Genomic DNA, 262,699 nt, shown 5'->3' with positions numbered 1-262,699 from the left:
CCAGAGGCATGCAGGGAGGACTGTGTGGAATTTGGAAGACAGGGCGGGAGCACTTACAGGTGGGAGAGGGAGGTAGGAAGTTAGTCCTTTCGATGGTAACTGAGAGATGCAAGTGGAGGAACTGCAGTATGTTGACACTGCTTTTTCTGTTTACTGGACTCTGGTCTTGATCTCACAGTGGTTATCTCAGGCTGGGCCAGGTGGGCCACAGCTCTGCAGGCAATACATCTTGAGGAACCACCCCAGACAGCTCTCGCCCCTTCTTTCACTCTCCTCCCAAATCAGCAGAAGAGAAGAAAGATTTCTCTTTCCTGCTCTGCACAGCCCTTCATGTTTTAGATCTGTGTTAGCTTTTCATTCAATAAAGTTTTCTTGTTGGTCAGTTGCTCAGTCATGTCTGACTCTTGGCGACCCCGTGGACTGCAGCGCACCAGGCTTCCCTGCCCTTCACCATCTCCTGGAGCTTGCTCAGATTCACGTCCATTGAGTCAGTGATGCCATGCAACCATCTCATCCCCTGCCACCCCCTTCTCCTCCTGCCTTCAGTCTTTCCTAGTTTTCTTGAGCCCCCACATACCCCAGCTGTGGAAGGCCCTTTCCTTTCTCATGCTTTTCATCAGCAGAATGCTGCCTCTGATGCACTTCCCTTGGTCCTCAAAGTGGGCAGCTCTAACTTTATTTCCCTGCCCAGGCTTCTTTCTGTTTATATTGGAAACAGCCTCGGCCTTGCCCAGGGGGCCACCCACCCGACTCCACCCTACCCCACCCTACCCCACCCTACCCCACCCCGTCTGTGTGGATCCAGCTGGCTGATCTCCATGCCGCGGCTGAGAGCCGAGCACACAGCCTGGCCAACAAGTGCCTTCCGCCTCCTCTAACCTCACCCCACCAGATTCACTGTCCACACAGCAACTGGAGGGATTTTCTTAAAACATAAGCCAGATTATATAATTCCTCTGCTTAAAATCCTTCAAAGAGTCTCCTATAAAGCCCAAAGCCCCTTAGAGGGGCCCCACAAGGCTTTGCCAACTCAGTTTCAGCCTGAACATCATTTACTCTGAATACCCCTCATGACCATGCTCTGGGGATTTTTGTCTATTTCCATAGCATTTATCACATTTCGTCAGCTTACTCTCTCTCCCTCACCCCTATTGGAAGTGAGGGAAAGCAGAGATAGTCTATCACATTCACTCTGTTCCCCTGGCACCTGGCACATGGTAGGTGTTCAATCAGTCTTGGAAGAGGGCTCTTGACAATGACCTGATCTGCGGAAGAGCCAAGCAGACAGACATGCAGGGCTACTTCAGTGGTCCAGGGCAGGGAGGCAGATGGTCTGCACTCAGGGGGTCTGGGGACAACAGACACAAATGGACAGAGGGAGGGTGTGTTTTAGGGGCAGAGATAACAGAATATGTTGATAGATTGGGAAAAGGAAAGGAAGGAATCAAGAATGACTCCTAAGTTTCCAATTGGAACAGTTGTGTTGATGCTGGTGCTGGTAAATGAGGGCTGAGAGGGCAAGTTTTAACAGGGAGCCTACGCTTTTTGTTTGAGATGTATACATTATGAGCTATCTGTGACACATTCAAGAGGAGGTATGGCCCAGGCAGATGGATGTATGAATCCAGCCAGAGCTGGGGGAACAGTCTAGATTTGAAATATAAACAAAAGGTGCTTAAAGTCATGAGATTGTACAGGCTCAGCTGGAGAGAAAGAGGGAGAGCTCAGTACCACACTTGAGGATCCCCAAGATCTGAGAGCAGGTGGAGGAGCAGCAGCCGGTGGGGAAGCAGGCTGGTGTGGTGTCCTGAGCTGAGCAGAGCTTCTCAAGGAGAGACGTGAACTGCCACGATGCTGCTAGGAGGTTCTGATGGTGAGAACAGGGAAGGGCCAGTAGATTAGCAATGGGGGTGGGGGGGCTACGGAACTTGGGGGAACAGTTTCTATGGAATGGTGGACACAGAAGTCTGATGAAAGTGTCCTGGAAAGTGACCGGGGAAGAGAAGATGAAACTGTGCGGCCAATCTTTCTGCAAGTTTGGATGTAAAGGTGGGGAGAGAAATGGAGTGGCTGGGAGCATACGGTGTCTGAACTGGTGACTGAACTGGTGACTGTGGGATGGACTGATTTGTTTTAATCATAGGAGAGGTCGGCATTTGAGAGTTTTTTTGTGACCCAGGGCTGGTCTGTGCATCGCCAGATGTTAACGTCCTTGGGTCCTCCTGGTACAGCCCAGTAGAGCCCCTCAAGATGACAACAAAAACCACACCCTTTCATCTCCAAAAGCCCCCTCGAGTGTGATTGTGACACCAAAACACAGCCAGGAGCCAGTGCCGCAGCACAGAGGTAGGCAAATTGGATCTATGAAGGGCCAGATAGTAGAATTTTTCAGCATTACAGGCCATCAGGTCTCTGTCACAACTTTTAAACTTGGCTGTTTCAGCGCAGGAGCAGCCACTGATGTACCTGAACAGACAGGTCTGGCTATGCCAATAAAACTTTATTTACAAACGCAGTTAGCAGACCAAGCTTGGCTCTTGAGCTGGGATTTGTGGATCCCTGCCCTGGCATGGTTGCATGCTGGTGGGGACAAGTTAAAAAAGAAGGCATTTGTGATGCTGAGGAAAGAAAAAGCCAAATAAGTCTCCTGAAAAAGCTGGAGGGGATCTATAACCCAAAAGGTGTGGTGGGCCTGGTGGGGAGAGCTTTTGCTGCTGTGGGTCAGTTGCAGGAAGGTGGAAGGTATGATGGTGGCATTGTGAGGTCTGCCCCCAGAGACATCTGTTACTCTGTGAAGTGAGCTGAGGTCACCAGCTGAGAGTGTGGGAGATGTCAGGGCTTTGAGGAAAGAGACTCAGGAAAACTGTGTTTATGGGATGGAGACAGGGAACCTTCTAGAGAACCACGGTGGTGTAGCAGGGAGGGACCCCCTGACTGCTTGGATCATAAACTGAACGGAAAGTGAGCTCAGTGAGCTGGGCAGGGGGACTGCTCAGCTGCTCAGGGATGGGTCTGCAGAAGCCACAGTGTTGGGCTCATCAGGATGAGGGTTTTGCCAGGCAAGCAAGCTGGAGAAGAGGGGGGTGTTTATAAGGGAGTGAATGAAGGGCCCTGAAATCTAAGCTGGGGAAGGAGGGAGGGGCAATTGGGAGGGTGAGAGTGAGAACAGACAGAGGTTCTTGGGTGCGTAAGCTGGTGGGACTGGAGGTGTTGTCCGGGAGCTGGGCATTTGGACTTGAGGGATCAATGGAGGTGCAGTTTCTGAAATCAGAGTCCAGGGCTGCAGTGGGGTAGGTGGCTGAGGTGGAAGGATAGGAAGGTCACCGGAGTTGGAGGGGGTGAGGCTGCAGAGCCTGGGGTCTGGAAGAGTCACCCACTCCCATGAGCATCAGAGTCCCTTGAAGTGACCTCAGTCATTGGGAATTAGGGGGTGTCCGGGGACTGGCGAAGGCAACCCTGAGGCAGGAGAGGCTGACGGTCAGATGGCAGAGTCTCCATGGAGGAGGAGGAGTCAGGAGTGTACGAATCTACCCCCGGGCTCCTGGGCACCACCAGCGTGCGGTGGAAACGTCTTCCACCTGAGGCGCCTAGAGGGTGCTGCGTGCCGGCAGGCAGGAGGGAAGGGACGGCTCAGAGCAGCTGCCAGCCAGCTGGGCGCAGAGGCAGGCTGGCGGACCTCAGAGAGAACAGGAGATTGGGGGGGCCATGGTGAGTGGGTGAGTTTACGTGTGTGCCTGTGTGAGTGAGTGATCGTGGGTGGTAAGTATGCATATGAATGTGTCAAGGGTGGATGGTGTCGTGTATTAGTGTGCGTGTGAGGACGGATGCTTGTGTGAGCGTCAGCGGGTGAATGTGTGTGAATGAATGTTCATGGATGAGTGTGTATATGTGAGCATGGGTGTGTGTTTGTGTGGGGATAGGGGTGTGGAGTCTGAATGAGTGTGAAAGTGAACACGTGTGGGTGTGAGAGGGTGAGTGTGGATGTATCCAGTGTGAGTGGGGGGTGTAGCGAAAGTGTGTGTGTGAGAATGTTTGTGGGTGGTGAGTGTGGGGTGAAGGTGCGTGTATGGGAATGCCTGTGAGTGTGGACGTGTGTAGGTGTGTGTGAGTAAACGGGAGAGAGGGTTGGTTTGTTTACTGTCGGGGGGGTGGGGAGGAGGGAGGGTGGTGGGAGGGAGAAGAGGGCAGATGGACAGGGTCGGGTCAGCTGAGGGGCCGAGCAGGGCAGGACGGGGCTGGGGGAAGGTCTGGGAGATGACTGAAGCATGGGGGTCCTCCTGAGGGTCTGGGGCGGAGGGGATGTCTCTCCCTGCTCAGCTCCTACGACCCTAAGTGAGTGGTGGTTTCTACGGCAACTGCTCCTCGGGCTCCCATGCCCTGTAGTCGAATTGTCAAAATTGCTACTGTATGTCTTTATCATCAAGTCTAAGTATTTCACTTGATTCCATTGAATGGATGATTTATTCATCATTCCCTGTAAATGAGCATTTTGATTTTGTGCAAATTTTTCAGTTATTAACAGCACTGTCGTGTAGGTCCTTGAAGCTTTTCGCTCATCTCACAACTGCTTCCACAGGATAAATTCCTTGAAGAGGAATTACTCGGTCAAAAAATATGCAAAGATCTAAGTCATTGGATCGGTGCTGCCAAAATGCTTTCTGAAAAGACTGAAACAGTTTACAACTTCCACAGCACTATAGGAATAACCATTTCCTTGTAACCTCACTAACACTAACTTATTTATTTTTCGTCTTTGATCAATTAGATATTTAAATATATGGCATTTCACTACTGTTGCAATATGCTGTTATTTCCTTATTGGCAAGCATATACATTTTATTATTTGAGTATGGGCTATAGGATTGGGGGCAGGAGGAGAAGAGGACGACAGAGGGTGACGTGGTTGGATGGCGTCACTGACTCAATGGACATAGGTTTGGGTAGACTCCGGGAGTTGATGATGGACAGAGAGGCCTAGCATGCTGCAATTCATGGGGTCACAAAGAGTCGGACATGACTGAGCGACTGAACTGAACTGATGTTATCGTGAATTGCTTTTCCTTAAACTTTGGGGATTTTTTTGGCAAAGTGTTATTGGTTAGGTAAGAATGCTGGTAAAAGCAACAGTCCTTTGCTGGTTGTATATGTTGAAAATGCTTCTCATTGATGATTTGACTTTGAATTAAAAAACTTTTTGACAGTTTTTAATAAAAGAAAAAAAATCTAATTGATGTAGTCAAAGCTATCAATCTTTTCCTTTATGTTTTTTGCCTTTGGTGTGAAGCTTTAGCTTTCCAACTCAAAAATTGTGTCAATATCACCTACATTATCTTCTAGAACATTTATACTGCTTTAACATTTACATAATTGAGTCATCTAGAATTTATTTTGCTTTAACTCTTGAAGTACAAATCTGACTTTGCCTTTCTGCTCTTTCTTTCTCTGTTTTTGGATGCACTGGGTCTTAGTTGTGGCTCACGGGTTCTCGTGGGTGGCGCGCCGGTTCTCAAGGTGCGGCACGTGGGCTCTGTAGCTGTCACGCACAGGTTTTGCTTCCTCATGGCATGTGGGAAATCTTAGTTCCCTGACCAGGGATTGAAGCTGTGTCCCCTGCATTGGAAGGCAGATTCTTAACCACTGGACCACCAGGGAAATCCGTAGCTTTACCCTTCAAAGTGATTTTTCACATTTCCCCCCACCCCCCATTCTTCTTTGCTACCTTTAATCGCTTGTCCAATAACCATTTACTGAGCAACTACTATACGCCATCCTCATTCTTGCCTATGCACAGTAGTTGTCTTGGAAACTTCATTTATTGATTTTGCTTTACCTAAATGTCTTCTTTAAAGACTCTCCCTCCAAATTCAGTCACATTCATACTGAATACCTGGGGTTAGTGGAAGCAATTTTCAGAGAAATAGTAGCTGAAATTTTACAGGCATTATGAATGACCTCAAGCCAAAGTTTCAAGAAATGCCAAGAACCTCCAAGCAAAACAAATACAAATACAAACTCACCTAAGCAAGTCACAGAGAAATGACTGAAAATCAAAGAGGGACTCTTATAAGTAACGAGAGGGAAGAAAGATATGTTCATTTCAAAGGAATATTCAGTTAACAGCTAACTTCTCAAGAGTCAAGATAGAAATAGAAGACAATGAAATGTCTTAAGGGAGGCAAAATGTTTTTAAAAACCTGCAACTTGGGATTTGACATGCTGTGGATATTGCCTTCCAAAAGGAAGACAAAAATTTGGAGAGGAGACTAAATTACTATCACCAGTAGACCCCCAGTAAAGGATTCCCCCCCTCCTTTTTTTGACCATGCTTTGCAGCATGCGGGATCTTAGTTCCCTGATCAAGGATTGAACCCATGCCTCCTGCAGTGGAAACACAAAGTTTTAACCACTGGGCAGCCAGGCAAGTCTCCCCACCTCAAGTGAAGGAATTATTAAAGGAATTTCTTCAGGCAGAAAGAAAATAAGTTCGGATAGAAGTATCAGAGGAAGAAAAAAACACATGGAAAAGGTAATTATAGGCTTTATGTAAATAAAGATTGATTATGTAAAACAAGAATAACGTTTCATGGAATTTTTAATATATGTAGAGTTAAGATATATCTGACAACAATAGCACACAAAGTATGACAGAAAATGCAGTTACAAAACTCCAAAGTCTTTGCATTGTCCAAGATGGCAAAAACACTAATTAACATTAGACTTGATTAAGTATGGTACATATTGCAATCATTGTGATAATCACCAAAAACATAGTAATAAAATATGTAACTAAGAGATTATCAGACACACAATGGAATAATAAAAAGTGTTTAATTCAGGGGACTTCCCTGGTGATCCAGTGCTTAAGATTATGCTCTTCCAATGCAGGGGGTACAGGTTCTATCCTTGGTCGGTGAACTGAGATCCAACGTGCTACACACTGCATCAACCCCCCTCCCCCAAAATATTTAATTCAAAAGAAAATTATTATGCCCTCCAAAAATAATATATTGAGTCTAACTCTCAGTGCCTCAGAATTTGACTTTGTTTGAAAATAGTCTTTGCTGATGTAATTAGTAGGTAAGACAGACTGGAGTAGAATGGGCCCTCAATCCAATAAGACTGGTGTCTTTATAAGAAGATGACCATGTAGCAAACCAGTCAATCCTAAAGGAAATCAACCCTTAAAATTCATTGGAAGGACTGCTATTGAAGCTGAAGCTCCAGTGTTTTGGCCACCTGATGCAAAGAACCAAGAAATTAGAAAAGATCCTGATGCTGGGAATGATTGAAAGCAAAAGGGGAAGGGAGCAGCAGAGGTGAGATGCTTAGATAGCATCACCAGTTCAATGGACAAGAATTTGAGCAAACTCCAGGAGATAGTGAAGGACAGAGAAGCCGGGCGTGCTGCAGTCCATGGGGTCACAAAGAGTCAGACACAACTTAGCGGCTGCACAACAACAGCAATGTAAAGACACAGAGACCCAGAAAGACACCAGATAAGTACGAAGGCGGATTGGAAAGACATTTACAAGTCAAGGAGGGCCAAGGCTTGCTGGCCATTACCGGAAGCTGGGAGAGAGGCATGGGAAAAGGGGGGCATCCTTTAGCACCTCCCACAGGAAACAATGCTGCTGATGACCCCTTGCTTTTTCAGAAGGCTTCCTGAACTCTGAGAGGATAGATTTCTGTTGTTTTAAACCATTCAGTCTGTGGCACTTAGTCATGGCAGCCCTAGAAAACTGGTACAAAGGCAAAAACAAACAAAAAGAAGAAACATAAAATAGATAGAAGAAATGAAAACCACATACTAATGTGGTAGACATAAACTCAAAATGTATAATTACTTTAATAAAAATAGATCAAGTATTACAATCAATACAAAGAATATCAGATAGGAAAAAAAAATTTTTTTAAACAATTTAAATGTAAGGCTAAGATGAGACTTCCTGGGCAGTCCAGTGTTTAAGACTTCACCTTCCAATGCAGGGGGTGCAGATTTGATCCCTGGATGAGGAACCAAGATCCTATGTACTTCGCAGCCAAAAAATCAAAATGTAAAAAAAAAGAGAAGCAATGCCAGAAGAAATTCAGTAAAGACTTTAAAATGGTCCACATCAAAAAAAAAAAAAAAAAAACTAAAAATAAATGTAAGGTTAAGAAATGTAGAAAATAAAAATATGGAAAGAGAAGCATCATGCAAACAAGAGTCAAAAGTGTAGATGTACTAATATCTCCCAAAAGTAGACTTTAAAACAAACATTACTAGAGAGAGAGTGATTTCATAATGATTAAAGGTTTAGTCTATAAGGAAGCTGTAATAGTTCCAGGTCTTCGTGTTGTTAATGACATGACCCCATGATACATAAGGTAAAAGTTGTCAGAACTGAAAGAAATGTCAAATCCAGGGACACAGGAAGGAGGAGGGACGGCCAGGGCACTGGACCTGCCCGATGGCCAGCAGATGGCGAAGCTGCAGGTGAACAGGACGACCCTAGGGTTTGACGCTCTCCACGAAGTTTCAGAGAAGGGGTGGGATGGAAGTTTGGTCAAGGAAGCTGCTGCCAAGGACGTAGGAGAGCAAAGGGGCGGGGGGGTGGGGGTGGCTGAACACCTAGACCTCAAATGAGTCGGGTGTTTTGCCAGGAAGTAGAGGGTCTGGAAGAAGTTCGAGGAATCAAGGAAGACATCCACTCCATTGACATCCACTCCGGGATTCATCCATTTCACAAAACCAAACCACTCCCACTGGACTTCCCTGTTGGTCCAGTGGTTAAGACGCTGCCTGTCAGTGCAGGGGACAGGTCTTCAACCCCTGGTCCAGGAAGATTCCCCCTGCCACGGAGCAGCGAAGCCTGAAACTACTGAGCTCACGTGCTTAGAACCCAAGCTCCACAATAAGAGAAGCCACCACAGTGAGCAGCTTGAGCACTATAACGAGAGTGTGGCCCCCGCACGCTGCAACTAGAGAAAGCCCGCGCTTAGCAGCAAACACCAGTGCAGCCAAAAATGAATTAAAAAAAAACAAACCACTCCCATCTGAGAGACCTCAGGGAAGAGGCCTCCTTGGGGGAAGGGGCTGGGAGGCTGGAAGGATGAAAAGCATGTAGAATTGCCAGGGGTGTGGGGCCTGCAGCCACATCTTTGCTATGTCAGCTGAGCAGGGCACACAGAGGAAGGGCCTGGAACTGGAGGGCCAGGCAAGGAAGCAAACGTTACCGGGATGAGCACGCGATGGCAGAAGGCATCAGGGCAGCAGCATTAAAAAGAAACAGGTGAAAGCACACCGTGGACTGAGGCCAAACAGTACTACGGAGGGAGGGGCGCTTGAGTCCAGGAGACAGATGCACCTTTCCGGGCCAGGTGCTGACAGATCCAAGACTCTAGCCCCAGAGTCCTTTCCACCTGTTCCTGTATGACCAGCCATTGTGGGGGTGGGGGCGGATACCCCGCCTCCACATCCTCACCCCCAGCTTTAATAAGGGCCCTTCTGAGGGTGATCCTGAAACCTTTTCTCACCCGGGCCACTCTCTGAGTTCTGGACCCTGCAGACACCATCTCCTGGCCAGCTGCTCCAGTCCACGCTCAGGAACTGCACTCTGACCCTGGATGGTCCAGCACCCTCCCCATCCATCAATCAAACAGCAACGCCCTGGGTCTCATGTCCTGTTCTAGCCAGTTGTGAAGTCCTGGATCATGGGAATCACGTTGGATGCTTTCTCTTTCACCCTTGAGAATTGGACTATTTCCTGCCAAATCAATAAACAAGGATGTCAGAGTCATCAGCGATTCCAGTCCTCCAGGGCACTCAGGAAGGAGAAGAAGCCCTGTGATCAGTAGCCATCAGGCTGCAGCCACTCCCTACAGGGAGTCCGGAGGAACTCAGGATGCCGAAAACACAGGATACTGGCCCCAGAGAGCTGAAATACATATGAAAGGAATGATTTCAAAGAGCCCAGACTCTTGTATCTTCCCATACACAGAAAAGCGCTAAATTCCTTAACTTGGGATATCTGGTTTTCTTTAATTAACAAATAATCTGACGTTCAGACTACCTGCCCTTCTTTGCAAAGCTCCTATGTAACCTGACTCCTTCCCCCACCTTCTCGGAACAGTTCCTCAGGGGTCGCTTGAGAGATGTCTCCGGGCTCCCAGTCCTAAAAATTCCCACTGGATAAAACAACTCTCAACTTTCAGGTTTTTCAAGTCGACACCCTCCACACCCATATCCAATCCATCAACCAAGCGGGGTTGACCTCACTTCCTAAGGACACTGGCAGGGTGTCTTGTCTAGTCCTCCCCCAGAGCATCCCAGCTCACTTGGCCATCATCCCCCCTCGGGAGGGCTGCAACAGCCCCTCCGTCCCTCGCCTCCCTGCTTCCACCCCCTACAAGCCATCTTCATCAGAGGCTGGAGTCCTCCTGCCACTGAGATTCTGATCCTGTCATGCCACCCCAGAATCTTCCCGTGACAATGACAACAGTGACAGTATCCGCCAGCACTTGGGGCCCCCCACTGTTCCAGGCGTGTTCCCTGCACAGACTCTCTTGCCCCTCCCAGGAGCCCTACGAGGGCTGTGTGCTCATCCCAGTCATTCAAGGGAGGACACGGCGGCACAGAGAGCGTCAGCAACCTGCCAAACGTCACCCAGCTGGCAAAAGCAGGGAAAGGATTCAGACTCGGGCAACTTGGAGCCACAGCCCACACACCCTTAATCCTGACACCATCCTAATGTACCTAGCACCCAAGAGACCTGCTGGCTGGGTCTCAGAAAGCTCTGTGAGTTTCACCGCCCACCGCCTCAGCTCTTCTTCCGTGGGGGTGCCCCCTTCCAGCTGCCCGGCCTGGCTGGACTCCTCCAGCCCACAGGCTCCCCAGGCATCCCCAGCTCAGAGCCTTCACATGTGTTGTGTCTTCTGCCCAAATCTCCCCACTGATGCTCACTCCCCCTCCACCCCCTTCTCCCATTTAACTCCTAGTCAAGCCTCTCAATACTTTGGCCACCTGATGCAAAGAACCGACTCACTGGGAAAGACCCTGATGCTGGAAAAGATTTGAGGACAGGAGGAGAAGAGGACAACAGAGGATGAGATGGTTGGATGACATCACCAGTTCAATGGATGTGAGTTTGAGCAAGCTCTGGGAGATAGTGAAGGGCAGGGAAGCCTGGTGTGCTACAGTTCACAGGGTCACAGAGAGTCGGACACAAGTTAGTGACTGAACAACAAGCCTCTCATCCCAGAGAGGCCTTGGCTGACCCAGCCACAGGCCAGCGCCTCAGGCCCAGGCTCACACACCTGGAATTGTTCCTCCATGAAATTTTAATACAAGCTGTATTTCTGTGAAAGTGAAAGTGAAAGTCGCTCAGTCCTGTCCGACTCTTTGTGACCCCATGGACTATACAGTCCATGGAATTCTCCAGGCCAGAATACTGGAGTGGGTAGCCTTTCCCTTCTTCGGGGGATCTTCCCAACCCAGGGATCAAACCCAGGTCTCCTGCATTGCAGGCAGATTCTTTACCAGCTGAGCCACAAGGGAAGCCCAAACTGAGTTGGCCAAAAGTTGGTTCGATGTTTCCAATACCATTCCCTGCAAGACCCAGACGACCTCTTCGGCCAACTGAATGCATCCGCGTGGGTATGTAACTTCTGTTCTCCCAGATGCGCTGTAACTGTGGCCAAAGCAGCCACCGTGTCTTTGTTAGTCCTAGTGCGTCCCGGCGAGCGCTCAGTAGGCGCTCGGAAAGTGTCTGTGGTATGCAGGGAAGAATAAAGGGAAGGACGCGGGGCCGAGAGGGGCTGCCCGGCGGTCTCGCTTTTGCACACGGACCACTAGAGGACGCCGTTCCCCGAGAAACCGCCCAGCGGACCCCGGTCCCCGCGGCCCTGGACCTCGTCCTTTCGCGGGGAGAACGGTGGCCTCGCTCAGAAGCACTCAGGGCAGCTGGAAACTAAGACCCGGCTTGACGCCCTTCTCTGCCGCGTCCCCGCGGTGCGAGCAGCGGGCGTTCAGCCCCGGTGTCCCGATCTGTCGAGTGGAGTTGGAGAATCAGCCGCGCCTGCCCCGCGGAGCTGGCACTTCCCTCTCACAGACCTCGGGGTGATGGCAAAGTCCTCGCTGTCCTTGTGGAAACCAGCGCCTAAGAGCCTCAAGGGGGGGAGACAGATGTATTTGCCCCGAAACTTCTGTGAAAGGGGCCAGCCTGAAAAAAGACTCCTGAGTGGACAAGAAAAATAAATGTGTGCGCACTCAGTCGTGTCCAACTCTTTCTTCCCAGCCCCATGGACTGCAGCCCAGCAGGCTCCTCTGGGCAAGAAGTTTTCCAAGCAAGAATACTGGAGTGGGTAGCCGTTTCCTACTCCAAGGGGATCTTCCTGACCCAGTGATTGAATTCTCATCTCCAGCGACTCCTGAAGTGGCAGGCGGATTCTTTATCACTGCCCCACCTGGGGAACAATTCTGGTCCCTTCCTCTCATGTGTCATTCAGACTCGAAGATGTACCTATTGCCGTTCCCTGTACGTGATGGAAAAGGGAACAGGCGCAGCTGTCCCTGGTGAGGCATGCTGATCCCCTGCTCACCCCCTCCCTGCCAGCCGACCGCCCCTCCAGCCGGCCTCTTGTACATGAGCTCTTCTCAAAGTGTGGTCCCTGACCAGCAGCATGGCCCGGGCACATGTCAGAAATCCATGCCCTCCGACCACAGGCATACAGCACCCCCAGAACCATCCATCTTCCCAAACCGTCTTAGTGATATGCTCAGTGATTGCTAGTGAAAAATGGAGTATTTCCTGCCAAATCAGTAAACAAGGATGTCACAGTCATCAGCCCTCTAATGGGAGCTCCTGATCTTGCCTGGAAAATTCCACTGACAGAGGAATGGCAGGCTCCAGTCCATGGGGTCACAAAGACTGAGCACTTGCCTCAAAATGAGCTCCTGAGCCCTAAGGACACTCAGGAGGGAGTAGAATATCTGACAGCCATCAGGACTGCAAGCCACTCACTCCCCAAGGGCGCTCAGGACATGAACACAGGATACTGGCCCAGGGGAGCTGAGATGCATATGAAAAGAATCATTACTGTGAGCCCAGACTCTTGCATTTTCTCATACATGGAAAAGCTCTAAACTCCTTAACTTGGGATATCTGGTTTTAACAATAATCTTTTGATGTTCAGACTACCTGCCCTTTGTTGCAAAACTTCTATATAACCTGGCTCCTCCCCTTGCCTCCTCCAGAGCAGTTCTCTCAGGGTGACTTGAGATGCTGTCTCCGGGCAAGCCCTCAAAATTCACACTGGATAAAACATAACTCTCAACTTTTAGATTGTGAATATCTTTTAAGTCAACAAATAGTGATCATGTAGGTCTTCTGAGATACAGCATGATACCAAGTGAATTTTTATTTTTTGAGATAACATTGATTTATAACATTTGCCAACTAAAAAAGATGCATAACCTGAGAGTTGCAAGTTAAGTTTTATTTGGGGCAAAATGAGGACTGCAGCCCGGGAGGCAGCACCTCAGCTCTGAGAGACTGCTCCAAAGCGGCAGTGGGGGAAGGTCAATACATAAGGTTTTGGTGAAGGGGAAGCTCAATACCATGAAGCACTCATTTTACAAAAGGTTTTTTGTTAGGATCTGATGTCACTGTGAAGGGATTTAGTGCTTCTCTAGATATGAAGAGATGCAAGGATCAGTTCAGTTGCTCAGTCGTGTCCAACTCTTTGCGACCTCATGGACTGCAGCACACAAGGCCTCCCTGTCCATCACCAATTCCCAGAGTTTACTCAAACTCATGTCATTGAATGGGTGATGCCATCCAACCATCTCATCCTCTGTCATCCCCTTCTCCTCCTGCCCCCAATCCTTCCTAGCATTAGGGTCTTTTCCAGTGAGTCAACTCTTCACATGAGGTGGCCAAAGTATTGGAGTTTCAGCTTCAACATCAGTCCTTCCAATGAACACCCAGGACTGATCTCCTTTAGGATGGACTGGTTGGTTCTCCTTGCAGTCCAAGGGACTCTCAAGAGTCTTCTCCAACACCACAGTTCAAAAGCATCAATTCTTCGGAGCTCTGCTTTCTTTATAGTCTAACTCTCACATCCATACATGACTACTGAAAAAACCATAGCCTTGACGATACAGACCTTTGTAGGTAAAGTAATGTCTCTGCTTTTTAATATGCTATCTAGGTTGGTCATAACTTTCCTTCCAAGGAGTAAGCGTCTTTTTATTTCATGGCTGCAGTCACCATCTGCAGTGATTTTGGAGCCCAGAAAAATAAAGTCTGCCACTGTTTCCACTGTTTCTCTATTTGCCATGAAGTGATGGGACCGGATGCCATGATCTTTGGATGGAGATCATAAAATCTGTGCCTAAAAACATCCAACTATCTAAAGACCTGTCCCACCAGATTCCCTGGAGTAGAGGGCCTCACTCTGCCCTGAACTCCCTCAGGGTTTGTTGAAGGTCAACAGCTATACCTGCATGGGGTTCAATCTCCATAGAGGTAGATAACAGATACCTTTGTTGTTCAGTCGTTGGTGATGCTCTTGGTAAGTGCCAATTTGTAATTGACATGATTATATAAGGTTCACGTGTACAACATCCTATTTCAGCTTCTGTATACACTACAGCTTGCTGCTGCTACTGCTGCTAAGTTGCGTCAATCATGTCCGACTCTGTGTGACCCCACAGACGGCAGCCCACCAGCCTCCTCTGTCCCTGGGATTCTCCAGGCAAGAACACTGGACTGGGTTGCCATTTACACTTGTCACCCAAACCGTATTTTCCAGATTCACTCTTGCCCTTGGCCCCCGCCCCCTCCCCTCCGGTAAGTACTGCTCTGTTCTAAGTGTTCGTTTTTGTTTGGTTTCAGCTCAGTTCAGTCGCTCAGTCGTGTCCGACTCTTTGTGACTCCACGGACTGCAGCCCACCAGGCTTCCCTGTCCATCACCATCTCCCGGAGCTTGCTCAGACTCATGTCCATCGAGTCAGTGATGCCATCCAGCCATCTCATCCTCTGTCGTCCCCTTCTCCTCCTGCCTTCCACCTTTGCCAACTTCAGGGTCTTTTCAGATGAGTCAGTTCTTTGCATCAGGTGGCCAAAGTATTGGAGTTTCAGCTGCAGCATCAGTCCTTCCAATGAATAGTGATTTCCTTTAAGACTGATTTCCTTTAGGATGGACTGGTTTGGTCTCCTTGCCATCCAAGGGGCTCTTTGTTTGGCTTGGCTTGCTTATTTTGTTTCTTTTGATTTGTATTTGTGTTTGTGTTTCTCCATCTGACATATCACTTAGCGTAATACCCACAAGGTCCGTCCACATTACCCCAAATAGCCAGTATTTCCTCTCTTTATGACTAAATAATATGTTGTATACACACACACTTCTTGAACTATTCATCTATCAATGGGCATTTAGGTTATTTCCATATTGAGTTATTGGAAATAATGCTGCTGTGAACATGAGGATGCGTCTATCTCTTTGAAGTATTGTTTTCCTGTTCTTCAGATGGATACCCAGAAGTGGACTTGCTGGATCATATGGTAGTTTTATTTTTAGCTTTATGAGGAATCTCTACACTGTTTTCCATAGCGGCTGCACCAGTTTACATTCCCACCAACTTATAGGAGGGTTTCCTTTTCTTCACATTCTCTCCAGCACTTTCTATGTCTTGCCTTTTTGATGACAGCCATTCTAATAGTCATGAGGTGGTACTTCATTGTACTTTTTATTACCATTTCCCTACTAATTGGTAATGTTGAACATCTTTTCGTGTGCCTATTGACCCTCTGGATGTCTTTATCGGAAAAAATTTCTATTCAGATCCTCTGTCCGCTTTCCCAAATGAGATTTTTAAACTAGCCTAAAGAGTCCTGTATTAAGGTTAACCTCGAATGACCCACGATGACTTCCCTTTGTGCCATAGGGATAATATTCTTCCCTTGGCAGGGCAGCGTGGGTCCCCACACATTACTCTAAAAAGGGTTGACTGTGTGTGAAGCACCTAAGCTTGAAGAAAGAAGCAGCTATGCTGAAAAGTCTAGAAAAAAGACCCAGGAATAAATCCTCCATAAAATCAGTGATCAGGTGTCACTAAAGGTACACAGTAAGCCTAAAGTGCCCCTTTTAGGAATCTGGAGAATTTGTACTTTGAGTTGAAGGAATTATGGAGAAATGAGATGGCTTCACACACACACAAAAGGCCAAACCAGCAAAAATGCATGTTTTGAGGTCCCACCCGGAACCTCCCAACCAGAGGTTGGGGCTGGGCCTAGCAATCAGGGTCTGAATGCCCTCTGGGGATTCTGCAGCAAAGTCAAGTGTGAGAACTCCAGGCTGCAGCAGCCTGTCCTCAGGTGCGGAAAACAAACCTACTCGGAAGGGAGGGAAGGACCCTGAGGAAGGAAGCACAGAGGGGCAGCTTTGGGACCCCACAAGAGAGGAGCAGGAAGCCGAGGCGGCGCCTGGCTGACAGGAGCCCTGGGGGGGCAGGACCCAACAGTTGGAAAAACCCCCAGCAGGTCTTGCAGCTTCTGTGACAACTGGGTCCACTCTGACAGCCCTGGGGGCTGTGGAGGGCTGGGAAGGAGGTGCCTAGATGCCCCAGGGAAATCGCTAGCAATGACCGCCATGCTTCCCCCCTACATTCCCAGCTTGGGCCCAGGAAGCTGCCGTGGGAAGAGGCCCCTGGTCATTTCTCTGTCCTGTGGCATTGGGGAACTCTGGGGTGGAAGGTTTCAGACCCGCCAGACCTCTGCCCCTCATTGGTGCCACGATATGGTCCACACTCTATCCCCTCTTCCATCTGCGGATTCTTCCTGTACAACATGCAGTCGTGGTGAAAACATGAGTGTAGTTTCAGTGTACCGAGAGTGGCTCGGCACATTCAAAGCAGGAAAGCTGACTGGGGAGGTGGGGCAGCAGGAAGAAAGGGGTGTAGCATGTCATCCTCAGAGCATGGATTTTTGTCCCTCGGGTAAAGGGGAGCCATGAAAGGGATTAGCCCAGGAGACACACAATCAGATTTGCACTTTCCAATGTTGTGCTGGCAGAGGCTGAGATGGGGAGGAGGCTGCATCCACTGGGGCTCCTGGTACCAGTTCCAGACCAGACACCCAGGGTCCACATCCCTGCCTTGCCCACTCCCCACTGCTGCAGACTTACTTGACTTACCCTGCCAATGCTTTAGTTTCTTCATCTGTTAAATGAAAATAAGAGGATTATGAGAATTGAGTGAGAGATATAAAGCACAAGGCCAGAGTAAGCACTGAGCCCAGGGTAGCCATTACTCTTCATCAGTAAAAACAGTCATTATATGCAGAGTACATCATGTGAGATGCCGGGTTGGATGAAGCAAAAGCTGGAATCAAGATTGTTGGGAGAAATATCAACAACCTCAGATATGCAGATGATACCACTCTAATGGCAGAAAGTGAAGAAAAACTAAAGAACCTCTTGATGAAGGTGAAAGAGGAGAGTGAAAAAGCTGTTTAAAACTCAACATCCAAAAAACTAAGATCATGGCATCTGATACCATCACTTCATGGCAAATAGATGGGGGAAAAGTGGAAACAGTGATAGATTTTATTTTCTTGGGCTCCAAAATCACTGCAGCCACGAAATTAAAGACACTGGCTCCTTGGAAGAGAAACTATGACAAACTTAGACAGCATATTAAAAACCAGAGACATCACTTTACCAACAAAGGTCCATCTAGTCAAAGCTATGGTTTTTCCAGTAGTCATGTATGGACGTGAGAATTGGACCATAAAGAAGGCTCAGTGCTGGAAAATTTATGCTTTTAAATTGTGGTGCTAGAGAAGACTTTATTTTTTCGTTCAGAAAGGCCACTTTATTGATGGAGGTAAAACTGAAAGGTGTTCTCCACAGCCCTCCCTCACTTACATCAGTGGCTTCACTGGGCCCTTGGACTGCAAGATCAAACCAGTTAATCCTAAAGGAAATCAACCCTGAATATTCACTGGAAAGATTGATGCTGAAACTGAAGCTCAAATACTTTGGCCACCTGGTGCAAAGACCTTACTCACTGGAAAAGATCCTGATGCTGGGAAAAACTGAAGGTGGGAGGAGAAGGGGAAGACAGAGGATGGGATAGTTGTATGGCATCACCAACTCAATGGACATGAATTTGAGCAAACTCCGGGAGATGGTGAAGGACAGGAAGCCTGGCATGTTGCAGGTCATGGGGTTGCCATGAATCGAACATGACTTAGCATCTGAGCAACAACAAAAGAGTCGTAATCAATGAATGCAGTAGTTTGTGAAGACCAAAAGGGACGAGGTCACTGAAGGCCCCTTGTGAGGGCCTGAGGAGCAATGTGGCCGTGAAGACACAGTGTAACAGGACTCCTGGCCCTCCTTGGGTGCCAGGCCGGGAGCTGATGCCTAGATTGGACTCCCGCCCCTCTCCTCCCTGTGCCCTGACCTGATCCACCCACATGACCCAGCTTCCTGTTTGTGATGCCAAGGCTGGTGGGAGGAAATCAGTGCCCCCACCCTGGGGCTGGAGGGCAGGAATGTGGATGTGCTGACGTCAAAGCGTGTCCTAGTTCTAGGGAAGTCGGGATGGGAAGGGCTTCCTGCAGCTTCGCCTTTGATCCCATGGCTGCCCTGGAGATGTGAGCCAGCCCAGAGGGAGTCCAGCCACAGGAGCAGGTTTTTTTCTGCTGGACACCCCTATAGGCAAGTCAGGGTCCTTCCCCAACATGGCTGTGTGGCCCAAGGAGATCACCTCCCCCTTCCCAGGCTCAGCTTCCCTAGCTGTAAGGGTCTATAAGTGTCCATTCCAGAGCCTCCTTCACTCCTCGGACACATATTAGGGGACCCAGCCTGACCTGGAAGGACTGATGCTGAAGCTGAAGCTCCAGTACTTTGGCCACCTGATGGGAAGAACCAACCCATTGGAAAGGACCTTGATGCTGGGAAAGATTGAGGGCAGGAGAAGAAGGGGGAGACAGAGGATGAGATGGTTAGATGGCATCATGGACTCACTGGACATGAGTCTGAGCAAACTCCAGGAGATGGTGAAGGTCAGGGAAGCCTGGCATGTTGCAGTCCACGGGGTCACAAAGAGTTGGACATGACTTGGCGACTAAACAACAACAGCCTGACCTGGCTGATGACGGGGGGTAGGGAAGGAGGCCCTGAAGTCAGCAGACGGTAGCCCAAACCATTTCTGGAGGTGGCTGCAAGGAGTTTTCCCAGCATCAGGCCTGTGACTCGGGCTGAAGCCTGACCCAGGCACTTCCTGGCCCAGTGACTCAGTTTCCCCAGGTCTGCAGAGGCATTGTACACCTCTTCTCGGCCGTGCAGAGCCAGTGAGGCATGGCTGATATATGTCCATCTGTGGGGGTCCTTCATAATACCATCTATCAAGCAGAGTACACACCCTCAGAGATTTATGTGTTTTCTATCAATTCCAAATTTAGTCCTAAGAGATAGAGACTGGGATTGGTTCCATTTTACAGAAGGGTAAACTGAGGCTTCCCTGGTGGCTCAGTGGTAAAGAACCTGCCTGCCAACGCAAGAGCTGAGTTGTGCTTAGTCGCTCAGTCGTGTCCTACTCTTTACGACTCCATGGACTGTAGATGACTGGGCTCCTCTGTCCATGGGGATTCTCCAGACAACAATACTGGAGTGGGTTGCCATGCCTTCCTCCAGGGGATCTTCCCAAACCAGGGATCAAACCCAGGTCTCCAGCACTGTGGGAGACCATCTGAGCTATCAGGGGAGCCCAAGAATACTGGAGTGGGTAGCCTATCCCTTCTCCAGGGGAACTTCCCAAACTAGGAACTGAACTGGGGTCTCCTGCCTGCATTGCAGGAGATGTGGGTTCAATCCCAGGTCAGGAAGATCCCCTGGAGAAGGAAATGTCAACCCACTGCAGTATTCTTCCCCGGGAAATCCCATGGACAGAGGAGCCTGGTGGGCTACATACAGTCCACGGGGTTGCAAAGAGTCAGACATGACTTAGTAACTAAACAAAACAACAGGAAAGTGAGGCTCAGAGAGGTGAAGGAAGCTGCCCAAGCTCACAGAGTTAGAAGTGGCAGAGCCAGGAAAAGAGTACCGTGTGTCCCCGACATCAGCAGCCTGCCCCCTTGACCATGGCACAGCCATCATCTCAGAGCATGCTGGGCAATCTGCCCCACAGAGGGTCTCCCCATCACTCAGCCTGACCTGCAGGCCCCCATAATGGGAGGGGGTGGCCCAGACCATCCAAACCTGTGTGCAGGTCTGCCCACCCTTCTCCAGGGTGATCACCCGTGTCTCCCTGAGCAGCAGGCTCACCTCGCCCCACACCCCCTGGAGCACAGGGGCTCAGGCTCTCCACCCCCGTGTGGTGGGAGTGAGAGAGTGCATGCCCAGGAGCACCGGGAGGATGTCTGGGGACAGCATGGGTGTCCCAAGAGGGAGAAACCACAAGTGAACTTCCCTGGGAAGGGCACCAGGAGAGTTTCCAGAATCTTCCACCACCCTCCACTCTATTCTTCTGCCTTGCCTGCCCACCCTCCCATGGCCTCTCTGCCTTTCTCCAGGACACTGCTCAGCCCCACTCTAGGGCCAGAGAACCTGGGGGAGAACCCAGACTTGGCCGTCACTAGCTGACCATTTTTCCTGAAAGAGTCTCTTTCTTTCTCTGTATAAATACATCAACATAATACCAGACTCATTTCAAGATTGTTGGATATTAAGACATGATGTTTTGAAAGTACCTGGTACAATGTCTGACATAGAGTAGTCATTTGATAAAATCACAGCTGCTGATACTGCTCTTGGTATTTTTTCATTAAAAAGTCCAGACAACAGAAAGAGCTCACTGACTGTGAAGCCCTTTCCCCAGATGCCCAGTAGGTGGCGGCAGAGACTCCTTGTTAATTGAAATCCCCGGTAAGCGACAGCTCCCTGAGCGTCCAGGACTTAATCCCATCAGCAGTTGACTCCTGAGGACCCCAGCAAAGTGCCCAGGCCCAGGGGCAGTGGGAATAGAGGGGAAGGGCAGGGACTTCTGGCCAGGTCAGGAAGGAGAGTAGTGACCACTTCAAAAGAAAGCTTGGTTTCAATTCTGCACATATACCCAAAAGTGGGACGGTAGGATATATGGTAATTCTATTTTTAATTTCCTCTCTCTCTCTCTTTTTTTTTTTTTTGCCATGCCTGTGGCATCTGGTATCTTGGTTCCTGGACCAGAAATTGAACCCATGGCCCTTGCATCGGAAGCAAGGAGTCTGGACAGCCAGGCAAGTCCCTGTTTTTAATTTCTTGAGGCCCCTCCATACTGTTTTCAACAGTTCAGTTCAGTCGTGTCCGACTCTTTGCAACCCCATGGACTGCAGCATGCCAGGCCTCCCTGTCCATCACCAACTCCTGGAGTTTACTCAAACTCATGTCCATTGAGTTGGTGATGCCATCCAACCATCTCATCCTCTGTTGTCCCCTTCTCCTTCCGCCTCCAATCTTTCCCAGCATCAGGGTCTTTTCAAGTGAGTCAGCTCTTCACATCAGGTGGCCAAAGTATTGGAGTTTCAGCTTCAGTCCTCTCAATGAATATTTAGGACTGATTTCCTTTAGGATGGACTGGTTGGTTCTCTTTGCAGTCCAAGGGACTCTCAAGAGTCTTCTCCAACACCACAGTTCAAAAGCATCAATTTTTTGGCGCTCAGCTTTCTTTATAGTCCAACTCTCACATCCGTACATGACTACTGGAAAAATCATAACTTTGATCAGATGGACCTTTGTTGGCAGAGTAATGTCTCTGCTTTTCAATATGCTGTCTAGGTTGGTCATAGTTTTTCTTTCAAGGAGCAAGCGTCTTTTAATTTCATGGCTACAGTCACGATCTGCAGTGATTTTGGAGCCCCAAAAAATAAAGTTTGTCACTGTTTCCACTGTTTCCCCATCTATTTGCCATGAAGTGATGGGACCAGATGCCATGATCTTAGTTTTCCAAATGTTGAGTTTTAAGCCAACTTTTTCACTCTCCTCTTTCACTTTCATCAAGAAGCTCTTTAGTTCTTCACTTTCTGCCGTAAGGGTGGTGTCATCTGCATGTCTGAGGTTATTGATATTTCTCCTGGCAATCTTGATTCCAGCTTGTGCTTCATTCTCCAGTCCAGCATTTCTCAGTCCGGTTTTCAACAGTAGCTACACCGTTTTGCATTCCTGCAAACAATGCACCAGGGTTCCCATTTCTGCTCATTCTCACCAGCACGTATTTTCTTTTTTCATTTGTTTTGTTTTGTTAATAACAGCCATCCTGACAGGTGTGAGGTTTTGATGATTTAGTGATATTGAGCATCTTTTCATATACCAGTTGGCCATTTGTAAGTCTTCTTTGGAGAAATGTGCATTCAATTCCATAGCCCATTTTTAAAGTGGATTACTAGTTTGAGTTCTAGAAGTTTCCTATGTCTTTCCGATATATATCCTTTATCAGATAAATGGTTTGTAAATCTCTCCCATTCTGTAGGTTGCCTTCTCACTCAGTTCACTGTGTCTTTTGCTTTGCAGAAATGTTTAGTCTGATGATCACTGTAGCACTATTCACAGTAGCCAAGGTGTGGAAACAACCTAAATATCCATAGACAGAAGAATGGATAAAGAAAACATAGTACATACATACAATGAGGTATCACTCAGCCCTGGGAAAGAAGGAAATCTTTCCATTTGCAACAACATGGATGAACCTGGAGGACACTGTGCCAAGTGAAATAAGCCAACCACAGAAGGACAAATACTGCATGAGTCCACTTACGTGCGGTCCTTAGAGTAGTCAGATTCATAGAAACAGAGGGTAGAATGGGGGGTGCCAGGGCCCCAGGGCCGGGGCAAGAAGAGTTGCTAATCAAGATATTTATACCAAGTTTCAAGATGAGTTATGCAAGATGAGTGAGTTCTGGGGATCTTTGCACAGCCTGTGTGTGTAGCTGACACTACTTACTGCATTGTGCACTTCAAAATCTGTTAAGACAGTAGATCTCAAGTGTTTTTTATTTTCAAATTTTTTTCTGTATTGGAGTATAGTTGATTTACAACATTGTATTCTTTTCAGGTGTACAGAAAAATGAATTACTTATACACATATCTATTCTTTTTCAGACTCTTTTCCTATATTGTTGTTGTTCAGTTGTTCATTGATGTTTGACTCTTTGGGACCCCATGGACTGCAGCTCACCAGGCTTCCCTGCCCTTCACTATCTCCTGGAGCTTGCTCAAACTCATGTCCATTGAGTTGGTGATGCCATCCAACCATCTCATCCTCTGTTTCCCATCTAAGTTATTACAGATTATTGAATAGAGCTCCCTGTGCTGTTCAGTATGTCCTTGTTGATTATCTATTTTATGTATAGTTTGTATGTGTTAGTCCCATACTCCCAATTTATCCCCTTCCCCCTTCCCTTGCTAAATCTGTAAGTCTATGTCTGTTTTGTAAATAAGTTCATTAGTATCCTTTTTTAGATTCCACATATAAGTGGTATCATATGTTATTTGTCTTTCTTGGTCTGACTTAAGTGTCATCTTAAGTGTTCACACCACAAGAAAATACTTTAAAAAAAGAAAAACAAGGAAGAAAAGAAAGTTCAGGTAAAAACCATCACTGGAATCTGAAGGATGGTGAGGAGAAGCAGAGGAGGTTTGGGGCTCCCCAGCCCCGGCCCCTCCTCCACAAGCCTCCACTGCCCTCTCCTCCTCCCCTTCATCTCTTCTGTTCCTTCCTCCTTCCCGTCCTCTCTTCCTTCTCTCAACAAATACACACCATGTACCTACTACGTACTCTGTACTATGAGCTGAGAACCCAGCTGGGAGCAAGACCAAGCCTGTGCTTTCTGGAAACTCTGAAGGAGTCTTTGGGGCCTAGAAAAGAAAACAACAGTCTCAAAGGCCCTTGCTGAATCATCTAACTTCAGAGAAAACAAAACAGAATTTTAGGTCCCGCCCTGATGCTCCAGGCCGGTTGCATCTGAGACTTATCACCCCCTGTCCGAAAACCTTCCACCCCCTACACCTGCCCAGAAGACTTATCACCCCCTGTCCAGAAACCTTCCACAAACCCCCTATAAATATGGAGCCTCCCTGATCCCTCTCGGCGCTCAGCCTTGTCATTAGGCCGACTGTCATCCCTCCTTGCCTGAATAAAGGTAAACTACTTCCGTTGAGGTCGTCTTTCCTTTTCTGCCTCGGCCTGAACTATACCCTACAACCTCCAAACTAACAGTGAGACACAAAATAAACAGATAAACTGAAGAGACAAGAAGGACCCTTCCAGATCCTGGTAAGTATCAGGAAAAGAATAAAACTGAGTGATGGGAGTGCTCAAGCAGGGAGGTAAGGAGGGCGGTGGGCAGCTGGCGGGAGGGAAGGGTGAGCCCGACAGAGCAAACAGCTTGTGGGAAGGCTCTGAAGCACTCAAGTTCATCACATATTGGGGAAGAGGCAAGAGGTAACTGTGAGGTCAGCAACAGACAAGGGGCCCCAAATGCCAGGCTTGGCCAGACTTGCAAGAGGGTCTGCAAGGCTGCAGCAGCCACAACCGCCTCTAACACTGACTGAGGAGTCTCCAGGGGCCCCTTTACAGATGGGGAAACTGTAGGAGGAGCCACAGCCAAGGCAGGGTCTTCAGGGGTCCTGGAAACCTCAAGGGCCACTGGTGAGAAGGAAGAGAGAGAGGAGGGCAAATTTAACACGTATTTAGCACCTCTGGGTACCAGGCACCCTGCTGGGCTGTTTGATGTTGAGTCCATTGTCATCCTTACTACAGAGGACAGTACCATTGTGATTCCCATCCTAGAGATCGTGAAACTGAGCGTCCAAGAGGAGAGGTAATATACCCGAGGCGATGGTCAGGGAGTAGCAGACCCAAGACTTGAACCTAGGTCTTCCTCATTGAGGCAGGTGGTTTCCTGTGTCCCTGAAGTCTCAGAGCCACCTGGAGGGCCATCCTTCCTCAGACCCTACAGGTACCCTGCCTGCCGCTCCTCAAGAGCCTTTGATCCTGCCCATCAGCTTGTCCAGTCTGTATAACCACGAGGTCCCCTCTCTCCCCCGCTGCCAGGACTCCAACACATCCCTTCATCTCTTCCTGGATGGCTGGGCCCTGTTTCCTTCCTTCCTAATACTGTGACAGTCTAAAATGCTCTTGTTCACTTGTGTACGGTCATCTCCCTTGTCTGACTATACCCTAAACCCTGCAGACCTCTCCAGCCTCATTGTTCAACCCCCTAAACCCTGTGCTCTGGACTCCACCACCCTGACACACATATTTTCCTGAACAAATGCACTATGCATGAAAGCAGACATGAGTGCATCTCATTCATCCCTTCTTCCTCAAAGCTTACCATGCACCTGGCACAGAGAACAGGCTCCCTGAAGGTGGATGGATGGATGGATGGATGGATGGAGGCTGAATGGAGATGAACAAATGGGTGAATGGATGGATGGAGGTTGAATGAAGGTGGATAAATGGATGAATGGATGGATGGGTGGACAAATGGATGGATGGACAAATGGATGGATAGATGGATGAAAAACTATTTGAGCCTGCGTCGTACCCCTGACTCCCAGGAAGGAGGTTGGAGCATAGCTGGCAGCAGGGAGCCAAGTAGGCGGTCCTCCAGGTGGGACCATCTGGGCTCAGGAGCAGGTGTCAGTGCTGGGGGCAGGCCATCACCAGGTGCTGGCAACCTCTTGTGTGCACAGAGTAATGACGAGTGAACCCCAAGACGTGACCCGGAGCGCCTCCTGGAAAGGACAGGAGTGGGTGGACTACTGGAGCTTGCAGCAGTGAAGCACGTCAAGGCTTTGACTCAGTCAGGTGCTATGGGAGTTTGAAAATTGAGTACAAACACCCACCCCACGCACGGACACAGTCTTGTACAGGCACAAAGGACTCTCGCTTGTGGTGCCATGACTGAGCTTCACTGTGGTCCCTGAGAAGGAGAGATTCTTCCCATTACACAGACGAGGAAACTGAGGCTCCTGGAGGGGAAGTGACTTGTTCAAGACCGCCAGTCAGAGGATGGCAGAACTGGGTTAGGATGCCAAATGAAGGAAGTCTGGTCCTTGCTGAGAATGCACCTGGCATCTCTTTCCTGGGAGCCGGACACACAGGTAGCTCAGTTGTGGGGCCAGGCTTAAGAGCGTTCCCACATGCAGTCTCCAGATCTGCCCCCACAAGCTGGCCCAGCGCCCAGATAATCTCCCCAAATGCAGTGTGACCATGTCCTGCTAGTCTCTGAACTCCTTCAGCTCCCCAGTAGTACAGGATGAAACCCCAGCTCTGGACTTGACCTTCTAAGCTCCTTCGTTCGCTGACCCCGTAGACCCCTCCAGCTTCCTGCTTCAGCTTCCTGCACTCCGTTACCCTGAGTGCTTATATTTTTCTGAACAAACACACGGTGCGTGCCCTCAAAGGCTGAACACCTTTACACAGGCAAAGCTCCATCAGGGTCACCTGCCCTGTCTTCTTTACTCCAGTGGTTCCTACATGGTCTTTAAGGTGTAGCCCTGCCTTCAGCCACCATCTCTGACCTGCCCACCCACACCTAGGCTGGGTGAGGCAAGCCCCCTGCTCTCTGCTCCAATCACATGCTATGCTGAGCTCTACTGTCACTGCGATTATCATACAGCAGCAAGTAGCTGGTTACTAGTCTGCCTCTCCAACTGGACTCTGAATTCCAAGAGGATGGGCATCACGACTTACCTCTGGAGCGACGGCTCCAGCACCTCTGGCACAGCACCTAGCTGGAATGTTTATCATTTGCGGAAGGAGGGAGGGAAGGAGAGAGGAAGGAGCAAGGAAAGGTAGGAGGGAGGAGGAGAGAGATGGGAGGAGGGTAAGATGGAGACTGGGAAAGGAGGGCGAGGAAGGGTAAGAGGAAAAAGCATTAAGCATTCTTTCCTCTAAATTATTTTGTTGAAAATTTTGGGCAGCGAGGAAACCTGCAGGGAAGGGGCCACACCTCATACCACAGGGCTTTGATGATTTTTGCTAAATATGCAGACCATTGTTTTTAGCCTTAATCTTTGTTTTTAATTGGCTCACTGAACCAAACGAATCTTAAAAGGAAATGCTGCATCACTATCCTGAACGGAAGCTAGAATCACTTCCCATCAACAAAAAGTTTTCATAAAAATGAATAGAACTGGTGCTTACCATGTGCCAGGTGCTCTGCTAGGCACAGCACTAACACTGTGAACCCACGTTAACTCGTTCAGCCCCAGAGCAATCTTAGGATGAAGGACCATTATGTCTCAAGTATAGAGATGGGGAAACTGAGGCACACAACCCCACCCAATGTCACAGTTGGGAAGCAGCAAGGTTACCATTGGAAGCCAGGCAGCCTGGCTCTAAGAAACAAACAGATAAAACAACGTCTTGTCTTCTATCTAGACAGTATCGCCTTCTTCAGGTTCTGTGCCTGAAGGCTTTCTTTGTTACAGAGACCAGCAATAGCTAAAGAGGCTTTAAAGCCAAGTAGCACCAACCTGAAGCTTTCTGAAATAATCCACTGATGGAAGAGGAATCGGAAAAAGAACGGATTTCTTGTGGTGTGGTCTAATGTTATTTCGTGCCAAGTCTGGAAAATTGTCTCTGCTCGAGCAGGTCGGGTGCAGCCCTTACTTTGGGAACCTGGAGCAGAAGGAGCTCCCAGGAGCATCACCAGCACTTCCCTGGCATTTTTACCTCAGAAGACTGTCTGAAACTGTAAGAGGCAAAGCCAGAGAGGAAGCTGAAGAATGGGTGAAATTCTAAAATTAAACAAATAAAATCAAATTAATCTAACTGTACAGCAAACTGATCTATCATTGCGGTATCATGAGACCACAAAGAAGGGGAAAAAAACAAATCCAAGACACCTCTTAACACAGCCAAAACACTATGCTGCCCTTGAGCTAAAAGCAACAGAAGTGGAAAGAAAGACCGAGCTTTATACAATAGGTTGGCTGTGGCTCACCAGGTCTGAAACTGCATTGTGGTTACTGTAGCACTGAGCCAATGAGCAAATACATTGATGTTTTTGGAAGTCACGGTTTTCAGCTAGGGACATACAAAGATGGGAAGGAGAAAATTCCTGTGGTGTTGAACTGGAATTTGAGGGGAAAGTATGAGCTCATGCTATAAATGTTGTTATTGTTGTTCTGTCTCAGTCGTGTCCAGCTCTTTGCAACCCCATGCACTGCAGCACGCCAGGCTTCCCTGTCCTTAACTGTCTCCCAGACTTTACTCAAACTCATGTCCATCGAGTTGGTGATGTCATCCAACCATCTCATCCTCTGTCTCCCGCTTCTACTCCTGCCCTCAGTCTTTCCCAGCATCAGGGTCTTTTTCAATGAGTCGGCTCTTTGCATCAGGTGGCCAAAGCATTGGAGCTTCAGCTTCAGCACCAGTCTTTCCAATGAATATTCAGGGTTGATTTCCTTTAGAATTGACTGGGTTTGATCCCCTGTAAATGTATTTAAACACAAACGAATGTTGATTTCCAGCTCTGTCTGCTCAAAGGATCAGGATCAATGACACTCTAATAACAATGACTCCACCAGATCTTGGTTTTTAATATCATTCCCAATACAAGGAACCAGGGCCATCTGGGAAAATGGACAATCCCAAGTTTGGGAACAAGAAAAATACAAGATGAGCCTGGAAGAGCAGGTTTTGGCAGAAAATACGGAGGTGAACAAAGAATGATACATCAAAAGGACACAGGAGCCAGCTCCAGGAGATCACTGTTGCCAACTATGGAACAATTTAAGTGTTGACTTGGAGGGGACAGTCGAGCATTGAATAATGATGGCAATGGATTGTACCATGCTGAATAAAAAAAAGAACCCACAAACTCCCCATGATAAATATAAAATAAAGAAAAAAGAAAGGAAGGAAAGGGGAAAGGAAAGAGGAAGGAAGGAAATGGGGGCAGAGGGAGGGGGTTTGAGGGAAGCTCGTCCTTGGAGAAGAATGCCAACTAATGAATGAAGAGGAAATGATGGGTTTATAACATCATTTGACAAACATTTGTAGTAAAAAACTAATTCCTTTGTCATCAGTGGATGCTGGAGAGTCATCAGAGCAGAATCATCAAGGAATGACGGAATTAGAAAACCATTTGGATCCATAAATTGATTTAAGTAAGAGTCATCAGTGGGGGGAGGTTTTTTCGGGGTAGGCAGGGTATATACACGGTCTCAAAGCTCACCCTCCATGTTACTTGCTAATACTACAAGAGAAAAGTGGACCTTTGTTGCAGAGAAATCTGGCAGAGCCCAGCTTAGCCAAGAGCTCATTTGGGACCACTGGACCTCACGTACCTCCTGATGTGATGTGCGCAGGACTGGGCGGCGGTGCTGGGGAAGCCCTGCCAAGATGCGGGACTGGGTCTGATCCTGAGCAAACAAGTTGACAACCCACACCGAAGGACAAGGACGTTCTACACAACAATGGCCCTGGATTTTGCAGAAATGTCAAGGTCATGAAAGACATAGAGGATGGAGGGACTAAATGTTTCAGATTGAAGGAGAGAAAAGAGACAGGACAACTGAATACAGACCTCATCCTGGGCTGGACTGCAGATGGAAAAAAGAAATGCTATCAAGGGTATTTATTACTGGGACGATTGGCAACATCTGAATATAAACTGTATATAAGATAATCATGTGTATCAAATGAAAGTTGTGATTATACAAGGGGTAAGGAAGCATGTAGGGGCAAAACATGATGGCCACAACATACTTTGAAAGGGTTAAGCAAAAGAAGGAGGGGTAGGGGGAAGAAGGTATATAGATACATAGAGAGAGCAAAAGAGATGAAAGCACATGAATTGCTCAATTTAGAGCAGGATTTCTCAACCTTGTCCTTATTTTGTAGACGGGGATTCTCTCATCTTAACCATTTTTTTCAAGATATGTTTATTTTTGGCTGTGCTGGGTCTTGGTTGCTGTGCGCTGGCTTCTCACCGTGGTGGTTTCTCTCGTGGAGCGTGGGCTCTAGGGTATGCGGGCATCAGTAGCTGTGGCGTGTGGGTTCAGTGCTGTGGCATGTGGGATCATTGGCAGGTGGATACTTAACAGCCGGACCACCAGGGAAGCCCCTACCTTGTCCTTATCGACCTAATCAACCGGAAAATTCTTTCTTTTTTTTTAAAGAGTTGCACATAGCAATTACATCACTTGGTTGTAAGAGTTGGGCTGGACATTAGCGATGTAATCTCTAGATTGATTACAGGTCAACCACCAAAATGCCATGAGATTTAGTACTTTGTCCTAGAGGGACCCCCCTCAGTCTCTCTGGGGGGTGTGTGTGTGTGTATGAAACAGAAACATTTGCTCAGTTGTCTCTGACTCCTTGCGACCCCATGGACTGTAGCCTGCCAGGCTCCTCAGTCCATGGGATTTTCCAGGCAAGAATAGTGGAGTGGATGGCCACTCCCTTCTCCAAGGAATCTTCCAGACCCAGGGAACAAAACTGGGTCTCCCACATTGCATGCAGATTCTTTACCACGTGTATGGGCAGTAGGGAAGCTGACAACCATTTTACCCTCCATCACCTCACACAGTTAAAATTTTTTTTGCTTGTGATAAAAAACTTGTTGAGAGGGACAGTCATGACATACTACGTATGTAGTAGCATCCTAGCAGAGTTAAGGAGCATCCTTGGCATCTACCCAGTAGGTGCCAGTAACAACCAAAAATATCTCCAGACACTGCCTCTAGACCTGTCCCCTGAAAGGCAAAACCACCCCTGACTGAGAACCACTGCTCCAGGTGAAGGACCGAGAGGTGTTCATTGAGCCATTCTTACAAATTTGCGGATCTGAAAATTTCCCAAATAAAAATGTTTAAAGCAACAGACCATACATCAAAGTGTTGGCTGAAATAAAAATGAACAACGTGAGAGCTGTGAGTTCCAGTTTTATCTGGGGACCCACTGAGGACCATAGTCCAGGAGGCTGACTTTCAGATGGTTCTGAGGAACGGCTCCGAGGCAGGGAAGGCAGGGGCAGGTGAGCACGTGTGCGATTTTGGAGCAGGGGTACTGTAATCATGCAAATCTCTCAGCAGGGTTGCTGCTGGTCTCAAGGAATAGATAGCTCAGCTAATGATTTTAGTGCTTTCCTAAGTACGGAGAGATGCAAGAAATTGGGTTCATTGAACTTTCTCCTGAAAATATCTAACTATGTAAAGGCCTGTTCTGCCAGTTTCTCCAGAGCACAGAGTTCCTGATCTCTGCCCAGGACTCCTTTCAGGCTGTGGTGAAAGTGGAGAACAGCTAAATTCTTGTAGAGCCGGATACAACACTCTTTGGTAAAAGAAGGTGGCTACGGGGGCTGGGGGCAGTGTAGTGTGTGTGTGTGTGCTTCATCCCTTAGTTGTGTCTGACTCTTTGTGACCCATGGACTGTAGCCTGCCAGGCTCCTCTGTCCACGGGATTCTCTAGGCAAGAATACTGGAGTGGGTGGCCATTCCCTCCTCCAGGGGATCTTCTTGACCCAGCGATCGAACCCACATTTCTGTGTCTCTTGCATTGGCAGGCAGGTTCTTTACCAGGTGAGCCACGGGGGGTTGGGGGGAGTGGTGTAGAGGGAGGGGCGTTTATTCTCTGGCCAAGTTGTTAGAGGTCCCTGGTCCCTGTTGCCTGTGAGCCCCTTGGTGGCAGGTACCTTTTTCATCCTCATTGCCCCACAGAGGACCTAGCCACAGCGATTATGTGTCAACCTGGGCAAGTTCACAACACCATCTTCTGCTTTGGGAATCCACTGATTGGCCATCAGATGGGGCGTGCCTGCCTCCAGCTAACGAGGCCAGAGCTAAGAGCCAGCTGAGGTGAAGCAGAGCCTTGAAGCCCAGACCCGAAGCACAAAGGGGTGCTCACAGAGAAGCAGGAAGGTGTCTGAGCCAAGGCTGGGCAGGGACCAGCACGTGGCCTGGAGTTCCCAGCGGGCCCAGCGTGGAGTGTCGGGACTTTTGATGGAGCCAGGCGAGGAGGGATCTGGAGCAGGCAGCTGGGAAAGGAAGCTGATGCAGCCACTATATTGATCCGGGCCAGAAGAGCATGCCTGTGATGGGAGGACCTCGGGCCTCCAGCTGCAACCCCCTAAACATAGCAAGCTCCCTGGCTACAGCTCTTCACTCCTGCAGCCCCCATTGCCTCCTCAAACTGGACTAATGAGACATTCCGGAAGGAGAGGCTTGGACAAGAAAGAGGAGAAAGGGATGGTGGGGTGTGGGATCACAGCCGCTGTACAGAACTGGTATCTCATGTGGTCCGTGTCTGAGAACAGACAGCTGACTTGAATCCAGCCTTTCTGGACCATCTGTGGCAGTCCTGGAGCCCTGAAGATGGGGTTATCAAATTCTGAGGACTCTGACAGCCCTGCCTGAACCAGCTCTCAGCTCTCTCCCCTCCGCTCCCCCCTACTCTGCTCCCTCACATCACTGCAGCTACACTGGCCTCCTTGCTGCTCCTCAAACCAATTAAAAGAGTCCCTCAGCCCCAGGACCTTTGCACTTGCTGTTCTCTGTCTGGAATGTTTTACCTCATATCCTCTCAGTCTTCCTTCCTCACTTGATTCAGCTCCAATTGCACCCTCTGAGGGAGGCCCTTCCTGAACACCAACCCCAGTCCTAAACCATGATCAAAAGTGAAAGTGAATGTGTTAGTCACTCAGTTGTGTCCAACTCTTATGTGAGTCCATGGACTGTAGCCCGCCAGACTCCTCTGTCTATGGAATTCTACAGGCAAGAATACTGGAGTGGGCTGCCATTCCCTTCTCAAGGGGATTTTCCCCACCCAGGGATTGAACCCAGGTCTCCTGCATTGCATGCAGATTGTTTACCATCTGAGCCACCAGGGAAGCCCCTAAACTGTCTATCCTGACCTTATTTCCTTCATAGCAGGTATCGTTTCATTTCTGAAATGGTGCTTTTACTTGCTTGCTTGTTCACTGTCTCTCTTGCCAGACAGTAAACTTCGTGAAGGTGTGAACTTCATCCTGTTCACAGCTATACTCTCTCTAGAACAAGGCCTGGCACATAGTAAGTACTCAATAAATACTTGAAAGAATGAAATACTTTAATTCATCACCCTTCTGTTCTGTGTTAAGGTTGTTCCCACCTCCAAAAGGAAAAGTCCTGAATCCACTTCTCTTCCTTTCAAATCTTTACTTTACCAAACTCTTTTTTCTTATGCTAGAGTAGGAAAGATGATCTCAAAAAAAATTATTTTTGAAGAGCAAGGGAGATCATAGTAAGCCTGATATTGACTTCTCTTAGGGAAGTTTTGCTTTTTTTTTTTCTTGGCTACGATTCATGGTTTGTGAAATCTTAGTTCCCTGACCCTGGTGGCTCAGACTGTAAAGAATCTACCTACAATTTGGGAGACTCAGGTCCGATCCCTGGGTCGGGAAGACCCCCTGGAGGAGGAAATGGCAACCTACTCCAGTATTCTTGCCTGGAAAATCCCATGGACAGAGGAGCGTGGCAGGCCATAGTCCATGGGGTTGCATAGAGTCGGATGCCACTGAGCGACTTTCACTTTCACTTTTCCGTTCCCTGCTGTTGTTGTTCAGTCACCCAGTCATGTCCAGCTCTTTGCAGCCCCATGGACTGTAGCACGCCAGGCCTCCCTGTCCCTCACCATCTCCCGGAGTCTGCCCAATTTCATGCTCTTTGCATCCATGATGCCATCCAGCCATCTCATCCTCTTGACGCCCTCCTCTCGTTCTGCCCTCAATCTTTCCCAGCATCAGGGAATTTTCCAATGAGTCATCTGTTCGCATCAGATGACCAAAATACTGGAGCTTCAGCTTCAGCATCAGTTCTTCCAGTGAATGTTCAGGGTTGATCTCCCTGAAGATTGACTGGTTTGATCTCCTTGCCGTCCAAGGGACTTTCAGGAGTCTTCTCCAGCACCACAGTTTGAAGGCATCAACTCTTTGGCATTCTACCTTCTTTATGGTCCAGCTCTCACAACCGTATGTGACCACTGGGAAGACCACAACCTTGACAGTACAGACCTTTGTCAGCAGAGTAATGTCTCCTTTTCAACACACTGTCTAGGTTTGTCATCGCTTTCCTGCCAAGAAGCAATTGTTTTCTGATTTCATGACTGCAGTCACCATCCTCAGTGATTTTAGAGCTCAAGAAGAGGAAATCTGTCACTACTTCCACCTTTTCCTCTTCTATTTGCCATGGATTAATGGGGCCGGATGCCATGATCTGAGTTTTTCTAATACTTAGTCTTAAGCCAGCTCTTTAACTCTGCTCCTTTACCCTCATCAAGAGGCTCTTTAGTTCCTCTTCACTTTTTGCCATTAGAATGGTAGCATCCACATATCTGAGGTTGTTGATGTTCTCTCGCCTATGTTGATTCCAGCTGGTAACTCATCCAGCCCGACATTTCTCATGATGTGCTCAGCGTTTATGTTAAACAAACTAGGTGACAGCAGACAGCCCTGTTGGACTCCTTTCTTGATCTTGAACTGGTCAGTTGTTCCATACAGGGTTCTAACTCTTGCTTCTTGACCCACATACAGGTTTCTCAGCAGACAGGTAAGACGGTCTGGTGTTCTCATCTCTCTAAGAGCTTTCCACGGTTTGTCATGATCCACACAGTCAAAGACTTCAGCATAATCGATGATACAGAGATACATGTTTTTCTGAAATTCCCTTACCTTCTCAAACCCAGGTGCTCAGCAGTGAAAGCAGCAATTCCTAAGCACTGGAGCACCAGGGAATTCCCAGAATAGTTTTGCTCCTAAAGGTGGGTTCCCCAGACTTCCCTGGTGGCCCAGCAGTTAAGACTGTGATCCCAACTCAGGGTGCTCAGGTTTGCCCTCTGGTCAGGGAACTAGACTCCACTCGCCACAGCTAAAGATTCCATGTGCCTCAACAAACACCCGGCATAGCCAAATAAATAAATAAATTTTAAAGTAAAACAAATATTTTTTTTTAAAGTGGGCTTCCCAAATGCTGATTGTGACCAGCCCTGGAAAACCCAGCATCATGCTGAATAGCATGAGACTGGGAGCAGGCTCTGAGCCAGGCTCCCGCTGTTCCCTCTGCCAGCCACACTCTTCCCCTGACTGTTTGCATGAAGACCCCAGCTAAGCCTTCCAATATTGGCTCAAATGTCATCCTCTGTGAGAGGCCTTCCCCCAACCCTCCACGATGCAACCGTCTCTGCCACGGAAGGCATATTTGGTTCACAGAACTTCTCATGTTTGTAATGTTTGTCTGCTCCTTGGTGGGTTTCCTGCTTCCCACCTTGGACTGTCGGCCCCAGGAGGGCAGGGACCCCGCCCGTCCTGTGTCCCACTGCACAGCCAGCGCCCGGCTCGGTCCTGGCCCAGGTGGGCGCTCGCTGAGCATGTGCTGGAGGGGTAATGAAGAGACCCTCCCCGGAAGCCTCCAGCCTGCAGAGCCCACGTCAGTGCCCCTCACCGAGGATCCGCCTGAGCCCCTCTTACCCATCAGGGGGCCACACAGTCCAGCTGCCCCTTTCTTTCTCCCTACTGTCCCAGGAATTCTGCTGGGAAACTGCCAGAGATGGGCAACTCCCTTCCCCAACCCTGGGCACGACATGGGATGGGGGGTTCCTGGGGGGCCCTCCTGCTCACTAGATGGGCTCCTCTCAGCCATGGCAGGGCTGGAAGGGAAACTGTCGCTTTAGGACAGGTCCTCAGTCCCCTGCTGCTGCAACAAAGCTTCCAGTTCAAGGTCATACCCTTCCCTGCTAAGACCTCAAAAGGCACAGGCCCTGGTTCTCTGAGTCACCAACCCTTTTCCTCAATCCCCACCCCCACCCTCACACCCACGCAGAACCATCCTGAGGTCCCCACTGCCCTCAGAGTGAGCTCAGCCCCTTACCTGGCATTCCACGTGCTTCCTGGTCCTCCACCCCAGCCCTGCTCACCCGGCTGCTCAGCATCCCAGGGGACCGGCCCTTCCTCAGCCCCAGGAGTCTGCCTGAGCTGAGCCTCATCCAGGACATCCTCCTGGCAGGGGCAGAACCGGCCTTTCCCACCGCTGTGCTCCATACATCTCTGTACACCCCATCCCAATGGCAGTAACAAACCTGTGCTGAGCTTCCCAAGAGCTCTGCATGTCCTGAGTGCTTTGCACTAACTCATTTAATCCTCACAACATGCTCGCAGTAGGCACTAGTCCTCATTCATTCATTCGGTGAATTTGTTGTTCAGTCGCTCAGTCGCGTCCGACTCTTTGCGACCCCATGGACTGCACTACACCAGGCTTCCCTGTCCATCACCATCTCCCAGAGCTTGCTCAAACTCATGTCCATTGAGTTGGTGATACCATCCAACCATCTCCTCCTCTGTCGTCCCCTTCTCCTCCTGCCTCCAATCTTTCCCAGCATCAGGGTCTTTTCCAATGAGTCAGCTCTTCTCATCAGGTGAAATAGTTACGTATTTATTGTGGACCATGCTGTTCTAGGTGCTGGGGACACAGCAAAGAATAGACCTCACAAAATTCCCTGCCCTCTGAAGGTTACATCCTGGACAAATAAAATAAAATATAGAATTATGGGACCTCCCTGATGGTCCAGTGGCTAAAACTCCATGCTCCCAATGCAGGGGGCCCAGATTCAATCCTTGGTCAAGGAACTAGATCCCACATGCCAAGAGAGTTCACATGCTGCAATTAAAGATCCTGTGTGCCACAATGAGGATCAAAGGTCTCATGCTGCAACTAAGACTTGGTGCAGCCAAATAAATAAATATTTTTATATATAACATAATATACAATTGTATATATAATATATGATTAAATATATAAATATTTAATTAAATGCTGAAGGAGTACACAAGAACCCACTCCAGTATTCTTGCCTGGAGAATCCCCATGGACAGAGGAGCCCAGCAGGCTGCAGTCCATAGGGTCACACAGAGTCAGACACAGCTGAAGCGACTGAGCACACACACGCGTATATTAAAGTAAAATTCAGGATTGTTGAACAGTGATTAGCGCTACATGGGAAAATAAAGCAGGCAGGGGGAAAGAGAAGGCTTGGGTGGATGGGGGCTGTCGTTTAAATGTTGGAGTCAGATAAGATGACATTTAAGCAGAGACTGGAGCAAGGACAGAAAGCGAGGCAGGCTCGTGTCTGGGAAAGAACATTCTAGCTGGAGAGAACAGCTGGGGGAATGCATCGGGGCAGGTCTTCCCTTGGTATCAGCAGACTGAGCAAAGGGAGGGTGACAGGGGACAAGCCTTGGAGGTGAGGGGAGGCCATATGGCAGGGGCCTGTGGGCCACCCGAGGCCTTGAGTTTTGCCACTGACTGAGATGGGGAGGCACGCGAAGGGCACTAAAAATAAGCTGTCTGGAGCCTCTGTGGAAGCAGAAAGAGCAGGGGGTGACAGACAGTGTTGCCTCTGCGCAGAGTGGGGGTGGGGAGGAAGACGTAATTGGATTCCAAATAAATCTGAAGGAAGAGCCGCGGACTCCCCGATGGTCAGATGTGGGGATGAGGGGAAGAGAACAGTCAAGTCTGTCTCTGAAGTTTTAATCGGAGCCCCTGGAAGGATGGAAGCGCCAACTCCTTTAAAAATGAGGAAAGGAAGGTATAGTGAGGCAAGTAATCTTCCTGAGCTCCTGGCCTGGGCTGGAATTTGAATCCTGGGCTCTGGCTTTGGAGACTTTGTGCTCCCTAATCCTCTGTGGTGTTCAGCAAACGTTGAACTTTATGATGAAAGAGTTTTCGAAACAAAGAGATCAATAGTCAGTGCCTGGGTTGGAAATGTGATTACTTCTAGGACTGGCCCTGGAGACGGGAATGGCAACCCACTCCAGTATTCTTGCCTGGAGAATTCCTTGGGCAGAGGAGCCGATAGTGTATAGGGTTGTAAAGAGTCAGACACAACCGAGTGACTAACACTTTTTAGCATTGGAGCACCCAGTTTTGGACTTCCCAAATTGCTGAATTTCCCAGAAGGTTCATCACCCGGGCCTCGCTGCCCTTGTAGTTTCACTGGGATGGCACTGGCCGTGCCAGCCTGTGTGAGCCAGCCTGCTTCCTGCAGTGCCCTAGACACAGGGGCAGCAACTGGGGGTGCCGGGCACACAGGCAGTTTCCTCACCTCCATCCCACTCTGGGTGCCGTCACCGGAGACACCCCACCATGTCTTTGCAATATTTGGGTAACACGGGCTGGAAGGGCTCTCCCTCTTGTGGAGCCCAGGCCCAGGTGCGCTGGGGCGTGGGCCAGGGGTGGGACCTGGGGAATTCTGGGGCTCACCCCAGCAGAGAGCAGAGCTGCTCCTCCTGAGTGCTCACCAGGAGTCCAGCACCCCTTTATCTCAGCGCGTCCTCTCTCCACCCCGCAAAGAAGGACTGCCAATCCTGATTTGCAGATGGGGAAACTTGGGCTCAGTGAACCAAGGTAAAACAACCAAGAAATGGCAGAGCTAGTCTGAATCCCAAAGCCAGCGTTTTCTCCCAGTCACAGCCGTCTCACTGAGCCCAGCACGCGAGGCCCTGGGCAAGTGATTTCATCTCCCTGGCCTCAGTGTTCTGTAAAAATGGGAGAGGAACCATGCCTTCCTCACTGGTTGCCACGAAGCCAGAGTGACCGTGTGTGGGGAGCCAGGCATCTGCATTTACCAAGCCCCCTCAGGGATTCCGAGGCTCGCTCCTGTGTGGGCATTGCTGTTTCAGGGCATCAGCCTGTGTCACTTGTCAGCCCTAAATCCTTCCATGGCTCTCCGTTGTCTTCTGGGAAAGCCCAATGGCTTTGGAGTGATCTGAACTGGTAGGAGGCTGATTATAGATAGTCTTCGCTGTTTGCACTTCCTTTGCATAACCACACATTTTGGTGTAGAAACAGCAGTGTGTTTGTTTCCAGAAGACCCTTCCCACTGGATGTGTTGTGTAAATACCAGGTATATGTCCCTTTTTAAAGTATGGAAAGCTCGGATTTCTGAAACCTCTAACCCCAGCAATTTGGGATAAGGGATTGTGAACCCCTGATACCCTAAGGCTCTTGCTATTTTTTCGGGCACTAGACTGAACGCTCTGCCCGTATTTAGTCCTGACAGTAACCTAAGCAGCCACTTTATTATTATGCTCATTTGATAGAAGATGGCACTGAGGCTCCAAACTGGGTGGCAGCTGGCCAGGTTCACATGTGACAGCCAACCTCCGAATGCCAGACCACCACGCAGAGCCGCGCACTCAGCCCACGCATGCCATCGATCTCTTCTGCCCTCTGCCAGGTCGGCCAGCCCGGCTGGGGCAGGGCACACCGGATGGAGGCCTGAGTCACGGGCACTGCCCCTCCACAGCCTCTCATCTGGCCGGGGAAACAGGTCTGGCACCTCACATCGGTCAGGGCCACCAGGGAAGAGCTTCAAACACTGGTTAGAGCCCTGGAACCTCATCCAGAAGGCCATGGGGAGCCATGGAAAGATCTAGAGCTTGAGACTGACACAGTCAGGTCAATGCCCTGAAAGAGCGGTGCCCAAGCATGCATGGGCACCAGATGGCTTCCTAGACAACTGTGTCCCGCCCCTGAGTTCCTGATTCCCTGGGTCTGGGGTGGGGCCTGGGAATTTCATTTCCAACCAGTTCCCAGGTGCTGCTGGCGGTATGGGGATCTCATGCTGAGAGCTGCTGCTTTAGAACGGCACAGCAGCGTGGAGTGCCTGAGTATTTGCTGGAAGAAGGGCTGCCACGCCAGTCGCTTGATCCTCCCAGCTCACAGATGACGAAGCCCTGAGACTCAGTGGGCAGAGATGGCCTGCACAGTCCACACAGCCATTCCCTGCTGGGGCACAAACTCCATCCTGGGGGCTTAGGGCTTCCGAGTGACCTCCCCTACTCCTCAGCTCTGAGACGGGGCTCTTGGAGGGCAGGACAGTGTGCTCTGTCCTCCGTGAGCATCAGTCACCAAGTCCATGAGTCAAACCAACAGATGTGGGCGTTGCTGTGTCCCTGGGCTCCGGACCCTGTCACCCACTCCACCTGTGGACCCCCAGCTGCAATGAGTCTGCCCCAGCTCCTTGCCACGGCAGCAAGGCCGGAGCAGGTTCAACCAGGCTGGGTTGTAGCTGCTGCGGAGGGCATCTCCTGATGAGACCCCTTTCCCTGGAGAAACCCCTGACCCTGCCTTGAAGTCCCCAGATGGCTACTTCAAGAAAAGCCAGGCAGTTCCCTCATGTCCCTGTTCTCTGGCAGGTTCTTGCCGTCAGCACCTCTTGGAGGGGCTCCACCCTGCACCCTCAGGAAGGGACGCCACTGGGGCACTAGTGGCTGTCCTCTCTCAGCTTCCAACAAGGCTCACAGCCCCGGTCCCATTCCTGGCTGAGTGACCCTGAGCCCTATTTGCAGGCTGCCCACCTCAGAGGCCATAGGTGGGTGAGATGCCATATTATCAGGAAAACCACTGTTTCCTGAGTACTCTGCACCAGTCCTATCATCACGTATTGGGTAGGCACCCTCTCATCAGCAGGATGGATGATCTGCTGGTCTGCTTATCTCCCTAGACAAGCCTGGGGGCACCTCACCACCGCCTACCATGGCCATGCTCACACAGCCCTTATGTACCTTATTTTTTAGGAGAGAAAATGAAGCAAATAAGGCAGACGGTTAAGGGTTAAATAGGAATGGGGGTGCTTGACTGCAATATGATTTTCTGAACTTTGTCATATGCTTGAGATGTTTTCTGATCCAATCACACTAGCCTGGAAGGCAGGAGGAGGTCTGAGAAACTGGGTCAGGAGCTGGCCAGGCTCCTCATCATCCAGCTGTGATGGTGAAGACAGGAGGGAGTAACTCATTGAGAAATGCTGGGATGTTCTGGGTGTTTCTGAAACTCTGAAGTCCCCTCTCCCCTTGCCAACTTCTGGCAAGGGTGTGCACAGGGTGAGCCCCGCAAATAGCAGGGTGAACCAGGGTGCCCAAGGGGTCACCCATCAGCATTCCATTCTCAGACCCCAGAGCACATGGGGAATGCCAGGATTTGAAGCCTTTCCTGGAGCCCTCGTGGTTCCGGCTCTAGCCCAGTTCCACCCCTCCCCCCAACCTCCCATGGCCATGGAGTTAGCTTTTGGGCCCCCGGCCCACAGAGGCAGCAAGTCCCCAAGCCCTGGGCCTGGCGGAAAGCACCTCGGCTGTAGAAGTGGGCTGACTCCAGCTTGTTGTGCTGTTGCTAAGATCTGTGCTGATCAGTCTGGACCTTGTGGGGTTTTTTCCTCTGGTTTCATGTTCTGACGGGAACTGTGCAAATCTGGAGCGAGTTCATAGCCACCACAGCATTCCAGAGGGTGTGACGCTGCCCCGAGCTCCTCCTTGGCCCCAGACCCCGCGTCCACACCCTCCCCAGCTGCTGAGCAGAGGGACAGTCAGGAGAGCAGCTCAAACCAAGGCTGGAATATGATTTATACGATTCGACCCTCACTGTCCTTTCCAAATGCTAACTTGCATTCCAGTGAAAAGGAAAACATTTTAGGGTCAGTACTGAATTCTGCGTTTTGGTTCCCTTTTCGGGTATTTCAAACTCCATAAATTCTGCCCTAAAGTCTTCCCCCAGCCTCATATTCCACAGTGCCTTGCGAGCCAGACCTGCCATCCCCCAAATATCCTTGTACCTGGGGTTCACCTCTCCCCTCCTTCCTGTGTCCTCCCAGCTGGACGGGATCAGATCAGAGAAGCCCTCAATTCCTTCCTTCCTCTTGCCTGCCTGCATCCCTTCTCTCTGCCCTCTTTCCTTCAGGAAACATTCATGCTCTCCCAGGGCTTTATGTGTTGGAGAGACAGTTGTAAAATTGATTTATACATTTTATAAATAAAATCACCCTGTAATATAACTTCAGGTAGAGATGATGAGCACTTTGAAGAAAAATGCAAGCAGGAAAGAGGTGAAGAGGAGATTAGGGTGTACGTATGGGAGAGAGTTGGGGGTACTGAAGCTGGGGGTCGGGAGAGGCCCCAAGGAAGTGGTATTTGGGCGGAGACCTGGAGGGGAACATAGGAGACTGTGAAAAAGACACACCTCGGGGGAGGGAAGGACAGCACACAGGCTGCGAGGGAGACAGCGAGGAGGCTGTGTGGGTCAAGCGGTGAGGGACGCAGAGCAGAGGTGGAGAGCTGGGCCTTGGGGTGCGGGGGGTGGTGAGCTGCAGGAGGATCTGGGGTTTTCTTCCACATGCCGAGAAGCTCCTGGGAGCCGAATGCAGAGACGCAGCAGCATCGGGGCTGGGCTTTAAAAGGCTCTCTGGCTGCCCATGGGTCAAGGGTGGAAGCAGACGTCAGGCAGAAGGAGGCTCCTGCTGCATCCAGGCGGGAGACGGGTCAGGCCTGAGGGGCTAGAGCTGGTGGCCCTCGGGAGAGGTGGTTGGTTTTCTCAGGGGCAACACTGACCGTAACCGCCCTGACCAGGCAAGATAGCAGCCACTTGCATGAGCTATCTTAACAACAGGAGGTCTTGGTAAGGAACGCAGAACTAACAAGCTACCACCAACCGGAAGAAATCAGCAAAGGTCAGAAGGAGACACCAGTTCGTGTGTCCTACCAACCTCCCAGAGTCCATCCCGCTGGGATCCACCTTGGTTTAGTGATGCACATGCCACCAGGAAGGACCCCGAGTCAGAGTGATCAGCCAGAGACAACTCAGAAAATAAGCCCATCACTTAGAAGCCGAGACTGTGAGCCACTGGCAGAGCAGTCCTCCCGGGTCCTCTCACCCTTCTCCCCACCCAGAGGGGCCCCTTCCCAGCAAAGTCTCTTGCTTTGTCAGCACGTGTGTCTCCTCGGACAATACACGCTCTCAGGCCCTGGAAGGGGTCCTCTCTCCTGCAACAGTTTCAGAATACCTGCTAGAGGGACAGGGTATGAGAGAGGGGAGAGCAAGTCAAAAACAGCTCTGGGGCTGTGGGCAGAGCCACTTCTGGGGGGAGGGGAAGGGGATGGGAAAGATGCAAGCAGAGTATGTCTGTGGGGGCAAAATCAGGAGGTTAGTTTGGGTTCCAGACAGTGTGGAGCCTTGGGAGCCATGGAAACAATAAACAAACCTGCTCTGCGTTGGTTCTGAGGACAGCAGAGGAGCCACTGGTGGGTTTCGGGCAGAATTCCAGAACATTCCAGATGTTCTCTCCTCTGGGGAGCTTCCTGGTGCAGTGGCCTCTCTCTTGTTAAGTCACTTCACTTCAGAATCTTGACTCAGTTTCTCCAATATTTTGTTTCACTCTGAAAGCTTTTGCTGGAACTTCCCTGGTAGTCCAGTGGCTGAGACTCCACGGTCCCAATGCAGGGGGCCTGGGTTCCATCCCTGGTCAGGGAACTAGATCTCACATGCTGTAACTAAGAGTTCACATGGTGCAAATAAAACTCGGAGCAAATACATAAATAAATATTATAAAAACAAAGATAAAAGCTTTTACTATGTGTTAGGCACTGTGTTGACTCCAGTGCCGGGGCCGTTGCAGGAATTAGGAGGTGCAGACCGTTGACCACAGCACTGTTTCTTAGAGGAGGAAATAGACACAGAGAGGGTGGTCACTAGTCCAAGATCACACAGCTGGGATTCAGACTCAGGCAGCCTGGCTCCAGAGTCTGGGTGTGAAACCACTACCCTCCACTATCTACTCCTCTATCACCACTTCCCCACCCCGCTCCACCCCCCCCACCACCACCACACACACATGTCACTGTGCAGCTATGCACGTAGAGACCTCCAGGAGAACCTGAGTGGAGGATTATTCTCCAGTCCGGGTTTGTCTGCAGGCTCCTCTCTCTGTATTTAATTCACTAGATAAATATTTATATATGAAGGCCGAGGCTGGGGGTTGCTGAGAAGCAGAGACGTGGAGCCTGTATTTCCTGCCTGCACACGGATGGAGGGAGGGGGAGAGCGAGGTGGGGGCCCAGGCCAGGAAATTCACCCTGCGGAAGGCTCAGCGCCTGGAGAGAAGAGAGCCCAGACGTGGCCCCCGGTGGTCTGAGTTAGGGGCAGGGGAGCATAGGCGCTGACAGTGCCTGTTTCAGGGTCACCGCAACCCGTGTGACCTCAGACAGGTCACCCTACCTCTCCCAGCCTCAGTCTCAACCTTGCTGTAAAGGGGGCAGAGATACCCACCTCCTAGCACCATTACGAGGGTTCTATGAGACCGTCCACAGCCCCAAACCTCCAGTGGGTGTTCTTTTTCTTTTCCAGCTCTGTGAAAACTGGCTACTGACACTCGACAAAGAGAACCAGAACTTCCACTTCCCAGGCTGGCTTTAATATTCCATGGATGTCACGCACCGTTCTCTGAGAAGTTCCTTTCTCAGAGAGGCTGGGCAGCGGCAAAACGTTGGGTGGTGGCTCTTGGCTTTCCAGTGCCCCCTGCCCGACACGCGTCCCGCTGGGGCTGGTGCAGAGGACACAGCCACACGGATTCCCAGCTGTCTCTCGACACAGCAGATTCCAGGGCCTTATTTAGAACCGTCGCTGTTCAGGGCTGGGGAGAGCTGACACACTCCCCCCACCGCTTCCCCTCACCTCCACCCCCACCCCAGGGTGAACAAGGGCTTGGGCTCTGGAGCCAGGCTGACGCCCCAGCGGTGAGCACAGCCTCAGAACTTTAGTCCCAGGCCTTCCAGAAACCCTCACTGCCAATGTTGGCTGGTTATGCCTGGGGCACCTCAGTTTAGTAGCCAGGATATGGTGACCGGTGATCCAGAGAGGAAGAAAAGCAAGACCCTCTTTGGGAATGGAAGTGAAGATGCTTCATCCTCTGAGACATCTGCACCATCTACCAGTATCATTAAAATTAAATACCATGAGTCTTAATAAGAATATATGTAACGTTGTATATCGCCTAGAAGAAAGACTAGAAGGAAAGACAGTAGAGGGAGACAATTTCTGTCTTTGGATGGTGAGAGATTAGGAGCTATTCTTTTAATTAATTTTTATTAGAGTATAGTGGCTTTACAAATTTGTGTTAGTTTCTGCTATACAGCAAACTGAATCAGCTATACATATACAAGATCCGCTCCTTTTTGAGCTATTTTTATTTGTATTTATTTCTTCTATATTTTCTAAAATATTTCCATTGAAAATACATCATCATTAAAATCACAAGGAGAAAGGATCTTTTAAAAAAGATGAAACCCAAAGATACAGTAGAAAGCTATAAAATATATTTTGAGAGGAGATACAAAAATATAACATTTAAAGCAAAAATAATATAAATAATTACATGTAAGCCAGATGAGAACAGAATATATTTAAGATATGTGACTAAAATAATATATGATATATGTGGTAGCAATAATATATTCTAAATGAGAAAATTGTATGTGAGATAGAATAAAAATACTGTATCTCTGTGTGTCTCCCAGTACAGCACATACTCAGGGCTCCCTATGATTTACTTGTCTTTATCTCTTGCTGGACTATGAGGCATTCAAGACTCAAGGTAAAGTTTTACTTATCTTTGTGTCCCTCTGAGGGCTTGGTACATAATAGGTACTCAATAAATGCTCACAAATGAACAAATCAACATCTCCTTTAAAAAAAGATACACATGGAAACTCTAAGCGTACCAGAAACTGATGTAAGAATGTGTCTGACAAGTCAATAAAACATAGAAGGCTGTATGTTTCCAGACAGGATCCCCGAGGCAGCTCCAACGCCCACGTCCCCATCTGAGTCCCCTTATCCGCTGGGCTGCTTGTGGACCCTGTGTCTTGACCATCAGTCTTGCAGCTCCAGGTAGACAGGGACTGTCTTTGCACATCTCTGAAGCCAAGGCGCCCACACAGCTTAGGCTCCTCTCAGGAGTCCAGCAGAAACAGGTCAACAGCCAGAAAAAGGCAGCAGACAAGATGCTGTTGACTCTGTAAACGAGTTAAGGTAGGTCCTTGATTTCAGGCAAAAAGGTATAAGGGAACCAAGGATGGGTCCTTAAGGGTGGACCCAGCTCCCCCTCAAGATGGAGCTTTCTTCCCCACTGCTGCTTCTGCCCTGGGGACGAGAGGAACCCCAACCCAAGAACTCAGGGGAAGCATTGCTGGCTCAAAAAGGAAACATCAAACATGAGAGGGGCCGAGAAGTGTCCTGTTTGCCTTCCTGTGCCATGGTGCGGGTGACTTGTCTGCTTTCCCATCTCGACTGAGTCCCTCACACACAGGGTAAGGACTGCTCCAGCGTTGTCAAGAAACCTTCAACAATTGATTAAACTCAGATGACGCTGAATGAACTGCTCTGTGCCACTGCATTTACTGAAAGAACAAATGAGTGAATGAACAGACAGAGATCCATTTTTGCTGCATTTCCACCCCTGAGCCATTTCCCTGAGGCTATCAGAGTGAGAAAGTCTTTGAACATGCATTCGAAAGTGTTCACTAGCTTCTAGTATGTGCCTGGCACAGTTGTATCCTCCACACTCATGAAGGTCACTTGCTCTGTCACAGCTACAAGTGATATTTTAAATCCACTCTCCCTATACATATGCTGACTTGGGGGATATTTTTTCCTTTTAGAAGAAAATAGATTCCACTCCTAGATAGATACCCAAGGGAAATGAAAACATATGTCTACGTAAAACTTGTTGAATGTGCACAGCAGCATCATTCATTATTCTCCCCAAATGGAAACAATCCAGATGTCCATAAACCAAAGAGCGAATAAAGTAAATGTGGCTTATCTGTACCATGGAACATTATTTGGCCATAAAAAGCAATGAAGTACTAATACATCCTATAACATGGATGAACCTGGGAAACCTTATGCTACGTGAAAGAAGCCAGTTACAGAAGATCCCATATAATTCCATTTATATTAAGTGTAAAGAGAGATAAATCTATAGAAACAGAAGTAGAATCGTGGTTGCCTAGTGAAGCAGATTCGTGGTTGCCTAGCGCTGGCCATGAAAAAGGGGTTCTTTTTGGGAGTGATGAAAATGTTCTGAAAGAGATTGTGGTGATGCTGGAAAAATTCTGAATATACCCAAATCCACTGAATTGTATATTTCAAATGGGTGAATTGTACATGTGAATCATATTTCAATAAAACTGTTATAACAGCAAAAAAAGAAAGCAGAGAATTTCCTCTTTCAAGCAGGCAAAGTGTCATGGGGATGGATTTCACAGCCATGTGGTCTGCTTCGGTTTACGAGTGGAATTTTTCTTTTTCAACAGCTTTGAGTTCATTTTTCAAGGCGCCTTTTCTCAAGGTTTATGCTCAGAAGCTCTCCCCCTCCCACCACCACTCTGTCCCCAGGCCAAGCAACCCTGTCCGTGGCCCTTGACCTGGTCTGCTCCGCACCCCTCTCCAGCCTCGCCCCTCCCCGTGCCCACACTGCTCAGCTGCCACCAGCTCTCAAATGCCAGAGCTGCCACCTGGGGCCCTGACGACGCAGGGGCCCGCAGTGTTGTGAAGTGTTTGGAAGGGGAGTGAGTTTGGGGCCAGCGTTACCAGGCTCAGAGGGTGACTAATCCCATCTGTATTTTTGGTTTCGGCTGCCTGGACTGCTCATCTGGAGGACCTCAAACCTCTCAGCTGTTTCTGGAGAAGCTTGCCTCTGGATGAGGCAGCATAAGCTTAATTAAACCCATTCTCCAGCCCCCTCGGCTACCACCCACACATGTATGTACCCAACAACTATTTACTGAGCACCTACTATGTGCCAGACGCTAACCTGGGGACACATCAATGACAGGACAGAATTCTTGCTCTAATGGAACAACACAAAATGCAGTGTTTTTTTAAAAGAAAAGAAATCTAGATGGTGTTAGAAGTGCTGTTCAGATAAATGAGCCAGCATGAGGTGACTGTGGTACTTGGAAGTCACTACGTCTGGTTGTGGAGGGAGTGGTAGCAAGCAGCTTCTCTGGGGAGAAGAAGCATGAGAAAGAAGTGTGTGTATGTGAAGATCTAGAAAAAGACCGGTCTAAGCAGAGGAAAGCAGCCATGAAATTAAAAGCCATGACAGACCTAGACAGTGTATTTAAAAGCAGAGATCTCACTTTCTTTGATATCACTTTTATAACAAAGATCCACATAGTCAAAGCTATGGTTTTTCCAGTAGTCATGTACGGATGTGAGAGTTGGACCATAAAGAAGGCTGAGCACTGAAGAACTGATGCCTTCAAATTGTGGTGCTGGAGAAGATTCTTAAGAGTCCCTTGGATTGCTCGGAGATAAAACCAGTCAATCCTAAAGGAAATCAACCCAGAATATTCATTGGAAGGACTGATCCTGAAGCTCCAATACTTTGGCCACCTATTACAAAGAGTCAACTCATTGGAAAAGCCCTTGATGCTGGGCAAGACAGAGGGCAGCAGAGGATGAGATGGTTAGATAGTATCACCGACTCAGTGGACATGAATTTGAGCAAACTCCAGGAGAAAGTGAAGGACAGGGAGGCCTGCAGTCCATGGGGTTGCAAAGAGTTGGACACGACTGAGAGACTGAAAAACAACAGCAACAAGCAGAGGAAACAGCATGTGCAAAGGCCCTGAGGCAGTAATAGCAATGAGTCCACCATGATCACAGCTCTCAGCCAGTGAGGAAGGGGAGAAAATAGGTTGGTGCAGGCTGGATTATATAGTGACTTCTGCACCTTGGCGAAGAGTTTGTTGTCTTTAAACGCAACGGGAAGCCATTGGAGGGATTCACAAGAGAGAAACAGAATGTGTCTTACATTTTTCAAAGGCGGCTCTGGCTACAGAAGGGAGAAAAGGACCAGACGGGTGGTGGGTAAGGGGAAATCTGGGGGCAGGCTGGCGTCAGTCCCTCAGGGGTCAGGCCCCCTCTGCCCTCTACTTCTTGCACTGTCTCCAGGAGGCCACCAGGGCCCCATCCCCCTGTTATTCTAGTATCACTGCAGTAGTTTTTTTTCCTATACCTTTCCCATTTTTACTTGAAATTTTCCTTTAAATTAATTGTTATTTTTACTTAACTTGTTTTCTAAAAGGAAATTATATCACTGCCAAAAATCACGAGTTTAATGCATGACTTCCATTTTTCTTTCTAATACCCATTAACATAATTAACATAAATATACAGTCATTAAATGGTTTTAAATGAACAAGTGAATATAGTCTGAAGACTAAAGATGATCAGTGAAATTACAAGACTAATAGTTCATCAGAAACATATGAATTTGATACACTAGTTATTTCTTTTCTAATACACTCTAAAATAAATATTTGTTTCTTGAATTAAAAAGCTAATCCAAGTACTAGCTCAAATCATCTCATGCTGGTTTGAGAAACAGTGCTATGTAAGTTAGGACTGGAGACTCAAGCATTCAACAGGCCCTATCTATTCTACTTGTTGGCTGTGTGGCCTTGAGCTGGTTACTTAACCTCTCTGAGCCTCAATTTCCTCTTCAGTGAAGTTGGGATAATAAAAACCCAACCTCATGAGGTTGTTATGAGAACTACATATGTAAGAAGTACTTAGAATACTGTTTCACACAGTATAGGCTAAACAAACAGTATCTAGCTGAACCATCCCAAGGATGGTCAGAAGGAGTTTCCCAGCTGTCTGTATGCCCAGCCCAGCCAGTACCCAGACCAGCTGAGCCAGCCTATCCTTCTCTTGCCCCACCATGCCCCAATCCACACCTGAGGAGTTCCCAGGTTGATTGGCTGGGACTGACCCCAGGAAGGAAGGTCATGGTAAATGAAATGCATACTCATTGCAAAGGAATGGCTTAGTGACCTGTGTGCTCAGGGCTCAGCACACAGCCCTAACCAAGGGCCCCCCTGATGAACCTTACCACAACCCTTCCATTCCCTCAACAAGCAGATCAAGGGCCCAGAGTCGGGGAGGGCTTTGCCCCAGGTCATACAGTGAGAATCAGGAGTTAAAGCCAAGTCAGAGACTCCAGGGTCCCTTCTTTGCCCACTGCACAAACATGTGTATTTGTCTGTGGGTTTTAATCCCCTTCAAGGGCTCCCCATCTGCTCCCCACTTCCTCTGACACTCCCTGTACCCAAGAACTTGCAGTTCCTGACCGCCCTGCTTATCTCAAACCTGTGCCTTCTGCTGACTGTTCCCTCTGCTGAAATCCCCTTCCTCTACCCTTGATGCCTCCATCACCCCTTTCCCACCTGGCAAACTCCTACTCATACTTCAGGGCCCAGCCAACTGCCTCCTTCTCCTCCAAGGAAGCTTCCCTGATCCTCAGCCTAACAGAATCAGTCCAATCCTCCTCTTTCATCACGAGGTGCTCCTAAATCACAATGACTGAGAGCTCCTGGAAGGTAGAACACAGCCTCTCTCTCTCAACTTTGATGTCATTAGTACCTACCAATAACTAAATGCACACATGACAGAATTTATGAGTCAGCTGGCTTGCTATCCCATGTTCTTGAAGACAGCAATTGTGTTTGGTGATGTTGTTGAAAGTAGAGAGAGCATGGACATCCCAGAGGGCTGCCATGTGCAGTCTCACAGACTGTGCACTGCACAAGGCTGGGGATGTCAAGCAAACAGACAGTGATGTGAGTGATACCCTCCAAGGTGGGCAACATGCCAGCCTGACTCTTGGGGCATTCTGGAAACAGGGGCAGCCCATCAGATAGTGGAACAGAAAGGGCACAGGTTTTGGATTCAGACTCACTTGAGTTCAAATCCCAGTTTCGCCACTTATTCACTGTGTGCCCCTGGCAAATGACTCAACCTCTCTGAGTTTCTGCAGTGAAACAGAAATGCCCACTTCTCAGGACTGCCATTCCTTCCCTTCCTTGGACATCTGGAATTCTTGCCTTGCTCCTCAAACTTCCAGACTGTTTGCATGTCCAGGCCAAGTTCCTCCCAGACTGAATATAAAACCTTTTTGTTCCAGAAGTCTGGTCACTAGGACCAGTTTGATTCAAATTAATAAGGCCTTGTTCCTCTGGGAATTTCTCTCACAGATTCCCTTATATGTGTGCACCAAAGTTTCATGTATAGGGGCAAAGGCTGGAAATGAACTACATGCCCATCAGAAGAGATAGATTAGTGAGTTACATGCATCTATACCATGGGTACCACCTAGCCATAGCAAAGAGGCAGCTCTCTGCATACTAACAATATGCCATTTCTGTGATAAAGCAAGGGAGAAAGAAAGATATGGAACAGTATGTTTAATGACTCAGCTGGGGGTCAGGATCTGACACAGAACATGGAAAATGACATAAGGAAACATCCTCAGTTCACCCTAGGATTGTTCATCACTAGTACCACTCAGGATGCAGAGGAAAGAAGCTAATTCCTTACACACAATGATCCTGTGAGCCACTGAGGAAACCCCACTGAGAAAGGCCAACCAGATGGTCTCTGAGAGACTGATAATGCAATCCTGAAATGAGGAATTAGGAGACTACGGGTAGGTGTGTAAAGAAGTCACTTAGTACTAATCAGATTAGTGGATACTTATAATATTTTTCCCTGGACATGAACTTTTAAAATGAAAGCAAACCAAGAAAAAAAGCAAACCATTTCAAATAAGATTTTGAGGCTGATGTGTATGAATTAATAATAATAATAACGTTCTTCGACCTTGTGCAAGGCTCATAGTGACCCCATTTCCTCATCTTTAAAATGGAAGGACGATCGGGGGAAGAGACCGGATTGCTGTTCTCATGTCCCAGTGCCCACCACTGTGATCCAGGCCTGAGGGCCACTGCTGGATGTCAGCAGGGCTGTCGTCAGAGGTGTGGGATGTCACCATTGAGGGCCACCCCTAATTTGGGCACGAGTTCTAGGTCCTAGCAATTGGAGCTTGTTGCTTACACCAGTTCCCAGGGAGCAGGATCACAGTAGCCTCTGGCTCAAAGGATCTAATTTTAATCCCTGGGTTCTGGGCAGACAGAACAGAAAGGTCAGATCCTGGCTACCTCCAAGATGCATGCCCTTTAAAAAGATGACCCTGAGTGCAGAGGACAGGAGAGAGGAAATGATCTCTCCCTACTCCTTGCTCTCTCCCTCCTTCTGCAAACTCCAGTGAGGGCCTATCTGCCAGGGGTGCCCAGCAGGGAAGCAGTGACCCAGGGCAGTTCCCATTTCACCCTGAGTCAGGGGTCTCAAAGCTGCCTGATCTCAACGATCCCATCTGGGGTCATCAGTTCAAAACAGATCACTAGCCTCCAGTCAGGTGATCTATTAGGACTTCTTATTTCCCAAATGGCTTTCATCTGTTTGGGGTTTTTGGTTGTTTGTTTCATAATTTGTTCAGATCAGAATCCCAAATGATACGTGCATCTGGCTATTGGTTGCTATGGTTCCGAATTTCCTGTACTCTACTGATTTCTTCTCCATTTACTCCTACTTTCTTACTTTTTATTCCTCTCCCTCCCTCCAACTCTCTCCTTGCAATTTATCTACAGAAGAGACCACCTGGGTATCTATAGAGCTGCCCACATCTGAAGTTGGCTGACTGCATCTCCAAGGTGCCACTTAACATGTTCCTCTGTCCCCTGTAGTTCCTGTAAATTGTTCAGATCTAGGGGTTTGATCAAATTCAGGTTTGAGTTCAGGGCAAGACTTCGTCCTGGGTTCTGCGTGTTCTTGCATCAAGAGGTCACACTGTCTTCTTGTGCTGTGAGCAGCCGTAGCTGCCAATTCATCCGTTAAGGGTGACACAATGGTGAGTGTATAATTCGATCATTTTTGCTACATTTTAAAGCAGGCATAGCAAGTTTAAAGCTTAAAGCAAGTTTCTATTTCTCTAAACAGAAGGGTAGACTTACTCGTGATGCTTTCTCTTTCTTTAGCAGCTTAAATCCTTTTGGTACAATGAATGTGTGCTGGCAGGCACATCTCTCCGAACCTCTGATGTCCTCCCTGTAAAAAGGGGATGCCGGTCTACTCACAGACCTGTTCTGGTATGTGCGCTCACTTCTCTCGTTAAGGCTGTGGGCAGGCAGACTTTCTATGAACTGCAGAACCAGGCATGCAGCAGCGTTTTTCAGCCTCCTCCCACCCCTCACCCAGCCTCCATCCCAAACCCCACTGCTGGAAGATGGCAGAAGCCAGCAAGCCTTCCCTTGAAAGTGAAAATGTTAATCACTCAGTCCTGTCCGACTCTTTGCGATCTGATGGACTGTAGTGTCCTTGGAATTATCCAGGCAAGAATACTGAAGTGGGTTGCCATTTCCTTCTCCAGGGGATCTTCCCAACCCAGGGATTGAACCCAGGTCTCCCACATTGCAGGCAAATTCTTTACTGTCTGAGCCACCAGATAAGCCCATGTTCATGTGCAAGGCATTTGTGCACGGCCTTCCTTTAGCTATGCACAAACCCGGTTTGCGGTGGATGACCCTCTGCATGCCTGCTGTGGGAATTCCGTGAGATAATACAGCAGGGGCCTGACCTCCAGAGAAACCCAGTACGGGTCCCTGGTCTTTCTCCCAGCATTCCCTCTTCAGGATACACACAGGTACACACACAGCCCAGTGTACACACACAGCCCAGTGTGTGCACACACACACACTCCCAGCACTATCCCTCCGGGAGGCTCTATTGTTCAACCACTTCCCCAGCCCGGAGGGGGTGGCCTGCGGGGGCCCTTCCTGCCGGTTGCTGACTGCTGACGTGAGGCCTGCGGAAGGAACAGCGCGTCTCAGGCCCCTGCATTCCTTTGGTGCCCAGCCCGGCCGCACGCACGTCCGCACCTCCAGCGGCGTCCCAGAGCCGGTCCCAGCGCCCTGCGGCCGCGGTCCTTCTCCCCACCTGCCCCGGGAGGGGGCTTCTGGGGAGCCTGGGGGTCGGGGACCAGATGCCCGCGATCTTCCTGAAACTTCCCGCCCTCGTGGGGGTGGGCTCAGTCGCCCATTCAACAGCTGAGCAAAGTGGAGGCCAGAGGCAACTAGGATGCCCAGGGCAAAGGGGCAGAACCAGGGCTCATGGCTGGCGGCCGTTTTTTTTCTACTTACACCGCATGTTTTCCCCGCTTCACTGCCTGGAAGGGAGCAGGAGAGAGGACGGCCAGGCCGGAGGCTTTGGTACCCAGGTGCCCCACGGTGCAGCCAGCAAGGGGTGTCCATGGGACCACCGAGGCAGCGGATTTATGTGACCAGGTCTTGCCACCTCAAAAGGGACAAGCAGTGGGGAAAAGAGCCGTCACTTCCTGAGCACTGACTAAGGTCAGGCTTCCTGCAATGACATTCCTCGATCCTCATGACAACCTTACCAAATAGATACTATTTATCCCAAGTTGAGCGTTTGGCTGGGAAGTGACTGAACCTGGTTTTTCTTAAGTCCAAAGTCATCCTTTTTCCTGGCATAGCTGGGGGACTGTAGCCCCAGAACAGCAGAATTCAGATCCTGGCGCCATTAACTCACTGGCTGTTCTGCAGTGGGCAGGTTTGCTTCACCCCTCAGTGCCTCAGTTTCCTCGTGTAAGATGGTGGGCTCAGTCCCCCAGGTGTGTCCGGCTCTTTACCACCCTATGAAGTGTAGCCCTCCAGGCTCTTCTGTCCATGGGATTTTCCAGGCAAGAACACTGGAGTGGGGTGCCATTTCCTTCTCCATATAAAATGGAGACAACAGCAGTACCTACTGTGTAGGGTGATGGTGAACATTCTGGAAGATGAGGCAGGTGGTTCTTTCCTATTCTTATTGATTCATTTCTGGAGCTAAATGGGGCTGAAATGGAACTCAGGTGACTGACCGTCCCAGTTGCCAGAGCTAAAACCAGGATACCCTAGCCAAACCAGCAGGGATGGTCACCTGTCACGATGCTGGTGTTTTTAAAAGTCCATGCTGGTCTCCAAAAGGTAGGAGGACAGCCATTTCATGCTCTCAGCGCTGGTGAATTTCCCAGAAGCTCTCAGGCCTCAAGCCCTTTGTCCTGGTCTCCATCCTCTGCCCTTGCACAGCCAGAGGGAAACCAGACATTCTCAACATAAAAATTTTCCACATCCTTCAGGGCAATCTTCTGGTGCCAGAAATAGTCAGCAGGATTTGGGAATCAGCCCAGACCACTAAAAATAGCTCCCATGGCCCCCTGGAAGGCTTGCACCATCTTGGCCCCGGGTGGCCTGCCACCCCGCCAGCTGTCTGACCCAGCCAGCACCTTAAATGACCATGGCTCTGCTAGTCCTGCCGACCAAGGGCAGTGGACACAGGAAAGCCTGGCTGCGCCTCAGCTCCCTCAGGCCAGCTGTCAGCTCAGGACCACTCTGGCCTGCCACCCAGAGGTGATCCTTCGTCTATGCCAGGGCATGTCCTTCCCCTCCATCCAGACAAGACGGCACATTGCCCGAGTTCACACCTGGACACTCACACAAGGGCCTCCGTGGTGCTCACACAAGCAAGGACACAGCAAGGACACAGGCCTCCTCCCTGACTGCCTACCCCATGTGTAGTTCGGGACATGCAAAGCAGTGACACGCACGCACACACCAAGTATCTATTTTCTATTTTCTAGTCTCTATTTTCAAGTACTCAGTTGTCTCCAGCTTCTTAATTAAAGCAGTGTTTCCAAATCTTTAATACCTTTGCCTCGATTTCTCTGCAACCCCTACACCTTGCAAATGCTAAGAAGATATTCACTTTTTGCTATTGGTACCCAGGGTTAAAGAAAGAAAAGTAAATAAAAGGATGAATATGCATTTTCAAGCTATTCAATACCTATGATTCCCAAGATTTCCTGTCTGCCCCCTACTTCCCTCCCTTCACATCAGTGAAGTCCAAGAGAGGATGGCTGGGGGAACTTGTGGGGGCTCCAGGTCCCCACCAAGTCTCCCAGCCTGAGGCTCACAGTCCTGGTCTGAGGTGGGAGGTGGGCAGAAAGGCCCTCTGCCTGGAGAGGGGCCAGGCCTGGAGGCCGGTGCTCCTCGGGCATCGCCGCATGCTGGCGCAGACACACCGCCTGTGCTGTCTGTGTTGCTGTTGTTCAGTCACTGTGTCATGTCCGACTCTTTGTGACCTCATGGACTGCAGCACACCAGGCTTCCTTGTCCTTCGTTATCTCCCTGGTTTGCTCAAACTCGTGTCCATTGAGTCTGTGATACCCTCCGACCATCTCGTCCTCTGCCATCCCCTTCTCCTCCTGCCTTCAGTCTTTCCTGGCATCAGGGTCCTTCCCAGTGAGTCAGCTCTTCACATCAGATGGCCAAAGTATTGGAGTTTCAGCTTCAGCATCAGTCCTTCCAATGAATAGTCAGGATTCATTTCCTTTAGGATTGACTGATTTGATCTCCTTGCAGTCCAAGAGACTCTTAAGAGTCTTCTCCAGCACCACAGTTCAAAAGCATCAGTTCTTCAGCACTTAGCCTTCTTTACGGTCCAACTCTCACAGCCTTACATGACCACTGGAAAAGCCATGACTTTGACCAGACGGACCTTTGTCGGCAAAGTGATGTCTCAGTGCTCCCTGTTGCTTGTTGCTGTTCAGTTGCCCGGTCGTGTCTGACTCCTCACGGCCCCATGGACTGCAGCACACCAGGCCTCCACAGCACCTCAGCAGACCAGACTGAGTCCACAGAGACACAGAAAGAGTTGGGGTTTTATTCTGGGTGCCGTCTCTGCTGTTGCCCCAACCCCACCCTGGCCTGTCTGCCTTCTTTCTGGGAAGAAAGCAGAAGCAGAAGAAGGAATGTGTTCCGGAAGCAGCCCTCCATGGAGTGGAGGCCACATCCTTGTCCTGTGGAAAAGCAGAGGAAAGAGAGCTGCCTGCCTGGGTTTGACAAGCCCCAAGTGAATGCCGAGGAAGGAAGTTGAATTCCACTCAGGCCTCCCCACCCCATTCCTGCTCCGGCCTGGGCCAGGTCCTTGCCCCTCACTCCACCTCAGCTCCCACTGACAGGTGGTTTCAGAAACCTGTGGTCCTTCCCATTCATGCGTTCATTCACTTCCCCAAGTATTTCTTGAGCACCTACTATATTCCAGACCTGGTCTAGGGCTGGGAATACAACTGTGAAAGAGATTGATAAGGGCCCTGCCCAGCGAATGACGAGGGCTTACAGTGCAGACGGGGGAGCAAAAATGTACACTGTGACTCTAGACCAGAAGCTAGGCCTGGGCCTGCCTGGTGCATCTCGCTGTCTAATACGCGTTGGCAGAGTGGGAGCGGCCCTTGCCGGGAGTGGTCCGTAGTCAGGTAGCAAGGTGCAGGGGTGTGGAAGTGGAGGGAGGGGTCTCTGGAGTAAAGGTATTCAGGCAGGACCTCTCTGAGAAAAGGAGAAGCCAGCCTCACAAAGGAGAGTATGCGGTGGTGTGTGTGAATGTATGAGTGTGTGTGAATGCATGTGAGTGTGAGTATGTGTGTGAGAGCATATGTATCTGAGTGCGGCTATGTGTATGTGTTTGAGTATGTGTGGGTGTGTGACTGCAGGTGTGTGTGTGTGTGTGTGTGTGAGTGTGTGTTGGGTGTGGGGGTTCGAGTTCCAGGTAGAGGGAAGGGTACAAATGTTCTGCAGTGGGAAAACACAATCTGTTTATTGAAGTAAATGAAAGAAAATAGATATTCAGAAAGAAAATTGAGGTGGTGTGGGGAAGAGGTGCTGTGCCAGTAGCAGTATATATGGGGCACTTGTCATGTGCCAGACACCATGTTACATAGGAACTCGTTTAGTCCCACAACTTGAGGAAGTATTCCTATTATTAATCCATTATACAGATGAAGAAACTGAGGCACCAAAAAGTTAAATAACTTCCCCAAGATGACAGAATTTGAACTCTGGCTTCAGGGACCTCTCTTGTAACGGCTCTGCCAGGCACCAGGCTAATTGAGTCCACGGAAGCCAGGGAAAGAGCTGGGCTTTTATTCTAGGTATGATCGGAAGTCACTGCAAGGTTCTAAGCAGAAGTATGACTTCAGGCGTTAGTCAAAATTAGGTTCAGGTGCAAGAAAAGTCCAGTATAATAGTGGCTTCTACAGCAGGAACAGAGTTGAGTTTTCTCACATGCAAAAAACCCCACCGGATTCCAGAGGAAGAGAAGACAAGCTACATGCTGGGAGATAAAGGACTGTTACCCAAAATACACGTACAAAAATCTTAAAACTCGGCAGTAAGAAAACAACCTGATTTTTTCTTTTTCTTTTTTTTTTTCTGATCGTGCTGCCTGGCATGTGGGATCTTAGTTCCCTAACCAGGGTTAGAACCTGGGCCCCTTCTAGTGGAGCTGCAGAATCCTAACCACTGAAGCAGCAGGGAACTCCCACAACCTGATTTTTTTTTTAATGGGCAAAAGATATGAACAGACAGCTTACCAAAGAAGATATAAGTCTGGCAAATAAGCATATGCAAAGACACCCGACATATGTCACTAGGGAATCACGAGTTAAAACAAGATATCAAAATAAGATAGGAGGATATATTGTACAACACAGGGAATATAGTCAATATTTTTAAATATCCATAAATGGAGTATAACCTTTAAAAATTGTGATTCACTGTATTGTACACCTGTAACTTATGTAATACTGTACGTGAACCATACTTAATTAAAAACAAAAACAAAAATACTACTACACACCCATTAAAATGGCCAAAATCCAAAACACTAACAATACCAAATGCTGGCAAGGATGTGAAGCAACAGGAACTCTCATTCATTGCTGGTGGGACGGCAATGGGTGCAGCCACTTTGGAAGACAGTTTGTCAGTTTCTTACAAAACTAAACATGCTCTTACAACACAATCCAGCAGTCATTCTCCTTGTTACTTATCTGAAGAAGCTGAATGCTTATATCCATGAACCCCAGAGCAGCTTTATTCATAATTATTTATAATATTTATTTATGAATTATATCTGTAATTATGTATTCATAACTGCCAAAACTTGGAAGTAACCAAGATGTCCTTCAGTAGACGAAGGGATAAATAAATGGTCATACATCAGACAATGGAATATGATTCAGCCATTAAACCATGAAAAGACATGCAGAAAATTTAAATGTGTGTTAGTAAGTGAAAGAAGTCAGTTTGAAAGAGCTACATACTGTACAATCATAAATGACATTGTTGTTGTTATTGTTGTTCGGTCAATAAGTTGTGTCTGACTCTTTGAGACTCCATGGACTGTAACACACCAGGCTCCTCTGTTCTCCACTGTCTCCCGGTGCTGTGTGCTAAGTTGCTTCAGTCGTGTCTGACTCTTTGCAGCCCTATGGACCATAGCCTGCCAGGCTCCTCTGTTCAAGGGATTCTCCAGGCTAGAATACTGGAGTGGGTTGCCATTTTCTCCTCCAGAAAATCGTCCCAACCCAGGGATCAAACCCGTGTCTCTGATGTCTCCTGCACGGGCAGGTGGGTTCTTTACCACTAGCACCACACTATCTTCCGAAGTTTGCTCAAATTCATGTCCATTGAGTCGGCGATGCTATCTAAGCATCTCATCCTCTGCCATCCCCTTCTTTTGCCTTCATTCAGTCCATGGGAGTCTCCAGGCAAGAATACTGGAGTGGGTTTCCATTTTCTTCTTCAGTGGACCATGTTTCGTCAGAACCCTTCACTATGATCCGTCCGTCTTGGGTGGCCCTGCAGGGCATGGCTCATTGAGTTATGCAAGCCCCTTCACCACAGCAAGGTTGTAATCCATGAAGGGGGAGTGACATTCTGGAAGCCATTAAACCACAGAGACAGTAAAAGGATCGGTGGTTTCCAAGGGTTCCGGGTGGGGGAAGGACTGAATAGGTAGTGCACAGGATTTTTTTCTTTTGCTGTTGCATGTGGCATGAGGGGGTCTTAGTTCCCTGACCAGGGATCAAACTAGTGCCCCCTGCAGTGGAAGCATGGAGCCTTAACCACTGGACTGCCAGGGAAGTCCTGATCACAGGATTTTTAAGGGAGTGAAACTACTCTGTAAGATACTGTGATGATAGATACATGTCATTATATATTTATCCAAACCTGTAGAATGTACAAGGCCAAGAGTGATCCCTAATGTGAACTGTGGACATTGGGTAATGATGTACCATCATTGTAACAACCTCCTACTCAGCTGTATGTTGACAGGCAGGAAGGCTTGGGCCTGTATGCGGAAGAAGGTACATGGGAACTCTCTGTACTTCCCACTCAATCTTCTGTGAATTTAAAACTGCTCTAAAAAATAAAACCTACTAAAAAAAATTTTTAACTACTGATACAGACAACAAAATGGACTATGCTAAAAGAAAAAAAAAGCATGCTGATTGAAAAAATGCAGACACAACAGAAAGAACACTATGTGATTCCAGTTAGAGGAAACCCTAAGATTACAATTTTAATCTATGGTGACAAAAGATATAGCCTTAGATGGCTGGGGTAGGGATTGATTGGGCAGAGGCATGAGGGAATTTTTGATGATGGATATGCTCTAGATCTTGGATGTGTTACTGGGTATTCTGTATACACTTATTAAAATTCAAATATATATAAAATTATATAGATTTGCCAAAAATCATTACACCATAAGATTAAAATAGGTTTATGGAGGTAAAATTTATCTCAATGAAATTAGAAAAAAGGAAGGGAAAAAAAAAAATCCCACTAGAGCTAATGATTTTGCTCTGCTCAATGAGATTCTTTCTTACTTGCAAACTAACTAGTGAGTCAACCACAGTTTTACAGATGCTTACGGAAGACACAGGACTCCTGGGTCAGAGACAAGGGAGTTTATTTCTCACAGCACAGTGGGCAGCATGAGGTTCTTGTTTGCGTTGGGTCCTCTTGCCCCCCAAGTTCCATGGGACCAGTGCAGTAAGCCCAGATGGATGCTGTGTATCAGCGCTGAGACACACTGACTTTAGGAAAATCATTATCTTCTAAGAGGCTGCTAGCAAATCTAGCCAGCATGTGTTCTGGAGAATAACATCTCTATTAGCCTGTTTAAGAAACAAATCTGTGCTCTGTTCCAAAAGAAGACACTATCTTAGTTCCCTCAGGCTATTTGCCATTTAAAAATTCTCAAAAAGATGTGACTCTGTATAAAAGGTGTCACAGAAGGTATAAAAATGCCATGGAGAATGATCTCCTGACAGTCCTCAGGGGCCCAGACTCGTATGTTGCTGCTCTGCAAGATATTCATGCTCTGCATGAATCGTTCCCAGTATGCTTCATGGTTTTAACTGGCTGCCTCAGCTCCAGTCATCACATCAGTATTCCAGACAAGAAGAAGGAAAAGGGGAAGAAAAGCAGTCTTTAAGGACAATCATTAAGGATACTCTCTGGAAGTTGCACACACATTAGGCCTGACTTATTCAAACAGCCGCACCTGGCTACAGGAGAGACTGGCAAATGTAAGACGTATACCTGGCTAAAAATCTATTACTAAAGAAAAAAGGAAGAACAGATACTAGTGGCCATTAGCCATCTCTGCCCTCGTCAGTTTAATCATGGTCTGTGAATTTATTGAAAACTGAGGATACAAAGATACATCAACTCACTTTCCAGGAGCCCTGGGAGTGTGGGAAGCCTCGTCAGTACTTCCCACCTGCCCCAGTCTTACAGAGTGACGGCAGGCCCCAGAGTGAGGGCAGGACTCACCCTTGTCTTGCTTGGTGCAGTGGAAAGACCCTGACAAACTTGGGCCTTGGACCAGACACTGAATTCAGCCCAACTTGTGACTCTAGGCAAATCCTCTACTTTTTCAGGCCCCAGTTATTACCCCTTGTGACATGGCAGTAATCATAAACCCTGATGAAGAGGCTAGATGGGAGCACTAAATAAATCACATATGGAAAGCAACAGTCATAGGATGTGCTCAATAAATGAGAGTTCCCTTATCTTTCTTCTCTGACCCTGAGCTATCATGGCTATATTGGACACTAGCTCTGGCTAGAGATATCAGAGATAAAGTTGTCCCCAGGATGAGCAATGGCCTGAGTGGAACCCAGGTCTTGACTCTTCAAGGCTGCAGGGCCCTTCACATCAGAGAAGCAGCTTTTAGTACAATAACTGGGGTTGAATGCTGTATCCTGTCACATTCAAAGCCAATGTGAATGGGAACCCAAATGGCTGACTCTGGGCCATGGGGGCAAGGCAGTCATAATCATATTGTCTCATCTTCATGAAATACTGTACTCTCCGCAGTTTTTAGGTCCATGATGAAAAGAGCCTAAAGAATTCATTCAATGAGAATACGGAGAGGAAGCTGGGGCCGGGGCCCCAGCCAGTGCCTTTCAGTCTTTTTTTCTTGAGGGCCATGCCCTTGGCCTCACTCCGGGCCCCACAGTGCCCACAATTTGAGGCGCCCACTACGTGGGGCACAGGGCTCTGGTCCATTTTGTGTAAGAACAGGACAGGTGCGGGGACTCTCGTGACTGCTCCTGGGAATTCACTTCTAGAACAAGCGGTTTCGGCCTACGACAAGTCCGAGGGCCTTTCTTCCTTGTATAAAATCTATTAAACAACGATAAATTGGCTTCAGATCACTCCTTATACCCCTGAGGACAGGCATCCTTTCTGTGCCATGTCCCCAGACTTCTAGGGCTCAAGGGTCATCCCCTGCAGAAAGCCTTTTCTTCTTCTGCCCTCCACCCTCTCCTCCCCTCATCTCCCCACCTTCTTGTCCTTTCCACACCTCACCACCAGCTCCCAGACCATTACACTAAACTCCTGGGTCAGCCCATCAGTCTCTGCCACTTGCTGGGAGAACCCAAGGTCAGGGACCGTGTCCTCTCCATTCCTGCACGTCCAGTATCCAGTGGGGGGCCTGGCACCAGTCAGAACTCTAGCTTTTGTGCCTGGATTGTGGGCTAAGGCACCTATCTCAACCAGGACCATCTGCCTTAGACTCTCCAGTGTCACCACAATAAATACCAAACCCTATCTGACTGGCACTCAGGCTGGCAATATCCTAGAACGAGGTCCTTCAAGAGCCCCGATATTCCTTCATTTCCCCAACCACTCCTTTCCCCAACTATAAGCCCAGCCTTATGTTGGGACACAGAAATGAGAAAGGCACCATTCTGCCCTCAGTGGTTCCCAATCCGGTGAGAGAGTCAGAGGTCCTCTCCCCCACCTCCCCTCCTCCCCTCCGCTCACTGCCAGCCTCCCTGCCTTTCTTCCTTCCATATGTACTTATTGAGCAACAGACAGCCAAACAGACTGAGGCGTGCTGGAAAGGTGCTGTTGAGAGCTCTGTGGGAGAGAATCCCCAACAGTCACTTGAGACCTTGACAAGGGACATTTCCAGAAGATTCAGTATGGAGATCTAATCCTCTTATTAGATGAGAAGCTGTGAGTCATAAGCCCCAAGCAGTGCTACAGACTTCCCCATGAATCACCCACTGCCCCATCTCCGCATTAGAGGCACCCACCGCGGGGAATTCTCCTTTGGATGGGAGGGAGGAAATGTGGGGGAAATTGTGGGAGGGCGGGGCTCAGAATGGGGTCCCTGAGCAGCTCTCCCCACTGCTGTCCTGCCAGAGTCTCAGCCCTGATCTCGAGAACGAAGCCCCAGGGTGAGCCAGGACTCTCATGTTATTTCCTGATTACCAAGTACTTTTGTATGCTTTACTTCAGTTGCACACCACTGTTGTGTTACTGGAAATTCGCCAAGGGAAATTGCCTCATGTGGAAGGGAAAGAAGTCGGTTGAGCAGAAAAGAACCACTTCCCCCTAGCTTGAGCCCAAGACCCACCCAAAAAGGAGAGGAATTGTCTGGAGTCGTCCAAGTTCTCCCATTGATTCATCACATGTATTGATTGAGTGCCCACTACATGCCAGGCTCTGTTGTAAGGGCAGAAGACCCCACAGTGGACAAGACAGACAAGATCCTTGCCCTCAAGGCCTTCCATTCTAGCAGGGAGATAGACCATACACAAAGAAGTCAGTGTTAGGTGATAATAAGTGCTACATGGAGAAACAAAACGGAAAAATGTACATGGGGTGGCCGTGGGGCAGGGTGGTTGCTAGTTTAAATGGAGTGGAGGTCAGGAAATGACCCATTAAAGAGATGACTTTTGAACTAAGAGCTGAAGGAAATGAGGGAGCCAGCCTTGCAGGGATCTCAAGGGAGATCTGTTTGGTGGAAGGAAGAGATCAGGTCCCTGAAGCAAGAGTGAACTTTGTGTGTGCTGGGAAGATCAATGAGGCCACCTTGTCTTGGAGAGATAATTGAAAGCGAAGAGGAGTAGAAGATGTGGTCAGAGATGTACCAGCCAGACAAGTCACGTCAAGTCTTGTAGCCTTTGTAAAGACTTGGCCTTTTGTTATGAAGGAGATGGGTGCTGCGGAGGGGTTTTAAAAGTCTAACTCCTTTCCAGTCATGACAGACCACATCATTCAGAACCACGCTACTGCTGAGGACTAGAAAATTTGGATAAAATATTTTCAAGCATTTCAGATTGAAGACATTCAAGCACTAAAAGGGCAGTGAGGAACTGTGGGATCAAGAGGCAAACCCTGAGGGATGAGAATAGGACTTGGGTGCCTCTTTTCCCCAAATGGTTATCTGCCAATTCTGAAATGGAAGGCTGAAAGACTAACAACTTGAGCAGAGATTTTAAAAGACTCATGAGTATAATGGGACAAATATTAAAGTTGAGGGCATACCAGGAAGGAATCTGGTAGACTCCTAGGCTTTCTTGTATATTACCCCCCAAAATAATATGGACTCAGGGGGCTTGGAACTTCCCCAAACTTTTAGTTGAAACTACTAAGAAAGTGTTGCTCACTCAGTTGTGTCTGACTCTTTGCGACCCCATGGACTGTAGCCCACCAGGCTCCATGGTCCATGGAATTCTCCAGGCAAGAACATTGGAGTGGGTTGTCATGCCCTCCTCCAGGGGATCTTCCTGACCCAGGGATTGAACCTGGGTCTCCTGCATTGCAGGCAGTTTCTTTACCATTTGAGCCACCAGGGAAGCCCTGAAACTACTAAAGAATACACCTTTAGAAGAAGGCTGAAGAAGTCCTCACAGGGTCTAAAGCCCAGCTTCAGGTCTTCTCAAGCCATCTCTGCTCTCGTTGGGTTAAGGATTTCTCAGATTCCTAGACTTCCAAGCCACCTACAACAAAGTAAACCCTCTTGAAAAGAAAGTAACACTGCCTTAAATAATCTCTAAAATTTTTCATACACAGAGCCCGACAATCAAAAATAACCAGGCATACGAGGTAATAAAACACGATTTTACAAATACAAAAGAAACAATAGACAACACAAGAGAATCCATACAGTTATTAGTCAGTTCAGTTTAGTTCAGTCACTCAGTCGTGTCCAACTCTTTGCGACCCCATGAATCGCAGCACGCCAGGCCTCCCTGTCCATCACCAACTCCCGGAGTCTACCCAAACCCACGTCCATCGAGTCGGTGATGCCATCCAGCCATCTCATCCTCTGTCGTCCTCTTTTCCTCCTGCCCCCAATTCTACCCAGCATTAGGGTCTTTTCTAATGGCCAGCTCTTCGCATCAGGTGGCCAAAGTATTGGAGTTTCAGCTTCAACATCAGTCCTTCCAATGAACACCCAGGACTGATCTCCTTTAGGATGGACTGGTTGGATCTCCTTGCAGTCCAAGGGACTCTCAAGAGTCTTCTCCAACACCACAGTTCAAAAGCATCAATTCTTCGGCGCTCAGCTTTCTTCACCGTCCAACTCTCACATCCATACATGACCACTGGAAAAACCATAGCCTTGACTAGATGGACCTTTGCTGGCAAAGTAACGTCTCTGCTTTTAAATATGCTATCTAGATTGGTCATAACCTTCCTTCCAAGGAGTAAGTGTCTTTTAATTTCATGGCTGCAATCACCATCTGCAGTGATTTTGGAGCCCAAAAAAATAAAGTCTGACACTGTTTCCACTGCTTCCCCATCTGTTTTCCATGAAGTGACGGGACCAGATGCCATGATCTTAGTTTCCTGAACGCTGAGCTTTAAGCCAACTTTTTCACTCTCCTCTTTCACTTTCATCAAGAGGCTCTTTAGTTCTTCTTCACTTTCTGCCATAAGGGTGGTGTCCAGACATTAAAACAGCTATGGTTTACATGTGCCAGTATCAAAGTGGAGAATAACAGAATCGTCCAAGACTAATGAAAGACATCAAGCCACAGATTTGGAAAAAACTACAAATCATAAGCAAGGTAAATAGTAAGAAAACTACTGCGACATTGTAACAAAAACTGCTTGTAAACAGAGAGAGTTGCTGCTAAGTCGCTTCAGTCGTGTCCGACTCTGTGCGACCCCATAGGTGGCAGCCCACCAGGCTCCCTTGTCCCTGGGATTCTCCAGGCAAGAACACTGGAGTGGGTTGCCACTAAACAGAGAGAGAGAGAGAGAAATCCGAAGCAACCAGAGAAAAAAAGACCAGTTACCCTCAGAGGGACAACACTAAGTTAGTAAGCCAACTTCCCAAAAGACAACAAAATTCAGAAGATGATGGAATATGCCTTCAAAATGGTTAAAGAAATTAAGACTGAAATTAGAGCTCTTTGCCCTGTGAAAACATTTGTCAATAATGACAGTACATTTTTTAAAACGTGTAGGGAAGCAAAAACTGAGTTTGTCCTCGAAGACGTGTGCCTCGGGTGGCAGGCAGAGGAGCCGTGCAGGAGCGGGGAGGACAGCCGTGGGACTACAGCGGTAACGCGGGCAACCTCGAGGGCGCCTGGACATGAGAGCTGGTTTTGGAAGTGATGAGAAGTGGGTCTATTTTGAGAATTGTTTTGGTTTAAAAATGGACCTGTTTCTTAATTTGCTGATGAATCAAACACATGCTATGAGAAAATGAGAGGAGTCAAGGATGTCTCCAAAGTTTTTGACCTGAGCTAATGGAAGAATGAAGTTGCCAGTAACCAAGATGGGAAGAGCATGGATGGCACTGGTCTGGGGGTAAATCAAAGGTTTGTTTTTGGAATTGCCAAATTTGGAAGTCTCCTTGACAAAGAAGTATGCCGAGTAGGTTGTTGGATATACAAGTCTGCAGTTAGGGGAGAGGTCCAGGCTAAAGATTAAAATTTATTTCCTTTTAAAAATTTTTCCTGTATGATGATGGAGGTAGGGGTGGTAGTGTTGATAATAATTATGGTTAAAATGGTTAGCACTTATTGTTTATTGTGTGTTGAGTACTGTGAAAAATATTTTATATATGTTATTTCATTTAATATTAACAACTACCATGTAAAGCAAATACTTTCATGACTCCCTTTTTAGAGATATGAAAACTGAGACTTTGAGTAGAGAAGTAATCCAAGGTCATACAGCTATTAGTTGTTCAGGCATATGAAACAAAGTCTCAGAATTTGGGGGATATTATCAAATATCTACTGAGCACTTTCTAGCAGATGGTCACTCACTCCATTATTCAAAAGACATGTATAAGTACCTGCTGCTCCCTAACCCTTAGAGTAAGTCCTGGGGCCCAGACATGGGGCAAGACAGCTCACTTCTCTCCGTTTTCGTTCACCAGGACACTCTGGGGAAGGGTTGTTGCTGTTTAGTCACTAAGTCGTGTCCGATTCTTTACAACCCCATAGACTGTAGCCCTCCAGCCTCCTCTGTCCATGGGATTCTCCAGGCAAGAATACTGAAGTGGGCTACCATGTCCATGGGGAACGGTGCTGCTGGGCAAGTGACAGAATGGGTCCAGAATGGGAACTGGTTGTGTCACCCGAGGACAATGAGCCTTTCCTAAGCCTCTCTGATGAGCCCAGGTGTGACCACCTTTCATTTAATCCTTAAAAAGCCTTTGGAGGTCAGAGGTTATTGGCCCATATTACAGATGGGGAAACTGAGGCTTAAAGAGCTTGGTAACTTACCCACAGTAAGTAAGTCACAAAACTAACAAGTGGCAGAAGCAGGTCTTGAACTCAGGTCTAGATGACTCCAAGTCAAGTGCTTTATCTACCGTCCTCAAAAATCCCTCTCAAACCTCAGGTCTTTACTGCCCTCCTGGCTTGGAATCCTCTTCCCAGCTTACCTCTCAAATAGGTTGTATCACTCAGGTCCTAGGTTCACCAGTCACCCCATTAGAGGGGCCTCCCTGATCAGCAAAATCTAAAGGACCCCCTCTTAATATCTCACCTGCAGAGCCTTCATCCTTATCTCTTAATTATTTATACACCCCAGCACCACCATCGTTAGCCACCTGAGAGCGGGAACCTTATCTAGCACCCCGAAGCATCCCTGGGCCTGTAGAGAGTCAATAAATATTTGTTGAATGAATGAATAAAAAAAAATGAATGAACGAACAAAGGAACAAATGGACTACTGCTTAACCTAAAAAGCCACAGTCAAAAAGAAGGTGATTCTACCGTATTTCCCTTGGCAGTGCACATCCATTGTTTGGAAGATGAAGACACCTCCCGAGCCCATTAAGGGGAGCAGAGGCTTGGCTGGACCCCAGGCTCTTCTCCAGCAAGTTCACCCTGCAGAGCCCCAGGAAAGTCCCCAGAAGTGGGCAGCCCTCCCACCTGCTCCTCAGAAGGCAACCTGTGGAGAAAAACAGCCCCGGGTGACCTGGATCCACCCGGCGAGGTGTGGGAAACCTGAGCTGGGCTGGCGCTGGGCGGGGCCACCCCACACGGCCTCGGCTTTGTTTGCCTCTGTGTATGGCAACCAGAAACCACCGAGCCAGCAGTTCTCAGAGGCCACCTCCCGCACCCCCCGCCCTTCACTTTAATCTCCTAAACTGATTTGTCAGCAGCAGGAAGTGACATGACAGCTTTCCTCACAAAAGGGAAACTCCTCCGCGTTTCCATGGGGATGGAGGCTACTGTGTGATCACAGATTTATATAATCTTAAAGGTGTACACACCATGATGTCATCTGCCAGGAGCCGGGGGGGGCGGGGCGGGGGGGGGAGGCCGGAGGCTGCAAGTCTAAAGCAAATTAGCTGCGATTTGCAAAATTCCAAAGAAAGGAGAGGATGCGGTGGAAGCATCTGGGGTTGGCAGTCTCCTAATGGAATAATGGGTGCCTGGAAACCACAGGAAAGCATAAAGTATGCATTGATGCATATTCTACGTCCTAGAATTAGAGGGCTGGGAGGAAGCTTACCCATTAGATCCAGTGCAAACTGGTCATTTTCTGGGTGGGAAAACTGAGCCCCAAGAACCGCTAGTGGTCATCAGGAGAGGGGAAAGGAATCTGACGTTTTTCCAGGGCCCACAACCTGCCAGGCACTTCTACATTATAGAACCTATCTTCCCCTCCCAGGTGAAGTCCAATAGGTTTTATTATTTTCATTTTACAGATGAGGAAACTAAGGCCCAAAGGGATAAATGGTTTTTCCACCTCAATATCTCGGGGTAAAACCATGGTGACATCTGGTTGGCTACAAAGCTCACCTTTTCCTCACTCCCATGAGCTGTCTTTTGGACTGAACTGGGGCTTCCTTCCCTAGCCTTTTTACACACCCACGTTCCCATCTCTGCAAGACCGTTTACTTGCTATATGACCTTGAGCTACAATCAGAGGGCTGTCACTTCACCTCTCTGAGCCTCTGTTTCCGCCTCTGTAAAATGGATTTTGCTTTAAAGGTTAAATTTCATCCTATGGAAAGCAGTTAGTACAGTGGGTGGCACAGGGCACCAGTTCTAAAACTGACAGCTGTTATTACATTATCAGTATTAAATGATTGAGTTGTCCCTATGTCAATCTTCCAGCTGTGAAACATTTTAATAGCTTAAGCATCTTTCTTCTCATCTTAGGTAATTTTTATCTTGACTTCCCTAGTGGCTCAGACGGTAAAGCGTCTGCCTGCAATGTGGGAGACCCGGGTTCAATCCCTGGGTTGGGAAGATCTCCTGGAGAAGGAAATGGCAACACACTCCAGTATTCTTGCCTGGAAAATCCCATGGACAGAGGAGCCTGGCAGGCTACAGTCCATGGGGTCGCAAAGAGTCGGACATGAACTGAGCCACTTCACTTCATCCTTCCTAAGAAAAGCAGTCTCAGGCCCAAAGTGACATTTTCTGGAGGGCCTGGAGACCAGGAATTGAACACACAAGGAGGAGGGGTTACTATGCTGTTGTCCCGGCTGGAGGGAGGTTAAGTAGCTTGCACTGGGATAAGTGAGTGAATTGTTTTCACTGGCGGCTCCCTTAGGCAGCCACTGTATTTTTCCACTGTGTGGATCACACTGGAGATTAATTCTGGTTCAGCCGGTGCCTACCAAGCAGAAAGTGATGGCCCAAGCTCACAGCGTTGCCAGCCGTGGCATCTGCCATGGATTTGAAGACGCTGATATGTTTCCACAAAGGGAGATATTTGCAACAGTAAATTTCTAGGGTTTGATAAAAACAAAATAAAACAAAACAGAACTGGATACGGTTTGTTTTGAAAGGCGTGAACACACTTGTAATCGGAAGCCCAGCCGAGGAAATGAACTTGCCGGCCCAGGGTAAGTTCTCAGAACAGGGAACACAGGAATCTTTCAGACCCTGGGAGTCAAGTGGTACATGGTGAACCAGTGGGGAAAGGTCAAGGACACTGATTCTGCATCAAGGCCTTGAACAATGGGGCTGGACCAAGACCACTACTCTGGGCACCACTGGAAAACTAAAATAAGCTGTTTGCTTTTTGGCTTCCTACAGCACTTTGTCCAGAAACAAAGGAATGCAGAGGCTAAGAGGCCAGCAATCCAGAAGCTTCCCTGTTGTTTAATTCAACATTAAAGACTGGACTACGGGTTGGTAGTCAATTACACCTTCTCTGTTTCGGGCTGTTTGGCAAGACAGTGAAAATCCAGAATATTGCCTTAGAGCAAGCCAGATTTAATTGTCTATCTTCTTCAACAAAATTATGAAATCAGGGCAGCAAGTGACCTGAAGGAGGCAGCCACCAAAAATGCTCGGTACAGGTGTGGAGATGCCCAGGGAATGGGCTCCAAAACAGTAATGGTCAGGCTGGGGTGGGGGTTTCAGGTGACTTGTCTGCATTATATTGGCTTATTGTGCTTGGTATTCTTTTCACAATTAATAAAAGGTCTTTTCAAAAGAAAAAGAGCACATGAGAAGCAAGTGATAAAATAAAAAGGCCATAAAACTAGGAAACAAAACAGATATAGGGCCCAATTCCCCCACTTGTGTTACTTAGCTATACTGGGTCTCTATCATTTGCAGATCTTGCTGAGTTATTCTGGGGGTAAGCACAGCCCACCTTGCACATCATAGAAACACACTTGTGGCAAATGTACTGGGAAACTATCTTTATCTCTTTAGTAGAGATCAGAGGAGGGAGGGAGGCTTTTTAAGATTATCCTGGGGGAAGGTATTAAATGAAAAAAGCAACCAAGTAAATGGCCACTTATTCCTAACTTTGGCTCTGGGTACACTTGGGTACCCTGTGTGACAAGTTGGGAAAAACATAGGCAGACACTTGAATTTCAATACCAAGAGCTTAGTTCTAGTACTTTTTTAAAATAATTGATCACATTTGTCTACCACCCTGGCAACCCAGCCATCTTGTAAGACTGAGGGGCCACCAGGGAGTATGGGATCAGATGCCAAAACACATTCTGGAGGACCTTGTTTTCCCCTATTTCAGTGATGGGGAAGGAATCAGAGGGGCTGACCAAGAAATAAAGCATCGAGACTTCAATAGAAATGCCATAATTTATTCTGTTGTATAAAAAAGTTATCCTTACGTAACAAAATGTCTTCTTAGAAGAAGATATATATTATTTCAGGTCATAAATAATCAGCAAACATACAACTGTTGGCAACTTAAAAAACAAAACAAAACCAACACTGGTGCTTTCCATCAGTGCTGAAAACAAACCTGCTTAGGATATATTTACAGGATATTACAGTACTCAAACACAAAAATTGAGGTATTTGGTTCTTCTAGGAGTAGACACTGACATTTGTGAAGGTGGACCGCCTACACAAAAATAAATAAAACAAGGTATATTCTCATATGTATATGTGTTGTCGGGAATGGTAATACTGGTAGGTATGTCAAGCATGAAAAGTGTCTTCAGAAAACAGGGACAAGCAAAAAGAAATCGGCTCTCACACTTGACTCCTTTCTCTTCTGCCCCTTTCTGTCCGAGGGACTTGATGTACCCACTGTATGTTGGTCCCGAAATGTGCTGAGTTCAGCAAACATCTTGGCACGAAGTCATCATTACAACTGCCCAGGAACCCAGTGGAACTTGGGTGAAATTAAATAAATAAGGACCAGCCCTCACGAGCCCCCTTCCCTGGAGTTATTGCATTTCCACTTTCCAGAAGGAGCCTGGAATCCCGGTGGGTTGTGAAGATCACCTCCCATGGCTTTTCAGCAGCTGGGAGAGGTCGTGATGGGGCTCTGAAGGTAGCTCAATGCACTGTTGGTGGGGTGGACGGGAATGGAGACCGGGAAGTTGAAGACGGTGGTGGTGGAGGTGCCACAGTCAAGCACGGCCATGGCGGGGCTCCCCGCCTCTGCCGCGCAGTGCGGGGCCAGGACCTGAGACTCAAACTGCAGCAGCTGGCCCATGAAGCTGAAGTTGGGGGAGATGATGCTTCTCCTCTGCTTCACAAACTCAAAGGCCTCATCCAGCTTGACGCGGTTAGTCCTCATGAGGTAAGCGAGGCAGATGGTGGCCGATCGGGAAATGCCCGCCTGGCAGTGGACAAATACCCTTCCACCAGCATTCTTGATGGAGTCTGGAAAACAAAGGGCAGCTGGTTATTTGAGAGCCCAGGAGAATGACCCCAACCAACCCCAGGTGTCTAAGAAATGTCACATGTGTTCTGTCCAGGATGGTCGGTATCACCTCATGTCATCACAGACATACTGTTCATGAAGGCAATGTGGGCACAGTAGATTTAAACAGCCAGGGATTTAAACCCAGGCAGGGTATCACCACTAAGCAGATTGATATTGGACAGATCAATTGAATCTTCTGAGATTCAGTTTGCTAACTTATAAAGTGGGACATCAAACCTGTATTTTGCAGGGATGAAGCCCATGCCAGACTGATATTAATATCTAGAGGAAAGCTTAAAACTATGTTGCTCAAGTTCTTGCCATAGAGTTTAGTCTCAGTCACTAAAACAGAAGGAGTGTGGCAAAGTCCCAGGCATCTGTTCCATTTACCTATGAAGTCAATTGCCTCATTGAACCAGGAGCTGATGTCCGCCTTGTGGTTGTCCTCCACGGGGATGCTCTTGTACTGGTAGTGTCCCTCGAAATGGTTGGGACAGTTCGCAGAGACGTTGATCAAGGCAGTGATGCCCAAGGCATCCAGCATGTCTTTGCGGGAAGCATGATAGGCACTGCCCAGGTACAGAAAGGGCAGGATCTCCACTGGGCCACCCTGAAATCCAGAAACATCCAACACTTGTCGAGCTTTGGTTAACATCAATGGTGGTGCCCATATCCACAAAATCTCCCTGCTGGACAAGTTAGTTTCAATACTGGGTGAACCTCACAGCACTGTTGTTAAGAGTGTAAATAAATAGGGGACTAAACCCATTTGCCTAGGCAGGGCCAACAAGCTAATTTCTGTAGCGCCAACAATTAGAGGCTCGGCTCCATCATACCATTTAACCATGGGATAAATAAAATCTCCGTGTCCCCTGTTATAAATAAAGCTGCATGTCACTTTCTATATTTCACTAGCGCGGCTCTGCCACCTTTGCCAGCTGTTCCTTCTCCCCTCCGGCCCAGCCCCCTACTAACCTGATCGTAGAGTGGGGTGCTGCAGGAACTGCACCCTGATTCGGCGCTGTCAGGGACACTAGTACTCAGGGGAAGGCTGAGCCCCATGGGGGTCGACTGTTTGCTGCACAGCTCCGGGTAGGAAGCAGAGAAAGCTTCATATCCTCCTGGGAACACAAAGAGACACATTTTTTCCCATTAGTACCGCCGAGACAGGGTACCTTCATACAACTTCCCCATCCACCAGGGCTGGAAGTTTAGCCCGGAGAGGCCCAGGCGAGTCTTTGTTCCTAGAGCCAAACAAAGCCAACAAGTGCCCACAATGCGACTCAGGCGTCCAAGCGCTCCAGGTGGAGCAACTCTCCGGGAGCTGAGAACCAGGGGTCCCCAGACTAGGCGGCGGAGGGCGTGCGGCCCGCCCCTGAGCGTCCCCGAAGGCGTACCTTTGAGCAAAAAGATTTGCGCGCCGCGCGCCTCGCGGCAGAGCGCTCCGGCGGCCAGGGCCAGGGTGCCGTCGCGCTTGGCGCAGTCCAGCGCGGCGCTGCGCTCGTCTAGCAGCACCACGGCGTGGTAGGCGCCGGCCAGCAGGCGGCCGCGCAGCTCGGCGTTGGGCACGATGTGCTCCAGACCCATGGCGCCCTTGGCCCGCCGACGCACGATGGTGCTGAAGCGCACGTTGACCGAGCCGGCGATGTGGCCGGCGTTGAAAGCGAAGAAAGAGCGACAGTCCAACAGCAGGCACTGCGCCGCGCGCTCCCGCAGCAGCGTCCGGAGGCCTCCGGCGTCCAGGGAGACCACTTCCATGACCATGGCCGGCCCCAGCGCCCCCAGCGTGCAAGTCGTCCTGTGTTCTTTGTCCCGGGAAGCGAAGAGCAGGAAGACGGCTTTCGAGGAAAAGCCCGACCCCGGTTTTCTTTGCGCCAAACCCAAACTGCCTTTGGACCTAGCGAGGGGTCGTTGTGTGGGACTCTCGACCGCCTCGTTGCTCTCCCGACGGCCCTCGCACCCGCGCTTCACCCAGAGCCCCGAAGTCTTTCGCAGCGAGCCCTTCCCGGCGCAGAGCGTTTATATGCGGCTCCGCACAACCAGGCGGGGCGGGGCGGGGCGGGGCGGGGCGGGGCGGGGCGGGGCGGGGCGCGCGCGCGCGGGGAGGGGGGAGGGGATTGTTTGTTTGAATGACAGTCACGTGACTGATGTGGTGACGTCACCCGCCCTGCCCGGTTTGGCGCCGGAGCAGCCAAAGGCGAAGACGTCAGCGGCCTCCGAGTGGGGTCCGCTGGCAGAGCTCGGGTTCGGGCTCCGGCCCCCGCCCCCGCCCGGCCGTCCGGCCTGCGCCTGGCGCGTCCCTGGGGGCCTGGTCCGCGCCGCTCTCTGGGCCCAGCGGGGAGGGGAGAGGGTGGGCGCTCTGCCAGCCGAGGGCTGACTCCCGTGTGCCAGTGGCTGGGAGACCGGGCCGCGTGCCACCTGCCCCCGCCTCCCCTCCCTTCCTCCCTTGCACCGCGCTGCTTCCCGGCGCCCGCTCCTCCGCCGACCGGAGCGAAAAGCGGCTTCCTTTGTTACTGCGTACACATGGGCCCCTTTCTCTCATTTCCTCGTACCTGGCAGGCGAGGAAACACGAGTTCCCGAGAAGCGATTTATTATACTTGCCCAGGATCGCATTGCCTGGGGTGAAGGGACCGAGGGGAGACTGAAGTGAGGGTCGGAGAAAAATTGAGTTGGTCGGTCCAATAACCGGGGTAGGTTGGGGTGGGGGTGTTGAAGGAAATACATTCCTGTTCCCCAGGCTTTCCTGTTACTTTAAAATGTACATGTAACAAAATGCCGTCCAACCAAACCCCAAACAGGAAAATGTCTTTCCTAGTCATGTGGTCCTTACGTGGTTGTGAGCCTAGGAAGGCGGCTCAGGGGTCTGAAATGAGGGTGGGGGTCGCAGGGCGCGGTTGTGGATTGAGGGCGGTGGGCGTTGGGGGAGGCGACCCCCCAGTGCGGGTCGACAGCGCCCCCCAGGGGCCTCCGGGCACGTTTCTGGTCACGTTTGCTTAAGACTGAGCGGCTTCAGCTTTTTGTGGTGGTTTTTTCAGACTCTGCTACCTCAAGGACTGTAATGTAGCCCACCAGGCTCCTCTGTCCATGGGATTTCCCAGGCAAGAATACTGGAGTGGGTTACCATTCCCTTCTCCTGGGGATTTTCCTTCAGTCCCTAAATACGTATTGACTGAGCGCCTACTAAGTGCTGGGCTGGGAACTGCAACTGATAACAGGAGGCCGGTCCAGCCCCGGGGCCCTGGTTCTTGCCATTAACGTGAGCTGGTCTTGAAATACAATCCTACAGCGCTTTAGGAGGATTTACAGGACCTGGACAAAGGTGTGGGGAGACCCCATGCAGTCACCCTCATCCTGGGCCCTAGTGGAGCCCTCCGACCTCCCCACACCCGGCGGCACTGACTTGCCTGGTACACAAACATAAATATTGCGCCATCAGGCTGGGGTGCTGAGTCAGGAACATTCTGTGGTTACTTCCCCGCTCCTCTAGGAGAGCGGGGATTTCACCGCCACCCTGTGTCGCTGATCTGCTGATTGTATCAGCAGAGGCAACTTCTGCATTTGCCTCGCTTAGGTTCTGTGTTCTCACATGCTTAGACTTTCTGCCTAAATTCTAAAAAACTAAAAGGCTAAGTGCTTGTTTTAAAAGAGCATTTTCGGCCTTCAGGTGAACACTGGCTGAGGACAGCAAAGAGGTCCTTAGATAATGGCAACACCCGCCCTGTATCTTTAAAAAAAAAAAGGAAAGTATTTGTTTATACTACTTATTCAGCTGAGGAACTCAACATATTTTATGCATTGAATCATGAAATGTTACAGCTGCTGACTTTTCACAGCATACCAACTTGATCTGTCCCAAGTTTTGTGTGTGTGTGTGTTTTTACCAAGAGCAGTTTTTAATACCTACACATTTTCTAAAAAGCAAACTTTTTTGGTACAAATATTAGAGCGGTAAGTAGCAGTGTGGCCCTACAGTCAGGTGTCTGCTGGGCTCTGCAAGGCTTTCCTCTCTAGCCTGTCTAGGAAGAGCAGAGCTTGAACCCCATGCTGTCATTTTGCTCCTGGGTGAGCCTAGTTGAATCTCTTCCCCTAATGAGCCTCTAAACTGACATCTGAACAATTGTCTTACAACTGCCTACTTTGTGAATGATTTGAGGCCCAAGTTAGAGATGATAGGTACAAGGAACCCAGACCCTACCCATTCCTTCTTGTTATGATTCACTAGATCTTTTGGTTTTCCCCTTCCCAGAAGAGCACTTCTTATATAATCATGCCATTTTGTGTTTCAGCATTTGGCAACAGAGCCTGGGGAGAAGGTTACCACAGGATGCTGATAGGTGTGATTGGTACAGAGGTCCCTCATTGAGACCAATCAACACCCAATGGCTCAGGTTAGGGAGTCTGGTGGTAAAGATGTAGCCACCTAGGCCCTCAGTCCAGGATGTAGAGGTGCTACTTCTGGTTGGAGATGGAGCCAAAGAGAGGCCCAACATAATCTGCTCTGTGGTGACTGCAGAGGCAGAAGGGACTGGAATTGTGGTCCTGGTAGGCAGAGGAACATGAAAGAGCATCAAGGGATTTTGACTCAGGGGAGAGAATCTGGTCTTTCCCACCTGGGCTCTTCCTGATTTTAGATGTGCTCAGGAATAAACCTGAAGGCACCGTTAATGTGTGACTTAACGGTGAAAAGTGACTTTTCCTCTCGTGCCCTGACTCCCTCCTTCCTGTGATGGAAGTAAGGACATATACTCCTAGCGGCTGTGGGGAGACGCTCTGTAGCCAGGATTGATATTACCCTACAATCCCTGTCCAAATCCTGCCCTCAGAGTTGACTTTGGACCTGTTCTGGGGTCACTGGAGGAGAAAAAGTGGTGTTCCCACAGATGCTGGTCAGAAAGTAGCCCCAGCTCACTGTCTGCTCTGTGACATTGGCAGGCAGGTGGCTTAACGTTTCTGAGTCTCCGTTTCCCCATTTGTAAACTGGGAGCGCCACCCAGTCCAAGATGGCAGACTAATGTCTCAAAATAACCGTCTTCTAGCTCAGCTGGTTAAGAATCCGCCTGCAATGCAGGAGACCCCAGGTTGATTCCTGGGTTGGGAAGATCCCCTGGAGAAGGGATAGGCTACCCACTCCAGTATTTCTTGGGCTTCCCTAGTGGCTCAGACAGTAGAGAATTCACTTGCAAAGCAGAAGACATGGGTTCAATCCCTGGGCTGGGAAGATCCCCTGGAAGAGGGGATGGCAACCCACTTCAGTATTTTTGCCTGGAGAATCCCCATGGACAGAGGAGCCTGGTGGGCGGCAGTCCATGGGGTCACACAGAGTCAGCTGAGCAACTAAGCGCAGCAGGACCCAGCACAGGGGGTCAGGATGCCCGTTATTTTATAGGACAGAGCGGGGAGGAGTTGAGGAAGTAAAGACTATTATCCTGCAAACATCTCCTGGAATGGCCAACCTCTGAGAGGGAATGTGTTAATCTCTTCTAGGAGAGGGGCAGGGTTCCCCGAGGCAGGTCATTATATATATGATTATAATAACAAAAGCAATGAAAAACAAAGGTTAAAGTCAAAGAAACAGATCCATCACTGGAGTCAGAATTGGCTCTTAGGAGTACTATCCATTGAGGGCCTGGTGTGGGTCCCATCTGGAGGGGGTGCTCTCAAGAGAGGGTGCTGGCTCCCACCATTCATGTTCTCTTCTGGGATCCATAGCCCTTGTACAGTCTCCCTTGTGCTGTGTGGCAGGCAGCTCTTGCCTTTGCTTAGTACCCTTTGTAACTCCCTCTATCCCGGGAAATCCCACCACTGGGCCCCACCCCTTCATCTGGCCCTGCCCCCACTGCTGTCACTGAGTCTCGCCTTGCTTTCTAGGCAAACCCCTGGGTGTGTTTCTCATCCTTTCCCACCCCCACACCTTTGCTCACACTGCCCCCCTCCCCATGCCAGGATGCTCTCCTTAGGGCTCCAAATCCAAGAGTGCCATCCCCAAGAAGCCTTCTTTGGTTTCTCCAATTTCTGTCCTAGGGCTTCCCTCGTAGCTCAGTTGGTAAAGAATCTGCCTGCAATGCAGGAGACCGGACTTTGATTCCTGGGCCCTAAGTCAGGAAGATTTCCTGGAGATGGAAATGGCAACCCAATCCAGTTTTCTTGCCTGAGAATCCCATGAACAGAGGAGCCTGGCAGGCTACACAGTCCATGGGGTTGCAAGACATAGTGACTAAACCATCACCACCATCACTTCTGCCCTAGGTCCTGGAGGACTTTGTCCAGAACTTTCTAATTATGTAAACATCTCTTAGATCTTTATCTTACCCTGAGTTGCTTAAGGGCCGGAAAGTGTGTTCTTTTGATCTTTGATCTCCCCACTCTACTATCTAGTTACAGTGCCTGGCACATAGTAGGTCCACAATTTGTAGCATGGTAGAAGAATTTCCTATGAGGTGCTGTTGAAAAGATTAAGAAAGGGAAGAAATGGCCATTCATGAAGCCTCGCCCCGTGCCATCTGCGTTACAGATATCATCATCTCATGAAGCAGTCAATGATCCCATAAGGTGATTATTATCCTCATCTTACAGGCAAGGAAACAGCTCAGAGAGGAGAATGTGCCCAAGATGACACAGCTGGTAATCATCAGATGCAGATCTAAACCCTGGTCCTGTCTGATGGCGACATGGAGGGGGACCCAGGCATCCTGCAGTAGGAAACCCAGTCTGTAAGGCCTCCCAGCCTGTTGCAAATGCATCCCCCCAGCTCTGGCTGAAGCCTCTGACTCTCAGCTTGCCTGAAGCTCTGCTCACTGGGCAGAGTGGCCTCTGGCACCAGCCCTGGAGGGAGCCTAAGCCTCCTAGAACCCCGGACTCCAGCCCTGGTGTCCCTGTTGCCTCTCTAAAGTCGCTCAGTGTTTGGGATTTGGGGCAGCCACAGGCACAGCTGGTAGCGCAGATGGTTAAGAATCTACCTGCAATGCAGGAGACTGGAGTTTGATCCCTGGGCAGGGAAGATCCCCTGGAGAAGGGTATGAAGAAAGGAATACCCATTGCAGTATTATTGACTGGAGAATCCCCTGGATAGAGGAGCCTAGTGGGCTACAATCCATGGGGTCGCAAAGAGTCGGATACGACTGAACTCCTGAGCGCACACGTAGCCACAGACACTCAGCAGCCGGGCTGGCAAGGGGTGACTTCACCCTCCACACCCAGGCAGTTAGGACAGAACCAGCTTCTATTGCACAATCCTTAAAAACAGATCACTACGGTCAGGACCGGGAAGGCCCATAGTAGTGCATCATCTCAGTCAGCCCCCTCATTTGGGAGACAAGGACCCAGAGACATTAGGCAACCTATCCAAAGTCACACAGTGTCCAGAACATTCTAACTCTAGTCCACACTGTGTGAACTCTGTGTACAAAACCTTAAGTGTTTATCTCTGGAGGGTGGGGTTAGTTTCATTTTCTTCCTTATAACTCTGTATGATTTGAATTTTCTAACACAAATGTGGAACTTTTGTAATTGAGGGGAAAGCTAAAAGTATTAAAAAGCAACCATATCTAGGATAAGCCCTACTTACCATATTTCAGGTAACTTGCTGGAAGCAAGTTACAGGGTTCGACTGCCTTGGTTAGAATCCCAGCTTGACCACTTACCAAGTTGTCTTCAGACAAGTTACTTTACCTCTTTGAGACTCAGTTGCCTGATGTATAAAATGAAGACAATAATATCATCTATCTTGTAGGGCTGATGCAAAGATCATATGAAACAGGTCAGCAAACTACAGCCCATGAGCCAAATCTAGCCCACTCCCTTTTTGTATATTTCACAAGCTAAGAATGGTTTTTATATCTTAAATGGTTGGGAGGAAAATCAAAAGAAGAGGAATGTTTTTGTGACACGCGAAAGTTGTATGAAATTCGTATTTCATTGCCCACAAATAACGTTTTATTAAAATTCAGCTATACACATTGGTACTATCCTTTGTGGCTGCTTTCACGTTACAGTGGGAGGTGAGTAACTGTGACACTGTCTGGCTCACAAAGCCTAAAATATTTACTTCTGTCCCTTTACAGGAAAAGTTTGCCAACTCCTGATATGAGATCATGGATGAAAAGCACTTTAGAGCAATGCTTGGCACAGGATATTTAGTGAATTTTGTTATTATTAATATATGGATATCTATAAAATCTTCTTTCCCTAGGATGCGTTCTAAAGCAGCAATTGCTTTTACAATATATTTCATGGAGCCTAAAACACACTTTTCATATTTTCATGTTCCTCAAAGTGGAATATAGACTTACGGTCAGAGGCAAAGCATAGTTGATTGACGTCGTTAATAGCCAGCATTTCCCTCTTTTTAGTTTTTTCCTATTTATTCGGCTGCGCCTAGTCTTGCTGTGGCACTGGGATCTTCTTCAGAGAGCGGGCTTCTCTAGTTGCGGCACACGGACTTCTCCTTGGTCATGGCATGTGGACTGAGTAGTTGCAGTACATGGGCTTAGTTGCTCCTCAGCATATGGCATCTTAGTTCCCCCACCAGGGGTTGAACTCCTGCATTGGAAGGCGAATTCTTAACCACTGGAGCATCAGGGAAATCCCCAGCATTTCTCTTTCTTAATTGTGTATACATTAAAGAGGGGAGGGGGTCTCAGAATTGCTGACCTCTTAGTTCAGTAGAATACAGTGAAGTTAAAAGGTTTCAGATGGGTAGGAATTACAGCAATACAGTCATTTCATCAATAAACGTTCTGTCAGGGGGACAGATTTGTCAATTAGACAAGTGCAGCCCAGGTGCTAAGAGAATAGAAATCAGAAAGACCAGAAAAGGGGCCCTCCCCAAGCTAGGAGAGGAAAGTGAGGGAAATGCCCAGAGGAGAGGCTGTCTCCCTGGAAACAAAGACCGTTGCAGAATAGAAATGTCTGGATGAAATACTTCTGCGAGATGGGTCTCAGTGATGCACCACTCAGACCCTGAGAGGTGAGTCTCAGTTTTCTGCCGTACAGAATGGGGGCAGTAAGAATCCCAAGAGCCCAGCTCTCAGTTTTGATGTGGGACCAGATGAAGCCCCGCAGCCTGTGTGAACAGGCCCCATGGCCAACCATTTCTATTTCCACCGCTAGCTTGGGAGCAGGGACAAGATTTCTTGTCTTTCTGGGTCCCCAGCACACATGCCGATGAACCCAGGAGCCCAGGAGAGGGACCAGGAAGTAGCAGGGCTCTGTGACTCAGACGGGCCCAGCCCTGAACCGAGGGCGCGCCGCCTGCCAACACGGTCCCAAGCCCCGCCCCAGCCACCAGGGGAACTGACGCCACAGTGAGAGGTGAGAGATCTCTGTTGTTAATTTTTTTTAGAGTATGAATTGAGACATAATTTCCTTTTTATGATTAGAAAACATTAATTAGTGTTGAAGGGAGCAAATGAGGTCATAGTTTGTCTATTCCAAACTCTCCCCTGAAGGAAGGAGAAGGAAAAGTTACCAGTGGTGTGTTCAGAATCCTAGTTAAAGACTCAGAAATTGTGCCTACCAATTTTGCCTTCATGGCTAAGTTATTTGGGGGCAATTTTTACTAATAATTGCTAATCTCTACTGAGCACTTGGGCTTCCCTGGTGGCTCAGACGGTAAAGAATCCACCTACTACGTGGGAGACCTGGGTTTGATCCCTGGCTCAGGAAGATCCCCTGAAGAAGGGCATGGCAACCCACTCCAGTATTCTTGCCTGGAGAACTCCATGGATAGAGGAGCCTGGAGGGCTACGGTCCATGGAGTCGCAATGAATGGGACACAACTGAGCGACTAAGCCCTGAGCGCTTGCTATGAGCCTAGCCTTTTGCCAAGTGGTTTATATACATTTCTTCTTAGATAATGACACTAGCCTTGTGAGGCAGGTACCATTAACCACCCCCACAAGAAGAGGAGGGGGGTACTGAGGCTCAGAGGTTAACTAACTTGTCTGAAGGCACGCAGAGAGTAAGAGGCGCTGCTTAGGGCCTGGCACTCCCTCTTTCTAAGTCCTTTGTCCTTATCTCCCCATGGCACACAGTGGGTGTATCATGAGGGTAGAATGTTGTATCATTTCGCGGTCATTTCATGGGATGATGACTTTTAGGGGGCTGCTTCCAGATTCCTAAGGAAGGGGGAAAGGAAATAGACCTCAAACACCAGCTTTCTGCTTGGCCCTCCCTGACTCACTGAGCCACATTGCACAAATGATTCATTCACTGGCCTGGACCTCAATGGGTTTGGCCACCCATTGAGAGTGAAGTCACACCTCCAGCTTTCCAATGCTTTCATTGGTTCACTCACCCAACTTCGGGCAGGCAAGAAACAGGTCTGGCTGGCCTCACTTGGGGTCAGAAAAGCACACAAATGCTTCTTGATGCCTTGAAATCATGGCTGGCAACTCACTTCTAGCCTAAGAGATCCTCTGGGGGGCCTAAAGTCGATTACTAGGGCTGTTGAAACAAAGTACCACAAGCTGAGTAGCTTAAAACAACAGAAACTGATTGTCTAACAGTTCTGGAAGGCAGAAGTCCAAGACCAAGGTGTTAGCGAGGTTAGTTCCCTCTGAGAACTGTAAGGGAGCATCTGTCCCAGGCCTCTCTCTTAGCTTCTGGTGGCTGGCGGGCACTCTTGGATATATTCCTTGGCTTGTAGAGTCATCACTCCAATCTCTGCCTCCATCTTCATCAGTCATGCTGGATTAGGTTCCACCCTAATGATCTCATTTTAACTTGATTACCTTTGTGAAGGCCTTGTTTCCAAATAAGGTCACATTCTGAAGTGGGGGTTAGGACTTAAGCATATCTTTTGGGCAAAACATAATTCAACTCAAAACAGAGCCTCAACGATAGCTCCCCAAGAATAACATGTTCAGTATGGCCCAGGTAAATATTAATATATCCATTTAACATGATCTTCATGAAAATACTGAAGATGGGTTGGTTTTTTGTTTTTCCTGGAGTTGATACTGAAGTTGATATGAAATAATAATCAAGAATAGACAGAAAAACTTAAAAAGAAAAGCAGTGTGGGGGGGGATAAGTCCTACCGGATATTAAAACATATCATAAAGCCCCAGCAATTAAAATGGTGTAGTTAGGAACATGAATAGCCAGGCAGAGCAATGAAACAGAATAGGAAGTCCAGAAATGTGCCCAAGTACATATTGAAATTCGATGTATGATGAACATGGCATCTCAAATCATTGAGACATGATAGACTTTTAAATAAGTGATCTTGAGACAACTGGACAGCCATTTGGAAAAAAGATAAAAAGAGCCATATCTCACACCATACATTTGAATAAATATCCAGTGGACCAGAGATTCGGATTTTTTTAAGTGAACCCTTAAAACTTGTAGAAGAAAACATGAGGGAATACCTGTATAAGATAGGAGTGAGAAAAGCCTTTCAGTTTAGGACTCAAAGTCCGGAAACAATAAAAGAAAAACTTGGTAAATTCAACTACATAAAAATTAAAGCTAAATTTTAAAAAAGCTTTTTATGGAAAAAATAAAACTTCATAAGCAACATTAAAAAAAAAAAAAGACAAATGGTAGACAAAGGCTAATTTCACTGGTATTTAAGGAGTATTTAAAAACAGAGATTAAAAAAACACAAAAATATGATTTTATAATGGACAAAAACCACAAGGAGATAGTTACAGGAAAAGAGCTGCAAAAGGACCCAGAATGTGTAAGAAGATGCTTATTCATAATCACAATAAGAGACAAGAAAATTCTAACTATGCTGAGAGACTCTCATCCTTCAGGTTGGCAAAAATCCAAAAATTTGAAGGTACCCTCTGCTGAGAAGCGAAATTTGAATATGAATTAGGCGTTAGATGATATTGTAGAAATGTTCACTTTGGTGATTGCTTAGGAACATGTCTAGTTCTTAAAAGATGCATGCTGAAGTGTTTGGCAGTAAAAGGTTATGATGTTAGCAACTTGCTTGAAATGTTCAGAAGAAAATACACATACTAGTAAATGAATTAAATTGCACAACATGAACAATTGTTGAGTCTATGTAGGGTATAAGGGTGTCCGTGACTGATATTCTTCTTTCACCCTTTCTGTATGCCTGAAATTTTTCATAATAAAACGTGAATTCCAGTCACATGGCCTTGAGGTGAACTCAGTGAAGTGGAAGCTATCAGCGAAAGAAGCTAGCTCGGCTGAGACAGTAATAATTGATACTGTGGGCACTGGGCACTATTTCATCAGCCAACTCATTAATCTTTACTGTCCCCGTTCACAGACAAGGAAACTGAGGCATCAGCAATCTGCCAAATCCACAGAGACTTGAACTCTGGAAGCTCTGCTGACTGATTTTAATCTGAGCCAGTCCCTGAGAACTGCTAATAGGCTTTGAAAAAACAGCCTTAAATCCAAATGTTACTAAATTGGACTAAGTTCTTTACTCAAGTAAAAGGGTTCATTCAAAGGGTTAGCAGAGATCTTGCTGATGTATCTTAGAAATACTAGCCATTTATAAGGTCTACTGTTCTGTTCTCTAATTTAGACTCAATCATTTCAGACTCACTGAGGAGAGAAAAGAATTGTAATAAAGCAGTTGTGCATTCAGTTTAATGATTCATGTAGCAACCTGTCAATGCAAATTTAGGGTATTCTTTAAATCAAGGTATATTAATAAAAGATAACTTACAATTGAAGTGAAATTGAATCACTTTCAAAGTGCATTTAATGATGTAGAGTGCTTTCATTAATTAGCAAGTTTCATCATTTTAAGAAAACTAGAGCAACCCCACCCCAGCACCTGGGTTCGAATCCCAGCTCTGCCAGTAACCTCAGAGGATGATGCTGGGGCAAGTCACACACCCTCCCTTGACCCCAGCTTCCTCATCTCTAAAGTGGAGATGACTAGCACCCTCCTTTAAAGCTTTCCGGAGGGTTAAGTGATCCGGATATGCTGCCTGGAGGGATATGCGTGGTTTGAGACCCTCTCCGTCATGCTCCGGCGGAGCCACCCTGAGAAACTGCACCAATGGCTTGGTCCATGATGGCTCCACCTCCCACAAGGCTAACTCACTCTTTGTTGTGGAGTGTCCACTCTGTGCCAAGCTGTGCAGCACACTGGGGACAAGGAGATGAACGATACATAGTCTCAGCCTGGAGAGAGAAGAGCACGTAAATCATCTTGCCACTCAGATACACATGACAAGGGCAGAGGATGACACCCAGCACAGCTGTGGGACACCAGAGGGGAGCCTGGGGAATGGACAGTGCTTTTCAAAGGAGAGTGTCTTCTTGAGGTGCTCAACAGTGGGTATGTACTTAATGCCACTGACCTTTGCATTTAACCGATGGTTAAGATGATAACTTCTATGTTATGTGTATTTCACTAAAAAAGTATATATATTCTATATGAATATGTAATCCATATTTTAATGGTTAATATCTTCTTGGGGAGTCCCCAGCCCAGAGGAGGTGTTCTTACACTGGTTGTGCAGATGAAGAAATGGAGGCCCAGAGTAGGGGAGCACTCCCCCCCCCGCCCCCCACCCCCCCCCGGCCGCAGAATAAGGCAGCTTCCTCAGGTCTATCTGATGGAGATGGAAACCTACCCAAGGCTTGACTCTCTGGCCTCAAGTCCACTCTGCTGCAAAGACACAGAGCAGAATAGGATTGCTTGACGTCCAGCTGGGAGCTTTTTCCACCACAGCCCCCACCCACATATGCCTAGACTGGGCTCTGGGATCACCCCCACCTAACCCCTGTCCTAGTTCTGGGACAAGCGCCAGACAAGGGAGAGGGTGTAAAGAGATCCTGTACCTTAATCCCATGTAGAGAGGGAATGTGTTTTCCTGGTTGCCAGGGGCAGAGGATGGTCTCCAAAGGGTCAGTGGCTGAAGGAGTCACTGGGCTGCCATCTCTGTTCTCCCCATCTCCTGAGTGCCCGCATTTTCTGTTCCAGTGAAATCAAGCTTCAGGTAGATCCCTTGTCTAGGTGGGGCCTTGTCTGGGTGTGGCTGGGGTGTTCAGGCAGGCATGGATATATATGAACCTCCCTGGGTACCCCCACCCACTGCCTCCTGAATATCTTCAAGTCTGTGTAGAGACCCTTCCCCTCCCAGCCAAGAAGGGTGGGGCAGGGATCTGAGAGACCCAGAGGGCATGCTTTCTATGCCTTCCTTCATCCAGCAGTGGCTGAGTACCAACTCAGGCCCTTCTTCCAGGCACATTATTCCATTCTGGGAACTCTCAGGACCATCTTGAGAGGGGAGAGGGATAAAGTCTGAGATGGTCAGTGCTGTAGAGAAATATTGATACAAAAAGTAAGAAAAGGGTTAGAAGTAGGAGTGGGTTGGGGGAGGGGTTCAATTTAAGTAGGGTGTTCCAAGAAGGCCTTGGCAAGAAATTGACGTTTGAGTAAAGACCTAAGGGGGTGAGGGAGTGAGCCATGGAGCATCTAGGGGAAGAGCAATTCAGGCAGACACCCCAAACGGAAATGGGCCTCATAAGAACAAGAAACAGGCACGAGGCATCCAGACTGGAAAGGAAGAAGAACACTGGCTTCATTCTCAGACGACAGAATCCCATATGGAGAAAATCCTACGGAATTTGAAAGAAAATGTTGATACTATGAGAACTAGTAAACAAGTACGAGGTCACAAGATACAAGACCAATGTATAGAAGTCAGTTTTATTTCCACATAGCAAACAATGAGCAAGCCAAAAATGAAATTCAGAGTCTAATTCCAGGGAAATCCCTGGCACTTCAGTGGGTAGGACTCTGCACTTTCAGTGCAGGGGAACAGGTTTGATCCCTAGTCAAGGAGCTAGGATCCTGCTGGCTACGTGTAACACACCGCCCCCCCCCAAAATTCCTAATGGGATCAACTAGAATAAAATACTTTGGAATTAATTTAACGAAAGAAATACGAGACTTATACACTATCACAAAATTTCACTGAGGGAAATTAAACTGTAAGTAAATGGAGAGACATTCCATGTTCTTAGATTGGAAGATAATGTTGGTCTTCCAAGTTGATATATAGATTCAACATCGCTTGCTCAGTCACTTCAGTCGTGTTCGATCTTTGCGACCCTGTGGACTGCAGCCTGCAAGACTCCTCTGTCCATGGGATTCTCCAGGCAAGAATACTGGAGTGGGTTGCCGTTTCCTCCTCCAGGGGATCTTCCCCAGCCAGGGATTGAACCTGGGTCTCCTGCATTGCAGGCAGATTCTTTACTGCTGAGCCACTGGGGAAGCCCTTAGATTCAACATAATCACTATCAAAATTCCAGCAGGCATTTTTTTCCCAGAAATTTGCAAACTGATCCTAAAATGTATGTGGTAATGAAAAATACCTAGAATAGCCAAAACATTCCTGAAAAAGAAGAACAAATCTGTAGGATCTTCACTTCCTGATTTCAAGACTCACTATAAAGTTATTGTCAAGATATTGTGGTACTGGCATATGGGTCAATGGAACAGAATTGAGAGTTCAGAAATAAACCCTTACGTTTATGGTTGATTGATTTTTGACAATAATACCAAGGCAGTTCACTGGAGGAAAGGATAATCTGTTTAACAAATAGTGCTGGAACAATTGGTTATCTGTCCACTTGCAAAAGGAAGAATTTACCCTTACCTCACACCACATACAAAAATTAACTCAAAATGGATCATTAACTTACATGTAAGAAATAAAAATATACAACTTTAAAAAGAACACACAGGGGAAAAGTCTTATAAACTTTGTGTCAGGCAAAGCTTTCTTAGCTTGATTTATAAAATCAAAAAAATCAATAAGCTGAAATTCATCAAGGTTCAAAATTTTTGTGCTTAAGAGCCACCGTTAAGAAAATGAAAAGGTAAACAGTAGACTAGGACAAAATATTTGCAAAACCGAATCTCTTAGAGGACTTGTGATCTGGTATTTACAAAGAACTTCTGCAGCTCAACGATAAGACAAACAACCCAATCAAAAAATAAGCAAGCAATATGAACAGATATTTCTCCAAAGAAGATATACCAATAACTGATAAGCACTTGAACAGATGCTCATTAGTCATTAAGGAAGCACAAATGTCAAATGAGATCTATATCATACCCACTAGAATGACTGTGATCAAAGTGATATATAATAACAAATGTTAGCTAAGATGTAGAGAAACGGAACATTCATACCATGCAGGTAGGAACATAAAATGGGGCAACATCTTTGGAAAATAGTTTGATGGTTCCTCAGAAAAGGAAACATAAACCCACCATGTGACCCAGCAATTCCACTCCTAGGTCTCCACCTTAGAGAAACAAAAACATACGTCCACACAAAGAGGTGTGAGTCACTGTTCATAGAAGTGTTATTCATCATAGCCCCAAACTGGAAACAACCTAAATGTCCATCAACTGATTAATGAGCTGGCAAATGTGGCAAATTAATGAATAGGCAAAATGTGGTCAATCTATACACTAGAACTGTCCAGCAAGAAAAAGGAACAGACAAATGACAGATGCTGCCATATGGATAGACCTCAGAGATGTTATGATAAATGAACAAAGCCAGACATAAGGGACTAAATAGTGTATGATTCTGCTTTATATAAGATGTCCAGAAAAGGCAAATCGACAGAGACAGTGAGCAGATTAGAAGTTTTGTAGGGCTGGGTGGGAACAGGGACTACCTATAAATGGGCATGGAAAAGGCATCTGACTGGGGACTATGCAAATGTTCTAAAACTGATTTGTGGTGATGGTTGCGCCACTGGGTGAAACTACCCCCCAAAGCACTGAATTGTACACTTAAATATTATGATATTTAAAGTATACCTCAATAAAGCTGTTTTTTAAAAAGCCTCTGTTCAAGGTTCAGGTTGAGATTGACTTTACACCTGGCCAGGAGTCCTTCCTGGGTTGTGGGAGGCTGGGATAGCTATTACCCTGTAATCACAGCGTGCCATGGGTCACAGTTCCATAGCACAGCCCCAGCGGAGTGTGAGCACTGCTTTACACATCGGGCTCTCCACTTTGGTATAAGCTTCTTGAGAACAAATATCTAGTGTTTATTCTCAGAATCCTAGTAATCCTGGGGAGGGAGCTGAGGGAGAAGGAAGCAGAGTGGCCAGACCCTGCAGGGCTTCGCAGACAGGACCTTGGAGGCTGCCGGCAGAGCAGTGACCAGGAGGACATGTGTCAACAGGGTAATAAAAGGACTCACTTCACCTGGGAGCATGAGGATGACATGAGCTCCCAGTGCAAAGTCATCGCACAGTGACACAGAGTAAACACCAAACTCACCAGTTGGTGTCACGATCACCGTCTCACCCCTAATACCGCTGGCCCGGGGGAGATGAAGCACAGCTCATTGAGGTCACAGCTGTCTGTCTCGTGACCTGCAGGGAGCCAGGCTCAGCAAACGCCCATCCCTCAGGGGAAGCCCCGGGGCTGGCGGTCAGCTCCCGCAGGGCGCCGTGCCGTGCAGTGAAGACAGGCGGAGTACAGAGTGGCCGTGACCGTGCGACCCACCCCACCTCGGCTCCTCACCTGGAGATGGGCGAACAGCAGCAGCACCTCCTACAGGGGTCGCTGAGGGTAAGGCCAAGCCAGTGAGGCCGGAGTCCAGGGCCTGGAGTCAGCGTCTCGCAAACAGCACCACCTATTCCGAGGCCTTTATTTGGCAGATATTTACTGACACACCACAGACCATGCCAGCCGGGACACAGGGTGAATGAGACATACTTCCCCGGACCACATACACACACACACACAAATATATACAGACACACACAGAAGCACAAACACACGCACAGACACATGGACATACACACACGTACATGGAGACACACATACATAGAGACACAAATATACACAGATATATACACACAGATGCACACGTAAACACACACAGACCCAGATACATATACCATTCAGTTCAGTTCAGTCACTCTGTCATGTCTGACCCTTTGCAACCCCATGGACTGCAGCACACCAGCTTTCCCTGTCCATCACCAACTCCCAGAGCTTACTCAAACTCATGTCCATTGAGTCGATGATGCCATCCAACCATCTTATCCTCTGTCGTCCCCTTCTCCTCCTGCCTTCAATCTTTCCCAGCATCAGGGTCTTTTCAAATGAGTCAGTTCTTCGCATCAAGTGGCCAAAGTATTGGAGTTTCAGCTTCAGCATCAGTCCTTTCAATGAATATTCAGGACTGATTTCCTTTAGGAGGACTGGTTGGATCTCCTTGCAGTCCAAGGGACTCTCAAAAGTCTTCTCCAACAGTTCAAAGCATCAATTACTAACATATACCATTAGTAAGTTCCAATTGTCAAAGCATCAAATTCCAGAATGGGGGTAGTGTTTATAAAATTCCTTCTGTGGAAATGAATACAGTAGGTGACCCATGGGGCTTACTTGGTCAAGGATAAGTTGGGTGGCTCTTCACAGGACACACAGTCACTGGGTCCTTGCAGATGACATCTTCCAGTTCCTAACTGACAGGTTTCTTTGACAAAGAGGCAGGAGAACCTTCAACCCACCTGGTCCTAGTCCTGGCAAAGTAACCATCCCAAAGAGAAAGAGAGACTATGACACTGGGGATATTTCTCTGACTTTATTAAAAAAAAAAATTTTTTTTTTTCATTTTCCCAGACAGAACTCAGCACTGTCAGCTTTAAACAGCAGAGAATCCTAGAACTTCTCTGACAGTCCGGGTTAAGAATCCTCACTTCCAGTGCCGGGGACACAGGTTTGATCTCCAGTCAAGGAACTAAGATCCCATAAACTGACTGCTGCTGCTAAGTTGCTAAGTCTCTTCAGTCGTGTCCGACTCTGTGCGACCCCATAGGTGGCAGTCCACCAGGCTCCGCCATTCCTGGGATTCTCCAGGCAAGAACACTGGAGTGGGTTGCCATTTCCTTCTCCAATGCATGAAAGTGAAAAGTGAAAGTGAAGCCACTCAGCCATGTCCGACTCTTCGCGACCCCATGGACTGCAGCCCACCAGGCTCCTCCGTCCATAGGATTTTCCAGGCAAGAGTACTGGAGTGGGGTGCCATTGCCTTCTCCGCCCTGTAAATTAAGGAGACAAATATCTTTGTGAAGATTCATTGAGAGAACGTGTGCAAATCATGACTTCTTCTGTTTAATAAATCCGGGTTCGTTTCTCTTTTGCCCCTAAAATTCAATGTCACCATTGCCTTCTCCGATAAACTGACTGGCTTGGCCTTAAATAAATAAAATAAAATCAGAGAGTCCTGGTCACATTAGCTCCCACTCCATGTACTGCGAGGCAGGTTGGTTCCTGCTCCTGGGTGCTGGTGGGGAGCCCAGAGCAGGGTTCTCAGTCCTGGCCACACACTGGAGCCCCTGGGTTCAAAACCCTGGCACCTGGGTCCTATCCCAGCGCTTCTAATGTAACTCACTTAGAGTGGGGCCTCAGCGCTGAGACTTTCCGTATCTGCCCCAGGGCTCTAATGTCCGGCCAGGGCTGAAAACTACAGACCTAAAGGATTATCTTTAAGGTCCAGCATCTGTTGCTGAGTGAAAAAGCAGAGAGTAGTTTTGTCACACTGTATATTCATTCAATGTGATATATTCATTCAATATACTCAGTGTATATTCATTCAATGTGGAAGTCGTCTTCGACTCTCCAATTCCATGGACTGTAGCCAGCCAGGCTCTTCTGTCCATGGAATTCTCCAGGCAAGAATACTGGGGTGAGCGGCCATTCCATTCTGCAGGGGATCTTCCCAATCCAGAGATCGAACCCAGGTCTCCTGCACTGCAGGCAGATTCTCTACCATCTGAGCCACCAGGGAAGCCCCATATGTATATAGATTGTATGTAGATGTATATAGAGTGGCTTCCCTGCTTTTGTTTTTTCAAAGACAGTGTGTATGTGTGTGGGGTGGGGCATGGGTCGCTACAATCAATCACTCAGGACAGAGCTGGTGGGGCTCCAGCCAAACCCACACAACGTCCTTCTGGATGGGGAGGTGGGGCACTTTCGATTTTCAGAGTGTGTGCTTCTCAGGCAGTGGCATTTCTCACTCCAAGCACGTGTCGTTTTTAAAATTATTAATAAAGAGAAATAAAGCAGCCACGCCTTGAGCTTCTCTCACTTCCTTTTTTTACCTATTCAGGGGACAGGAAACACCCATAAATAGCCGGGGGCAAGGAAAGGTCAAGGTGAGGGTTGAGTCAGTGAGCCGAAGCCAGCAGGGGCCAAGCTGTCTGGCTCAGCCCTCCAAAATCCCTTCCAAAGTCCCCGGGTCCCTTCCAGGCCAGCAGGTTGGACCCTGCAAAGGGTCCGGGCTGCCCAGGAGCAGGGAGTTCCTGGAGCAGACCCTGAGAGCCAGGAAGGGGCCTGGCTTCTGAGCTCTCAAGCCAGCTGGCCCTCGGAGACCGGCCTTGGGGCTCCACTGGGTCACCATCCTGGGGCCAAGTCCTCCCTCTGACACAGTCACCTGGGCCTGCCTCTGGGCATTTCAGAGGAAACTCCAGACAGGGCTGCAGAGAGCCCACGAAGGGCCGCATTATCTACTGAGACCTCCACACAGCCCGGGGCTACACTGTTCTCTAAGGGCTCCAGCAGGAGCCCCCCAGCTGCTGCTGAGGGCGCTGAGGCCAGGCTCAGAGTACCTGGTGCTGGTCCTAAGCCACACAGGTCCCTCATTTCAGGACCCCACAGCACCTTGAGGCCCACAAAGCCAGGCTGAGGTCCATCCCCCACTCACACTGTCCCAGGAACTCTGCCTGGTGGTCTCTCCACTGCTAGACAGAGAGCAGGGGCCCTGGTAATGTGACCCCCCAGGAGACCTAGAGCACTGAGAAACCCCAGGCCCAGCCCTAGGAATGCCAGGGCCCCATCACCTGTTGCCCCGCCTACAAGAACAGGAAATGACGTCACCGAGTCACCTGCTCCAGGCCAGCTGCTTAGAGAAAGGAAAGCATCACCTGCCTTCCGGGTGACAGTGTTATTATTTTCCCCATTTACAGTCAAGAAAACTGGGGCTCAGAGTCATTTGGGCACATGACCTGTGCCCCCACAAACGGGGTAAAGCCATGTTGAACTCAAGACCACTATCCTGAAGGGCAGTCACTACAGTGCTCTCAGAGCACCTGGATGCAGCAGGGGCAGAGGGCTTCGTTCCAGCCCTGGCCACCTCTCCCCAGTCGTCAGCCTCAGGCATCCACCAGGAAGGCCAGGAGAAGGCGCTGCATGCGGGCGGATCGCAGCTGGCCTCAGCCTTGCAGACCATGTGTGTGTGGGCTGAGCCAGACTGGACCGGAGGAAGGGCCCCTGGAGAGCCAGCCTCCGGGCCAGGAGCCAGGCGGACCTCTGGCTCTCAGGCCAGGACAAGGGCGTCCCTTCCCGCCTCCCTCTCTCTTAGAAGTCCTCTCACTACTGTGCTTCCTGAAGTTTCTGCTGTAGTGCCAGCAACCTGCCTAAGCCCTCAACCCCCGGGCCTCCTTTCCAGAACCCAGAGGGGAAGGGTCACAAGAGGCTGGTGCCCTGGGTTCAGGGGAAGAGAACTCACATCCAGGACCCTCCAGGGGTCTGTCTCAGCATCACCTATTAGTGGGCGGCCTTACAGGCTTGGCCCCGCAGAGCCTTGGTTTCTTCAGCTGTTGGTGGAGTTGCCGGTGACAGCAGCTCTGCAGTGCGTGCAGGCAGACTGAACAAGGACAGGCTTTGACAGGGAACCGAGCACCTTCCTTGGGCCACTTACTGTCGTAACTGCTGGGTGTGGATGTGCATTACCTAATGAATTCTCCCCAACAGCCAGGTGGAGTAGAAATTAATATTTTCCCCATTTTATAGCCATGGCACAGAGACACACGGAGAGAAGGTAGGGGTCACAAGTAGAATAGTGCCATTGGTAGCAACATGGATGGACCTAGAGATTGTCATACTAAGTGAAGTCAGACAGAGAAAGACAAATATCATGATATCACTTACATGTGGAATCTAAAAACATGTCACAAACGAACTTGCAAAATAACAAGACTCACAGACTTTGAAAAGAAACATGTGGTTAAAAGGGAAAGGTTGTGGGGAGAGATAAATTAGGAGTTTGTGATTAACATATACACCCTACTGTATATAAGATAGATAACCAACGAGGACCTCCTATATAGCACAGGGAACTCTCCTCAATATTCTGTAATAATCTATGCAGGAAAGAACTTGGAAAAGAATAGATACATGTACATGTACAACTGAGTCACTTTGATGCACACCTGAAGCTAACACAACATTGTACATTGACTATACTCCAATATAAAATAAAAATTAAATTTAAAAAAATTTTTTAAAAGCTTTGTGATAGAGCTGGGAGGAGTTGAGCTGAGGGGACAGAGCTTTCACTTTGCCTCCAATGAGTAATCACACTACCTCACAGACTTCTCAGGGACTGTGATCCAGACAGGGACAGACCTGGCCCGTTCACTGTATGCCTATCTCAGCACCTAGTAGGGCACCTGTCACAGAGTAGGCACTCTGGATACAAGAAGGTTCTGGAAGGACAGTGCCGATGTTTGGAGAGCAAGTAACCGGGGCTGTGGAATGAAACATCTCCCATTTGCCAGCCCTGTCACTCCCCGCTCTGTGACTTCCCATACTGCCTCTACCCCTCAGAACCTCAGTCTCTTCATCGCAAAATGCAGTGATAATCACAGTAATACCGTGAAAGGGCCACTGTGAGGATTAGAGGCACATAGCAAGGTCCCTTTTATGAAGCTGAAGGGCTGCACATGAGTTGACTGTGAGATCACAGAGGTGAAAACTATGTGAAACTATGTGAAGGGTGACACAGGTGTGTGTCATGGCACATCTGGGCTGTGTGCAGGGCACAGGCTCCTGACCACATGGCCTAGGTTTCAACCCCCTCCACCATAGACTAGCAGGGGGCCCTTGAGCCAGTTTCTTCACCTCTCTGTGCCTCAGCTTGCTGGGGTAAGAGAGTACTCGTCCCACAGGAGATCCATGAGATGCATGCACTTGGCCCAGGGCCCAGCCAACAGTCAGCATCACCAAGTCATGGCCATCATTATTGCCTAGAGTAGCTGTCTCTGAGCCACACACTTGCGCATGCACCCGGCTCCTGGATTGCTTCCAGAAGCAGGGCTGTCACCTTCAGTCACGGGGACAGAACTTTCTGAAAAGGCATCAGCGTTTCCCTGTGCTACCGTTGATGCCCTCTGGTTCTTTCTGGATGACTCCAACCACCACAAAGCCCTCCATTCCTGCCCTGGGCCATGACACAGCAAATCCTAGGGAGAGACCAAGGCCCATGAGTGTCTTCACTTCAAATGGCCCCAGCCTACGGGGTGAAGTGGGGTCTTCCAAGAGCTCTGATTGGGGAAAGTGAGCTTGCGGTAACCTCAGGCTGGGTGTTTCTCCTGCATGGGCCTCTCAACCTCTGTGGTAAAATAAGAGATGATCTAAAATAAGATTGTAGTCTCCCTCAGGTGTTGCTTTGATGGCTAATATGCTACCACTAATACGTTATTTTTTGTCTTCTCTGTTAATAGCATCATCATCGCCACAATAGCTACCTCTGATTGAACAATCTGGCATATGCCAGAAACTAAACGCAGTGATGGAGATAACAGCAACTATCGGTTATTGAATGCTGACATCCACCAGCCATGACCAGTCTACTGATTTTCTCATTTAATCCTCACAGCAACCTGACCATCGCCACCAAAAGATGAGCAAGTAGGTTCCATGCAGTGAGATGGCCTCATTCATCTGGGATCTGAACCCAAGAGCCAGGCTCCTAATCAGTAGGTCATGCCCAAGTCCCTACAGCCCTAAGAGGTGAGAATTATTATCTGTTTCACTGATTAAAAAAAAAACCAAAAATCTGTGGCCCAGAAAGGGGAAGTGAGTCAGCCCATGTCACACTGTTTGAGATGATGGCCTCTGAGGTATTCTGCTTCTGTCTTCTTTTATCCTGATCGACTCAGCTGAGGCTTTAAAGAAACACACTTGGACTTTGTGACTCTCACTCCCAGCTCAGAATTCCTGTCTTGTTACTCTGGACCTGCAGCTAAGCTTCAGATAACCGAGGGCCCAGCCTTGGGCAAGAGGTCTGACCTCCAGATAAGCAGAGCCCTAGGGTGGAACAAAGACTGGAGTCACAGGAGAAGCTAACATCACATCCACTTCCTGGTTCCTCATTGAAATGGGGGGGGGGGGCAGGGAAGGGGAGGCATTTATTCCACCAGGGCACAGGCACCATGTTTCACATTCATTATCTTCTTTTTGGTCCATGGCAACTTTGTCAGCTCAATGTGACAATCTTCATTTCATGGGATACGGAGATCATGTGATTTATCTAAGCAGGGAACTAGTGACCAGGGTCCTCAGCAAATTGTGTCATCCAGGATACTTGAAAATTGCAGCAGATTGTAGAGGGTGGGTTGTTTTTCACTTTGAGAGAGAGAGTCTGGAGGTGGAGGGTGCAGGCCTGCCTCCAGCCAGGCAGAGAAAGAGGTTGTGAGGAAGGGCAAGGCTGCACCTACAAATGCTCCTTCCCCGAGACGTAATCCTTCTCAGTAGCTGCCCTGGAACCAACCGCAGCTTAGTTCCTCTTGTCTGTCCTCCCTTTTTATACTCACCTTATCCCCTCCAGAAGTCAAGAGAAGAGGAATTGGCTGTTTGATTTCTGAAGGCCCAGGCTAAGTGAAAATAGCCGCAGTCCTGAGGAGTGTGTGTGTGACTCATCCCCCAATCAGAGGACCAGGCTGACCAGAGCAGAGGGAACCTTGTTAGGACCTGGGCTTTTGTTCCCTTTGGGACCGGAATGAATCACAGATCCCACCAAGCCACACTGGCCAGTCCCAAACTTTCCCAGGTAGAATCGCAAATGAGTCCCAAGCATCACAAATGAGTCGGGGTGTGGGGGGGGCATCAAGTGCACAAAGGCAAAGGCTGTGCTCTTCCTTACTCTTCACCTTCAACCTGGCCTGTGAAAGAAGCCAGACAGGACTTGGTGCCCTTTGGGGGCAAAGTGGAAACCAGAATCAGAAAAGGAAGGTCGGCCACAAGGCCTCTATGGAGACCAGCCAGCAAGGTGGTGACCCCCTGCTCTGAGGTGGCTGTTTGGACACCACGCAAGTTGGCTCACTTGTTCACTGACTCGGGCGGGTCAGGAGCATTGATGCAGTGGCCAGCACCCTCTGGGCTTTCTGCAGACTTGCTCCCGCAGACCCTGCCGAACATGACGCCCCTGCGAGGATGCAGAAACCAAGGCACGGGCCAGGGTCGCCCAGCCAGGAATTGGTTCCAGAGCTGTCTGACTCTGGTGCCTTGCTTCTTTTGATCCTGTGTCTACAGAAACCCAGTCTCCATCAGTGGGCAAAGAATGCCCACTTTATAGGTCAGGCCAGTTGGGCCAGGAGAGTCTAGAAAGCCCGAGACTTTTCTCCACCCACAGCCTGGGTTATTTCGGAGGAGGAGCCTGCCCCAAAGAGCAACAAAACCCCAGACCTGTCCTCCGGGGCCTCAGCATTCCAGAGGCCAGATGTGCGGGCCAGGGCACGGCCCCACTCCAGGCTGCGCTCCGCTGGCTTGTGACTTGCGTTCCTCCACGCTCCCCTCCTCCCTTTCCTCAGCATGAAGGAGACTGCTGGCAGTGTCTCCTCAGCATCTGGCGGAACATTCTGGCCCAGTGCTGAGCGCCTCTCACTCCCCGGCCGTCCCCGGGGATGGCTGGTGACTCATGTTTCCAGGGACCAGATCTTTCCATGACCACCAGGGCTGGCCATATGGCGTTGCACTCAAGGACAGGAGCCATGACATCAGACCGGCCTGAGTTCAAATCCTCCTTCTGGTGCTGGTGTGTGATTTCAGGCAACTGACTTACCAACCTTCTGAGCTCGCTTCCCCATTTGTAAGTGGTGATCTCAGCAAATGACTCTAATATCTTTATTGAAAAAATCCTTTTGCTTGCAATTCTGAAAAATGAACCCTTCCCTTCTATCAGTTTTCTTTTTTATATACTTGCCATTCATAAGCCGAGGGAGAGGAAATTGGTATTTGGTTTCTTAAAATGGAACAGTAATATTTATCTACCATTTACTATGTGTGAGGTATCTATTATAAGGTGTTATCACCAACCCCATTTTATAGATGAGGCAACTAAGGCCCAGAGAGGTAAAGTAACTTGCTTAAGCTCATACAGCCAGTAAGTGGCAAAGTTGAGATTCACACCCAGGGTGTCAGGCTGCAGAGTCTTGGCTCTTAATCATTATGCTGAGAAAAATATAGAAGATGAAACACATAAAGCGAGTGGCATGGTGCTGGGCACATAGTGAATTCTGAATGCTTGCTGATAGTATTATTACCACTATTGTTTTTGCTTTGCCATCAACATGTCTGAGTCTCATTCTTTTCTTTTGGCCATGCCAGGTGGCATATGGGATCCTAGTTCCCTGACCAGGGGTGGAACCTGTGCCCCCTTTGTTGGAAGCACAGAGTTTTAACCATTGGACTTCCAGGGAAGTCCCTGAGTCTCATTCTTGACCCTGAAAAGAAGTGAGCGAGAGCTGCTTGCCCTTCCAGCCAAATCTCAGAGGCTCAAAGACAGTCATTGGCTCACCCACATGTGTGGTCCCTTAGCAGGCCAACGCAGCATTCGTGCCGCGTGGCCTCGAGCAACTGACTTCCTGTCTCTGGGCCTCAGTTTCCTTGTCTGTCAAGTGGAGATGCTCTGTTCTAACTTATCTTTGGGTTGGGAACAGGTGAGAAAGCCTGAGGTGTGCACTGCGTGCTCTGTTGAATATTGGCAGGCTGTCAGCAGACTCTCCAGCCCAGCAGCCTGGCACAAGAAGCCTGTGGTAACCACTGGGCTCCATTGCTTCCCAGAAAGAATGCTCCTGTCAAAAGACGAGGCTCACAGTTTGGTCCCCAAACCTCCAAACCAAATGACCAATGAAATGCTGGTAAAGAAGATCGACGTGAGTCCAAGCATCCCTGGGAGGTTACAGCTGAAAGACAAGATAATCAGCAAGAGATGAACAAAAGAAAGCAGAGCACAGTTTGAAGAAAAAAGCATTCAGTTGGATGGTAAGGAGAGCCTTGACTCTCTTTGCCTCCACGTGCTATCCTCAATAGCCTTTTTTTTTTTGGTTGCACCAGGTCTTGGTTGCTGGACACGGGATCTTTGATCTTCATTGCCTCATGTGGGATCTAGTTCCCTGACCAGGGATCAAGCCTGGACCCCCTGCATTGGGAGCATGGAGTCTTAGCCACGGGACCACCAGGGAAGTCCCATGGCTTTTATTTTTAATGTCCTTCATAGACCTTTCCACCTCATCCAGGTCTTCGTTATTGCTTCCTGGTCCAAAACCTGTCTTCATATTACTTGAAGCATGGGGCCAGTCTCCTCCAGGTCTCCACACTGCTGCTTGCATTCACTTCTTGGAGGCTGGTGTCTTGCTGAGATCTTTCCTGCCTGGTTCCTCTTTGACCAGACAGAGCCACTGCCCGTCTGCCCCTCTGTTCCCAAGGCCCCACCCTTGGCTGCTCTCAAGGCAGTAGGGAGTTTGCATCGCAGATGAGTGGAGGGGGAGTGGGCATCCAGAAGACCTCCACATGGTCAGTTGCTCACAGAGCCAACTTCAGCATTAGTCTATGAGTGAGCACAGGGTCTGGCTGAGAGTAGACATCCATTAAATATGGGTGGAGTGAGCTTAAATGGAACCCTTAGTCTGTTAAATGTTAGTTCAACCCAAAAAAGTGATGAGGAGGAGGTCTTGTCTGGTAGCATGGGTCCTGAGCTACAGAGAGAATTTTTTAAATTTCTGATTGAAAATTTTCAACTGGAAAATAAGTCCACTGGAATCTTCCAAGCCCATGCCTTTCTCTTACTTCCTTCAGTCAATATGTATTGATTGTTTTTGCTACCAGGCTCTTGATGTTGTAAGCATGCAAAGATTGTGTAAAGCTTGGAGAAGCTAACTCTATAGAAGGGACAGGAAGTCTCCTAGCAGTTGGTCAACATCTATGGAACATCAGCTATTTATTGCGTATAATGCAATAGGGAACAAGGGCTTCACAGAGCTTACTGTCCAGGGAGAGGGGAGATTGTAGTGACAGACATGCAGTAAGAGGCAGGCACCCACACACAAATAGTTACATTTCAAGACACTCCCTCTACAGTTGTGCTGGGCTTAGCATCTTGGCTTCTTTACTAATTTCATGTGACCTGGAGCAGGAGGCTTAGTAAGCTCCCTGAGGTTCAATTTCACTACATTTAGATGGAAATGATAATTACTTTCTTTCTAGAGTCATCATGAGAATGATAAGAAACAATTCAAATAGCTGGCATATCATTTTTATATTTAGGACAAGGATGATGACAATATAATAAATGCCAGATGAATGGTTCAGAAAGAGAGGCAGGGGAATGTCTCTTCCTGGAGAGGGATGGTATGGATGAAGAGGGTTTTCAGGAGAAGGGGGTGGTTGGTGCTGAGTCTTAAAGGAGGGGCTGGATTTCTATACAAGGAAGTGGCCAAGAATGAATCAGTTCAAAAGGAGAAAAATGAATGATTCAGAAGGTCATTAAAATAAAATAACTAAAGAATCTAAAGCAAATGACTGGGTTCCTTAAAAATAGGACACTGCATTGCCAAGTTAAGAGAGCGTTAGTCAGGCAGGGGAGGAGTTTACTGGGAAATTTCGCCCAGTTCAGTATTATTGAGAAGTTGCGGGCTCTTGGAGCCCTCAGTGAGTGTTGCACAATCTTGTGGGGTCAGGGGTACCCAAACTGTGGGCCAGAGACTGAGAGGGAAGTGTTTAGGACAGGACTGATGTTAGAAGAAAAAAAAGAAGCTACTTGTAAGGAGGAGCTGTCTCAACTCACAGACACTGAAAACAGACTTGTGGTTGCCAAGGGACTGCAAGGAGATCCAACCAGTCCATCCTAAAGGAGATCAGTCCTGGGTGTTCATTGGAAGGACTGATGCTGAAGCTGAAACTCCAATACTTTGGCCACCTGATGCGAAGAACTGACTCATTTGAAAAGACCCTGTTGCTGGGAAAGGTTGAAGGCAGGAGGAGAAGGGGACGACAGAGGATGAGATGGTTGGATGGCATCACTGACTCAATGGACATGAGTTTGAGTAAACTCCAGAAGTTGGTGATGGACAGGGAGGCCTGGTGTGCTGCAGTCCATGGGGTTGCAAAGAGTCAGACATGACGGAGCGACTGAACTGAACTGAACTGAACTGAAGGGTTAGGGGAGGCAGAGGGATGGACTGGGAGTTGGGGATTGGCAGATGTAAACTATCACACATAGAAAGGATGGACAACAAAGTCATACCGTATATCACAGAGAACTCTCATTAATGTCCTGGGATAAACCAGAATGGAAAAGAATATGAAAAAGAATGTATATGTGTGTATACCTGAGTGACTTTGCTGCAGCAGACATTAACACAACATTGTAAATCAACTGTACTTCAAGTTATTTTTTTATAAAGGAACTATCTCAAGGGAAAGCAGTTAAATGTATTGGAGGAGTCTGGGTGGGTCCACAGGCCAGCAAACATCTGTTCTGGGAAACTAAGGCAGGGACAATGCACACTCAGGGGCCTGGGTCTGGTCCACAGGACAGACGTATCCCATTCCTTCTCCCCCAGAGTCCTGCAGCCCATCCTCACTTTCCCCCACCCTCTCACACTTTAGGGCCACCAAACCTTCTCCATCCAGCTGGTGGAACTAGGCAGATGGGCTCAAATCCCAGCTCTGCCACTTGCTAGCTGTGTGATCTTAGGCAGATCACTTCACCTCTCTGTGCCCTCATTTTTTTGTCTATACAAAGGAGAGTGTAATACTCACTTCACTGGATTATAGTGGAGAGTTAATGAAACACATCCCTGGCACCTTTAGGTGCTCAGAAAATGTTAGTTCCAGCGCTTTCTCCCATTCTCTTCCTTCTTCTGACTTCCTCTTTCCCTGTCTATTCTGATGATTTCTCGCTGGAGGTAACCAAGCAGTCTACAGCAAAATAATTCAACACTTCCTATCTGGTACCCTGAAATAAGATCATTGTTTCATTTATGTCATTCAACTTACATTTATAAATACCTATCACGTAATAAGCATTGTGCTTGAAATAAAGACAAAGTGATGAGGGGCATAAAAAGGGTAGAGATGATGAGCCAAGGGATTGAAAAGGGAGGGACCAACGTTTCCAGTGCCACAGCTGGATGTGGAGGTGGACATGGAGGATAAGGAGGCGGAAGTGGCAGCCTGTGGCATTGGGGCAGCCACACCTCAGGTGGAGAGAGACATACACACACCCAAACAACCACTGTGAGGACCCATGGGAGGCTGTGATTTCATCGTCTCAGGCAAGCGAAGAAAGCTTCCCGCAGGAAGAGACAGAGAGTGCTGGGTGCTGCATAGTGAGCATTCACCAGGCAGATAAAACGAGGAGGCGCCTCTCAAACTAAGGAACAGCCTGTGCCGAGGCCCAGACGCATCAAAGGACAGAATGTTTGGAGAACAGTTGGGTGTCTCTTTAGAGGAAATGAAATAAAATCTTTTCATTTAGTGTAGGACCTGGCACAGAGTAAGTGCTCCATCAAAGTTGGCCATTAGTATTGACAGATGGTCCACGAACTTGACCTTCAGAGGTTAGCTTAGACTCCAACAGAGAGCACAATCGCCTTCCAAGGTGAAGGCAGGCTCAGGGTCAGAGGAGGGAGGGAAGTGAGCTTCTGAGAGGGGCCGTGGTGAGAGACATTTCCTGCTTCAGGGGGCCTGTGCTCATCCCTCCTCCCAGGGCTGCCTGTTCTGTTCCCTTCCCAAACAGAACCTCCACATCAGCCTGCTGACCAGGAAGGCAGACCACGCTGGGTCTCAGTCATCAGTTTGTCCTGATGAGCCAGGCCCTGGGGATTCCTCGGCCCCTGGGAGCCGTTAGAAAAGTGCCCTGCGAGTCATGCGCCCCGGGCAATCACTGCGTTGTCAGAGCTGCGCAGAGCAGCTGGGGAAATGGGCAGATTGCAGCACCGAGAGCGATGGGACCAAGCGCTGGGCCCCAGAGCCGGTCCTGTTGCCGGAAGACGGTTAGGTAATCCTCCTCTGACATCTGTGTACCGAGTGCCCACTGCGTGCAAGGTGCTGTTTCAGGCTCTGGGAACATTGCAGAGGCAGACACCATATCCCCGCTTCAGGGGGTTGCAGTTCTGGAGGAAAAATACACACTAACCATGCCCTCCCGTGTTTGTTGAGGGTTTAGTATTCATATATGCCAAGCCCAGTACCCCAAATCGCGCTGGCAGGATCTCATTTCATCTCTTTAATTGCTTCACGAGACAAATCTTGTCTCATGATTGTTATCCCATTTTATAGATGACATTCTCCCGCTTTAGAAACCCACCCGCAGGACTTCTCTGGCAGTCCAGTGGTTCAGACTCGGCTCTTCCGATGCAGGCGACACTGGCTTGATCTATGGTCAGGGAAAATAAGATCCCACTTGCCAGCTAGGGGTGGCCAATACTAATACTAATACTATTAATACTAATACTAAAACCTACCCACAGGGACCTTCTGCAGATCTGCCCATCATCGCCTTTCAAAAGAGGGTGAGCTAAGGTGAAGTGCAAACAATGACTCGGAGCCTTGCTCTCAGCTCAGTGACCTAACGGGATAGGAATGAGGGGTCTGGCATCTTCTGATAAGAGTCAGGCCCCACCTGCCCAGACCACTCTCCTGAACTCTCCTGAAGGGCTTTTGAATGCTTTTGGAGCCATGTAATAATGCCTTTTCCCAGCATTCCTTAATCATCATTACTCCATACTCAGGCATTTGATTGCTCATCTCTTTCTCAATTCTTTCATGAGTGGAGACTTTCTTTCGTGATTGGATCAGGGCTAGAGCAGCCTTTGACCCAATGGTGCCGGAGGTGAGTCCCCCCTGCCCACCCTCCCATCCCCTGTAACTGCCACTTCACTCTGCCTTTCACCCTCTCTCCTGGTACCCATGTGTGACCCCTTCTTTGTGCCAGGCACTTGGGTTGGGAGCCCCTAGGGAGGCAGAGGAAGAAGCAGGCCTCTGGGAGAAGGGTGACAGATAGGAGCCCGAGAGAGGGGAGCCCAGGGGTCATATCACCTGCCCAGGGGAGAAAAGAGCCCCTGCAGGAGTGAGCATTTACAGCTGTGCCTGGAGGCCAGTAGTAGTTATCCAGGGTAGGGTTCTCTGGGTAGAGATGCAGGACAGGACGTGACCTTTGGGGGGCTGCATGCTAACTAGGGTGCACCATGGCATCTGGAGGATAAGTCCAGGTAGCAAAGGGTCAGTGAAGACACGAGTGGTTGGAAGGCAAATTCATGAAGGGTCTTCAGAGTTGGGTTAAAGGAAGTGCTTCTCCATCTTCAACAAGCAAGGATGCAGCATACCCACAGAAATCAACTTCCATACTGGATTCAATTCAACCAATATTTAGTGAACATCTCTGATTAACCAGGCTTCCCAGGTGGTGCTAGTGGTAAAGAACCTGCCTGCCAATGCAGGTTAGATGTAAGAGATGTGGGTTCGATCCTGGGTCAGGAAGATCCCCATGGAGGAGGGTCACACAGAGTTAGACACAACTGCAACTTAGCTCGCACACACGCCATGACTGGCCTTGTTCTGGGAACGTGTATGTGCCAAGTGGGTTCAGTCATGTCTGCTACTTTGCGACCTGTGGACAGCAGCCCGCCAGGCTCTTCTGCCCATGGGACTCTCCAGGCAAGAATACTGGAGTGGGCTGCCATGCCCTCCTCCAGGGGATCTTCCCCACCCAGAGGGTGAACCTGCATCTCTTACATCTCCGGCATTGGGAGATAGGTTCTTGACCACAAACACCACCTGGGAATAATAGGGACTAAAAAGCAGCACGTAATAGTGATTAAAATAATAGAGATTAAAAATGCACTCATGGAGCTGGCATTCTAGTGGGAGGAAGAGGGAGAGACAGCCAGTAAACAAATAAGCAAAAGGCACGACATGTCAGCGGGGGGTGGAAATAAAGCAGGAGAGGAGAACGGAGGGTGCCTGGGGTAGAGAGTGAGGACTTCAGTGTGAACGTGACAGTGGGGCAGACAGCCCGGGAGGATGAAGGAGGAGCTGCTGATGTTGGGGGCGAGGTGTCCCAAGCTCGGTGAAGCACAAGTGCTCAGGCCAAGAGGTGGAGGCTGATCTGAAGAGCAGGAAACGGTCAGGGAAGCTGAGTGAGGCAGGAGGGAGGGAGAGAACGTGAAAGGGCCTTCACCTGTGAGCCCAGAGAGACGGGGGCGCTGGAAGGTTGGCTACTGTGAGAAGCCAACAAAGGCATCTGAGAAAACAGAATGGGTGAATGGCCCCGCCAGCAGCAGAGGCTGGTGGAAGACATGAGATCTCTTCCAGACAAGCTCTGGAAGACATGAGATCTCTCTAACCTTAGAGAATGTTGCGCCTAAAACTGACAGCCTTTGTGTAAAACGATCATGGGCTGGCATAGCTGTCCACGAGATGGTACTGAATTTTTAAAAAGTAGTTTGCGGCACAATATAATCCACTTTGTGCGGGAAAAGTGAGTAAATGATAAATAGATGATAAATTGACAGATAGAGATAAATACGATGAAAGGAGAGGAGGAAATGGCCAGAAAGAGGAAGGAAGGGAGGAAATTGCATAGACTTGTTGCCCAGTGGGAACCAATCCTGCAGCTGCCCTGCTCTTGAACTGGGATAGACTCAGCATTGTTTGACCATCTCCCTCCACAAACCCAGTCCTGAACTATTACCAAGGATGTGCATTTTGGTTTTTATTTTCTTTACTTTCTTTTTTTGGCCACACTGCACAGCATGTGGGATATTAGTTCCCTGGCCAGGGATTGAACCCACATCCCTTGTACTGGGAGTGCGGAGTCTTAGCCACTGGACCGCCAGGGAAGTCCCTGTTTTTGACTTTCTTTATCATGAAATATACGAATAAAGAGTATGCACCATCTGGTCCACTGTATTGCCAGAAATGGAAGTCTCAATAATAGATTTTACTACCGGTTTCCCATAGAGATAGAGAAGAGGTTACAGGGCGCAGGGCTTGTGGAGGCTTCTGGAAACTCCATGTAAGTATCCTGCTCCTTTCCCAAAGCCCCTCTCTCCACCTCACCCCCAACTTTCCACTCTTAGCCCTCTTCTCCAAGCACCTTAGCTTCCTTTCCCTTCTTCTTGCTCTTCCTGGCACTTCCTGCTTGGCAAGACCAAAGCTCAGAACCCTGAGCACTGGACAAACAGTGGGCTGATGGTCCAGCTAGGACACTGCCGCCCTTCGGTGTCCCAGGGTCCCGCTCGTACCCTCAAGAAACTGTTTAGAGTGTCACTCCTGGAGAGGCTTGGCTTGCCATTTTCCACTCTTTTGAACAATTAAGTTCTTTTCTGAAAATGAAAGTGTTAGTCACTCAGTCATGTCGACTCTTTGTGACCCCATGGGCTGTAGCCCGCCAGGCTCCTCTGTCCATGGGATTTCCCAGGGAAGAATACTGGAGCGGGTTGCCATTTCCTCCTCCAGGAGATCTTCCTGACTCAGGGATCGAACCCGGGTCTCCTGCTTTGCAGGCAAATTCTTCACTGTCTGAGCCACCAGGGAAGCCCTTCTCTACACTAATTTTATGCTTTAAAATATATAATTATACTGCCATCCAGGCCTGCCCTTATCATTACAGGGCTCAGATGGCAAAACCACCACAATATTGTAAAGTAATTAGCCTCCAATTAAAATTAAAAAAAAAAACAGAGAGAGCAGAAAGAGGCCTCTGACCATTGCTTGCCCCCTGCCCCTTCCCTTCCCATCCCAGATCCAGCCCCTGGGCAGCCATGGGAGGACAGCCTAGCTCACTTTTGCTCCCCTCACTGCCCACACTCGAAAGCAGATCCTTGGTCACTCCTCTGCACTAGGTCTACCCTTGTCAGGTAGGACCAGACACAGGCCTCTGCAGGCTCTGGAAGTGGACTTGGGAACGTTCAGGCTGGAATTGCACAGATCCGGCTGCCCAGACACGCAGGAAGTATTAATACTGCATCCATCCAATGGCAGGATTACGATCAACTTCCTCTAACATTCTTAGGTATTGTTGGAACCTTTACATCTAGCAGAACATGTATGATCTCTCTGTGGCCCCCAGATTACTCGGCCACATTTCGGGGAACCTATTTGACTATAGGATGGCACAGTGGAGGGCTGGGGCCCCAGGCAGATCTGTAGGGTATTCTGGGTTTTTTCACTTCCTTGCTGAGAGTCCTTGAGCAGTTTCTCTCAGCTGTCTGAGCTTCAGTTTCCTACTGTGTAAAAAGGTAATAGGGATAACCACTTTTCAGAGTCACTGAAAGGATTGAGTGGCCAGGCAAATGAGTGGCACATCTTAAAAATGTAACTATTTTTTAAATGCCAGTTGATGCCAGGAATATTTTGACGATCCTCCTAGGGTGGTTTCAGCAAGCTTATTTCCTGGTCATAATCACTTCCTCCATCACCCCCTACGTCATTCTCAGTCCTTACATCACTCGCTGTTCCCGCCCTGCCTCTCCCATGAGCCACATCACCCCTCCCTGCCCCAGGCTTAGCCAACTTCCCTCCCCCACCCCCCAACTCCAGGGCTCAGCCTGAGAAAAACAGTGCCAAGAGGGCACACTTTCTCTTTTTCTTCAGGCTGCTCTTTTGACCTTTTCCTTCTCCGTGACCCACTTCAGACCCTTTTACTCACTTCTGCAGAAACCCTGTGAGTGAGCAAAAATCAAGCGTGTTTCCCCTCCCAGATCTATTTGCAGGTTATACTGGATAAGCTGAGGCTTTGTCACTCACTCAGGGGGGAGAAAGCTGGCTGGGAGCCAGAGACTTGGGTTCAAATTTCTGTGTCTGTGCTGCCTAATTGTGGGGTCTCTGATGAGTTAGTCATTTTTACCTCTCTGAGCCTCAGCGCTCTCACGTATAAAATGGAAGAAGAATTCCTACCCAGCGGTTTTGTAGCACAGATCACTGACATGTGTCAGGTATGGAGAAATAGGAGTTTGGTCAGTGTTAGCAGTTAGGTGGAGGTCAGATCATGTAGGGCCTTGAAAAGTAACTAATGGACTTGGGCTTCATCCTGAGGGCACTGGGGGAGCGATGATGACTCTAAGCAAGTGGTGGTCCTGGTCGGTGCTGGATTTGTGGCGAGGGACGTCTTACTCAGGGTGACAAGACGGGGAGAGGCAAGAGGTAGGGGAGCAGCCGTGAGACCTGAACTCAGGCAGCGGCTAGAGAATGTGGAGGAGGAACAGATTCAAGACCTGGCTTGGAATTGGCATCGTCTTGGGAGGAGGTGTCCTCTTTCTCCACTCCTGTCAACTGGAGGGTCTGAGAGACCCCGTGCAGCACTGGTCACCTGAATTTAACCCTGGACAGGGGGACGGGAGGAGCAGGAGGAGGAAGAGGCTGAGAGGGACAAGGTGAAAGTCAGGGGACCCCTGACTTCTTTCTTTCCCAATTTTTCAAACACTGATTTTTAGCTAGAACAGTCAAAATCTGGCAAAAAATGAAGGAAAACAAATTTTTTATTGAGAAATAATCATATCTAATTTTCACTGAACTCTTACTGTATGCCAGGTTCCAAGATAGTCATTTTACTTCATACTCTCATTTGGTGGCTCAGATGGTAAAGCGTTTGCCTATAATGTAGGAGACCTGAGTTCAACCTGGGTCAGGAAGATCTCCTGGAGAAGGAAATGGCAACCCACTCCAGTATTCTTGCCTGGGAAATCCAATGGACAGAGGAGCCTGGCGAGCTGCAGTCCATGGGGTCGCAAAGAGTCAGACACAACTGAGCGACTTCTCATTCTTTCTTTCTTTCTCTCTCTCTCTCTTTCTCATTTAATCATCACAATTAGCCCATGGAGCAAGTATAATCCATGATCTCACTCTTAGAGATGAGGGACACAGGTACAGAGAGGTTCAGGACGTTGTCTAAGGTGAGAGAGGGAAGGACCGTGATTCAACGTCGTCAGACCCCAAACCCCCAAGTGCATAGAGGACAATGAAACATCTAATGAGACCAGAGCAAAAAGAAAAGCAGAAGTCTGGGATGTTCAGTAATAGTGGGGTAGTCACTCTTCCCTACAAATAGTCAGATACCCTTAGAAAAAATTGTGCAATATGATATAAGTGGGGAAACCACATTATATGCAGTGTGACTACAAGTACTTTTTAGAAGTCCATGAACACAAGATACTATTCACAAAGGCAATAAAAAATATAAGGTACCTAGGATAAGCTGTGAAAGCCTTTTAAAGAAAGTTATAAAATTTCATTAAATGACCTTAAAGAAAACCTAAGTGGAGACACATGCTATATTCATGGATAGGAAGGCAGTTTTCCTCAAAATGTCCTAACACTATTTCAGGTGAAAACCCAACTCAGTTTTTCGTATAACTTGGCATGTCGTATCTTCAGTATATACAGAAGAGCAAAGGGCCCAGAAAGGCTAAGACAATCCCAAACCAGATTTCTAGGCAGGGACTTAGCCTACCAGATATCAAATTAGTAAAGCAACCACAATTTCAACTGCGTGAAGTTGGTACAGGGATTGACAAATAGATTAATGGGACAGAATGAGGGGCCCCCAAAAAGGATCCACACATATTAGAAAGCCTGATTTATTTTATTTTATTATTACTTTTTAATTTTGTTTATTTATTTTTTAGAAAATTTGGATGGCAGATGCCCTGAAGGCCAGAGAGGAAGTAAACAGTGATTCCACAAATAAACTGGGGAATTCGGCTATCCAGAAGGGGAAAACAATACCCCTTAGCACATAAAAAAATCAATTCCAGGTGGGTCAAGGCCTTAAATGTGAAGGAAAAACCTTAAAATTCTTAAAAGAATTATTCAGCCATGAAAAATAAGTAAACCCTGCCATTTGTGACATGGATGAACTTTGAGGGCATTATGCTAAGGGAAATAAGTCAGACAGAGGAGGACAAATGCTGTGTGATATCATGTGTATGTGATATCTGTTGGCAGAGCTTGGGGGGGGTGGGGAAAATGGGGTGATGTTGGTCAGAGGATATGAACTTCCAGTTACAGATGAATAAATTCTGAGGATCTAATATACAACATGGTGACTATATTTACAATATTGTATTTTATCCTTGAAATGTGCTGAGAGTAGATCTTAAATATTCTCATCACACACACACACACAGATAGTAACTATGTGAGATGACGAATATGTTAACTAACCTTACTGTGGTGATCATTTCACAATATGTGATACATATAGTAAATCATCATGTTGTACACCTTAAACTTACACAATGTTATTTGTCAGTTATGTCTCAATATAGCTGGGGGAAAAGTCTTAGAAGAAAATATAGAATATCTTTATGATCTCAGGTACAGATTCTATCTTAAGCAAAAGACAGAAAGTACAATCATAAAGAAAAGGATTTGAAAAAAAAACATTTGGCTAAATTAAATAATTTCCTTTTCATCAGAAGACATCAAAAGAGATGAGATAACAAGCCAAAAATTTGGAAGAGACATTTGTAATGTATGCTCGATAAATGTTTAATATCCAGGATAGATAAAGTCTTCCAATTCATAAAACTAAGGCAAACAGTTTAATAGGAAAATGGACAAAAGAGTTAGATATTTTACATAAGAGGAAATAAATATGACCAAGAAACTCATGGCAAGATATTTAATGTTGTTATTACTCATGAAAATGCAAAATAAAACCACATTGAAATATCATTTCACACCCACCAAACTGACGAAAATGGTAAGTTTCACAATAGTGATGTGAAATGAGAACAATCATCTATTCTCTATGATGAATATATTGATTCTGCCACATTGGAAAATAATACACATACATATATCTTACTATCCAACAATTCAGTCATCAACTGTATAACTAGAAAAACTCGCACATGTGTACCAGGGTATATGTACTAGCATGGTCATGGCTGTTTTGTTTGTCAAAAATTCTGGAATCACTTTATATGCACATTAGAAAGGCTATTACTAAAAGAAGAAGAAGAAAGAAAGAAAGAACAAGTGTTGACAAGCATGTGGAGAAATTGAAATCCTTGTGAGCTGCTGGTAGGAATGTATAACGGTGCAGCCACTGTGGAAAACAGTATGGCATTTCCTCAAAAATGAAAAATAGAATTAACATACAATCCAGCAATTCCACATCTGGATATACACCCAAAAGAATCGAAAGCAGGGCCTCTAACAGATATTTGTACACCTGTGTTCATAAAAGCATTATTCACAGGATCCAAAGGTCAAAACAATCCAAGTGTCCATCAACAAATGAATGGATAAACAAAATGTGGTATATACACACAATGGAATATTATTCAGCCTTAAAAAGAAGGAAATTCCAACACATGCTACAGTATGAATGAATCTTTAGGAAATTATTCTAAGTGAAATAAGCCAGACACAAAAAGACAAAGACTTTATGATTCTACTTACATGAGACATTTAGAGCAGTCAAACCTAATAGAGAGGGAAAGTAAAATGGTGGCTGTCAAACGTTGTGGAGAGGAGAGAATGGAGAGTTACTGTTTAATGGTTACAGATTTCAGCTTGGGAAGATGAAAAAAGTGCTTCAGATGGATGGTAGTGATGGTTGCATAACCATGTGAATCACTTAATGCCATTGAACTATACACTTAAAAATGGTAAATTTTATGTTAATATATATTTTATCACAACAAACTGTATCTTTAATCATTCCATTGAATAAAATATTTTAAAGAAAAAAAAATCCTGGAAGCTATTCACATGTCCATCCGCAGGAGACTAGATAAATAAATTGGAGTGTGATATACATATACAATGTACCACTATGAAAGAATGGAAACGAATAATCTACACTGGCACACATCAGTGTGATGAATCTCGCAAAGATCATAAATTAAAGAAGCAAGTTGCAAAACAATACACTTCAATTATATCAAGGTAAAAAGCATGACATTGTCTATATACACAATACAAATACAGTAAAACTGTAAAGAAGAGCAAAGGAATGACACAAACTCCACAATGGTGTCTACCTCTGAGCAGGTTGGGAGAGAGGCACACGTGGGGGCTTGCTTCTAAGCCATTGGTGGAGTTCTGTGTCTTAAAATGGGTGATGGATACATAAGCATTCACTCTGTAATTCTTTAAATTATACATCTGCATTATATGTACTTTGGGTGTATCTATATCACATACATTTTAAAAATCTGACTGAACAACAGCAGCAAATTACATAGAAAGAAAGACTGAAAGGACTCCAAATGTGATGGTATCTCGGTAGTGGCACTCTTTTACTTTCTCTTGTTCTCTATTTTTAAAATATTCTGTCACCCTTTCATACTGAAAGGAGCACTAAACCATATTAAGGAAAAAAAAATGAAGAGAGCTTTTCCCTCAGATTTTTTCAGAGAAAAGGGAAATGAGAGATAATGGGTGAAAGCTCTGGGCTTTCCCTAATTTTAGTAGTAACAGATGCCTTTGGGATTTTGAGACAAAGAGATAATGAATTTTAATTGTTAACTTGAGGAGGGGAACAGCTCCTCCCAAAGTGAACGCCCGAGTCCCTCTTCTCAGGAAACCCCTGCCAGTTTCAAGAGTGGGCAGAGGGTTTTGATGCCCTTTTGAAACGAGGGACATCACTAAGGAGATGAAGCCACGGGGCTCAACCAGCCCTTGGTGGGATTGATTTCAGATCCCCTGAAATCAGGGTGTGCACCCCCTTTCAAGAGCCTTAAAGACCAGATGAAAGAGAAGAATAAGGTAACATCACAGAGTTAAGAGAAAGATTTGAGCTAGGAGATGGCTTCAGAAAATACGTTCCCACACAGTCACCACACAATTAGATAGTAGGATTGCATTTGTGTAAATTTATTTCAAGAGATCATGGGTTTCTCTTCCCAGCAGTATTATCTTGTGTATCTCCTCTCTCTCACATCAGTGAAATCTCAACACAAGTGAACAACTCAATTGTTCACTCTCTCGAGGCATTCGTGTACTCCACAAACACTGTTTGGGACCTGGAGATGCAGGTGAATGAGACAGTGACCCTCACTTCAAGGACCTAACCCCTGTTAATCAAAAAATTAATACTCAATCTAAGAAAGAAACTGAATATTTTATTGGAGCCAATTATAACCTGGGAGACAGTCTTTCAGAAAGCTCTAAGGACTGCTCTGCCCATTAGAGGTCAAAACATGGTAACATAAATTTTTGAAACAAAAGTTATATATCAACGACTCATTATCGACAGTTTACACAATCCAAATCTACGCATGCAAAGAGTAGTGCGTCATGGATCATCTTGGTCCCATGATGAGACTGAAAAGGACTGTTATCTCCAAAAAGGATGTCTAGTTAACACAGCTGCACAATACTTACTAACGGGGAGGGAAGGGGCCAAACAGGCAAGGAAAAATTTTATGTTTAAGTTTTTCTTACCTTGCCATAAAATATGAATTTTATGTCATCACCCTTAAGAAGAGGAAGGCCAATATAATGGCAATTAGAATAGGAGGGGAAATGCTTTGATAACAATAAGTACAAGACATTGAGGGCACAAAGGGGGAACATCTAACTTAGTCTATGGGCAAAAGGAAAGGCACCCACAAGGGGATGGTGCCTGCATCAAGGTGCAAAGGACGAGTTACAGCGAACCAGGCACAGAGGGGTTAAGATGGGGAGTTGGTCTGCTCCACACAGAGTGGGCTGCATGGGCAAGGGCAAGGAGGAGAGGAACAACTGGGCCTGAAGAGAGCCAGAGTAGCTTGTTTTTTCTGGAATGTGATATTGTGATTTATAACAAGAAATATATATTTGGTCTTTGTCCAGTTTCTGGTTCAGGGCTTCTAAAATCCTAGGAATTTCCTCAGTGATTAAAGTTTATTTTTTTTTAAATTAATTTTAATTAATTAAAAGAATTTTTTTAAAGACTTTGTTGAATTTGTTACAATACTGCTTCTGTTTTATGCTTTGGTTTTTTGGTTGTGAGGCAAGGAGAAGGCAATGGCAACCCACTCCAGTACTCTTGCCTGGAAAATCCCATGGACGGAGGAGGGCTGCAGTCCAAGGGGTTGCGAAGAGTTGGACACGACTGAGCGACTTCACTTTCACTTTTCATTTTCATGCATTGGAGAAGGAAACGGCAACCCACTCCAGTGTTCTTGCCTGGAGAATCTCTCGGACGGTGGAGCCTGGTGGACTGCCGTCTATGGGGTCGCACAGAGTTGGACACGACTGAAGTGACTTAGCAGCAGCAGCAGCAGCAGCGGCTCCTGATCTGGGATTGAACCTTGCATTGGAATGTGAAGTCTTAACCAGTGGACAGCCAGTGAAGTGAAAAGAAAGTGAAAGTGAAAATCGCTCAGTCATGTCCGACTCTTTGGGACCCCACGGACTATACAATGCATGGAATTCTCCAGGCCAGAATACTGGAGTGGGTAGCCTATCCCTTCTCCAGGGGATCTTCCCAATCTAGGAATCGAACCTGGGGCTTCTACATTGCAGGTGGATTCTTTACCAACTGAGCTATCAGGAAAGCTGGACAACCAGGGAAGCCCCTAAAGTTGCCTTTAGATATTCATAGCAAACTCCTTTCAACCACACCTGGGTTTATGTTAATGAGGTGACTTGGAAAGCCTCTAAGGATGAAAGCTGTTTGCCAGGGGAACCAACTCCATAACTGGAGGGGTGTAACTTAGCGGTCTCTCTGAACTCCAGGAAAGTGAGAGGGGCTGGAGATTGAGCTTAATTACCAATGGCCAATGATTTAATCCACAGTGCTTATGTAATGAAGCCTCCATAGGAACTCAAAAGGATGAGGTTCAGACAGTTTCCAGGTTGGTGAACATGTGGAGGTGCTGGCAGAGTGGTTCCTTGGAGAAGGCATGGGAGCCCCTTTCACATACCTCGTCCCAAGTACTCCATCTGACTTTCATCTGTATCCTTTATAATATCGTTTATAATAAACTGGTAAACTGAGAGCCACTGTAGCAAGTTAATTGAAACCAAAGAGGGGCTCATGGGAACCTCCCCTTGCCAGCCACTCAGAAGCACAGGCGACAACCTGGATGTGAGAATGGCAACAAAGGGGGGCAGTGGGCACTCAGCTTGTGGGATTTAATGCTATCTCCAGGTAGACAGTGTCAGAATGGAGTGAATTGCTTGGAGTTGTCAGAAAACACAGGCTGGATGGAGAACTGATGACAAGGCAGGGCCTGGCCACAGGGAGCTGGAGAAGTGAGGAGAAGCCCTCTATCTCAAAGATCTATTCTTGCCCAGTCAAGGGACTTAGACCCAGTCCTTTGCGAACTGGGGGACCATGTAGGTATTTTAACAGACAATGGAGGTAGTCGATTTGTCTCTTGCATTATGATTAATCTGCCATTACAATAGCCCATTTGATGATATCATAAAACAGGAAACTTAGGGCACAAACCACAAGCAGACTGGGTAAAGGGCAGGTACAATCCAAACTTAGACACATCTAACACATCTGAATCCTGTTCCCCTTCTCACCTGCTGGGGTGAGTCACCTGGCTCTCTGAGCCACTGCTTGCTCTGCTGGAGTGGGGCTGACGTGAAACACCACCCATGGAAGCCCTGAGCACAGATCTGTATCCGCCTGAAAAGAAACCTCCCAGATATATTATTAATCCAAAAGAGAAGTGGCAGAAGAATGTGTATGAGACAAATACAAGCCAAAATGCAGAGAAAAAAGTTAGCAAGATTCACATCAAATTGAAAATAGCGATTCCTTCTAGAGAGGTAGAAGAAAACCGAGACTGGAGTTAGAGATCAAAGGAAGATTTAGCCTTATCTGTAAAGTTTTCTTTTTTTTTTTTAACACAGAAAATGTATTCCTATACTACTTGTGTATTTAAAAATTAATTTTAAAATAACCTAACAAAAGTCCTTGAAGTGAGAAGATGTTTGGGCAGTGTTCCCTCCTGCTTGCTCTCACGGCAAGATCTGGGGCCTTTCCAGCCCCATTTCCCAATTCCAACCCTAGGTGAAGGCCAGAAGGCCTGTCATAGTCACTCAGCAAATATTTGTAGAAGACCTCTCTGACAAGGTACTGGGTCTCTTTCAAGTAGGTTAAAGGTCCCCCCTTGGTGAACCTGAGACCCCGCAGTCTCCCCTAGACATCACCTGAGGGACTCAATTCCATCCTCAATGCCCCCACCCTGCCCAGGACACTGCCCTCCCTCTGGCCTTCTGGTAGACCTTCGGCTCTTTTGGGAAGCTCTACTCTGCCTCCTCTCTCCTGGCCTCAGAGCTCCTGGCTGGCAAAGCAGAGAAATGCCAGCTTCCATTGCCTTCCCAAAGAAAGGCTGGGGTCACCCCTGGCTGCCAAGAGGCCCAGTCCAGTGAAGAAAACCTTCAGAAGTGGGTGCCTTTGCTGGGGGCTGGAAGGACAAGAGAGACTTCATTTTCTACTGTGAACCCCCTTTCTTGTTTGAATATCTTTTTAAATAGTCACTTTTTAAATTAAATTATCACTGTTTCTTTAAATAATTAATTTGTGAAAACAAAAACATCTCACAAAAGCTAATCCTATTTTGAAAGCACTGACAGAGGCCAGATTAGAGTCTTTGATCAATACAGACTTGAATGGAGTCAGGGCAGCAAAAGCAGTGGTCTTTTGATGACTCTAAGAGTGGGGTGACTCTTCTGGAGTGGAAGCTAGAGTTAATGTCTTCTTCATCCAAAATACCTAAACAGTGGGACTTCCCTGGTGATCCATTGATGAAGACTCCATGCTTCCAATGCAAGGGGTCTGGGTTAAATCCCTGGTTGGGGAACTAAGATCCCAGATACCATGGGGCCCAGCCAAAAAAAAAAAACCCCACTGACTAAGCTCAGTGAGGATTTCTTTCATTTATACTTATTTATTTTATTTTTTTAGGATTTCTTGAATTTAACTCACATAGGAAACCATGTCTCGGGTCTGCTAAAAACGTACTTGCTCTGGAAAGGAGGAGGAAAAATGAGAGGAGAGAACGAATTCACAGAGCAAGGAGAGGGCTTGGCTGTCCTTCAGATCTCTTCTCTTCACCAATACGGCCATGAGACCAGAGAGGGGGATAGGACTTGGGATCCAGCTAAAACCAGATCCAAGGCAGGGGATTTCACATATGACCACTGGATAAACACTCACCCCCTCAACTATCCTGTGAGGTGGGCATTCTCTCCATTTTGCAGAGCAGGAAACGGCGACTATGGTGGGAAATTAGACAGCCCCAAGGTGACTCAGACAGATATCAACTGAACTAGGCTTGGGATTCTGACCTCTGACTTCAAAGCTTTCCCTTCCACCCTTGACCTCACCTCTCATCATGCAGCTCTTGGGGTTCCAGTGAGCCCAGTTTTCATCAGATCTTTCTCCGTTTGCAGGCACCTTGGAATATATGAACCTTGCCAGAGGCACATTATTATTGGGCTTACCCATATTCACCACTATTTGGGGGGCTATCCACTTCTGTGTGGGGAGAATCTCTGTCCTGTGCACTAGCAAATCATCAGCTTGAGGGATGAGTGAACGACTTCTAATCCTGGAGACCCGCGGCTTACAGATGGGGAGGCTGAAGCTCAGAGAGCGGAAGGGACTTACTTTAGTTACACGGGGTTCGCACCCCAAACCTTCCGGGTTTTCCTTTTCTGTTTCCTCCTCAGACTCAAGTTTGGCTTCACACCCAGCCCACCACCAGCCCACCCTGAGGAAACACAGCTCCGCCCTCAGCCAGGAGAACAGACCCATCTGCCCCCGGGGCGTCCGTGCTGCCAACACCCAGTGATACCCACACACCACGACACGCTCATGCCCGGGCCACACAAAGGCCTCCCCAAGGTCCCCAGGTTCAGCCAAGGGGCAGGAACGGAGGGAGGAGCTGTGGGGGATGAAGCTGCCCGGAGACACCCGAGGTGCGGGCCCCCCCCAGCCCGAAGCCACACCACAGACTGCGGAGGAAGGGTCCAGGTGAACTCCAGGTCAGAAAGAGATGAGGAAGACGACCAGGTGATGCTGAGTCACCAAGCTAGTGGAGCTGACTGCTGCTGGCAGAAGGCAGCACTGTGTTGAGGGGGACCTCAGCCTGGTGAGCTTCTCAGGTCTTGAAAAGTATGGATGAAATGCCATACCAGAGGCAGCCAGATGTGCCCTGTCTAAAACTTGCAGATGGTTGATGGGGGGCGTGCTTGCTTTCTCCTTTGATTTTCACGAGAAGGGGTTTCCTCAATACTTGTGGGGTCCCCTCACCTACCATCTGGGGAGATGGGTGAATTCTGATTGGCAAGTTGTCACCTGGGGTCTGTGACTACGCTGTCCAGCTCTTTGGGAAGGAGGCTGCCCACAGGGAGCCACAGTCTGCTCTGCCTTATTCACCCCAGGGAGACCTGAACTTTTCCTGCCCTTCCTGTGCCTGCCTGGGTCTGTATGCCAAATTCAAAGATTCACCATTAGGAAGCCCCGATGCAGATAGTAGTCCCATTTGTTCCAAGCACAGCCAGAAAAGAGAGTACATATATTGGGCTCCCTCAAAGCCTCAAATCAAAATATTGTGAGGCAACCCCGCTTTATATACTTCAGGGCCCCTGACTGTCTGTAGAAGAAAGTTCACGCTTTGAACATATCACTCAAAGCCCTTCACAACCCAGCACCCACCTACTTACCTCTCCAAATCGATGTTACCTACAGCCACAGCCTTGCTGCCTGCTCTCCCACCGACACGCTTTTGTGTCCTTCCCCAAGGTGTATCCAGCCCCCAAGGTGGCCCCCATGATGACCCCCACCTCCTGGTATTCACACCCTTGTGAGATTCCCTCCCTTCGAGTGGAGGCTGGACTTATGAATAAAAGAAGGTGGAAATGACAGCACGCGCCTTGGAGAGACTTCATAGAAGGCTGACTCTCTCACCTGGCAGGGAGAAGCCATGTCATGACCAGTGTTAAGGACAGGTCCATGTGGGGAGGGCTAAACTCTCCTCCAAGAGCCCCGTGGTTGAGCCTGGATCCACCAGCTCCAGTCGTCTTGAGATTGCAGCCTTGGCCAACAGCTTGACTGCAGCTTCATCACCGATCCTGAGCCAGAACCACCTAGGTAGCTGCTCTTGGACTCCTGACCATCAGAAACTGCAAGGCAATAAATTGCTGTTTAAGTTTGGGATAATTTGTCACACAGCAATAGATAACTTAACGCATTCAACCTGCTTTTCTCCCTAAAATCTACTTATTCTTCAAGGTCTCAGCTCAGATTCTTCTTCTTCCTCGAAGCTTTTCCTAACTCCCTGTAGAAGATACCTGGTGATTTTTCCTCCAACATCCTCCCCTTCTTTGGCAATGCTGCCCTGACTTTCTTTCTTTCTTTCTTTCTTTTTCAAGGCCTTGCCATGGGATCTTACTTCCCCAACAAAGGATTAAATCTCAGCAGTGAAAGTACTGAGTCCTAACCATTGGGCCACCAGGGAATTCCCACCCCTGACTTCTCTTTAGGAAACCACACTTCTTCCATCTGAATCTGTGTGTGTTGAATAAGGCTGATTCCACCCCAGGCTCTAGGGTTGGCATTCAGCCTAGGCTTGGCCTATCCATTCTCCTGGAGCCCACTATTCTGACCTGCCACCCAAGCGAAACCCTGAGGGTCAGCCCAGGAGCCTTTGCCTGAGGCAGCAGGAAACAGCTTGCCTTCATCTGCTGGAGTTGCAGAGCTGGAAAAACAGCCTGGGGCTACAGGCAGGTGCTTTGCCAGCACAAAAGGAAAGCCTCTCTAGAGATGAAGTCAGAATTTATGGAACATCCCTGGTGGTCCAGTGGTTAAGACTCCGCACATCCACGGCAGATCCTACATGTACAGCAAAAAAATAAAATAAAAAGTAAAATTAAAAAAAGGTGAACATAGGGATGGGGAGAGAGATTCCTGATGCAATTATTGAAGTGCCTGAAACCAAATCTACCTCTGGACTTTTCTTTCTTCCTTCTTCTTTTTTTTTTTCCTCTTTGTTTCTCTCTCTCTCTCTGGCCCTAGGCAGGATATGTTGATTTGAGATGATCTCAGCCACCCGGTGCTGCCCCTAGCACAGCACTTACCACGAAACTGTACCTGCACAAGGAATTGGGGCCCCTGAGATCGATTCTTTGTTATAGCAGCACACTTCTGCTTACCTCCTCCCTGCTTCCTAAACACAGGGACGTGTCATATTTATTTCTACAACTAGAGGATCTGTCATAAAGAGGTGTCCACTGAATAACTTAACATGGATGAGTGAATGAATGACAGTCTTCTAGTTGGCCAGGAAACTTCACAGAGCAAGAAAGGAGAATTTGTTCAGAAGTCTGTTATGAGGCCCAAGTTACCCTCAACACACCTTCAAGTTGACAAAAGACTATTATTTCTTAATCTCTTCATCCAGGCCACAGTTGAACCAGCCACACCCCTAGAACACAAACCAGACTCCTATTACAGAAAAACAAATCTGACCTGGCCATTTCCCTGCCTCAAACTACTTTCCGTGATGTGTTTGGCAAGAGGGGGTGGAGACCAGTGAGCATTTGGAGCCAGGGAATTTTCTACATTATAGAATGTTCATGTGTTTATCAACTGATTCATTCAGCAAGCATTTAATTAGCACCAGCTATATGCCTGGCCCTGTACATGTTACTTCATCTTTACAGCAAGCTTTTAGGGCCATGTATTTGTTAACTGTTGCTACCTAACAAATTGCCCCAAACTTAGTTGCTTAGAAGAACACACTTGTCATTTTGTGGGATCCAGATGCAGCTCAGCCGAATGCCTCTGGGTCAAGGTCTCCAGGGGGGTTGCAGTCAAGTTGTGGGTCAGGGCTGCGGTCATCTCAAGGCTCAACTGAGGCTGAGGGATCCACTCCAAGTTGAATCACATGGTTGCTGTCGGGCGCCTGAAGATTCCCTAGTGAGCTCTCCCACGAGGACCTCTCCGCATGGCTGCTGGCTTGCCCAGAGTGACCGATCTGAGAAACAGTGTTCAGGGCAGAAGCCACCATCTTTCTGTATCTTAGTGTTAGGAGTGACATGCCATTGTGTCTGCCATATTCTGTTCATTCAAAGTGAATTGTAAGTCCAGCCTATACTCTAAGGACGGAGATTATGAAAGCGTTTGAATGCAAGGAGTTGGATTAATTGGGATGGTGGTTTTAGAGGTTACCTGCCACAGGAAAGGTATTATTATCCTTCACTGCATACAGATAACCAGCTAGTTAAACTGTGTGTCCATGTCTCTCAGCTAGAGAGTCACCTGATTGCAGGACTTTACCATTTCACTAATCCTGTTGGAGGTGAGGTGGAAGAAGGCAGGGAGAAGGTGCTGGTAGGACAACGACTGGGGGATGGAGTCTCTATTGACTATCTACACTGTGTAACTGAATACCCACAACTTAGTGGCTTGCAATAAGCATTTATTATCTCACATAGTTTCTAAGAGTCAGGAGGAATTCAGGAGCGACTTAGTTAAGTGGTTCTGGATGAGGGCTTCTGAGGCTGTAGTTAAGCTGTGGGCTGGAGTTGCAGCTTTGGAGACTTAGAGGCTAAGGATCCACTTCTAGGATGACTCGCTCACATGGCTGTTGGCAGGAGGCCTCAGTTCTTTGCCATCTGACCCATCTCTAACCGTGCTTGAGTGTCTTTACGAGGTAGAAGCTGGTTTTCTCCAGAACAAGTAATTCAGGAGAGCCTAAAGAGAAGCCTCAATGCCCCTACAACCTAGCCTGCAGAGTCATATGAGGTGATTTCTGCAATGTCCTGTTGGTCATCCAGCTTGGCACTTCGCATTGTGGGAGGCAATTACACAAGGGCATGGGAATATCAGCCACTCGAGGCTGGCTACAATAGGGTCCTGAAAGATTAGCAATCCTAAAACTCAGTTTTTAGTAAGTTACTCCCTTGGTCAAGAGATGCAGGGTTTTCTCATTTACTGTAACACAACATCTGATTTCCTTAGTTCCATCTTACACTGTCTTTTGGGCAGACAGGCCATCTGGGACTGGCTTACCTCCAGAGTCCCCACAGAGATCTTTGTTGATGTGTCCCCTCCCCCCATTCTCTGGGAATTCGTACAGAAGGCCTGTCTCTCTGGGAAACTGCCACTCAGCCTTCAATACATAGTTAGGGCCCCCAACCTGCCCACCACGTGCAGGCTCTGGGTGGGTGCTAGGATATAGTGATGAGCAAACAGACATCCATTCTCCACGGAGAACTTCCAGTCAACATGGGGAGGAAGACACAAACCAATTAATAATAGTCTCATCACAAACTGTGACAATTTCTCCCCCTAAAAACCTATGGGTGCCATGTGACCATATAATGGGGGTCCAGGCCTATTCTGCATGTGGTAGTTGAACCAAGTCAAGAAGTTAACTAGGCTGGGCAGGTGTATTAGTATTAGGTTCAGGTGTAAGTGTCTGAAAATACAAAATAACAGTAACTTAAATCAAACGTGTGTTTCTCTCTGGCTTAGAAGTCTGGGGAGATGTTTGAGGACAGGTACTGTGTCATTCAGTGGCAGGGGCCCAGGCTCCCTCTGTCTTGTTGCTCTGCTCTGCACGACCAGGATGGTGGCATCCACATTCTGGGTAGCCAGACAGAGAAAGGGACACGATGGGTAATACCCACCAGTAATCCCTGAAGCAGCTATATCTCTTTACATCTCAGTGGCCAGAACTTAGTCACATGGCCACGCCTAGCTGCAAGGGAAGCTAGGAAATGTAACTTTCATTCTGAGCACCTGTATGCCCAGCCAAAAATTGGGAGCTCCATCTTCATGCAAAAATAGCAACCACAGTCAAGCCTCTCCTACATTTACTCTGTGCCAGGCACTATCCTAAATCCTTGACGTTCATCAACACATTTTGTCCTTACAACAGGTCTATGCGGAAGGTACTAGTATTGTCCTAATTTTACAGATGAGGAAACTGAGGTACAGAAGTAAAATAAATTAGTAAGTAGACAGACTAGTCTAGAAAGCATCACTACGAACAAAGCTAGTGGAGGTGATGGAATTCCAGTTGAGCTATTTCAAATCCTCAAAGGTGATGCTGTGAAAGTGCTGCACTCGATATGCCAGCAAATTTGGAAAACTCAGCAGTGGCCACAGGACTGGAAGAGGTCAGTGTTCATTCCAATCCCAAAGAAAGGCAATGCCAAAGATTGCTCAAATTACTACACAATTGCACTCATCTCACATGCTAGCAAAGTAATGCTCAAAATTCTCCAAGCCAGGCTTCAGCAATACGTGAACCGTGAACTTCCAGATGTTCAAGCTGGTTTTAGAAAAGGCAGAGGAACCAGAGATCAAATTGCCAATATCCGCTGGATCATCAAAAAAGCAAGAGAGTTCCAGAATAACATCTATTTCTGCTTTATTGACTATGCCAAAGCCTTTGACTGTGTGGATCACAATAAACTGTGGAAAATTCTGAAAGAGATGGGAATACCAGACCATCTGACCTGTCTCTTGAGAAACCTGTATGCAGGTCAGGAAGCAACAGTTAGAACTGGACATGGAACAACAGACTGGTTCCAAATAGGAAAAGGAGTACGTCAAGGCTGTATATTGTCACCCTGCTTATTTAACTTATATGCAGAGTACATCATGAGAAACGCTGGGCTGGAAGAAACACAAGCTGGAATCAAGATTGCCGGGAGAAATATCAATAACCTCAGATATGCGGATGACACCACCCTTATGGCAGAAAGTGAAGAAGAACTAAAGAGCCTCTTGATGAAGGTGAAGGAGGAGAGTGAAAAAGTTGGCTTAAAGCTCAACGTTCAGAAAACTAAGATCATGGCATCTGGTCCCATCACTCCATGGGAAATAGATGGGGAAACAGTGGAAACAGTGTCAGACTTTACTTTTTTGGGCTCCAGAATCACTGCTGATGGTGACTGCAGCCATGAAATTAAAAGACGCTTACTCCTTGGAAGGAAGGTTATGGCCAACCTAGATAGCATGTTTAAAAGCAGAGACATTACTTTGCCAACAAAAGTCCGTCTAGTCAAGGCTATGGTTTTTCCAGTGGTCATGTATGGATGTGAGAGTTGGACGGTGAAGAAAGCTGAGCGCTGCAGAATTGATGCTTTTGAACTGTGGTGTTGGAGAAGACTCTTGAGAGTCCCTTGGACTGCAAGGAGATCCAATCAATCCATCCTAAAAGAGGTCAATCCTGGGTGTTCATTGGAGGGTTTGATGTTGAAGCTGAAACTCCAATACTTTGGCCACCTCATGCGAAGGGTTGACTCATTGGAAAAGACCCTAATGCTGGGTAGGATTGGGGGCGGGAGGAGAAGGGGACGACAGAGGAGGAGATGGTTGGATGGCATCACCGACTCGATGAACATGGGTTTGGGTAGACTCCGGGAGTTGGTGATGGACAGAGAAGCCTGGCGTGCTGCAATTCATGGGGTCGCAGAGAGTCGGACACGACTGAACGACTGAACTGAACTGAACTGAACTGAACAGAGACAGACTAGAATGTGACCCCATGCAGTTTGGCTTGAGTATGGGCTCTGTTACCATAGCTAAGAGTTATGAAGAAAGGGAGAATCTACTGGGTGGCATGCATATTCTCTGTTCATTACAGCCGGGTGGAACACAGAGGGATGAACGTGCTCAGGGCAAAAGAAACAGCAAATGCAGAAGTCCCCTATTCCCCCAAAATGAGGTCCTTTATCACAGTGTCTCTAGGAATTAAATGTGCCAATGAATCTTTTGGAGACCATGTCAAATGCACACTTAAATCAATAGGTTTGGGCTGGGGCTGAGAATTTGCCCCATGGTGCCTATGCAGTTGGCTGGTGGACCACCACCAGACTGTGGACCAGACTTGGAGAGGGAGGACTCATTGTCAAATGCTTACCACTGTATGACTCCCCTCCTATATAGGGCCAGGCAAACAGTCTTTTGGGCTCAGTGGCTACTCAGGGCCCCTTCAACCTCTCTTCTGCCCCTAGGATTCAAGTTTCAGCTGAGATTTCCTTCTCTCTCCCAAGAGTGCCAGGCCCCTTGCTGGCTGAATGAATGAATGAATGAAAAGGGAACGCTGGAGGTCAGAGGGAAGGAGAGGCAACACTGTATAGGGTCCAGAGGAAGAGTATGGTTCACAGCCCACACCCTACACCAGACAGGAACTGGCACCATGCATTCTGAATCCTCCCAGAGGAATAGGTACTACCATTTCCCTCTATTTATAGACGAGAAATGGCCTGCTGGCCCTGGTTTTTGAACATGAGCCCCACCCCCCTCTTCCTCCCTTGGGATTTTTCAAGCTTCTGTGTTAGCAAAGCCTCCGAGGTGGGGCCACTTATAGAAGGGGAAGTTCAAAATGAGTTTCCTCCACCTGGGTCTTGTATTACGACTACCATCTCCTCTCATTCAGCAATCCGGAAAGGAGATGAGGATTACCTGTGAATTTCACAGAAGGAAACTGAGGCTCAGAGAGGTCTACCCTGGGCCAAGTCACACAACAGGTCTTGGTCTGCCGTCCACAATAGACTGGGCTGAGAGCCAAGCTCAGTGAATACCACTGAAATGAACCATGTACTGAAGCTGCAAGCAGAGAAGTAGAGCTAGCAAGCCAACCGCAGCAGCTTTAGGTGACAAGCCTTTACCAGGTGCCAGACATCACACTACACCATCTCCCAACTTTCTCATTTGATCCCCAGGAAAAACCTCCTCTGATAAGTGTCATCAGCTTCTTCCTGCAGATGTGGAAAGGGCTGTGGGCTCAGAGAAGCCCAGCATGTTTCACAGAGAGGCTCAGCAGGGATGTGGTTGGGTCCGCTTCACAAATCTAGGCCTGCCTGACCTCCACCTTTCTTTCATGGTATTAGGCCCTTTACTCAGAGTTAGATGCTGTGCATAGCCCAGATCTGTACCGTGCCCTTTAATCTGCACAACTCAAGAAAGTGAAAGTCGCTCAGTCGTGTCCAACTCTTTGCAACCTCATGGACTGTACAGTCCATGGAATTCTCCAGGCCAGAATACTGGAGTGGGTAGCCTTTCCCTTCTCCAGGGGATCTTCCCAACCCAGGTCTCCCACATTGCAGGCGGATTCGTTTCCAGCTGAGCCACCAGGGAAGCCCAAGAATAGTGGAGTGGGTAGCCTGTCCATTCTCCAGCGGATCTTCCCGACCCAGGAATCGAACCGGGGTCTCCTGCATTGCAGGCGGATTCTTTACCAACTGAGCTATCAGGGAGGCCTCAACTCAGGAAAACCGGTTTGCAAATGCAAAATAACGGGGGCAGTGGGATTTGCTCAAGGCCACAGAGAAATTGACGGAAAACACAGTCGGGGGCGGGGGCTGGGAAGGCACGAATAACTCTATCTTTGGGTGCTCCCTTCCTCTCCAAGCCTCGAGCCCCACCGCGCGCCCCCCTAAGGCCCGCCCCTCCGTCCCGGTACCCAGCGCCGCACCCCAGCCCCCGGGCCCCTTTAACGGTGCGGCGGAAGGGGCGGCCGGGGGCGGGGGCGGTGCCCAATGCGCTGAGCGGAGCGTCACTTCCCGGCGGCTGGAGGCAGCGGCGAGTGTCGGAGGCGGGGGGCGGCCGGCGGGGGCGGGGCGGCCGGAGGCGGTGTTGGCAGCGGGCTGGGACCCACGCGGCGCCGCGGCCCACCTGGCCTGCAGCGCTCCCATCCCAGGCGGCGGCGGCACGATGCCCTTTGACTTAAGGAGGTGAGTGTGGCAACACCGGCGTGGGGCGTGCTCTGCGCGCGGCGGACCCCTCCCCCTGAAACGCGAAAGCAGCCCCCAACCCTGTGCATGCCTCCGCCGGCCCTCTGGGACTCCAGGCAGGCCCCCTGCCGCACACAAAGCCAGCCGGAGGCTCGGAGGGCCTTCTCGTGCAGCGGGAAGCGAGGCCATCCACCTCTCGGGCCCCTCCGCCCCTTCCTTCCTGGGGTCCCCCTCCCCAGTCTGCCCTGACACCTCGCAAAGCCGCATCCCCTTCCCCTCATCCTGGGCAACAGATTTCCTCCCTCCCCTAGGTGGGAGCGAAAGAGCTAAAAAGCCATCTCCTTCCTCCCCTCTACAGTGCCTCTCCTGAACCCCACCCCAGTGACAGGTGCGACCAGGGCACCTTGGGTGAGCCCCCAGGGGTCCAGAGGGGTCTGCAGCCCCCTTCCCCCAGGCAGCTGCTGGAGGGTTTCAGGTTTCCCTAGGCTCAGCCTCTCCCCGACTGGCTCCAGCTGGAGGCCTGTCCTCCTCCGGTGCTCTGGGTCTGGGGGCTCCATGGGGGAGGGGGAGGAGACCAGGGACTTGTGGGCAGGACTTTGCAGAGAGGGCCCAACCCAGTCTGGCCTTGGCTTTCTGCAGTCATCACAGTGAGCCCTTTGTGGGGTCCGGCCGCCACCTGGTCCACGTTGTGCTGGGCTAGGCCTTCTGGAAGCCTGACTGACAAGGGTCTCCACCAGACTTTCCCTTGAGGTCTGGAGCCCCAGGGGCTGCCCTGACCTGGGGCAACATTCTGTATGTATATACCAGGGAAAAAAATAGCAGGGTTTTAGTGGGTTAGAATTTAATGCGAGCTGAATTAGAATCCTGCCTCTGTCCCCTCCAGTGAGCAGGTTGGTATACTCTAGAAGTTGGGGCGACGGCTCTGGGTAGAGACCTCCCCTGAGCTGTTCAGCTGGATGACTTGGGCAAGTATCTGAGCCCTCTCAGTATCTCTGTCACCACCTGCAGATTGGGGCTAAAAATAAAGTCCCACCTGGGAGGGCTGAGAGCCTGAGAAGCGCTTAATTTAGAGCCTGGTGGGGTGTGGAGTTCAGAAGTGGGATGTTAGTGGACATCCCATGGCCTCTCCATGAGGCCATTTCCTCATCCACACACTAGGGATTCTGGTCCCTCCCTGCTGGTGTGAACGAAGCCAGGGTAAAGGGACAGCCTTCCTGGCAGAAAAGCCTGGCGGTGACCCCCAGGCGTGTGGGCGTATTGGGGTGTCAGCCTGAAGAGCACAGTGGCCTGGAAACTCTTGTACTGGCGGACGTGGAGCTTGGCCTGCTGTGGGCACCGTGGCCGTCTCACAGCCTGCCCCTTCCACGCAGCCCTGGGGCAGACACCAGGGTAGTTTTCACACAAGGAAAGGCTCCTCTGATGGAATTCAGGGGCAGACCTCATACCAACAGGTAACATTCAGGCCATGAGAGAGCTGTAGATGGCACTTCGATTCCTGGTTCCATAAAGTCTCCCCTTACCCAGGCTGATAATTCCTGTGCTCACCTCTGTCTTCTGTATGGTTCAGTAGGTTCTGGGGATTTTGACCTTATTGAAGAAGTCACTGCTTTGGGGCATACAGTTCACTCACTCTGCACCTAACCTCACATTTTAAGGGAAGGAAGTTGAGGGCTGAGGATCTTACCCTAGATTGAAGGGTGGGCCAGGGTCCTAGGTTGCACAGAATTCCTGACTTGGTGTCCCTTGAGTTGGAGATTGAGCGTGTCCAGGTGCCATGGGAGCCCCAGCTTAATGAGGTGTTTTAATCAATTTCCTTGAAAACTTGTGCTACTCCAGAACAGTGAGAATGTATTCAACACTTTCCATTCGCACCTTGGAGTATGTATGAGCCTAGTAACCTACATTTCTAAGATGTTTTCCTTCCAGGGCTCAGGTTCAAAGGAAGGGTCCGCCGTCCCATGCACTTCAGTGTTCATTGATAACCATTTACTGAGTGTCTCCTCTGTGCTCAGCTCTCCAACCGATGCCCCACTGCAGAGCTGGGTGACATGTGACTTGTTTGCCCAGGGCCAGGCAGTGGTGAGCTGATGGAGCTGGGATTCAAACAGGGGACTGTTGGCTCCAAAGCCTTGGAGCTTGGTCTGTTAGCCGTGGGTGAAAAGGGAAGACTTGGAGGGTCCCCAGCCCTGTCAGATCTCTTAAAAACCATGGGGAAGAGAGAAGGACATGGCAACCCACTCGCAGTATTCTTGCCTTGGAAATCACATGGTCAGGGGAGCCTGGTCGTCTACAGTCCGTGTGGTCGCGAAAGAATCGCTAAATGGTAACTACAGAGGATTCCCTCCACCAGCAATATGGGCTGCCCCAGCAACCCCGGAGACTCCCTGCAATTTTACATGGGTCTTTTTGTAGTCTCTAATACGTGTGTGCATAGGTGACATTTGAAAAGTTGTCTTGACACTTTCCACTTGATTCATCTCTTGTTCTGTAGTTTGTGTAAACCTATTGAGAGTGTAAAATCCAGCAACTGAATTGTGGTCACAACTGTATGAAAGTTTAAGAACATATATCAGTTTTGTTCTAGGTGTATAGTGGTACAATGTGTGCTCAACTTATTTTTAGTGAAATGTACATATTATAATTAAATAACCCTTAATACAAAAAAAAAAAAAGAAACCACAGGAGATGGAGAGGGACATATTCTGGTTGAATCCCCCCTGTCCCAGTTCAAGGCCAGGGAGAAAACCAGCCCTCCTGCCCATTTTGCTTTCCTTAATACAGAATAAAGTCAAGAAGGGGGAGAAAGGAATCTCTTGCCCTTTCTTATTAGCACTCCTTACTTTGTTAGTGCCTGTGGGACCTCCTTACCTCCTGTGTACTTTCCTGTCTGTGAAATGGGGATGAAAACAGTACCGATTGTTGAGAAGATTAACTGAGCCAGGTGTGTAAAGCATTTAGACACAGAGTAAGCACCCAGTAAATTTTGGCCACTCTTTTCGCTATTGGTGTTATTTCATCGAAGCACCTGTGTTGGCTAACACTATATAATTCACTTCATTATTTTGTGCTTATTTTCATCCTTCCTCCCATGAAAACATGAGCTCCCTCAGGCAAGGATTTTTATCTGTTTCTTTCATTATTGTAACCCAGTGCCTAGAAAAAATTGCCAGGGCCACCCTCGCCCTGAGGACATGTCTCTCAGAGTCTGTCAGGGAAGCCAGGTATAATTTGATAATGCCATTTCTTCCTTTACTGGGAACCTTTTCAGCTCTGGGTGGTTGCTTTCCCCCTCCCTTCCTTGAACATGTACTGGGGGTGGGGGAGTAGGCAGAGCGCAGAGGAGGGACCTTCAAAGATGCCCTGTGTTCGCCTTGCTCCCATTGCTTTGTTTCGTTAATCGCTGGGCCTTGAAGTGGTGGAACTGGCCTCGTGACCCAGTTCCGTGGGTGTTGGCCCTGCCGGGACCCAGTTCCGGCTGGCAGGGGCCAGAACACCTGCTGCCTCTGGCTTGGCCCGTGGTGGGGGGCAGGGGTGCAGTTCCCGTAGCCCAGGCCCAGAGGAGCGTGAGCAGGGCTTTCAGGCACGCAGAGGTGGCCAGCTCCCCCACAACGGCAGCCCCTGAGTTGAAACCCGAAGACCTGGGGTATGATGCTGCCCTGTCACTGACCGTCAGGCCCTGGGAGAGTTGACTTAACCTTCTCTGAGCCTCAGTTTCTTCATTTTCAGGAGATGACAACCTTCGTTGCTTTCCCCGGTAGGGTGGATGCAGGGGCACATGAGCTGTCCCTGCAGGGTATGGCCAGTTACATAGTTTGTGGGGCCCAGTGCAAAATGAAAATGCAGAACCCCTTGTTGGAAAAGCATTAAGCTTGTCAGGACAGTGACAGCAGAACGTTAAGCCAAGTCTGAACGCAGCCCTCTGAGCGTGGGGCCCTGCGTGACCGCACGGTTCCCAAGCCCATGATGCTGGCTCTGCTGCTGGCACCTTGGTTCAGCCTCCGTCGCCTCTCTCTCTCTCTCTCTCTCTTTCCGAGTGGTCGGTCATCTCCAAGAGACCCTAGATCTCCTCAGAGCCCCAGGGGGAGCTTTCTGAAGTTGACATGATTTTTTTCACATCCTGGTTTCAGCCTTCAAGTGGGGCCTGTAGCTCTGATCAAGGATGATTTCCTTAGCTCCCCAGGTGGCCTTGCCCGAGGGGGTCCCTGCAGCCCCCCTAACTCCCTACATCAGTGTCACCCTCCCCAGCCCCCACGGCGGGCTCGGAGCATGCAGTCAGCACTCGGCAGAGAGTAGCTTACCTGAGTGCCTGTATTTCTGCCCTGCCTCATCCGAGAAAGAACTTGGGTAAGCTGATGGAAACACATACTTTACAACAAGTTTAAAAAAATATAAATAGACTTAAAAATGAGGGCAAAAGGGAAATAAAGATCAGACCAGAGGAAAAATTTAGGTAAAAATCAAGCCAGTATTTTGTGTTTATTGAGCACTTACTAGTGCCTGACTCTTGTAAGAATTCTACCTGTGCTCATTTAATCCCTCAGTAACCCTGCAAGGCAGACACTGTTATCCCATTTTACAGACGAGCCAGTTGAGGTGCAGCAGACAGAGGTAAGGGACATGATTGATCAGCAGAAAGTACTGGGGGTTGGAATGCTGCTCTCTGCCCCAGAGCCCCGCTTGTATCCTGTAGGCTCATCTCTAAAGCTTTCCCCTTCCATTCACCAAGTTCACAGAGAACTGAATCCCCCTCTAATTGGATTCATTGGTTTTCTCATCTCTAATCCTTTCCCAGAAGTGCTCATCAAGAAGCTTAAAGTCACCAACCTTTGTTTTTTTTAACTAGCCTCATGTGGTCTGACACCTGATTCTAAAATTGTCTTTAAAGACCACCCCCCCCCCAACCCCGCACTATGGTCTGACAGTAATTTAGAGCAGTGGTCCCCACCCTTTTCGGCACTGGAGACTGGTTTCATGGAAGACAGTTTTTCCACAGACGGGCAGGGAGGTGGGGAAGAATGGTTTCAAGATGATTCAAGCGCATTACGTTTAGGGTTCACGCTCCTATGGGAAACTAATACTGCCGCTGATCTGACGGGAGTTGGAGCTCAGGACCTAAGGCAAGGGATGGGGAGCCACTGTAAATACAGATGAAGCTAGCCCGCTGCTCACCTCTTGCCGTGTGGGCCCAGTTCCTAACGGGCCACAGACCGGTATTGGTCTGTGGCCCAGGGATTGAGGATCCTTGACTTAGAGCCTCTCACTCTGGAGGGTCCAGGTTTTCCTGCTCCAGCCCCTGGGACTCTAGAGTGTAGGGCCTGCGTTTACGTGCTCATCCAGACATGGAAGGAGGTAGAAAATCTCTCTTCCTGAGGCAGTTTGGATTCCTGACCTCAATACTGTAGTATCTTTAGCCAGCTGTGGATGCATTAAGTTCTGTTTCCCATCTGGTAATCTGTTCATTTTTTTTTTTTATGTTGGAACTGCTCCTGGGCAGCAGTGGAGAGGCAGGCAGGGTGTGAGAAGGGTGTTTGGGGTGAGACTTACCCACTCCCCTTGTATCAGTAACCTTCAGCTCTGGTGGAATGTTAAGAATCACTGGAGGAGTTTTAAAAATCCCCAAACTCAGGTGGCTCTCCAGACCCAGTACGCCTCAGTACCCCAGGACCTGAGGGTGGGAGGCTGAGGCATCAGTATTTTATAAAGGCCCCCGTGTGATCCCAGTGCACAGCTAAGACTGAGAAGATTCCTGTACATCAGGAGAACCATATTTAGCAGGCTGAGAGCACAGGGAAGGCCAGATGCTGGATGGGTCCCTGCAGGGGAAGTTGGGGAGCGGAGTATGGTCCTGCTGGTCAACCCTGCAAGCCCATTCCCTCCTCTGGGTTGGTTCTTCACTAGTAAAGCTGTCAATAAGGCGGGTCAGTGGCGGGTGGGTGGGGGGGTTACCTTTCTAGTGATATCCTTACTCTTCAAACTGTGGTCCCACATTAACTTCAGCATCACCTGGGAGCTAGCTGGAAAGGCAGAATCACAGGGCCCACCCTGAATCTGCATCTGAATCTGTAGTTTACCAGTGTTCCCAGGTGCTTTGGATGTACAGTAAGGTTGACTTACTCAGCATCTCCTGGTCTGTGCTCCTCCAAATGGGTTCCCTCCTGGGAGATCCATAGCATGTGCGTAGCTTACTAAAGACTCTGAGAAGTCCTGCCTGAAAGGAACCCGAGTCACTTGGTTCAGTCCAGCTTTTGCCAAATGTACTATGTAAGCCACCATGTGGTTCATAGGGCGGCCACTATCATTTCTCAGAATATTGTTTGGGAAACACAGCTCTAATTGATCCTTTAAGGAAGTGGTAATTAGCCTAATTGTCTGTTGTCAGCTTTAACATTCAGGTCTGTTAACTTAATTACATTGGTCTGTGCAGGAAAAGTAGGGCTTCCCTGGTAGCTCAGTGGTAAAGAAGAATCCACCTGCCAACGCAGGAGGCCCAGGTTCTATCCCTGGGTTGGGAGGATCCCCTGGAGAAGGAAATGGCAACCCACTCCAGTATTCTTGCCTGGGAAATCCCATGGACAGAGGAGCCTGGCGGGTTACGGTCCATGGGGTCGCAAAGAGTCAGACACGACTTAGCGATTAGACAACAGCGTGCGGGAAAAGTACCGGACAGGGAAAAAAGCCTGCCAACGCTACCATGTGTTCGTTTTTAAGAGAGGCAGGGGGAACTCAGGGTTCCCTGTGCCATCAAGAGCTAGGGGAATATGTAAGGTGCTTTACAAATCTCTCCACTCTCTGACTGGGCATTATTCCTATTTTACATCCAGGGAAATTGACCCACAGAGATGCTGGGTCACACAGATGGTACTTCAAAGGGGCCCCAGGGGACCAGCTCAGCTCAGACACCTGGAAGCATAATCCTTTCCTTGAACGCTGCCTCTTGGAACCTTCCGGGCAGCACAGCTGGACAGGAAGCAAGATCCGTTTGAAATGGACTGAATGTTCTATTTATTCAAAAGGTGGAAACCCTGTTTGAGATGAGCGGCCTGGCTGTTACCAAACTTCAGTCACAGGTCCCTGAACATCAGGTGCCGGCAATACTTTTCTCTTGCATTTTGGTCTGAGGCTTGAATTTCTCAGGAGGAAAGGAGGCAATCCTTATCTTACTAGTGATGCCTGACAGTTCCTCAGCTACTGGTGTGTTGTGCTCTGTGCTGGGCATGTTATTGAACTGGAAAATCACACTGGTCCCATGAGATAGATACGATTATAGTCATTTATTTTTATGTGCTTTATCTTTTTAATTAACATGCAGTAAAAGTGGCCTTTTTGGGTGTACTCTTCTATGGACTTCATGTCATGTGACTGCCCCACAATCTGGATATAGAACAGTTTCATCCCCCCAAGAAACTCTACTGCTATCACTTTATTAATTAAATTTTTTTAAATTGTGGTCAGAACACTCTAAAATGAGATCCACCCTCTTAACAGCTTTTTAAGTGCATCATCCAGTATTGTTAATGATGTGTGCAGTGTGGTAGAGCAGATCTCTGGAACTTATTATTTGTCTTGCATAACTGAAACTTTATACCTGTTGAATAGCAACTTCCCATTTCCTTCTCCTCCTCCAGCCCCTGGCAACCACTGTTCTACTCTTTGCTGCTGTATGTTTAACTATTTTAGATGCCTCCTATAAGCGGACATAGTAGTTGGGTCTTCTGTGACTGTGACTAACCGCTTCCCTGGTGGCTCAGATGGTAAAGAATCTGCCTGCAATGTGCGAGACCTGGGTTCGATCCCTGGGTTGGGAAGATCTCTTGGAGGAGGGCATGGCAACCGGTCCAGTATTCTTTCCTGGAGAGTCCCATGGATAGAACAGCCTGGCGGGCTACAGTCCATGGGGTTGCAAAGAATTGGACACGGCTCAGCAACTAACACACTTTCTGTGACTGGCTTGTTTTAGTTCACCAGGTTCATCCATGTTGTCACACATGGCAGAGTTTTCCCTTTTTGAAGGCTGAGTAACATCCCATTGTGGTATACACCACATTCTCCTTATCCATTCATCCGGCCATTATTTCCACATTTTGGCTGTTGTGAATAATGCTGCAGTGAACATGGGGGTGTATATATCTCTTTAAGATCCTGATTTCAATTATTTTGGATAAATACCCTGATTACTGGTTTGGTATTTCTATTTTTAATTTTTTGAGGACCCTCCTTACTGTTCTCCATAGTGGCTTCTCTGACATTTCCACCAACAATATACAAGAGTTCCAGTTTCTCCACATTGTCCCCAACACTTGTTATCTTTTATTTATTTAGGTGATGGCCATCCTGACAAAGTGTGAGGTGGTATCTCACTGTGGTTTTGATTTGCGTTTCCCTAATTATTAGTGATGTTGAGGATCTTTCCATATACCTGTTGGCCATTTGTGTGTCTTATATGGAGAAGTGTCTATTCAGGTCCTCTGCCCAGTTTTAATCAGGTTATTTGGTTGTGGGGTTGTTGTTGTGTGTTTTGCGTGTGTGTAATTTGCTATGGAGTTGAAGGAATTTCTTATGTATTTTGGATGTTAACCACTTTTCAGATACATAGTTCACAAATATTTTCTCCCAGTGAAAAAGGTGCCCTTTCACTCTGCTGATTGTTTCCTTTATTAATTTAATTTTGAAACAGGAAGCCAAGATTCAGAGCTGGGAAGTGACTGGCCCAGGTACACAGCTGAGGAAGTACAGGACTAGGACTTGAACTTGGGGTCTATGAGTCCCATGGATCTATAGTCCCATGTGCTATCCTGCCTCGCTGGTACCCAGACATTGTTGATTTTGGGGACTCCCCACCAGCTTTGCACTATCCTTTTCTCTCTTGCTTTCACTCCAGGAGCCACTGTGACATAGTAGAATTTTACTAAAATGTCCCTTCACTACTTTGGAAGGAACCTGGTGATCCTTGACTTGTTTGGATGTTTTGCTGGGTCCAAGGGTACCTTTATGATGTGGAGCAGGTGTCTTCAGGGGCAAGGGCTAGGTTGTGGGCCCCCTTTAGGAATGTCTTTCTTCCCTACGAATCCCTCGAGGGCTGCCTTCGGAGTGCCTCCCTTGGGAACAGACCCTCACAGCCCATTTGGCAGATCCCCCTGGATACGAAGCCCTTCCCCATGTTCACTAGGCTCCGGGCCCTGAACAAGACACTTGACTCTGTGAGCCTCCCTTTTCCTCATCTGCGTGTTGGGGTGCTCACGCTTTCCCAGCAAGGCTTCTATGAGGATGAGATGAACTCGTGTGGATTGCAGGACAAGTATGCTTAGAAAACAAGGTGTGTCTCTCTCTTCCTGGCCTTGCCTGGCAGCCCTGTCCCTGTGCTCCACCCTGAGCCCTGGTGGACCCACGCAGAGGGGCATCTGATGGGTGGACATGGTAGAACCGGGACTCCTGCAGTTTGCAGGGCAGAGATGTGCTCTGGTGGGAAGACCTGGGGTGTTCAGCTGGGCTCCTTCTCTAAGTGGCACTCACATGGTGACCCCAGATACCGAGACATTAATCTCTAGTGGGAGACAAAGCGGTCACAGGGTCACACATGCAGATGCCCCCAGGATCCCAGAAGGTACCATGAGGTGTGGGGGGCAGTTGGATGCAGAGAGCTGGAGCCCGTCAGAGACACGGGGTTGGGGGTGGGGGCAGCTGGGTGCAGGGGCTGGAGCCCATCAGAGACACGGGGTTGGGGGGAGGCAGCCGGGTACAGGGGCTGGAGCCCGTCAGAGACACAGGGTCGGGGGGAGGCAGCTGGGTGCAGGGGCTGGAGCCCGTCAGAGAGTGACGCTCCATTGGGAAGGGGCAGCTCCCTGTGGCTTGTTGCCCTCCAGATCACTTCCTATTTCAGGAAATGATGAAAATCTCATAAATTGTGTGAAAACGATTAGTAAGTGCTTTCAATTTTATTTTTGTTGAACATTCAGTTCAGTTCAATTATGCTGGGCCAAACCAAAGCCTTCTGAGGTCTGACGACGGCCTGTGGCTGGCAGCGGGTGGGCTGTGTGTCACACATACCAGGGAGCCAGCACACGCTTGCCTGGTGGACAGGACTTGGGGTGGAGCCCCTGGACTCAGGAGGGGGTCTGGTGGGTCTGGACTTGGAGCCGGAAGCAGAGGAGTGAGGGGCCCTCAGATTTGGGCAGAGACGTCTAAGGGCGCGATTCCTCCTGGCCTGGGGCTTTCCTCCCATGGATGGTGCTGGGGGTGCACGGCCAGCTCTGCCACCAGACCTGACTTTCCTCTCAGCAGTCCCGGGCTGCCCAAAGCTCAGTGGGAGTGGCACCCCCTTCTCTCAATCCCTGAATGCCTTCAGCCCTCGGGGTCTCTCTCAGGCGCTTCCCAGCACTGTGCGATGCCCACAGTGCCCACGATGGTCCCTGCTTATCTGGTGCCAGGTTGGTTCAGGTCACCCTCAGGTCAGCTTGGAACCCAGGGCCATTCCCATTTGCCTGATGAGCATGCTGGGCACAGAGGGGACAGGACTTGGCCAAAATCACATGGCTGCGAGCAAGTGGAGCACTCTGTGATGCCAGAGCTGGTTTTCCTACCCAACTTGCATGCCCCAGAGGGGAGTGTTATCACCTTGGTTTTGGCGGGGGGTGGGGGTGGGGGCTGCTCCACGGAAGCTCCCGATTTCAGCTGCTGTCTACTCAGCTGTGTTTAGTTTGTTGCTGTGGAAGCTGTGTTGGCGGAGGGGGCTCCGGGTTGCCTGAGAGGAGGCTGGGCCTCAGAGACCGTTTCCAGTATTCAAATGTCTGCATCTGGGGGCAGGGGATTAGCTGAAACCCTGCTGGGGGGAGTGGTGCAGCCCTTCCTGTGGGGACAGGTGGGGCTGCCCAGCCCGCCCTTGCTCTAGCGGGCCTGTGGAGCCCCAGTCAACAGGCCAGGACTGGGCTGGGGTGGTGGAGACATTTGTCTGTTGAACATGTTTCTTGAGGGCCTGCTGTGTGCCAGGCACTGTGCTCAGAGCTGGGGATATAGAGCTGAGCCAGCCAGACAACTCCTGCCCCCCAGCCTCATGGGACATGTGTTTTGTTGGGCTTCTCTGGTGGCTCAGAAAGTAAAGAATCTGCCTGCAATGCAGGAGACCTGGGTTCGATCCCTGGGTCGGGAAGTTCCCCTGGAGAACGGAATGGCGCTTCTCTGTCTTTTTTTAATTAAAGACACTTTTACATTTTAGAATAGATTAGAGTTACAGGAGAGTTGTGGAGGTGGTACAGACCCGCGCCAGCATTCCCCATGGTTCACACATTTGTCCCAACTAGGAAACTGACATTGGCGTGTTATTATTAACTAAACTCCAGACTTTATTTGGATTTTACCTCTTTTCCACTAATGTCCTTTTTTTTGAAGGGGGGACAGGCTTTTTATTTCAAAAAGATAATCAATTTTCAGTATCCAAACAGTTACACTATTGGTTTTCCTTTCTCCCAGCTGGCTCCCAAAGAGACCACACCAAAGGGGAAGGTACACACTCAACAGACCTTACTGGAACCTCAGCAGAGAGGGGAGACTGGGTAGGAAAGAAACGTTTTAAAAGATCGGTACCCTGCCAGCCCACAGGCCATAATTTTCACAGCCAGGTGGGGTAACCAGTGCACTCCAACCTGGAAGAAGCAAAGTTTCAACACAGTATAAAATTTTAAAACAGCTCTGCTCTGCCAGTGTCCAGTTATTGCTCCAGGATCTCACGCAAGAGCCAACATTGCATTCAGTGGTCACGTCTCCCCCCAGCTCTGCCTGGGGACAGTTCCTCAGTCTTTCTCATTCTTCATGACCTTGACAGTCTTGAAGAAGACTGTCCAGGTGTCCTGCGGAATGTCCCCCACTCTGGGTTTGTCGGATGTTTTCTCAGGATTAGGCTGGGTAGAGGGTGGAGCACATCCTGTCAGGGTTACGTGACACCCGCATGACGTCACACTGGCATTGACCTTCAGCTCGATCTGACGGCGTTTGCCGGGCTGCCCCGTAACAGTCCTTATTGATCAGCAGTCTTTCCCCTCCCCTTCACTGTCAAGTGGCCCTCCCACAGGGAAGCAGACCACCAGTTTCTGGAACCCCTTGTGGAGTTTCACGGGCTCACCGTCAGCAGCGCCTCTTTCCGCTCCGCTGTGCAGGACGTGCTGAAGCAGACACTTGTGTCACTTCCGAGTGGGTCGGAGGTGTCTCACCATGGGGTGGTCTGAACCACCCCCCTGCCGCTTCACTTCTTTCCATTACACCCCGTGCCCTTTGAAAGAAGAGCCGGTAGTGAGTCCTGGAGGAGCCACAAGAGGAACTTTGAAAGGACTAGGCATGTTTCATCTAGCTCAGAGAGGTGCTTGAAAGACTCGTCACTCATCCCTCAGTCTTTCAGGCCCCTCCGTAGACAGAGTGGTGGGCCTGGCCCCAGCTAACTCCTGTGGCTCCGGGAGGTTGGCCTAGATGAGGCACATCTCCCCACTCATCTCTGCGAGCTGAAATCTCACCCACCCTCCTGGGCAGCCTTGAGCACCGCCTCCTCCGAGAGCCCTCCCTGACCAAGCCCTCCTGGACCACCCCCTCCTGTGGCCATGCCTCTCAGGGCCAGCCGCCTCCCTTGCTCCATTCCCGCCTGCTTGCGGGGCTCCAGGCCATGGCATTGCCACTCATGCCACCTCCTACAGGACCCTGCCCAGGGACTGACACATAGTCGAGGCATGGCAGTCCCTGGGGGATGTGCTTAGCAGGGGCTGCATGGCATTGTGGCAAAGTAATGACCTTGTGACTCTCTGACAGCCCTGGATTCAGGTCTCAGCTTCACGGCTTCCCAAATGTGTGACTTTGGGCAAGAAGCCCCCTGGGTCTCCACTGCCTCACTGAGACATAATAAGCCCGCTACTCAGTAGCGCCTGGCTCCCCGTGCTGACATGAGGACTAACTGAGCTCATCTCCGTGAAACCCTCGGGACTGTGCCTGGCATCTGTTAGGTGCTCAGTGATATCAGGCTGGTATAGAAGATTCCAGGTCGGCAAGAAACTGGACTAGAGATGCCCCCTTTGTGTTAACCTCAGTCAGCTAATTCTCATGAACAGACTAAAAATCTCAGTGATTTAATGCACCAGATGTTCATTTCTCTTGCAAAGTCCCGAGGCGGTGGGGCCTCTGCCCCACATAGTACCCAGAGCCTCAGGTGTCTACCATCTTGTGGTTCTTTCTCAAAAGTGTATTGGATCCTCTCTGAAGCCTGGCAGTGTGGGGAGAGAAAGGAAGGCTGTGGTGGGCCTCATGGAAGGTCTGGATGTGGCACTATCACTTCTGCCTTGACCTGGGGACCTGGCCTCACTCAGCTCCAGAAGGGGTCAGGAGATCTGATTGGGCTGTGGGCCCCAAAAGAAGAAAAAAAAGGACAGTACTTGATACATATGTCACTAGCAGAGGTAGGAACTTGGTCAGTATTTTCAATCTCTCACCGTCCTGGGACCATTTCCCTACTCTGGGGGTGTGTTCCTAAACAGCATATGTTATATATTCAGTAACTTTTATTGAAACTACTCAGCTTCCCAGGTGGCGCTAATGTAAAGAACCCACCTGACAATTCAGGATACATAAAAGGTGCGGGTTCAGTCCCTGGGTGGGGAAGATCCCCTGGAGGAGGGCAGGGCAGCCCACTCCAGTGTTCTTGCCTGGAGAATCCCATGGACAGAGGAACTGATGGGCTGTGGTCCTTAGGGTCGCAGAGAATTGGATATTACTGAAGCGACTTAGCATGTCAGCACTGGGTTTTTTGATGTAACATGTTTATTTATAAAAGATAACTTTATAACATCTTTGAAAATGGACAAACAGTATCACCTACCACAAATAGATACAGATAAATAATTGCAAGTTTATTCCTTTCTATCCAGCTGGTGCCTGCTACAGTGGCTGGGTCTGTTTAAAAAGGGGATGTTAGCAAGAGCTAGAGAAACAAGCAGGTGACAGCCAGATAGCTCTGCTTCAAGAGGTTCTCTTTGATGTTCTCTGTACCCTCAAGGGCGCTGAACAGGGAATGGCCTTCTCACTGTGAAGTCTGATGCCATTTAAGCACCAGGTCCCTGCATGGCCTGAAATCACCACGGGTCACTCTGGTAGCTTAGGTGCCGCTGTTTGGGAAATGCCGGCTTAGGGGGCAGAAAGCCCACAAGTGGGCAGTTTATCCAAAACTTGGTGCAGAGAGAGGTGGATGAAGTCACCCTTTCACTTCATAACACTCATCCCTTTATAGTTTTCACCGTGACTCAAACTGTTAACTAATGGTGTCACTTAACCAATAGGGAAACTGAGGCCCAGGGCAGAGCATGACCCCTGGCTCCTGCAGGACTCACGGCCCCTCTTCTGTCCCTGGTTGCTGACTTTGGTCAGGGAAGGCTTCTTGCCATAGGTGTGACCATGCTGGGCAGGGCTTATGTGTCTTCATGATGCTCTCCCGCCTCCCTGCCCTGCTTACCCATTGCCGGCCTGGGACACGTGACTGTGCGTGCGCAGGAATGCCTGTCTCCCACACGTGCTTCAAGGAGTCGGGAAATCAGGAGATGACCCTAGGCATGCTTGGAAACTTGTCACACACTCACTGGCGTAGGAAGTGACACGAGATTTGTGTGTGCACTGCTACAGTGGGTGCTGTCCTTGGGGACTGCCTGCCTGCCTGCTCTTGAGGGGAGGGCTCCCTGTGTGTCCTGCCATGTCTTACTGAAGTTGTTTTATGCCCTTGACTTGGGGATACTCCCCAAGTGGTTTGTTCGGCTTCCTCTCCTGCTCCTGACTCCCCTTTTCCTATGTTCCCCCCACTCCCTTGTTATGCCAGCGCCAAGCCCACCCATTGAAAACAGACATTGTGCCCTGGATCTCCCAGCAACATGACCAGAAGTATTGTTACTCTCTCCCTCTGAGGAGATCGAGGCCCAGGAAGCAGGGTTCATTCATTCATCCATTCATGCACTCACTCAAAGGTTAATTGAGGAGGATTCCAGGGACAATGAGACTGACGTTGTCTTTACCATCATGGCATTTCCAGGGTAGTGGGAAAAGTAAGCAGAATGACAGAGAACAAATAATTGCACAAATTATGGTGAGTACTGAGTGCTGTGGTGGGGACTGAAAAGGAAGGAAGAGGAGGCAGGGCGATAACAAGTTTGTGGAGGAGGAGCTCACTGGATAGCTTGGTTGCCCAGTGCCTTTCCTCCAAAAAGATCTCTCTCCAATTGGTATCGACCCCTGTCCCTTCCCTGCCTATATCTTTGATCACACCTGGACATGTCCATCAGCTCACTTAGCACAATTGCAGTGATCCGTGTGTGCCATTTGTCACCGGACATCTGTCTGTCTTGGTGTCACCTGACATCGGTCTGTCTTTAAACAGACCCAGCCACTGTCTTTGACAGAGCCCAGACCTCTCTGTCATCCCTGGATCCTGGTACTGAGCCTGGGGTCTGCACACAGTGGGTGCTCAGAAGATGGTTGTTAAATGAAAGAAAGAAAGGAGGTCTAGTTAAGCTGGAATCAGATCCTTAATCTGTGGGAGGTGGGGCCCATGCTCCACAAACTTCACATCTCCCACCGCTCAGAACCCAAAACAGATGAGACTCCCCAAGACCTGGCAGAGGGGTCCAGGTCCCCTGGAATTGGGTGCTTCATTGCCATATCTAAGAGTCTGAGCGCATCAGAAAGGATTTATTTCTCTAGCAGTGGTAATGGGAAATGTTCTACTGTTAACATTACCGTAATGGGTAATGGTAACAGGAAATGAAGGTGTCCTGAGGAATTGGGAAACCCCTCATTACTCAGGGCCGCCCATAGTGGGAGTGGGTGGCTAGCTGCCCATCCTAACGGGAGGCTCCCAGGGTCCCCTCATCCCCACTAGCTCCACTTGGCTTGAAATGACCCGTGAGCCCCTGGAATCTGAGGTGGGGAAGCTGGGAGGGGGCAGACACCTGACATTCTACACTCACCCCAGCCAGGGGCCTCAGCCTAATTGTTTCCCATTTTGAGAAAACAGAGGCTCAGAGAGGTTGAGGGCCTGGCCCAGAGTCACAGTTAGCAAAGTAACAGCCAGTCCCTAATGTCAAGACTTTCCAACCCCAGAAAACGAAACTTTCTGTTAGATCACCTGACTGTGGGCATTCAAAATGCCCATTTTTCAGTTTCAGTCCAGTAATTCTGTTCTCTCTAGATGTGGCAGGTTTTCCTAATCACCAGGGTGTTGTCCCTCCCCCGCTCCCAAGTCCAGTCCTTATAGATCTGGAGGTCTGCATCTTTCAAAGTGGCCTCAGTGATTCTCAAGGTAAGCTGGGAAACCTGAGGAAGGGTCCCTGTTATTATTCAAGTGTAATTCTGAGACTGAGTTCCACAAGTCTTAACTAACTTAATAACGATCATCACAGAAGCGTCACTTGGGGCTTCAGAGTTTAGAAAGCCTTTGGAAGATGTGTGTGGTCTGGGGATGATCGTTTTTCTCTGCAGATGTGGAAACAGAGGTTCAGAAGGGCTACGGGAATGCAGCTTTTCTGCACTTGGATCCTGTACCTTTTCTACTTTTCGTAGGAGGTGTTTGCATCCTGGTGAGTGTTAGGTCCCAAGATCCTGCATAATGACACGTGGGTTTTGACCCACTTTTGTCCCCGGTGCAGAGAACTAGTCCTGACCTGTCCTCTGCAGGCAGATGTTTCTGGAAGGAGGGAAGAGAGAAGCCACAGGTGCTGGACAATTGGAAGGGATGGTGGTAGAAGTAAACATTTACTGAGCACCTCCTGGGCATCCAGCACAGTGCTACGTACTGTGCTGTGAGTCTATCACTGTATTCAGTTCTCACAACAAACCCAAAAGTGGGGGCTTTTACCTCCCCATTTTACAGATGAGAAGACTGATGGGTGTTCAGGTTCCAGGCTGATTAGACTCCAAACAATGGAGCCCGGGAGGGCTGGGAGATGGGTGGAGCCAACCCCTTCCTTTTAGAGCCGAGGGCCCCGCCCTCAAGCCCTTCAAGCCAGGTGGCCAGGCTGGTTCCCCTCTCAGACCTGCCGACTTTCCCCAACTTGGCTTCGGTTGGCTGAGCTTCGAAACTAGGGCATTCTCAAAGCCAGGTGGTTTGTCAGAGCTGAGTTAACCCTGAGTCAAAGGAGGAATGAGAGGGTTCACTCACCTCCTCCCTGCCCCACCCCACCCGGCCCTTCCTGGGTCAGGCCCCTCACCGTGGGGCCGCATAGACGTCACCCGGCTTGGACCTCTGCCTGCCCCACACCCCCTGGAGCGTGAAGAGTCAGCTGACCAGGACTCAGCTTGTTCTTGAACCACTGTTGGGAGGTGCTAGACAGACTTGGTTCAGCTGGGCTTTGAAGACTGGTACACCTGGGTCCCGATCCTGATGCTTCTGCTCACTCGCTGTGTGTCCTTGGGCAGCTCACTTCACCTCTCTGAGTCTACTTTCTGGGCATGTGCACCCTGACCTCACAGGATTACCAATCCGAGTTGAGAGTGCCTCCCACAGCTACTGGCTCATTGTGGGGTCTAATGCACTGACAGGACCCTCTTCTTTCCCCATTTATGAAACCTCTGTCATACTTGATCAAAAGCAGAGATTGTAAACTGGCAGCATTGAGGGTCGAATTCTGCCCAATCACAGATGCGATTATTTGGTTCTCCCATCTAAAACAATCTTTTAAGTTAGATGCCAGCATTTCAAATAAGGAGATTTCACATAAACATCTGGGTTTCCAGTGCCTCTAGAATAATGGGGCTCCAGGTTTCACTGGCCAAAAGGAAACTGCCAAAGAATCAGAATCGGGTATATTTCATCATTTGGGAGGTGGCAGTATTGTATTTCTCGTGCCTCTACTTTGAGCCCAATGCTTAAAGGTTCTGTTAGGACCACTCTACAGGGAAGGAGTAGACTCAGAAATGACTTTTAATCTTCCAAGCGTCTTTAATCTTCCAAGACGCTGTTGCAGTCTGCTCACATGCCATGTGTCATGGGTAAGCCGACAGGACTTGGTTCCTGTTGGCCAGCGTCTCTAACCCAGACCACCTCCTCACAGGATCTTTCTGTAGGCCTCCTGCCCACAGTGGACGCGGGGAACCCGGTCAGGAAGGTCTCCCTTTGGAAGGAGCCAGTGGACACCAGGGTTGGGAGCTTCATCTCCGAGTCTCCCACCAGGCTGTCAATGGCTTGCTCTTGCCTTGGTCACAGCTAGGTCCCCAGGGCCGAGGACAGTGATGGGCACGCTGAAAAAGATGTATCGAATTGCAGTCTCTCTGGCAGTGAACCGCAGCCCCGCTCCTTGCAGAGCTGGTTTGCCAGCACCTTACCCACGTCATCAGCAGGGTTGGTGATGGTACCTTTGTCCCGGGGGGCAGTGGAACTGCAGTGAGGTAACTTGGTAAATCGCTCAGTACGGCAGCACCTACTGTGTTAAGTGCCCAGCACACGTGGCTGCAACGATTATTTAGTTGGCACAGATATTTCTGTGCTTGAACCTTGATACAGGCCACCACTTGGCACTCTGTCCCTGTAGGTAGTGGTGTTACAACTTTGGGATCTGCCTAAGCATGCTGGTCGTAACAGCCTGGAGAAGGGGGCACGTGGCCTTGACTGGGGTGAAGATCCCTGGGGAGAGCCAGCGGTTTGTCGGCTGGTGTCACTTCCTAGCATGGAGATGTGCGGACATGGTGTCCACCCTCCCACAGGCTGAACCGGTTGGCCGAGTGCTGTTGTTGCCTGAAGATATTGCACAGAAGACACGATGAGTAGGAATGTGCCCCGGGCCCAGCAGGCCCCATGACATGTGAGTGGCCCCTGGGTCTGCTCCTGCCCCAGCTGGAAGCAGCTAGAGGAGTCCAGCTGCAGCCCCCACGGCAGTCCGTGCTGGTCTTTAGAGTCCCTTTCTAGCCCCAAGGGCTCCAGAAGTGAAAGGGCTGGTCAGGCGGCCCAGAGCACCTTCCTCAGTGGGACCTTGTGCTCAATACCTCTTGGCTGTTTTCAGCTCACATACCCTGATCACCCACCATGGCTCTATGGGGAAGGAGTCATCCCTTTCACAGATGGGAAGGTTGAGGCCCAGGGAGTCACAGTCTGCACAGTCAGCTGGGGGCAGTTTGCTGGTTCAAATGCAGATTTCCACTGAGACATTGTGGTGTGGGGAAGCAGGGCCCCAGCCTCTGTATTTTTAGGAAGCCTCTCTGGGACGTTGTAACAAGCAGGAGAGGAGGGGAACCCCAAGCAAACACTCGGCTTGAGCTCTGGCCCTGCTGTTTGCTCAGTCAGCCAAATCATTGATTTCTGCAGGCTGCCTCAGTCTCCTCCACTGTGTGAGGTGAGGAGAGTAAGGGGTACTTACCGGACAGGATGGTTGTGAAAATTCCGTAAGTGGTCTGTCTAAGCCTGTTCAACAGTTAGTCCTCTAACATTCTTAGGATTCAGGGAGTATTGATTTGTTGCTATTATTCCAAATGCGATTTCTTACAAAAAGCAATTGAAAAAAGAGAAAAGATACCTGTGCGTCACTTACGGCAGTGTCTTCTCTTCTCCCTTAAGTAGGAATCTCAGGATGCTGGGGTCAGGGTGGCTGTACCCCACTTTAGTTATTTATTTATGTATTTGGTGCTGAAACCCAGGAATGTCCGCTGCTCTTTAGAGATGAAACTACTGAGGGGCAGGTTGAATTCGGACCTCCCATGGGGCGGGGTGGGCGTGACCAGTGGCTCCTGGTGGGCTGGGATGGTCACACCCCGACCCGCAACCCGGGGTGGTGTTTCTCAGAATCCTAGGAAGCACCCCTGGGCAGAGATGGTTTCCAGGAGGGCCCTGAGCATGGGACAGGAAGCACAGCCACCTGTCTGCCGCACCTGCTCTGGATCCTGGAACAGATCCTCCTGTGTTCCCCCTCACTTCTCCACTGGTGGCCCATAAGTTCCCCCAAAGCATGTCTGCTGAGATGGTCTCAGTCCAGCCAGCACCCTGCCTGGATATTTGGTCGTTTGTTCATGTAACAGTTACCTGTTGAGCATCTACTGTGTGCCATGTGCTGTGGCTGGCTCTAGGGTGTGGAGGTGAACGCCACAGACATGGTACCCACTCTCATGGAGCTGCCATTCCAACAAGGAAGATGGACAATTAAACCATCCAGAGTTATCTGAGCAAAAATGTCTAGGGGTCTTTGGTGACATTCTCATCTAACTTGGTGTGGGGCTCTGGGTGGCCTCCCCCTCATGCCACCTCGAGGCCTTGTGGAGAACAGCTGGATAGATGCCCGGGCGAGGGGTCCAGGCCCGTCCAGAGGCAGGGGCAGGAGTGATCTCTCAGCCCTCGGCGAACTGACCAGAGAATGCATCGCGGGCGCGATGAGGAGTGTGCCCTTGACCCTCAGCACAGGCGGGTAGGTTTGAGTGGGGAGCTGGGATCTGTTTGTGCTGTGGGCAGCCTGCAAGTCTCTGCTGCGGACGTGGGCCTGGGTGCAGCCGGCGGGGGCCAGGCCAGCAGCCGCTGGCTCTTGTGGTGTCCAACCTTCCTGCCAAGAGGCCTCCTTGATTCACATTTTCCACAAGGACTTGATGTTTTGGAAATGTTGACCTGCAGCTAATCAAATGTCACTTATTAAATTGCAAGTCATATCCTTTTCAATTTACAGAAAGGACAGTGGATTGATGACTTAGTTCATGGCCTGCGGGCAGGAGGGAACTTGATAGCGCTTGAGTCCAGGGAACAGACAGGTGCCTGATCCGTGACCCCCCGGCCCCTGTCCCCAGGTTCCCCGGGGGGTGACAATGTCTTCTCCGTGAGAAACTGGGCTGAGAGTGAGGCTGGGGTAGCAGCCAGGCTGCAGAAGGTGTGGCAAGGCTGGAATGCCAGGTCCAGGTGGGTGAACTTGAGCTTCACTCACAAGGAGCAGAGAATCCCCTTAGAAAGGTGAGGTCAGTTCATACAGGCTGGAGAGGAATCAGTGCCACAGAGGCAACAGCACGTGACTAGGAAAGACCAGGAAAGGCAGGATATGCACAGGCAGGGAATGGGTGGGTGGGGGCTTCCTGGAGGAGGGACCCTCGGGAGAAGAGTCAGGTCAGGATCAGTGGAGGGGGCAACACTCCAGCCAAGGGGCTCCACGGCCTGATGAGACAGGCAGGCAGGGGTAGCAGTGTGGGAAAGGGCAAGGGATACAGCGGGGAGGGGAGGTGGGCTGGTATGTAGACCACCCAGAGGAACCTGGCATGGGGGTTTGCATCTGCTGCATCAGGCACTGGGGAGCCATGGCAGGTTCTTGAGCAGGGATGGCTCTTAGGAAGGAGAAAGGGATCAAGTGAATGTAAAAGCTACCTGGGGCATGGACAGAAGGAAGCTGAGAGCCATTGGCTTGTGTTGGTATGTTTCCTAAAACAGTGCGGGACTGTTCTTCCTGATGGAAGAATTCTCCTTCTTCACACCCTCAAGGAGACTGAAAACAGATTGTGGAGGCTTACCTGAGACCGAAGCCCTGCATATAAAAGTGCCTCACATTGCAGACATGTGGGCCACTGTGGGAACTGGAGCCAAGGGTTGAGGCCCCTGAAAACCCCAGAGCAGGAAATTCACTGATGGAGAATCAAAAAGCATTTGGAACACAGCATTGGGGTCCCAAGGCCACTTGTGGGCTTGAGGAACATGTTGATATACATTGAATTTCACTAGAATAATACACTAAAGAGAATATCTGCAATGTGTTAAGCATCTTAAATTAGGAATAACAGGAACTTCCTTGTAACTTCAGTTTCCTCATCTGTAAAATGGTCCTAAGGATAGTGCTTGCTTCCAAGGGCTATTCTGGGGATTAAATGGACTGATGCAGATGAGACTCTTGGCATTGAACGTGGCTGGGGTAGGTTCTTCAGTTGATGGCCCGGAGAGTCCAGTTTATTCCCTCTTACCATCGTTACCTGCTAAAAGCATAAACATCTCTGCTCCAGCAGTTTCAGGGAGATACTAAGAAATCTGTTTCACTTTCTTGCTGGGATGCTTGGCATGAGACTTCCCCCCTTGAGTCTAGACTGGACTAGGGTCTAGACTGTTCCTTGTGTGCGGCAAGGAATAGTCACAGCCCTGACTCCACCCCCTCCCAGCTGTGGGATCCCAGGCAGGTCCTTCATCCCTGTGCGTCTGTTTCCTCATCTGTAACAATAGGCTGGTAACCCTCACTGTCACCCAGCGCCAGGCACTGTGTGAGGCAGGATGAAATAGTGGACGAATTGTCAGCAAACACTCCATCATGGCCACCTGGTCGCCAACCCCCTCCTCCTGGGGTCCCCTCAAGCCCCAGGACCCCAGGCAGCCCTCATGTATGACTCAGTTCCCACCTCATGTTTCTTTCTTTCTTCTTCCTTTATAGCTCCTAGCGTGGGGGAAATAAAATCTGGGGCTCTCCATCTGCTCTTTACTTTACTTCCCGTTTCATTTTTCATACCGTGGGCTGTTTGTTCAGTCATTCATTCATTCATCCATTCACTCACTCATTATGTACACGTACTGATGCTGGTTGTTGAGCTAGGCAGTGGGGTGGGGGGCAGTGGTAGATGAGAGGGATATAGCTCCTCCTGTCGTGGAGTCTCCATTTTCAGCGATTAGATCAAGCATCCTATTAAATTTGTACATATCAGCTGATATGAGAAAGGAAGAACACAGGGGCTCTTCTAGAGGTCAAGGGGAACCTCACAGCAGTGATGTTTGAGTGGCTTTCTGAAAGATGCTTCGGGATCACTAGGGGGGAGGCCCAGGTGGAGGGGTCCGCATGGGCGCAGGCCCCAAGGCAGGGAGGGAACGTTGTCCGGGTGAAAGTGGCCACAGGACAGAGCCCGGCAGACCCCGGACTGGAGAGCTCAGCCAGGCCAGGCTGTTAGGGCCTCGCAGGGCACAGTTAGGAAGATGACCTTTATCCTGGAGAAGTCTTTGCTCCTTGAAGCTTTTTAAGCAGGTCTTCATGAATAGCTCACTTAAGAGCCTCCTTCAGTGCCCAGGTGAGGGTGGTGACGCACTGCTGCACCCCCTGGCGCCGTTAATCACACGTTAGAGGAGCCACTCATGACTTGCATTCGGCGAGACCAGAGTCCTTGTGTTGATACAGAAGAAAGTCACAGAGGGCAGGACCGTGTGTCCCGGAAGCTTGGGGTGGGGCCCAGGAGCCTTTGCCGAATCACCGCCTGCCACAGTCATGATGCTGGTGGTCAAGGCGGCTCAGAGGAACCCAGGAAAAACCTACTGTGTGCCCAGCAGGTCCAAGTTCTTACTCTCAGCTGACCTTCTGAGTGCCCTGCGGACCCGGGTGGGAGTGCCCTGTTGTCCAAAGAAAGCAAAGAGGGTTGGGCGCTGGTGAGAGATCTGCCCAGGATCCCGAGGCTCCTACGTGCCAGGTTTGGGGCAAGGTCAGTACTTCCTGCCTGTAGGTAACTCCTGGAAGAGCACGTCCCTGTTTCCGAAGCACTTGGGATGGGCAGCACCCGGTCAGGAGGTCCTGGTGCCAGGAGAAACTCTCTGAGGTTATGACTTCTGAAACTCACATCGCCTGCTCCTGCCACCTAGCCCAGGCCCCGTTCATGGCTTCCCAGGATCCCCCAGGCCCGGGGACAGCGGGTGACCTTATTAGGGACGGCTCTGCTCCCATACATACACCGCTCTGGGTCTCCCCCCGCACCTCCAGTTTATCTGTCAGGCCTTGGGTTGAGGCAGGGCTGTTCCTGTGAATACCAGTCCCTTTACATGCGCATTTTTCCTCTATGATTTTTCCTGTTTTGATGAAACACTGCTCTTGGCCGAGCAGGTTCCCAAGAGGGAACTGGGGCCCTGACCCGGCCAGCCAGTCATTCAGGAACTTTGCTCCCCGGCCCAGCCCCACACCCAGCCACATTCCGCCGGGGCCAGAACCTTAACCTCCGTGCCCTGTGTGAATGGGCCGTCCCTCCCCCACTCCTGGTCCCCTTGGTTCCCATGGCCACCTCCTTATCGCCTTTCCCAGCTGACTGAAAAAGGCTGCATTCCAGCCCCAAATTAGCCTCGCCCTCTCTGCCTTTCTTCCCGACTGAGGGGTGTGCGAGTTTACTAGGGTTCGTGGTTCTGTCACCGGTGGCTGAGCCCCCTGCAGCCATCAGGGCCCGACTCACATACAGGCCGCCTGTAGGGAAACAGTGGGGTGATACCTTAGCCCGTTCATTCACTCGTGTGTTCAGCAAATGCACTAATTGCCTACTGTGTGCCAGGCATTGTTCTAGGCACTGGGTGCAGAAAGCGTGGAAATAAGTAAGTGTCGCAGAGGTGACAGCGCCATCCGCCTGCCCGGGGAGGCCCCGCGGCTCTCCTCAGCTCCACTCTGCAGGTGGGGGCGGAGGTGTGGGGCACTCGTGCAGGTTTCTGGGGGCTCCTGGCCGCCTCTCTGCCACCTCTGGGGGGAGTCATGTTAAAAGCCCCGTGGGTGGCGACCCTGGAGCCTGATACAGCCCTGAAACCTCCTCCGACTGATTGCGGGCGAGACTCCAGCCCTCACCCTCTGCCTCGGTCAGGGGTCCTTGGGCAGGACAGCCTGCCCAGCTGGACACGGTGGCCTCGCCAAGACCACAGCATGGCCAGTAGGTGGTGGCTCCTGGATTTGGGAGCCTGATTCCTCTTACGCCAAAGCCAGCCCTTTGGGGCTCTTTACTGTTTGTTGGCTGGGTTATGCCTGCCTCTGCTCCCACGGTGTTTCTGGCCTTTCTGCAGTGCTGTGCCTCAGGCCTTGTCTGCGTCCCCCAGCTCTGCCAGAGGTGCTGTTCACAGTGTTTGTCCTGAGTAATTACAAGTTTTCAATCTTACCTTTGACACACTTTTACCCACTCCATTCTCCTACATGTTTGTTCATTACTTATTCATTCTTTCAACAAACAGTGTTTATTCAGGACCAGGCCCCTGCATGCCCGGGAGGGGAGAGACAGGTGAAGCAGACTTGTGCCTGTCCTCAGGACGAGAACAGGGTCCCCCTGCCATGTGAGGCAGTGGGGCTGGTGCTCCGAAGGGGGAGGCATGCCAGCCTACCTGGCCCTTCATGCTGATGACGGCAGAGCTAACCCGGAGGGAGCGGTCTCAGGGCACGTGCATGGCCTTCTTGCATCTCTTAACTGATTTAATCACGACCATTGCTGTGAGGTGGTATAGGGTCTGTTATTATGCACACTGTACGTTTCAGGAGTCAGGACTTCCCTGGTGGTCTAGTGGTTAAGAGTCCATGTTCTCAGTTCCGGGGGTATGGGTTCTATCCTTGGTCAGGACACTAACATCCTGCGTGCTGCATAGCAAGGTCATAGAACAATAATAATAAAAAATAAAGTGAAACCCACCTGATTCTTAAAATAGATCGGGAGCTAGCTAACTTTCCCAGGGGCACCTGGCTAGTGGCAGAGGCGGGATTGAACCCAGGTTTCCTGGCTCCCCAGTCTGGGCCCTAACTGCACCAAGCTGCATGACTGTGAACTTGTTACAGAAAGAAATGGGAACAAGAGTGTGCAAATTGCAGAACTGCGAAAGAAGCAGACTACCCTGAGGCTCGTGTGGCAGAATTGAGACCAGCTTGGGTGGGAGCTGGAGCCTAGTGTGGCTCCTGGGGTCAGATCCTTCCAGACCAAGAGGCCCAGAGAGATCTTGGGTGAGCAAGGAGCCAGGGTGTTGGCCGCACCCGTGTGTCTCACTGAGCACAAAAACATATTCCAGAGCCAGACCCGGAGTTCCACAGTGTTTGGAGCCCTGCCTGAGGGCCTGGGCTGGTGCCGTGTGCAGGAGGAAGGGCCTGGCCGGGGCAGACGGAGGCCAGGCCAGGCCAGCCTCGGCCGGAACCTGGCGCTGTCGCTGACCGCTGGGGTCACTCAGGGTGAGATGGGGTCCGCCCTCCTGGGCATTCAGTGCGCTGCTACACAGCCACTGCTGAGGACAGTAGAGGCCTTCCCCCGGCCTGCAGGGGCCTGCAAGGTCGCCCTCCCCCGTCATCACTGAGCTCATCCTGTACCATCTCTGCTCCCCATGCTCCAGCCGTATGGGCACTGATGCTGGGTGACCAGCTCGACCCCGCTGCCCCTCACCCCACCCCTCCTCACCCCGCTCCCCCTCACCCCGTCCCTGCTCCCCCTCACCCCTCTCACCCCTTTCCCCCTCCCCCCTTCTCCCCCCTCACCCCTTCTCCCCTCACCCCTCCCCCCTCACCCCTTCTCCCCCCTCGCCCCGCTCCCCCTCACCCCTTCTCCCCTCACCCCCTCCCCCTCTCCCCTTCTCCCCCCTCGCCCCGCTCCCCCTCACCCCTTCTCCCCCCTCCCCCTCACCCCTTCTCCCCCCTCCCCCTCACCCCTTCTTCCCCCTCCCCCCTCATCCCGCTCCCCCCTCACCCCTTCTCCCCTCGCCCCCCTCCCCCTCACCCCTTCTCCCCCCTCGCCCCGCTCCCCCTTACCCCGCCGCTTGGAGGCCCTTCCCAGGCTCTCGGCATGGCCAACTTGTCCTCTCCTCCAGGTCTCTGCTCAGAGGTCCTGCCCTGACCACTCAGCCTTGAAGTGTCCCCATCATACTCTCTCACATCACCCTGTGTGCTCCTTATACACTTAGCACACCTCAAGACAGTCATGTCTCTGTTTTGTCCATCCGCTCCACGAGAACACCAGTTCCTCAGTTCCTGGGCCTTGCCTGTCTTGTTCACTCTCCTTTTTCCAACACCGTCAGTGGTACCTGGCACTTGTGGACACTGAGTATTTGTTAGCTGGATGAATGAGCCTCAGTTTCCTCATCTGTAAAATGGGAAGGAGTTGCAGATCTGATACAGCTGGTGTAAAGATTAGAGCGTGTTTAGGTTAAGGTGCTTCATGCAGACTTCGCACTTATAGTAGGCACTCAGGATTGGTAAATGAAATATGTGCCAAGACCCAGGTGTGAATGAATGTCCATCCTAGTTTAGACTCCACGGATGCTGCATAGCTAGGTTTTTTTGACAATACCAGGCCAACCGGGGGCTCACCAGCTCTGAAAATCGAGGTGATGGGTGAGGCAGAAGGAGGTGAAGGAAGGAAAGAAGAAGAGAAAACATGGAAAGGAAGAAGGCCTGGGTTGTAGTGGACTGTTTTCCAGTGGAAATGTAGAAAGAGATGATTTCTCTCAAGGCCAGCTTTGCCTCCTGGAAAGTTTGTAAATTCCTGGCAAGATATATATAATACATGTATATTTTTAAGACCAAAAGAAAAGAGGGAGGGCACAAGTAATTTCAGTTAATAAATCTGGAAATGACAGAATTTAAAAGTCACCATTAAAACCCCACAGTAATAATTGTTTCAGTTAAAATCTGCTAATGGATGCTAAAATTAGTGGGTCAAAGTTTAGAGACAAAATATTTTTATAGTCTCAGAGTATCTCCCCCGAAATATTTAGTAATTACAAAGTGGGAAGTAGTGACTGCCAGGAGAATCCTGCAGACCTCATCTTAGCCAAGTGATCAAGGCTAAGAGCACGGGTGATAAGACATACGGCCTCACGTCCCCCGTGTAGGGCTCTCTGGAGGGGTTAGCACTGTGGGACTTGTCCCAGGGATGCGCAGCCTGACTTGAATCACTGGAAGACGTCACAGAGTCCTGGTTTGACAGGTATTCTACAGAGTAAGTGGCAAACCCTCTTCAAAAGCGTCACAGTCATGATGGACAAGGAGAGACTGGAGACTAAGGAGGATCCTGGATTGGATCCTAGACCAGAAAAAAAAAGTACATGAGTGGAAAAACTGGTAAAATCCCAAATAAGTTCGTCTTTTCCTTAGTGGTATTGTACCAAGATTCGTCTCCTAGTTTCAGGAATTCCTCTGTGGTTTTCTCTGGTTCTGTAAGATGTAACATGAGGGGACACTGGTGAAGACTGTGTGGGGACTTCCTCTACTGTCTGTGCACTTCTGTTACGACTCAGATGATCTCAAAAAGTTTAGAAGGGTGACTCTAGTTAAAGGGGGAGAGTAAGAAGTATGGCAGGAAAAATCTAATGGAGACTTTGTCACGAGGTCGGTTGCTCAGTCGTGTTTGTCTCTTTGCAGCCCCATGGACTGTCGCAGGCTCCTCTGTCCAGGGAATTTTTCAGGCAAGAATGCTGGGGTGGGTTGCCATTTCCTACTCCAGGGAATCTTCCCGACCCAGGAATCAAACCTGCGTCCCTTGTGTCTCCTGCACTGGCAAGCAGGTTCTTTACCTCTGTGCCACCCGGGAAGCCCAGAGACTTCATTATGGCTGCACAAAATGAGTGTGTATTTGCAGAAAGGCCTGGTGACGGTGACCTGAGCTCTAAGGTGCAGAGATAGAAACCATTCTATTGAAAAAATCCTGGGTCCATGAAGAGTTCTCCACAGCTGGTTAGCTGGCTGGCCTTGACTTTGCTCTTCCTTAAGGGTCTCTGATTCTTCTCTCCAGAGCTCTGTCATCCCTTACTCAGCAGAGGGTGTGTCCTTTAGTGACACCCATTGATGACAGGCTGTAGAAAGCCACAGTAGTTTCAACTAGGAGCCACAGATTTGGGAAGTTTTTAACAGTTTTGTCAAATTTATACCATTCCCGGGCCATTTTGACACCTTTTGTCATATCTACCTCTACCCATACTATTATAAACTTTCTGTTTTATTTATATGGACTTTGTTTAAAGATTTAAACATATGAGTTAAAAACAAAAGGTAAGAACAGTGTCATCTGCTGTGAATGCAAAGTATCCATAAAATTCAAAGCTGTGAATTTCAAAGTAAATTCGAGCTTATCACTGTTGCTGGCAGAAAGTTCTGAGCCTGAAGCCTGCTCTTGGATTTAGTAAAAAGTGAGATTATGAGGTGTTAAAAAGATCCACGGAACCAAAATGAGACTCTTGTAGTCTCGTTCAGGAGAATTGATGGAGAAGCAGAGTGTGCAGCCATGAAACCTCTTTCTTCCAGCCCAAGGGATTCAGGTCTGAGCGTGAGTGCCCACATCTGAAGCCACCTCCTCTGACCAGCTGTCCCTCATCTGCCCTCAGCGTCGGAGCATGTTGCCTTTAAAAAAAAGAAGGCAAACATCTGACTTTCTTGGAGATACTAGAATTATTCTCATATTACATTAGTGTTCCTATTTGATTCCAAGAACCGAGCTTTGTCGCATTGAGATGGTACCTGCTGTGTCACAGAGCTGTGTGGAGTTCAGTAGAACAGGGCTCTTAATCACGTTTGACATCTACCCTATGTAAGAAATACAGTTTATAAGGACTTCCCTGGCAGTCCAGTGGTTAAGACTGACGAGGGGATGAGGGTTCAACCCCTGGTTGGGGAACTGAGATCCCACATGCTGTGAGGCACGACCAAGAAAAACAAAGGCATTTTATATCGCAACCCGGTGGACAACATGTGAAAACTCAACAAGGCAATGATTCCTTTATACAGGCAGTGTGAAAAGATACCTTTTACTTTATTTTGTGTGCATGCTCAGTCACTTCAGTGGTGTCCAACTCTGTGATCCTATGGACTGTAGCCCTCCAGGCTCAAGGCTCCAGCCCTCCAATTTTTAAATATTGCAGCATTTAAAAAATCGTATTTGTTTATTTGGCTGCACCAGATCCTTATTAGTTTTGGTATGTGGGGTCTAGTTCCCTGACCAGGAATCAAACCCCGGCCCCCTGCATTGGGAGCATGGAGTCTTAGCCACTGGACCACCAGGGAAGTCCCATGTAACATTTTTTTAAATGCTGGTCACAACCCACTAAGTTGATTTCTCAACGCCCTGTGAGAGTTGCTCAGTTGTGTCTGACTTTGCAACCCCATGGTCTGCAGGCCAGAATACTGCAGTGGGTAGCTGTTCCCTTCTCCAGGGGATCTTCCCAACCCAGGGATTGAACCCAGGTCTCCCACATTGCAGGCAGATTCTTTACCAGCTGAGCCATAAGGGAAGCCCCAAAATACTGGAGTGGGTAGCCTATCCCTTCTCCAGCGGATCTTTCTGACCCAGCAATCAAACCGGGGTCTCCTGCATTGCAGGTGGATTTTTTTACCAACTGAGCTATCAGAGAAGCCCACAAAAGTGAAAGTGAAAGTTGCTTAGTTGTGTCCGACTCTTTGCGACCCCATGGACTGCAGGCCAGAATACTGGAGTCGGTAGCCTTTCCTTTCTCCCTGGAATCTTCCCAACCCAGGGATCGAACCCAGGTCTGCTGCATTGCAGGCGGATTCTTCATCAGCTGAGCCACCAGGGAAGCCCCTTAATTCCCTAATCAGTCACAACTTGCAGTTGGTAAAACATTGCGCTGGAGGGCAAAAGCGTGGTCCATAGTAACAGGTCCCATTTTTTTTTGAGTACCTGGTATGTGCCTAGCACATACTGAACACTGTCTTGTTTAATCCTGACCACGTTTGCTCATCAGATCACTGAGTCTCAGAGAGGGGCATCACTGAGCCCAGCTCACACAGCAAGTAAGGGCAGAATCAGGATTTCCACCTGGTTGCCCACGTCCTTTGGGCTTGGGAACACTTCCCCTGTGTATCTTTTGTACCTTGTTCAAGATGGTTCCCAGAGGAGGTGTGGGTGGATGTGTAAATGATGGAATCAAGCATCAAGTTGGTATGGAAAGAAACTCAAAAAGAATCTATCTTTTTTACGCTAAGCCCGTGCAGGGGTTCAGTGGCCAATGATTTGATGTTCTTTCTTCTTAACTTTTTAATTAGTTTTTAAATTGAAGTATAGCTCACCATAAAGTGTGCAGCACAGTGGCTTTTTACGTACATATGCCCAAGCTGCCACCCCCAGATCCAGACACAGAACATTCCCCGCTCCAGGGAGGGCTCTGTCATGTCCCATCCTGGTCAAGACTCCAACCAAAAGGGGGCCCTTCCCCTGGCTTCCCTCACCTTCAAGGTCACATAAATAGAATCCTGTGGTATGTGTGTGTCGGCCTTCTTTCATTCAGTCTGTGGGATTCATGCATGTTGTGTGCGTCAGTTATTCACTTTTGTGTTGTAGCATCTGATTTCTGTTTGGTCCCTTTACACTTTTTTAGGATTTTTCATACACTAGATTAGGCATATCAAATAGCATAGAGACTGTATCTATCTCCCACTTTAAGAAACGTACCTTAAGCCCCTGCCTTCACATTTCCATCTCCCCCACCCCACCCCCATCCCAGGATAGCTACTCTCCCAAATGTGGTATTGATCCTTCCTGCACGGGTTGGTAAATCTTTACTGTTTGTGTATGAAAATTCTTAATGGGTCTTTTATTTGCGTGTGTGCGCGCATGTGCGCACATGCTTTTTTTTTTTTTTTTTGCATTGCTGAGGCCAGATAAAAAATATTTTTAAAATGTTCCAAGTCTTTCTGGAATTCAGAACCTCAGCTCTGTGCTATTGAGGTCAAGAGAGCCTGGGCAGAGTCCAGAAGGAAAGGCCAGGCAGGGAGAGGTAAGCAGAGAGCAGAGTGGGGACGGGAGCCTGGGGGCAGGAGAAGAGGGAGGTGGGCACTCCCTGCCTCGTGAAGCAGCTGTAACCCGGGGTCTCCAGAGACCATGCCTTCTGTCTCATTCTGGACCCATAGGGACCTCACTGTGCCCCTCTTTCTTTTTCAAAAAAATGTTTGGCCATACCCCATGGCACGTGGGACCTAGTTCCCCCACCAGGATTGCACCCACGTCGCCTTCATTGGAAGGTGGAGTTTTAACCACTGGACGGCAGGGAAGTCCCACTGTGCTGTTCTTTCTGACCTGATTTCCTGGGTCCAGCGGTCCCACCTCTGCTGAGACAGCCCTCCCAGGGATTTGGTGAGGAGAGAATGAGATTCTCCTTTGGAAAGAAGAGAATGCTTGTGGTCTTCTCTGCCTCGCACCCTGACACCTGGTAGTAATAGGTGAAATGGTGAGCACTCACTCATGGGGCTATGCACTGTGCTAAATAAGCACTTTCCACGTATTAACACGTGGACCACCTCAGAGTCACCCAAGGAGGGGGGCACTCTTTGACAAACTGGGAAACCGAGGCGCAAGGGGGTGGAGCAAACTCCCAAGGCCACTGCAAGCAAGTGCTGAACGTGGACGCACAGAGAGAGGCCAGCCCCTCTGTGACTGTGCCTCCTGCAGCCTCCGCTCTTGTCCAGTGGGGAGGCCCTCTTTGCCTGGTACTCCTCTCCTCTGTGACTGCACATTTGTTACAGCCCTCTGCTTGACTCTGACTTCAGGCAGGCAGGGGCTGCCTTTCTTTGGTTCACACTGGGTCTTGAGGTCCTAGCTCAGCCTCCAGCACAGAGTAGATGCTGCTGACAGCTGCAGGATAGATGCTGAGTGAATGAATGAATGGGCAGCAGTGCAGGAGCCGAGCTGGGGAACCATGAGGTGGATTCTGCACACGCCAGGCTTGCCTCCGGGCTTTGGGGAATCCGAAAGCCAGGAGTCTGAGGGCAGCTCCATGGCTCCCCAGCAGCACCACCTTCACCTTCCTCATTTGAAACGTGAGCTGGTGACAGCCCCTCCCTGCCAAGGTCACTGACACCGGACAGTCAGGTGTGCTGTGTCACAGACCATTCTGGGTGCAGGTGGGGGAGGTGGGTCTCCCAGGCAGGTAGGTCCTGGGTAGACAAAAGATCAGGGTGATTTCGTGGGCGAGGAGTCCTGGCTCAGGCCCTGCAGTTGCATGGAACTTGCATGCACATGTGAGCTGTTTGATGGATGCTGTCCTGTAACTGTCACCTGTGTCCCCAGTTCTGCCCCTCAGAAACTGCAGGAATGCTGACTGGCTTTGGCCACTGCCTCTGAATTTCAGCCCTCTGCCGTCATTTGATACCAAGAAGACAGCCAGCCAGCTAGGCTGCATAGGAGTTACCACCCTCATTCCTGGCTGACGTCTGCTGGGTCCTGGCTGGGCAGGACGGCAGTTGCCTCTCCCCACAGGTACCCTGCTTTGAAGTCACTCCTCCTGGTCCCAGTACTAACCAGCAGGCTTGCATCTCCATCCTCTAATACACCCGCCATTTACCTTATCTGTATCAGGAGCTCAGCCAGGCTGTTAACAGGAAGTGCCCGGGATCTCTCCCTCATAGCATTGAACTAACCTTTTGTGATTGCCTGTTGGGTGCTATGGGCTCTTTCTGCATTCCAGTTAGTGACCCCATTTGTTTCTCAAAATCGCACTAGAGTCGGGGTGTAATCCACAGGGGTTCAGCGAGGTCCGACTACTTGCTTAAACTGAGTCAGCGTTAGAATGCCAGCTGGTGTGAGACCGAAGCCAGGGTTGTCTCCACTCCCCTTGGAGCAACCTGCGCCCCCCCCCACCCCTCCATACTGCTCTGCAGAGAGAAGGCAAGAATAAGCCCACAATGGCAGTGACAGCCACACCATTGTGGTGGTAATCATCAGTGATGAAAATTGCAGCTGACGTCTGTCATCTGTCCTGTGCTTGCTCCCTGCCGTGAGCTGTCTTCAGTGCCTTACATGTGCTTCTGCATACAATCCTTACTCCCATGAGGTCTTCAGTAATTTTATTCCCATTTTGCAGATGAAAAACACTGAAAGTTCAGGGGAAATTTTGTCCAAAGGCACACAGCTAATGAATGAGGCAGTAGAGCCCCTGGCTTTGCAGACCCACACCTCAGGGGTTGAAAAACCAGGAACGCTGTGGTTCACCCAGACACTGGATTATTATTCAGCACTAGAAAGAAATGATCTACCAAGCCATGAAAGGACATAAATGGGGGAAACTTAAATGCATATTGCTGAGTGAAAGAAGCCAATCTGAAAAGGTTATATACTTATGTAATCCAACTGTATGGCATTCTGGAAAAGGCAAAAGTATAGAGAAAGAAAAAGGCAACAGTGATTGCCTGGGGTGGTGGGGAGAGGGAGGGATTCTGTTATTCAAGCAGAGTAAGAGGATTTTTATAGTAAGTAAAACTTCTCTGCATGATGCTATGATGGTACATGTATATCATTTTCCATTTGTCAAAATCCATAGAGTGTACAATGCCAAGAGTGAACCCTAATGCAGACTATGGACTCTGGGTGATAATGCCGTGTCAGCGCAGGTACATCCATTGTAACAAATGCCCCACTCTGGTGGGAGATGTTGATGATGGGAGAGGCTGTATAGGTGTGGAAGCAGGGGGTATATGGAAAAATCTCTGTACCTTCTGCTTCATTTTGCTGTGAACCTAAAACTTCTCTAAACAGTGGTCTAGTTTTTAAAAAGTAACCAGGTACACAATGCACTTGATGTTTGAGCCACTGCCAGCCTGACCTCCGGGCTGTGTTCTTCCAGCTGCCCTCAGCAGTGATGTGAGTGGGGGTGGGTCATAGCTCTACAGAGTGTGGGGGCATCCCTGGGTTACCTGTGAGATGGCAGGCATGCCAAGGGACTCTGCCAGGGGATGGGCTGATCCTCCTGCTTCGGGAGGAGGAAGGAGGACGTGAGGGAGGTGATAACCACATTCTTTGGTCTTTATTCCTTGGGACAGTGTGTGCTCAGGGAGGCTGGCCTTGCCCCTGCCAGGGCATTGCAAAACTCAGGTTCAGTTGAATCAATGTCCTTTGGAAAAGTACATTCTGCTCAGGAGCCAAGTAAAACTGAAGGTTTTGTAGCCAGCACCCTGGAGTCGAGCGCTGTGACTCATGCCGAGTGGGAGGGAGGAGGGCCGAGCTCAAGGCAGGCCTCGGCTCCCAGGGGGGCCCAGGCTCGCTCTGGTGCCAGGCCTCTCTGCCGGCTCAAGGCCCTCAGCTGGGACAGTGTGTGCTCTGGGGAGCATCTTCATATGGCTTCGTCAGGGCTCAGACCCCCTCGCTGGTTAGAAAAGGTTCTGTCTCAACAGAGCTATGGATCAAATGAGTCACTGTTAAAATCAGATTTTCTTATTAGCTTGCACTATTGACTTAGAGATGACTCCTGTCTAGGGTAAGTCTTTGGTAGATGTAGGGGCACCTTGGTGTCACGGGAAGAGCCCCAGATAGGATTCACAGGTAGTTCTCGCTTGTGACATTAGGCAATTCAGTGTTGCTTCCCAAACCTCAGTGTTTCTACCTTTAAAATGGGTCTGAACTGAATCAGCTTTGTGAATACCCAGGAAGCTTGTCACTAGTGCCCCAGTTCCTTGGCAGACATTGCTAATCCATCCCAGCACATACACACCAAGTCCAGTCCCAGCTTTAGCATCTGGCAGCCACTAGAATTGATCCTGAGAAGACCTGGTTTGACCACACACTCGTGATCTCAGTGTTCCTTCTAGCTCTACAGCGTTCAACTCTTGTTGCCCTCTCGTATCTTTTCAGTCCTACTGTCTATTCTGTAACAAAAATACTTCAAGATTGAAGGCCAAGTTCACAAACAGTCCCCGGGCTGAATCTGAGCCATAGGAGTGTTTTCTTTGATGTGCACATTATTTTATTTAAAAAACAAAAAGCAAATTTAAAAAACCCTGAAAATCCCAATTGCCATCATTTTTATTGTGTTTATTTTATTTTGGAGTTGGCTAGGGCTTCACTGCTGCACGGGTGTTTTCTAGTTGCAGAGAGCAGGGTCTCCTCTCTAGTTGCGGTGCAGAGGCTTCCCATTGCGGCGGCTTCTCTGGTGGACATGGGCTCTAGAGTGCGTGAGCTTCAGTATTGGGCACATGGGCTTAGTTGCACCACAGCATATGGAGTCTTCCTGGACCAGGAAGAGAACCTGTGTCTCCTGCATTGGCAGGTGGATTCTTTACCACTGATCCCCACCATCATGTTCAAATTGGTAATTTCATGTAAGACCCCAGATTTCTTTCTGGTTTCCTCTGATCTGGCTGCCCTTCTTCTGGCCACAGGCCGAGCTAGGAGGCTTTCTACCCTCTTCAGGTGGGCTGTGGATCCTCTGATTGCCACAGGCTCCACCGGCCCACTTCTCTCATCCCAGTACCTGCCTAGCCTTGGTGGGCGTTTTCCACTGGGGAGCACGTGCTTCCTTCTGAGACACATGATACCTCGTTCCCTCTCCTTGGGTGATGTGAGCAACTCAGGGATCAGTGTCTGGGCTCGCTGATGCATTCAGGATGCTGGCTGTTTCCTGGAATCATTTTCAAAAGGAGAAGTGTTCTCTGTCCGTGAATAATCACCCCCTGGTGAAGTGGTTGTAAATTTTTATTTTCCCATGTGGGCTCTCCTGAAAGCGAGGGCTCAGCTAAGCCATGTGCTGAGCGCAGGTGGAGGCAGATGGGGGAAATGGGGAGTGGGGAGGAGGCCCCCTTCCCTCCCGCTGCCAGTTATGCATCCCCCTGCCTCCCATAGGTCTCCTCCTGATGTCTCATTGCTGGGGGCTGGTTAGGAAGCCAAAAGGTTCTCCGAGGAGAGTCACCCGCACATCTCAGGTGAGCTCTTGGTGCAGAAAGGCCACCAGTCTTACATGACTCAGTGGGTCTCTCGTTGCTTAAAAATTATGCTCCCTACGTAAGTGCCAGTACTGAGGACCCCACAATGTATAAGACCAGTTCCTGCCCTTGGAGAGTTCATATCTTTGAAAAGAAGACACCAATGTATTTTTTTAATGAATATAATGCTATAATATAAAGGACAGAAGAAAAACGAGTGATAATAAAATAACACAGGTTTGGTTTCTTATTGTTTTATATTCCCTAGTTTGTTGTACTTTTTAGATTCCGCACGTTAAATGACAATATGCACTATTTCTTTCTCTAGCTGACTTATTTCAGTTAGTGTAGTACCCTCAAGTCCATCCATGTTGTTGCAAATGGCAAAATTTCATACTTTGTCATGGCTGAGTAGTAGTCCATTGTATGAATATATACAATAAAGAATCCGCCTGTAATTCGGGAGACCTGGGTTCGATCCCTGGGTTGAGAAGATCCCCTGGAGAAGGGAACTGCTACCCACTCCAGTATTCTGGCCTGAGAATTCCATGGACAAAGGAGCCTGGCAGGCTACAGTCCATGGGATCGCAAAGAGTCAGACATGACTGAGCTACTTTTACTTTACCTTACTTCACTTCGTGTGTGTGTGTGTATGTATATATATTTATGTGTATATATATATATATATATATATATATATTTATGTGTGTATATATATCCTTTATCCATTCACCTGTGGATGGAAGACACCAACAATAGTAATGAGAGTAAGCTGTGTTGTTCACTCATGATTGCACATACATAATGTACAACACATGTATGACGGTATACTGTGTGCCAAATGATGAGAGAGAGCGGCTCAGGGGCTGTGGCAGCTGGAGTAGGGTGCCTCAGCCAGCCTGATGCTGTTTGGAGATGGCTTCACAGAGGAAAGGGTGTGTGAGCTCAGTTTTAAAGAACCACCTGGGGCCTCTGACTTCATCTTCCAGTCCAGCTGTATCTGCTTCCTTGCCATTTGGGAAGCTTGCCAGGTATGTTCCCTGCCTCAGGGCCTTTGCACTTACCATCCCTTCAGCCTGGAGCTCCCACCCCTGGGCATCCAGATGGCTGCTGTCCCACTTGAATGAGATATCTGTGTACATGTCACCCTGTCAGATGAACCTTCTCTCACACCCACATAAAGCAGCACCCGCACTACATTCTGTCTCCTTAGCATGGCTTATTTTTCTGCATGGCACTGACTTTTTGAGTTCATTATTGTTTGTCTCCCCTGGGGTGTGAAGTAAGTGAAGGCAGAGAGTTCTGTGTCTTGACCGCTGATGTACTCCTAACACCTAGAACAGTGCTCTGTCCATGGTGGGCACTCGGCAATGGCAGAGAGCAGGACTGAGCTGGCAGAGGAGAGAGAGGGCTGCTGCCGACGAGAGCGCTGTCTATAGAAGGCACACAGCTGGGACAGCAGGAGCCTTCCTGGAATCGAGTGTTGAGGTCATGGGGCGAGAGGCCGATAATAGAGAGGCAGGGGCTGGTGAGACCACAACAGGTCTTTTGAAGACCCTGACTGTCCTTTTTTTCCTGCTTGTAACCTGTTTATTATGGCATAACTGAAAAGTACCAGGATGTGCCCAAGGGACCCTAACCAAGCTCTTCCCCAGGTCAACAGGGAAACACTTTGATCCCTTTTCTTGGGCTTTTTTGCCTGAGACTGTCAGAACATCCCACCTTTTCACTTGTGAGCCAGACCTCTTTCCCTAAAGCACACAGCCACTCCCAAGCTTGGTGCCGTAACTTTGTGTTTAGACAGATGGAGACACAGACCCTAGCCTTACCAGTTGCTGAGTGTGTGACCTTGGACATCCAGAGCCATAACCCTTGGCCAGAGCTGTCATTCTGCCTGGGAATTCTCTCCACCCGCTGCCCTGGCCTCATTTCCGCTTGTCTTCTTGCAGTCAGGGACCCAGCCCAAAACTCAGCCTCTCGACAGTCTTTTCTGAGCCTCAGTTCCTTTTTCTGTGAACCTCATTTTGAGACGTTGAATGGTTTTGAGGCTGTGATGGGAAGATGTGAGCTAAGAGACTGGCTCATGGGAGGTGCTCAGTAAATACTGTCTTTCCCCTCCCATGACACCAGCTTTTTCTCTGTGATACTTCCTTGCCTGCGAATCTCTTCAAACCTTAATCCTATCCTAGGCTTCTACCCCAGGACTAGCCAGAACTCAGCCTTCACTTCTCCAGTAGCTGAACTGTCGTCCAAAAGGAGGTCTCATGGCTCAGAGTGACATTGAATCCCCTGAGCAGGTGGAGGTCAAAGGGAATTGGGGTCCCTTGAAGGGGGCCCCTTCCACAGGTATCTTGGCACAGTTGTCTTTCCCCCCAGTTCACTCCTTCTAAACTTAAAAATCCCAACACCAATGGTTTCTTCCTTTTAAATCTCTGTAGAAGGCCATGCCCTGGCGGGGAGCCACGGCCATGAGAATCTAATCCCCGAATAGCTCCTGCCTCTCAGCATTTAAATGCCGTCTGTATTTTTATCCGATGATGGGTCACTTCTAAAAAACTCCACTTAGGTCCTACCCCTCTAAGAATACATTTCCATTTATAGCGTCTGCGTTCGGGATGTTGTCGCGTCCTGGTGGGGAGCTGCCGGCTGCGTCCTGTTTCCAGTGATTTGGAAACACGTTGGGGGCCTTAGCTGTTTCCCCCAGCTCTGGCCCTCGCTCCGTGGCCTGGATGAGTGGGAAGCTGACTCTCAGCCAAGCCCTGGCTGCCTGACATCCTCGGGCTCCGACACCAGGCCTTTCCTGTTGCTGGGGGAGCGTGGGCTCCTTGGGCTGCTGCTGGGCCGGGGAGGGCAGGGGGTTGGGGGACCCCTGTCTGGCTGTGCTCTGCTGGGGCCTCAGCGGCACCTCACTCCAGTCTGTAGCTCCTCGGGACCCTTCCTCCTTCCCTTGCTCACCAAGTGCCCCCAGCCTCCTGTTGGCACCAGGCTGTGCACGGGCCAGGGAGGGCAGACAGACAGCCAAGGCCCCCGGAGGCTAGTGCGGAGCTCTGGGGAGGCCAGGGAGGCCGGAGAGGGCCAGTGTGAGGCTGACCCAGGCTCCAGTCCCGACCCTGCCTCCTGTTGGCCGTGTGAGCTTCAGCTGGTGGCTCAGCCTCTCTGGGCGTCAGTTTCTACGTTGGTTGATGGTACCTTGTGGGTGAGGGGGCAGGGATTCAGTGGGATAAAGTAGGTCAAGGGTCTCAAGTAGTGCTTGGCCCATAGGGTAGGACCAGGAAATGCCAGTCCCTTTGCCTGTCTCTCTGTTGACCTGTGGTAATTCAGGTGGGTACAAGCAGAAAGTCTTAGGAAATACATTTGAAGTTGGAAATACACATGCGACTTATACCTTAGCAGTCTTTGCACACCAAATGTCTCCTGAACTACAGTTTTTTTGGCCATGAGAATTCTTGCCCTCTCCACCCCTGTGCTGGTTTAGTCCATTCTGCAGCAGAGCCCTGGAATCTGCACATTGAACCAGCCTCCTAGCAGATTCTGAGGCAATTCCATGGACCAGACTGAGAAACACTGCCTTCTTCATCCATCGCAAAGCATTTCTTATAGACCTACTGTGTGCTGGGTGCTTCTCTGGGCTCTGGGCGTATGGTGGCAGGCAGGCCGCTGTTAGCGATGGAGTGGAGTAGTGAACAGGTACACATAACACAAGGTGGCAATGACAAGTGCGGTGAAGAAAAAGGCAGCAGAGGAAGGAGTGTGGAGAGGGGTGTGTTTTATTTGGTAGCCAGGACAGGTCTTTTGAGGAGGTGACATTTGAATGTAGACCTAAAAGAAGTGAAGGAGCGAGACAGGAAGAGATCTGAGGGAAAAACATCCCAGATACAAGAACGCAAGGGCAAAGGGTCTGAGATGAAAGCTCCCTTGCCTGACTGTTCAAGGAACACCACTGTGTTAGGATTTAGAGCAGATGCAGCTAAACATAAATTACGAGACCAGTGCTCCCTCCTCGCTGTGCGTGTCCCCCGAAGAGCCTGGGTCCAGGAAACAGGTAAGCGTGTTGCCTAGCACAGTGAGGCCTCTGTCTTTTTGCTGATAGACCCTCTAAAATACTCTCTGAGAATTGCCTGGATGGTCGTCTTCCTCATCAGCTAACTTGACTTTATGGCTCATCATGGTGGCCCAGAACAGCACATCTTACCACTTCTGAGACATTTGGGAACCCAGGAATGCACAGGCTGTGTTCTTTTCTGATTCTTTGGAAAGAATCAGGGATCCTTATGTCTAACACACGATGTTAGACATCTTGAAACACGCCCTTCCCGTGTTTCATTGTAATTATCTGCAGATGTGCATGTTTGGATTCCATGATCCCTAAGGGAAGTTCCTCCTACCTCTGTTGTTTTCAGATCGTAAGAGCAGGTTTTGAGTGAGGAGCTGTTGAGTTCTGTTCTGTTTTGTTCCACGTTGAGTGTAAGAGGCAGGTGTGATGCCTCTGGGAATGGGGAAGCTCCTTGGGCCTTACCATGTGAGCACCACAAGGATGGTGATTACTTCTGTCTTGTTGACTTTCTCCTGTCTCTCTTGAACTTGGCACAGTAAATTAAGTCATAGATAAGTTGAGGGTGGGAATTAAAAGAGAAGGGACCTGAACACAGATGCTTGGGGTATACCTGGATATCGGGCAGGAGAAGGAAGAGGAACAGACAGAGAAGACGCTGAAGAGTGAGGATGCCATGGTACTTCAGGCTGCCAAGAGAGGGGAGTGATCTGAGGGGGCAAGGACAGTCAGCAGAATTGGTGCAGAGGCGGTACTGAGGACAGCCAATGGCATCTGGCCCGTAGTGACTCTTGGGTGATCTTAGCCACGGCAGGAAGAGAGAGTGGGTGAAGGGGCAGATGTCAGGCTGCTATGGGATAAGGATCAGATGGAAGGTGAAATGTGAGGTTATTCTAGGTGAGCCGTTGAGAGTGTGCTGTATATTTCCTACTGCATCACACTGAGAGAGAGGTGCAGAATAATGGGGTGTTTTTTTTTGAAATACTAAGTTTGGTCATTGGGTTCAGGTGATGGTAGCTGATCTGTCTGTTATGAAATTTCCCATCTTTGCTGATAAATGCCTAAATCCAATATCTCATCAGAGGATGCACAGTGATGGTTTTTCCAATTCTATTAGTTCTTTCACATTATTCTTTGAAATTATTCTATAAATCCTTATCAGCTATTTAGTTTCCTAGAAATACATTGTGTATACCAAAAAAAAAAAAACCCCAGAATAAATGCTTTCCCATTATTTACCAATTTTCAGAATAATGACTTACATCTTCAAAGGTATCTAAAGAGGCTTTTTGTTTGTTTGTTTTTTGAAGTATTGTTATGAACTCATAGATTGCTTACTGTATTTGATGTGTTTTGGTCATGGCTATCATGAAAAAATTTTTTCTATTAATAACAGTTTTTGAAGTATAATTGGCATACAGTAAACTTCACTTACATAAAGTGTACAGTTTGAGAAAATTGATATGTGTATACACCCATGAAACCATCATCATAAGACAGTGAACATATTCATTACCCCCCAGAGTTTCCTTAAGTCTCTCCCTTCTTCCCTCCCTGGGCGACCAGTAATCTGTCTTAGGTTAGTTTATACTTTCTAGAATTTTATATAGATGGAATCGTACCACAATAGCTTTCATTCAGCATAGTTATTTTGAGAATCATCCATATTGTTGCTTGTGTCAATGTTACTGCTTTTTACTGCTGAATGATATTCCATTGTGTGGATGTGCCATCTATCCATTTGCCTGTTGATAGATATTTGGGTTGTTTCCAGTTTGTGACTATTACAAATTAAGCTTCTATAAATATTCGTATACATGTCTTTGGGAATATATTTTCGTTTCTCTTGGGTAAATGCCTGGAATTTACCTAGGCATTTAGGAATGGCATGGCTGGATCATATGGTAAATATATATATAACATTTTCAGAAACTGCCAAACTCTAGTCCCTAATGGTTGTACTGTACATTTCACCAGCAGTGTCTGAGAGTTCCAGTTGCTCCATATCCTCACCAACACTTGGTGCGACCGGTCTTTACAGTTTCAGCCATTCTAATAGGTATAGGGGAGTATCTCTGTGGTTTTAATTTGCATTTCCCCAGTGACTCTGATATTAGCATCATTTCATTTGGTTATTCACCATCAGTGACTCTGGTGAAATGCCTGTTTAAATGTTCAAATTTTTGCCCATATTTTTAATGGGTTGTTTGTTTTCTTATTCCTGCATTTTGAGTTCTTTATATTGAGTATAAATCCTTTCACAGATAGGTGATTCACACATATTTTTCCTAGTCCATAGCTTATCTTTTCATTCTTTTAACAATGCCTTTTGAGGAGTGGAGGTTTTTCATCTTGGTGAGGCCTTATTTATATTTTTTTTCTTTTACAGATCATGCTTTTGGTGTCTTATCTAAAGTCCTCGCCTAACCTAAGAGCGCTAAGGTTTTCTCCCGTGTTTTCTTCTGTAAGGTTTATAGTGAGTCTTGAAGTCAGAGTCAGCTTTGTTCTTTTTCATAGCTGTTTTGGTTCTTGTAAGTCCTGTGCATTTCTGTATGAATCTTAGAATCAATTGGCCAAATTCTACAAAAATACCTGCTGGAATTTTTTTCTTGGAATTGAGTTGATTCCATATCAATTTGGGAAGAAATGCCATCTTAACAATATTGAGTCTTCTGACCCATTAACACAGTATATTTCTCTATTTACTTCGTTTCATAGTGTTCGGTGTGTGGGTCTTGCACTTCTTTTGCCTTATTTATCCCAAATATTTAATATATTTTATGCATCTCCTAAGAATAATAGAAGTAACCATTTTTTGTTAGCTTTTGGTTACACCTTCTATTGTTTCTTTTTAAAGATAATAAGCGAGGATGTTGATTTATTTTTATCACCAGCCTCCCCTTTGTGGATGGTTTGTAGTTTATGAACTGGTCCCACTGGACGGACATTTGGACGGTCTCCAGTTGTTTGCTATGACAGATGGTGTAACAGTGAACAACCCTGTGCCTCCGTCATTTTATATTTTCACCTGGAATTTACTGAATGCCATTAATGGACTGAGCCCTGCACGACCCACGAGAGATTCAGGGATGAATCTGACTGTCCCAGCTCAGCCGGAGCAGAAGACCCTACAGCCATCTTGGAGCTGTGCCAGGAATGCATATGCCCACAGAGCCCAAGGAAGACGGTGGTGGGGGTGTGGCGCCTTGAGAGGTGCCTTCTGGAAGCTCAGCAGTCAGATTTATTCCTCTTTCTCTTTGGCTAGGGCTTGGTGGTCAGAGAGGATATTCTGAGACAGGAGACATCACAGGTGGAGGCGGCTGGCGCTAGGAGGTCACCCTGCAGATAGATGATCTCCACATGGGCACTGAGAGTGAGGGAGAGAGCCACAGTGGGTGGGCTATGGATCTGAGTGTGTTTTAGTACTGCATACACAGAGCATCATCACCTAGGCATCCTGCAGAAACAGGCCTCTACCCCTCCTGTTCCTGGCCTGTCACCCTGTTGCAGGCAGACATGGGTTGCAGCGGACAGAGCAGAGGTCCTGGGGCCAGGCTGCAGCAGTTTGAATCCTGGCCCGGAATCTTGGGCCAGGATAACGGGGAGAATGCTGGTGTCCACTGAACAGGGCTGTACAAAGGGCGTGAGCTAATGAAGGCACAAGCCAAGGCCAAGGCCAGGTGCACAGTGATCCGTCACAATGGGGACAGCAGCAGCCTGGGTGTGACGGCTCTTGCTATTGTTATTCCCCCTCTAAGCTCCTCCAATGGGGCTGGACAGATTTTTCCCCTTCCTTTTGCCAGAGGGAGGTGTGGTGTGTGAGCTGAGTGGTGTATAGTTTGAATGTCAAGGACAGGATCTGCAGAGTGGCAGAGTGGTGAGAATGTTTCTAGATGTCATTAGAACTAACGCTCACACACGTCTCTCCCAACCATGCTCAGCTCTGGTATGTCCACGTACCTCTGTATGCCCTTCAACACACACGTGTGACATGCACAGTGGTTCTCAGTAAGTTGGAGGAGGTGAGTAAGTGAACCAATAAGCAGTTTTCACCCTGCTCCCTGAGGCTCACTGAGGGCTCTGACGAGCTGGTGGGCAAGGGTGAGCAGCCAAAGAACCCACTAAAAGCCTTGCTGCCTATTTTTGGGACGAGTGACCCACCACTTCCAATGACTTGCTCTTTAAGTGGCGTCTAATTTCATTAGGCCATGGAAACAGTGACATCATGAGCGCCTGCCTGGTGACCGCCCACACATGGCGAACCACAGGGCGCTCTGAGATTCATCTTCAGGAACAGGGGAGAAGTCAGGTCCCAAGCAGCAAAAGTTAAAATAGCAAGAGCTGAGGCACTCTGCTATGAAAAGAAATTACAGAAGAAATCCATTAGTCAGAGATTTCCAGCGGCTGTTTCCTTGCTTGGGAGCAGGAGAAGACTTATGCCTGTTTATTTTGGGTGAGGTTACACAGCCGTCCCTCACGCTGTAGGCTGGAGGTGGTCTGCACAGTGAGTTTTCTGTTAAGTAAGTCCCATATCCTCATCAGCTTCTAGTTCTGATGTTGATGTGTATTTTATTCTAAGGAACTTGTTTGATCCTAAAGTGTAATGAAGTTGGAGGCATGGATCCAACAACTTTTTTCTTTTCTTTTTGATTCAAACAGTGACACTTGTACTTCGTTGTTGTTGTTCAGTTGCTAAGTCGTGTCCAACTCTTTGTAACCCCATGGACTGTGGCACACCAGGCTCCTCCGTCCCCCACTCTCTCCTGGAGTTTGCTTAAATTCATGTCCATTGAGTCGGTGATGCTATCTACCATCTCATCCTCTGCTGTCCCCTTCTCCTCCTGCCCGCAATCTTTCCCAGCATCAGGGTCCTTTCCAGTGAGTTGGCTCTTCGCATCAGGTGGCCAACGGATTGGAGCTTCAGCTTCAGCAACAGTCCTTCCAATGAATCAGGGTTAATTTCCTTTAGGACGGACTGGTTGGATCTTCTTGGAGTCCACAGGATTCTCAAGAGTCTTCTCCACTTACTCTTACTGCATCTTTATAAGAAGTCACAAATCCAGGTGGACTTTATTTTTTCCCTGTGGTTTCCTTTGTCCGGTTCTCTCCAAGTGTGCCTTCTCAGACACAGAGTGAAAAAGGACAGGGAAAGACTACTTAGTCCAGATTCTTGGTCTCCATGGAGGTGATCAGGGCCAGGGCCATGACCTCACCCAGCCGGAGCAGAGGCAACTGGAGGCATCTCTGTGGAGAGAACCCAGGCTCAGTGAGAAATGAGCTTCCCACTGCCTGTTGCTCTGCCTACAACAAGGTGTCTCAGCTTCAGCACCATGGACGTTGGGGGACTGTATCCTTTGTTATGGGCTTCCCAGGTGGCTCTAGTGGTAAAGAACCCACCTGCCATTGCAGGAGACGTAAGAGACACAGGTTCGATCCCTGGGTCGGGAAGATCCCCTGGAGGAGGGCATGGCAACCCACTCCACTATTCTTGCCTGGAGAATCTCATGGACAGAGGAGCCTGGTGGGCTCCAGTCCATGGGGTCGCAAAGAGTCGGACATGACTGAAGTGACTTAGCACTCACGCATGCACATCCTTTCTTGTATGGGGCCATCCTGTGCATTGTAGGGCTGTAGGATGCATTAGCAATCCTGGCTTCTACCTACTGGGTACCACCCACTCCCCAGGATGACAACCAAAAATATCTCCAGACATTGCTAAGTGTCCCCTGGGGGGCCAAAATTGCACCTGGTTGAAAATCACTAGCATATGACATTTCAAGAGCATGAGATAACAAGGATTCCACAAGCTTTTTATTAGCTTGTTTTTGTTTTAAATACTCTGAGTTTAATTATATTTAAACTGGGCAAGTAACTCCTTCTTGGAGCTTCCGCTTTCTCTTCTGTAAAATGAATGGGTTGGACACAGTGATCTCAGCATACCCTCTAGACCCACAGCAGAGCGTGGTGAAGACATAGGGTCCCTGTGTTTGGGTCCTGTCCCAGCAGGTGACATATCTCTAGTCTACCTGGCTCCAGGCACTGCTCCCATTCTCCTGGCACCTAAGCTTAGTCTTTCTTAAGTCCAGTTGATTATTTTCTTGCTTTCATTTAAGCCTATTTTGCCTGTCTTGTAAATGAAAATTTCCAAATACAGTCCAAGGAACCCCTGAGGATGTATCCCCACCATCCATTTCATCTTAATCTTGTTTGGAGGGCCAGCCAGTGGACCTTATCTTCGTGTAGACTCATCCATTGACTCATTCGTTCAGGTCACTTCTCCAAGGGCCTGCATTGGGCAGAGCTGAGCAGCAAGGAGGCCCTGGTTTTTTCCTAGAGAAACTCACAGTCTTGGGGGAGGGCGGGGAAAGAGCATTTTTTTGTGTTTTTGATAAGCATCAAGAATCCATCCTTGGGCCTTCTCTATTTAAGGTTAAGCAATTCTAGTTCTTTCATCTTTCTTCCTAAGAAATATTTTCTACCCAAATGGTCCTAGTTATCCCCACATCATTGGGGAAAGCAGCAACAATGTAAATTAGGCCTGGATTCAGATACCTGCTGTGACACTTTATAGACGTGAGAGCTTGGCCAAGTCAGCAGCCTCTGCCTCTCATCTGTAAAATGGGATAACAATCCCCAGCTCACATGTGGGCTGAGGGCGTTAGATGAGAACATGCCGGTCCAGGGCCCAGCATGAGCACAGCCACACTAGGTGGGCACTAAGCGTCCCTTCCCCTCTGCCCCTTTTTCTTTACCCTTTACTCTACATTCTCTTAACAGTGGGTGGCCACAGCTAATCACATCACCACATTGCCGCAGAGAGAGACTGACTAATGTGAGCCAGAGAGGAAGGCTCACTTCCTGATCTATCACATGCCTGGGTTCTCACCAGCCTGCCCAGTGGCCCGTTTTCTTAGTGGCATTCACTGCTGACTCACTTGGCTTGTGGTCAGCTCTGAACCCAGGGTCTTTTTCAGCTCTCTTTACGCTGCCACCACTCCCCAGCCTGGGATTTGTGGCGTGGGAACGAAATCTTCATCAAAGAATATTCTATTTAGGTGACCCTTCTCAGAGAGCCAACAGCATTGCTAGACCGACAGTTTCACGAGGGCAGGGGCCACATCCACGTTGACCACTTTCATTTTCCTACCAGCTAGAGCACTGCTGTTCTAGATCTAGTGAAATTCACTCAGTTTGTGTCTGACTCTTTGCAACCCAATGGACTATACAGTCCATGGAATTCTCCAAGCCAGAATACTGGAGTAGGTAGCTGTTCCCTTTTCCAGGGGATCTTCCCAACCCAGGGATTGAACCCAGGTCTCCCGCATCGCAGGTGGATTCTTTACCAGCTAAATACCAGGGAAGCCCAAGAATACTGGAGTGGATAGCCTATCCCTTCTCCAGTGGATCTTCCCGACCGAGGAATCAGATCGGGGTCTCCTGCATTGCAGGCAGATTCTTTACCAGCTGAGCTACCCGGGAGGCCCTAGGTACTTAGTTGAGTAAATGAATATATTTTGAACTGTTCCCTGTCTTCCAGGAGATTGCCACCTGCTCTGGGACAGCATCTTTAGAAAAGCAAATAAGTGAAAACTTGAGAGTTTAAGTTTACCAATAAATGAGCTCTAAACTGAGTCCCACAAGCACAGGCAGTGGAAGGACAGTGGCCTGTGAACCCAGACTTGGGTTTGTTTTCCAGCTCTGCTAATCATTAACTTGCTGCCTTTAAGCAAGTTGCTTTTGGCTGAGCCTCAGTCTTCTTCCTGGAAAAATGGGATTATCAATATCTTAGAGTTATTGTGAGAATGAAATACAAGTATATATGGGAACCCGGTCAGCATGGGAAGCCAGTGGTCTTGGTCTTGTGTCATTCGCTCTCTCTAAAGCACCTGCCTTCTTTGATTGCCACTGTCCCCTTTAGTTTGATACAAGTCTAGCCTCCCCTCCTAGACCTTTGTTCACTCAGCCTTTGTCTCCCCTCCCTCCCCCGACAAAGATGGACTCTACCTGACACCTGGCGCACTTGGCCAGCATTTGTTTAGGCCAGCATGACCAACCATACACAGAGCAAACTGAGTGGGAGTTTTACATGGAATCACCCCCTTAAGCTTTAAATGTCTTTTTCATTAATTTTTTTTAACTTTTCATTTTGAAATAATTGCAGACTTGCAAAGAAAAATTGCAAAAATAACACCAAGACTTCCCATATGCCCTTTACCCAAGCTTCCTTAAATGTTAACATCTTATATAACCAAACCATTTTCGAAACCGGGGAAAGCACACTCTACCATCCTGTTAACTAATCTACAGTTCCTATTCAGGTCCCATCAGTTGTCCCGCTGACGTCCTTTTTCTGATCCAGGACATTCCGTGGGATTTAGTGGTCATGTCTCTTTGATCTCCAGCCTCTGACAGCTCCTTAGTCTTCACTTGCCTTCATGTCCTTGATACTTCAGACAGATGCTGCCGACCAGTCATTTTGCGTCATAACCCTGCGTTTGGATTTGTTTGATGTCTTCTTGTAGTTCATCTGCAGTTGTGCATTTGGACTTGCTCAAAATGCAAGTCCCCCAGGGGTGGAATGGGGTGCCCTCCCCAGTACGTCATATCAGGAGGCACATGACGTGTCTGCTCACTGGTGACACTCATTTTGGTCACTTGATTAAGATGATGTCTGCTGAGTTTCTCCTCTGTCAAGTTACTCTTTTCCCCTGGATGATGAATAAAGATTTTGTGGGGGAGGTACTTAGAAGGTATGTAAGTATCTTGTTCCTCATCAGACTTTTGATTTACTTATTTCTTTACATCTGTGTAGATTTGTGGCTTCCTATTTTAGCTAATGGGTCATAACATTTGACTGTGATTACTGATTTTATTGCTAACATTGCCCCTTCTTTGGCCAGTGGGAGCCCCTTTAAGCTGGCTTATTTTTCTTTTTAGTTTATTTATTTATCTTAATTGGAGGCTAATTACTTTGTAATATTGTAGTGGTTTTTGCCTAAGCTGGCTTCTTGCCCTTTTATTGCATCTCATCATCCTTTCTTGCTTTCTGACATAAGAAGATACTCCCACATTCATCTTGCATTTTCCCTACCCAAATCAGCCGTTTCTCCAAGGAGCTGATTCCTTTTGGTAAAGAATGATATTTAGAAACCAAGGTTTGAGGGCTTGATGTGCTCATTGCTCTCTGGCTGTCACTTGCTGCTTTTCCTGTACCCTGTCTACAGAATGAGCTAGGAAAAAATATATATGTGATGTGTATATACACATGGATATTTCTCTGTTTGTGTATGCTGAAAACCATGAATTCACAGCAATACCTTCATTTCCATTCTGACACCACAGGGTTTATTCTACCTTTTTCTCCATGTGTTATGTCCGTTCCCCAACAGCGAGGCACCTGGCCCCCATTGTCCTCACTGTATGTATAAACTCGATCAGCTCCCCCATATGTAACAATGTCCCATCTCTCTCTCTCTCACCCCTCTCTGGTTCTGACACTGCTCTAGACCACCCCCACCTCCTCACCCTGAGTGGCCTCTGACTTCCCATAAAACTCCCAGTTTCGTTTTTTTTTTCAGTTTTACCAGTTTATTGCTACCAACCCATCTCCCTCCACCCTCATGCTCAGTCATGTAACCCCATGAACTGCAGCCCGCCAGGCTCCCCTGTCCATGGACTTTTCCAGGCAAGGATACTGGAGTAGGTTGCCATTTCCTTCTCCAAAACTCCCAGTTTTGAAATGGTGTCTCATATATCATTTAAACCATGAGGCCCCGTTTCTGACTGTGCCCTGGCATTAACTGGACCAGGAAGCTGGCTTCTAGGGCCCTCCTGCCTCTCCAGCATCCATTTCCTCCATTCCCGCCCCCACACTACATGCAGGTGAGCTGAGCCCTCCAGCACACTAGAGTCTGTCCTCCTCTCGGCCTCTGCTCTTGCTACAATCACTGCGTGGACCAGCACCCGCCCTTTCTGCCATCCTCCTGCTGTGTTCAGACATCCCTTCTTGCAGGAAGCATCCAGGTTACCCTGGGCGCCCTTTGTGGGCTCCTCCACCCTGTGATGAAGCACCACTGTGTTCTTCTTTGTGTCCTTCTTTGTCTCTGCTGCTTAACTGTAGGTGCACAGAGCCAAGGGCCAGTTTTATCTCCATGTCCCTAGTACGTGAAGGAGGGCTAGTGCACAGTAGGTGTTTGTAAGTGTGTGTCAAAGAAGCATTCGTCATAGTGATGGCAAATACTCATCGAGCACTGTTAGACTCCAGGCATGGCTCTGAATGCTTCATACTATGCACCAAGTCATTTGGTCCTAATCCCTATGCTGTGAGATGGTTACTATTGTTGTCCCCGTTTTCCAGACAAGTGAACTAAAGCACAGAGAGGTTCAGTGAGGCACCCAAGGTCACACAGTTGTAGGGTCACCTTTGAGCCCAGGCAAGCTCACTCCCCAGTACATGCTCTCTCCACTCTAACCTGCCTCCCACAAGTAAAAGGGGCAGCATTTTCAGAATCAGGGAGGTGATAGTTGAGTCACTCGAGGCCCCCTCCCTCCTGACCACACCAGCTCCAATTTTTAGTGCCCTTTGGGGCCTAAGCACCTGTGACTGGTAGCTGAGCAGGTAGGAGAGAAAGTGATACCTTTTAGCTCTGCAGCCCACAGGAATTTTTTTTCCCTCTAGGTCTTGGGAAACCAAGCACCTTTCACGTGTAATTATAGAGTGAGTGCCCAGGAGTCAAGTATGCGATCTTAGGCAAGGTTTCTAAGTCATTGCACTGGGATTGGCAGGGCACTAACCGTGTTTCCCAATCACCCGAGAGGAACCATCCGGAACCATCCGGCAGCCCATCAGCCCTGGGGGGTGGAGCAGCCAGCCTCTCCCCGCATAAGCGGGGGAAACTGAGTGTCTGAAGCACGTTCCCTGGGAGTGCTGCATGTCAGCGCCTCTGCAGGCGTTTCTTCCCCTTATACCTCTCAGTGGCTGAGTGGGGTCTTGTGGTTGCAGCCCCATTTTTACAGAAAAGGAAACTGAGGCTCAGAGAGCTGACATCATTTGCTTGATGTCACACAGCAAGGAAGAAGACCAGCCAAGATTTGCAACCAGGGCACCTTGGATTCTAGGGCCTGAACTCTTAAAAACAACTGGCCGTGTCTGCCTGACTCTAGAGTCCCCAGAGTTTCACCCCCACCAACTCCCGTCTGCTCTGGTGGGATCCCTATGAAAGAAAGGCACGTGCTCTGCCTCTGGGCAGAAACCCACAGTTGCGGGAGCCAGAGCTGTCACGAGCTGATGTCGGCCCCAGGCAGGATTTTCTGTTAACCTCCTGCCTTGGAGTTCAGGAGAATCTACCAGAAGGAGGCCACAGGAGCCTGGGAAGGGGGGAGTGGAAACAGGAGGAGGTGGAGGCAGGAAGGGGAAGAGGGGGCGGAGAGGTGACGCCAGGCGAGAAGGCAGTGCCGTCAGAGAACTTAGGAGAGACTGCATTCCCCTGTTCCCTCCGGCGTCAGCACCCGGGTTCAGTTCATTCCCCTGACGCTTGCTGAGGGCGTGCTGTGCCCCAGGCCCAGGCGAGAGGCTGGGGGTGCAGCTGGTACAACACCTAAGGAGTCCCGGCCCTGCTGGAGGACACACTCTGATGGGGGCAAGACCAGCCAAGAGCCGTAACCGTCTGAGGGGGCCGGGGGGGTCCTTCAGGCCTCTTGGAGGAGCTGGTTCTGGGAAGAACGGCCGCTGCTGAGCTGTGGGGGCCCCCAGCCAGCTCTGTTCCCCCCACTGCCTGACACCTGTGCTCTGCGGCCGTTCACCCCTGTCCCCTTTGCTCTCCGCAGGTTTGACATCTACAGGAAGGTGCCCAAGGACCTCACACAGCCGACGTACACCGGGGCCATCAGTGAGTAGCCCCCTTCTCGCCCTCTTGCCACCCACCGTACCTGTGCCCACCCACCCTCTGCAGAAATGCTGGGCCAGGGAGGGAAGACAGGGAGACAGGAAGAGGGAAGAAAGGATGGGCATCTTGCCAGGCCCTATATCTAGTCAGCCCTTCGGCCCAGCTGTGTCCTTACTGTAACCCCACAAAGCATAGCGTCACCTGTTTCTGGAAGGAGACACCAGAAATCATCAAGGGTAGCTGCCCCTGGGAGGGGAAATGGGGCCTGGTCGTTGGAGGAAGGCTGGCTTTTCTCTCCACACCTTTTGGACTATGTGAGTTTTTGAGGTAAGGATGTTTCTGTCCCTTTAAAAAAAGTAATAATCTCTCACAGATTTCGGTTTCTGACTGCCAGTCTTCACTAAAAGGATCCAGGCTCCTGGGAGAAATGGCTGATTGCAGGGCTAGGGCAAGAAGTGTACAAGATAAACCTGGACTTCTTGTGTAGAAAAGCAAAAAAAAGTGCACAGAGGAAAAAAAAAAAGGGTGGGGGCATGTCACCAGGCCCCAGGAGCCAACCTGAAAGAGGGCAAAGCCCAACCTGGGGCAGTGTGAGTAACACAGTAAATAATGGTATGGACTTCCCTGCTGATCCAGTGGTTAAGAATCTGCCTGCCAATGCAGGGGACATGGGCTTGATGCCTGGTCTGGGACAATTCCACGTGCTATGGAGCAACCAAGCCCATGCGCCTCAACTATGGAGCCTGCAAGCCAAAGCTAAAGAGAAGGCACCGCATTGAGAAGCCCTTGCTCTGCACCTAGAGAGTAGCCACCTCCCCCTGCAATAAGAGAAAGCCTGCGTGCAATTATGAAGACCCAGCATAGCCATAAATAAATGAAATAAAGATAATAACACTACTGGCTTATTACCAAAGAATTAAGAAAAAGGTCCGTGAGTCTGTAGTGATCTAAATAAATGGGAGAGAAAGGATGGATCTTCCTTATAGAGGAATTCTAAATGATATATATGAATATATCCCCTTCCGGGAGGTACAAGTCAACTCTCCTCTCCTGGAGTGTAGGCTAGTGACTCGCTATTAAAGAGGACAGAATGGAAAGGAAATAGTGACTGTGGTGGAGACATCCAGAGGTGGCCCCGTGACTGAGTGACGAAGGTTAGCATCAGCCAATGAGAGAGAGGTCACGTGGATGTCATCCACCCGGCCCCCACCATGGGATGTGATGGGAAGAGCACCTCACCTCCGTGGGATCTTCCCCCCAAACCACAACCCGGTGCAGTCATGGGAAAGCAGCAGACCTCTGCCCCAACCCCAGCCTGGGGGACCCTCTGCAGGACACCCGGCCAGTACTCTTCAAAAGTGGCAAGGTCTTGAAAACCAAGAAAGGACTTGAGGAACCATCACAGATTTGAGACTAAGGACACGCTGACGAATGGCAAAATGGGATCCCAGGCCTGGTCCTGGAACAGAAAATGGGCACCAATGGGGAAATTAGTGATCTAATAAATCTGTAGCTTAGTCAGCAGTTGTACAGTGTTAATTTCTTCAATTTGACCAATATACCAGCGTTATATAAAGTGTTAACAAAGGGGAAGCTGAGTGCAGAGTGTATGGGAACTGTCTGTGCTATTTTTGTGTTCTATTATTATTCCGCAATAAAGTTTATTTTAAATAAAAACAAACCAAAAGCACCTTGCAAGCAGGAATGCTCTGCCCACATTTTCCCAATGAGAAAATGGACTCACAGAAGTGAAGCGACTTGTCTGAAGTTTCACAGCTTGCAAGAGGTGGGCCTCCCTGTACCCTAGCCTCTCCAGCACTTGGTGTGGGAGAGGGACCCTCCCCATGGCCAGCCCCCTGAACAGGGCCCTGGAGCAGGGCCGTCGGACAAGAGTCCACTGCTGCCTCCCAGGGCAGGCTGTTGTCAGGTCGGGGGTGACCCTGGGGACTCCCTGCAGCCCAGTTGGCCCTGCCTAGCCCTCCCTCCCTCCAGCTTAGGTCATCCATGCTCCAGGTGCCTTCTGGAGCCTGGACCTCCACGTGCCTGGAGAAGAGGACAGAGCAGCCTGGCCACAGGCTTCAGGTCTGGCAGAGCTGGGTTCTTTCTCTAGCTTAGCAGCTGGGTGACCTTGGGACAGTCGGTTCACCTCTCTGAGCCTCAGTTTTCTGATCTGGGGATTAAATGTGATCACACCTGTCAAGCGTAGGACACATGCCAAACCCTCTGTGCTCGGACCCCACGCCTCTTCTCATTACTGTCCTCCTGGAGCCCGCAGCCCATTTGGATCGGTGACTGCAGGAGCTGTGGCACGTTGTGCATTGATCCTCAAGGAAAAGGTATTTGGGGGACATGAAGAAAGGGGCTTGTTCAACTATCCATTCAATTAATTTATGAACCTTGATCACAAAATTCCAGTGAGGTTTCTTGTCTTCTTCCTACAACCAACCAAGAGCTCAGACCATTTCTTTGCAGGCTCTGCAGTCCTCTCCATTGTCAAATATGCTTAACAATCAGATCTGTGTCCTAGAATTAAAAAAAAAAAAAACGTATTCAGGCTTTGAAATACCTGCATCGTCATTGTACCTGCTCTCTCCAGGCGGAGTATGCTGGGCACACCATCCCTTCCTGCCCTTTTCCAGCTGATATCCTGCACACCTTTCAGACCAGCATGTAGATGGCCACCACGTACTTCTTTCCAGCTGTGTTGTGTTCCATCATCCAGCTGCCCCAGTCTACGTAACTAGCCTCCTGAGGGTGGGCGTTCTGATCCCAGCTTATTGCTATTACAGACAGCCTTGTCCATATGTTTTTGTATCCTTGTATGGTTATTTCTGTAAGGTAACCTTCCTAGAAGAGGAATTCCTGGTCACAGGACTTGTGAGTTGTAAAATGTAGAAGGTACTGCCAAGTGACCCTCCAGGGACGTGGTCTGCTTTGCAGGCTCGAGCACAGTGTGCAAAAGGGCAAGTTCCCTTGCACAAGAGGAAAGGCGTGAGCATGGGAAGCCAGCCCTTACTGACCATTTAGTGAACAAATATTTGTCAAACAGGTCTGGGGCCGGGCCCTGTGCCAAGTCCTGGGACCACGCTGATGAATGGACTCCAGTCATTGTCCTTGAAGATCGCAGGGCTGAGCAGGGGGGCAGGCACAGAAGCACACCGTTTCCTGACGTCACTCTTGGTGCTGTTAATAACCGAAGGAAGCAGAAGGGTGCTGGGGACTCAGAGGTCGAGGTTGGAGTTTTGCCTCCTCCACTGAGGTGGCCGTGTGGCCTTGAACGAATCCCTCGACTTGCCAGCGTCTGGGGTCCTGGGTCCAGTGCCCCCTTGGCTGGTTCCACCGGGTCTCCCAGGAGCGAGCATCCTCCTGGGGTCACATTCCTACTATCCAGTGCCTGAGTCAGTTTCAGAAGAAGTGTGTCGTCAGAGTGCCTGAGCATCTTGCCCAAACATGGATTAAAACCCCTTCAGTATCAGAAGGCTTTTCTGGTGGAAATGCTTTCTACCTGTGTTCATGTTTTTCATTCATTCACTCACTCACTCAAATATTTATTTCCTGCCTTCTCTGAGCAGGTGCTGTGCTGGGCCCCCAGGCCCCAGTGGTGCTAAGCTGTTGTCTCTGTCCTCCCAGTCTGGAAACAGTGTAGGGACAGTGGACCCATAGCCTGGGCTGCTGGACGCTGGGATTCAGCTGAACAAACTCTGCACTCACCCTCATGCTGGGTCCAAGCCTGGGCCATTTGCAGGCTTGGGGTAAGGAGGGCAGCTAGAAAATTTGGATTCGTCTAAGTTGACATTGACCTACAAAATCACCTCCTAAGTCTGTGCCTGTTCATCATTATAGCAACCAGTTGTCTTCTGGGGCTTGAAGGTGGGAAGGGAAGGGTGAAAATGACTGAAACATCAGTCAGAGAAGGTGCGAGATTGCAGGTGAAGGGTGCTTTGCCCAGCTGGCTGGGTTTTTTTTTTTTTTTTTAAATCAGGAGGCATCATAGCTGCAGTGGCTTATTTGCAGGTAAGAAGGGGAAGGCTGTGAGTCTGGGAAATTTAGATTGCCAGCCGGTCTTCTGCAATGAATTTGTTCAGCATCTGGAGAAGACATTTGACATTAATTTCTAAGCCATGAAAACAAGCCACATGGCCACTCTTTATAAACTGATGTGACTCCTGCCTGGACGTAGATTGCTGCATGAGCAAAGCATGTGGACAGTGTGTGCTTAGAGGAAAAACTGACATGCTCATGGCAGGACACAAGACTGTAAGGGCAGTACCTCTGGGCAGGGGGCTGTGGGTCGGGAGTGAGAAAGAGACTCACACGGTATGCCTTTTTATGCAGATTGATGATTTTTCTTATTACTTAAAGTAAAACCCTTAAACTCGACTCATACAGCTGTTTTCACAGTTTGGAAGAATGGGGGAGTCACTCTAGCGTGCCCCATGTCTGGGTGTGGGTTTGGAGGCTTGGTGGGGACTCTGGGGATGTCTCTGTGCCATCCTTCTCTTCCCTGAGATCTCGGGGTTCCTTTTCCTAGGGCACAGGCTACAGACAGGTTTCAGCCCCCCACCCCTCCCCCACCTGCCACACAGTGTGTTCCCGGGTCAGACTCTTGCCCTCTCTGAGCTTTCATTTTTACACCCTCTACGAGGGCTTGTGCCCTCTGTCACATGGCAGCGTGAAGTGATATGTATCTGTTAACGTTCCCAAAACAGGGCATGTGTAGGTGCCCCTCAAACACTTGTTCTCTGCCTTCTTCCCTCAGAACACATCTTTGCCTGTTCGTTTTACCATGAACAGATGATGCAGTAATAATGATGCTACTGATGATAAACACCTGGCTTCAGCATCCATCAGGATGGCTTAGTCCACCAGGTGCTGGCTGTCGAGAATGTAGCTGAATCAGTAGGTGGGACTGACTGAGAGCTTTTTTCTTCTGGGAAACTGAGGGTCAACCCATTTGCCAAATCACCTTCCTGAAAGCAGCAAACCCACCAGGGTCTCCCTGATGGAAATCCTAGAATGAGCTAATGCTTGCACCATTATTACTTCCCAGGCACCATTTCAAGCCCACTGTCTGTGTTGTAGAAATTCTCAAGCAGTCCCGTCAGGCAGGTACTACTACTGGTACCATTTTGCAGATGAAGAAACAAGCAGAGAGAGGTTAAGTAACTTACCCAGAGACACACAGCATGTGAGAGGGCACACTGTGGGAGCCCTTGCCTCTGATACGCCTCTATGATATACCCAGATGAGGCGCGCTGAGCCCGGGTTCTGTATTTTGGGGGCTGGCTCCCTGCCTTCCGCAAAACCTGTTATCACCTTCTGTGTACCCAGTCCCAGGCCAGACACTAGAGTTGTGGAGTTTTTGCCTTCCAGGTTATCAAACTAGTGAGAGGCAGGGCTGCAGATAATCAATAACATGTAGAAGGTGTTCAAATGGAGGCTGGTAGCACAGAGGAAAGAGTGACCAGTTCCACCTCTAAGGGCTGGAGGAGCTTCCCACCAGAAGGGACATTTGAGTTGGGCCTCATCCTGGGAGGATGAATAGGAGTTCACCGGGCAGAGATGGTGACCAAGGAGGAGGAGTGAAGATGGGGAAGTGCCTTCCAGACAAAGGGTCCTCACATTTAGGGACCAGCACATGGCTCAGTGTGGCTGGGTAGATACTGGGGGAGCTGTCGGAGATGGGGCTGGAGATGAATTGAGGGCCAGCCCTGGGGTTGCTTGTTGGGTCCTGCCCCAAGAAATGACTCCAGGGTCACAAATCCCAGCCTTGTCAGGGGCCAGGCAGGCAAGATAGATATGAGTGACGTGGGACGACCCTGGCGCTCCGTTCCAGTCTCTGCATTTCAGACTAGTAGGACCATCAGTCCCTCCCACGGAGAGCCTTCTCGTGAAGCACGGCTGTGGGTGTCCTCAGTCTCTCACCTCTGATGGGGACTTGGGCACGTTGATGAGTCTACAGCAGGTGGGGAGAGACGGCAATGGACACCCTGCCTCAGCCTTGGAATCTGGGTGGCAGGAGGGAATGCTGAGGCCTGAGGCAAACTGGTGAGCTCAGACCACCCCCTCGTGGAAACAGGGCTTGATTGTTCTGGAACAGCCAGAAACCTGGTCTTTAATGTGAGATCTCCACATTGTCTGATGTCGATTCCAAGGTTTCTCTCCTGTTTTGTTTGTATTTTGGCTGTGCTGGGTCTTTGTGGGGGCACACAGGCTGTCTCTTGTTACCATGTGTGGGCTTAGTTTCCCCACATCATGTGGGGTCTTAGATCCTGGACCAGCGATCGAACCTGTGTCCCCTGCATTGGAAGGTGGATTCTTTACCACTGAACCACCAGGGAAGTCCCTCCAAGCGTTAAAATATATATCCATTGAGCCAAACAGGACACATCTGTGGGCCATTGATTTGCAGCTGTCATTTTGTGACTGATTTCTGTGTTAAAATGTTCTTGTGGAAAGAACTGGGCTGGCCCCTCCAAGGACTGGTACTGGTCCTTGGCCCATAAGAAACCAGGCTGCGCAGCAGGAAGTAAGCGGTGGGTGAGGAAGGAAACTTCATCCGCCACTCCCCATCTCTTGCATTACTGCCTGAACCATCTCTCCACTCCCCCCCACCCCCTCAGGGGAAAAATTGTCTTCCATGAAATCAGTCGCCGGCTGGAAAGGTGGAGGGCCGCTGCCTTGGAGGTTCTGCCCAAATCGGGGCCTCTGTCCACACAGGAGGGTCCGATCAGCCGAAGGTGGTCTACCTTTGTGGGAGTGGGGCTGCTTCACATGGAGGCCGAGAGTTGGAAGGGGCTTTGGGGGGCTCTGTGGGCCTCTGTCCCCCCTCCCTGTAAGCAGCTTCTGTCTGAGGGCAGGGCGGGGGGCCGGCCTCCTTCGGTCAGTGCCCACCACCCCTTAACTGGGTGTCTGTGTTGTTTCTTTCAGTCTCTGTCTGCTGCTGCCTCTTCATCCTCTTCCTCTTCCTCTCGGAGCTCACCGGATTCATAACGACAGAAATGTAAGTTATATCCTCCCGGGGTTGGGGGGTGCATTCCAGAGGTTCCGGGGACCCCAGACAAGAAGAGGGAGGGGCTTTACAGAGGAGAGAAACCTCCGAACCTTCCGCCTCCCAGTTGCAAAGCCTGTGGCATCAGTTCCTCTTTGTTTCCTAAAGGGTTTTAAAGCCAGAGCGAAAACTAACGTCGCTTTGTTGAAGCCGAAGAGGAAACTTGGGTTCCCTTCTGGGGTCCGGATGGCGCCTCCTGGGTCCGCAGAGGAGCAGAAATCATTTGCTCATGTTTGCCGTCTCTGTGTTTGGCCAGTGGGCTTTTTTCCCTCTGAGTCATCACAGGGTCATTTGATGTTAGAGCTGGAAGAATTCAAAGGAAAAAAAGAGGGCAGCTTTCTACCCAAGTGGAGGCGAGGTTCTGACATCAGAGGGCAGCCCCCTTAACCAAGTCCCCTTCCCTGTCCTGAGCCCACACTGGGTGAGGAGTCAGCGTGGGCTTCCTGGCAGTGATTGACGCATTGTGAATGCATCCCTGATTCTTAGAATCATCTGTTGTCTAGATAACCCAGTAAATCCTCTGGGGCCTGTGTAACATCAAATGTCACTGGAATTATTCAGTCACGGCCTCATCAGATGCCCCTCCGAGATGAATTAGACCCAGAAGCTTCCTGCCTTTACCTCTGGCTTCCAAACCTCTTCATTTCCATGTTTACAACCCAGAAAGTCATCACAGGGCTGGGCTGTGGCCACCTACTCCCCTGTCCAACACTGGAATTCTCTTTTTCACTCATGGAATTTCTTGGTTTCCTGTGCCTCCCCGTCTGCCACAAGACAATAGGAAACGGGAAGCATAGCTGTGCAGCCCAGGATGGTCCTTGTTGCTGTGTAACCATCCCCGCCTTTCATCTTCAGACAGCCCTGGGACATAGTTGTCCCCTCTTTACAGATGAGGAAACTGAGGCTCAGAGAGGCAAGGGGACCTGCCCACGGTCCTGCCTCTCCCCCCACCCCACCGCCACAACTCGCTCCTGAATATAGCTTTCTGCCCTCCTCTGGTGTGGGAGACTTTGTCTTCCTTGTTCCTCTGATCCTGTTGGTAGCCCTGATGGCACCAGAGCCCCGGGGGCCACATGGAGCGGTGGAAAGAACACTGGACAAGGCCTTGGGAGATCTGGGGTCAGGCCAGTGCTCAGTTACCACCTGCTCTGTGACCCTGGACAAGGTGCCACCCCTCTCTGGGTCCCAGTGTTGCTGGCCAAACAAGGGAGGGGACACCAGAATCAAGGCACCCTTCCAGGTTTGAGGAGGCTTGTCTGCTTCCTAAGACACGACTCCTTGACCAGGCCAGGGTCAGACATGGCCTTTGTTCCCCCCAGAATGGACTCTGTCCTGGTCAAGTGTGTATATTTGGGCCACTGGATATTTCACAGGTCATCCCATCATGATTTGGAGGTAGAAGCAAGGAGAGCAGCCAGAAATTGAGACCTGCTGGTGTTACAAAGGACCTGCTGTGTGCCAGGCACCTGCTGGTCTCTCCCAGGCACACCCCATTCCCTGGGAGGGGGGCTGCTGTGCAGACCACTCATGTTCTAGATGAGATGAGAAGGCGTCCCATGTGGCAGCCACAAGGAGGGATCCCTGAGCGTGTGCCAGGTGCAAGGCTTTATGTATTCCAGGCAGGAATGCTGGCAAGTGCAAAGGCCCTGAGGCAGGGGTTTCCCCATGTATGTATAGAGAGCTGGTGTGGATAGAGCAAAGTGAGCGGAAAGGGAGAGTAGAACGTGGAGCAGGTGGCCGCTGTGCACTGCCGCAGATTAATGAGGATCATCCTTGGTCTGGGGTCAGGTCTGCCTGACTCACTCCTGTGTGGCTGCATGCTCAAGAGCAGCCAAAGATGCAGGCAGTGGACACAGACTGTCAACAAGCAAAAAAAACTGGAATGTGTCAGTCAGTGATAAGGACTCTGAAGAAAAAGCAGGATGGGAGATAAGGAAGGTATGTGGTGTTTTGTGAGATTTGAGCAAGATTATTTACCTACAAGCAGCTTAATATAGTGCCTTATGTACTTTAACATCAGTAGATCCATATCCCTTCAGACCTTGATTCATTTCATATTTCTTCCCTGTATAACAGAAAAAAGCAGTGTGTAACGAGTGCTCCTGTGAGTGTTCTTCTCTTTGTCCCTTCCCTTGAGCTAAGAAGGGGCCTCCCTCGCCTTCTGCCGAAACCCTGAGGGGGTTTCCTTCAGCTGATTGTCTGCTTCGCCCATAGTAAGGTAGGCTGCTGAGGGGGCACCCAGCAGGTGCCGTCAGAGCCCTGACTGTGGCAGGAGGAGCCTGTGGCCATGTGCAAGCCGGCCAGCTTGCCCGCTTACTGGGCAGGGCCCACACCTTCCCCCGGAGCATGGCGTGTCCCCACTGCTCTGGCCCGTCCCCCTTTCCAGGCGTCCTCTTCTTGGCTCCTGGGGGCATTCTGACCCCACCACATCCCTGGAGAGGAAGGAGCATGAGGGGTGAGGGGTGGAATCCAAACACGAGGGGCCATTCACTCGGTGCTTGCCTTGTGTCCGGCTCTGGGCTGATGAGCACTTCCCCCTGGGGAGAGAGGAAGGGTAGGGGGGTGAGAGGAGAGGCCTGTGGGGCCAGAGGCTCCATCCGTGATGATGCAGTGATCCTAGTGCCTCCTTTCTCTCTTCGGCCTCGTGACCAAGGTGCAGGAGCTGCCCAAAGGGCATCCTCAGGGGCGAGAACATTCCAGAGGAGTAAGAGTTGTGCCTTGGGGTCCTTCCTCTCTCAGAAGCTTCTCTGACCGCCCCCGGCCCCCAGAAAGCCCTGCTGGTCCAGGAAGGACTGTGGGTCACAGTTCTTTTCCTTTTCGGGATGGCTGGCCCTCCCTGGCAGTTTTGTGACCACAGTGGATCAGCGTCCCCACTCCCCACCATGAAACTGTAACCCAAGGGAATGAGGTCACCGCTGGTTGGGTCAACATCGCTCCAGCACTGGCCTGTGGTTATCAGTGACATAAGAGGCTATTCTGGCCCAGCCCGGTGGAGAGGGAGACCTGTTTGTCTGGGTGGTTGGACTTTGGCCTGGCCCTTAATTATCCATGGGAAAGTGGCCCTGCGGGGTGCCCTGGGGCTCCGTGTTCGCAGCGGAATGGCACCCCATCCTCAGAGGACACAGCCGCAGCACATTCCAGCCTTTGACTCCCCAGGCTCTGGCTACTCCCCATTATTAACTTGATGAGGATTTATAATTTAAAAAATGTGGTCACTGGAACTTTCCATTGATCATGTATAGCTTAATACAACTCATTATACTTTCCAGTTTTGATTTACGGTAGGTGACCATGTGCTGGCCACCTACGTCAGCATTTTACAATGCTCATCTCTCTTAACGGTCGCAGAACCCCTGATGCCAAGTACTGCTGTTGGCATCAGTCTCACTTTATAGCTGGGGAAACTGAGGCACCAGGAGGCTAAAGCCACCGTGAGGTTGGTTACTGAGCAGTCTGAATGAGAAGCCTAGACTTGGTACCAGGCCCCCGTATCCTGCCCTTTCCTGTCCAGAGCATTTTGGAGCCCCAGGGACATGGGAACGCCTGTTTTTTGGTAGGAATAGTTCCCTGAGAGACTTGGATGCACCATTCTAGGGGGGAGGTGGCTGCACAGGCAGGAGGCCATTGCCCACCGAGTTGGAACTTGGGCATTCCCCTGAATTAATTGGGCATTATCCTCACACACAGGCCCAGAGTGGGGTGGCCAGTGGCTTAGCCAGGAGGAGGGGCTGGATGGCTCCCTAGGAGCCCAGGTTACCCACTCTGAGGTCTGGATTATGAGCCCAAGCTGGGTAGGGAGCCATGGTCACCACGTGGAGGAGCCGCAGGAGGCCTGAAGGCTTCTGAGCAGAGTGATGGGATCAGGTTCGTGCCTCGGAAAGATCACCTCTTCCAAAGATGGGTGTGGGAGGAGGTGACCCTGGAGGCCAAGGCCTGGTGAGGGGGGCTGGATGATGACCCAGGACAGAGGGGCTGAGGGTCCCGGGGCGATGGCTGTGGGGAAAGGGGGGGGGGCAGGACTAGGTGGCTGGAAAAAGATGCTTTCTGGACATCCGCCCAGTAGGTCATAGATGGACTCACTTGCCCCTGGAACTGTCAGGATTTCAAACTCAGCGTCCCAGAGAGCTTGGCTGCATAACCTCATCCCTCCTACCCCTCCCACCCCAGGCCCTTAGTGCGAGCCTCACTGCTGTGTAAATTTCCATTAAATCAAATGATTACGGATGGAGGTCAGCAACGTTGGGCAGGAATCTGAAGTATTCAAGTACTCTTCTAAAAGCAAATAAAATTGTTTTCCGTAGATGTCATCGGACTCACGCCTCAGCCTAGAATTTCAAGGCCCTCTGTTACATTCCACCTACCCTCCCCTGCCCATACCTCCCCAATCCCTCTCTTCCTCTCTGCCTACGTGGCCGCTGCTCACTGACCCCCATGCTGTCTGGCGTCCCCCACCTGGAATGTGCCTCACCCCAACAGAGGTTGTGAGCATGCTTTCTGCTTCCGGTTCCAGGAGCCCTTGTCTGGGGTGGGGGCTGGGGGCAGGGAGCTGATGTTGCAGCCCACCAAGGGGTGAAGGGTAGAGATGACAAAGGGAGGGGCACAAAGGGAGTGGACCCCTTACACCTCCATGCCCTGTAGGTACTTGGGCCAGGGGTGGGATGAGGTGAGCTGGGCGTCTGGAGTTCATCAGAAAGATGGTGGCCCCTGCATCACAGGCCTCCTTGGGAGCCACCTGCCTCTTGATCTTTCATTGATCCTGTCCATCCGGTGGAATGCGGTGGAAAGAGCATGGCTCTGGGCACCAGGGGCTCCAGCTCCAGATTCTGCCTCTGTGGTTTCCCAGCTGTGTGATCTTGGCCAGTCTTTTATCTGTCTTCCTCTGAGCCCAGTTTCATCCTTGTGAAAAGAGAATAGTAACCCCTATTAATCGCTGGTGTACCGTGAGTATTAAATGAGCTAGCATGTGTGAAAGGCCCCAGCATAGTGCCTGGCACCAGCTGGGTACCCAGAACTGGGACATCTCCTTGGATTAGCAAGGCCAGCTTTTGTGCGGGCCTTAGAATATACCAGGCTTCCCAGGTGGCTCAGTGGTAAAGAATCCACCTGCCAGTGTAGGAGATGTGGGTTAGATCCCTGGGTCGGGAAGATCCCTGGGGCTAGGGCATGGCAACCCACTCTGGTATTCTTGTCTGGAAAATTTCATGGACGGGGGAGCCTGGCGGGTTACAGTCCGTGGGGTCTTAGAGTCGGACCCGACTGAGCGGCCGAGCACCGCAGAATGTACCAGGGGCTGCCACACGTCTTGCACACACGTTTATTCCTCACGACAAGGCTGTGAAGTGGATACTGGCGTGGTCCCTGGGACTTTGAACTCAGTCAACATTATGATAATAACAGTAAGCGTAGTGGACTTTCACGGGGCGTGTATGATTTTCTAAGGTTGTGTCTCCGTTCTCCGTCATGGGAAAGCAGTGGGTGAAGAAGGGAAAGCCCCTTGTGGAAGGTCAGCCAGCCCATGGGTGGCGGAGCTTGGATCTGAACCCCAGGAGCCTGGAGGTCCGCCACGCAGCCTTTGTCCCCAGCAGGACCTGTGCTCTGTGCTAGCCCCCCAGACGCAGAGGAGTGACACACAGCCCTGGCCCAGAGCAGCTTCACACGGACCCTCGCACACGCCTCCAAGTCGCTGGGACCGCCGGCCCTGTTTGGCTCCTTTTCTTCCTTCCCTTTCCTTTTTCCTCTCTCCTTTTTCTGAAGGTACGTGTGTAACATACAGTGGGCTTATTTCTAGCCTCGGTTTGCCTGTCAGAACCAGTCCGGCCTGTAGCAGTTAGCTTGGCTTGGCAGGCGCCCGTGAGTGGTGCTGGGGGCAGGCCTATGGCACTGGCAGGGAGTGGCAGGAGGCCAGGGTCCTTGGAACATTCTCCCTGGATGTGGAAGGCGGCTATATTGACCTCATCGGGCGGGCGGACAGGTGATTGAACCGTGTTTATCCTGCAGCCCTGGGCCCTTCAGGAAGGCGCCTGAGAGCAGCCAGTCCCAGCCGTATGTAACCAGGCTGGCCCCAAGCTCCCGGGCCAGTGAGTCTCCCACTGGCTCCCCAGTCCTTCGGCCCCTTTGTCCAGGGGCGGCACTTCAACCCCTGGGAGAGGCCTCCCGGAGCCTCGGGGGTGAGCTCACCTTGGCGGCCACACCTGGGCTGCACCGTGCTCTGTGCTGAGGTCACCTCCGGAGGATTGCCAGTGGTGACATCATCCCACAGTCCCTCAGCGACGTGCAGGGGCCCCGCCTCCCAGGTGGGAGCTGGGTGTAGCTTCAAGGCAGAGTCTTACACAGCTGGGAAGGGAAGCGGGGGGCTGTCCCTCCGTGACGTTCTGTTGATGACCCAGCGACCTTATTACTCAGCAACCCTGTGGGGCTGCGAATGGTAGAAATGGGGCACTGAAGGCTTGAGAAGGAACATTTGGCTATGCACAAGTTAGTCTTCCTCCAGCGTAGCCGCCTGTGGTCCTGATCATCGCCCCCCTGCCTCTGGCTCACTTATTCCTCCTGATCGCTTCTGTGGGCCACGCCCGGGCCCTGCCCCCTCTCTCACACCCGGTGGCTTCAGAGGGCCAGGCCTCCTTCAGTTCCTCCCTTGACCCTGGATGCTGAGGACGAGAGGGAGGGGAGGCGGTGTGATGGAGCAGATGGGATAACATGAACGTGTGTAGACCTGTTTGGGCCTTTCCTGGCTTAATGGGCTGGAGGCCCAGCTGTCTGAAGGCTAAGCCAGGCCTGTTGCTCTCTCATCTCTGAGCACATCCTTGTGACCCCCAAGGAAACAGGCCCCAGGTATCTTTCCGAGCCTACCTTTTCTTGTTAATTGAGCATCAGCGCCATTGCACTAGGAGCTAGGGACACAAATACAGGCTCTTAGTAAAAATGAAGTGCCTTTGCCCCAGCCTGACTCTTCTTTCCCAAAGTCATCATTCACAAGGCTCTCTTCAGAGTCCAGTTGTTTGGAGCCGACAGTCCTTTATGTTACAGCCTGTGGACAGGACCCGCAAGGCCTGACTTATGTTTAAAATAACGACAGCCTGGCTGCCTCAAGCTCTGTCCTTTAGGCTGGTCCCTAGAATCGGTGCTGTCTCTCCGTGGGGAGTGACCTGGAATCAGAGGTGGGCTTCAGCCGCAGCCGCCTGGTGTCCACTCAGCACCTCCTCGAGGATATCTCCGAGTCACCTTGAGCTCGGCACGGCCCTGTGGAACTTGGTATTTTTCCTTCCCCGGTAGTCCTGGGCTCCTTCTCTCAGGGGCTCCCAGCCTAGCACGTGGTTTCAGAAAGAAACATGGCCATCTGCTAACACACCCCCCTCCACCCACCCCCACGCCCTGTCCATTGGCGAGTCCTGGCTGCTCCACGCCCTGTACCCTGCGTCTCTCCCTCCTCTCCATCTTCCTGGATGCTGGGTCCAGGCTGCCACCTCCAACCACAACAGCAGCCTCCCGGGTCTCTCTGGTGCAGAGGGACCCCCTGGGCCATCCTCAGATCTGCCCGAGGGATCCTATCAAAGTGCCAGCCAGACCACACTGCTGTGCTTGGGATCCAGTCTGAAGGCCTCATGTAGCCTCGTGCCCGCCTAACCTGGCCTCTGCCCCTCCTCTGACTGCATCACACCCATTTCCCTTTGCTTTACAGCCATGGCAACCTTCATCCATTTCCCCAAACGACCCCTGCCTTCCCTGCTTCCAGGTTCCTGCACAGGCTGTCCCAATGACTCTCTCTCCCTCTTTGCCAGGACAGCCTCCTCATCCTTCAGATCTCATCTCTCATCTCCTCAGACACCTTCCCAGCTCACTCTCCCCAGGGGCCATCACCCCGTGAGTCCCTCCCACAGCACCCCGAAGCTTTCCATCAAAGCAGTCATCATAGTTGGGGTGACATGTTTATTTAAGAGGCAAACGGTGTCTCAGCTCAGGGAAGGCAGTTGTTGGTTCTTCAGTTACTAAGTCGTGTCTGACTCTTTGCGACCCCACAGACTGCAGCATGCCAGTCTGTCCTTCACTGTCTCCCAGAATTTGTTCAAACTCATGTCCATTGAGTTGGTGATGCCATCCAACTATGCCATCCAGCCATCTCATCCTCTGTCGTCCCCTTCTCCTCCTGTTCTCAATCTTTCCCAGCATCAGGGTCTTTTTTAATGAGTCAGTTCTTCACATCAGGTGGCCAAAGTATTGGAGCTTCAGCATCAGTCCTTCCAATGAATATTCAGGATTGATTTCCTTTAGGATTGACTGGTTTGATCTCCTTGCTGTCCAAGGAACTCCCAAGAGTATTCTCCAGCACCACAGTTCGAAAGCATCAGTTCTTCAGCTCTCAGCCTTTTTTATGGTCCAACTCTCCCGACTGTACACGATTACTGGAAAAATCATAGCTTTGACTATATGGGCTTTTGTTGGCAAATTGACTTTTTAATATGCTGTCTAGGTTGTCATAGCTTTTCTTCCAAGGAGCAAATGTTGTAAATGAATGCAGGGACCTTGTCTATCTGATTCCTCACTCTCTCTAGTGCTTGACAGGTAGTACATGCTCAAAAAGTATCTGTTGAAGGATTTTCCTTAAGGGTTCAGTGGCTAAGACTTCACGCTTCCAGTGCAGGGCGCCCAGGTTCAATACCTGGTCAGGGAACTAGATCCCACATGCCGCAACTAAGATTCTCATGCCACAGCTAAAGATCCCCCCCTGCTGCAACAGAGATCAAATATCCGAGTGCTGCACCTAAGACTTGGCACAGCCAAATCAATAAGTAAATATTTTTTAATAAAAGAACAGTTGGTGATCAAATAGGTCAGCACACACTGAACACTTAGCATCTTGCTAGCAGGCCCCAATGTGGTACTGTTTTCCCTGACAGCAAGGTGGCCTAGCTGTCCATGGAGCCACCTGCCCCACACTGTGCCTCCCCGACCCCACCCAGACACCCAGGTCCCTGTCCCCGAAAGCAGCATGTATGTTACCTTACAAAGGTAGACAGAACTTTGCAGATGTGATTATGTCAAGGGTCTGGAGACGGGAGATGATCCTGGGTCCTCAGGTGGGTGGAATCACAAGAGTCCTCACAAGATGGACATAGGAGATCAGAGAGAAGAGCAGCTTCCCTGCGGCTGGCACAGAAGGTGGAGGGAGGAGCCAGGAGCCGAGGCCTCTGGAAGCTGGAAACGGATTCTCCCCGGAAGGAGTGCAGCCCCACAGACCCATCTCAGACTTCTGACCTCTGAAAGTATAAGAGAATAGATGGTGTTGTTTTAACCCATTAGGTTTGTGATAGTTTGTAACAGCAGCCACAGGAAAGGGATATGTGTGTTAGTCACGTCTTGGACGTGGTGCCTGGCCCAGGGCCTTGTGAGAGCCGGGAAGAGGGTGAGTACCCAGAGACTCCCCAGCTTGAGAGGGTCAGGGGAGCTCAAAGAGGAGGTAGTCAGGACATGTGTGCCTGTCAGTGTCAGTCCCTGATCCCTGATGCGGTCTGATTCTGCATTTAAGTGTTCAGAACACCCCACGAACAGTGGGTGGGGGTACCCCCGTTTAATCGATGGGTTCACGGAGGTGAAGTTACCTACCTGAGTTCCATAGGGAAGTGGTAGGATCACAAGTGGAAAATGAATTGTCTGACTCCGAAAGCCATGCTCTTTCCACCACTCTGTCCAGTCCCCCTGCCCTCCGTCTGAGTGGTGAGGCCCGAATTTGGAGAATGCCATGGAGATGGGCTGTAATTCCCAAGGTGGTTCTCTTGGTAAAGAATCCACCTGCAATGCAGGAGACTGCCTGAAGCACAGGAGACCCGGGTTCGGTGCCTGTGTCAGGAAAATCCCCTGGAGAAGGAAATGGCAATCCGTTCCAATATTCTTGCCTGGAAACCCCCATGGACAGAGGAGCCTGGTGGGTTCCGATCCACGGGGTCACAAGAGTTGGACACGACTTCGCAACTAAGCCACAACCACATATGGAGATGGGAGCCCGGCTCCCCTGTGCCCCGGCAGGCCCAGGCTTCCCCCAGCTGGGAGTCCAGGTTATCAGAGCCGTGGTCACCAAGTGAGGTGTCCCCGACTGTCCCCTGCAGCCAGGATGAGTTCCCCCATCTCATCAAGGCTCCCATACTTGTCTCCCTCAGCGTGAACGAGCTGTATGTCGATGACCCGGACAAGGACAGCGGGGGCAAAATTGACGTCAGCCTGAACATCAGTCTCCCCAATCTGCACTGCGAATGTGAGTATCCCTAGCACCCTTCTGCTCCGGCAAGACACCGCCTTAGACAGTGCTGTGTGTGCAGAAATGGTGGGATAAGTTAGGACATTAGGTGGATGGCAAGCTGCAAACAACGAGCAGCAGGAATCTCTCCCTCCCTATTGTTAGTGGAGAGGATGTCACACCACGTGCACGCACTTGGAGGTTTTCGGGAGTTAAAAAACTGCATTTAAGAACCTGCCAACAATTTGCCTCTAGAGCGTAGCCAGGTTGAGGTAGGGGTAGGGTGTCTGTGAGGTCAAGTTCCCAAGAAGTAAAGCCTAGATGTTTCATAAGTGATTTAGTGAGAGAGGGCTCCCAGGAGGAACCTGTAAGCGCAAGAGGGAGGTGAGATGACAGGCAGAGGTGTGTGTTCAGCTGACGTCTGATTGCAGCCTGATCCCATGGGGAGCTGCGGCGTGTGAATGACATCATGGTTTGTTGCCTGGTAGCAAGGGGGCTAGCCTGTTGTTATCCATGTCCTTGGCTGATGGCTACAGAGTGGTGTGCGGGGAGGGCCGGAGGCCACGTAACCTCCCAGGCAATCCAAGGCATAGAGACCTCCAACTACCCAGGAGGAGTCAGCTAGAACAGGGTGAGCGCAGAGTTGTTAGCCATGGGAAACATCCCCTTTTACTTTGCACTCCTTTATGTGCCTGTCGGGGGGGCTTTTGTTTGTTTTTGTTTTTTTTAGTATATGCGCTGCCAAAGTGAGCACTTTTTTAAAAAATTTGTTTCAAAACCAAGAAGAATGAATTACTTGTATAAAACAAAGCTCTTTGGAATTCTGGTTTAGGGATCAGATTCTAGCTCCTTTGCTTGCTGAAACGGTGTGGCCCTGGCTAAGGTGACCCCTCCAAGCCTCATTTTGTCAACTGTAAAATAGGCATAGTGCTATTTCTTTAAAAGAAAAACTCTTTATTTATGCTGTGCTGGATCTTCATTGCTGCATGCGAGTTCCATCTGCTTGTGGCCAGTGGGGCTTTCTAGCTGCGTTGCACGGCTTCTCATTGGTGTGGCTTCTCCCGTTTTAGAGCACAGGCTCTAGGCGCACAGGCTCAGTAGTTGGGGCCCTGGGCTCTGCACGGGCTTTAACTGTCCCTTGACATGTGGGATCCTCCCAGACCAGGGACTGAACCCGTGTCCCCTGTATTGGCAGGTGAATCCTTTACCACTGGTCCCCCAGCGAAGCCCAGCATAGTGCTGTCTCTGGCTTGTTGTTGAAAGCTCTGAGGAGCTGGTTCCTAGATTTGTTCATGAGCAGGCTGGGCTTCCAGCTGCCCCTCTGCCTCAGCCTGGCGCTGACCCCATGCAGACTCTCCTCCTCCCACTCACTCCCTTCCTCCTGAAGGGCAGACCATTGGGTGGGTCTGCAGCAGAGATAGGGAGAGATTCAGCCCTGTTATTGCTTTTGGTGAGAATTACATCACAGTGTTGAATCCACAGTGGGCCCCGAGCCAGGGAACCTGTTGAAATGGGTTGGTTATATTTTTATGTTTTCTCTTTCTCTCAGAAAAATACTTGGTCTGGCAGCTTCTCATTCAGGAGTTGGCCATGTCTCTGGAACAAGGAAATTCTTAGGCCGAGGACTGGGACCAGCAGGGCAGGGGTGGGAGGAGAGGTGGTTCTAGGCTGGGTTCCAGCCCAGGAGGGGCTGAGTGACCTCAAGCTGCTGGTTTGCCGACCCACGGGGCCCTCCCCACCCCACCAGAGCCCCACACTCAGACTTTCCTTTAAGAAACTTCAGATTTTTATTATAGAAAAAAAAAAAATGCATGCTCATCATTGTGCCTTTGGAAAATCCAGAGCAGCAGAGAGAGAAGAAATCGCCCATAATTCCACCCCCGATGACAACATCAGTTGACATTTGACGCCGCTCCATCCCGTTGGCCTTCCATTCCCTGTGCTTCTAAACATGGCTGAGGTCATGCTGCCTGTGCAATCTCATATCCTGCTTTTAGAAATAATATTTTTCTGTTACACAACTAATACAGGGAAACTTTAAAAAAAAATATGAGTTCAAAATACAGAAATAACATTTAAAAAAAGTAAAAGAAGTAAGTTATCCCACATGCCAGCCGCCTGGAGGAATCTTCTGTCAGCAGCTGGGACCCCTCCTCCCACCCCATGTGTCTGTCTGTCTGTCTGCAGACATAGGTCATGTTTAGTGGTGGGGTTTTTTTTTTTTAACATAATTGGGACCAAGCTACAGGGGACCTTTCTGAGATTTCTTGTTTTTTCCATTTATATCTTGGGGCTCTTCTTATATTATTCATAATATTGGTAGAATAATAAGCACAGCTGCCATTGATTCAGCCCTGACTCGGGGCCGGGCCCTGCCCCAGATCCCTTGGTTTTGTGAGTGCACTGGAATGAGAGGTGTTTTGGCAGAGTGGCCAGAGCCTGCATCCAGACTCTGTGGGTTTCCATCTAAGCGCCATTGCTTCTTAGCTGTGAGATCTCAGGCAAGTTACTTAACCTCTCTGTGCCTCAGTGTCCCCCAGGATAAGGTGGGTCTGATGATAATATCTTCCCCGCAGGGATGTTCAGAGGGTGTCCTTTCATGGAAAAGGCACTTGGAAGAGGGTCCAGCCCATAGTCAGTTCTGTTTTAACTTTTTTTAATTGTCAGAAGCCGAGGATAGAGCAAGCAACGGCGGCATAGAGAGGTTAGCTAACTTGCTCGAGGTGCCGTGGCCAGTAGGGGCAGAGCCAGGAACCCCAGACAGGATGGAACAGCCCCAGAGCTGAGGCTGTCTCTCCCCACATATTGGCTAAGCTCATTCCTTGCACCCGCTGCACAGTGTCCTGGAGGGGGCTATGCCATTGACCAGTCCCCTGTTGGTGGGCAGTTGGGTTGCCTCCCATCGTCATGATTTCAAACCAGGTTGCCTGGAGCCTTGCATCATGTCTCAATGCCTGTGCGTCTGGGGGATGAGCTCCCCGGGGGTGAAACTGCTGAGTCAAACGGAGACCTGCTTGCGTTTCCTTTAATCCGAACATTATGACATCAGCATGTCCCACATACTACAGACCCAGGAGCATCATTTTTAATAGCGCATCACACTCCCTTTTATGGATGGGCCCTCTTGTCCTTCCGTCCCCCATTGAGGAATACAGGGTTCTTCCTATTTTTCCTTTTTACAGTTGGCTCACTGAAAATTGCTTCCAGCTGCTCTTTCTCTGTATCACAACCTGCTTTCTTAACTTTCCTATCAAGGCAATCTCTGTATCTCCATAGTTTACAGGGATCCCTCGCTTGCTACTTAGACCATCTCAGGTAATACAGTTGGCCTGAGCCTGCCCATTTTGCAGGTTGGGAAGCTGAGTCATAGTAGGTGATGGAGAGTCACATTGGAGACAGGACCAGGACTCCAGGCCCCAGTTTTCCCCTTTAACTGCACTGAGGAACTCAGAAAAGTGTCCATGCTCCTAGAGGGCAGGAACAGGCCCTGGGTAAGTGAAGGTGTGAACTGTGAATGAATGACTGCTTGAGCCTGAATGATGCCCAGGGGACCCAGAGACTGTCTGAGATGGAGTAAGTGCTGACGTCTGTTAGGTGCTTGCCACCTACTGAGCAGTAGGCCCCACTGTAAGCATTTTTAACACATATTAATTATCTGATCCTTGTCATTCTCCAAGGAAGCTTTAATTATTATCCCTACCCCTCCACTCCCCATTTACAGGGAAGGAAACCAAGACATGAGAGGTTAAGTGCCTTAGCCAAGGTCGCAAGCTGGTAAAAGGCCAGACCAGGATTAAGACACCTTCTAAGCCTGCCCTCCACTGCCTGGCTGCAGCCTTCAAGCTAGCAGAGTCCTCACCCCTGCACCCTGCAGTTCTCCACGCCTGGACCCCTTGGCTGCTGCTTCCCCCGACCCTCTAGTTGGCGGTGGTAGTGGCAGGGGACAGGAACGCTGTGTGCTGTCTCACTCTGGCTCCAGCCATCCCTTTCTCCTCCTCTCTGTGACTCTAGACTGTGAGCTCCTGGATGGCTGGGGGCCCTGCCTGGCCATCCAGTGGATGCATGAGGGCATCCCTGTTTCTCTGGGTGTTTGTGACTCTTCTCTCCTTGCCCCCTGCAGTGGTCGGGCTCGACATCCAGGATGAGATGGGCAGGCATGAAGTGGGGCACATTGACAACTCGATGAAGATCCCGCTGAACAATGGGGTGGGGTGCCGCTTCGAGGGGCAGTTCAGCATCAACAAGGTATGGAGACCCTGCCTGTTCCCCTCTTCGCCTGGTCCCCATTCCCACAGTCTCCTTCCTCCCTGGAAACGATGGTGGAGCTGTGCAACCACTCGCCCTCCCTCCCCAGGCCCCTGGCAAGCTCAGGACCAGCGTCTAGGTACCTGGCAGTTCTTAGTGAGAATCTTGAGTGGGAGTTTCAAGTTCCCTGAGGTTTGGAGCCCCAGCTGGCCGGTTGAGGAAAGAGCTACTCTTCTCCCCAGCGTGGCAGGAGTGGGTGGTGAGAAGACGGTGGGATTGGCAGCCCTGAGCCCGAGTATGCATCCTTGCCCTACCCTCTCTTGGCCAAGCAAAGGTCTCCAGGTCACTCGAGCCATCTTAACCTCAGTTTTTAAATCTTTGGGCTGAGGATGTGATGATAATAATAATATGACACCATTCACTCCACAAAGTCTTTGTGATGATTAAGTGAGCCATTACACATTCATTCATTCAGAACATTTTCATGGAGCACCTGCTGTGTTCCGGGGTGGGCTGTCAGCTCTGGGCAGTGCGTGGACTAGGTGGGCAGTCTTCCTGCACTGGCGGGGCTTCTGTTCTACTGGAGGAGGGCAGACAGTGTGCAAACTAGGAAGCATTTCAGTGGGTGGTAGGTGCTGTGATGAGGAGTAAAGCAGGGAGGAGTGAGAGTGGATGGGCTTGAAAATACCTGGTCAGCTCCAAAGGGCTATTCAGGTATCGATGTTGTTCTGTCACTAAAACCAGGAACTTCAGATCCTAAGTTAAAGGTGTCAACAGGGTGCATTGGGGAAAGCTGGGGAACCCTGGAGGCGGCCAGCACTCTTCTGGGCTTTTGATGTGTTATTGCGGTGGAGCAACAACTATGAGGTAGCACCTCTTTACACATGAGGAAACTGAGACCCAGAGAGGTTAAATATCTCAGCCAAGGTTGCACAGCTGTCTCCATGTCCCCCAGCTCTCCTCCCCAGTCCCAGACAGACTGGGCCACTGGCTGTTTTTTTTTTTAACATTGTGCTGTGTCTTCACAGTGGCACACAGACTTCTCCAGCGGTGCAGGCTCTCTAGTTGCACGGGCCTGCAGAGGCTGCAGAGTGCATGGGCTCCAGAGTGCAACGGCTCAGTAGTTACAGTGCATTGGCTTGGTTGCCCCGAAGCATGTGGGATCTTAGTTCCCTGACCAGGGATCAAACCCAAGTCCCCTGCATTGGAAAGTGGGTTCTTAACCACTGGACCACCAGGGAAGTGGTTGAGCCACTGGTTTCTGCCTGCGCTCCTGTAGCCTCTGCTCAGATGCCCTTCTTCCTGCCATCTCAATCAGAGGTTGCAAACTCACTGACCACACCCAGCCCCAAAACAAGTTACATTTGCCCCGTAACAGCATTCAGATCCATCACAGCCAATATCAAAGACTGGGCTTCCAGATCTCTGGCTTTTATTTTATTTTTTTAATAAAGTTTTTATTATTAAAAAATTTCAAATATAGAAAAGGGGAAGGAGGACTATAACCCCCATACACACATTCCCATCATCCCGCTTTAAGAACTGTCAACATCTGGTCAATCTTGTTTTGTCCATACCTCCTCCACTCTCCAACTCACTCACTCTAGATTATTTAATGGAGACATTAATTGTATCATTATATCTGTAAATAATTCAGTATTTGTGTAAATACTTCAATGTGACTAAAACTAAGTATTCTTTTTAGCATAGTCCCAATGCCATCATCATGCCTAAAAAATAATCTCTTATCAAAACATCCACTTGGTGTCCAAATTCCTCCAGTTTTCTAAAAAAAAAGTATTTTTCTGTGATACGTTCAAAACAATTATGACAAGGTTCATGCATTGCCTTGCCTTTGGTTTTGGTTAATGTTTCTTAAATCTTTCTAATCTATATTCTCTGTATATATGTGTATTTTTACATTTATCTTTTTTCCAGCTTTATTGAGGAATAATTAACAAATTTAAATTGTATATATTTAAGTGTACAACATGATGTTTTCATTTAGTCCAGTTGTTTTTAAACATGGCTGTTCATCAGAAATGCATCTGGAGCTTTGGAGAAGGCTAGCAGTACCTGGGCATTTGTGTTTTTCAAAAAATTTCAAGATAATCCTGTTATGCATCTGGATTTTAAAAAGTAGACTGCAGGTTTTTCTATTAAGTGGTAGTTTTAGTGATATAGAATTCTATTATTTTCTGTTGACCAATCATGATACAAATGGTAATGAGTGAATGATAGTTATGTAATCACAATAGTAAAAGATGTTTATCAGTTTTCACAATCAATACCCAGACAAAAAACAAAAGATAATTACGATTGCAAGCCATGATGGGAACACGATCAACCTAACAATATAAAATAATGTCATCCAATTGGGAGGGTACGTTGCATGAAGTGGCAAGTGGAAGTGCATACATGAGCATGTTCTCATCCACTCAGCCAGTCTGTGATTTTGGTTGGTACACGAAATCCATTTACAGTTAAGGTAATTGTCGATACGTATGATTCTATTATCATTTTCTTAATTGTTTTGGGTTTATTTTGTGTAGGTCTTTTTCTTCCCTTGTGTTTCCTGCCTAGAGAAGTTCCTTTAGTATTTGTTGTAAAGCTGTTTTTTTGGTGCTGAATTCTCTTAACTTTTGCTTGTCTGAAGTTTTTGATTTCTCCATCAAATCTGAACAAGAGTCTTGTTGGGTAGAGTCTTCTTGGTTGTAGGTTTTTCCCTTTCATCACTCTAAATATACCATGCCATTCCCTTCTGGCTTGTTGGGTTTCTGTTGAGAAATCAGCTGATAGCCTGGTGGGAGTTCCCTTGTATGTTATTTGTTGTTTTTCACTTATTGCTTTTAATATTTTATCTTGGTCTCTGTCGTCCTTTTTGATTGCTGTGTGTTCCTCCTTGGGTTTACCCTGCCTGGAACCCTCTGCTTCCTGGACTTGGTTGACTATTTGCTTTCCCATGTTAGGGAAGTTTTCAGCTGTTATTTCTTCAGATATTTTCTCAGGTCCTTGCTCTGTTTATTCTCCTCCTAGGATCCCTATAATGCAAATATTGATCCTTTTAATGTTGTTCCAGACGTCTCTTTGGCTGTCTTCATTTTTTTTTTTTTTCGTTCTTTTTTATATATTCTGTTCTGTGGCAGTGATTTTCACCATTCTGTTCTCCAGGTCACTCATCCATTCTTGTGCCTCAGTTATTCTGCTGTTGATTCCTTCCAGTATATTGTTCATCTCTGTTTGTTTGTTCTTGAGTTCTTCTTGGTCTTTGGTAAACATTTCTTGCATCTTCTTAATCTTTGCCTCCATTCTTTTTTCAAGATCCTGGATCATCTTCACTATCATTATTCTGAATTCTTTTTCTGGAAGGTTGTATATCTTTACTTCATTTGGTTGTTTTTCTGGGGTTTTATCTTATCCCTTCATTTGGTACAAAACCCTTTGCTTTTTCATCCTGGTTTACATTCTGTCACGTGGTTTTGTTTCCAGCCTCTACGGGATTGTGGTTCTTCTCGCTTCCGTCTGCCCTCTGGTAGATGAGGCTAACAGGCTTGTATAAGCTTTTTGATGGGAGGAACTGGTGGTGAGAAAAACTGGGTCTTGCTCTGGTGGGCAGGGCGATGCTCAGTAAAACTTTAATTCAGTTATCTGCTGATGGGTGGGGTTGCTCTCCCTTGCTGTTGGTTGGCCTGAGGCACAGGCTCTATGGTAGGGTTAATGGCGACCTCCGAGAGGATCTACGCCAAGGGACCCCATCCAGGACTGCTGCTGCCAGTGCCGCTGTCCCCTTGGCGAGCCATTGCCGACCCACCCCTCCACAGGAGACCCTCCAACGCTAGCAGTTAGGTCTGGTTCAGCCTCCTGTGAGGTCACTGCTCCTTTACCCTGGGTCTTGGCGCACAGAAGATTTTGTTTGTGCTCTCTAAGACTGGAGTCTTTGTTTTCCCCAGTCCTGTGGAAATCCTGTAATCAAATCCCACTGGCTTCAGAGTCAAACTCCCTGGGGATTCCCAGTCCCTTTGCAGATTCCCAGATCAGGAAGCCTGACATGAGGCTCAGAACCTTCACAACAGTGCAAGAACTCCTTTGGTATTATTGTTCTCCACATTCTGAGTCTCCTACCGATTTGACTTTATCATGATTGCACCCCCTCCTCCCATCTTGTTGCAGCTGCTTCTTTGTCTTTGGACATGGGGTACCTATTTTTGGTGGATTCTAGCATCCTCCTGTCAATGGTTGTTCAGATTTCTGGCTTTTAAAAGTCGCACTGAGCCTGAGTCTCGTTGGAAACAGCAACCTGGAGCTAAAGCCCCCCTTAGCGTGCCCTCCTTCCTGCGGTCCCGGCTGGATGACTGGGAGGCGCAGCCCAGATGCTGGGCATGATCGGACCGGTCTCTCTCCCCATGCAGTCTCTCCATGTGGATTTCTGGTATCACAGCTCAGGTCTCCTTAAATGCTAAAGCAGAGACTATCACTTCTGCCACATTTTATGGGTTAATGGGAGTTAGCTGCCAGCCCAGGTTCTGCCGTGGAAATACGGAGGGGCTGGGAGAAATACTCAAAGGTGTGGCTGCTGGGAGGTGTGGCTCAGGGGTCCCTTTGTAGATCAGCTACCACACAGGGTCTTGGCTGTGCCCTGTGACTTGGATTTATGGTGCGTGTGATGGGACCCATTTGAAGGTCTTAAGCAGGAAAGCAGTGCAGTTGATTTATGCCTTAGAATTGTACTATCCAGTACAGTAGCCTACAGCTCCATTTAAGTTAACTTTTTTTAAATTGAGTAAAATTCAGTCCCCCAGTCTCACTTGCCACATTGCAAGCACTCCATAGCCACACGTGGCTGGTGGCTACCATATTAGTGCAGATATGAAACATTTCCATCATCAGGGAATGTTCTCCTGGACAGCAGACCTTTAGAAAGATCACTTGGGCATCTACATGGAGGTAGACTGGAGGGGGCCAAGAGCAGAGGTCACAGGCGATGCTTGTGGCAGTGGTATTGGAGAGAAGGGTCTGGACTAGGGAGGTGCAGTCAACAAGACCTACTGATCAACTGGTTGTGGGTGGTGAGGGCGAGAGTGGAATCAAAGAAACCTCTTGGGCTTTTGTCTCGACAACCAGGCGATCCCATTTTCTGTATATGGAAGCATGGAAAAGAATGGATTCTGTGGGAGTGGGGGCTGGGACTCAGTCCATCAATTCTGGACACATGCCCTTTAGGATTCTCACTGGAGATATTAAATTGGAAGTTGAGGGGGTGCTTCTGGAGTTCATTAGAGAGCTCTGGGCTGGAGATATAAATGTGGGAGTCATCTGTAAACAGATGATGTTGGCTGTCGTAGGTCTATGTCTGTGCCCCTCAAAGTTGGGATGGACCCCATCTCCAAGTTACAACAACATGGATGGACCCAGATGGTTATCATACTAAGTGAAGTAAGTCAGAAAGAGAAAGACAAATAGTGTATGATATCACTTATATGCGGAATCTAAAATATGACCCAAACTTACCTACAAAACAGAAGCAGACTCACAGACATAAGACAAGGGGCAGGGAGGGAGGGGGAGGAGTGGACCGGGCGTTTAGGATTAGCCATTGAGAACTATTACAGGTAGAATGGATAAACAGCAAGGTCCTACTGTATAGCACACGGAACTATATTCAATATCCTGTGATTAAACCATAATGGAAAAGAACATGAAAAAGAATGTATATATGTATAACTGAGTCACTTTGCTATGCAGCATAAATTAATACAACATTGTTAATCAACTATATGTCAATAAATAAATAAAATGGGCCCCCCAGCAAGAGCAGTAGCATCACCCAGAACCTGTCAGGAATGCAGATTCTCAGGCCCCACATCAGACCTACTGAATCTGTGTTGTAGCAAGCCCTCCAGGGAGTCCTGATGCCACTCATGTTTGAGAATCGTTGGTCTAAGCTAGATTACCTAGGGAGAGGTGTAGAGTGTTCTAAACCTGGGGTCCACAGACGCCCTAGGAATGCAGATCAAGTTCAAGGAGTCTGTGAACCTGGATGGGAGAAAAAAAATGACATGTTTATTTTTATAAGTGCTAAACTCTGATTCAACACTCTCTTCTATGCTGGATGTAGGCAATAAGCCATAGTAGCATTAGCAGCACCCATGACCTTGTCACCAATAGAAATTGCAATACATATATCACATTAAAATTGTCACAGATCAGTTTGAGATGCTGTTTACACTCATCACAATTTTGAAATTACAGTCATTAGTTGGCCTGCGACCAGGTCTTGTTATTTGCTGCATTAATAAAGAGGCATGTGCGAAAGTTCGGTCTATTTTTGTTACTGTTGAAAATATTATTTCTTTACTCTATGATTCTATATGTTTGATGCATTTGAAACATTTGAAGCAATTAAAACGTAGGTGTTAGAAGACTGACAAAGGGTCTATGGCACCAAAAATATAAGAACCTAAGATCTTGAAAAGGATGCAGTTTGCAGACTGATTTCTGGTGCCCACCAGCGTTTAGAAGTGGGGAGGAAAGGTAGAAGGAGCAACCAGGTAGGTAGGAGGAAACCAGGGCTGAGTGGGCCCTGGAATCTGGAGGAGAACATAATCAAAGAGGAAGGCTGGTGCTGCAAGGATGGGGTGAACCACTGACCCACGTGCTGCAGGGAAAGCCCCCCACATGGGAGAGAACAGGACCACTGCACAGCCGAGTTCTTGGGATGCTGGCCACAGTGGAGGACGGGCCTCGGAGACGAGAAAGGCCAGTGTGGGCGCCGTGCAGGGAGCTGGGTGAATGAGCAGTGGGCCAGGCTCTTGCTCTGCCTCCAGTGCCCTCTCTCTGCCCGAGCTCTGTGCCTGGAGAGCTGCTGCTCCCTCACAGGTCTTGACCGGGTCCCTCCCTCCCCTTCCCCCACCCTGCCCCTCCCATCATGATCCTTATGTTGCTCCAGTCCTTTTCACACTCTAACTTCTTTGGACCATTGCTTCCCCCTCCCCCAGCTCACTCATTCATGCATCCTGCTCTCGAGTGCCTGCTGTGTGCCTGGCTGCACGTGTGGCACGGGGGTGCAGTGCCGAGAGAAGCGACCAAGGCCCCTGCTCTCGGTGGCACTTACGGTCTGTTATGGGGTGACAGGTCAACCCTCAAGCCAGTGTGTACTTTAATGAAGCAGCTGGGGAGAGAATGAAGTGAGTGTTATGATGGAGGAGACCCACTGAGATCAAGTCAGAGAAGGCCTATCTGTGGGGCGGAAAGATGGTTGAAGATGAACAAACAACACACACACGCCTCCCTCTTGTGGGGGTCTCCCTGGCGAGGGGTGTGATCACATGGGTTAGACAGATACGGACACCCCAGGTGGTGAGCAGGGGGCACCACGTTTACTCAGCACCCGGGAGAGACAGGAGGACCACCTGGCAAACAGCCCAGCACCACACCCTCCCCAGCTTGGCAGCCATGCCCAAGGCTACAGGTGGCGCCCCTCAGCAGGCTCTGATGGGTCTCTTGCTGGCTCTGGCTGAACGAGAACTTGCCCTTTGGGGTCAGACAGACCTGTGGTCGAGAATCCTAGCAACGACGTTCACTGGTTAAAAGCCTAGGCAATTTTAGCCTCTCTGAGCCTCAGTTTCCTTGTCTGTAAGATGAGGATAGTGATACTGCCCTCACAAGTTGTGAGACGTGAACAAATTAAAATCTATAAATTGCATGTCGCAGTGGAGACAGGACAAGTCTTGGTGCCCTTCCCCAGCTGGCCTTATCTCCTGTCGGTGGGGTGTCCATGATCTCATCAGCTAGTACCTGCCACCACTCCAGTGCCAGTGTGCTCACAAAGTATGCAGAGATGACGTCCACGAAGTGGGTTTTTTCTGGTCAAGGAGGGCTGGGATTCTAGAACAGGGTCACACCAGCCCTCACCTCTTGGCTGCCGCTTATTGGGTTCTCACCTGGCCCTTTCCCACTGTTAACTTATTTAGTCCTTGCAGCAGTGCAGGAAACAGGCACAGGGCATTACGTGACCTGCTAAAGGGCCAGGAGCCAGGATCTGAAGCCAGGCCACCTGGCAGCAGGCTCCCTGCTCTGTCTCCCGCACCCCTGATCGGCATGGCTTCCAGCCAGCATCTTGGTCACAGCTCAGGCCAGCCTCCTGTGGAGGGTTAAGGGTTTGTGCCTTCCTGGAGCGCTCAGTCAAGGGGTGCTCTCATAAGAAAGGCAGCTGTGATGACGGGTGAGGTCCACAGCCCCCCCACCCCCCATATCTCCCAGCAGCAGGTTCACACTTGCCCCATGGCCCCCTTATCCATTCATCAGGAAGTCAGCCAGATCCCAGAGTTCTCATGTTTCAAGCAGCCCCCAGCAGCGCGGACTCCTTGCTTAATCACCCAGCCCCCCAGGAGGAAGACAGGATGGGCCGACATTTGGGGGCCTGGCTCCGTCTATATGTTTTGAATGCCCATCAGAGACACTGACGTCGGTTCCTAAGTCACAGCTCTAAAAGCGTTGTCTCTGCTTTCTTCAGCCCAGCGTGTGCTGGCGTGAGTCAGCCACCTGTGATGGATTCTGTGCCGAGGGGGAGTGGGTCACTGAGTCACAGCCTCTCTGGGCAGCCTCCTTGACTCACTTAACCCTGGGCGCGTGAGGCCCAGGCTCCAAGCCCAGTTCTGATCTCTGCCCACGGCCTTGTCCACAGGGGGCCCCAAGTCACTGCCCAGAGAAACTCGGAAGGATGTGCACCAGACGCTGTCAGTTCCTCACTTCTGGGGGCGGCAGGCAATGGGACTTCAGTTCTAATTTTATCACGTGACATTTTTCATAGTGAAAAATATATTTCCTGGTGGCTCAGACAGCAAAGAATCTGCCTGCAACGCAGGAGACCTGGGTTCGATCCCTGGGTTGGGAAGCTCCCCTGGAGAAGGAAATGCCTACCCATTCCAATATTCTCGCCTGGAGAATTCCATGAACCGAGGAGCGTGGCTGGCTACCATCCATAGAGTCACAGAGAGTCGGACACGGCTGAGCGACTTTCACATCTAGATAGTATTTATTTAACTAAACATGAAGGTTAAATTACTTTTCGAATGCAGCAGGATTTCCACCCCGCCCATATACACTTTTTCCCTCTTCCAGCTCTCGGCTCGAATGTGTTCACGCCAGGAAGCCAACCCAGTAACACCTGCCATCAGTTTTGTATTCCTCATCTCATTTAACCCTCCCACAACCCTTTGTGGTTATTATTCCCATTTTTCTGATGGAGAAACTGAGGCACAGGGTGGTGGGTACTGACCTTGCCCAGGGCCTCCAGCTAGGAAGTGAGCCCAGACCAGAACCTGTGTGTGGCCCTCAGCTGCTGCCCTACCCTTGGGCCCCTGAAGTGGGCAGTGCTGTCCCCCCAGGGAGATCTTGCCGAGCTGTTGGTCCTGTTCCCCCCCAGCCAGGCCCAGCAGGTTGCCCCCTCCTCCGAGCAGCCCAGGGCACACTTGACCGTGACTCACTGAGGCCGGGCCACGCTCTGTTGGCCTGGTACGTCTCCCGTCAGTCCAAAGCTCAAGTCCCAGTGAAGACAGGAATATTGCTGCAGGAAGCCCACAGCTTTATGCTGGAGCCAGGCGTGCTTATAAAAATAAGCGGACTTTGATGGGCTGGTGGGCTGGTGGATGCTAAGCCATAAGCCATATTCCTTCCTGCAGTGCAGCTTTTTAAGTTTTTGTTGAGCTGGAATAAAATAAACCCTGAGTCTTTCAGGGTGGTGTTTGGGGCCTTTTCTAAGCAGCCCTACCTGTCTCTTGTGCCTCTTTACTTCCTACTGCAGCCACTCCCCCCGGGTCTCTGTGGGTTCATTAATACCGAACTCTTCTCGTTCCTCACCCATGCCCACCGACCAGGCAGTTTCTGACCTCCACACTTGTTCATGCCGGTCCCTCTACCCAAATGCCTTTCCCCCTTGTTCCTAACTCATCTGCAGAGCCTTAGCACAGGGTCTTCTTTTTTTCCCTGAGAACACCCCCAGATGAGTTGGGGGCCCTCCCTCATCATTCCCACAGCCTTTGCTTCCCTCTGGACCAGTGTGGGTCAGGCAGTCGCATTTTCTGTTCTGAGTCTGTGTCACAGCAGGCCAAGGGCTCATCCAGGGCCAGGCTCTCATCTGGGTCATCTCCCCGAGCCTGGCACCTCCTGAAGGACTGCCTCCACCATGGCATCAGCCCAGGGCTGCTGACGTCAATGGCCCCAGTTTTGACGTGTGACAATAGCAAGTTTCTTCACTGCTCTGAGCCTCGGTTTCCTTTTCTGTAAAACAGAAGTTGCTGTTCAGTCACTCAGTTGTGTCCAACTCTTTGCGACCCCATGGACTGCAGCATGCCAGGCTTCCCTGTCGTTCACCATCTCCCGGAGCTTGCTCAAACTCATGTCCATTGAGTCGGTGATGCCATCCAACCATCTCATCCTCTGTCGCCCCCTTCTCCTCCTGCCGTCGATCTTTCCTAGCATCAGGGTCTTTTCCAATGAGTTGGTTCTTTGCACCAGGTGGCCAAAGTATTGGAGCTTCAGCTTCAGCATCAGTCCTTCCAGTGAATATTCAGGAGTTACCGGGTGGCAAAGCCAAAAGTGCTGTTTTAAGGATTAATGTCATTTATTCATTCTTTCATTCATTCTCTGGGTCAAGGTCTGGGGAATACAGCGTCAAGTTAGGCAAACACCCCACCGGTGGAGGGTTTCTCTTCTCATGGGGGGACACAGATGGGAACAAGTTGAGGGCAAGGTGGCGGGCGATACTGATGCTTTAGCAGCATCAGGGGCTTGAGGGATGCGGTGCTGGGGGGTCGCGGAGCAGAGGCCGGAGGGAGAGCCATGTGGAAGAGGGTTCCAGAAGGGGGCGCAGCACAAAGGCCCAAGATGGTACTATACTGGCCCTGTCCCTGGGGCAGCAGGGAGGCCAGCGTGACCAGAGGGAGGAAGCAGAGGAGGACGCGAGGATGTGGCTTCCCCTCGAGGATGGAAGCCTCGGAGGGTCCTGAGCAGAGGTGCGACGGGACCAAACGCAGGGTCACAAGGTCCCCATTGGCCACCATTGGGGAGGCCCCGGGGGAGTAAAGGAGGCAGCCGGGAAGCCAGTGGGGACGCTGCCGCTGTGTCCAGTCCAGGGAGGCAGTGGAGGCTGGAGGGGTCAGGCGCTGGGCATCTCGGGGGTGGAGGTGGCAGCATTTCCTGATGGGCGGGACGTCCGTGTGAGAGGAAGACAGGCCCAGGATGACACCGAGGGCTGTGGCCTGAGCAGCGGGGAGCGGGGAAGCCCCAGGAGGCTCCGTGGCGGCCTCCCTGGTGCTGCTCACTGAGCAGACAGTCATCCCACAGCACCGCTCACAGGCTGCGCTCTGCAGGGCCCAGCACCAGAGGGGAAAGGGGGGCCCCCAGTCTGCGATGATGGGGTAGACGGGCTAGTGATGGTGTTTGGGGTGTGAGGACGCTTCCCGAGTCTGCACGCCTACCCCCCAAGGTGGGAACAGCCAGGGAGTTGATGACGGGCGGCTGCCTCTCTGAGCCTTGGTCCTTTGCCAGGCACTCAGCGGGCCCTTCACATGCCTCCTCCACCCCACAGCCCGGCAGCCCTCTCCAGTGGGTACTGTTAACACCCCCTTCCACAGACGAGGAGTCTGAGGCTAAGAGAGAGCCGTGTCCCATGGCTGGGACATAGCCAAGCTGGGATACAAATCCAGATCCAGCCCAGGTGAGGCCCCGCACCCCTCCCGCTGGGACTGCCAACCCAGCCCCTGAGCTCTCCATCTCTCCCCCAGGTCCCGGGCAACTTCCACGTGTCCACACACAGTGCCACAGCCCAGCCGCAGAACCCGGACATGACCCATGTCATCCACAAGCTCTCCTTTGGGGACACGCTGCAGGTGAGCGAGACACAGTTGGAGTGGGTGCAGGTGGGCATCACCACCTCTGCCGTCCTCCTCGGGCACCGTGAGAGGCCCTCCAGAGGGGTCACGCCCTTCAGGCCTCTGCTCCATCAAACGTCCCCCCTGCCTGCCTTCCGAGCGTGGCTGCTCCGTCAGCATGCTGCCCTCCAAGCCTCAGCTTGAGGCTGGGCCTGGGGAAGGGCCTGACTTTCATGGGCAAGTCGCCAGTGCTGGTGCTTTCCCTGTGCCAGGCTGGCCTCGGGAGGGGGGGCACCGCATCTGACAGCCGGGAGCTGGGTCCCCCGGCGGGCGTTGGCCTCGAGACTAGGGCCCTGTCCGCTGTGGTGGCAGTGCCCGCGTCCATTCAGGAGGCGTGAAGGAAGTGTCCTGAGAGTCCCTGTGATGTTGATGGAAAGGGCCACGTCCAGCAGGCCCGGCCTGACGGTTCCCTCCCCGGGACGGCAGACACTGACCGCCTGATCTCTGCCGGCCATGGGCAGGGCGGCTGTCCTGCCATCTCTGCTCCACCCCCGGCACCGCAGTGCTAAAGGGGAAGGCTGCTCTGCCCTGTGGGACAGGGGGGCGTCGAGGCTTAGGAGGGGCCGTAACTGCTCCAGGAGTGGTGATGATCTAGCCACCCCAGCTCCTGACCCCAAGTCTGGCTTGATGAGAATCCCGTTTTGGGGGTGAGGTTGCTGCATTGGTGCTCTCCAGGCACAGTGATGTGTGCACACATGCACACCATTATGATGCCCATGTGCACACACATCTGCTCACATGAGCAGACACACTCATCAGACACACACTAAAAGGTGTGCCCTGACATACATGTGCTTGTACGTGCACCCTGAGAGCACACACTGAACACACACCACTTATGCACACACACACGCTGGGTGTACAAGCGTTCCTGTAAGCACCCCCCCAAACCAGAGCAGTCATCCCTGAACACACACATATACTCACCATTCAGAGATACACACACACACATACACACACCACCCAGAGATATACACACACACAGACACCACCCAGAGATATACACACACACCCCTCCAGAGACACACACCCCACCCGGAGACACACACACACACACCACCCAGAGATACACACACACCACCCAGAGATATACATAGACACACCACCCAGACACACACACACACACACACACACACACACCCCACCCAGAGATACACAGCTCCCCCACCAGAGACACACACATGCACCCAGACTGGAATGTCTTACATACAGATCCACAAGCACACACGTGCCCCCCTCACACGTTCGTGCCACACATGCTGAGGCTTGTTGAATTCTCTGTGTGTGCTGAGCACCTTCCTTCACAAGCACGACCCTCTTTTACCCTCTCAGCAGCCCCAGAGATAGATACTAGATGTTGTCCCAGAGAGGGTACAGCCTGGTGCAGAGCCCGGCTCTGAATCCAGAGTCTGCCCCGGGGCCACACCATGGACCACCTCCCGTGCGCTCTGCCTCACTTCTTCTCCCTCCACGCTGCTCCCGCTTCTTTCCGGACGCCTTTGCCCTGCCCAGGTGATCGAGCGCTGCCTTCCCAGGCTCTTTGGAAGCCCCAGAGGTTTTCCTCTTGGAGGTGAGGCTTTGGAGCAGAGCAGGCACGGTCTCTCTGGGCCAGACTCGCTGTCCACACACTCGAGGAAGCACAGCCTGTCCTAGGGCTGTGGACCCTGCCTGAAGGCGAGTTCACACAGGCTTCACACCCACATGCTCCCATCTTTCTGTTCAAGGGACTGCTCTGTGGCGGTTCCCCTGCCTGCCTTGCAGGGTTCAGATCCTGGCTTCACCACTTACTAGTTGTATGACCATGGACAAATTATTTATTCTTGCCAAGCCTCAGTGATCTCATCTGTAAAATGGGAACAATAATGGTACCTTCCTCAGAGAATTGTAGTGAAGATAAAATGAATTCATGCACGTGAAGCTCTTGAACAGCTGCCTGGCTCAGAGTGAAATGAGCTGTGGCCTTTGTCATTGTCACCGTGCCCTCACTCTGCACCAGGCCCCGCAGGGCACGATGCCGCCGGCCCACAGGGACTCCCTTGGCCATGGGGGAGACAGACGTGGGGTGCTCACCGCCCAGTGCGACGGGAGCTGACCAACCACAGGCAGGCGGAGGGCCCGGGTCCCTCCATCTGTGAGCCTGGGCAGCATCCCAGCTGCCTGTGCAACCCACCAGGTCAGCAGATCCTTGACACAGTCGGGGAGGTGGGTACAGTGAACCCTAGTGTGCACAGGGAGACTGAGACCGGAGTCATGGCCCAGGGTCACGCAGCTCCCTGGAGGCACCACCAGAGTCCAAACCCCATCTTGGCAGCAGACCACACTCCTTTGTGGGCGCTGTTGACCCCTCAGCCTGCACTTTCTCACTTGGGGACCAGTGTTCAGATAAAGCCTTGTTGAACCATCACAAAAACCCCCTCAAGGATGCTGGGTGGCATTTATTTTTCCTGAGGAGGAAACAGGGTCAGAGAGGTTCAGTAACCTGCCCAGTGGCATACAGCTTGAAAACTAGGTGTGTCTGGCCCCAGGTCTTTCTTGACTATGCCTCAGAGAGTTATGGATTCATCAGACCCCCTCAAAATTTATGCTCTGCTCCAAGCTTTGCCTGAGGCCCTGGGGTAACAGCAGTGGATTCTTGCCCCCAAGTGAAGAAGAGACTAAGTGTAAATAAATGTAATTACAAGGGACAAGAGAGGCATAGGATTCTGGGCAGTGATGTGGAGATGAGGGCAGGGTACTCCCCAGCTTGGAAAGTCAGGGAGGGCTTCCCTGAGGAGGTGACATCCACGATGACATCTAAGCCAAGCACTGAAGGGTGAGAAGGATTTGGCCAAGCTCAGGACAGGGAAGTCTCATGGGCAGGGACATCTTGCATGTCACCCCTCTCCTAGAGCACCCACTCTATGGCATATCCAACCAGTCATTTTCATATAAAAGACCCTCAAGGTCACTTTCAGAAAAAAAAAGTGGACCAGCAAGTCTCCATGACATCAGAACGCTGTTCTTCTGTACATGAGATGCCAGAGGCTCATCAGAGTCGGCGGAGAGGGCTCAAAAGTGTCACCTGGAGCGGGGAGCAGGGAGCTGGGTTTTAGGTAGAGCGAGAGACCCACATTAGATTTAGGAAGGTGGGGTCTGACCGGGGCAGGTGGGTGTCATAGAAAGAGCACCCAGCTGCCTTGTGGAAGGTGAGGCAAGGCTGCAGGCGAGGAGGTGAGGGAAAGGCTGCAGCCAAGGGCAGGGGACAGGAGGAGAGAGGGGAGGGACAGGGAGGGACAGGGGCAGCCTTGCATTGCCATCTGCTGCTGCAGGACAGAAGGACAGTAATAGCCTTCTACTTGCTTCTTATGGTGGAAATAGGATTTTTTAAAAATGTAAACTACTTAGCTGAGGATTTATCTACCCCTTCATCATCTGTCATCCATTCAACAAGTATTTATTGAGCCCCTAGTATGTGCTGGGTGTTCCACACATTGGTGAGGATGAGCCTGGTCCCTGCCTGTGTGGAGTGTTGAGGAGTCTGGAGAGGAGGACGGAAATTAATCAAATAATCATACAAATGAATGTCAGATAGAACCCTGACACCCGACGACGCGAGGGAACATTCTAGCACTCCGGCCTCCACGACCACTGCCCTCTTGGGTTAGAAACCATGTTGTTAGTTAGTCTCGAGGCACATTGGACAACCTCTCCCATGGCCTTGTTGAGAGTGCAGTTCTGTTAGGTGCTTGATAGACATCAGTGACCTGAGGCTAGGATCAGGGGTCAGGTCACCCACTGTTCCTGGAGTGGCCCTTACTGTAGGGGCCTGTCCCCTCTGCCCTCTATGACCTCTTCCCTTCCCACCCCTCATCCCATTCCTCTCCAGCAAGCTCTGTTTCTCAGTCTCCAGACTTATGTGTTTGCATGAGCTGCCTGCCTGGTTAACTTCCCACTTTCCTACAAATCTTGCTGTCACTTCCCCCAGGAAGCCCTCCAGGAGGCCTACCCCACCCACCCCTGTTAACCATGCCCATGAGGACATATTCCATGTACTGGGCACGCTTTGTCCTGCTTTCAGTCTTCCTGGAGGCTGACCTGGTTTCCCACTGGCCTCAGAGGAGAGTAGGAGGTGCCCTTCAGCCCCTGCCAGGGGGACACAGCCAGGTTGGCCGCCATGAGAAGGGGTGTCTTCACAATTCCTGTGTGTTTCCCACAGCAGACAGGGTGGGAGCCAGCAGCCCTGGGTCCCCTTTCAGAGGGAGGTGGGGGTCTCAGGAGGAGTGTGCCGGGACCCACCTCTGCCTTCACTTGAGTTTCCCGTCTGCCTCCATGCTTAAGCCCAGGCTTGAGGTCAGACAGACCTAAGCTGGACTCAGCTGCATATCAGCTGCAGGACACTGGACAGATTTCAGTGCTTCTCCAAGCCTTGGTGTGCTCTCCTGTAAAATGAGCCCGTGGTCCATCCTTAAAGGCGTTAAATGAGATGACACTCAGGACCCAGGACTGAGTGTCTCACAGCGAGGGCTTGGAAGCAAGCTCGTGCCTCCTCTGAGCCTCATGCACCAGAACTTTACGAGACAGACCTTGCTGGATCTCCGTTTTACATGTGGCCAAGGTCTCTAGACCAGCTGGCACCCGGCTGTTCCCCTACCCCAGGCCCGAGCCTAGAGGTGGCGGCATCCTGGGGTCAGGCCTCACTGTGCTTCTCCGCAGGTCCACAACGTCCACGGCGCTTTCAACGCTCTCGGGGGAGCAGACAGACTCACCTCCAACCGTATGTACCCCGCCCTGGCAACAGCTTTCCACCCGAGCTCCCCAGGGCAGCGGGGACGGAATGGGGGATGGGAGGGAACGTTTCCCAAGCCCTCGGTGTGAGCCACGCCATTCATGCTTCATTCCCACTTAGCCTGTGAGGACGCGGAATTACCCCATCTTCCTGAGAAGGGAGGAGAGTGACTGTCGGGGGCTGATGGGGGAGGGCAGGGAAGACTGGCAGCCCTGGACACACCGTCAGCGCTCTGTGAATACCTGGCCGTCCCCGTGATTGTTGCTATCTCATAATATATTGCTGCCACATAATTGTTCTTGGTTGAGATAATCACCTGAGATCCCACAGGGAGTGCTGACCTAGCCAGAGTTCATCCTGGCTCCAGGGAGCACCGTGAGAACGGGGCTTTGGGGCGCTCGGCCAGGTCTGGCCACCTGCGCGGCCGCCAACCCCACCCCTTCTCCCGCTCCGGCCCCTCCCGGAGCCCTCCCTCCTAGGCTCCCTGGCACCTTGGCCCAGATTAAAGAGCGTGCCACGTCTTTGCACACCAACAGACGAGCACACACACCTACACACGTGTGTGCACACACATGGGGCCCTGCCCAGAACGGGCCTGGGAGACCTGTCTGCTTATGTGGGTCTACCCACTGGGTCCTGCGAGACAGGTTACCGAGACTGTTCTCATCTCTTCCCCTGAGCTCACCTTTTCACCCGTATGTCTTTAACCATTTCTTGAGGTACATTTACAGGCAGACCTTGGAGATACTGTGAGTTTGGTTCCCAGTTAACCCAATGAACTGAAGATTGCAATAGAGCAGGTCACATGAATTTTTTGGTTTTCCAGTGCATAGAAAAGTTACATTAAAAAAAGAAAAGTTACATTTACAGTACACGGCAGTCTGTTAAGTGTGCAGTAGCATCATGTCGTCAAAAATAATGTAAATACCTTAGTTTAAAAATGTTGCTATCACCTGACAACACAGGGTTGCCACAAACCTTCAGATTTAAGAAAAAAAAAAAAACAAACCACTATTTTTGAAGCATAATAAAGCGGAGCAATAAAATGAGCTGTGCCTGTACTCGCTGCCAAACCAAGCATGGAACTGGGATAATCCAAGCAAAAGAGAACTTCCCTCCATGACCCGCCCCAACAAATCAAGCTTCTCATTTCTCCGTGTCACTGGGAATCCTTGTCCATGAGCAGAAGTCATTTTTTCCAAGCATAGGTCACAGCTTACTTTCTGATGTTTGTGTCATTGTATCATAACCACAGTTAGTGTACAGTTTTCCCACTGGTTGTGGAGACACGGTTGGCCATCTAGCAGCTCCACCATGCTCTATTAAGGGACTGTCTTTTCATGGAAAACGTCTCTTGTTTCTACCACAGTAATGCCTCTGTTATTTACGGGATTTGCTTTACGTTCCATGCCTCCAGCAGCGTGTCAGTGTGTGCCTGTACTTGCTGGTTTTCATGCAGATGTCTGATTATAATGGAGGGGGATGATTCTTCATATACCGGGGTCATCCTTGTGGTTCTGCATGGGGGCAGCCCCCAAGGGGCCTGTCTGCCCCCACTTGCAGTTAGCCTGGACCCCTCAGCCACCTGATACTGGAGGAAGATCAGGCTAGGAAGGGTATGCAAGCCCGTGGAGGGTGTGGGCAGGAAGCCTTTCCTCCTCTTGGGCTTCTGATGAAAGCAGGGGAGAGACCTGCCTGATGGACCGCCGGGGTCCAACAGGCTCTTGTTTCCTCATTTCTCAAGCCCGTTCCCCAGCCACCCACCACTTGTCACTCTGCTCCCACGCCCCCATGGGGGCTGCTTGTTATCATTCAGGTCTCAACCCAAATGCCACCACCTCAGAGAGGCCCTCTCTGACCACCTCTGTATAGGAGCCACCACGCCTAGCAACACACGGCTCTCTGTCCCTAGCACAGACCACTGTGTTGAAGATGCTGAAGAGGGACTCTGTTGATGATCTAGCTGATGATGATGATGGCATTGTGATGGTCTCTGTCTTTTAGAGTGACATCATGGAAATATATGTGGAGGAACTTATGTGAGGTCTGGGATTTGCTTCAAAATAAAATGGGGGAAGAGAAGCAGTGGGATAGAGATGAAGCAGAACTGGACATGTGTTGTTCATGGCTGAAGCTGGGAGACGGACGGGTACCTGGAGGTTCCTCCTACGGTTCCCCATGACTTATGGTTGAATTTTTACATAAGATGTTTGGGGGGGAGGGAGCCAACAGGGCACAGGGGCGTGCCTGGATCAGGTTGGAGCTGGCAGTCCCGAGGAGGGGTTCTCTGACCAGGAGTCCATGCGGGGGTCATCGGGTGCAGTGTCTCCAGTGGACATTTGGTGAATTATACAAAAGACCTTAAAATTGGTCACTGCCACTGAGTCATCAGTTCTACTCATAGAAGAGTAAGCTAAGGAAACGAGAGTATGCAAGGATTTAGGAAAATAATGGTCATTAGATCATTGTTTATAAGAGTGAAAATGAGCCACAACATTGGTGCCTGGCCCCAGGGGCCTGGTTGAGCACATCGTACGTGGTCTTTTCTGGGAGATGCGTGCAGCCATGACAGTGACGTGGCAGAACGTCACTGGTGTTCGGGCAGCAAGAGGTCATTGAGCCCCTTCTGTGTGGCAGGCACTGCTCGAGGGGATATGGCAATGGATAAAACCAAGGCTATAGACCTTATGCTGTGTCTTAGACCTGTAACAATGTCAGCAGTGTTCAGTTCTCAGAAGAAGGTTCTGTATGATCTAATTTTGTATTTATGTTTAGGGAAACATAAATATATGTATAAATAGAAGTCTGGCAGTTTGTACGTGAGAGTACTAATCTATGATTTTCTGGGCAGGCTGGCTTTGTGGGTGATTTTTATTTTTTTCTTTACAATCACCTGTGTTTTGTACAGACTGAACAGAACTATTATAGCTATGATTTTCACAGGGCATTTTTACTCTCATCCCTTCAGATGTTTTTCAGGGGCAATGGGGATTTGGAGCGCGGTGTTTCAGGTGTGGTCTTGGGGCTCCTGGTTTAAAATGCAAAGCCTGAGCCCCACCCCAGCCCCAGAGCACAGCATCTTCAGGGGTGAGGCCCAGGTGTCTGCCTTAGGCCCAGGTGTCTGCCTTTTAAATTCTGGGTGGCCCTAGTGCTGCGGACATCCTAAGCACCAGTGGGGTTGAGCAGAGGGATGTTGGGGTCTTCACGGGCTTAGCCTGAGACTACAGGGCTTTTGCCAGAGTTTTAGAGGAGTCAGCTCTCAAGACAGTTCAAGAAGCACTGCCGTTTCCTTACTAAGATGCTGTATTGGCAGGAAGAGGCTATGAACACCATCCACATCCCCTCCCCATTAACAGAAGATGAGCCTGAGGACTCTGGGCTGACTTAGCCAGGAGACCAGGATTAGAGCCCACAAACCTACACTTCTGTGTTGTTTCATCTGCATGGGCCCTGACCTGAGATTCTAAAAGGCAGGAGTAGAGGGGTCTTTGAGCTTCCCCTCACATCCCAGAAGGCCCAAGGGAATGTCATTTTTCCCGGGATGGTATTTAGCAGCTTTGGGTCAGCATTCTATCAGCCTAGTGGTTGATTCCGGTTACCTCATGCTTATCAGAAGCTGATTCACCTCTTCTCCCATTCATGGGTCTGACCAGTCAGCTTTCCATCCGTTCATTCATTCAATAGGCATTTGCCACTGTCCACTTCGTACCAGGCCCAGTGCGGGGTTCTAGGGACACCGAGATGAGTAAGGCTCAGTCCCTGCCCTCCACAGCCTCGCTCATCCAGCGGGGATGGTGTAAGAGTCTCAGTGGAATAGGACCCAGGGCCGGATGGAGGAAGAACTCATCTCTCATTAATTGAAAATTGGAAAAGAAATTAATCAGTCATCTATGAATGTGGTTCTTCTGGTTGGTGGCTTTCTCTTTTTTAAAATCTTGAACCCATTTCGTCTCAAAAGTAACAAGTATTCAAACCAGACAAGAACGTGTACAATGAAATGTGGTTTTTATCAAATCCTGCCTCCCCTGCCCCAAGGGTAAAACTGCTAGTAATTTCTTGGGTATCTTTTCAGAAAATTCTTCTATGTCTTCACGCATGTGGAGGAGTGAGTCTTCCTGTTCTTTGTGCTTAACCATCCTCCCTTGGAGTCTCTTCACTTCACAATAACCCCCTGGAGAGTGGCCTTTCCTGGCAACCCCCTGCTCAACAGTTGCCCTGTTGGTGGGCATTTGGGCTGTTCTAGAATTTAGTATCTGTGTACAGTGCAGGAGTGAAGATCCTGACAGATGGTCTTTCAGTTCCTGGTGCCCAAAGGGAAAAAGGGACGGGGGTTGTTGGGTGGTGAAATCGTGCAGTCCCCTCTCACCCTTTCTGCCCCCCACCCCATCTCAGTACAGTACCAAGCGGGTTTAGGGTTGAAAGGACGTGAAAAGACCTGCTGGCCGGGCATTACCTGTCACCCTGCCTCATGCTGCTGTGTCTTCCCCACAGCCCTCGCCTCCCACGACTACATCCTGAAGATCGTGCCCACAGTTTATGAAGACAAGAGTGGCAGGCAGCAGTACTCCTACCAGTACACCGTGGCCAACAAGGTACGCGGGCGGCGGCTGCGTGCAGCGGCGCCCTCTGCTGGCCAAAAGCAGAGGTGACAAGTGTCCCGGCGTGATTGCCTCTGATTCCTTTCCCGGGGCCTTTCCTGAAGGGGTCATGTGCCCTGGGTAAAGAAGGGAGACAGGTCTCAGAGTCAACGGGAGGAAATCTAACTGGGAGATAGGGTGTGATCTGGTTGAGAAAGAGTAGGCAGGTAGCCTTTCCCAAAGGTCTAGGGTTTGCAAACATCACAGCCGTGTATCTGGCTCTGGTCCTTCAGACATGGGACCCAGATACTCTGGCTTGTGGGGCACAAGCTCTTTATCCAAAATCGTGAGGCTCTTGAATCACACCAGATGGCTGTTGGTTAACTGGTATGTCCCAGGACCCCAATACTCAATGTCCTGGGGAAGTAGGCAGGCCTTGGTGAGAAGCAAACATTAGTCAGAGCCCTCACTCAGAACAGGGTGACTGACAGTGGTTTCAAGCCAAGACAGCCTCAGCTTCCCCGGAGATGACCCTGCTATGGGACATGCATGCTTGAAGCCCATTGGTTGATGTATCCCCAAAAGACCCCTTTACACTAGGTCCCTCCTTTTTTTTTTTTTTTTCTGTTTCAGGACCACCCAAACCCCTTAAAGTGATATATTGTTTGGTGCTAATAATAATAATAGTAAGAGTGAAAGTGAAAGTATTAGTCAGTCAGTCATGTCAGACTCTTTGAGACCCTGTGGGCTGTAACCCACCGGGCTTCTCTGTCCATGGGGTTGTCCAGGCAAGAATACTGGAGTGGGTAACCATTCCCTTCTCTAGAGGATCTTCCTGACCCAGGGATTGAACCTGGGTCTCCCACAGTGCATGCGGAGTCTTATACTGTCTGAGCCACCAGGGAAGCCCCAGTAGTAAGAGTAGTAGCTATCATTTATGGAGAATTACCACGGGCTGGACATTATGCTCAGCTCTCTACTCCACCATCTTTTTCAGTCATCACAACAGCTCTGACGTTGGGCCTGTTATTGTCCCCATTTTGCAGATTTGGCCACTGAGGCACTGAGAGGTGGTCCTGGAGCTATAAAGTGGATGAATGGGGATGAGAACCAACTTCTCCAGCTCCAGAACCTAGCCTCTCGATCACATCAGCTACTCAGTCTGAACAGGGCCTCTGAGTCTGCCAGGCTGGGAGCTACTCTTTCTCGGGTGGCTTGGGGTCCTTCTACTTGGCGCCACCTGCACTAATGTGCTGGTATAACTCTCTGGGGCAGATGCAGTCTGAGCAGAAAGAGTGTGGGCTGTGGAGCAAACTTCCGGCTCCAACCCAGCTCAGTCACTCACTCGGGCTGTGACCTGGGACAAATCACATAACGACTCTGTGCCTCAATTTACTCATGTGTAAAATGGGGATGGTCCCCACCGCAAAAGATCACTGTCAGATGAGGCAGTGTTTTTAAAACCACTGAGCCCACAAAGAAGGCTTTGGCAAATAGTACCTACCGCTGCTCTGTTTGATGATTTTTCTCTGTCCCTCAGCTCTAGGCCATGACCCAGACAGTCACCCTGCCCCATCAACTCTCCCAGGAGAAAGCTGATCTTGTTTTGCCCAAGGCTTCTTCCCCTGAGGCTTTGGCAAGGGCCCAGCAGCCAGGACTGCTTGCTCAGCTCTCTCTGTGGCCTCAGCCCCAGTCTGCCTTGTGAGCGAGTGAGGGCTGCACCCATGGGGACTGGTGGCGGTCCAACAAAGAAGCCAGGTTTCAAGGTTGTCCCTGGAGAAGCTGCAGAGCTGGGTCCTTAGCGTTTGGGGCTGGGGCTTTAGTTTGGTTTACAGTCGCTGTAGACGAACGAGAGCAACCAGAGGCTTTCAGCATCCTGACGTGGACGCACTGTTAATTCAGCCCCCTGGTGTCCTGGGAGTCCCAGCCGGCGCCTTCCCCAGGGGTCTGGTGGAGGGTCTTTGCCCTGGCTTTCCATTTCGGTGTGTTCCTTCTGTGAGGAAGGAGGGACTGGTGACACATTAACACACCTCCCCACGTCTCTCTCTCTCACACACAACCCTCAGGAGGTCACATGTGGCATAGCCTGTCCGTCCTTGCCAGGCCTTCCAGACACCCCCGGGGGGATCTGGCCGCTCACTGATGGGCCGCTCCGCACTCCGAGCCCCTCCGTCACGGCACGTGCAGTGCTGCAGTGTGGCAGATATTTTTACATCTGCCTCCTTCTCCAGACTGGAGGCCCCTCTGGGGAGGGGGCAAGGTGTTCTCACCTCAGGTTCCCCAGCACCCCGGGCCAGCACACAGGAGAGATGCTTGGTGAACAGTCACTGGATAAACCAATAGATTCTACATGGCCCAGCAGCTGCAGGGGGAAATAGGCCTTTACTCAGACTGAGCCCACATCACAGTCATCCTTCAACAGCTCTGCTCTCAGACGCTCTATTTTGATTCTGGTGCTGCTTCCAAGGTCATACCATCCATTTCCAAGCAGCCAAAGGGGTCCAAAATGCCCCCGGTGAATGGTGGCCATCTGGACGCTGATGGCAGAGCTTTGGGAGAAAGGGTATGAGAGGAGGGGTCCGTGAAGCCTGGCTCTGCGGGGAGGAGTGGGTTGCTGGAGACCCTCTGCAGCCCACCCCCACATCCCCCATGAGACACGGTTGGAGTCTGAGTCTCGCACACACACACACACCCCATTCTCTCTCCTTCCACCCCAGGAGTACGTTGCCTACAGCCACACGGGCCGCATCATCCCCGCCATCTGGTTCCGCTATGACCTGAGCCCCATCACGGTCAAGTACACGGAGAGACGGCAGCCTCTGTACAGGTTCATCACCACGGTGAGTGGGCAGGGCGCTGCCCTGAGCTCCTTCTCCCGCGCCCCCACCAAGAAGCAGGACGCAGCCCGCAGGGCGGGGTGCTCAGCCTGTCCACACAAGAATGTTTAGCAGTGTCATCAGAAGTACATCAATATCAATGGCATTTCATCAAGAAAATCTTTTCCAGAGGGGAATGCCACTCATTCATTTCCATCCCTTAAGCAGTTCCATCTTTAGCCCTTCCTGTTCCTGAGTTTCTCCAGTGTTTTTCATTGTGGTGGAATTGTTCGTTAGCAGAGCTTATCCTTTTCTATGTAAGTTTTACAGTGAAGATTTCACTCACTTTTTTCAATGCTTGCTGCTGATATTGTCAGGTTTTTTTTCTTTCTCTCCTTCTGCCTGTTCTCTTTTTTCTTTTTTGTCGTTGTCTCCACTAAGTCCAGTTTTCTGTGGGGCTTGGTACTGACTATTTCTATCAGCTATTCTATCCTGACTTCCCATTCAGAATGTCCTTGGGGTCAGAACAGCAGGGTCACAGTGCCCTGCTCTGGCCAGGAGGCCTTGAGAAGTTTAGTAAGCCAGAGGCAGTGGAGGTGGACGAGATGGGGTGATTTTCCCTCCTTCTTAGGTTGGAAACTGCTTTTCTACCTCTTTCTACTTTTAATAATGAGAGAATTTTAAAAGAAGAGAATTAAGTGTCCAGTCTTGTCTCTTTCATTTCCTGCTTTGACTCGGTCTGTATTAGGACTCTGTTATTAATCCAAAAGAGACGGGACCCCACAATATGCTGGCTTGAAGGATACATGGGCTTCAGGTATGGTTAGATCCAGGTACAAATGTCTGAAAAAGGTCTCTCATCATCCTGCTTGCCTCGGCACTGGTTTCATTTTCAAATAGAATTTACCAGTAGAAAGTGCCTCTTTCTCAGTAATTCTACACCAAGTACTGGCTAGAATAGCACCGTCATTGGCCTGGCTCAGGTCCCATGCCATCCTCGTGGCCTGGAAAATGAATGGTGTGCTCCACTTGGCCAGCCCCACCCAGACTGCAAGGACAAAGATTGCGATGGAGTGGGGTTCCCCAAGAGAAAAACCAGAGGCCAGTTACTAGAAGAGGGAGGACTGGATGCTAGGAGGCCAAAAGGCCAGATGTCCACTACAGGGTCTCCGTCTCATAATCTATGAAATAGGAATAACAATCCCCACTCTTCCTGCCTCCCACGGCCTTGAGGGACTCAAAGCAGATCATGAAAGGGCCGCTGTGCAGTTACAGAAAACCATGTGGATACAAAGGATGTCAAAAGTTTGGTGCTTATATGAGCCTCAAAATAGCATTTTGCTGTTCTCTGGCTCCATAAAAATTTGAAACTTGTCATCAGCCAAGGGTACTTAACATAAAGCTAAAATACCAGACACAGATTGGAAGAAGATATTTGCCCCACATACAAGAAAGATGTGGGGCTTCCTGAGTAGCTCAGCTGGTAAAAAAAAAATCCGCCTACGATCCAGGAGACCGCAGATCCATTCCTGGGTCAGGAAGTTCTCCTGGAGAAGGGATAGGCTACCCACTCCAGTATTCCTGGGCTTCCCTGGTGGCTCAGACGGTAAAAAAATCTGCCTGCAATGGGGGAGACCTGGGTTTGATCTTTGAGTTGGGAAGATCCCCTGGAGGAGGGCATGGCAACCCACCCCAGTATTCTTGCCTGGAGAATCTCCATGGACAGAGGAGCCTGGCAGGCTACAGTACATAAGGTCACAAAGAGTCGGACAGGACTGAGCGACTAAGCACAGCACAGCACAAGAAAGAGGTGTGCTTCAGAATTTCTGTATCAAAAAATTCCTACAGGGAATTCCCTGGTAGTCCAATGGTTAGGACTCAGTACATTCACTGCTGTGGGCCCAGGTTCAATCCCCGGTTGGGGAACTAGGATCCTGCAAACCGTATGGTTTTTTTGTAGCCAAAAAAGATAACATTCCTACAGATCGATAAGACAAAGTTAAGTGATCGAAAAGAAAATAGGTAAGGACTTGACCGCTGACAGAAGAGACCACACTGACAATGGAAAGATGCTGAGGGTCACTAGAAACCAGAAGAATGAGATTCAAAACAGCAAGATCCAATCGTATCCTGTCAAACTGGTAGAAGGATAGGCCTGCCCTGTAAAGACTGGGAGGATGCGAAGCAGGAGGACCCGCATATATTCTCTGATGTGAATGGGCTCAGCCACTTTGGACGGAGTTGCAGTGACCCTTTGGCTCCAAATTAGGGAATTTGAGCAAGTGATTCTACCCAAGGACCCCCAGGGTAGCAGCCCACGTAGGTCGTGGCACTGATTCTCAGCCGGTGCTCCTGCTGCACACCCAGAGTAGGACAGAAGCGAGGACACAGCAGGCACCTCTCTGCAGATGTGGTCTGCATCTCAGAGGCCCTGGGGCCTGCAGCCTCAACAGTGGTGGAGAAACAACTGTACCCACGCCTCACTGGAGGGTCAAGGAGGATCTTCTGGCCTGCTTTCTGTTTTCTCCTGCATTCCTGACAGCTGAGGCTCTGAGTGTTGAAATTTCTTGCCAAGTGGCTGAGAAATGAAGTGACTTCATTTATTTGCTAAATAATATTTGCTAGACTTTACCATGCACCAGGTCCTGTGCTGGGCAGCAGGAATAGTGAACTAGACACAATCTCTGACCTTAGTTTGCTTCCTGGCTGGTCAGGGAGATGGCTGAGCACGCAGAGCTGCAGTCCAGATCAGCCAGGACTCTGATGTGCACCAGGCACCCCAGTGACAAAGACTCTCCTCTGGAAAGTTCAGAGAAGGACACCCCAGGATCGGTCTTGCAGGGTGAGGTGGCGTTTTCTAGGCTGGTGAGCAAAGCAGAGAGAGTCTCAGCAAAGGGAATAGTGTGTGCCAAGGCGTACAGCACAGCATGTCTTGTGAAGGCCTTGTGGCTTCTTTTGATGTGGAAGGACTTCTGAGAGCTGGAGGTCCCCCAGACCCCCAAGGCACAGGCCTGTCCTACATCACCCGGAGGCCTTCCTCTCTTCCCTTTGGCCACCAGTCCCTCCTCCACCCCTGCCCTGCCCACCTCCACCTGAATGGGGACCATTCCGCAGGGTACCTCCTGACATCATTAGCCTGCTGGGTTTTCTGAGGGCCCCATGCTGCCATCTTGGTTGCCACGGCAACCGTGGGGTCAGTCCCGAGCGAGCCCGCCGGCTGTCCCTGGCAGATGGCGTCATTGTGGAGCTTCAAAGGCCCCTGTCACCGGGTGGCAGATGTGGGATGACGCTCACACGCAGACACACAAGCACAGAGAACCCTGGGAGCCCTCGCCGGGCAGGGTGGGGCCGAGCGGGAAGTGGAGGCACCTGCTGGGACTTCTCTTTCTCTCTTGATAAAATCAAACACTTGTGTGCAAAGCCCCTGAACCCCCAAAGGGGGGCCTCTGCAAATAGCGCCTCAGAGGGGCTATTGAAGAGGGGACTTAAGCCAGGATGTCGTCATGTGGCGGCTGTGTGGAGGCAGCTGTGGGTGGGCTGGAATGAAGGGTGGGTGCAGTCCGGGGTGGGAAAGTGGGTGTGGAGGGGAGAGGCAGGTGGGGCCTCCCCGAAGCATTCTAAGTAACAAAGACCTGGCTTATTCGGGGCTGCCCCATCCAGGCGCTTACGGTCTGCAAAGGGCCTGTTCATCCCCAGCCTGAACAGAGGAGGCATCTTCCTTCTGGAATTCTCCACCAGGCTGCCCGGGGCTCCTCTCTCTGGATACCCAGAGAACCTTGCTCAGACCTCCACCTTGTGTTGTTTCAGAAAATTCCACCACTGAGGGAATAAACAGATGGTGTTTAACAACATGCAAGTGATCCCCTTTAGAGTGCCCCCTCCCACACGCGCACATTTGTTCCCTACCCCACCACTTGCCACAGCCCCTTTTTGGAGATGGCCTTCAAGTGGGCAGTGGTGACAGATTGGATGGCTTTGGAGGTGTCACATTGCTTTCCTTGTATGTTTTTTTCTACTTGGGGGGAGCAACCAGAAGTCACCAAGTATATACCAGATTGAGTCAGTATGGCCGTGAGTTTTTGTCCACCAGGAAGTAGCAGCTGTGATGACATGTCCCCGCTGGCCAGCAGGGATGGCTGAGTTAGATAGCATCCTTGACCTCACGATGCTCCTTGCCAGTGAAATAATCCCCCAGTCTTTAGATTGCACTTCATAGCTGCCAGGCCTGATTATGAGGAGTTCCAGGTCTAATTCACCTCTTTGTTACCCACATCTAGCACGGGACTTGGCCTGGATATAGGTATTCAGAAGTATACAAGGGACAGCTGCTTAAAGAAGTGGTCCGATAGCTGCACTTATTAAGCAGCTACTGGGTACCAGGTAATTTTACAGTCATCTCCTTTAATCCTACTAGGAGCCCTCCAAGGTAGATGGTATCATTCCTGTTTTATATGGAAATTAACTGAGGCCCAGAGAGGTAAAGAAAGTCTTCTAAGATCACACAGCCAAGATATGGCAAGGCTAGGACTTTGTCCTCCAAACATGCCTCTGCCATACCCTTCCCCACCAGCTTGGGAGGCTTCAGTTTCCAAAACAAAGACTCTCAAGGATGTTCCAGCTACAGAACCCCCAGAAGCCACGGAACCCTTAATAAGACCCCAGGATCATCTGATATAGTGACTTCTATCCTGGGAATCAAGAAGAAATATTATAACAGGAAGCAAGGCAATATTACGAGCATGTGTGGTAAAGTCATAGTCACGCCCATGCAGACATAAGAAACCAGGCAAACTGTCCGTCCGAGATTGGTCAGCTGGTGATTTCCTGCTTTTATCTGATTACTTTTCACTCATCTCTTGGGCACCTGCAAGGATTTTTCCATTGACAAAAGGCAGCAGGTGGCTGGGGTGGGGGCTCATGGGATGGTTAAAGGAGTAGGAAGAGAGGAGACAGAACTGAGAAGGTTTTCCATCTGAGACTGGGTGCTGGGAAAAGACCGGCTTGGTGGCTGGACTGGTGCAGCAGCCGTTTCAGAGCCTCCGTTGTCTCCCCCTGGGGCTTTCCTTGGTGCGTCTCTCTCTCCCCAGAACCTGAACTCCACGAAGGAGGGCCGGCTGCATCACCATTCCTCCAGACCTGGGACAGCGCAGCGAGTTATAAGGGGGCGTGAAACAGTGAGCCAGCCCAGGGAGGGTGCACACCTCGGCCCACCCCCACGAGGCAGTTTCCATTATCTGAGGAACAGGGCAGAACCCACAGTTAGCAGCTAAGTTATTCAGGTCTGGAAATGGTTAAAAACACCTTCAGTTCTGGTCCTTCCGGGCATTTGAGCCAAGTTTGTTCTTCCAGAAGGTCGTGTACCGGGGACTGATTGCTCCAGCTGGGTCTGGAACAGAAATTCCTGGTACTTCTTTTCTAGGGCAGGTTCTGAGACCAGTAAGGAGGATTAGAATGGCACAGGCTACGTTGTATAAACTACACTTATTTTTACAGCCACACAGCTTCTTCATGAACTTGCCTGACAGAGATTTCTTACCTCAGGTTATCTGATATGTAAGACTTAACAGAGCTGAGAAAATAGAAAAAAGCCGTCTATTTAAAAAAAAAAAAGCCATCCATACATGCAGATGAGGACTGAGGGGGGCCTTCAGGTGGGGGAGAAGCAGGTGGAAGAACTGAAAAAAAGCAGACCCTTTGTAGCCTCCCAGACCTGGATGCTAATGCCCCCTGCCCACTTGGCATAGCTGTGTGACTGTGGGCAAGTCATTCCCTCCCCGAACCTCTGTTTCCTCACTGTGAAAAGGAGCTCAGCCCGTTTGCCCCACCACTTGCCAAGATGGAGTAGGAAAGCAGAAGAAAAGTGCTGTCTCGGTCCTGACACATAGTAGGTGCTGAACAGAGGGGGCAGTGACGGGGAGGATTGGGGTTTTTTTGTTGTTTTGTTTTTGTTTTTTTGGCTTCACCACATGATGTGTGGGATCTTAATTCCCTGACCATGGCTTGAACCTACACCCCCTACATTGGAAGCACCGAGTCTTAACCACTGGATTGCCAGGGACGTCTCCAGGGTGGTGGGTATTTTGCAACTGCAGCCACTGTAAAAATGGCAAGGAAAGGGCTCCACTCTCTCCCCCCAGCCCCCTGGAATAAGGGGCGCAAGTGGGAGGTCTGGCGGGCATGACCCCATGGCTAGAGACCACCACACCCTCTCCCCCCCGCCTCCACTCCCACCTCCCCCAGCTCCAGTCATCAGCTTCCCTTCGGCGACTGCCCCCACCTCTCTAGCCACAGCCTCAGTGTTCTCATCTGAGGCTCCAGCCTGACTGCCGCCACCCGCATCTGGTGGGACTCTGATTCATTATTTATTTCCTCAGACTGTGCCTTTTCCCCGAGCCCTGCAAGCAGTGCTGACGGCAGGAGGAAAGTGAATGAACAGTTCCCGGGCACTTCCAGTGGTACATCAGGCAGCTGGACAGAGCCTCCTAGTGGACCCCATTCTCAGATGAGAGAAACTGAGGCTCTGGGAGGTCCACCGGCTCTCCCAGCCAGGGTCGCAGAGCTGGGAGCTGCCCCCAGGAATGCTGACTCCAGAGCCTGGTGGAACAGCAGAGGGATTCAGGCTGCCAGCCAGTGTGGTTGGAACGTGTCCTCTTCATATTATAAGGCATCAAGAGCCATGAGTAAAATGTCAAGGGAACACACACACCCCTTCTTCTCAAGGTAGACGAGCTGACTTCATTCTCCCCACAGTGGAAGGGCGGGCAGCTGGGGGAGCCACAGGGAGGACGCCTAGCCTGAGAACAGAGGGGCGTTATGGATGGCTTCTGATGGAAGCAGACGAACGCGCGTCTCCCAGACCCACCGGGGCCTCCGTGCTGAACTGTCCTTGTCTCCGTTTCTGGAGCTGGGCCTGCTTACCGGAGCGGGCTCATGTGTGCCGGCTGGGGGGCCCCTCCCAGCTCAGCAGCCCCGCTCTCCCCACCCCCACCCCCGCCCCCCGAGGTTGCTCCCTGGCCTCAAAGGTGGGAGATGCAAGAGACCAATGGAACAGGCAGTCAGGGGTGCGTGTGTGACATGGGCAAGCCCACAGCAGTCCTGAGGGGTGGGGATCAGGCTTCCCATTTGTAAAAGTTAGGAAACTGAGGCTCGGAGCGATGGGAGCAGCCTCCAACATCCTGAGTCTCGCCCTCCACCCACCAGCCCCTGGCCCACACCCCGAAGTGTGAGTCGTTTTTGCCCCCTGCCTGGGCCATGGAGTCCTCCTCCTCCTTTCCTGGGACATTCATTTGTTCATTCATTCTCTCAGTCCTCCTCTGTTCTTTCTCACTCACTCCCTCCTTTATTCAGTAAACATGTCCTGAGCCTATGTAGCTCCAGCTCTTCTGCTGTCTTCTCTCCCTGGGGCATTCAGGACAGCGAGCTTTAAGCTGTAGGGTTAGGGTATGGCATGGGGAGTTAAGGGGCGCTCCTTGCCGGCCCAAGCCTGGAAACAACCTCTGTGGTCTGCGGTGCTTTGCCCCCATGCATGTTCTTCATGACATATGCTTCTTGCAAACCTGTTTGGGCCTCAGCTACTCCATATAAAGAACATGCCTGCAGTGCCTGGGACACCCTCACCGCCCTGTCCTTCCATAAATTGCCTTGTCCTCTGCTTAAAGAGCCAGGTAGAGAATGGAAATTTAGCCCCAAAGGCCTGCTCGGGGGAATAAGTGATATTTTATACATTGTTCTTCTTAGACTGGGTCTCAGGCTTAGAAAGGAGAAGGCAATGGCACACCACTCCAGTACTCTTGCCTGGAAAATCCCATGGACGGAGGAGCCTGGTAGGTTGCAGTCCATGGGGTCGCAAAGAGTCGGACACGACTGAGCGACTTCACTTTCACTCTTTACTTTCATGCATTGCAAAAGGCAATGGCAACCCACTCCAATATTCTTGCCTGGAGAATCCCAGGGAGGGATGGGCTGCGTCTTATGGGGTCGCACAGAGTCGGACACGACTAAAGCGACTTAGCAGCAGCAGCAACAGGCTTAGAAAAATCTAGATCTTGGCAACAAGGTTGGAGCCTTCCAGTCAACTGGAAGGTGAGATGAGGTCCCATTTACTGAGCACCTACTAAGTGCTAGGCACTCCAGAGGCATTGCCTACAATACAATCATTGGCAAAGTAGGAATGGTTTGCCCATTGTGCAGATCAAAAAACTGGGGCCCGGGAAGGCTCTCTCATGCCCAGAGTTAAAACATGACAGCCACGAAACAACTCGGCTTCCAAAGGCCAAGCTCTTCCTGCTGCCGTAGCCAGGAAGGCCGCTGCGGGCTCCTCAGTCCTCATCTCCCCATCTTGGCCGTGTACCGTGAGGAGGTTCACACCTTCCAGACTCCACACTCACAGAGGCCCGGTTCTTCTAGCTCTGCAGAGCAGCAGGCAGGGGAACCAAGTGTCGTGGACATGATTTGCTTCATTTTCCTTTGTATTCATCTTGGGCCCTGTCCCTGCTCCTGGGTCAGGGACATGCCAAGTCACCATCCTCCCTTCCATGAGGCCTTTATCTCAAGAGCCGGATTAGCCTGCTAACATGTGTGGTTGGTCATTTCCCCCCCACATCAGCCAGATCTGGTGAAGCCATCATCTTGCCACGAGCAAGAGCGGGCCCAAGTTTGAAGGCAGATAAACCATCTGATGCAGCCTCATAGCTGCATTTGCATTTCAGACGTAGGAACCCTCTGGGGGTGAGGGTCGTTGCCACGACTGACCACCTTCTAGGAGGAGTCCAGATGTGGCAGGCCCCTGGTGCTGGGGGTGCCTGTGGCCACCATCTGTTGAAATCCAGGGAGCCCTACAGCCTGGGAGCACCTCAAGACCCTCTCCTCACGACCCCTGCTTCCCCTCACACCAGTCACCACCTGTGGATGTGAGGAGGTGGGATGCTCCGGCAGGTCAAAGGCAGAATTATGAAAGCGGGGGGCTGTGGCCACATCAGGCAGGCTGCTAGATTTCTCTCAGCTTTTGAGAACCATCCCCCTGAAGATGCCAGAACTTCCCCTCAGTTGACTGGTGACCAGCACTTGAATAGACACAGGGTAATGGGGGACACAGGGCTGCGACATCAGTGGATGCCCACAGAACCTGCCACGCTCCCAGGGCCTCAGTTTCCCCGCAGCTCTGCGTTTTCTCCTACACCTCAGTGCACACGTGGTCTCGCGCTCTGGGCCAGCCCCGTGAAAGGAGTTCAGTCTGGGTGCCAGGTGTATCTGAATCATCACACACACAGGTTCCAGAGCGTGTAGATGAATGTAGATATGTGTGTGGGGCTATTTTTTATTTTTTTATTATTTGCTCCATTGCACTTAAGTCACATTTTCCTATCCTCTGATCCAAGCTCTAAAAGCTTTTTGTGGTATAAAATTGCCCATCATCTGATCCACTCTACCGAAATAACCCAGCTTCCCTGCCGTCATCTTCCTTGAAAAGGGGCCCTGCGTCATGCTCGGAGGCGGGCGGGGAGAGGCCTTGCCCGCTGAAAACACTTCATAATAATCCCCCCAGCCCCCCCCATCCTCCTTTCTCCCTGGGGGGCTGCTCCGGTTTCTGGGGCTGTTATTACTGGAACGCCAGCTGCTTACTTACAGCCCATCCATACAGACCTGCTCTGTCTGTCTGGGCCTCACAGGCCTCCGCTTAGCTCATCTTGTGGAAATATAATTTCAAAAATAAATGCTGGTTCGATTCACACTTCCCTCTTGCCTCCACTGCGTCTCCTGGCCTCGTCCACTTGGCAGCAGAGGACCCAGGGAGGCACTGCTGTCTCCCAGAATCCCTCAGTGCTCAGCGGCAGGGGCCTGCAGGCCCAGCGTGGCTGCTTCTGAGCCCTGGGGTCATTGTCCTGCTCCTTAAATTGGCATGGGGGAAAAAGTGAGAGCTTGAGGGGCTGACAGGCTCGGATCTGCCACATACTTGCTGTGTGACCTTGGACAGACTCCCTCTCTGGACCCCTTCAGGGCATACAGCGTGGTGGGTAACACTGGTTTTTATGAATGATTTAATTATGTCTTTAAGGAAGAAGTACATTTAAAGTTTCCTTACAGATCTTTTAGGCACTTTGGTTTCTTTGATAGCCCCAGAAAGCACTCATAGGTAGTCCAGGCCATTTTGAGTAGAATGTAGCATTATGTTGATGTGTCACAAGTAGGAGTCCTGTCAAGTTCAAAGCAAAGCGAGTAATTCGGTGAGGTGGGCTGTTCAGACCTGGGAAGCCGCCAAGGGCCACATTGAGAGTTTTGAGCTCATTTGACCCAGATGGTAGGGTCTGCCTGCCGTGCAGGAGACTGGGGTTCAAGCCCTGGGTCGGGGAGATGCCCTGGAAGAGGGCATGGCAACCCACTCCAGTATTCTTGCCTGGAGAATTCCATGGACAGAGGATCCTGGCGGGCTGCAGTCCATGGGGTTACAAAAGAGTTGGACACGACTAAGCAACCAACACTTTGACTTTCACTTTTCAGCCACTAAATGCTGTGGCATTGGGTGAGTGACTGAGTGGCCCTGTGCCTCAGTTTCCATGGCTGCACAATAATTGTAAGAACAGTGCTTCCCTCCTAGAGTTGGCCTGGGGATTCAGTGAGGTGGAACACATCAGCATTTCAGGCCATGCTTGGCACAGATAGGTGTTGCGTAAGTGCTGTCTGCTTTGTTGTAGCTCTTATCTTAATATGTGACAGGAATTGAGGAAGTACAGACATACAGGTGACATTCATGACCATCCCCTTATGACAGCAGGTTTTTTTTAAATTATGTATTTGGCTGCTCTGGGTTTTAGTTGCTGCATGTGGGATCTAGTTCCCTGACCAGGGTCAAACCCCCTGCATTGCAAGGAAGGCAGATTCTTAACCACTGGACCACCAGGGAAGTCCAATGATTATTTTTATTATTGTTTTTATTTGAGCCCTGGGTGCGTTCCACATCCCACTGGTTACCATGGGGTGGGCATAACGGGTCAGGGCGTCAGTACTTGCTGAGCTCATCATCTCGTGATTTAGGGAGGTCTGGCCATTGCTCCCTTCCCCACTGACCTCTGACCATTGCCCCCACTTTTAGATCTGTGCCATCATTGGAGGGACCTTCACTGTTGCTGGCATTCTGGACTCGTGTATCTTCACAGCCTCGGAGGCTTGGAAGAAGATCCAGCTGGGCAAGATGCATTGATGACCTGCCCAGCCCCAAGGCCAAGGACCCAGGAGACCACCAGCCCTGCCTCCAGCACCCTCTCTCTTCCTGCCCTCTATCTGGCCCAAGATCTGGCTGTGTCCCAAAGTGGGGGTGAGGGGAGGGAGGGGGTGGCTCCTGGGTTCGAAGCTACCTCTTTTCCCCAAGTTTAATTTTAGATAAATTACACTGCCTGAAGTTGGGGCGCCCCTTTCTTTCCCTGAGGAGCCCCAAGACCAGAGACAAGGCCAGGACAGCTCGGGGACACACTCTTGGGAGAGCTGCAGTCCCCTCCCTGTTGGGGGGATAGCCCAGAATCCATGCCAACCGGCTCTCAGCCAGGCTTTGACAATCTCGCAGCCCCCACCATTTGGTCCCACTAGTCATTTGGGTTCTCTCCTGGGTAGGCAACCTGCAGACCTGGGCTCCAGGTTCTGGACCAGGCTGCCCAAAGCACCTCCCACCTGGCTCCTTCAACAAGTACGGTACTTCCCAGGCAGGCCCCTGAAATGTGGCGCTGTAAATGGAGCCCTTGCCTCTGCTCCATCCCTTCCTGCCTGACCTACAGCCCAGGCCTCAAGGCCCTCTCCCTCACCCCTTTCTTTTCCTACCCAGAAGCAGATGCCCAGTGGTTGGGCAGCAGCCTGCGTAGACTCAAGTCTGCCCACTGGTCACTGGGAGCTTGGCGACTTCCCCTTCCTCTCTTCAACTCGTTCCTCTGAACCCCCTGCCAATGTGCCTCAGCCCCCACGCTGTGTGGCCACAACATGGCTTGGTGGAGGGGCAGGCTGTGACTGGGAAGTCATCCTTTGAGGACTAGACATGGTTTGTACATCGATGTCCAGATGGGAAGCATCATTTTCTGCGACCCTAAAGTAATCATGTCTTGGCCTCTCCCAGATGGCTGCCAGTGGTCCCAAAGCCTTAGGTGGGAGAAGCAAAGTGGACCAGCCCATCTCCTGTCTTAGCACGTCCACCTTGGGCTCCCAAGGTTGCACCGCGCTTGGACCTCTCTGCAACCCAGTCGTGGCCCACCTGCCCCACCGAGCTCCCCCCACATAGCAACTCAGTCCTGGTTCCTGGGGCGGCTCCACTGTTTGCTCACTGGCTCCTGGGTGGGTTCCCAGGGTCCCCACTCCACTGCTCCCCCTTATCCTTCCCCTTTAGTCCTGAAAGGGAGTGGCCATGGTCCAGGCACAAATTCCACCCAGGGAATTTTAGGTATGCCCCTCTGTCCCAGCAAGAGAGCCGCCCACTGTTTTCCATTTATATCCAGATTGTTTGCATACTTTAGTAATTAAGGGGAGTGTCCAGTAGAAGGCATTTTTAAATTATCTCTATGGATGGTTCAAGTCTCCACCTTCTGTGATTTTTGGCTCTAGATTCCAATTAGAGAAGCTTCCCTTTGCATTTGAGTTGATGGATGTAAGTGTAAGCTGTATTTGGTTATTTCTGGTATCTGTGGCCACTCGGATGGATTTTTTTTTTTTTTTTGCATTCTTTTCCCCCATTACAAAAGGAGTCCCGTGGGTGTGTGAATATGTGTGCCTGTACAGAGTGGGCAGGGCAGGGTGGGGAAGTGTGTGGCATGCACGTGAATTGAAATCCCACATTGATGCATTTAAAAAAAAATCCTTGAGGACACAGGGGATGTCAGTTTCCTATGGAAGAGACACCTCTGACTCATTCTCATCAGCAAAATCTCAAGGGAAAAAAAATGTTTTAGTTCTTTCCCCACTTGTTGGGTTCAAATAGATTAAAAGGCTGATTTTCAGAAATGCTGCTGTGTGTTACTTTTGACTTGCTTATGGCCGGGTGGGCTGGAGGCTGGGATCGTAGTCAGAATGGAATTTCATTCTAGAGGAGAGAAGCTGGGAAATATGGGGACTATCTCTGAGCATGATCAGAAAGTCAGGACCCCTTGGATTCAGTCCTTCCTTTATTGAATCCCTACGGAATGTTCCGCAATCGGCTACTTTCTTTCCTCTTCTTTTTTTGAAAAATTTATTTTATTGAGGTATTTGAGGTTGATTTACTACGCTGTGTTAACCTGATCTACTTACTTTCCAGTTGCATAACCTCAGTTCAGGTCCTTAACCTCAAGGCACTGTTGCAGAAATTAAATCTATAGTTTGTGCAAATAAAGTATACTGGATCAGAACAAGCTCGTGTATGCAGAAAGTGGTACATGGTAAATTTTCAAAAACAGTACTTGTTCCACGTAGGTATTCCCAGATCAAGTAAGGGAGACCCCTCACCAGCTGTAAGAAAGGGACTTCCATGGACATTTTCCCTTCCGCTGCCCAGTCCTTCAAAGCCTTCTCTGCACGGACGTGGATGAACATATCAGAGATGAATGGGAGAGTGCACCAGTCTGCAAGAAACTCTTCATTGACCCTCTCTATTCTCTCTTTAACATTCTGTGTGATATTTGAATTCTTGTGACACTCAAAGCTAGTGATCAGGAGTATATGTCCACCGGTTGTCAGAGGTGTGGGCTTCCCAGGTGGCACTAGTGGTAAAGAACTCGCTTGCCAGTGCAGGGGTCTCAAGAGACGCAAGTTCCATCCATGGGTCGAGAAGATCCCCCGGAGTAGGAAATGGCAACTCACTCCAGTATTCTTGCCTGAAAAATTCCACAGACAGAGGAGCCTGGCAGGCTATAGTCCATGGCTGCAAAGAGTCAAACACGACTAAGTGTACACACAGAGATGTGTTCCCAAACCTGTTTGTGCCAGCTGTGCTTTGTGCTGTAGTGATGTGACTTGTTAACCAGTGAAATATGATCGAAAAATAAAAGGATCTAGGAAAACTAAGTTGAATACTTTGGAGAGACCTGGTAAGGGTGAGTTGCCACCCCCTCCTCAAAATGCTAGTGAACTCAGGGAATACCCTGGCGATCAAGTGGTTAGGACTCCATGCTCCTACTGCAGGGGTCATGCAACTACCCTCTCCCCCCGAAAAAAAACCCCACCAAATTCAATGTGAAGAAGGTGACTGAAAAGGGTTAGGAGGACAGTCCTTGAGGATTCTGCATCCACATTGAAAATGTGTAAATTCTTATTCCATGGTAAAGAAAATGAAACCTGGAACCCTGGAATTGGTTTATGTAAGGACATAGTTTACAAAAGAAAGATAAAGGAGAACTCCAACAGAGGAAATGCAAAGCTCAATGAAAAGCTTTCAGTTCAGTTCAGTTGCTCAGTCGTGTCCGACTCTTTGCGACCCCATGAACCGCAGCACACCAGGCCTCCCTGTCCATAACCAACTCCCTGAGTCCACCCAAACCCATGTATATCGAGTCGATGATACCACCCAGCCATCTCATCCTCTGTCATCCCCTTCTCCTCCTGCCCTCAATCTTTCCCAGCATCAGGGTCTTTTCCAATGAGTCAACTCTTCGCATCAGGTGGCCAAAGTATTGGAGTTTCAGCTTCAACATCAGTCCTTCCAATGAACACCCAGGGCTGATCTCCTTTAGGATGGACTGGTTGGATCTCCTTGCAGTCCAAGGGACTCTCAAGAGTCTTCTCCAACACCACAGTTCAAAAGCATCAATTCTTCGGTGCTCAGCTTTCTTCACAGTCCAACTCTCACATCCATACATGACCACTGGAAAAACCATAGCCTTGACTAGACGAACCTTTGTTGGCAAATGTCTCTGCTTTTTAATATGCTATCTAGGTTGGTCATAACTTTCCTTCCAAGGAGTAAGCGTCTTTTAATTTCATGGCTGTAGTCACCATCTGCAGTGATTTTGGAGCCCAGAAAAATAAAGTCTGACACTGTTTCCCCATCTATTTGCCATGAAGTGATGGGACCAGATGCCATGATCTTAGTTTTCTGAATGTTGAGCTTTAAGCCAACTTTTTCACTCTCCTCTTTCACTTTCATCAAGAGGCTCTTTAGTTCTTCTTCACTTTCTGCCAGAAGGGTGGTGTCATCCGCATATCTGAGGTTATTGATATTTCTCCCAGCAATCTTGATTCCAGCTTGTGCTTCCTCCAGCCCAGCGTTTCTCATGATGTACTCTGCATATAAGTTAATAAGCAGGGTGACAATATACAGCCTTGACGTACTCCTTTTCCTATTTGGAATCAGTCTGTTGTTCCATGTCCAGTTCTAACTGTTGGTTCCTGACCTGCACACAGGTTTCTCAAGAGACAGGTCAGGTGGTCTGGTATTCCCATCTCTTTCAGAATTTTCCACAATTTATTGTGATCCACACAGTCAAAGGCTTTGGCATAGTCAATAAAGCAGAAATAGATGTTTTTCTGGTACTCTCTTGCTTTTTCGATGATCCATCGGATGTTGGCAATTTGATCTTTGGTTCCTCTGCCTTTTCTAAAACCAGCTTGAACATCTGGAAGTTCATGGTTCACGTATTGCTGAAGCCTGGCTTGGAGAATTTTAAGCATTACTTTACTAGCATGTGAGATGAGTGCAACTGTGCGGTAGTTTGAGCGTTCTTTGGCATTGCCTTTCTTTGGGATTGGAATGAAAACTGACCTTTTCCAGTCCTGTGGCCACTGCTGAAAAGCTTTGCTCAGAGTCAAAAGATGGGCCCAATGTTTTGTTGTTGTTTTTAGCTTTTTATTTTATATTGGGGCTTTCCTGGTGGCTCAGATGGTAAAGAATCTGCCTGCAATGCAGGAGACCTGGGTTCGATCCCTGAGTCTGGAAGATCCCCTGGAGAAGGAAATGACAATCCACTCCAGTATTCTTGCCTGGGAAATCCCAAGGACAAAGGAGCCTCTTGGGCTACAGACCATGGGGTTGTGAAGAGTCAGACACGACTGAGCAACTGACACGTGGCCAGTTATCAATATTGTGATAGTTTCAGGTGCACAGCAGAGTGACTCTGCCATACATACCCATGTATCCATTCTCCCCCAAACTCCCCTCCCATCCAGGCTGCCTCAATGTTGAGCAGGGTTCCCTGTGCTACACAGTAATTCCTTGTTGGTTGTCCATTTTAAATATAGCAGTGTGTACATGTCATCCCAAACACCCTAACTATCCCCTAGTAACCATAAGTTCATTCTCTAAATCTGTGAGTCTGTTTCTGTTTTGTAAATAAGTTCATTTGTGTCATTTCTTTTTAGATTCTGCATATAAGGGATATCATATGATATTTCTTGTTCTCTGACTTCACTCAGTATGACAGTCTCTGGTCCATCCATGGACATGTTGCTGCAAGTGTCATTATTACATTCTTTGAGTAATACTCCATTGTATATATGTACCACATCTTCTTTTTCCATTCCTCTGTCAACGGACACTTGGGTTGCTACTGTGTTTTGGCTGTTGATGTGTTTTACGTTGATGAAAAACCTCTAAGGGGTGTGTGTGTGTGTGTTTAAGCTGCTTGGCATGCTGGATGTTAGTTCCACAACCAGGGATCAAACCCATTGCCCTCTGGGAAGCATGGAGTCTTAACCACTGGATTGCCAGGGAGGTCCCTTGTGTCGTTTTTATGATTTCTGAACCAGTTCTTTCAGTTACCTAACCAAGGGCAGACTATAGTGTTTTCGTGGGAGAGGATTTCTCAATCAGGGCTTATGATACAAATCCAGAGTGGGCTAGGTGATGGGTTGGGGGCTGTGGTGGTTCTGGCAGAAATGGATTCTCCTGGGGAGGTGTTGCAGCTGTAGAAGAGGCGAAATCGCAGAGGGGCTTCAGTGAGGAGCTCACGTGAGCTCATGTGCTGAGCTCACGCTGCTTGGGGGCGGGGTGGTGCTGGGAAGCTTGGGGGGAAGTAGGCTGTAGCCGTGGGGCTTATAAGTGGCAGCTGTGTAGTTAGGTTTTATAGCTAAACGTCACAAGCTTGTGGTTTTTGCCCAAAACAAATGGCAGGCCACTGGCAAGCCTGATCCCTTCTTAAGAAGCTGGTCCCTTAGCCGCTCCAGCAGATAGAAGCCCATGTGAGGGGCCTGTGTGGAGAACATTCACCCAAGACACTCCCCTGCCCTGCCCCTCCCAGCAGTTGTCCTCTGTCAGTTCTGTGTGATGAGGTCACGTACTTTATTCTTACCAAAATGAGTAATTTTTACCTCAACTCTTGTAGTAATAGCTACCGATGGTTGGGCATTCTTCACGTGCCAGGCAAGGAGTGCCGGTTCAGGCCTTGTCTTTCTTAATCCTCACAGCAGTCCTGCAAGATCGCAGCTACCTCCTTTTTCAAGGAGAACAGAGACCTAGTAACTCATCTAGGTCACATAGCTAGCACGTGGTGAAGCTGGAATTCAGACCCAGGTTCGCACGCCTCCAGAGTTATGAAGAATTGTACGGTTCTGCCTTACTACCCATAATCATCCCTGTCAAGAGAGTAAACTGCCTCCTCCCCCTAAATGGCAACCCACTCCAGTACTCTTGCCTGGAAAATCCCATGGACGGAGGAGCCTGGCAGGCTACAGTCCATGGGGTCGCAGAGAGTCGGACATGACTGAGTGACTTCACTTTCACTTTCCCCCTAAAAAGAGGGGCTGGGAATTGAAAGTGGTGTGGGCATTTTTGGTTTTCTGTTTTCTCCCTTTTAAACAGCCTGCAAAGGAAAACTGAGTTGAACACTGGGGGACTTGATTTTATTTTTTAATAGTTTGTATTAGAGCTGAGGTTTGTTTGTTTATTTGGCAGTGGTGGGTCTCAGCTGTAGCACACTAGATCTTTGATCCTTTAGGTGCAGCATGCGGGATCTAGTTCTCTGATCAAAGGTGGAACCCAGGCCTCCTGCATTGGGAGCATGGAGTCTTAGCTACTGGATCACCAGGGAAATCCCATAGGGGGGTCTTCTTCAGCAAAAATTTTAAACCCTTACAACATGATTTTAATTACACAAATAATACATGCTCATAGCCCCACTGGAGGAAAAGCAGAAAAGAACAAAAAGGGAAAAGAAATGCAAGTCACCCATTATACCTGAAACTAACACAACATTGTAAATAAACTATAACCCAATACATTTTTTAAAGATAAAGAATAAATGAAAGTAGGATTAAAAATAAAGTCACCCATAATCCCACTAATCATGGATCATCATTTTTAATACTTTTGTGATATTCTTCCATAAACAAAACTGAATCATGCTGTTAACATTATTTTGTAGTTTGCTTTTTTTCCTCATGTAATAGACACCTTCCTATGTTAGTAACAGTGGATATCCTCATTATCTTATTGGCTGCAAGATAGCAATAATGATATTAGGTATCTGATAGTGAATCATGCTCCCATCTCATTCAGAACCTGTTTTCTCACTTGTAAAAGGGACACTTTAAAGGGTTGTTTACTAGATCAAATAAGGTAATGTTTATAAAGCACAATGTCTGACAGTAAATGCTCAACCTAATACAACAAGCTGTAATAATTCACTCATTTAAGAAATAATAGTTTCTTGGAATTTCCTGGCAGTCCAGTGGTTTAAGACTCCACACTTTAACTGCCGAAGGCCTGGGTTTGATCCCTCGTCAGGAAACTACAATCCCATGAGCCACATAAAGTGGCAAAAAAAAAAAAACAAAAAACCTAAAAATTAAGCAAATTATTTCTACCATGTGTTAAGTGCTTACTTTGTGCCAGACATTGTGCTAAAGGTTCACAGAATACCGACACCAGACTCATGAGGCAGGGACTCTTATTATTCCCATTTGACAGATGAGGAAAGTGAGTGACCAAGAGGCTAACTATCTCACCCAAAGCTCCAGGGCCAGTAAGTGGTGGAGAGATCCAAACCCGGGCAGTCAGAATCCAGGGCTCTCACACTTCCCCACCACATTACTCTCTGCCTCAGAGACATAAACATGTTCCCCTGGCATTCCCTCTGAGCCAGGCACTGTGCTAGATCCTAGGGCTTTACGCTAGTCTCTGTGCGCGTTTCCAAGGCAGGCATGAGGCAGGGTAGTAACCATCTATCTATTAAATTCTATTAAATCCTATTAGAAGGGCAGAACCTCCGTCTCTTGTCGTTTTATCTGGTGATGTCCCTTAATTCTATTGAGCCGCAGGAGGCAGAGGCTTCCCAGGTGGCGCTACTGGCCAATGCAAAAGACATAAGAGATGCCAGTTCGATCCCTGGGTGGGGAAGATCCCCTGGAGGAGGAAATGGCAACCCACTTCAGTATTCTTGCCTGGGAAATCCCACGGACAGGGAAGGGAGCCTGGTGGGCTACAGTCCATGGGGTAAGAGTCAGACACGACTAAAGCAGGGGGCAGAGGGTGGGGATAAAGAAATGGCTCTCCTCTCCGGTTGATAGTGAATATATCTTGATAATCTTGGGTTGTAATGATCTACCCTCACATGGTTGCCCCTCACCAGTGAGGCCCTGCTCTCCCTGGGAGAAGGGACCATATTTCACTCCTTTCCGTATCTCTTTGCTCTAGCCCTAAACCTGTGCCTCCATGTAGGTACCACATACATGGCAAATAAATTAATGAGCAAATGGATGCATGTGTGGGTAAATGAATGAATGTGATAGGGAAATAATGAGTGAGCCCAGAAGGGGCCAGTGAGCGAATGAATGAATGTATGAATGAACAACTTCTTGGGTGCTTGGCTCTGATGAACACTGTAAGGGCTGCTCTGAAAACTCTATGACCATCTGTGTGCACTCAGTCATAATGGCATTTGCTCCTGCCTTGCTGAAAGGAAGTGACTTCCTTTTACCCCCAGCTTTATTGAGATATAATTGAACTATAACGTTCTGAAAGTTTAAGACATACTACTGTGTGTTAACTTGATATACCTACATATTGCATCATGATTACCACAGCATTAGTTAACACCTAATTGCGTGCGTGCGTGTGTGTGTGTGTGTGTGTGTGTGTCTACCTGGAGTGGAAGGAGGAACTCCGGAACCACCAGGCGGGGAGAGGCGGGGACAAGGCAGGCAGGGGTGGGCAGGGGTGGGCAGGGGTGGGCGGGCCCAGGGTGAGTCGATCAGGGCAATGGCTCCAAACCCGCAGGGTCGCTAGTCCGAAGAATCCTGGCTGTGCTACCAAGTTTTTAAAGACTCACGGAATTTAAAAAGGGAGAGCGAGCACAGCTTCAGTTGGCACGATGCACTGCACATGTTTAGATCAAACGCAGAAAGCTTACAGTTTGCATCGCTAGGAGTTAATGGCAAAAGTCTGATTCTGGTGTGGCCTGCCCTTAGGGCCATTGTGGAACAAGGCCCACAAAAAGACCTCTGCTCTCTAGGAATAATCTCTCTGCCTGCGTGCTCAGTCGTGTCGGACGCTTCTCGACCCCATGGACTGTAGCCCACCAGGCTCCTCTCTCCATAGGATTCTCCAGGTAAAATACTGGAGTGGGTTGCCATTTCCTCCTCCAGGGGAATCTTCCTGACCCAGGCATCAAACCCACGTCTCCTGTGTCTCCTGCATTGGCAGGCAGATTATTTTACCACTGAGCTACCTGAGAAGCCCTTAGGAATTGCGTGCTATGTGCCAGACACTGTTCTAAACACACAAAACCAGGTTAACACACTTAGTCTTCATAACAATTCAACGAGTCATCTACTTAAGATCATCCCCATTTCACAGAGAAGGAAACAGCCTCAGAATCATGGAGGCATCTCCCCAAGGTTCAGCAACTTGAAGAGCCACTTGAGTTCACGTGTCATTCTACAGCCCCAGCTTTTCTAAATCGGGCTAAAAGACTGGGGGGAAGTTTGGAAAAGACAAATGGCTGGTTTGTAATGTCTCTCAAACATTGGTGCACCTCAAAGTCTTTGGTGAGGGGGAGTGCTTGCTCTAAATTCAGAGCTCCTGACCCCGACCTAATACTGTCTGATTTTGTAGGGCTGTTGTGGAACATGAAAATTTGCATTTTGAACAGACTTCTCAGTGATTGTGAAGAAGCAAATCAGCCAATTGCATTTAAAGCACCACGATGTTTAATCACCCCGATCATATGCCTAAACAACCTCTGAGGAGGGTAACCGGGGCAAAGAGTTTTGAGTAGGAAAGAGACTATTAATAATGCACCCTTAAAAAGAACAGGTGGCTTCCATGGTTGCTCAGACTATGCAAAATCTGCCCGCAATGCGGAAGACCAGGGTTCGGTCCCTGGGTCGGGAAGATCCCCTGGAGAAAGGCGTGGCAACTCATTCCTGTATTCTTGCCTGGAGAATCCCCACGGATAGAGGAGCCTGGTGGGCTACAGTCCATGGGGTCACAAAGAGTAAGACACGACTGAGCGACCAACACACACATAAAGAGAACATCAACAAGGCCTCATTGCAAGCCCTACAAAACTGCCCTTTCTCCCCGGCAGCGCCAAGTCACCAGGTTCCGGGCGTGATCCCCGGAGCCACCTAGCCACCCAGCCACCCAGAGTCCCTGGAAACGAGTCACTGCGATCCCACCCCAAGCCTCAGGGGGCGCTATTCAGTTTCGTTCTGCTGGGAATGGAGCATTGTTTTCTTTCCGCGCTTGCGCAGCAAGGGAGCCTCACTTCCGTCCCTACGCGCGCACCGTCTGAACTTGGCAGTCGGTCGGTAGGTGAGTGGAGCTGGTGAATTCTCCGGCTACGAAGCCCTCCGCTCCACTGGACTCAATCCTGCCTGCCCGGGGGTCTACCTGCCTCCCCAGAGATCTCTCCGCGTGACCCCCAACTGTGCCTTCTTCTGCAGTCTGAGCCCTCGTCCCTCAGCCTCGAGGCCCCAGTGCCGCCCCCTCCCCACCCCCGTTTAGTTAAGCATGCGCCCTCCACGCTCGTCTTTGTCTGTGTAACACCCACACCTTTCATATCCTTCGTTTTCCTCCCTCAGTCTCCTTGCGAGGCCACCTCCCTAGAACCCCTGGGCGGGGATGTAGCAAAGTGTCCCGGATGGAGAGAAGGCCCTGGTACCCCACCAAGCGTCCCTTCGCTCCCTCCCTTGCCTCTGTTTGCAGACGAACACCATGAAGTTCAACCCCTTCGTGACCTCGGACCGCAGCAAAAAACCGCAAACGTCACTTCAATGCCCCCTCCCACGTGCGCAGGAAAATCATGTCGTCTCCACTCTCCAAGGAGCTGCGACAGAAGTACAACGTCCGCTCCATGCCCATCCGCAAGGACGACGAGGTCCAGGTACTTGTCTCCCGGGCTCTAGTTACCCACCTGCGTGGCGCTCGGGCCCCGCCTGTGCCTGAGAATGTCAAACAGTACTTGGCGTGGAGGAGTCGGAGACTCACACGCCCTCAGGACCGGGGCAGATACTGTGACCCTGCAGGTGACCGGCGTTCGGGCCCAGAGTCACCAGAGAGCGCCTTCCCAGCTTAACTTAGAGCATTCCAACTCAATTCTTTAATAATAATAATTTGAGAAGTCTTGTTTTGCTTTGCCAGCCAAGCAAAACAATGCTTTCTTTTTTTTAGTCCAGAGGTTGCTAGTTCCCAGGCACTGCTCAGGGCGGATCTTTGTAGGGGAAGGTGTTGGAATAAGAGTAAGGTTTTGGCAACATTGGGTTTAGTGGAAGCTGAACATTTGATGGTACTGCATTTGGCAGGGAGAATGGGGAAGCAATAGCAAATCAGAGGCGTGAAGTTTTGAGAAATTATAAGCAGAGAAATTTTGAGAAAGTATAAGCTGTCCTCTGACTGGAGCTTAGAATGTTTAGTAGGGAAGGGGAAATGAAGGTGAGTAAGATAGATCAGAGCTATATTTACACCTTGAAGGAATATATATTGAGCACTTACCAGGCCATGCACTGTTCCCTAGAACTCTAGTGGTGAACAACATCCACGGGGTCCCTGTTGCAGTAGGGCTCACATTTGGGAACGGGGTTTCCCCACCTCCGCGCGGTTGACTTCTTGGGCTGGGTAATTCTTTGCTGTGGTGAGCTCTCCTGTGCACTGTAGGATGTTTAGCAGCATCCCTGGCTTCTCCCCACTAGATGCCAGCAGCACCTTCTCACAGTTAGGATAAGCGGAACTATCAGTATTTCCAGGTATTGTCCCTGGGGAGAAAAAATTCACCCCTGATAACCTCCCCTAATTGAGAACCATTATTTTAGAGAATGAAGTAAGGAATTTGGTGTATCTCTAAGGGACTGGGACTTGGAAGGTTTGAGGAGGAAAAGATCGATAGCAGGAGATAAGTTAGGTTGAGAATGTGACAGGAATAGAGTGGAAAAAATAATTTGGAAGTATGGTTCAGCCTCTTCTCCTCTGGATCCTTCCCATCAGACATGTTCTAGAATGGGGGAATTGCAAATGCCTATAGGTGCTAGTTAGGGATATGCAGACTCTTCAGTTGTTGTCAGATTCTTCAGTTTTGTGAGACCTGGAAAACCTGGATTCTTTGTTGTATGGAAACTGCTTTTGGCTGAGATCACCAGTAACCGCTTTATGACTAAATTCAATGGTCCCATCTTTCTCACTGTCCTTGACTTTTTCAGCAGCATTTGGCATGGGTGGCATCACCTTACTTCTTGAAATAGTCTCTGTTTTTGGCTTCTGTGACACTTCAAGCTCACAGTTTACTTTCAGTTTCTCAGCCTCCTTTGCTGGCTAGTTCTCCTCTGATTCCTAAATGCTCGAGTTTGTCAGGGCCTGCACCTGGTCTTCCATTGGCTGGCCTACATTGTCTACCTAGGTGGTAATATTTATACCTAGAGTTTTAAATATCTGCTCTGTGCTAACACCTTCCTCCTTTATATCCTCGTTCAAACCACTTTTCTGACCACAGACCTAAGTCTAACTGCCTGCTGAACATCTTTATTTGGATATCTCACAGACATCTCAAGCTTCTTATACATGAGATCCTGACATTCCCACTGCTTCTAAAATCTGCTTCTCCTCCCAGCTTTCACACCTCAATAAGTGATGCTTCTATCTCCCCACTGGTATATACCGTAAACCTTTAAGTTATCATTAACTATCCCTAACCCCTCTCTTCTGTCACTATGTCTTGTTGCTTTTACGTTCAAAATAAGTCTTAAATCTGACACTTCTTTTTATTTCCATTTTAGTTCAAAGCATCTTCAGTTTCCACTCTTACCCTAATCCATTCTCTACAGACAAATTATTTGCAAATCAGAGCCTACTTAAAACCTATCAATGGTGCTTGATGTGCTAACTGTAACATCTAAATCATTGATAAGGCTCCAGTGATCCAGCCCAGGCCTAATTCTCCAACCTCATCTCATTTTATAAGCCCCCTACTTGCACTGTACATCAAACACATTGGTCTTTTCAGGTCCTTAGAATGTCCTGGGTCTTTGCCCAGAATGCTCCCTCTGCCTGGAGTACTCTTCTCCTCTCTACCTAACTCCTCATTTTGCAGGTCTTACCATCTGAGTATCTTCCCATATGCCCTGTTCATGGATCATATATTTGTATGTTTACCTCTTAACTGCTTACTACTCATCAGACCAAGCTCCCTGAGGCCAGAGAACTTTTCTGACCTCAGTGCAGAGCCTGGCACACAGCAGGGGCACAATCAATATTTCCTAAACAGATGAAAACGATTGACTGAATGGAATTGGAGCGTGAGATAAAGAAAAGGGGGCATGAACTGTTTCCTTTTTAGATATGAAGACAATGAAACTCAGGGAAAATAATAAAGAATAATATAGGAAATGAGTATCCAAGCCAGGAATACAGGTCTCTTAACTCCAGAGGTCATATGGGGTAAGCACATCTCCAGCCAGGAAAGTAAAATAGTCCAATTAGGTTTGTTAAAACTGCCTTTTCTCTCTTGGTATCTTCTAAGTCTCACCTGCCTCTTTCTGTGAGTAGTTGAGTCTTCCTCCTACTTTACAGAGGGAATTAAAACTGTGATCTAGGAACTTCCAGAGCTCCTGGCTCCACACCCTCTGGCTTAATACCTGCATTTCCACCCCTCCTGTCTTCATTCTCTCCTGTTATAAATCCTGTTTCTATCTAAAGCTCTCCCTCGGCCACTGAATGCGACATCCATCACTCTCTTCTTTCTTCAGATCCTTCTATCCATTATCTCCTTTCTCTACAGCTTCCTGTACCTTTTTCTCCATACTTGTTCATTTAAACACATTAATGTTTCCCCTTCTTAAATAATAAAAAATTATCCCTTAACCTCACATCCCCATAGATCCAAGCTCCTTGGGCCAGTCTTTTTTCATCTTCATCTTTTAACCTCTGGTGAATTCGTGGCCTTACCATAAACAGCTTTCATCCCTCTGCTCCACCAAAAGCACTGTCGCCACGACCACCAGTGCCCAGCGTGTTGCCATCTGTCCCTTTGTCCTTCCAGTTCCTGACCGTTCCATGGCATCTGACCTTCTTCTCTTCACCACTCTAACACTGTCCTCCCTGGTCTCCCTTTTATTTATTTATGGTTGTGCTGGGTCTTCACTGCTGTGTGGGCTTTTCTCTGGTTGCGGCGAGCGGGAACTGCTCTCCAGTTTCAGTAGCTGGGCCTATTGTGGTGGCTTCTTTTTGCAGAGCATGGGCTCCAGGTGCAGGGGCTTCAGTAGTTGTGGCACACAGGCTTAATGGCTCCGTGGCATGTGGGATCCTCCCACATCAGGGATTGAACCTGTGTCTCTTGCATTGCCAGGCAGATTCTTTACCCTTGAACCACCAGGGAAACTCCCTGGTTTCCCATTCTTTCAGGCCACTTCAGTCTCTTGTAAACCCTTCCAAAATGTTGGCTTTTCTTAGATTTCTACGTTCTGCCCTTGTTTCATACCAGCAGTTGCCTGAGTAAAATCAGGCTTTGAATTGCCATCTCTGTGGATGACTCTCCGGTCTTTGTTGCCAGCCCAGCTGGCCTTGCTGCTGTGTATGGAGTCTCCACGTTCCGTGCCTCTGGGAAGGGCACACCCACACATCCAGCTGCACAGCTGGACTCCGGATGTCATCCTCGCCTCTTCCCTCACCTTTCAGTCTGTTGACTGAGTCTTATCCCATCTCCTTCCTCCTACGTTTTATCACAGATGTGTTCCTTTGACTCCTTTTTAACATCTTTCTTTAGTCATGGTGATAGTTAATAGGGGCCTTTTCACAGACTTTCCACATGAGGGTCTCTGGTCATGCAGACTGTGATGGATTTACAGTGAGGTGTGCAAGGCCCTTTGCAGCCTGAAAATCACCTTGGTAAGCTGAACAACGTAGGTAGACATTTTAGGAGCATTGTGATTCTCCATTTCTTTACATGTGGTATTTTCTCTATGCTTATGTGGCTGCTGTTTAATAGGCTCTTGCCTTCAGTAAAACCATAATCTAGTTGATTTTTAGAATAGAATTGGAGTATGAACAGATGTTTAGTGTGTGAAAATAGCCCAGTGTTTTGACATTTTAATTTTTTTCTGATGATAAAATATTTGTATTAACTGTAGAAATCTTGAAATGTGGACTAATATAAATTAAGAATTCTGCTTCCTGCCTAATGGCAACCATTATTGACATTAGGATATATTTTCATCTTGTGTATACCATGTATGACTGTAGATTCCTATAAACTGTGGACAATTCTTAAAGAGATGGGAATACCAGACCACCTGACCTGTGTCTTGAGAAACCTGTATGCAGGTCAGGAAGCAACAGTTAGAACTGGACATGGAACAACAGACTGGTTCCAAATAGGAAAAGGAGTACGTCAAGGCTGTATATTGTCACCCTGCTTATTGAACTTATATCAGAGTACATCATGAGAAACGCTGGGCTGGAAGAAGCACAAGCTGGAATCAAGATTGCCAGGAGAAATATCAATAACCTCAGATATGCAGATGACACCACCCTTATGGCAGAAAGTGAAGAGGAACTAAAAAGCCTCTTGATGAAAGTGAAAGAGGAGAGTCAAAAAGTTGGCTTAAAGCTCAACATTCAGAAAACTAAGATCATGGCATCTGGTCCCATCACTTCATGGGAAATAGATGGGAAACAGTGGAAACGGTGTCAGACTTTATTTTTGGGGGCTCCAAAATCACTGCAGATGGTGACTGCAGCCATGAAATTAAAAGACGCTTACTCCTTGGAAGGAAAGCTATGACCAACCTAGACAGCATATTAAAAATCAGAGACATGACTTTGCCAACAAAGGTCCGTCTAGTCAAGGCTATGGTTTTTCCAGTAGTCATGTGTAAAGAAAGCTGAGCGCCGAAGAATTGATGCTTTTGAACTGTGGTGTTGGAGAAGACTCTTGAGAGTCCCTTGGACTGCAAGGAGATCCAACCAGTCCATCCTAAAGGAGATCAGTCCTGGGTGTTCATTGAAAGGACTGATGTTGAAGCTGAAACTCCAGTACTTTGGCCCCCTGATGCGAAGAGTTGACTCATTGGAAAAGACCCTGATGCTGGGAAGGATTGAGGGCAGGAGGAGAAGGGGACGACAGAGGATGAGATGGCTGGGTGGCATCACCGACTCGATGGACATGAGTTTGGGGAAACTGGGAGTTGGTGATGGACAGGGAGGCCTGGCGTGCTGGGATTCATGGGGTCGCAAAGAGTCGGACACAACTGAGTGACTGAACTGAACTGAACTGATGAAGCATATACACACAAGATTCAGACTGTATTGTGTTTAGCTTTGTATTCTTTTTTCTCTAAAGGTCATATCTTGAAAATTTCCCTAGGTAATAAATTGTTTTTTGAAAATATGGGCTTTAGATGGTTGCATGAGAATCTCAATATAATTTCTTTCTTTTTAAATTGAAGTGTAGTTGATTTACAATGTTGTGTTAGTTTTATTCTCAGGACTAGTTGTGTGATGACCATCCTACTTCAAGGAATGTTTTGTTCAGGTAAGAGAAGAAAAAAATCCAGGTGAGGAGCCTCCACCTGACTTAGAATAACACAGAGCAGATTTATACCGGAAAAAGAAAAAAAAGCTGATTTTGACTGCCAAGATTAATCTGTTTTTTGTGCAAAAAGTTTCACTGTTAGCCTGTATGTTCCTGATCATTAGTTTCCTCACTGTGATGGTCAAGCATTAGAAATGGGGAGAATTCACTTTTGTGTTTTCTCTTAGGTGGTTCGAGGACACTACAAAGGTCAGCAAATTGGCAAGGTAGTCCAGGTGTATAGAAAGAAGTATGTCATCTACATTGAACGGGTGCAGCGTGAGAAGGCCAATGGCACAACCGTCCACGTGGGCATTCACCCAAGCAAGGTGAGGCCCGGGGCCACCCAGTGGTCGTGGCTGTGTACCCAGCCTTCCTGCTGGAGCTGTTGGGTATCGGTATTGCCCACACAGGCAGATGTGACGAGGACTTCAGAGGGAGGTCAGGCAGGCTTGGTTGGTTCACTGGCTAGTGTAGCATCAAGGATCCAGATTCTTTCCTTGTGTGTTCTGTCATCCTTGGTGATGGCCCATCTGCAAGCTGGTAGCAAGAGGGTTGCAGGCGTGACTTCCGCACGAGGGAGTGTGCAGATGGAATAGAACGCCTCTTCCTTCAGCCCTCACTCCCAACTAGTGGAATTGACCATTCCTCTCTTAAACTCCCAGCTTATACATCGTAGAGTCTCTCCTCCAGAGTTTCAGGTGCTTAAGGGCAGAATGGTTGGGTCTCACTCATCTGTGTGATCTCTGTATTGCCCAGTAGCTGGTAGGAATGCAGTATATTTAAAAACAATGCATTTTGCCAGGCAAGGGATGATAGACAAACCATCCATGTTGGTAGTATAATCTTCTACAACCTGAATGATCTTTGTATCACTAAACTATGTAAACGGTCCCTAGACCCACAGGAGTTAGGGGTAGGAGGTTGGGTGGCAGAAGGAACCCAAGCTGCTGCTGTTGAGGGAAGATCTGCTGTATGAAATAATTACGGCTTTAAGTCCTTTCCCCTTAAAAAAGAAATCAAGACCTATTTGTTTTCTCATCCTAACAGGTGGTCATCACCAGGCTAAAACTGGACAAAGATCGGAAAAAAATTCTTGAACGCAAAGCCAAATCTCGACAGGTTGGGAAAGAGAAAGGAAAATATAAGGAGGAACTTATTGAGAAAATGCAGGAATGAATATACCCTGTTGCACAACCATGGTTTATCTGTAGGTTTTTTGCCTGGCGTGTAGGCCTTTCAAACTTTTCAAGATGTCTCTCTCTGGAGTATTTTATTTCCTTCCTGTTTTGCTGTTATTATTGATGTGGCTCTGTAAATCCACTTCTGCTGTTTTGATTAATAATTTTATGAATAAAAATTGGAAATGTTTTCTTGTTCCGAATGGTATTTATTGCTTTGTAGGTAAAATCCATCTTAATTCTCAGTTCCCCATTGGGAGTCTTTCGTACTTTTAATCTACAGAGAGCAGCACAGTAGCAGCTGTGAGGTTAAGTCAGTCCTGCTCCTGCTCAGGCCCTCCTGCTGACGAGGTGGACAGGACGGGTCTCTGGCTCCTGAAGGGAAGCCAGGGTGCGGCGTGGCGTGCACAAGGCCCCGCCGGGAGCAGCGCCGCTCAGCACTCACACTCTGGCCGGCCAGGCTGCCCTCTGGCCAGCTTCCTCTCCTCCACCCCTAACCAACCCAGGGGCATGGTGCACCCTGACCCGGCTGCCCTGCCCAAGTCTTGACATTGCTAGTGCTGTTTCCGTGTGACCGAAATGCCCTCTCCTAAAGATAATTCAGAAAACTGATGGCCTACAGGCAAGACTTGACTTGGTTCATAGATTTTTTTTTGGTCCAATTTTCATAACTTTAAAAATGAATTTCCAACATATAAAATGTAATGAGAGCACAGAGAAATCCAGATCTTTTGCTTCATCTGGCTGTGTGAGGCCCTGAGCCTGCACAGCATCGGTTATATGGAGATGGGACTCTTCCTGTCCTCATTGGACTCCAATCTAACTTCTAGTCATTCCTTAAGATTAGCTTCAGAGCCACATCTAAAATCCTCCCTTGCCCCTGTGCTAAACAATCTATTGGTTAATGCATCAAACTGACCCTTATGGCAGAAAGTGAAGAGGAACTAAAAAGCCTCTTGATGAAAGAGGAGAGTGAAAAAATTGGCTTAAAGCTCAACATTCAGAAAACTAAGATCATGGCATCTGGTCCCGTCACTTCATGGGAAATAGATGGGAAACAGTGGAAACAGTGTCAGACTTTATTTTGGGGGGCTCCGAAATCACTGCAGATGGTGACTACAGCCATGAAATTAAAAGACGCTTACTCCTTGGAAGGAAAGTTATGACCAACCTAGATAACATATTAAAAAGCAGAGACATGACTTTGCCAACAAAGGTCCGTCTAGTCAAGGCTATGGTTTTTCCAGTAGTCATGTATGGATGTGAAAGTTGGACTGTGAAGAAAGCTGAGCGCCGAAGAATTGATGCTTTTGAACTGTGGTGTTGGAGAAGACTCTTGAGAGTCCCTTGGACTGCAAGGAGATCCAACCAGTCCATCCTAAAGGAGATCAGTCCTGGGTGTTCATTGGAAGGACTGATGTTGAAACTGAAACTCCAATACTTTGGCCACCTAATGTGAAGAGTTGACTCATTGGAAAAGACCCTGATGCTGGGAAGGATTGGGGGCAGGAGGAGAAGGGGCTGACAGAAGATGAGATGGCTGGATGGCATCACCGACTCGATGGACATGAGTTTGGGTAAACTCCGGGAGTTGGTGATGGACAGGGAGGCCTGGCGTGCTGCAATTCATGGAGTTGGAAAGAGACACGACTGAGGGACTGAACTGAACTGAACTGAGCCTTTTATGGCTCTCTAGTAACACAGGGTTTACCTGACACTGATGTTTCTTAATACATGTTGACTGATTCCATTATTTTCCATTTTGACTGCTGAAGAAAATGAATTTAGGTTAACTGCCCAAATCCCAGAAAGCATAAGAGATAGAGCTAGGATTTGAAACCAGGCCTTGGTGCATCAAAGGACATTCACCTCCCACATCAGCCCCCTCTGGTATTCCTCCCTCTACTCTTGTCAACCCTTTATTAGGGTCTGATAAGAGCCTAGACATTGTATGGAACAGAAGAATTTATGTGTTTGCAGCAATAGTGCTGCAGTGGGAAGAGCACTGTCACCAGCCATCAAGTGCCAATCGCAGCTCGGCCACTGGATAGTCAGAGGCCTTTGAGCAAGCTGCTCATCTCTGAGCTTCCATCTTCTCAGTAGAAGAAGACGTCAGTCGCTCAGCTGTGACCGACTCTGTGGCCCCATGGACTGTCGCCTGCCAGGCTCCTCTGTCCATGGAATTCTCCAGGCAAGAATACTGGAGCAGGTAGCCATTCCCTTCTCCAGGGGACCTGCCCCACCCAGGGATCAAATCCAGGTCTCCTGCATGGCAGGCAGATTCTTTACTGTCTGCACCACAAGAAGATAACACCTGCCCTGCCTTCCTGTCTCACGGAAAATGCAGAAACAAAATGCCAGGATCAAATGGGCCATTTCTGAGCACACTGGGAAAGTATGAGTGGATAAATCCTAATATTGCTATTATTCAGTATTTCCAATTCTGACATTCACCTTGCACTCAAAGAAGTAATGATTTTTCACAGAAGATCGATAAGATCACAAACCACAGATCTCAATATGCACGTTCTGACTGCAGCATTGATTTAAGAGTGAGCAGAATGATACCAGCTCTGCAGTCAGATGAATCTTGAATCAATCCTATTCTGGTCTTTGGACAGCCCTTTTTATGAGCCTCTGTTTCCCTATGTTATGTAGGAAGCTAGAAACACTCATCTTCAAGACAAAATTAAAGTAGCACTCCACCAGACCCTGCTGATTTTAGGAGTCAATGTGGGTGCTTGCTAATAGTCTCTACCTCCTTGCCTGGAGATTCTGTGATGCAGTAGGTCTGAAGAGAGAGGCCTCTTCGGGTCTTGCACGCATGTGTATTTTTCACATGGCCCTTGTATGATACCTTGTATGATATGACTAGGTAAATTTGGGAAATTGTGGATCAGGATGTATACAAATCACAGCACATAAAATATAGTAGGTGCCCAAAACATGGCAACTATATTAGCATGCTGAGCTATATGTCTAGCAGGCATAATGAATAGGTCACCCAGTAAGGGCTGGAGTTTGTTTTTTTAATTTTTGTCTTCACTCTTGATAACACATGTTTTCAGTTCAGTTCAGTTCAGTCGCTCAGTCGTGTCCGACTCTTTGTGACCCCATGAATCACAGCATGCCAGGCCTCCCTGTCCATAACCAACTCCCGGAGTTTACCCAAACTCATGTCCATCGAGTCGGTGATGCCATCCAACCATTTCATCCTCTGTCGTCCCCTTCTCCTCCTGCCCCCAATCCTTCCCAGCATTAGGGTCTTTTCCAATGAGTCAACTCTTGGCATGAGGTGGCCAAAGTATTGGAGTTTCAGCTTCAACATCAGTCCTTCCAATGAATACCCAGGGCTGATCTCCTTTAGGATGGACTGGTTGGATCTCCTTGCAGTCCAAGGGACTCTCAAGAGTCTTCTCCAACACCACAGTTCAAAAGCATCAATTCTTCAGCGCTCAGCTTTCTTCACCGTCCAACTCTCACATCCATACATGACTACTGGAAAAACCATAGCCTTGACTAGACGGACCTTTGTTGGCAAAGTCATGTCTCTGCTTTTTAATATGCTATCTAGGTTGGTCATAACCTTCCTTCCAAGGAGTAAGCGTCTTTTAATTTCATGGCTGCAGTCACCATCAGCAGTGATTTTGGAGCCCAGAAAAATAAAATCTGACACTGTTTCCACTGTTTCCCCATCTATTTGCCATGAAGTGATGGGACCAGATCCCATGATCTTAGTTTTCTGAACGCTGAGCTTTAAACCAAATTTTTCACTCTCCTCTTTCACTTTCATCAAGAGGCTCTTTAGTTCTTCTTCACTTTCTGCCATAAGGGTGGTGTCATCTGCATATCTGAAACACATGTTTTAGGCCCCCAAATTTGAATAAAAGTCAGATTTCAAACTAGGTTGAATTTACAGTAAGATAATATCTTCTGATTCCTGGTCTGGGCCCTAGGCTCCAACTATTACATTCACCATTACACTTAAATGATGATTATTTCCTAGGAATCAGATTTGGTTTCTTTTTAGCAACGTGTTCAAGTGATAGATAAGAGTTTTGAGAACTGTAATCTCCCCCAAATCACACCAGAGTTGTTATCATCAGTCATGTGAATAACAGTGCATGATCAAGAGCAGGAATTTGGCATCAACTGAGAGCTAATCCCAGCTCTGTCGTCTCCTAGCTGTGTGACCCTGGGCAAATGGCCTAACCTCTCTGGGCCTGTTTGGTCATCTATAAAATGGAGATGAAATGAGTACCTACCAAATAGAGTTGTCAAGACTTACTACTTGAGATACTGTGTGTAGAGCATAGAGAACTCAGCAAGTGATAGCTACTGTCTTTCTGAGGAGATTGCGGTGGGTTTGTCTGCAGGAATAGAGGGAAAAGTTTTTCTCCAGGGAGTTTGGATAAATGCCGGTTCTTGACCAAAGCAGGAGGGTTTAAAGGCAGCAGTATTGTGCTTGGGCTGCTGCAGGAAATGGGGACTGTAGAATGCCAGCTGGATGGGCCTGCTTATCAAGGTTCAGGCTGGGGAGGGGGGTTTAGCATGTTTCCTGGAATGAGTTTGAATTAAGTAGTTTCCTACTGACCCTTTCATCAAATTTGCAGATGTCCACTTACGTGAGTGAGTCCCCCTGTGTTATTTTGGAAAGACTCCAAACTTTCACACTTCAGATAACTGCTCCTGAGTGTCTGCTTTCATAGTGCACTGGGGTCTGAGATGTTCGGCTACAGGGCTTTCCACATGAGTTGGGTAAGCAAGGAAGTAATCAGATCTGGGAACCAGGCAGAACTTTACTAACCAAGAGTCCTCTGTACCCTGCTGATGCTATAGATGATGAGCAGTTCCAATCTGGTAATGGCTTGGGTCTTTGTTCTTTGTTGTTTTTAATTAGTTTTTTCTTTTAAAGAAAAAAAACTGAACAGAGGAGACTGGCGGGCTACAGTCCATAGGGTCTCAAAGAGTCAGACACGACTGAAGTGACTTAGCATGCACACATGTATATATAGTACAACATAAAAAGGTACAAAAGATATACAGTGACAAGTAAGTGTCCTTGTCATGTTGACTCTTAGTCACTCAGTTCTCCCCAGAAGCAGTCACTGTTTCCAGTCTTTTGTATCCTTCTAGAAATATTCTATACATACATGATTGGGTTTTTACTAAAGTCTGGTCCATGAATAAATCTTCATGAAAATGGCAGGTCATCCAAATTTAAATAGCCATATGCTGCTGCTGCTGCTGCTAAGTCGCTTCAGTCGTGTCCGACTCTGTGCGACCCCATAGACGGCAGCCCACCAGGCTCCGCCGTCCCTGGGATTCTCCAGGCAAGAACACTGGAGTGGGTTGCCATTTCCTTCTCCAATGCATGAAAGTGAAAAGTGAAAGTGAAGTAGCTCAGTCGTGTCCGATTCTTAGCGACCCCATGGACTGCAGTCTACCAGGCTCCTCCGTCCATGGGATTTTCCAGGCAAGAGTACTAGAGTGGGTTGCTATTGCTTTCTCCAAAATAGCTATATGAGGTTGATTTATTTCCTGAAAACCATAATTACAATACAAATACACATCAATATAAGTAAAATATTATTCATCCATCAGAAATAACTAAATCAACCACATCCTAGCCTATCCCTAATATGAGGCCAGCTAATTCTGCAACAGGTTTTCAAAGGTCTCATCTTATGCGTTAGATGTCTCTATCTTTTAAAGTAGTGTATAATTTAAGGGTTTTTTTGTGTGTGTGATTTACTATTTGAGATAGAAGAGGGAGTATGGTTTACTAGGAAGAACAGGAGCTACAAAGACCTACATACAGATCCCAGTCTTATCTCTTAAAACAGCTAGACTTTGAGCAAGTCACAAATCTGAGCCTCTCTTTCTTAATATCTAAAATGAACTTAATAACACCTATTTAGGTGTTGTGAGCACTCAGTGAGACAGGTAATTCAAAGCACCTTGTTTAATGACTGACAAGTGGTCATCAAAAAATGGTAGCTGCCATAATCAGTGGTGTCAGCCCACAGTGCATTTTCCCTATATATAATCGGAGTAAACAGCAGTAAATTATGCTGGAGTTTCCGCTTCTCCACTAACTTACAGCCTTCTCAATCAACTTGGAAAGGAGCTTTATGACTCTGTGGCTTTGTAACCCTGTGTTCCTGTTTAGGAGCTCCTTGGGGTTTGCACTGTAACGTTTCAGTCCATTCTTGTTCACTCTATCCTATTGAGACTTTCCCTCTAATTTATACATTACTGAGCAACTTCCCTGGTGGTCCAGTGGTTGAGAATCCCTGCCAATGCAGAGGACACGGGTTCGATCCATGGTCCAGGAAGATTCCACAACCTGCGAAGCAACTAAGCCCAAGCGCCAGAGCTACTGAATGAAGCTCATGCGCCCTAAAGCCCATGCTCCGAGAAAGAGAAGCCACTGCAATGAGAAGCCCGCACACCGCTACTGGAGAGTAGCTCCCACTTACTTCAACGAGAGAAAGCCTGCTTTGCAACAACAAAGACCCAGCTCAGCCAAAAATAAAATAAATAAAAGTTATTTCAGGACCCAAAGACCTTTTTTATGTGGATTACATCTATCAAAATAATTTACCATATTAGACATTAACATTGTAAGATTTATTTTAATTCATTTAAAAAATAATAATAAACCCAAAACGTGTTAATGTTTTTATGGAAAATAACTACCTTTTCCAAAACAAAACCAAAAAAAAGTAGCCAAAAGAGTGACATTGTGCACGGTTCCTTTATGTCTGGCTTAGTAGAAAACAAATGGATTCTTATAATGCTTCTGCAATCAACCTGTTGTAATGATGTTCTAGGTGAAGCAAAGGAAGAAAATTCAGTGTCAAACTCAGTGTCACACAGATTGGTAGTTAGAAAAGCGAGGACCTGGCCGACCCACTGGGAGAGTCTCTGGGACTCTCCAGCAGTCCTGGGACCATGCTGCCCAAAGTCTCATTTTTTTCTTGCAGGAGACTCGAAAGCAGAGAATATTTCTTCATTTGGAGGGTCACTGAATCCTAGCTCTTGGCCTTCTCCACAGCTTTCACTTGGAACGTGTGATAAAATGTTTTTGACAGACTGACTGATAGAGGGAGCTATTGGCCAATACTAGCCCACATATATATAATACTCAGATTCAAGTATTTTCTCTTTCACAGCAGCTGAAACAGATTTCAGCCCGGTGTCTGAACAGCTACATGCCTGTGCTCCTGACATCTGCTTCTCAGAGAGGCTGCCAGGAAGGCAAGGCAAAAGGTAGACTTACCAAGGTCAACTTCAAAGAAAACACCTGCATTAATTTAAGAAAGGGGGAAATTTTTTACAATAGCCAGAAAAGTGGAAGCAACCCAACTATCCAACCATGGATGAATGGAAAAACAAAATGTGGTATGTACATACAGTGGAATATTATTCAGCCTTAAGAAGGATGGAAATTCTGATATGTGCTACAACATGGATGAATCTTGAGGACATTATGCTCAGTGATACATAAGCCAGTCACAAAAAGACGAATGTTCTATGATTTTACTTATATCAGGTGTCTTGAGTAGTCAAGCTTATAGAAACAATTAAGTAGAATGATGGTTGCCAGGAACCAGGGGAGGGAAGAATGGGGACTTGTTTAGTGGGTATAAAATAGTTCTGGAGATCTGGTGCACAGCCGTGTAAAGATACTTAACACTACTGGACTGTACACTTAACAATAGTTAAGAAGGTATGTTTCATGTTATGTGTATTTATAGCCACAATTAGAAATAAGCTTTTAAAAAAAGAAATGGGAAGAAAGACCAAGATTTTTTCTCTAATTTAGTTCTGGCTGATGTCACCCTTTCTTAACTACTCACTGCAGTTGTACAAATGTTTATTGAGCACGTTATGCATAAAATGCTTCTAAGGAAGACAGATCACTTAAACAGCGCCCATTCTCAAGGAGTTTGCCCTTTACTAAAGGGTTGGTTGATTTATATACACAAACAAGTACAAGACCACAAGACATGCATTAACAGAATGAAATAGGTCTTGTGAAGGCGGTGCCTGGAATGGAACTTAAGAACAATAGAATTTCTGCTGAGACTGAGTTGTTGGGAAGGAGCAGGATGAGTACAAAGGAGACTAACTAGTTTCCTACCTTGTCCTTCAGGTAAAAGGTTTGAAGAGATGTTAAAGATCTTTGGTCCAACTTCCCCTTTAATCCAAGAATTCATTCTAGTTGAATGAGGAAAGAAATCAGGAGGTAATTCAAAGTAGGGAAATGTGACTATCACAGGGAAAGCACAGTCCAGGGCAAAGCACACTGGGTTGGTTTACAGATTTGCTTTCCATCTTGCTTTTGCCTAAAAGCTCTATTAAATTCTCTTAGAATTAGGCTCTTCCTCTGTTCCCAGGCTGTCACATACACTGAAAGTGAAAGTGAAGTCGCTCAGTCGTGTCCGACTCTTTGCGACCCCATGGACT

General features: G+C 49.2%; 3 protein-coding genes, 3 long non-coding RNA genes and 2 other non-coding genes across 9 annotated transcripts; 4 read left to right on the top strand and 4 right to left on the bottom strand.

The window, feature by feature from the left end:
- Window positions 1–20,703: 20,703 nt before the first annotated feature.
- Window positions 20,704–44,420, bottom strand: LOC145517608 (uncharacterized). 2 transcript variants are annotated; one of them, XR_014062189.1, is made up of 3 exons: window positions 44,104–44,420; window positions 43,040–43,328; window positions 20,704–22,593 (listed from the first exon to the last, which is right to left on the bottom strand). It is a non-coding gene; the product is annotated as an uncharacterized LOC145517608 (long non-coding RNA). The 2 variants fall into 2 exon arrangements; XR_014062190.1 differs by lacking the exon at window positions 20,704–22,593 and adding an exon at window positions 41,792–42,844.
- Window positions 44,421–66,816: 22,396 nt separating this feature from the next.
- Window positions 66,817–68,501, bottom strand: LOC145517606 (uncharacterized). The gene is made up of 2 exons (XR_014062188.1): window positions 68,129–68,501; window positions 66,817–68,006 (listed from the first exon to the last, which is right to left on the bottom strand). It is a non-coding gene; the product is annotated as an uncharacterized LOC145517606 (long non-coding RNA).
- Window positions 68,502–71,412: 2,911 nt separating this feature from the next.
- Window positions 71,413–74,508, bottom strand: DUSP1 (dual specificity phosphatase 1). Its single transcript, XM_081520522.1, has 4 exons — window positions 73,910–74,508; window positions 73,488–73,633; window positions 72,903–73,122; window positions 71,413–72,469 (listed from the first exon to the last, which is right to left on the bottom strand). Exons 1-4 carry the CDS (start codon window positions 74,274–74,276, stop codon window positions 72,099–72,101), a joined length of 1,104 nt encoding a protein of 367 aa, XP_081376648.1. The 5' UTR covers window positions 74,277–74,508; the 3' UTR covers window positions 71,413–72,098.
- A 13,157-nt stretch (window positions 74,509–87,665) lies between these two features.
- On the bottom strand, window positions 87,666–87,736 carry TRNAC-GCA (transfer RNA cysteine (anticodon GCA)). Its single transcript has one exon. It is a non-coding gene; the product is annotated as a tRNA-Cys (tRNA).
- Window positions 87,737–95,284: 7,548 nt separating this feature from the next.
- Window positions 95,285–115,509, top strand: LOC145516442 (uncharacterized). The gene is made up of 4 exons (XR_014061397.1): window positions 95,285–95,431; window positions 96,010–96,298; window positions 110,197–110,325; window positions 115,307–115,509. It is a non-coding gene; the product is annotated as an uncharacterized LOC145516442 (long non-coding RNA).
- An 11,604-nt stretch (window positions 115,510–127,113) lies between these two features.
- Window positions 127,114–238,080, top strand: ERGIC1 (endoplasmic reticulum-golgi intermediate compartment 1). The gene is made up of 10 exons (XM_081520520.1): window positions 127,114–127,225; window positions 179,435–179,496; window positions 186,424–186,496; window positions 196,696–196,790; window positions 200,893–201,017; window positions 212,801–212,905; window positions 217,640–217,700; window positions 222,204–222,304; window positions 225,007–225,129; window positions 236,195–238,080. Exons 1-10 carry the CDS (start codon window positions 127,206–127,208, stop codon window positions 236,300–236,302), a joined length of 873 nt encoding a protein of 290 aa, XP_081376646.1. The 5' UTR covers window positions 127,114–127,205; the 3' UTR covers window positions 236,303–238,080.
- TRNAE-UUC (transfer RNA glutamic acid (anticodon UUC)) lies at window positions 226,959–227,031 on the top strand. Its single transcript has one exon. It is a non-coding gene; the product is annotated as a tRNA-Glu (tRNA).
- Window positions 238,081–247,196: 9,116 nt separating the features above from the next.
- On the top strand, window positions 247,197–254,414 carry RPL26L1 (ribosomal protein L26 like 1). Its single transcript, XM_081520519.1, is given in 4 exon segments — window positions 247,197–247,237; window positions 247,239–247,370; window positions 253,232–253,372; window positions 254,094–254,414. Coding segments are annotated over 4 exon segments (438 nt in total). The 5' UTR covers window positions 247,197–247,201; the 3' UTR covers window positions 254,223–254,414.
- The last annotated feature ends 8,285 nt before the right edge of the window (window positions 254,415–262,699 follow it).

Source organism: Giraffa tippelskirchi, chromosome 8, assembly GCF_054371585.1.
Source record: "Giraffa tippelskirchi isolate mGirTip1 chromosome 8, T2T-mGirTip1v1.2.pri, whole genome shotgun sequence".
In the NCBI taxonomy this organism is placed as follows: Eukaryota; Metazoa; Chordata; class Mammalia; order Artiodactyla; family Giraffidae; genus Giraffa; species Giraffa tippelskirchi.
Note: the sequence above shows the minus strand (reverse complement) of the source record. Positions and strands in the feature narration are given on the sequence as shown.

What these genes read in the sequence shown, in the direction of transcription:
- DUSP1 (XM_081520522.1), bottom strand. Translation starts at nt 74,276, where the DNA reads ATGGTCATGGAAGTGGTCTCCCTGGACGCCGGAGGCCTCCGGACGCTG. An exon ending in GCACCCCACTCTACGATCAG is followed by an intron (nt 73,123 to 73,487) that starts GTTAGTAGGGGG and finishes TCTGGATTTCAG; the next exon opens with GGTGGCCCAGTGGAGATCCT. An exon ending in TGAGGCAATTGACTTCATAG is followed by an intron (nt 72,470 to 72,902) that starts GTAAATGGAACA and finishes TTTGTTTTCCAG; the next exon opens with ACTCCATCAAGAATGCTGGT.
- ERGIC1 (XM_081520520.1), top strand. Translation starts at nt 127,206, where the DNA reads ATGCCCTTTGACTTAAGGAG. An exon ending in GGATTCATAACGACAGAAAT is followed by an intron (nt 186,497 to 196,695) that starts GTAAGTTATATC and finishes TGTCTCCCTCAG; the next exon opens with CGTGAACGAGCTGTATGTCG. An exon ending in GGCAGTTCAGCATCAACAAG is followed by an intron (nt 201,018 to 212,800) that starts GTATGGAGACCC and finishes TCTCTCCCCCAG; the next exon opens with GTCCCGGGCAACTTCCACGT.